General features: G+C 35.1%; 36 protein-coding genes, 1 long non-coding RNA gene and 1 other non-coding gene across 53 annotated transcripts; 21 read left to right on the plus strand and 17 right to left on the minus strand.

Annotated features, from left to right (window-relative positions):
* Positions 1-5,826: 5,826 nt before the first annotated feature.
* Positions 5,827-13,797, plus strand: LOC105963433 (DPP6 N-terminal domain-like protein). Its single transcript, XM_088815836.1, is given in 3 exon segments — positions 5,827-6,388; positions 6,390-6,788; positions 12,453-13,797. Coding segments are annotated over 3 exon segments (2,199 nt in total). The 5' UTR covers positions 5,827-5,875; the 3' UTR covers positions 13,740-13,797.
* Positions 13,798-13,887: 90 nt separating this feature from the next.
* On the minus strand, positions 13,888-16,958 carry LOC105963434 (cyclin-A1-4). The gene is made up of 9 exons (XM_012987836.2): positions 16,594-16,958; positions 15,743-16,070; positions 15,504-15,640; positions 15,298-15,390; positions 15,086-15,219; positions 14,845-14,997; positions 14,576-14,759; positions 14,352-14,486; positions 13,888-14,241 (listed from the first exon to the last, which is right to left on the minus strand). The coding sequence occupies exons 1-9, from the start codon at positions 16,804-16,806 to the stop codon at positions 14,170-14,172; spliced, it is 1,449 nt and encodes a 482-aa protein (XP_012843290.1). The 5' UTR covers positions 16,807-16,958; the 3' UTR covers positions 13,888-14,169.
* Positions 16,959-18,461: 1,503 nt separating this feature from the next.
* LOC105963452 (uncharacterized) lies at positions 18,462-19,162 on the plus strand. The gene has a single exon (XM_012987856.2). It carries the CDS (start codon positions 18,613-18,615, stop codon positions 19,114-19,116), a length of 504 nt encoding a protein of 167 aa, XP_012843310.2. The 5' UTR covers positions 18,462-18,612; the 3' UTR covers positions 19,117-19,162.
* Positions 19,163-22,128: 2,966 nt separating this feature from the next.
* Positions 22,129-28,841, plus strand: LOC105963435 (metal transporter Nramp7.2). The gene is made up of 13 exons (XM_012987839.2): positions 22,129-22,365; positions 22,642-22,720; positions 22,896-22,936; positions 23,051-23,129; positions 23,300-23,404; positions 24,304-24,413; positions 26,946-27,127; positions 27,239-27,308; positions 27,386-27,559; positions 27,664-27,768; positions 27,907-28,038; positions 28,184-28,279; positions 28,362-28,841. Exons 1-13 carry the CDS (start codon positions 22,240-22,242, stop codon positions 28,692-28,694), a joined length of 1,632 nt encoding a protein of 543 aa, XP_012843293.2. The 5' UTR covers positions 22,129-22,239; the 3' UTR covers positions 28,695-28,841.
* A 198-nt stretch (positions 28,842-29,039) lies between these two features.
* Positions 29,040-29,112, minus strand: TRNAE-CUC (transfer RNA glutamic acid (anticodon CUC)). Its single transcript has one exon. It is a non-coding gene; the product is annotated as a tRNA-Glu (tRNA).
* A 4,602-nt stretch (positions 29,113-33,714) lies between these two features.
* Positions 33,715-52,465, plus strand: LOC148771987 (uncharacterized). Its single transcript, XR_016030422.1, has 3 exons — positions 33,715-33,744; positions 51,014-51,140; positions 52,337-52,465. It is a non-coding gene; the product is annotated as an uncharacterized LOC148771987 (long non-coding RNA).
* A 3,623-nt stretch (positions 52,466-56,088) lies between these two features.
* Positions 56,089-58,155, plus strand: LOC105964188 (mediator-associated protein 2). Its single transcript, XM_012988715.2, has 5 exons — positions 56,089-56,236; positions 56,689-56,820; positions 57,095-57,173; positions 57,270-57,353; positions 57,588-58,155. The coding sequence occupies exons 1-5, from the start codon at positions 56,231-56,233 to the stop codon at positions 57,938-57,940; spliced, it is 654 nt and encodes a 217-aa protein (XP_012844169.2). The 5' UTR covers positions 56,089-56,230; the 3' UTR covers positions 57,941-58,155.
* A 370-nt stretch (positions 58,156-58,525) lies between these two features.
* Positions 58,526-64,109, plus strand: LOC105964147 (N-glycosylase/DNA lyase OGG1). 4 transcript variants are annotated; one of them, XM_088815838.1, is made up of 7 exons: positions 58,526-59,372; positions 59,912-60,122; positions 60,207-60,640; positions 62,858-62,960; positions 63,083-63,194; positions 63,356-63,405; positions 63,724-64,109. In XM_088815838.1, the coding sequence occupies exons 1-3, from the start codon at positions 58,645-58,647 to the stop codon at positions 60,486-60,488; spliced, it is 1,221 nt and encodes a 406-aa protein (XP_088671964.1). In that variant the 5' UTR covers positions 58,526-58,644; the 3' UTR covers positions 60,489-60,640; positions 62,858-62,960; positions 63,083-63,194; positions 63,356-63,405; positions 63,724-64,109. The 4 variants fall into 4 exon arrangements, with proteins under 4 accessions (XP_088671964.1, XP_088671965.1, XP_088671966.1 ...); XM_088815839.1 differs by having other exon boundaries at positions 58,550-59,372; positions 63,801-64,109; XM_088815840.1 differs by having other exon boundaries at positions 58,550-59,372; positions 63,122-63,194.
* Positions 60,793-66,383, minus strand: BGAL16 (beta-galactosidase 16). Its single transcript, XM_088815837.1, has 20 exons — positions 66,040-66,383; positions 65,452-65,621; positions 64,722-64,817; positions 64,490-64,602; positions 64,297-64,363; positions 64,115-64,207; positions 63,872-64,015; positions 63,700-63,794; positions 63,499-63,607; positions 63,305-63,389; positions 63,074-63,192; positions 62,802-62,966; positions 62,533-62,714; positions 62,355-62,443; positions 62,133-62,242; positions 61,933-62,037; positions 61,733-61,840; positions 61,507-61,652; positions 61,073-61,427; positions 60,793-60,992 (listed from the first exon to the last, which is right to left on the minus strand). Exons 2-20 carry the CDS (start codon positions 65,617-65,619, stop codon positions 60,882-60,884), a joined length of 2,460 nt encoding a protein of 819 aa, XP_088671963.1. The 5' UTR covers positions 65,620-65,621; positions 66,040-66,383; the 3' UTR covers positions 60,793-60,881.
* A 633-nt stretch (positions 66,384-67,016) lies between these two features.
* On the plus strand, positions 67,017-69,984 carry LOC105964150 (proteasome subunit beta type-3-A). Its single transcript, XM_012988662.2, has 7 exons — positions 67,017-67,178; positions 67,298-67,479; positions 68,000-68,107; positions 68,253-68,342; positions 68,707-68,791; positions 69,421-69,515; positions 69,669-69,984. Exons 1-7 carry the CDS (start codon positions 67,173-67,175, stop codon positions 69,715-69,717), a joined length of 615 nt encoding a protein of 204 aa, XP_012844116.1. The 5' UTR covers positions 67,017-67,172; the 3' UTR covers positions 69,718-69,984.
* A 277-nt stretch (positions 69,985-70,261) lies between these two features.
* Positions 70,262-73,187, plus strand: LOC105964189 (uncharacterized). Of its 3 annotated transcripts, none has more exons than XM_088815842.1 (5): positions 70,262-70,475; positions 70,794-71,001; positions 71,936-72,091; positions 72,248-72,348; positions 72,437-73,187. In XM_088815842.1, exons 3-5 carry the CDS (start codon positions 71,994-71,996, stop codon positions 72,958-72,960), a joined length of 723 nt encoding a protein of 240 aa, XP_088671968.1. In that variant the 5' UTR covers positions 70,262-70,475; positions 70,794-71,001; positions 71,936-71,993; the 3' UTR covers positions 72,961-73,187. The 3 variants fall into 3 exon arrangements, with proteins under 3 accessions (XP_088671968.1, XP_088671969.1, XP_088671970.1); XM_088815843.1 differs by having other exon boundaries at positions 70,337-70,475; positions 70,800-71,001; XM_088815844.1 differs by having other exon boundaries at positions 70,350-70,475; positions 70,850-71,001.
* A 6,345-nt stretch (positions 73,188-79,532) lies between these two features.
* LOC105964151 (NAC domain-containing protein 2) lies at positions 79,533-81,787 on the plus strand. 2 transcript variants are annotated; one of them, XM_088815845.1, is made up of 4 exons: positions 79,533-79,775; positions 79,886-80,163; positions 80,363-80,800; positions 81,541-81,787. In XM_088815845.1, exons 1-3 carry the CDS (start codon positions 79,613-79,615, stop codon positions 80,798-80,800), a joined length of 879 nt encoding a protein of 292 aa, XP_088671971.1. In that variant the 5' UTR covers positions 79,533-79,612; the 3' UTR covers positions 81,541-81,787. The 2 variants fall into 2 exon arrangements, with proteins under 2 accessions (XP_088671971.1, XP_088671972.1); XM_088815846.1 differs by lacking the exon at positions 81,541-81,787 and adding an exon at positions 81,142-81,348 and having other exon boundaries at positions 80,363-80,620.
* Positions 81,788-82,356: 569 nt separating this feature from the next.
* On the minus strand, positions 82,357-85,812 carry RFC3 (replication factor C subunit 3). The gene is made up of 9 exons (XM_012988664.2): positions 85,482-85,812; positions 84,634-84,850; positions 83,806-83,885; positions 83,566-83,725; positions 83,366-83,447; positions 83,111-83,240; positions 82,967-83,030; positions 82,819-82,887; positions 82,357-82,718 (listed from the first exon to the last, which is right to left on the minus strand). Exons 1-9 carry the CDS (start codon positions 85,672-85,674, stop codon positions 82,619-82,621), a joined length of 1,095 nt encoding a protein of 364 aa, XP_012844118.2. The 5' UTR covers positions 85,675-85,812; the 3' UTR covers positions 82,357-82,618.
* A 4,659-nt stretch (positions 85,813-90,471) lies between these two features.
* Positions 90,472-93,218, minus strand: LOC105964153 (aspartic proteinase Asp1). 2 transcript variants are annotated; one of them, XM_012988666.2, is made up of 9 exons: positions 92,910-93,218; positions 92,296-92,413; positions 91,983-92,209; positions 91,662-91,889; positions 91,439-91,577; positions 91,156-91,350; positions 91,000-91,072; positions 90,824-90,911; positions 90,472-90,712 (listed from the first exon to the last, which is right to left on the minus strand). In XM_012988666.2, exons 1-9 carry the CDS (start codon positions 93,065-93,067, stop codon positions 90,610-90,612), a joined length of 1,329 nt encoding a protein of 442 aa, XP_012844120.2. In that variant the 5' UTR covers positions 93,068-93,218; the 3' UTR covers positions 90,472-90,609. The 2 variants fall into 2 exon arrangements, with proteins under 2 accessions (XP_012844120.2, XP_088671973.1); XM_088815847.1 differs by having other exon boundaries at positions 90,634-90,911; positions 92,910-93,201.
* Positions 93,219-94,391: 1,173 nt separating this feature from the next.
* Positions 94,392-95,736, plus strand: LOC105964186 (uncharacterized). The gene is made up of 3 exons (XM_088815849.1): positions 94,392-94,626; positions 94,740-95,137; positions 95,284-95,736. The coding sequence occupies exons 1-3, from the start codon at positions 94,447-94,449 to the stop codon at positions 95,729-95,731; spliced, it is 1,026 nt and encodes a 341-aa protein (XP_088671975.1). The 5' UTR covers positions 94,392-94,446; the 3' UTR covers positions 95,732-95,736.
* Positions 95,737-95,990: 254 nt separating this feature from the next.
* On the minus strand, positions 95,991-99,185 carry LOC105964154 (aldehyde dehydrogenase). Its single transcript, XM_088815848.1, has 9 exons — positions 98,780-99,185; positions 97,893-97,961; positions 97,710-97,806; positions 97,287-97,609; positions 97,086-97,190; positions 96,824-96,996; positions 96,653-96,743; positions 96,420-96,569; positions 95,991-96,325 (listed from the first exon to the last, which is right to left on the minus strand). The coding sequence occupies exons 1-9, from the start codon at positions 98,969-98,971 to the stop codon at positions 96,095-96,097; spliced, it is 1,431 nt and encodes a 476-aa protein (XP_088671974.1). The 5' UTR covers positions 98,972-99,185; the 3' UTR covers positions 95,991-96,094.
* Positions 99,186-99,865: 680 nt separating this feature from the next.
* LOC105974327 (aldehyde dehydrogenase) lies at positions 99,866-103,142 on the minus strand. The gene is made up of 10 exons (XM_012999406.2): positions 102,821-103,142; positions 102,351-102,419; positions 102,152-102,248; positions 101,841-102,047; positions 101,383-101,498; positions 101,194-101,298; positions 100,908-101,080; positions 100,729-100,819; positions 100,487-100,636; positions 99,866-100,313 (listed from the first exon to the last, which is right to left on the minus strand). The coding sequence occupies exons 1-10, from the start codon at positions 103,010-103,012 to the stop codon at positions 100,083-100,085; spliced, it is 1,431 nt and encodes a 476-aa protein (XP_012854860.2). The 5' UTR covers positions 103,013-103,142; the 3' UTR covers positions 99,866-100,082.
* A 2,293-nt stretch (positions 103,143-105,435) lies between these two features.
* TAPX (thylakoidal ascorbate peroxidase) lies at positions 105,436-109,868 on the plus strand. Of its 2 annotated transcripts, none has more exons than XM_012999407.2 (12): positions 105,436-105,770; positions 105,868-106,017; positions 106,510-106,630; positions 106,711-106,811; positions 106,897-106,984; positions 107,689-107,756; positions 107,841-107,927; positions 108,515-108,589; positions 108,679-108,756; positions 108,835-108,939; positions 109,372-109,446; positions 109,676-109,868. In XM_012999407.2, exons 1-12 carry the CDS (start codon positions 105,576-105,578, stop codon positions 109,826-109,828), a joined length of 1,296 nt encoding a protein of 431 aa, XP_012854861.2. In that variant the 5' UTR covers positions 105,436-105,575; the 3' UTR covers positions 109,829-109,868. The 2 variants fall into 2 exon arrangements, with proteins under 2 accessions (XP_012854861.2, XP_012854862.2); XM_012999408.2 differs by having other exon boundaries at positions 105,440-105,770; positions 109,543-109,868.
* Positions 109,869-112,511: 2,643 nt separating this feature from the next.
* Positions 112,512-117,647, plus strand: LOC105974373 (uncharacterized). Its single transcript, XM_012999461.2, has 4 exons — positions 112,512-114,935; positions 115,306-115,520; positions 115,693-115,916; positions 116,467-117,647. Exons 1-4 carry the CDS (start codon positions 113,102-113,104, stop codon positions 117,227-117,229), a joined length of 3,036 nt encoding a protein of 1,011 aa, XP_012854915.2. The 5' UTR covers positions 112,512-113,101; the 3' UTR covers positions 117,230-117,647.
* A 957-nt stretch (positions 117,648-118,604) lies between these two features.
* LOC105974386 (protein disulfide-isomerase) lies at positions 118,605-122,079 on the plus strand. Its single transcript, XM_012999479.2, has 11 exons — positions 118,605-118,931; positions 119,502-119,532; positions 119,639-119,926; positions 120,028-120,216; positions 120,308-120,433; positions 120,606-120,743; positions 120,824-120,943; positions 121,075-121,192; positions 121,346-121,458; positions 121,590-121,794; positions 121,878-122,079. The coding sequence occupies exons 1-10, from the start codon at positions 118,735-118,737 to the stop codon at positions 121,776-121,778; spliced, it is 1,509 nt and encodes a 502-aa protein (XP_012854933.1). The 5' UTR covers positions 118,605-118,734; the 3' UTR covers positions 121,779-121,794; positions 121,878-122,079.
* Positions 122,080-133,627: 11,548 nt separating this feature from the next.
* LOC105974326 (delta-aminolevulinic acid dehydratase, chloroplastic) lies at positions 133,628-137,093 on the plus strand. The gene is made up of 13 exons (XM_012999404.2): positions 133,628-133,886; positions 134,219-134,565; positions 134,777-134,888; positions 134,975-135,048; positions 135,137-135,205; positions 135,331-135,414; positions 135,505-135,574; positions 135,771-135,826; positions 135,930-136,051; positions 136,190-136,261; positions 136,374-136,455; positions 136,562-136,639; positions 136,725-137,093. Exons 2-13 carry the CDS (start codon positions 134,260-134,262, stop codon positions 136,890-136,892), a joined length of 1,293 nt encoding a protein of 430 aa, XP_012854858.1. The 5' UTR covers positions 133,628-133,886; positions 134,219-134,259; the 3' UTR covers positions 136,893-137,093.
* LOC105974325 (IAA-amino acid hydrolase ILR1-like 6) lies at positions 137,073-140,703 on the minus strand. The gene is made up of 4 exons (XM_012999402.2): positions 140,026-140,703; positions 138,866-138,991; positions 137,859-138,176; positions 137,073-137,761 (listed from the first exon to the last, which is right to left on the minus strand). Exons 1-4 carry the CDS (start codon positions 140,527-140,529, stop codon positions 137,231-137,233), a joined length of 1,479 nt encoding a protein of 492 aa, XP_012854856.2. The 5' UTR covers positions 140,530-140,703; the 3' UTR covers positions 137,073-137,230.
* A 2,898-nt stretch (positions 140,704-143,601) lies between these two features.
* On the minus strand, positions 143,602-146,479 carry LOC105974401 (photosystem II 22 kDa protein, chloroplastic). Its single transcript, XM_012999500.2, has 4 exons — positions 145,944-146,479; positions 145,340-145,459; positions 144,112-144,355; positions 143,602-144,002 (listed from the first exon to the last, which is right to left on the minus strand). The coding sequence occupies exons 1-4, from the start codon at positions 146,148-146,150 to the stop codon at positions 143,758-143,760; spliced, it is 816 nt and encodes a 271-aa protein (XP_012854954.1). The 5' UTR covers positions 146,151-146,479; the 3' UTR covers positions 143,602-143,757.
* Positions 146,480-147,358: 879 nt separating this feature from the next.
* LACS9 (long chain acyl-CoA synthetase 9) lies at positions 147,359-152,784 on the plus strand. The gene is made up of 12 exons (XM_012999472.2): positions 147,359-147,783; positions 148,431-148,882; positions 149,091-149,171; positions 149,580-149,849; positions 150,255-150,386; positions 150,522-150,695; positions 150,826-151,055; positions 151,193-151,310; positions 151,654-151,785; positions 151,902-152,036; positions 152,125-152,331; positions 152,426-152,784. The coding sequence occupies exons 2-12, from the start codon at positions 148,439-148,441 to the stop codon at positions 152,591-152,593; spliced, it is 2,091 nt and encodes a 696-aa protein (XP_012854926.1). The 5' UTR covers positions 147,359-147,783; positions 148,431-148,438; the 3' UTR covers positions 152,594-152,784.
* Positions 152,785-153,750: 966 nt separating this feature from the next.
* Positions 153,751-154,943, plus strand: LOC105974469 (uncharacterized). Its single transcript, XM_012999576.2, has 2 exons — positions 153,751-154,099; positions 154,373-154,943. The coding sequence occupies exons 1-2, from the start codon at positions 153,832-153,834 to the stop codon at positions 154,657-154,659; spliced, it is 555 nt and encodes a 184-aa protein (XP_012855030.1). The 5' UTR covers positions 153,751-153,831; the 3' UTR covers positions 154,660-154,943.
* A 486-nt stretch (positions 154,944-155,429) lies between these two features.
* LOC105974470 (uncharacterized protein At4g08330, chloroplastic) lies at positions 155,430-157,660 on the minus strand. Its single transcript, XM_012999577.2, has 2 exons — positions 157,410-157,660; positions 155,430-156,093 (listed from the first exon to the last, which is right to left on the minus strand). The coding sequence occupies exons 1-2, from the start codon at positions 157,487-157,489 to the stop codon at positions 155,694-155,696; spliced, it is 480 nt and encodes a 159-aa protein (XP_012855031.1). The 5' UTR covers positions 157,490-157,660; the 3' UTR covers positions 155,430-155,693.
* A 941-nt stretch (positions 157,661-158,601) lies between these two features.
* FBP7 (F-box protein 7) lies at positions 158,602-161,905 on the plus strand. Its single transcript, XM_012999373.2, has 11 exons — positions 158,602-158,851; positions 159,206-159,289; positions 159,390-159,499; positions 159,878-159,994; positions 160,078-160,174; positions 160,378-160,451; positions 160,589-160,642; positions 160,771-160,872; positions 161,029-161,087; positions 161,327-161,537; positions 161,651-161,905. Exons 1-11 carry the CDS (start codon positions 158,842-158,844, stop codon positions 161,708-161,710), a joined length of 978 nt encoding a protein of 325 aa, XP_012854827.1. The 5' UTR covers positions 158,602-158,841; the 3' UTR covers positions 161,711-161,905.
* A 37-nt stretch (positions 161,906-161,942) lies between these two features.
* Positions 161,943-163,084, minus strand: LOC105974307 (acetyltransferase At1g77540). Its single transcript, XM_012999374.2, has 2 exons — positions 162,765-163,084; positions 161,943-162,245 (listed from the first exon to the last, which is right to left on the minus strand). The coding sequence occupies exons 1-2, from the start codon at positions 163,008-163,010 to the stop codon at positions 162,171-162,173; spliced, it is 321 nt and encodes a 106-aa protein (XP_012854828.1). The 5' UTR covers positions 163,011-163,084; the 3' UTR covers positions 161,943-162,170.
* An 82-nt stretch (positions 163,085-163,166) lies between these two features.
* On the plus strand, positions 163,167-164,832 carry LOC105974308 (BTB/POZ domain-containing protein). Of its 2 annotated transcripts, XM_088815852.1 has the most exons (5): positions 163,167-163,174; positions 163,260-163,381; positions 163,480-163,625; positions 163,873-163,988; positions 164,072-164,832. In XM_088815852.1, the coding sequence occupies exons 2-5, from the start codon at positions 163,266-163,268 to the stop codon at positions 164,675-164,677; spliced, it is 984 nt and encodes a 327-aa protein (XP_088671978.1). In that variant the 5' UTR covers positions 163,167-163,174; positions 163,260-163,265; the 3' UTR covers positions 164,678-164,832. The 2 variants fall into 2 exon arrangements, with proteins under 2 accessions (XP_088671978.1, XP_088671977.1); XM_088815851.1 differs by lacking the exon at positions 163,167-163,174 and having other exon boundaries at positions 163,178-163,381.
* CH1 (Pheophorbide a oxygenase family protein with Rieske 2Fe-2S domain-containing protein) lies at positions 164,821-168,325 on the minus strand. 2 transcript variants are annotated; one of them, XM_088815850.1, is made up of 10 exons: positions 168,044-168,325; positions 167,778-167,891; positions 167,145-167,378; positions 166,941-167,045; positions 166,549-166,824; positions 166,292-166,439; positions 166,002-166,186; positions 165,808-165,920; positions 165,422-165,716; positions 164,821-165,343 (listed from the first exon to the last, which is right to left on the minus strand). In XM_088815850.1, the coding sequence occupies exons 2-10, from the start codon at positions 167,853-167,855 to the stop codon at positions 165,173-165,175; spliced, it is 1,605 nt and encodes a 534-aa protein (XP_088671976.1). In that variant the 5' UTR covers positions 167,856-167,891; positions 168,044-168,325; the 3' UTR covers positions 164,821-165,172. The 2 variants fall into 2 exon arrangements, with proteins under 2 accessions (XP_088671976.1, XP_012854826.1); XM_012999372.2 differs by lacking the exon at positions 168,044-168,325 and having other exon boundaries at positions 167,778-168,000.
* Positions 168,326-169,200: 875 nt separating this feature from the next.
* Positions 169,201-171,298, minus strand: LOC105974488 (putative mediator of RNA polymerase II transcription subunit 19b). Of its 2 annotated transcripts, none has more exons than XM_012999598.2 (6): positions 171,101-171,298; positions 170,614-170,683; positions 170,062-170,348; positions 169,783-169,932; positions 169,503-169,572; positions 169,201-169,394 (listed from the first exon to the last, which is right to left on the minus strand). In XM_012999598.2, exons 2-5 carry the CDS (start codon positions 170,642-170,644, stop codon positions 169,504-169,506), a joined length of 537 nt encoding a protein of 178 aa, XP_012855052.1. In that variant the 5' UTR covers positions 170,645-170,683; positions 171,101-171,298; the 3' UTR covers positions 169,201-169,394; position 169,503. The 2 variants fall into 2 exon arrangements, with proteins under 2 accessions (XP_012855052.1, XP_088671979.1); XM_088815853.1 differs by having other exon boundaries at positions 169,201-169,408.
* A 1,330-nt stretch (positions 171,299-172,628) lies between these two features.
* LOC105974402 (ARM repeat superfamily protein) lies at positions 172,629-174,587 on the plus strand. Its single transcript, XM_012999501.2, has 2 exons — positions 172,629-173,178; positions 173,494-174,587. The coding sequence occupies exons 1-2, from the start codon at positions 172,787-172,789 to the stop codon at positions 174,311-174,313; spliced, it is 1,212 nt and encodes a 403-aa protein (XP_012854955.1). The 5' UTR covers positions 172,629-172,786; the 3' UTR covers positions 174,314-174,587.
* A 102-nt stretch (positions 174,588-174,689) lies between these two features.
* On the minus strand, positions 174,690-178,600 carry TPR8 (Tetratricopeptide repeat (TPR)-like superfamily protein). The gene is made up of 10 exons (XM_012999502.2): positions 178,374-178,600; positions 177,973-178,199; positions 177,541-177,574; positions 177,013-177,143; positions 176,660-176,726; positions 176,151-176,250; positions 175,785-175,948; positions 175,564-175,610; positions 175,432-175,482; positions 174,690-175,285 (listed from the first exon to the last, which is right to left on the minus strand). Exons 1-10 carry the CDS (start codon positions 178,444-178,446, stop codon positions 174,983-174,985), a joined length of 1,197 nt encoding a protein of 398 aa, XP_012854956.1. The 5' UTR covers positions 178,447-178,600; the 3' UTR covers positions 174,690-174,982.
* Positions 178,601-179,245: 645 nt separating this feature from the next.
* Positions 179,246-192,578, minus strand: LOC105974350 (ARM repeat superfamily protein). The gene is made up of 29 exons (XM_012999432.2): positions 192,022-192,578; positions 190,839-191,036; positions 190,534-190,715; positions 190,027-190,180; positions 189,675-189,896; positions 189,196-189,409; positions 188,945-189,090; positions 188,682-188,863; positions 188,453-188,599; positions 188,326-188,374; positions 187,172-187,360; positions 186,459-186,638; positions 186,185-186,327; positions 185,871-185,997; positions 185,190-185,339; positions 185,019-185,087; positions 184,519-184,655; positions 184,206-184,323; positions 183,099-183,233; positions 182,816-183,006; positions 182,529-182,676; positions 182,251-182,388; positions 182,071-182,157; positions 181,630-181,989; positions 181,353-181,412; positions 180,469-180,497; positions 179,906-180,033; positions 179,613-179,686; positions 179,246-179,457 (listed from the first exon to the last, which is right to left on the minus strand). The coding sequence occupies exons 1-28, from the start codon at positions 192,130-192,132 to the stop codon at positions 179,619-179,621; spliced, it is 4,062 nt and encodes a 1,353-aa protein (XP_012854886.1). The 5' UTR covers positions 192,133-192,578; the 3' UTR covers positions 179,246-179,457; positions 179,613-179,618.
* Positions 192,579-194,411: 1,833 nt separating this feature from the next.
* On the plus strand, positions 194,412-196,526 carry LOC105974494 (uncharacterized). 3 transcript variants are annotated; one of them, XM_088815854.1, is made up of 3 exons: positions 194,418-194,806; positions 195,735-195,790; positions 196,357-196,526. In XM_088815854.1, the coding sequence occupies exons 1-2, from the start codon at positions 194,437-194,439 to the stop codon at positions 195,785-195,787; spliced, it is 423 nt and encodes a 140-aa protein (XP_088671980.1). In that variant the 5' UTR covers positions 194,418-194,436; the 3' UTR covers positions 195,788-195,790; positions 196,357-196,526. The 3 variants fall into 3 exon arrangements, with proteins under 3 accessions (XP_012855060.2, XP_088671980.1, XP_012855061.2); XM_012999607.2 differs by lacking the exon at positions 196,357-196,526 and adding an exon at positions 196,072-196,229; XM_012999606.2 differs by lacking the exon at positions 196,357-196,526 and having other exon boundaries at positions 194,412-194,806; positions 195,735-195,965.
* A 633-nt stretch (positions 196,527-197,159) lies between these two features.
* On the plus strand, positions 197,160-199,998 carry LOC105974429 (EamA-like transporter family protein). Its single transcript, XM_012999531.2, has 5 exons — positions 197,160-197,687; positions 198,261-198,510; positions 198,781-198,988; positions 199,203-199,434; positions 199,561-199,998. Exons 1-5 carry the CDS (start codon positions 197,574-197,576, stop codon positions 199,780-199,782), a joined length of 1,026 nt encoding a protein of 341 aa, XP_012854985.2. The 5' UTR covers positions 197,160-197,573; the 3' UTR covers positions 199,783-199,998.
* Positions 199,964-201,496, minus strand: LOC105974430 (uncharacterized). Its single transcript, XM_012999532.2, has 3 exons — positions 200,955-201,496; positions 200,423-200,544; positions 199,964-200,327 (listed from the first exon to the last, which is right to left on the minus strand). Exons 1-3 carry the CDS (start codon positions 201,324-201,326, stop codon positions 200,177-200,179), a joined length of 645 nt encoding a protein of 214 aa, XP_012854986.2. The 5' UTR covers positions 201,327-201,496; the 3' UTR covers positions 199,964-200,176.
* Positions 201,497-203,848: 2,352 nt separating this feature from the next.
* On the minus strand, positions 203,849-213,087 carry LOC105974362 (P-loop containing nucleoside triphosphate hydrolases superfamily protein). 3 transcript variants are annotated; one of them, XM_012999448.2, is made up of 18 exons: positions 212,677-213,087; positions 211,538-211,604; positions 211,252-211,374; positions 210,834-211,036; positions 210,558-210,725; positions 210,069-210,431; positions 209,747-209,835; positions 209,183-209,267; positions 208,404-208,610; positions 208,218-208,277; positions 207,906-207,982; positions 207,111-207,430; positions 206,940-207,031; positions 206,731-206,860; positions 205,072-206,267; positions 204,702-204,991; positions 204,394-204,564; positions 203,849-204,296 (listed from the first exon to the last, which is right to left on the minus strand). In XM_012999448.2, the coding sequence occupies exons 1-18, from the start codon at positions 212,887-212,889 to the stop codon at positions 204,188-204,190; spliced, it is 3,963 nt and encodes a 1,320-aa protein (XP_012854902.2). In that variant the 5' UTR covers positions 212,890-213,087; the 3' UTR covers positions 203,849-204,187. The 3 variants fall into 3 exon arrangements, with proteins under 3 accessions (XP_012854902.2, XP_012854901.2, XP_088671981.1); XM_012999447.2 differs by having other exon boundaries at positions 204,394-204,567; positions 212,677-213,075; XM_088815855.1 differs by having other exon boundaries at positions 204,394-204,561; positions 212,677-213,068.
* Between the last annotated feature and the right edge of the window lie 3,278 nt (positions 213,088-216,365).

Consider the following 216,365-nt stretch of genomic DNA (forward strand, 5'->3'; position numbering starts at 1 on the left):
AAATTATAATAATGGAAGAATGAAAGTGAATGATTAATGTTTGATTTGGATAGTATAATTTTACAGAATTACACAATGTTTTAATCCACAAATTCCGTCTTTTGTTATGCTGTAAATAGTAATACAAACATGTGTTTTTTTTAAGGGGAATCTATATAATATATGAAGACAAAAGCCACAATTAAGGATTGTCGTTTCTAATTTTTACCCCACAATTTTCATTTAATTTTCACTTGGCATCATAATTTCTTTTAATTACTACGTATATACCTTTTTGTCCAAGTTTTCATTTTATATATGCAGTTTCTTTAAATATATGCATATCCACGTATACGCTATACCTAAATCAATAAATAAATTATTTTCTATTTCATTTTAACATTTTAATTTATGACTCAAAAAAGAAAGTTTTCAAAATTTTTTATCTATACACATAATTGATTCCTATAACCAATAACCAAAAAATCACTTTCTATAGCCAATAATTTATATCCGGTTTTTAAAATTAAGAATTTGAATTATTATGTTAATAACCAACATTTCCAATATAATATACCAATCACGATTTTCGATTAATTTTTTACTACAATCAATCATCAATCAGTCCATAAATTTGAGCTATTAATTGCCTAATTATGTTAAATTGTTAATATCAATTTATAATTTAATTGCCTAACATGTATAAACCTGAAAAGATCTTTTTACACCACATCTAAAAAACACTATAAATACTCCATTATTTTCACTCATATTCTTATATCGCCGGCTTATATACCCATCGGTTTTTTTTGTTTGCTTTGTTTTCATGATTTATTCCCCTATTTTTTTCTCAATCGAATTTTTATTTGTTCATCCTAAGAACATTAATTGGAGTTCGATGTTATTTCTTTTTTCTTGATATTAATTTTCATTATTTGTTGTTATTTTTTTTTCATTCTTCTAAATTTGTTTCCATTTCATTATGTCTTTCTTATTTTTCGTAAAATACGTATTGTGTAGGGATGGCAATTTGACCCGCCCCGATGGATCCCCACCCCGCCCCGCCCCGAAAAGAAATGGGGCGAGTATGGGGATTGAGTTTTTTTTTTTACCGGGTATACGGGGATGGGTTTACCTATACCCGCCCCGTACCCGTCCCCGTACCCGTACCCGCCCAGCATTATTTATATATATAATATATATTTATTAATTATTATATTAAATATAAACAATTAAATAATAGTAATATATTAAATATTAACTATAAATGAGGATTTTTAGGTTTCGATTATATAATTAAATATTAGTTTATTTATTGAAATAAGCCTTTAAATTATAAGTAGATTGCATATTTATTTATTGAAAAAAAAAGGAAAAAAAATGGATGGGGATTTTTACCCGCCCCGATACCCGTGGGGATTTTATGGGGCGGGTATGGGGATTCTTTTAATACCCGTGATAATTTTTGACGGGGATGGGAATTTCCAAAGCGGGACGGGGATGGAGATCGCAAAACCCGCCCCATTGCCATCCCTACTATTGTGGTTTGTAAATATCATAATATTCCGTTATTATTTTTATTGTTATTTATTGTGATTAGTTATTATTTTTATTCTTATGTTATTATTGATATTTTTTCTTCATTGTTATATTATTTTTATTAGTGTTGATGTTCATTTTTTATTGTTAATCTTTGTTATTCTTTTTCCATTTCTTCTTTTGTTTTTCAGAATCTCGACAAGGTGTGTAATATACCACAAAGCTAATCATTAATAACTCGACAATGAGTTGGTTTACATCGACAATGATATATCCTGACAAGAAGATTATTCAATTGAAAAGTGTGGTAGACAAACTGTGATTCAAAATATTTATGCATTATATTGAGCTTTGTAGTGTGTTTTTCACATAGGTCGGATTTTGGTAATTTCAAATGTTTATACTTATATCAAGCATTGTAATTTAAACATTTCATGTCGTATGCAAATTTCTCCTTTGGCGATGCAAGATGCATCGTAAACATGCAATTTTGTATAAGTTTCCAACTCTATTATTATATAAAATTTTCGGTTATGAATAATCAATTATCGTAAAGTTTGGACATGATTTCAAAAAATATTATATTTTTCGTCAATTATTATTTAAATATATTATTGTGTTTATTTGTTCCATATTTGTATTTGTTAATGATTAACTAATAATCTAATATCGACACTTATCAAATTTCTTTATTCATTCGAAATATCGGATTTGGTTATCATTTTTGGTTTGGCTAAAAGTTTAACGATCGATGTATATTAAATGATTATTTTCTTATCAACATGTAATTTACTTAATTATCATGTACACTTCAAGTATAAAACTCTTATCCCTTAATCACGATTTGAGATTATTCTATCATTTTTACGATTTAATGCATGTGCATCGCATGTATGGTGAGGTTAGTTTTAATGCATGTGCATTGCATGAGTGGCGGTATGAGTATCATTACAATTAATATTTATATCATTAGTATATGCGTTAATATGAGTATATGTATCAGTATTTGCATTAGTATAATAATAATAATAATTATTATTATTATTAGTATTAGTATTAGTATTAGTATTATTATTATTAGTATTAGTATTAGTATTAGTATTAGTATTAGTATTAGTATTAGTATTAGTATTAGTATTAGTATTATTATTAGTATTAGTATTAGTGTTAGTATTAGTGTTAGTATTAGTGTTAGTGTTATTGTTAACATTAGTATTAATATTAGTATTAATATTGATATTGGTATTGGTATTAGTATTAGTATAAGTATTAGTATCATTATTAGTATGTGTATAAGTATGTGTATTAGTATTAGTAGTAGTGTTAGTAATGTGTTAGTATTATTATTGGTAATAATATTAGTGTTAGTAATGCGTTAATATTATTGTTAGTATTAGTGTTAGTATTAGTATCAGTATTAATTTTAGTATTAGTATTAGTATTAGTATTAATTTTAGTATTAGTATTAGTATTAGTATTAGTAGTATTAGCATGATTATTAACATTAGCATTAGTATTAGTATATATTGTGAAACACTACTTTAATAATTAAGTTTCTGTTAAGGATCCAAGTGTATTGGATGAGGTAGTAGTACCATTTGGGTCAGATAATATATCCTATTTTTTATATCACAATTTTTGCATTTTATATTTTCTTTTATTATTTTTTTTATATCGTTACTTAAATCAAATGGAATTGCTATTGTTTTTAAAAAAAATTAGATCATATCATATTATAGATCAACTATTCAAAGTTTTCGTTCGATTATTTTATCTAAAACATATTTTTCATTTTTTATATTACCCTTATGCATCGCATTAACGTCTTTTTTTATTTTAAAAGGTGTTTGATTTATCTCACGGGCGTGTTTTAGTCATTAAAAAATTGTATTTAGAATTAATCTCCGTGCATCGCACGGGTGAATTACTAGTTTCATTTGATTGGACGAAAAATAAAGACTTTTTGAGAGGCCCAGTTGACTAAATGCATCAAAAAAGTGCATTTGTGCTTACGTCACGTTGAATTTTGGTTGATGTAGACCAAAGTTTTGACTTTTATTAAATCAAAGGTTGTTTACCTTAATGACTATATTTAATCAGTTTTTTAATATTGTCCTAATGAATCAAAAAGCTTCTTGAACTTCTATGATTTTCAAAACCTGCCGCGGCGAAAATCGTGATTACGTATAAATCAAGTTCGTATTACTTATTAATTATTAGTTAAATAAATGGATGAAAATTAAACAACTTCAACTTGTTTTGTTGCGATTGTACAGTTTTTATAAGTTTCGATATATTAATAATTAAAAATAAGGTAAGGTATTTATTTTTAATATTGTCCTATTATTAGACATAAGTACTTATGATAACCCTTTGATTGAATTTGTTCAAATGATATATACCTTCAATCTTTTGATTAGGATTTAGGCCCGGAGTCAAATCAAATTACTCAAAGTTCAATTTCGTTGAATGTTAGTTTAAAGCTTAATGATAAATTTTGATGACAATTCGTTATTCATGAGTAATAGGAGTTGTTTGCGTGGAAGAAGGCGTGAATCTGAGTTCAAGAAGTTGTGCATGAGCTGACAACTAAATAGAGGCTGAATAACTAATTAGATGATGATTATAGCTCGGCTGACTTTAGTTAGTAAGAGAGAACACATACAACACTCAATTTAATAACGCAGTAGACGAAACTTTGATTCGTGTTCAGTTCAGTATAAAACTCGTTCGACTCAATTGCATATCGAATGTATCGAAAATTAATTACATCCAATATAGGATTATAATTAAATCTAGATATTGGGCAAAAAAAAATAAAAAAACATCAACATTAATATCTAGGGGGTTACATCTATACTACTTGATTTTGGCCATTACCAAACCTATAAGTTTTAAGTTTGCAGCAGGGGCAAAAAAGTCCAAAATATTCCGTCCACATTAAACGGTCAGAAAGCAGTCAACGATTAAAACGTGGGCCAATTAGCTAGTAAACTGGGCCCCACTACAAAGACTATAAATTCCGGAGACAAGTCAACTCTGGCTGTCTGTGAAAGGAAACAAACAGAAAAAAAAAAAAAAAAAAAAGGAATTATTGACGCGGGTCCACTGTTCCGCGTCGCATCAAATCATTCCCCAACAAATGTTTTCTTGCAACTTGACCAGAGGAAAAAACGGAAAGCAGGAGATTTTTTTTGCCGCTACAGTGGTGCTGGCTCACTGCACCACTGACAGAGAATCGTTGACTATTTGGTGTTGACTCCTGTCTTCTTCATCGGACAGTGGTAGTTTCTTTCAGGTGGCGTGGGAAATTGACGGTACGGTCATCGGTGGTGGGACTCGGTTTTCACGTGGCGGAGACTCGGTGTTGACTCGGTGGTGGTGGGCACGGGCGACCCGCGGCGGTCGCGATCTGGCTGTGGTGGGCAGATACGCCGCCGTGGGCTTACGATTTTGGGCCCGAATATAAAAACATCTCAAACGGGCTTATAATAGCTATAGTCGGGCCAATTATAAATATCTGCTCGGGCCCAACTCTAGAAAAAGTGTTCATTTAATTTGAAATAATCCATTCAAGAAAAATGATTTTGGGCCCGAATATAAAAACATTCCAAACGGGCTTATATTTGCTATAGCCGGCCCGATTATAAATATCTACTCAGACTATTGCCCAACTCTAGAAAAAAGTGTTCATTTAATTTCAAATTATCCATTCTATAGTTGAAGGGGAATGTGTATTTAACCCTAAATATTATTCACTCGTTCCCTTAATAGTTGTCACTTTTGTTAGTTGCACACATATTAAGAAACTCAATAAATATGCATAGATAATAAAAAAAAGTATAGCAAATCACTAAAATGCCTATGCCATTAATTGATTTTTAAATAATTATATTTCAATTAATTATGAGTAAGAAGGGCAAAATTGAAAGATTGCAATTAATTTTTCATTGAAATAGTAAAATGACAAATAATTTGAAATATGAAAAAATGACAAAAGTAACAAATAATAAGAGAATGAGGGAGTAATATTTAGATAACAATTTGTTACTTTAATGCTAAAAATCATAAAAAGAAACAAAAAATTCAAATATTAATTAAGTTTTTAAATATTTTATATATTTTTTTTGATAATTCGGTAATTAACGAACCGAACGGTAAATTTCGATTCGGTAAACAGTAACGAAATTTCTCCATACCGAATTTTTGTAAACATAAACTTCCATGCAATATTTGTAAAATATCAAATTTTGGTATAAATTTGTGGTTTATTTTGTATATATTTATTTTCTTACAAATATATTTGTTTTATTACAAACCACCGAATTAAAATCCTTGACGATAAAACATATCCAGAATGGATAACCATTACACTCAATTTCAGTTCAGTTCAGTTCAAGAAATCATCAATAAAATGAAAACACCAAATCGACAGTCTTTTTCTTGCAACCTTATATTACTCAATTTCCTACTGTCATCACTTCCACTCATCCAGTCCACCGCCGGCAGCGGCGGCGCCACCAGCATCGCGTTTGCCACCCTGGGAAGATCAAGCTACGGTTTCGACATCTACGCTCTCCCTACTACTACTACCACCATCGCCTCACCGGAAGAAATCCGTCTGACCGATGGAAATTCCGTCAATTACAACGGCTATTTCCCGTCGTCGTCGTCTCTCTCCGTTTTCCCGCTCCTACCCGATCAACCCGACCCGACGACCCACTTCATTTACGTCACCGAACGAAATGGGTCGTCGCAAATCTACCTCGATGCTTTATACGGCACCCTTCCTCTCAAAACAGGATCAAGATCCATGCTTGAATCATTTCCATCTAAATCAAACCAACTGCAGATTCGTTTAGTGGGTGGCGATCGAGCAGGAAAACGGGCGGGTTTCGATGAAGGACAGACCGAGTTTAGTGGGTCGGAGCTTGATTTACGTTTCCACACACGAAGACCCGGGTGAGCCACGGGCGAGTTGGGCTGCTGTTTTCTCGACTGAGTTAGCGACCGGGTTAACACGGAGGCTGACGCCGAGTGGGGTGGCGGATTTCAGCCCCGCCGTGTCTCCGTCGGGAATCTGGACGGCGGTAGCCTCGTACGGGGAAAAGGGTTGGGATGGGGATGTTGAAGAACTGGGTACGGATATTTATGTGTTCTTGACCCGAGACGGTTCGAACCGGGTCAAAGTAATCGAGCACGGCGGTTGGCCGAGCTGGGTCGATGATTCTACTCTGTATTTCCACCGTAGATGTGAAGATGGGTGGTGTGTTAAGTGTATATTTTTACACTTTATCATATCTTTTTATTTGAGCTTTTGGTGTGTTTTAACGATAATTGGTGCTTAAAAAGTTGATTTATTGTATTTTAGGTACAAATTGAAGAATTGGAAAAGTATGGGGTCAAAACTGCAATTTTGGCGAAAATATGGGTCAAAAGTGAAAATATCAAAATTCTGAAGATTTAAAGCTGAGACCCCCGTCCCAGTTTTAGTGCAAATTGTGAGACCCCCGTCCGAGACTCCGAAATTGCGCAGTAAAGGAATTTTAATTGCACAAGGAAACTCCCTTCTTCCCCAAATTCTTCACCCTATATAAGACCAAGCCAAGCACACAATTGGGGATAAATCTTTTTACGCAAATTCAAGAGCAAAGAAGATCAACGAAGATTCAAGCATAGTTTTTCTTATTTAATTAATTTATTTTATTTTATTTATCATAAGAATTACGAGTAGCTAAGTCTTTATTTCTAGGATTTTATTTGGAACCCTATGTGGGATTTATGAACCCAATTCTATGATTTTATGCAAGTTTTAATTCCGGATTATTTCTTCTACTTGTTTTATTAAGTTCATGAAACTGGCCACTTTATGCGCTTTTATGTTATTGTTAATCGCATGAATCGGAAGATCGGGTTAATAATTAGAACTGTGGTAGAAGAGCATTTGTGGTATTAACATAGGAATATAGTTAATCTCTTAGGTAGCCATTATTGAGATTTGTGCTTAATGCTGTGTTCTAGAATTAATTGCATAGGAATATAGTAATTGAATCTAGAGTATTAGAATCGTAATACACGCGGAAGCGGGTTATGATTAAATTAGCATCTCAGGTTAATAATCCGGATTAATTGCTTGTATAATTGAAGGAATTGGGGGAATAATAATCACATAGGGGGAAGAATAAAATCCTAGGCTCGTTTTCTCTGATTAAATCTTCGTTTTAAACTGCTTTCTTGTTTTTGCTTGTTTTTAATTTAGTTTAATTTAGTTTATTAATCCTTATTCGACTGTGTAGGGTGGGCTTGATAATAATTGGTAGAATTTAGCGTCTAGGATTAGATAATTAAATATTCCCTGTGGGTTCGATATCCGGACTTAATTGTCCACTATATTACTTGTACGATACGTGCACTTGCGTGTAGGTTTTCGACCAACAAGTTTTTGGCGCCGTTGCCGGGGAATATTTTAATTATTTATTTTATTCTAGCTCTAAATTTGAACAATTTTCACGATTCACCCAAATTATTTTTTTATTTTTTCGTTTTAAGATATTTTTTTTTTCTTTGGTTACATGTCAGGTTACAATTTTCGCGCAACTCAAACGGGATATGAATGGCTTCCGTTTGGCGAATACCTCCAAAATACCTATAATATGCCGTTGCTTTGTTCAATATGTGGTGGAGAACATTACGCTAACCAATGTTGGTATGCACCGAAGGCGAATAATTTCATAGATAATACCAACAGAGATTACTGGAACACATACACCAACACGTACGAGCAGAGCAATTCAAGCCAAGATTTCCACAATTTTCAACCTCGTGAGCCGCAATTTGATGATTTTCAAACCTATTATGCAAAGCCACGAGAACCCACTATTGAGGAGTGTTATAGGAAATCCATCCTTGAAGATTTTATGAAATCCACTCAAGCATCTATCCGAAGACTTGAAATAATGTTGGAAGAGATGAAGCTCAAGAGGTCTCTTGAAAATATTTCAGACAATATCGAGAATGGTTGCAACAAAGAAAATTCGTCTGAAACTTGTGATGAGAAAAATCCTTTAGACCTAGAAAATAGTGTCGATGAGAGGGAAAAAGAAATTACGAAGACACTTGAAGATGATGAATCAGACAATGAAATCGAGCTCAACTCCAAAGATGTCTCGGAACAAGAGAATAAGGAGATGGATGTGGTTAATGCAAATATTCAAATTGATGATCTTATTATTATTCCTGACGTGGCTTTGAAGGCATCAATAAAGGTTGATGAGAAGACAAATGTGTTTGAAGTGGAGGTTATACGCGGACTTGAGGTTTTTGTGTACCGATTTGAGGGAGCGGGTGATGAAGACCCCATCTTGGCTTCGTACCGATTGATTACAACCAAGAAAATTTACAAGCTAAAGTGGACCCTGACATATTGCAATCCTATCCCTGTATCGGTTGCAATTGAAGTGACAAAGCTCATGGATGGATGCGCAATCTACAAGGCTTTGGATTGGACATAGCGATTTCAAGAAGCAAAGTCTGGCCGAAGACTTTAAACTTAGCGCTTCTCGGGAGGCAACCCGAGCTTTATTGTTTTTCGTAGTTTTCGTTAATTTTTTCGTTTCGTTTTTTTTTATTGTCATAAGTGTGCATTCTAATTCACTATTTGAATTTTACTTTTCAGGGTCGAAAACGTGATCGAGGGTCGAGTCGGCCGTCCGAAAAAAAAAAAAAAAAAAAAAAAAAAAAAAAAAAAAATTTGCACCACTTCCTGTGGGACGGCCGTCCCACAAATAGGTGTAAATGTGGGACCCCCGTCCCACAACCAGTAAGGAGAAAAAATTTCGGACGGCCGTCCGAAATTTAGCACAAAAACCGGGACGGCCGTCCGAACCTATTTGGGGCGTTTTAAATGTTTAAAAATCATATTTTCTCCCCCATTATTTCCTAAACCCTCCTCATTCCTTCTCTCAAACTCCCACACACAAATGGAGGCAAGAGAATCAAACCAAAATCTTCAAAATCTACTCTTTCAAGACACGCCCACAAGGTGTTTGATAATTTGCTCCAACCAAATTTTGAGTTCGATTGTCAACCAATTCTTAACGAATCTATTCCAACCTCTCTCCCAACTTTCTTGTCCAACAAAATAAGCCGCACGAGAGAAGCTTCATCTTCTAAAGGCAAAGGAAAAGGCAAGAAAAGTGCCACCAAAACGACGATTCCTCTTCCAAAGCCGCTCCTCAAGCCCGAGACGACCCCGAAGCCTCAAGCTCCCGTGCCGATCGACGATTCCAAATGAATATGGAGCGAGAGAGCTTTCCGATGATGAGAAGCATGAGAGAGCTAGGGAGGAGCACCCCGATCACATCGACTCCGACTAAATCAGGTGTTTTCTATCCTTGAACTTTGTGCTAATTTCGTTGAGGGCAACGAAAATTTTAAGTTTGGGGGTGTTGTGCTTATTTGTTTTAGTTTGCATGCATTAGGTTTTATTCGTTTTTATTGTTTTTCTCGTTTTTCCGGAATATAAAAAAAAAAAAAAAAAATTGCTTGAGTCGAATGCATCTATGATTTATGATGATGAGAGATGATCAATGTTTGATGATGAAATTGCTTGTTTTATGTGATAAGGATTTGATGTTTGTTTAGCTTTCGATTCAACGGGACTTAGAAGCGAATTATTGCTAGGAATCACATTTTGTGCATTGCTTTTGTTGAATGTTTTGTATTTTAAATTTGGAATTAATTTGTGCTAGATCATGCTATGTTCGGTTTTAAGACTCACCTTAGGAAATTTATGATACGAAGTATTGAGTAGTGAGTGATTTGGGATATGATTTGGGCCTTCTTTGAACCGTTTGAGCCTTTCAAGCCGACCCTTTTATCGAAATTCCTTAGAACCTTGATTTGAGCCTCGGAGAAAAGGTGTTCTTTCTTTTAGCCATGTGTATAAGGTAGAAAAGTGGAGACTCTTGAAAAAAAATTACCCCTTGGAGTTCGGTCGAAATTTTTTATAAGGTCCTTCTTCTTCTTCGAAAAAAAAAAAGAAAAGAGAAAAAAAAAAGAAATAAAAAAAAAGAAATAAAAAGAAGACAAATATCTATGCTTCTATATATATATATTAAAAAAAAAAAAAAAAAAAAAAAAAGAAGAAAAAGAAGAAAAAGAAGAAGAAGAAGAGACTAGAAGGGAGAAATAAGGACTAGTTGTTGAATTATTTTTGAAAACTCGATCCATTACCTCAAAAGCAAAAGTGGAGACTTTTGAACTTTTGTGAATCGAGTTTATTAAAGTCCGTAGAGGTGAATTCATTGTTTCAAACGCCTATCTTTCAAATTTTGGCGTAATCACCTAAATTCAAGAAGAATAGCCACACGTACCCATATTTCCTACCTCGAGCCAAAGAGCGTAACAATTGAAAGCCACAAAGCCCCAATGATCCCAATAGCTTAATGTTCGATATTAGTAGAGTAGAATAATTTGGTGAGTATTTGGAGTCAAGCATATGCATGTAAGTATAAATTCTTTCTATCTTTAATTTGCAAATATTGGATGCTTGAAGCAATTGTATGAATTGTGGTTTTTGGTAATGGTGAGTGACTAAGTGTTGTTGAATTTTGAGCTTGCGAATGCCTAAGAATTGTCATTATAATTGCAAGTTCTGAAAACGTGAAGTTGATCACTGATCTATGTGATGAGATGTTATCGTTGAGTTATTTGCTTGTTGGTAGATTTTGCTTGAGGACAAGCAAAAGTTCAAGTTTGGGGGTGTGTTAAGTGTATATTTTTACACTTTATCATATCTTTTTATTTGAGCTTTTGGTGTGTTTTAACGATAATTGGTGCTTAAAAAGTTGATTTATTGTATTTTAGGTACAAATTGAAGAATTGGAAAAGTATGGGGTCAAAACTGCAATTTTGGCGAAAATATGGGTCAAAAGTGAAAATATCAAAATTCTGAAGATTTAAAGCTGAGACCCCCGTCCCAGTTTTAGTGCAAATTGTGAGACCCCCGTCCGAGACTCCGAAATTGCGCAGTAAAGGAATTTTAATTGCACAAGGAAACTCCCTTCTTCCCCAAATTCTTCACCCTATATAAGACCAAGCCAAGCACACAATTGGGGATAAATCTTTTTACGCAAATTCAAGAGCAAAGAAGATCAACGAAGATTCAAGCATAGTTTTTCTTATTTAATTAATTTATTTTATTTTATTTATCATAAGAATTACGAGTAGCTAAGTCTTTATTTCTAGGATTTTATTTGGAACCCTATGTGGGATTTATGAACCCAATTCTATGATTTTATGCAAGTTTTAATTCCGGATTATTTCTTCTACTTGTTTTATTAAGTTCATGAAACTGGCCACTTTATGCGCTTTTATGTTATTGTTAATCGCATGAATCGGAAGATCGGGTTAATAATTAGAACTGTGGTAGAAGAGCATTTGTGGTATTAACATAGGAATATAGTTAATCTCTTAGGTAGCCATTATTGAGATTTGTGCTTAATGCTGTGTTCTAGAATTAATTGCATAGGAATATAGTAATTGAATCTAGAGTATTAGAATCGTAATACACGCGGAAGCGGGTTATGATTAAATTAGCATCTCAGGTTAATAATCCGGATTAATTGCTTGTATAATTGAAGGAATTGGGGGAATAATAATCACATAGGGGGAAGAATAAAATCCTAGGCTCGTTTTCTCTGATTAAATCTTCGTTTTAAACTGCTTTCTTGTTTTTGCTTGTTTTTAATTTAGTTTAATTTAGTTTATTAATCCTTATTCGACTGTGTAGGGTGGGCTTGATAATAATTGGTAGAATTTAGCGTCTAGGATTAGATAATTAAATATTCCCTGTGGGTTCGATATCCGGACTTAATTGTCCACTATATTACTTGTACGATACGTGCACTTGCGTGTAGGTTTTCGACCAACAGTGGAGTATCTTCAGGGCATCGTTTAATAATATCGGAGAGGGTGAACTCGGTTCCGACTCGGTTGTGACTCAGAGAGTCACACCACCGGGTCTACACGCGTTCACTCCAGCAGCTTCTAATGCCAACAAGAGCTTTATAGCTGTAGCCACGAGAAGACCCGATTCGGACTTTCGCCACGTAGAGCTATACGACGTCGACTCGAAAAACTTTGTCGAATTGACCCGACCCATCGCACCAAATACCCACCATTTCAACCCGTTTATGTCGCCGGACTCTAATTTGATCGGGTACCACAAGTGTCGGGGTGGTGGCGGTGGTGGGGAGAGTAATGATTTACTACTCGAGAAAGTCCGAAGCCCATTGCCGAATGTTTCCTTATTCCGAGTCGACGGGTCGTTCCCTTCGTACTCGCCCGACGGCGAGCGGATCGCTTACGTGAAATTTCCGGGTCTCTACGTGATGAATAGTAACGGGTCGGATATCCGGGTCGTTTCCACCCGAACCGCCTTTTCAACTGCATGGGATTGGAAAAGAAAAGGAGTGGTGTACACAAGCGTGGGGCCCACATTCGCTAGCGAGAGCACGAAAGTTGACATCGTATCAATCAACGTGGACGACGAAGACCTAAGCCACAAAAAGCTAACCCTAGGAGGCGAAAATAACGCATTCCCCTCGCCCTCGCCCGACGGAAAACGGGTCGTCTTCAGATCGGGTCGAACGGGTCACAAAAACTTGTACATAATGGACGCGTTGAACGGAGAAAAAGACGGGCTTTATCAGTTGACCGAGGGTCCTTGGTCAGATACAATGCCTAATTGGTCGCCCAATGGCGAGTGGATTGCGTTTGCATCGGATCGAGAGAATCCGGGTTCGGGCGGGTTCGAATTGTTCAAGATCCACCCAAATGGAACGGGGCTCCAAAAGGTGATCCAAAGCGGGTCGGGCGGGCGGGTCAACCACCCGTGGTTTAGTCCGGATGGGAAACACATTGTATTGACCTCCGATTATGCTGGAGTCTCTGCTGAACCAATTTCGAATCCGCACCATTTTCAGCCCTACGGTGATATATTCGTGATAAAATCGGACGGGTCGTGGATCCGAAGACTGACCCACAACTCTTACGAAGACGGGACCCCAACTTGGAGCCCCAAATCAATGAAACCGGGTAATGTCGAATGGCCTAATGGTGGATTGAAGTGTTCGTTCGATGATTGCCATTGGCTAAATATTAGCCCTAATCAAGAATCATCGACATCATCTATAAGGCAGTGTGGCTCAAAATCTTGATTGTATAGAAAATTACTCTTATGTTTATCAATGCAATAAAAAGCTCCCCCTTTGTTCATTTTCATTCTCAATTTCGATTTTTCGTTTTTCATTTCAATTACCGGTTTGTTAGACCCGAAGTGAAAAAATAAGTAGAGTGAAAGAAAAATGAGAACAAAGAAGCTATACATGAAGTGATTATTGTCAGGTCTAAAAAAAGAAACTGCATCGTACAAGATCCTAAAATTGGCTCAAATGTTAAACGAAAAGCAGCATACAACAAATGTAAGTAGCTTTTCCCTCTCTCTCGCACGCCTAGGGTTTGGCATGGATCCTCTATTACGAATAAAGCAATCAAGAAATGCTACTACTTTATTCGTTAGATCCAACGGCTACAATCAGCAGATCGAAAGCCCATCCAACGGAGCATTGGAACATGGTTGCTAGAGACTTAGCTGCTTACGTTGTAGAAGTATTCTGCAGGTATGGATTGTGGGCAGTACTTCTTTGCAACAAATTTGTACTGTCACACAAATAAACAAAATGTTAGCCCATTTAAATATTTGAAAGACAGACGGTAAATTCGTAATTTTCGTAATAATTAACGATAAGGGCTCTCTCTCTCTCTCTCACCTTGTGTTGACTATATTTCTCCCTGACTGCAGGCAGATTCGAACTTTGACTGTTGCAGCAAAGCCCGTGCAATGCTACAACACAGTCCCGTAAATCGTAAGGCTGGTAAAGGGTGTAATGTCTCAATGTAGAGTCCTGCATTATCAATGTACACAATAATCATAAGAAAAAAAGAATCATGTTTGGAATATATCTAATCGATATTTTCGATAATCAAATCATACCCAAGGTCTGTTTGAAGGGGCAAGAATGAATTTCGCCAAGAAAATCGACGAAGCTGCTATCAGCGACGGGGCAAAACAGAGCATATTGTACTCTAAAAGAGATAGCTCCGCTATGTAGTTGGCCAAGCACTCCAATTGCAATAAAGGAGCCTCGTTAGCACCTTGTGCAACACGAACGAATCGCCTACAAGACAAAATTTCAAATACATTAACAAACTTACTCAAGAAACAACGCTCGCAAACCATACAACATGTATTAAATTGATCACCTCAAGAAACATTTAGCTGTAGGTGCTGTCATTTCGAATTTCAGGTAATTCAAAACAGTAGATTCCATTTCAAGAACTTCATCCTTGAAGTACGTGTTATCCGTTATGTAGCAGAACTCTTCCACTTGAGGTGCACAAATCTCTTCATATTTTCTGCAAAGTTACATAAACAAGTGAGATCATATATGGAGAGTAGAGAGAATACGACAATCAACGAAAATAAAAGAACCAAATATCTTACGATGCAATCATCATGCAAGCAACACCGAGCAATTGCAACCTCTGCCTATCCATCACGTTTCCAGAAAGATAACGATCTAAGTAGTTAACAGTCAGATACAATGTGTCTGGAACAAGTCTGTATTCCTCTGATACCTGTCGTTTACAAATTTGTCGTCAGGCATAAAACTAAAGTTATGTTTTAGTCGAGACAAGACGAAAGATAAACGTTACCTCAACAAGCCAATCAACGAGAATGGCTCTCATGCTTGCATTGATGTCTTTTTGGACCCTTTCCATGAAGTTAGTAGCCGGCCTTTTCTTTGCCTAAAAACAAATGGATAAAAGAAATCAGTGAACAATAATATACGAATAGTTAAAACCACAACAAAAAATGTATATGCTTTAATTACGTAAAAAACAAAAAAAAAAATTCAAACCTCAGAATCTCTCAAGTGCTTGTAAATATCGCAAGCAATGGTGGCACATAACTGCGGATCGTCTAGATTCTCATCAACATCAACAATCTTGACATCCGAATCGATTGCTGCAAGTAAGTCTCGCTTGCATACATCAACTGCAAGTACATAAATACGGTTAATGGTCATTCATTCATGTGTCAGAGATATCAAAAAACAAACTTAGTAATCTTCAGACGATAATAAGAAAGGTACAAAACCTGAAATATCCATGTTGTCCGAAATGCAAAGCATGTCTGATGCCTTTCGTTCAATGTAGTCAACTGCAACAATTTCGGAATTATCCATATATTCAATATCCGGGCTCTTCAAGGAATCACAAGTGGACATTGATTCGTCCATGGAAACAGAGTACGAATCAGATTTATCGGGCGAAACATTAACGGGTGGTGGAGCAATTGCTCTACTTGGAGCAACGGTGCTCTGCTTCGAAGAGACGATTGGAGGCAGAGTAGGTCCCGAAAAGCTTGCATTTGTGGAGGTTGAAGATCCCTTTTTAATGCTCACGATCTTCGTCGAACACGGTACCTACAGAATTGAAGTTTAGTCCAACTAATTACATCTAACCAAAGACAACAACACAAATCATAGTCATGATTAAATGCATAAGCAAATACATATATGCAGATATCATATTTTTAAATTCAGGGACTGATTTTGCAAAAAAGCCCTATTCGGATTGAGAAAAATCAAACTGCTCTTTACACGAAAATAAAACCCTCGAAAAGGCTAATCATCTCGTCGAAGAAAACTTCAATCGGAGAGTCGGTTTCCCCATAGAAAAATAAAAACAATGTACAAACATAAAAATCATATAACAGAATCCAGAAACCAAATTAATTCACAGGGGGTTTAAAACGAAATAAAAAAATCACATTTTCAAAATCCCATAACCACACGTACCACTTGAAAGTACAAACAAGCAGAAGAAATCAAAATGCAGGTTCATGTCAAAAAACAAATTCAGAATTCGTCACTAAAAAAAAATCACTTCAAACCCCTGATTCTGAATTAGGGAAATCCGAAAACCAAGAAGTAAGTTGACACGTACAATTTTGGATGATTCGGGCAAATGCGCCCGACCCGGATTAAGCGAACCGGAGGCATGCCTCTGGTTAGTGATATTAGAAAGCGCCGGCCGCTTCTTCGCCGCCGAGGCGGCGGAGGACGCCACCTTCCCAAGATTCTCCGACGCGGCGGAGGACGCGTGGCGCTTCGCCAAAGACGACGTCGTCGACCTCCTCGCCCCTGCAGCACTCGCCATCGACACTCAAACAATGGCAAGAGAATCAATCGAAAAAATTCGAACAGAGAAAATCAGGAATTAATTTGGGAATTACTATTGGAAAAATCAGGGGGGATTTTAATGGTTGCTTTTGAAGCGGGCAAAAAGGGGCGATTTTGAATTTGTGAGATGATCTGGGCCGTTGGATCAGACTCGGGTATTCGTTAGGAGCGGCCAGAGGTGGGGCCCACGGGAGCTTGTCTTTTGAATTGCTGTTGCCGTATCATGACGGGTCGGTCTGTCACAGACTAATGAATGGCTGGATAGATGAGATATGATTGGTCGTTACTGTGACGGGGCTGTGGGTTTAGAAGGAAGGTGAATTTGAATTCGAATTTGAAGCGGATCGCATTGGGAAAGCAGTTTTTTTCACTTTGTTTCAAGCCAGGGTCGTCACTTGGCATGTGGCCAAAAGAAATAACAGTGTCACAAATCTATATAAATTGAAATTTAATTAACATATTTAGAAATTTTGATTGATAATTTATTTTTTAATTTCGAATCCAATGATTTATTTGTTTAATATAGGTAAAGATTTTTTCTTTTCGTTGCCAAATTTATGTGGGTAATTGTGTAACTGTTTTTTTTTTTTTTTGAGAATTGTAACATATTTACATTAATTACTCTTATTGTTTAGTTATTATTGTTTTTTTGATTTGAGATCTTCTATACTAATTGAAATATTTAATTGATTGAGTAATTGACAAATCAAAATTCAAATTTTTTCATGTTGAAATATAAAAACGTCCATGTACTATGGACCTTGTATCAAATATCGATTTTATTACATATAAATACAAAAAAAAACCTATCGTTACACTTTTTTCATAATTTGTTTCTCACGTTTGAAATAGCTGTTGTGAAGTAGTTGTTGGTTTAGCTGGATGAAAATACCCCTGCTAGAAACCTATAAATATAAGAGTTTATTCCCACTATATTTTTTCACACTTTTAGTCAATTTTACTTAACAAATTTTACAATTTTTTTCTCAAAAACATCTAATTACTTAGATTTCTTTAATTTTCTGATTACAACCTTTTATTCTTTTTTAATTTTAAATTTCTTCATTTTTTTTCCTAAATGTTTTTTAGTTCAAATTTTCAACAATCAAATTTCTTCATTTGCTCTTATATATAAGCATTATCTACCTCTTAGTTCTTAGTCAAATCTGTTATAATTGTTTTTCTCTCAAAGACTTTTTCATCTCTATATATATTCAGTTCGAATTCGGTTGAAGGTTGTTCCTTACCTTAAAGGCATCCTCGAGCTTGCAACGTGTGGATGTGTTGCTATGACAACATCAACGTACAAAGAGTCTATTGTTGATAATCAATTTTATATTATGACAATTAAATTTATACAATATTTTTTCAAATGAATTTGTATTATTAAATTTATATAAATATCGATGTTGTTATCGATTGCTCACTCTATTCTCTCTTTGCTACATGCCAAAGTTGAAGCTTCATTTCCTACTCCAATTTTTGGACAGCCTACAAGACTTGAACCGTCCACGTGGCATTTTTATAAGTTCAATTTCTTCCAAATTTCTTTTTTAATATATATATATATATAATTAGTTTATTTGAAAACTTATAATAATATCTCAATCCCCCACTCTCCACGCCTTTAATCAAGCCAGGACTCGTCTCATTTATTCAAACAAGAAACTCTATTAATAGAACACTATAATATAACTTTTCACACAAAATACCTTCCACTTTGTGTTTTTAAGTAAAGAAAAGATATTTTGGTTCAATTAATAAAAACATCTAATAAAAAAACATGGAGAGAGATGAATATTATTCATTCAAGAAGGCAGGTGCTATTCCATTCAAGTGGGAGATCCGACCCGGTGTTCCCAAGATCCAAGACCCACAACTCGAGTTCGAATTCGAATTCCCAAAGCATCAAAATCACGAAACGAAGAAAACCCCGTTTCCACCGAAACTCAAGCCCCCACCAAACGGGTTATATTTCCATCCCCAGTCGGAGCTCCAAACCCTATTTTCTTCCTCTAATCGGGCCGGGTTGCCGGTTCTTGCCCGACCCGAAGTGGTTTCCTCGTCCGGGTGCTCTCCTTTGAAGAGGCGACAAAATGCGAAGAAGAGAACGGGCGAACCAAGATTCCGATCCGAACCCGAATACTATTCGGATCACGACACCTCATCAAGGTGGTCCGTTTCAAGTAGAAATTCCGTCTCACCATTGTCTTCTCCCTTTGCTTCCTACCGGTCATCTCCCCGGCCCACTACCGACTCGGATTGGGCGGCCTTCGGTTTATTTTAGAATATTATTTATTTTGGCAATGTCACATATCAAATTAATCTCCAAATATTCGCCTCATCTCTTAATAATTCTCAAACTTGTAGATATATAAATTAATCATATGAACGTTATTTATTGCATTTTTCATCATAAGTGATCAATATATGTTATTAAGTATATATATATATATATATATATATATCAAAAGGAGCCAACTGCATCCAAAGGTCATACTTACAAAGGATATATAGCCTCACCTCTTCATTAGGTCAACTATCAAGAGATTCGATTGCCTGCAACGGTCGTCGTGTAACCGGTGTAGCAGAGTGCGACGTTTAACTATTCGAGTCCGTTTTATCATATCAATACCTTTTTAGGATATACTGTATCTTTTTTTTTTTTTTAAATATATAGTACTGGTACTATCTACCATTAATAAACTCACAATTAATATAAATTAAAGGATTAATCATTCCTATTAAATTAAAAGAATATAATTTCACCCAGTCGTGGACAACATCAATTCATGTATGTTTGTTTTTTTATTTTTATTTTATTTATTTATTTTTGTGAATTTATATAATTATATAGTAGACACATAAAGAAAGTACACTTGCAAGATATCAAAGTTGAACATTTTGAGTTGCTGACTCATTTGTGATAGTTGATTGGCTTTCTAATCAAATGTTTAATAATAAAGTCTTCCTGGTTTACCAATTCATGCAGCTTTGATGTTCTTCAATTAAACAATTAATACAGCCAATTAATTAGTTTAAGTATAAATATAAAAGATTCCTCTATTTATTTATATAGGAAAAATTAAAAAAAGAAAAAAAAAAAAAAGACTTGCATAGTTAGAGGTAAGGAGGAACATCATTTTACTTTCGGGGAGTTTCGATTTTTATTTACGCTAAGTTCCTTCATATATATGTTAATTAGTTTCTAACGAATTTAACGTTACAAATCAGCTGAGTCAATTGAGATGGAGAAGACGAGCAAATCATCGCTTGAGTTGTAAGTTGTAATGTTTCAGAATATGTGCACGAGACATTTAACTAAAAATATGTTATCGCTATTTTAAAGAATAACAGATAAAGGGTTTGTTCTTTTTATTTCAAACTGTCCTATTTATGTATTTCGCAACAAAATAAAGATTACGTGTCGAATTTTTAACAAATTTGATTTTAGAATGAACAATAATTTGTAACTGCATAAAAACTGACACAGCAGCATCAATTTTTTTTCTTTAAAACAAACCCTTTATGCATGCGAATCTTATGTAATAATATCGAAGTGGCGTTGAAACGGTTGACAGTTAAAACCTCCACTTAATAGGATTTGGGTAAATTAATTGTGGTTATTTTAATTAAATTAAATTAAATTAAACGACTCAAATTGGGCCGTAATTGGTATTTTCAGGTTCTATTGGTTGCACCTCGTTGTGGGCCCTAATTATTATTTTCAGGTTGTATTGGTTACACCTTGTTAGCTTAATTATATAAATATATCATCTATATACATTTAAATTATTTTCATGCAAACATATTACAACAATTTTAACCATGTGATATATATCGGATTTTTCTAGTACAATTACTGTATTTGACAATAATATTAATGTATTTGCTAGTAATATTAACAACAATATAACTGTGTTACAAAATCAAGAGAGAAAAAAAGAGATTTAAGAGCGCAGAAAAAATAATATTATTGTAGTTGACATATAAAGGTCAACGTCGTTCATAAATATTAGATTTGCTTTTGTTTATAATACGTGTTGAAATAATGAACTTATTAGCTAAAGAGATTAAACATCAGAATTGAGATTAATAAAAGTTGGCGGTCAAAGACTTTTTCGTAAAAATGCCTAAATTAAAATATGCGAACGATATAAGTTGAGGCTATGTGGTTAATCAATGACTTAAATAGCTCTTATCTTTATTAATTTATTTTTCTCTCCTAATTTAATGAAAGTTGAGCATTTTTTGGTGCAACTATTCATCAAAGACAATTTTTGGTCATAAATGTTTTGGATATCAAATAAAATCATGACCGACTTATATATGTGCTATATACGCGCGTCTATAATCTATTTCTCATTACATCCATCCATTCAAGTTTCTCACACCCAAAAAATAAGTTATTAATATTTTCTTTTCAATACCGTAACTAAATAAATGCAATCGGCTTAAATGTTAAAAAAAAAAAAATTGAGTTTTAAATGAATAAATCAACATTGTATAAAACTCTCCCTCGTATCTTAGAAAATACATCAATTTCCCCACCGTAAAAAATAATAATGAAATGAAATGCATTAAATCTTCTTTTATAGAAAATGAGATTTCATGGAAGAAAAATAAAATAGAGAGGATTTTATGCAATAAATAAACAATCCAAAATCCGGTAGGCTGCACATTTGACTTTATGCAATTTAAATCTATATGGTTTATTGATGTTATACACCATGAAATATATCGGATGATTATTAATTGTTGATCTGAACATAATCACATACATATATATATGTTTGTTTCGTGGATGATTAATGATTATTAACCATATTAATTGAATAAAATCATCCTGGTGTAACATCTCAATAACCCTCTTGTATAAGATGTACAATAAATATTACCCTTCCATTTTTACCATTCAATTCAGATTTTATAGAAAAAGTTAAAAAAAAATATGGGATTTCATTTTTGTTTACAAAATCCAAAAAATCCTCATATTTTTTGGTCAAGACGTTGACTTTTTTTTTTATCTCCCAAGTAATTACGGCAAATTCCAGTTTCTTTAACCACACTTTTAACCTCTCTTACAAACATTTGAACTGTAATTTGAATTTATATTATGCAAATACAAGAATGCCTTCCAGCTCAGATTAAAAGATTAGAACAATAAATCTATAAATAATTAAATAATAATATGTACTAGAATATTAGTATTAAATGTAAAATAACCACGTTATTGAGAATTCCTTAATTTTGGGCAACAAAAAATAAATATATAGAGATACATTTAACTATTATAATTACATGAAATGCCCCCACTATAAATATATGACTAGCCCACAAATATTCCCAATTCCCCAATTTAATTAATTAATTAAAAAAACAGTCACACACATTACACAACAGCTCAAATATGGGAAGCTTGCAACAACAGCAGCAGCAGGGCAGTGGCGGTGGTGGTGGGAATAACACCCACCGGATAGTCTCTGTGGCGGAGACACCACCCTCCGGCGTTGACCAAGACGACTCTCTCAAACAGGTTAATTAATTATATTGCGTTTTATTTAATCCATCAATTCAGTTTTATTAAAACAGTATTAGATTCTCAATTTTCTTGAATCGGATGATCAACTGTATAATCATGGAGGATTATCTTCTAATCAAATCTTCATAATATCTCTCTCTCTCTCTCTCTCTCTCTCTCTCTCTCTCTCTCTCTCTCTCTCTCTCTCTCTCTCTCTCTCTCTCTCTCTCTCTCTCTCTTATATATATGTATATATATAATATATATATATATATATATGAATGTACACAGAAATCGGGATGGAGAAATTTCTTGCCCTATGTTGGCCCTGGTTTTTTGGTATCTTTGGCTTACCTTGATCCTGGAAATTGTAAATATCTCTCTCTCTCTCTCTCTCTCTCTCTCTCTCTCTCTCTCTCTCTCTCTCTCTCTCTCTCTCTCTCTCTCTCTCTCTCTCTCTCTCTCTCTCTCTCTCTCTCTCTCTCTCTCTCTCTCTCTCTCTCTCTCTCTCTCTAATATAACAGTGATTGATGTTTGAATTGCAGTGGAAACTGATCTTCAAGCTGGAGCAAACCATGGATACGAAGTAATTAACAAATTATAATACAATTAAATATTTATGTATTTAATCTCATAATCCTAATTAATTAATTAATTAATTAATTGTTGAATAAATATAAATATAAAAAAAAAATTGCAGTTGCTATGGGTGATACTTATCGGGTTGATATTTGCTTTGATAATTCAGTCACTTGCTGCAAATCTTGGAGTTAGCACTGGTACTACTACTGCTACCATCACCATTTAATGTTTTTTTTTTCTTTTTTCTTGAATTTATAAATATATTAATTTGACTGAATTTTTTTGTTACTATGTAAGTAAATGCATTTAATTTGGTCAAATAAAAAAACAAGAAATAAAATTAATGGGGTTTCATTCATTCATGCAGGCAAACATTTGTCCGAATTGTGCAAGGCTGAGTACCCTGTATTTGTCAAATACTGTTTATGGTTGTTGGCTGAGGTGGCAGTCATTGCTGCAGACATTCCTGAAGGTAATATATATACACATACATATATGTAATATAATATAAATAAATATTTTGAACAATATTTAGAAATTAAAATCATTCATCAATAAATTTCTTTTATATCCAAAATGGGAAAAAAATCAGTTTTCGTCCCTCAGTTTTGCACTGATTTCACAATTGGTCCCTCATGTTACAAACTTTTAGTCATTTCCCGTCAAATTTCCGTTAGCAATAACGGAATCAAGCGTGCGCCTTTCACTGACTTAATTGACGACCTAGCGGTAAATTGATGGAAATGACCAAAAGTGATACATTATTGAAATATGAGGGACCAAATATGTTTTTTTGTGAACATGGGGACCAAGTGTGGAATTAACGCAAACTTGAAGGATGATAATTGTAATTTTCCCATAACAAAATCTGTATTTTTATTAGAAAAGAATACTCGTGTAATTCTTTTCATAGCAATGAATATTATTAATGGGAACTAATTAACATTTCCATATAAAATATGGGCGTGTGTGTGTGTATATTTAGTTGAGGGAAAATTACAATTTTCACCGCTCAAGTTTGCACTGCTTTCACATTTGGTCCCATGTATACAAAAAAAAAAACACATTTAGTCCCTCGTGTTTCAATAATTTAACACTTTTGGTCATTTCCGTCAATTTACTTTTAGTCCGTCAGTTAAGGCAGTGATCTACACACGTTTGATTCCGTTAGTACTAACGAAAAATTGACGGAAATGACTAAAAGTATTACATTTTATTAAAACGTGAGGGACTAAATGTGTTTTTTGTAAACATGGAGGACTAAATGTGAAATGGGTGCAAACGTGAGGGACAAAAACTGTATTTTTCCCATTTAATTGATTTGTAAATAATAAAATATTTGTATTTAAATTATTTGTAAATGTGTGACAGTAATTGGGACTGCATTTGCATTGAACATATTATTCCACATACCCGTTTGGGTCGGAGTTCTTCTCACCGGTCTCAGTACTCTTCTTTTGCTCGGATTGCAGAGATACGGCGTAAGTCATCTTACCCTTTAATATCTTAATTTATCGATCAAAATACGTGTGTATATATATATTAAACGAATAAACTGCAACCAATCATATAGGTGCATGAATAAGCATACAAGTATATTCCTTTTTTTTTTCCTTTTTTATTAAACATTGATTAATTGCCGTACCTTTCTAACTTCAACCACTCTACTATTAAAATCGAGCTAATCCTATTAGACTTTTCGATAAAAGAATATGGAGTTGGTTCGTTTCATGAATCGACTTTTAAAACATAGAATCTATTCCTTTCTTATGTTAGTCAACTTCATAACTGTGAGATTAATTGATATAAACGTCATAATTAGTCACTTGATTTAGTATTTAAATCATATATATGTATGTAATTATATATATATATGATCAAATGGAGATACATATCCCATTCATCTTTATGTTAAAATATTTATCCAATTAATCAGGGTTGATTGAAAGAAAACGTGTTATATTTAAAAAAAAAAGGTAAATTACAACCGCTCCTTGAGGTAATATATATTTATGAAAAACTCCATCAGCTTTCAATAATTACATTCACCCCCTTTAATTTATAAATTTCTTACATTAATATCCTTATGCAAGGGGTGGATGTAAAAATTTACAAACTACAGGGAGTTGGATGTAATTTCTCAAAAAAGGGGTTTTTTGCAATTATAATTTACCTCTTGGAGGTCGTTGTAATTTATCCCAAAAAAAATACGGGTTTATGCCAATAACTAATAAGAACAACATGAGGTCAATTTTTAGTAATTCAAAATGGCTACTAAGTATTTTTTTTGCAATTAACTCTAATTAATTAACAACTTCATTTAATTATGTTGATTAATTCAAAAGGTATAATCTTAATTCGTGGTTTCTTATCCTAAGTACCAACTACCAAGTAGTCAACTTATACAGAAAGTGATAGGCCAAAATTTTATATCGTGGTATAATCTCTTGTTCTAGGGTTTGTCTTTATATATTTGTCTTTTGCTTTCGATTTACATTTATTTTACAAAATATATAAATTTATTAGTATTAAAATAGCTATTGAGTTCATAATTTGGACCAGTACCAGACTACTAGTCAAAGGACATAAGTAACCAATTATAGGGTAAATTACTTAAATCTCCTTGAACTCATGCTAAATTATGAAAAACACTTCTACCTATTCGTAATTATCAAAATCCCCCGATATTTGTTTTCATCTTACACCAACCCTTCTATAGTGTGATTTTTCACGATTTTTTTTGATTCCCGAGAATATTCCCCGAAAATTCCAATTCTACCCCTAAGAACAGTTTATGAAATATTCGTAGTCTTAGTATACATTCTACAGTAACCTCATTTTCTTCAATATCATGTTGCAATATCACTACACTTATTCAATTGATAGTACGAACTATCATAGCATAAGTAGGCAATTTTTTAAACATATGTTCATGAAAACCTTCAATACGTTCTATGTCTGTCGAGATAGAATTGACATTTTTTTAGAGAATATTCCCTGAAATAAAAAAGATTCCATGAAAAATCACACCGTTAGGGGGTCAATATAAGACGTAAACAAACTTCGGGTTATTTTGATAATTAGGGATTTGTGGAGTCTTTTTCGTAATTTATCCTAAGTTCAGGGGGTTTCCGTAATTTACCCATAATTATATTGTACCAATCTTGAAGTTGAGTAATCAACAATTATTTGGTCTGATGTTTTAATGTATTTCTCAAGATCCATAGTTTCCGGTTGTTAGGCTTTTAACTAATTTAAATATTTTTTTTCTTCTTAATTTTGCACGTTAAGACAGATAGGTAATAGCTCCGTACACATATTTACATAAAAAAAATTATAGATAAATAAATAAAAAAAACATAAACTAAATAAATAAAATAAAACCGTGGCTGGAAATAATAAATAAGAAATGACACTTGGGAAAAAATAATTTTAAATTTTTAATACATTGCGAATCTATATTGCAACTAGGGAAGAAATTTTGAACAGTTGACCATTTTAAACAGTTGACCACTTTCTAATGTTTTTGCATTTTATTGAAATTTTATTAAATGCCTGGCCTCAACTGCCCCATATAATCACTGAAGGGGCAACACAGTTTTATCAATTAATGTATCAAGAATCCCAATTTTCTTGCAATAAAATATAAATTTAAATCACCCATTTTAAAAATAAGTGCAAATTACGGCCACCGACCCCAGAGGTAAGGTCAAATTACGAAAACCCCCCTTCATGTGTTGGGTAATTACAGTTACCTTTTAATTATGTATTGTCTTACACATCCACGGTGAAGTAGAATTGATATATTTGACTGCTTGTACAGTAAAAGAAAAAAAAAATTGAAAATTTGAAAAATCAAAACTTCGGAAATACTGATCGTCTTCCAATTAAAAAACGAAATTCATTTGAAAATTGGCCTCCAACATTCACCCCAACTGTGTGAAATTGTATGTTCATTAGATCCTATTGATTTATTTAATTTAATGTAAATCTTTGTTATTATATATAAATAGGTGAGAAAGCTGGAATTATTGATAGCAATATTAGTGTTCGTAATGGCAGCATGTTTTTTCGGGGAATTAAGTTACGTGAAGCCCCCGGCGAAACAAGTTCTCAAAGGATTATTCATTCCGAAGCTAAACGGCCAAGATGCTACCGGTGATGCCATTGCACTTCTCGGTGCCCTTGTTATGCCGTACGCGTCGTTTTTCCCGACCACTTATCTATAATTATATATTTTTTAATTTAAAAAAATAAAATTATTCATTAATTCGGAGAAATATGCATATTTTCTTTTTAATCGCAGGCATAATCTTTTTCTTCATTCTGCTCTAGTTCTCTCCCGGAAAGTACCTAATTCCGTGCGCGGTATCAATGTGAGTTAATAAAGTAAATATGGTTCGGTTAGCTAAAATAATAAATGTGTATTTAAAATTAATTAAATTTATTTCAGGACGCTTGTCGGTATTTCTTGATCGAGAGTGGATTTGCATTGTTTGTAGCGTTTCTGATCAACGTTGCGATTGTGTCTGTATCCGCAACTGTGTGCTTAGTCGATGAACTCAAACCAGACGACAAAGAACGTTGCAGTGATTTAACACTCAATTCTGCCTCTTTTCTCCTCAAGGTAAATTTAATACCTTTTAATTAATTTAAATTAATTCTCATAAAAAAAAAAGAAGAAAAAAAAAGTCGACCTCCGAAATTTATTTTATTTTATGTATACGGCAGAATGTTTTAGGGGGGTCGAGTTCTACCGTTTATGCAATCGCATTGTTAGCCTCAGGCCAGAGCTCGACTATCACCGGCACTTATGCCGGACAATTTATCATGCAGGTATACCAAATAATTTTTTTTTTCTTTTTAAAATTATGCAAATAAAAATAAAAATATTATTTGTCAAAAAAAAAAACTCAAATTATAATATTAATTGAAAAAAAAGTACTGATTAAAAATCTCTTTGAATAAATATAGGGGTTCTTAGATTTGAAGATGAGAACATGGCTAAGAAATTTGGTGACGAGGTGCATCGCCATAGCTCCTAGTCTAGTTGTCTCCATAATCGGTGGACCCTCGGGAGCTGGTCGACTCATAATCATCGCCTCGGTTCGTATATTCTAATTAATTACGTCATTTAATTTATTTTTTTATTATATTATGAAACTAAACTATATATAGTGATTTAATTTAATATCGTGACAAAAAAATAATTAAACACTTAATTTAATATTGTGAAATGGATTTATTGCAGATGATACTATCGTTTGAACTCCCGTTTGCCCTAATCCCACTTCTCAAATTCAGCAGCGGTACAACTAAGATGGGACCCCACAAGAACTCAATATACGTAAGTATTTTTCGCATCGTGATTTTCTTTTTGGACAAGCATGTGTTATAGAAAAACATTTTTTTTTATTGCACGTGCGCAGATAATCGTGGTTTCGTGGGTACTAGGATTGGGAATTATCGGAATTAACGTATACTATCTGAGCACAGCATTTGTGGGCTGGATAATACACAACAGCTTGCCGAAAGTTGGGAACGTGTTCATCGGAATCATAGTATTTCCATTAATGGCAGTTTATATTGGATCGGTGATATATCTAATGTTTCGGAAGGATAAGGTTGTTACGTACATTGACCCATCGAAGTCCGACCCGATTACCCAGACCCGGATGGAGGGTGGGGGTGAAGGTGGTGTTGAATTGCAGCAACATGTGCCGTATAGAGAGGATCTTTCCGATATTCCATTGCCCCGATAATTTTTTTGTTCTCCTTTTTACCCCTTCCAATAAATGTTTTTACTTAGTTTTTTCTTTCAAGAATTGTTCCAATATTTCTATTTTATGTTTTAACTTTGTGTAACTGCGTTACGTTGTGACATGTATTGAATTTAATTTTCTATGTAATTGTCATTTCATAAACCACAAAATAAAAGATAAAACATAAATTAGGGCCATTAAGGAATATAAAATTGGGCCACAAATTTGAGGGTGTGAAGAAGTAAACAATTAAAAAGGAATTCCGTTGACCACAAAATAAAAAGTTTTAAATATAAATTTGGGTCACAAATTTGAGAGTGAAGAAGAAAACAATTAAAAAGAAAATTCCGTTGCCGGGACTTGAACCCGGGTCTCTCGGGTGAGAGCCGAGTATCCTGACCAACTAGACTACAACGGATTTTTGTGAACAAATTTAACGTTAACAATCTATTATAGTACACATTCATTTTCTAGTTCAGTATACGTGCATCAATATGGGTTTATTTCATTGGGGACCCTGTGTTTATTCTAATTGTTAAAAAACCTCCTTTATTAGCTAGAATTCTGCTAATCCTCGTATGCTGAAAAGTGGACGTGTCGATCAGACTATACTTATTTGTGGTAGTCATGGGTCTATTTTGTCATATGCCCTATAAAATAATTGTCAAATTATTAAGTATATAAAATTTGATAATTCTAATTTGTTTGGATTATATGTCAGAAATTATTTAAAAATAAAAAAGAATAAAAAATTATCGAATAGGGAATTCTAATTACGGTCTATCTCTAATTCTAAACGGAGGAGGATTATTGTTTGGAAGTTCAATTATATTCTTTTTTTATTTCTATAATAAAAGGTAAATTATATTCCATTCCATATATGATATATAATATATATATATTATATATATGCCCTAATTGTAATTAGTGTCGTAATTGGATTAATAGAAAAAAAGATTTCCTAATCCTTATTATGATGATTGTATCTAATAGTAAATTGTTTCTGTTTCAGAGTTATTAATCGAAGCAGCCAATATTGGCCAAGATAATTTTAATTTCACATACATACATACATATATGTTGTTTCAGTTTTATTAAATCTTTCCAAATGTGTTTGAGTTCCATAAATTCAATATCAAACTAGTATATTTTATTCTTTATTTTTGTTTGGTTGATTTAATCCAAAATTTATACTAATGAAGTGCTCACATGGTTTCTTATAATAGATTATTAGCAATGGACTGGAACGATATTCACGAAGATCTTCTTCAATTGATACTATCGAACGTATTCGCAAAAGACAGGTATAATTTTAGTTTTGTAAGCCGATTTTGGAATGAAGTTGTGGCGGTGAACCGTACCACAATTCTCCATGTCTAGTGTTAAGGAGCAACGATTTTTGGAGATTTTTTCAGCACAATACGTTTTTCAACATGCACTTCCCTAAATTGAAAAATGCTAGAGTACGCTTCTCCAATCATGGATGGTTGCTCATGATGTCTTTAGATAATCGAACCCTTTTTTTCTTCGATCCTTTTAACAATCAGACAATCAAACTGCCAGACATGCCGAGTAAATGTGATTACACCACAATTTGTTTTTTTCATCCGCCAACTTCCTCCGGCTGTCTAATCGTTGGAATTGCATCTCTCACATGGAATGTCAACCGTGAGGTAAAAATAGGAGTTCTTAAATATGGAGAAGATAGATGGGAGGATAGAATTTTTCGTGTTAGAGATCTTCAATTTGAGTCCCACGGTGCCCCAATTTTCCATGATGGAAAAATATACTTCTTGGATAACAAAGGAAACGTCGCGGTGTTTGACATGAGCAATGTTTTTAGGCCCTTGATTGTCCACTCATGGTGCTTGAAGAAACGTCGGCCTCATTATAGGAATATTAAAGAGTATTTTTTAGTCAAACCTCATGGAGATGAAACTATTTTTGCCGTGTTTGTTGTTCAAGACGAAAGAAAGGTAAGAGTATTTAAGCTGATGGATGATTTTAAGTGGGAATTGGTGGAAGATTTACTCTGCAACTTTAAATGAAACCTTACAATAAAGGATTTATTTGATTTTATTTTATAGAAAACTATAAAAAAAATTCAATTGTCTAGTGTGATTTTATGTTTTCGCACTTTGTGCGCTCGAAATTAGGTTAGCAATTTAATTTGTTAGTTTGCAACCCTGAAGAAAATAATTTTATATGCAAAGTCCGGGAAAATTACATTTTTCGTCCTCAAACTTTATCTACTTTTTCAATACTGTCCCTAAACATTTTCGAGTTACAATAGTGGTCCCTAATGATGTCATTTTTCTACAATTTTCGTCCTACCGTTAGATTTGCTGTTAGTTTGGATGGAAGTATGACGTGGACTTGAAACGTGGACCAACTTATATGACCAACTAATACACGTGGACAATTGTTTTCTTGAAAAATGTAATGAACTGGAAATTTGTAGGTAGTAGGCGCAACATACCCATTTCTCTACACTGCCACACCTCTCTGTTTCTCCATTTCTGCACTCTGCAGCACCAAGGAAGATACATCATATCACAAGCGCCTCCCCAATTCTGAACTTTTTTTGTCCACTTTGTTGAGCTCGTACATTGCAATCCTTGTAGTTGCTTCGTTCTTCAACTCGCTCCGCTTTGTCTTGTTGCTTTCTTCTCGTATTTGTGTGTTAATACACGTACATTAAAATCAGTCTTAAAAATATTTGATTTAAATATATGTACAGATAATTACAGGAGAATATACGTACGTGGAATTTGTTAACCATGCCGAAGATATAACATATATATGTTGATTCACTAGTTTTGAGGTGATTTGTTGCATGTTAGTTCCAATTTTGTTGGGCTTCTTGTGGTGCATTCATATCAAAGGGCCGAAGTTGATGATGCAGATTATATGATAGCTGGGTTTGATCAGGATGCAGATTACATGATAGCTGGGCCGAAGTAATTAAGCCTATTTTGATCAGGATATCCATCTAGGAATCAATATTAATTAATAAGAGCATTTGAGAACCAAAAAAATTAAAAAAAGAAAACAAAAAAACCATCTGAACCAACTAAGTACGAGATGAAGCAATTTGTCCCCCATAGGCAACAATTATTAATTATAAAGTAAAGATGCAACAGTTTCTTTTTTTGAGTTAAGAATTTCTTGGGTCTGAACACATCTAAAAGCTCCAGGAACTTTTGTTAAAAATATTCCAAACTTACAGCATGCATGGAGGTAGTGATTATGTTCAAATGAATTAATTTTTTTCGTATTTCTTCACTAACATCACTGTCATCTTGTTTATGAAGGTTGGTTATGTCTGTGTGTGGTGTGTGTTGTGTGGTGGGTGTGTGGTGTGTGATGTGTCGTCTGCTGTGTGTGGTGTGTGGTGTGTTGTGAGTGTCTTTTATTTCTTTTACATAACTACTCAACGATTGTCAAACGATAAATTTCACTTCAAAGATAGAGAACCAAGAATAGACTTATTGAACAAAGACCAAGTGTTTTTTAAGTTCAGATCTTTAACTCTTTTTGTAAATTATCACAATAGCTTCAACACAATTCTTGGTTGGTTTCGAAATGGGTATTTTGAGAGTCATGTGCGTGCATGGTGATTCTCTTGCAAAGTTAAAATGGATGTGTTTTTGGTGGTTCTGCCGCAAAATAATTGGGTGGCTGGTGATAGTGTGCATGGCAACATCCGACGAAGCTTTGCTCGAACTCAACAGAAGCACACGGGTGGCCATGTTGGTTAACCATTCATGTAGTATGAATTACAATGATATTTATAATTTCCACATCATACTTCCATCCAAACTAACAGCAGAAACTAACGGTAGGACGAAAATTGTTGAAAAATGGCATCATTAAGGACTACTATTGTAACTCGAAAATGTTTAAGGACAATTTCGAAAAAGTGGTTAAAGTTTGAGGACGAAAAATGTAATTTTCCCGCAAAGTCCCTATGGCGGAGCAACACCATAACACGGGCGACGTCATTCATAGCAACCTCCACCTCACAAGAACTCGCCGTCGTCGTCGGTACCACGTCGGAGCTTTCCGGTGCATTTCGAGGCGGCGCGTGTAAGATACGGCAGTTCATATGGGCCTGATGACTAGGGAGACTAATGGGCCTTGGGTTATAAATTCGAGTCTAGTTGTTTCCTGACGATGTCCACTATTTTTTTTTTTATTGTTTTTATTGTTTAATGTATTTTTGTATATGGAGTACTTTTTTATTTATTTTTTTATAATTAGGATATATGGAGTATAGTGGATGTATAAAGGTGTTTTAGATAATATGGAGTCTCGAGTGAAATTAGATGGTGGGCCAATACCAAGAAAGTAAAAGTTAATGGTTAAAATTGGATTGTGGGCCAATAAAGTAAAAGTTAAAATCGAAATTAGGTTAAGAAGTATGGTAATTTGAAAAGTCACTACCTTCAGAAAAAAAAAATTACATTTTGAATAATTTACATTTACCCTATAATTATAAATCTTCTTAGACTTTCACCCTAGCTGTCAAATTCACAATCATATAAATTCCGTGGAATATAAAAATACAGTTTTTGATGAACCACAATCTGATATATATATATACAAGCTAAAAAACACATATTACGATTATCTTGCTTCAAAGTGTAAATTTTAAATGGAATAAAACGGATACAAAAGTGATAATATTCTATATAATCTCGATGATTCCACTAAATTTGAAACCGCAAGGGTGAATGTAGAAGAAAATTTATAGTTGAGAGGGGATATTGTAATCACCCAAACAACATGGTTTTTTTTGTAATTTAAGTATTCCTCGATACATACGTTTCATCTCTCTCTCTCTCCATATATTCCATCTTTATCTCTCTCTCTTATTTGCAACCCCTCTCTCTCCTCCCCTACATCTCTCTCTCTCTCTCTCTCAATTTCAATCTTATCAATTCTGAATCTCTCATCCATGGATCGGTCAAATTGCACAGTTTTCATATAGAAGTACAGATTTCTTATTTTTTTCTACCAAACTAAATTGTTGTTTCATATGTGAAAGGTATGGGGTAATTGGCACTTTGCACCCTTGAATTACATAGGTTTGGCATTTTGCACCCTTAAATTGCAAATTTGGCACTTTGCACCCTTTAATTACAAACTTCTTGGCACTTTGCACCCTCATCCACTTTTAGGCTAGAAATGTAACGGGCAACCGGTTCAATGGGTTTCAACAGGGGCAACTTCGTCCTTTTACACCTGTACACGTGGTAAATACATCGATAAAACACTCGGTAAAAAAAATTGATCGATAAGACAGAGAAGAAAAAAACCCTAGCATCTTCTCTTCAACCCCTTCCCTAATACGCTAATCAATTAGCTATACTCAAGAATGGCTGGAGAATCTACACAAGAAATCGAGCAGGAGATGCTATTTGATATACCTTCGAATTATCAATCTCCATTCCCTGGTAATACAATTTTATAAATTTACATATCTAAAGTATTATATTGTTATAGTTTAAGATTTTACAATAGCGAAAACGGCATATTTCTTACAGCATCAACCAACCCAAAACAACTGAATATTCAAGTTGTTTTTTTTTTTTTTTTTTAATAAATTTCAGCAAATTATTTTTTTATAATAGCTTGAATGTTGTATACAGCAAGTTTTTTTTTATAATGTCTTGAATGTCGTATTCAACTAGTTGTTTTTATATATATTTCTTTACAACAAGTTTTTATATATTTATTTATTTTCATTAATTATTATTTTTTTCAGCACGTTTTTTGTTCAACAATATTATTATATTTCTCTACTTGTGTGTACCAGTTTGTTAAAAAAAAAATTCCCCACCAATTTTTTTTGTTAAAAAATATTATTATATTACTCTATTTATGTGTGCCAACAATTTAGTAAGGCATGGATTTAAACTGCTCTGCATATTTAATTTAAATGACCCTGCCATGCATATTTAATTTATTTTGTGTTTTTACAGAAAGTTCGGCAGACATCGCGGAAGTTGACTATGAAACTAATGAAAATGAAGAAAGCAATGGAGAAGAAACTGATGATAGTGATTCTACGTTCAGTGATGGCTTTGAAGATAGTGACTTTGAATATGACGATGTCTTGTATGATGAGAATATTGATAAAGAGATTGAATGGGTTGGTATCAACGATGAATCGGTAAAAGAACTTGATAAAGGTAAGGGAATTATTGAATATCAAGCTACCGAGCATTTTAGGTCTTTAAGTAAAAGTCATTCATCTGCAAAAGCCAAAAATTCAAAGTATCAAATATATAAAGATGATGCAGATGAGTCATATTTTGAATTTGAGGTAGGTTTGTGTTTCAAAACTGCTACAGACTTCAGGGAGGCTGTGAGAAAGTATTCGAACAAGCAAGGGAGGCCTATTTTGTTCAAGAAGAATTGTAGTGACAAAGTTCAAGCTATTTGTGCATGTGGATGGGTCATTTATGCCTCTTTTATATCTAAGATTGATAATACCTTCCAAGTCAAGTCAATCAAGAGAGAGCACACTTGTTCCAGGGATCCAAGCTCTAAGCATTGCACTTCTATATTTCTTGCAAAAAAGTATCAACACCACCTCAGAAGTAATCCAGAGTGGCCTGCTGGTTCAATGCAAGAAATAATGCAAATGGAAAATCACACTTCTTTATCCATTTGGAAGATGTACAGAGCTAAGAAACATGCAACAAAGCTTAACCAAGGCACAGAGTTGGAGCAATATGCTAATTTGTGGCAGTACTGTGAGGAAAATTTTAGAACTAATCCTGACACAACAATAAAGATTAAGTGCAAGTATGATGCAGTTTCTGAGACTTGTCAATTCAAAAGAATTTATATTTGTTGGGGGGCCTTAAAGAAAGGGTTCAAGGCAGGATGCAGACCGGTTATAGGTCTAGACGGCACACACTTGAAGACTTCACGAGGAGGAGTTTTGTTATGTGCAGTGGGTATAGATGGAAATAACAGTATGTATCCTATTGCATATGCTATGGTTTTGAAAGAAAACAGAAAATCTTGGGAGTGGTTTGTGAGTCTTCTTATTGAAGACTTAGAGATGAGAAACAGCTATGGATGGACTATCATTTCTGACAAGCAAAAGGGGTTGATCCGAGCAATAGAAGATTTGTTACCACATTCTGAGCACAGATTTTGTGTAAGGCATATGTACAATAATTTCAAGCAAAAGCACAAGGGTTTGCAGCTGAAAGATGTTGGGTTTCGGGCACGCATACGCAGCGGAAAACAAAAATTTTTATGCGAATTAAACGAGTTTAATCACACAAGTACATGCCCGACAAATTAAATCAATTAATTGCGTACCTTTGCGCTTCCAGCGAAATTAAAAACAACATACATGCTAATAAACTTAACCGAATTTAAATCAATTAACATGCTCGCGTTTTAAACCAAATAACATGCTTGCAACGATTTAATCGATTACACATAATCACATAAAATCATACGATAGCAAACATGAATTCATAGTTTAAACACAATTAAATCGAAACTAGGGTTTCGTGTTTTTACCTCTTGAAGCGCGAGGTAGGAGCGTTTAACACGTCGTGATTGCAACGGAAACCAATCCGTAGAATCGGGGCAGCAGCGGTGCAGCGGCAGCAGCGGCGCGTGAGGTCACGGCGGCGCGTGTGGTATACGCGCGGCTTCGGGGCGGCGCGTGGGGCAGCGTGCGGCTTCGGCTCGTGCGTTGCTCCTTGATTCTTCAATCTACGATCTTCCTCCTCTCGGATTTCAACTCGTATACTTCGATCTACTAAAACGTGGCACTAGACACGAAGTAGTTAGAATTAACGGAAGAAAAGAAAGGAGAAAAGAATACCGAAAGATATCGGCCAACGGGTGGCCGATTCCGGCGACGGGGCGGCGACGGCGGCGGTGACGGCGGCGGGAAGAGAGGCCGAGAGAGAGAGGGGCGGATGGCTGCTAGGGTTAGGGTTTGTTGTGTGTGTGCAAGGCCTATAAATCATGTATTTATAGTCCCTTGCATAAAACCCTAGCGGGCTTAAGTTGGACCGGGCCCAACAGCTTAAGTTCGTCAGTTCCTTTGATTGCTCGTCTCTCTCAATTCAATGACCGAAAAATTGCAACGATTACATTTTCGGAATCATTATAATCTCCTCGTCATTACGAGTGCCATCTCTTATTTTCCAACTTTCCAAAAGTGGAAACCCTAGTTCAGTGGACTTTCTAAATTTGGAAACTTCCCGATTTAGAAAGTTCACTAACACGTTCGCCTATTCTTTTCTTTTCTTATTCTCATTCATAATTCCAAATTACGAATGTTGGACTCAATCATATTGACTTCCAATCATGCAAAGATAAACTATTTTATCTCTGACCGTTTATTCAAAGATCTCATGTGCACGAGCAGTGTGACCCTCGATGGTTCAGGTGTAAGCTAGCCGTGGGCCCACAACTCTTTGTGGTCAAAACTCGTCCCTTAGAGTTACGATTAAGATGAAGCTCGTTTCACCTCAATCACCCAACGAATCAAGATTGGCGTCTAGCAACTACGCGTCATGATTCCCTAGATACAAATGAAGTGCCTGCAAGAACCTTCAGATATAGTTAACGTACAGTACGGTCCCTTCGATTCATATGTCCCGATCGAACTAGAGGCATTGGTTCATCGAGACCTCTTTATATGTTCGATGACGGTGCGATCGTTCCAAGTATTGTAATCCTTACGTGCATGACTTAGAGAATCGAATTCTCTAATCATCACTTAGTCAGCTCTTGCCAGAGACTTAGAATGATTACAAACTTTCAGAACACACAGGACATCCAAGACTATTCTAGCGATCGAATCCCCGACTACAATGCACAGACCTCCCACTAGATTTCGGACTGCACGAACACTGGCCCTTGGGATGGTCCTCGGTGGAACTCAGGGACAGGTCACGATACATCTGGTCCTCTAGTGAAGTCACGGTGATGTCTAGGTCATAAGGACTAATGGTGTACAACTATACCATAGATATCTCTACTCAATTATTGGGAACCACTTAGAGATTTCTAGGGTGAGGGAGTTCAGTGAACTCGTCAACTTACGAGCACCCACTTATGCATGCCGATATCACAATACCGTTTACTGATGAGATGCAGTACACATACACTAAGTGCTAGTCTTAATAGGAAAGGCCGATATCCACATTAGTGGCGTAACCCTTCGACTAGGAACAGGTTTAACAGTTATAATACTTAAGTAAATATCTCACGATCCTAACGATCAATTACTAGTACTTGTAATAACTGTAAGGACTATATCTATGCTTGTGACAAATGGACAAAGATATAGAATGCCAATGGGTTTTATCATTAATACGAATAAAGGTTCGTTTATTACAATAATAAATACGAAAGACCACAGCCACAAGTTGGCTTGTTGGTCACCTACTCTAACAATCTCCCACTTGACCTAAAGCCAACTACCCATGAATCGTAATCCCATCGACTCTCGATGTTTCTCATGGACCGATCTCGGTAAAGGCTTCGTGAAGGGGTCTGCAACGTTCTCTTCCGAGGTGACTCGTTCTACCTTAACTTCACCTCTATCAATGATCTCTCGGATCACGTGATACTTCCTCAGAATATGCTTCGACTTCTGATGAGATCGTGGCTCCTTAGCTTGCGCCACGGCTCCGGTGTTATCACAGTACAATGGTACTGGATCACTAGCATCAGGAATGACATCCAACTCTTGGATGAATTTCCTTATCCAAGTCCCTTTTTTTGCAGCTTCAGACGCTGCAATGTATTCCGCTTCGGTAGTGGAATCGGCCGTCGTGCTTTGCTTGGAACTCTTCCAACACACGGCACCACCATTAAGCGTGAATATAAATCCAGAATTCGACTTTGAGTCGTCCACATCCGATTGAAAACTAGAGTCAGTGAAACCCTCTAATTTCAACTCGGCACCCCCATAGACCAAAAATATATCCTTAGTCCTTCGCAAGTACTTGAGGATATCTTTCACGGCTTTCCAGTGAGCCGGGCCGGGGTTAGACTGATATCTGCTTGTGACACTCACAGCATATGCAATATCGGGTCTTGTACACAGCATGCCATACATTATGTTTCCTATAGCAGAAGCATAAGGCGTCCTTTTCATCTCCTCGATTTCACTACGTGTTTGCGGACACATAGATTTCGAGAGACGAACCCCATGGGACATTGGCAAGAATCCCTTCTTGGATTCTTCCATGCTAAACCGTTTCATAACGGTGTCTATGTACAGGCCTTGGGATAAACCAAGCATCTTTCTTGCTCTATCTCTATAGATGCGTATTCCCAATACGTAAGATGCTTCTCCCAAATCCTTCATTGAGAAACGTGTGGACAACCATGCTTTCGTTTGCTGCAACATTCCTACATCATTCCCAATGAGTAGAATGTCATCAACGTAAAGCACTAAAAATATTACTGCCCTCCCACTAACCTTCTTGTATACACAAGGTTCCTCCGGATTCTTCTCAAAATCAAACTCTTTGATAGTTGAGTCGAACCTAATGTTCCAACTACGGGATGCTTGTTTCAATCCATAAATGGATCGCTGGAGCTTGCAAACCTTTTGCTCACTTCCAGAAGATATGAAGCCTTCCGGCTGCGCCATGTAAATTTCTTCCTCAATATCTCCATTAAGAAAAGCGGTCTTCACATCCATTTGCCATATCTCGTAGTCATACCACGCGGCTATGGCCAGCAAAATCCTAATGGACTTCAGCATCGCGACTGGCGAAAAGGTTTCCTCATAGTCAACACCTTGCCTTTGAGTGTATCCTTTCGCTACCAATCTAGCTTTATAGGTCGACACCTTTCCATCCACTCCAATTTTCTTCTTATAGATCCACTTGCAGCCTATAGGAACAATTCCCTTAGGTGGATCTACCAAGGTCCACACCTTGTTGGAGTACATGGAGTCCATTTCGGATTTCATGGCAGTTAGCCAATGTCCCATGTCCGCATCCGATACGGCCTCATTGTATGTTCTTGGATCTCGCCCAAGGTCAACGTGATCTTCATCATTTTCGAGGAGGAATAACCTATCCGGCATTTTCCGAACTCTTTCGGATCTACGTACCGTAGGTTCAGGAGGTATATTAGTGGTTTGTTGTATTGGTTCGATTACTTGATCTTGCGTTTGAACTTCGCTTTGTGGTTCTTGAACTACTTCAAGTTCCACCATGCTGCCCTTTCTATCGGATAGAAACTCCCTTTCCAAAAAGGTGGCATTTCTCGAAACAAACGTCTTTGCTTCTTTGACATAGTAGAACTCGTATCCCATCGAGTCTTCGGGATACCCCACAAAATAGCACAAGTCGGATTTACTATCCAACTTATCTCCCACTAACCGCTTCACATAAGCGGGACAACCCCATATCCTAATATGTTTGTAGTTGGGTTTTCGGGAATGCCAAAGTTCATAAGGTGTGGATTTGACTGCTTTAGTGTTAACTCTATTCAGCAAATACGTGGCAGTACAGAGTGCATGACCCCACAAGTATGCCGGTAAGTTTGTGAACCCCATCATGGATCGAACCATATCTAATAGAGTTCGATTCCGACGTTCGGATACTCCATTAAGTTGAGGAGTTCCCGGTGGAGTCCATTGGGACTGTATCCCATTCTCTTTCAGATAGTCAATGAACTCGATGCTCAAGTATTCTCCACCACGATCGGATCGCAGCTTCTTAATACTTCGTCCGAGTTGCTTTTCTACTTCGTGTCTAAAATCTTTGAACCTTTCAAATGTTTCAGACTTGTACTTCATCAAGTATACATACCCATACCTAGAATAATCATCGGTAAAGGTAGCGAAGTAGTTATATCCACCCTTCGCACTAACACTTAGTGGACCACATACGTCTGTATGGATCAAATCCAAAAGACCCTCGGCTCGTTCCATTTTCCCTTTGTAGGTGACTTGGTCATTTTCCCTTTAAGGCAAGATTCACAAGTTTGTAGTGATTTCACGTCCTCCAAAGAGAACAATCCTTCACTAACAAAATCGTTCATCCTTCTTAAAGAGACATGACCTAATCTAGCGTGCCAAAGTTGTGCGGGGTTTTGATCTATCTCTTTACGTTTTGCTGATATAACATTAATAGGTATTTCACTTGGATTTAGTTCATACAGGTTGTTTAATAGTCGTCCTTTGCAAATCATATTCTCATTCTTTTGTATAATGCAAATCGAATTTCCAAAAACAAAAGTAAAACCTTCAATATCTAATACAGGAATAGAAATAAGGTTTCTAATGAGCGACGGAACAAATAAACAATTGTTCAAAACAATAGGAAAACTAGAATCCAAAACATTTAAGTAAATTGTGCCAATGGCTTCAGCAGCAACTCTTGCTCCATTCCCCATCCTTAGGTAGGTCTCACCCGCTCTAAGTCTTCGACTTCTTGTCATTAGCTGCAAATCATTGCACAAATGTGAGCCACAGCCCGTATCCAATACCAAAGAAGAAGAGTTGACAGACAAATTTACGTCAATGAAATACGTACCCTTTTCAGAACCTTTCTGCTTCAGGTAAGCCTTGCAGTTGCGGCGCCAATGTCCTTTCTTTCCACAGTGATGGCAAGCATCATCAACTTGTTTGCTAACCTTTGCTTTGGGGCCCCCACTACCTTCACCCACTTCGAACTTGCTGTTTGGGAAGGGAACTCTTTCCTTTCTCTTCTTTTGGAAAGAACTCTTCTTTCCAGAAGTAGCAGCAATGAGAACAGACTTCTCTTTCTTAATGGTGGACTCGAAGCTGACCAACATGTTCATTAACTCATCCAAGGGAGGATCTAGTTTGTTCATGTTGAAGTTCACTATGAACGATTCATAGGAACTAGGAAGAGACAACAGGATCAAATCCAACGAGAGCTCGGCCGGGAGGGTGACATCAAGATTCACTAGCTTTTCAAGGAGAGTGATCATTTTGAGACAGTGCTCGTGGACCGAAGTCCCTTCGCGCAGTCTCGGTGTGATCAACTCCTTTGTAGCAGCGTACCTCGATGCCCTAATATTCTCACTATACATGCTATCGAGATGAGCCTTTATATCGAAAGCATGCAAGTGAGACTCATATTTCCTCGCAAGCGCGGGCTCCATGGCGGCTATCATATAGCACCTAGCATGAGTGTCATCTTTCTTCCAAACTTCATAAGTTTCTTTTTCAGCATCAGTCGCTGTGTCAGGTATAGTGGAGGGAAGTCTCTCGTTCAAAACATAGAGACGCCCCTCAACAGTTAGCACAAGCTTAAGACTACGCAACCAATCTAGGTAATTAGGGCCATTGAGTTTATTGTCGAGGATTGACATTATGGGATTCTTAGACATGATTATCTGAGACATTTAGAGAAGAGGATTATTAGAGATTCGCGTTAAATGATTGTTACAATTAAATGTTTGGACTTATGTTATTTAATTGTTCTCCCACTAATTTTATCGAATTCCACTTCCCTCTAGTAGACAAACGAGAAAACTGATTTTTCTTAATGGGCTTTAGGTCCAATAGACAAATATAACCCGTAGTTAATCTAGCCCGATTATATTTGCCCAAAGGTAGATCACAATCAATCATATCCACAATATGACCCTAAATTAATTTTCCTCACACTTGATAATGACCTAAGTTAATCTCGCGAATATCAAAATCGTCGTGTGTCAAGTCTAACCTACCAATCAAAGATGCTCATAGAACTCGATTATGCCAAACTAATGCAGTCCCTAGTTAATCTAGCCGACCACGTTAATTCAACATAACCCTTTTCTATGGCTACCTTCATCAATATGTCAATTGAATTACAGCTTACTCTACCATAGCACTCCCCGCTAACACGGCTTACTGCACTATAGTAAAGGGCTACACATAATCCAACCGTTGGCAGAAGGAAAGAAATAACTCAACAGATTGGGTTTTTCTTTATAGCTTGAAATGATTCTTAATTGAATTAAGAATGAGGGATTTTTATTAAAATGTTTTATCTCATCAGAAGGTTTTGGATTGGTCTATGTGATTCCTACATCTATGTTCTCTAAAGGTATATGGAAGCGCATATTGTCCTAAGAGGAACATACGACCTAATTTCATAATTAATTACATTAATTAATTATCGGATTTTCAAAATAATTATAGAACCTCAACTAGCATAAATCATTCAAATAATGTTGAGGTACTACTAATTAAGTTGAATTTATAATCAATATTATATATGTGTTCTATTAATTGAAATCAATTTAACAATTTAAATTAATTAATTAATCTAACACCTATTTACTAAAATAGATGACTGTCGATCCAATTATCTAATTGGGATTAATTGAAAATAATTTTCCAAAAATTAAAATCAATTTGTTTTAAGTTTAATTTTAGAAATCTGAAATAAATTTTTTTTATTTTTTTTATTTTTTTTTTATTTTTCAGTGAACCGGTTCGGCCCAACCGGTCTGACCGGTTCGGACCGAAGCGGTCCGGTTCTGTCCGGTCCAGCTGACCCAAATCAGTGGGCCGGGTCAGTTAGACCGGGAACCGGTCTGACCGACCCGAATCCACGTGGATTCGGTCAACTAAACCGCACACAACCATCGAACCGGCCGGTTCGACCGGTTCGATCCGAACAATTAAAAACCGATGTTTAAAAAATAATTTCAGATCCGATTTTCCAATTTTAAACAATTTTAAAGCTGGAAAAATTCTAAACAATATTTCAAAAATATTTTAAACTTACGAAAACTCCCAATTACACAATACGACAATCACTACTTTAATAAATCGAACATGCATATTAAAACGAACGCAATTAATTGCGCAACGAGCTCTGATACCACTGTTGGGTTTCGGGCACGCATACGCAGCGGAAAACAAAAATTTTTATGCGAATTAAACGAGTTTAATCACACAAGTACATGCCCGACAAATTAAATCAATTAATTGCGTACCTTTGCGCTTCCAGCGAAATTAAAAACAACATACATGCTAATAAACTTAACCGAATTTAAATCAATTAACATGCTCGCGTTTTAAACCAAATAACATGCTTGCAACGATTTAATCGATTACACATAATCACATAAAATCATACGATAGCAAACATGAATTCATAGTTTAAACACAATTAAATCGAAACTAGGGTTTCGTGTTTTTACCTCTTGAAGCGCGAGGTAGGAGCGTTTAACACGTCGTGATTGCAACGGAAACCAATCCGTAGAATCGGGGCAGCAGCGGTGCAGCGGCAGCAGCGGCGCGTGAGGTCACGGCGGCGCGTGTGGTATACGCGCGGCTTCGGGGCGGCGCGTGGGGCAGCGTGCGGCTTCGGCTCGTGCGTTGCTCCTTGATTCTTCAATCTACGATCTTCCTCCTCTCGGATTTCAACTCGTATACTTCGATCTACTAAAACGTGGCACTAGACACGAAGTAGTTAGAATTAACGGAAGAAAAGAAAGGAGAAAAGAATACCGAAAGATATCGGCCAACGGGTGGCCGATTCCGGCGACGGGGCGGCGACGGCGGCGGTGACGGCGGCGGGAAGAGAGGCCGAGAGAGAGAGGGGCGGATGGCTGCTAGGGTTAGGGTTTGTTGTGTGTGTGCAAGGCCTATAAATCATGTATTTATAGTCCCTTGCATAAAACCCTAGCGGGCTTAAGTTGGACCGGGCCCAACAGCTTAAGTTCGTCAGTTCCTTTGATTGCTCGTCTCTCTCAATTCAATGACCGAAAAATTGCAACGATTACATTTTCGGAATCATTATAATCTCCTCGTCATTACGAGTGCCATCTCTTATTTTCCAACTTTCCAAAAGTGGAAACCCTAGTTCAGTGGACTTTCTAAATTTGGAAACTTCCCGATTTAGAAAGTTCACTAACACGTTCGCCTATTCTTTTCTTTTCTTATTCTCATTCATAATTCCAAATTACGAATGTTGGACTCAATCATATTGACTTCCAATCATGCAAAGATAAACTATTTTATCTCTGACCGTTTATTCAAAGATCTCATGTGCACGAGCAGTGTGACCCTCGATGGTTCAGGTGTAAGCTAGCCGTGGGCCCACAACTCTTTGTGGTCAAAACTCGTCCCTTAGAGTTACGATTAAGATGAAGCTCGTTTCACCTCAATCACCCAACGAATCAAGATTGGCGTCTAGCAACTACGCGTCATGATTCCCTAGATACAAATGAAGTGCCTGCAAGAACCTTCAGATATAGTTAACGTACAGTACGGTCCCTTCGATTCATATGTCCCGATCGAACTAGAGGCATTGGTTCATCGAGACCTCTTTATATGTTCGATGACGGTGCGATCGTTCCAAGTATTGTAATCCTTACGTGCATGACTTAGAGAATCGAATTCTCTAATCATCACTTAGTCAGCTCTGGCCAGAGACTTAGAATGATTACAAACTTTCAGAACACACAGGACATCCAAGACTATTCTAGCGATCGAATCCCCGACTACAATGCACAGACCTCCCACTAGATTTCGGACTGCACGAACACTGGCCCTTGGGATGGTCCTCGGTGGAACTCAGGGACAGGTCACGATACAGCTGGTCCTCTAGTGAAGTCACGGTGATGTCTAGGTCATAAGGACTAATGGTGTACAACTATACCATAGATATCTCTACTCAATTATTGGGAACCACTTAGAGATTTCTAGGGTGAGGGAGTTCAGTGAACTCGTCAACTTACGAGCACCCACTTATGCATGCCGATATCACAATACCGATTACTGATGAGATGCAGTACACATACACTAAGTGCTAGTCTTAATAGGAAAGGCCGATATCCTCATTAGTGGCGTAACCCTTCGACTAGGAACAGGTTTAACAGTTATAATACTTAAGTAAATATCTCACGATCCTAATGATCAATTACTAGTACTTGTAATAACTGTAAGGACTATATCTATGCTTGTGACAAAGGGACAAAGATATAGAATGCCAATGGGTTTTATCATTAATACGAATAAAGGTTCGTTTATTACAATAATAAATACGAAAGACCACAGCCACAAGTTGGCTTGTTGGTCACCTACTCTAACAAAAGATTGTCTTTGGAAAGCTGCTTCAACAACTAGAGTTGTGGATTTTAATAGGGAGATGGAAAAACTGAAAGCATGTGATCGAGCTGCTTATGATTGGGTAAGAGAAAGACCTCCAATGCATTGGGCAAAGTCTCACTTTAGTACCTGGCCGAAGTGTGATTTATTGCTCAACAATCTCTGTGAAAGTTTCAACAAGGTTATCCTAAAAGCACGTGATAAACCTATAATAACCATGTTGGAAATTATCAGGGTGATTATGATGAGAATAATTCATTCTCAGAGGGATAAAGTGAAAAAATCTAATGGAGACATTTGCCCGTCGGTGCAGAGGACCTTAGAAAACAACAAAAAAAAGGCATACGAGTATATCTTAGAGTGGAATGGTCATGATAAATTTGAAGTTAAGGGATGGGTTGGTGATCAGTGGACTGTTGATTTAACATTAAAAACTTGCAATTGCAGAAAATGGGACATCTCTGGAATCCCTTGTGTTCATGCTACAGCTTGTATCTTTTATAGAAGGGAAAATGTTGAGGATTATGTTGAGCATTGGTACAGAAATGATACATTTTTGAAAGCATATTCGCACATGCTCAACCCTTTGAAAGGGCAAAAAGAATGGCCTGATTCTACATTAAATACATTAGTGCCATGGTACGAAAAACCAAAAAAAGCAGGAAGGCCGTTGAAGCATGCTAGAAGGAAAGAATCTGATGAATCAAGCCAAAAACAAGTGACTGGAAAAAGAAATGGTCCCAAATATTCATGCTCAAAATGTGGAAAGTTAGGACATAACAAGAAAGGGTGTAAAGAGGCATCTACGAATCCAAGTGCAGGCGTGTCTAGTCAAATAACAAAGAGGCAAAAATTGCCGGTAATAATTAAATTTTATCTATTATTTTTTGTCTCGGTCTCTCATTTTAATTATTGTTTGCTGATAAACATGTTTTTGTAGGTAAAGAGAAATGTTGAGAAATCAAATTTTGTTGTTAGAGGTTGTGAATCACTACCACAGGTTATTTTTATTGTATTTTAATAGTAACCACATGTTATTTATATCATATACACTATCATATGTTATTATTTTGAGATGTTATTATTATTTGTAGGAATCGTCGTCTGGAACAACTACATCTTTGGTGGCAACAATGATATACAGAATGGAGTCAAATAGACTTGTAACGCAACAAAGTGATAATCATTCTACAGTAACAAGGGTGTACGATTGATGATGAAGCTTTTGAGAAATTTTTGATAAGTTGGCTTTTGAAGCTTGTAGAAGTCTGGTTTTGTTTTTTGCTCATTCCAGTGTTTTTGTAAAGTTTACTTTTGGTTCAGTTTCATTTTGAGAAGTATGTTATGCTTTAAATTTTCAAAGAATTAATGTATTGAATTTGGTTTCAAATGTTATTTGGTTGAATTTGGTGAATTTGATCAATACTATTTTAATATTTTTGCTATATAAAGACATTGTAAATAAATAGCAGTATACTCTTGTTAAGGTTTTTGGTACATAAAAACAGTAGAAATAAAAAATAATATATTGTATTTTAATGTTTTTGACAGACAATAGATCTTTGTTTTGTTATGTTTGTTCTTGTTTATGTGTCTTGCTCACACCCATTGATGTTTTTTTTAAGATCAGTATGCCCAAACCAGCAAATCATTGCATAAGCATTCACTTTGTTCTCATCATAATAAAAAACGTATAACAATAGGATGAAACTTAGAATCGACTAAATTTGCAATCCATTTTTAACTTTCGAAACATGAGTTAATTCATTAAATTTGTAAAATTTGAATAGTAGCTTACAATTCATAAAAAATACAGTTGTATGAAACTCCAATATATCCATGTATTAGAGCTTGATCCAATACCTGCAAGGCTTTAGCTACATTATGACCAGGGTGATTAGGTTTGGCTGTTCTTGAAAGAATCTCCACACGTTTTTTGTATTTTGATGACTCAACACTTCGGAAGGACAATGACTCGGCTTGAACCTCTTGATTTCTATCTCTAGGCAAACTAGCAATTTCAACTTGACCATACGTCACTTTCCTAGATTCGTCAACCATTTTGGATAAAAAAACTTCCATCACTTACCACATGACTTATCACACTCTAGGCAAAGGAAAACAATCCAAAGCAATACAAGTATCGGGTACAACTAGTATTAGATATCGAAGCATCTCAACAACATCGGCAGTAGTGTATGCACGCCGAGAATTATCGACGAGGTCAGAACCACCAGGAGAAGGCTCTTGGATGAATCGAGCAGCGATCAAGGCCAGAGTACGCACATAAGTCTGAGATGAAACCAAAGTTTCTATGACACCATATATAATAGGCCAGAGTACGCACATAAGTCTTCTTCAAACTTTTGAATTTTTTTCAGCAAGCCAGGTATTATTTTTCTTGACCTCTCACATATTTGTGGATCAAACCACTTAAAATATCCACAACCTCCAGAAATCTGAAAATAATTCATAAAGTAATAAGAACTTAATTTTGTTAAAAATAAAAACATAATTTATTATAAATTAAGAACCGAATTTCGGAAAAAATAAAGAAATTTAGATAAATAATTGAATTACCACATACCCATATGACAAACATTTGTGAAATCGTCTTCCTGGGTTATCCTTGTTCCAACATGTTACTAGAGGAAGAAAATTTCCACAATCACAATACACAACAAGTATTTACTCCCCGTAGTGCCAATACGTGGAACTACTACTACTGGCCGATGAATTCGGTTTACCCATGAAGAAAGAATTGAAGAAGAGAGGCAGAAGATGAGAAAAACAATTCTAGGTTTTTTTGCCGTGAAGAGAACGAGATAAATGGCAGAGAAACGACTAGTGAAAAAAAATGGCAAAACGATTTTAATTAGCTAAGAAATAATAGAAAGACAAATCTGCCCTTATTCGAACAGGTAGCACGTTACATTTGTGGACTAAAAGTGGATGAGGGTGCAAAGTGCCAAGAAGTTTGTAATTAAAGGGTGCAAAGTGCCAAATTTGCAATTTAAGGGTGCAAAGTGCCAAACCTATGTAATTCGAGGGTGCAAAGTGCCAATTACCCGAAAGGTATGTTATTCATTCTCTGACTTGTTTTTTATTCCTTTTCTTTTTGTATGATATATGTGTTTCTTATTTGATTGGTTTTATTCAAACCCTAAACGATTCAAATTAAAACAATTTCAAAGATTTCTTAAAAGCTATGTTGGTTGATTCTACCTAGATTTAAGATGTGTTATGCCTTCTTATGTGTGGATCTATGTTAATTACACCAATTTGCCTGTTTTTTATTTAAAAAAAATATTTTATTGGTGTAAAATTGGATGACCCTATGGATCTATTCCAATTGCACCAATTTTATATAGAAAACATATATTTAAATTTTTTGAAACAAGTTATGAAATCCTATATAACTTGTGTTGGTTTTTTTACTTAGTATTCCAAATCAGAAAAGAGAAGTATTTTGTGGTTTTTGTCTGAAACCCATAAATCTGTTGTGTGTTTCATGAATATAAAAAAAATATGTTGTTTGGGCAAAAAAAATGATAAATATAAAAACTTGACTGTATCTTTTGAAAGGGTAGTAATATTTTATTTTTTCTGTTGAAATTATTTGAAAAATAAATAGATAAATATATGCTGTGAAGTAGACACGGCCACGGGCCGGTTCGGGCCGGTTCCGGGCCGGTTCGGACCGGTTCACGGTTCACATTTTCCGGAACCGGAACCGGCCCGTGGCGTGCACGGTTCACCGGGCCGGGTCGGCCCGCCGGTTCGGGCCGGTTCACGGGTCTATCCGGGCCGGTTCCGGGTCGGCCCGGAAATTTTGAATTTTTTTTTTTTTGTTTTTTTTTTTTTTTTTTGAAATATTTAATGAATAAGTAAATTAAAAGAAATACTTTTAAATAGATAAAGGAAAAGGAAATAAATGAAAAATCAATTTAGAAGCACAAGTTTGAAATATTTGATGAATAAGTAAATTATAGTAAAAATTGGGGTGTGAGGGTATTTATAGGAAAAATTGGGGGGGTTTGGGGGCAAAAAAAATTCAAAAAAAAGCAAAATTGGGGTGTGAGGGTATTTATAGGAAAAATTGGGGCGGAAAAAAATTCAAAAAAATTCAAAAAAAAGTAAATAACGGCCGGTTCACCCGGGCCGGTTCACCGGGTGAACCGGCCGTTATTCACTTTTTTTTGAATTTTTTTGAATTTTTTTTTTTTTTTTTTTTTTTTAAATTCGGGTGAACCGCCGGGCCGGCCCGGCGGTTCACGGTTCACCAAATCTAAGAACCGGGCCCGTCCCGGGTAGGACGGGCCGGTTCACGGTTCCGGGCCGGTTCACACGGTCAACGGGCCGGTTTGGGCCGTCAACGGGCCGGTTCGGGCCGGTTCCGGGCCCAAAACCGGCCCGTGGCCGTGTCTACTGTGAAGGGTCCATTTGGATGGAATTATTTGGTTTGGGAAAGAATTTGGAGGAATGATATGAAATCCAAATCAAATGCTCCAAATACAACTAAAATGAGTGGTTGTGGATTTGAAATTCATTGGATCCAATTCTTTGGCAAATCGTTGATGGATTTGTTATTATGGAATTGAAATCCTTCCTCTAAATCCCTCTATCAAAATACACATTAGGATTGATGGATTTGGAGGAGGGATTTCTAAGGATTTGCCAAGGAATGTCAAATCCACACGCCTCATTTATAAGTTGTATTTGGAGTGCAATTGAGACGGATTTCAAATGAGTTCAAATTGCGATCTTCCCCAATTCGAATATTTCCATCCTAATGAACCCTTCAAAAAATGTGTCACATGAAGAAAACTATATTTGACTTTACCCTTTGAAAGTTTAGGGCTATTTCTATGTTGATTTTTTTGCAAAAATATGCTTTGGATTTAGAAAAACACCTACTAAAACTGCAGTGTACTAAAAAACATAATTAAACTGTAGTGTATAAACAAACACCTACAGAAATATGTTTTGGATTTAGAAAAACACCTACTAAAATTCACTACCATGCAAAAACTAATATCGTCACGACAGAATTTTAACAATCATCCAAAAACCGTTATAAACAAGAAAGCATCACCAGAATCTGTTACGCTAACAAGTACGTGAAATTAACAACGTAATCCCAAAAAAGCCGGTCATCGTAAGTATGAACATGTTTTTAAAAGAAGCATTAGAATAAGTACTAAAACCTCATTCTAATTTGCAGGTGATCAGTTTTGTTGAGCAGGAGGTGCCTGATCCCCGGGTGGAGGAGGTGGTGGTGGCTGATTTGTAGGTGGAGCTCGTGGGGGGTTGCAGTTCTGCTTGTGCTCACGGAAGCCTTTATTCTTTAGGTAAAGTCGACGTCTGCACTTAGGGCATAGTTTCCCGGGTGGGTGGTAATTCCCCATTGTCTAAAAAACAAAATTAAAAATATTTATAAATTAGTAATGTGAACAATCTGTAACTTAACTGAATTTTCTACTATATTATTCTAATTGTTTGATTGTTGACTTCTCAGTTAAGTTAATCTATACTATATATAAAAGTGTGAATGCTAGGTGGTTTCTTCCATTTTATGTATGGACAAAAATACCCCGTAAAATAATTGAAACTTCAAGGTCAATTAAGTAAAATATGTAATAATTAAATTCTTCATTAATGCAATACAATAATTAATAATATCTGATTCATTGAAAATTGTAACCACAAAAGCTTAAATCTGTCGGTAATCGTTGGTTGAACCAACACTCGATTGTGAAATTGCATTTTAGAATCATAATCAAACTCTTAACTTGGGTTGGTTAATGGTCTTGTATTTTTTAATTGTAAACCCCGGTCGATTCTGACTCGTGAACCGTTGGTTCACGACAATAATCAGGTCTCCATATATATATATATATATATATATATATATATATATATATATATATATATATATATATATATATATATATATATATATATATATATATATATATATATATATATATATATATATATATATATATATATATATATATATATATATATATAATCAAACTCTTAACTTTAAGGATTGGTTAATGGTCTTGTACTTTTGAATTGTGAACCCCAGTCGATTCTGACTCTTGAACCGTGGGTTCATGACAATGATCATGTCTCCATCCAATTTTTCATTAATATTTTATTTTTCATTTGTTCTAAAAATAAGAAAAATATAATAAACATTCAAGAGTAAATGAGACAGCTCGAAATGAAAGTAATCACAAGATCGAAAATGTTCTCTTAAAAAAGAACAAAAAAATCACTACAAATATGATATTCGAGACGATGATAACTAATTATTGGAATAACTAAGAAGAAATAGATATTGTAATATAAATATGATAGTTTATGTATATCAATATTAAATAAAATCACATTCCACTATTTCAATATATTTTAATATATACATAAATTAATAAAGACGTGCAACGCACGTCACACCTTTCTAGTGTAGTAGAAAATTCAGTTAAGTTACATATTGTTCACGTTACTAAATTATAATATTTATAATACTGTTTTTTAGACAATGGGAAATTACCACCCACCCAGGAAATTATGCCCAAAGTGTAGACTTCGACTTTACCTAAAGCTGAAAGGTTTTCGCGAGCACAATTCGAACTGCAACCCTCCACGCGCTCCACCAGCCAATCAGCTACCATAAAATAAAGTAAAATCTGAAGGCCCTAAATACAAGGAAATGTTAGCCCATTAAAGCCGGCCCAGTTTCGGTATTTAACTTTTCCAGTATTTAACTTTTCCAGTATTTAACATTTCCTCCCCAAACACTTATATGATATATCATAAGAGTTTTTTTAAATATGATATAAATTTAATATATTAAATGATATGCTAATATCCAAAATAAATTATAAAATAATACATGTCCAATAAAAAGTCTTTAATTAAAACTATTTAACACATTAAGACTATGGGTGTGATCTAGCCGAGCTCGGCTGTTTTGGCAGGCTCGAGCTCATCGAGTATTTTTTTTTAATTATTAGTTTTTTAACTAAAAAATATTTATATTTTAATTTTTTTACAAAATAAATAATGAACTGTAATTATATATTTTAATTTTTTTTATATGTTTTTATATTATATATTACTTAAATAAAAATAATAGATAAAAAATAAAAATAAAAAATAACAAGAAGGCTGGCGAGCCGGCTCGTGCGTTCATGAACAACTTAGAAAAGACCCGAGCTCCAGCTCGAGTTGGAGTCTTTTTTCGAGCTGGCTCATGGATTCACGAGTCGGCTCATCTCGTTTACCACACCTAGGGCCTAAGTACTCGACGAGCTCGGAAAATACGAGAGCAAAATTCACAAAAAAAAATAAAAAAAAATTGAGACTTTAACAAAAAAATGTACGTGTAGGAGAAATTGGTTATATATAAATGAAGATTTCAACAAAATTATGAAGAACATAATATAGTCAATCAAAATTTTATATGCATTAAACGAAATACCATCTTACTAGAATCATTTAATTGATGAACATATATGTATATGTATTCAACCAAATAAAAATCAGATACTCACACAATTAACGTAAGATTAATGTCATCTAAGCACCAATCTTGGCACGACAATTAATCACGACCTATAAATTCAAAATTACTAATAGAATATTATGCTCACAAATTCACAATATACTATACATTATAACTAAAATATTAAATCAAGATTACACCTACCACATATAAATATAAATATAAAGAATATTAAAATAAAATAAAAGGTACGAATTCGGGCCGTAAAAGCCCAATTGAAGTGTGTAATGGGAAACACAAAAAATTACTGTACTACACAGCAGTCGAACATCTAACGTGCTGGTAATAACAAACAGCATTCAACCACATCCCCGTAATAATGATTGTTTTCTTTTCAATCCAATATCCGAAGACTTAATCATGCTACCAAAACTGGATAGTTCAGACACTTACAATCAATGTATATTGACCAAACCTCCCACCGATGCTGACTGTTACATTTTGTTCAATGGCCTTGAACAATCATTTTGCCGAATTGGAGACGAAGAATATGTGACGCGGACATTAGAACAACAAGAAGATGATGGCTTAAATAACTTATCGGCGATTGTATCTTTTGAAGGTAAGATTTACGGTTTTATGGGGCCCGACATGTTTGTTACTATTCATTTTGTGGAGAAGACTATCGAGTTTAGGCAGATACCAATAGTGGATCCTTGGGTCATTTCTGATTTGTCGAATTCATGTTTATGGTTGATTGAGTCGGCACAACCCTGCGGCAACGAGCTCTTCATGATTCAAGAAATAAATCATTTCTTGTATTCTAACGAGGGATTGGACTTTAAAGTTTTTCGTGTTGATACAAACCAAATGAACTTCATTGAGGTGGAGCATATAGGCGATCGGACAATTTTTGTTAGTGATAATGGCGCTAGATATTGTTGTCCTTCTATAGAAACAAAACCAAATTCGATTTACTACACAAATGAAAACGACAGGAATCTCCGTATCTTTAATTTGGAAGATAGAAGCACAAGTTCAATCTTGGTGTCCCGAGCTATTGGAGCCAAAATGTCGATGACCTCTTGGGTCCAACACAATATCTTCCACAATTAAAGATAGTTTTGAATGTATTATTAACTAGTATGTTTAGTTTATTTTGTTATGTTATGGTTCTATTCTAGTACTTAGAAAGAGTAAAACTTGATAATCTATTTATTGATTTTTAAGCTCCTATTTATTGAATTCTATTTAATGAGTTTATGAGTTCAAGTTAATATGTAGGTTTGATTATTACTTACAATTAAGAAGGGAAGGCTATTTAGTGACACGTACATTTATATGTAATTTAGTAAATTATTTATATATTCTTTCGCAACTTAATTAATTAAAATTGGGGTTAATTACAATCACCCTTGAGGTATAGTTAAATTAAAAAAATACAAAAAATACCCTTCGTGTGTGGATAGTTACATCTACCCCTCAATTATGAATCTCCTTACATGTCCAGTCTTATAGTGTCAAATTCAACATAATTATCTAGATTCCGCTGATTTTTTTTTTAAATTGAACTCATTTTGTGCAAAAATACAGTTTCAGATACACCACAATCTGATATATATATATATATATATATATATATATATATATATATATATATATATATATATATATATATATATATATATATATATATATATATATATATATATATATATATATATATAAGTCAAAAATCACATCTTATGATCACGTAGCTTCAAAATGTGGAGCTCGAATAGGAAAAACGGGTCCAAAATTGAGAATATTCAATATAATCTAGTCGATTATACAAAATTTGAAACTACATAGATGAACATGTAAGAAAATTTATTGTTCATGGGTGGCTGTAATTATCCAAACATGAGAGATTTTTTTTGTAATTTGACCATACTTCACAAGTGTGTAATTTAACCATTAAAATTGCCATCAAAAGTGATTTTGTAAGTAGAAGTGATTTTGTTCCGCTGATGATACGGGATATGAATCCGCCATCACCATTATGTAACTAAGGGGATATTCCAATTTACAATTGACCCCTCATAAATTTTTTTAATTATGAGGGGTCAATTGTTTTTAATTAGTTTTTTCTTTCAAGAATTGTTTTTTTTTTTTCCGTTTTCAATTTTGTGTTTTAACCTTATATAACTGCGTTACACTGCGACATGTATCAAATTTAATTTTCTATGTATTTTCTACTCATGCATTATATATTTTTACCCTAAGTAGAAACCTCGAACTTTTTTTTTTTTTTTCAAGAAAAATATATGGTCAAATTTTGTGTTTAGATAATTCCCCAAAATCATTTCTAAAAGTTAAAATTTTAAATTTTAAATTTCAGATTCAACCTAATTAAATTTAAATATGATGAAAGTGAGATATAGGAATTTTAGTTAGAACAATAAAGTTAAAAAAAATGACATGCGTTTACTAAAAGCCATCATATTTATCATTTCTCTAGTGGCGTGTCTTCTACTAGAAATGGCTAAAAAATTGCACGAAAAAAAATTTAATTATATAAATTTGAATAAACCGGAAAAAAAAAAGAATTTAAATAGAGAAATAAGATTTAATTTGGGGGAAAAGACTAGAAATAATAATATTAAAAATATTTTTTAATATTTAATAATAATAATAATTGCTTAACGGGCTAAAATCTCAACTGGGCTAATTAATTCAATTATTACACGGAGGCCCAGTACTCATTTGTCCTATATGACCCAACAGCTCCTATTGCTGTGTCCAAAACGACACCGTTTCACTTGCCTAAATTAATTGGATCTCCCCCAAAAATCCGATTTGGACCCCTAATTCTGCCCCCCTCTTCTTCTTCACTCCGCCGCCCTACCTTCGCCGTCGCCGTCGCCGTGGTTCTTAACCGTATTAATGTCGGTAAGATTTGTATTAACTTTCAGTTCTTATTTATAGTTTTGTTGGAATTCATTTATCTCTCTCTCTCTCTCTCTCTCTCTCTCTCTCTCTCTCTCTCTCTCTCTCTCTCTCTCGCAGGTGCTCCAATTTTCTCTTGTTATCCTTTATTTATTTATTTATTATTATTTATGTATGTTGTATGTCAATTTCTGAAACTCATTTTGGTTGCTTGTATAGTCTGTGTTAAGTCAGTCAGCAAGATTGAATTTTTTATTTTTTTTAAAAAAATATTTTTGCCTCTTATTGTTACTGATGTTGATTAGGTTATGTGTTATTGAATTTGAATCTGCATGCTTTTTTCAAAAAAATAATGCAAATTTATTTAAAATGTTTTCGTTCGATCATGTTTAATAGTTCTGGAGCTGTTTGCTGCATTGTTAGCCTCTCATAGCTCTGTGATTGAATTTCTGCAGACAATAGATGTCCCGGTAAAGACAGGTTACCAGCCCCCGTCGTCGTTTGTGGAGGATAATAAAGCTCCGCTTATCGATCTACACTTAACTGACTCAACCGAGCTTTGGCTTATTCAGTGGCCCATTAATCAAGTACGTCGACTGAGCTTTGCCTTTACATATATGCATTGTCTTAATTGATTTTGAATTAGAACATAAAATTTTTACAATTCTGTCGAACCCTGTTTGATTTGATTCTCGTTTTCTCGGATCAAACACGGGAGAAGCTTCCTCTGTGTGTTTTTTTTTATTAATCTTGCTTTTGTTCAGGTTCCTGATAAATTAATAAAGGGGTGTATTTTGGTTTTGAGGATTTATTCTTTTAATTTCGCAATCGTTTCAACTTGATTAATATGGTTTATTACAGCCTCCTGATTTCGACGGTCAACAGCTGTCCCTGAATCTTAGCAGTGATGGACATCTCGGTAACTTTGAGGGCTCTTCCGGTAATTTGATTTTGTAATTATGATGTTTATTTTATTGTGTTTATTCAATATTAGACACCTCTGTTCACCGTTTATTGTATTGGTTTAACGTGTCAGGAAAATTATATGACGTGGTCAGCGACAAATGTCAGGGTCCAGAAACCACCGTTTTCTTATCTTCACCGTCAGAGGCTAGAATCGGTATCGGTTTCTTGAAATTGCCCACAACTTTTTTATGCTTATTTCTTTTTCAACTTGATATCAATCTGCTATTAAAGTCAATTACGGTTATTTTTGGCTGTCAATCCTATTTCCATCTCAAGCCCTTTTCAAATATACCCACTTAGTTGTGCTCAAAACGGAAAGAAGTCGCCATAGTTTCATCAAACGTTTGAGACGACTTAATCTGATATTGTTCGTCTTTTATGGTGACAGCTGGAAAGATCTCGAGAAGAGTTTCTTTGATCCACTACCCAGAGCCAAGTGAACTCAAAAAACGCAACATCATCAACTTAAGTCACTCTGCTCGATCTTCCGTTGTTACATCGTCCTTGTCAGGTCGTCATTTGCCAACTCCAACTCGTAGTGTTAAGCCTGGGGCCACACCGAGCAGCAGAAACAAGACTCCGTTGCCTGAATCTGCAAAGCCTCTGAAGAGAAAACGAGCCCACGAGCCGAATAAACCAGCGGATAATTCTGCCCAAAATTCAGGAAGAGGAAATAGTGGGGTTACCTCTGCTGAATCCGCTGATGAAAAAAAATCGAAGAAAAAGAAAATCAAAAGTTAAAAACTTTGCGGGTATTTTGTTTTAAACATTTCTTCTTAATTACCCTGATTTTGTGGAGGGTGGATTCGATCTTGTACCTCATAAGTAGAGCTTAAGCTGTTTGTTGAATGTGAAGAAGACTGAAAGTTTGTGTTATATATAACTGTTGCAGGTTAGTTTGTCCTTGTATTGAAACTGATAATTATGAATTTATGATTTGAAAACGCCTACCAAAACGACGACGTCTTTTTTTGTATTTTTAATAGTGCAAATTACAATTTTGCCCCTCAAATTTTCACCAATTTTACGTCTGATTTCGTATGTTCACAAAAAATATATTTGGTTATTGATGTTTTCAAAATTTAGCATTTTTAGTTATTTCCGCCAATTCCATCAATTTTTCATTAGTACTATGGGATCACGATGTGTGTGCCCGCTTTAACTTAACGAAAATGACAAAAAATTTAAATTATTCAAATACAAGGGATCAAATATAAAATCAATTCAAACAAATTTAAATTATTCAAATACAAGGGACCAAATATAAAATCAATTCAAAAAAATTTAAATTATTCAAATACAATGGACCAAATATAAAATCAATTCAAAGTTAAAGGATGAAAACTGTAATTTTAATTCTTTAACAATAATGATTTTACCCCTTTTCTGAAGCGACAACGGCCCGTCGGAGTATCGCCGCACTGCAAATCGTCTCCTCCTTGTACATGCAGTCACCGAGGTCAATTCTCAGTATGAAAAGACCAGAAACACCCTCACCTCTTCCTCCGTCAACCCCTCCGACGCCGCAGCACCGCCAATCCTTCACCAAACTCATCAATCCGATTTCCAGCAAACGCCGTAACATTTTACAGAATCCCCAACCACTCCCCTCTGCCGCCGCCACCGCCGCCGTAGAATCCGCCGTCAAATGGAAACCCCTCAAAATCAACAAGTCCGAGCTCTACCTGCCTCTCACTTTCCCCACCGGCCAAACCTTCCGGTGGAGGAATACCGGCCCGTTGCAATACACCGGCCCAATCGGCCCCCATCTCGTAACCCTCAAACAACTCGAGGGCAACGATGTGGGGTATTATTGTCATTTCACAGACAGCGACGAAACGGCAAGAATCAATCTTTTTGATTTTCTGAACATGGGTATTTCTTTAAACGAGATTTGGAGTCTGTTCAAGGCTTCTGATGAGAGGTTTGCTGAGCTGGCACTGTATCTGGAGGGGGCTAGGGTTTTGAGGCAGGATCCATTGGAGTGCTTAATTCAATTCATTTGCTCATCGAATAATAATATACAGAGGATTACCAAAATGGTGGATTTTATTTCCTCAAAGGGCAAGTTTTTGGGGAATGTGGGAGGCTTCGATTTCTTCGAGTTCCCGACTCTTGATAAATTGGCGTCGGTTTCGGAAGCCGAGCTTAGAGAAGCCGGTTTCGGATACAGGTTGAATTTTCTTTCTTGCTTTTTGTCTGTGATTTTGATGTTGTCTGAAGTTTATTAGTTTATGCATGTAATGATCACAGTTGTTTGTATCTGAATCGGTGTTCGAAAACGCTTGCGTAGGCATATTGGATTTAATTCGATACATGCGTTAGCTTTACGAAAGGTTTATTTCAGTAAATAAAGATCGAGTTTCTGTTGTAACAGCCTATGTGAAATCCATTTATTTTTTGCCCCCTTCTTGCATTGATGTCTAGGTACGTGTAGAATTTGATCCGTACACGTGTTGGTCCGACGTTTTAAAAACGGAGTTTAATGTACTCGGAACCGGTCTTTACCTTGAGTAATTGTCAGCACATGTAAGTGAATTCCTTCAATAGTTTACTTCTCGTAATTCATGGGTCTTGTCAAAAACATCGACTGTTAAAGTAAATTTGCGAAACCAGACTGTTCGTTCAATAGTTTGTCAATACGATCGTCCGAAATCACTGCCCGTGACTTTTCTTGACCACTTTTTAATTTTGTATCGAAAAAAAAAACAGGGCTAAATATATTGTCGGCACTGTGGCAGCTCTGCAATCGAAACCTGGAGGAGGAATGGAGTGGCTTGCTTCTCTTCGTAAATCGGATCTTCAAGGAGCAATCACCGGTCTTTCCACTTTGCCAGGTGTCGGTCCGAAAGTGGCTGCATGTGTTGCTCTTTTCTCGTTAGACCAGCACCACGCCATTCCCGTCGATACTCATGTCTGGCAGGTCAGCCTCGTTAACAATTTTTTTGTTTTCATGTATTTTATAAATTATTAATTATTTACGAGAAATTATTTTCAATGTGAAAAGATTGCGACGAGGTATCTAATTCCTGAACTGGCGGGGACCACCTTGACACCTCGAGTATGCAGTCGTGTGGCGGATGCGTTTGTGAGCAAATACGGGAAATATGCCGGGTGGGCCCAGACTCTGCTTTTCATTTCCGAATTGCCTTCTAAAAAATCCATCTTGCCTTCGAGTTTATGGAATACCGTCGAGAAAAGCGAAATTAAGCTTCAAATTGAAGTCCAGGAAATTCAAGAAACGAAGGAAAATCGACGCAGTAAAAAGAAAAAAATGACGGTTAAATAAGATGGAGAATTTACACTTTTTTTTGTTCCGTTGGAGTAATTGTAATTGTTTGTAATGATCACTTACAGGAGGGATTTAAGAAACGTAGATATTCATTGGAGCTGTCGTCTTATTTGAATTAAATTGTTGCGATTCAGTGGACTATATATATCGTAAGTTCTACCGTTATTTTTCGATTTTATGATATTCCATTTGTTGTTATGTAGTGTTTCTATGTTTGTGTTCATTTACCACTGTCCATAAATCGGGTGCAACTGGTACTAGATCGAGAAGAACACTAATGTTAACCGACCGAAGCTCAAAATTAGTCGAATTAAACCGAACAATATATTAGATATTCTGTCGATTTGTTTTGGCTATTACAAGTTCGTCTCGTCTCAGACGTAACCATTATCATTGACATTGTGCCTCAATTAACAGATCTTTTCGAATTCCGGGACAAGGATCACCTCCGAATCTTTTGTTTGACCAAGGAACCGAACACTTTTTCTTCCCTAGACAAGCCTGTAATAATATATTAAAATTTAAAACCCCTTAGCATATAGAAATTAAAAAAAATGAAAAACATTTTTTGTTTTTTTTACCTTTTCGACTATGGCTGTTGAATTTGTCGAGTGACATTTTCCGAGAGTGTAACTTTCGCAATTGCCAAACGGGCTTCCGAAACTCGCGAATAAAATCTTGGAAATGTATTTCTTAGGTGGACAATGTAGATGAATTTTAGGTCTTCTCTCATGGTGGATTTCGGATTTATTTCGGCTTAGGGTTTCTCTTTTCCACGAAATTAACGGAGGCGGATTAGAATCCGTTATATGTCCGCACACTTTCGTAATCGAAACGGTATCTACCGATATTCCAGTAGGGTTTCCACCTTCTTCTTCTTCAAACAGCACTAACAGGTTATCTTTTGGTTTTAGGAAGGATCTCGGTACATGGTACCTGAAATTTACGAGTTTAAAAATCAAGAAAAAAAGATTAAATTTTTATAATAAATTTACGGATGTAGTGATGATCTTACCATATTTGTGAAGGAGAGCCATCAGGGTTATGAAAAGATATCCAGTATCGACCGATACTTTGACCGTTGACCCAAGCTTCGCCTTTGCCCATCGAGCCAAGATTCAGTGTGAGGGGGTCATTGCCCCCCGGTGCATCGAATTTTGACTTATAGGAAGCAGTAGATTAGTATTTTATAATTACAGGAAAATCGGTTGCTATATTAAACGATTTTTTTAGATGCTTACCTTATACCATGTAAGTGGCTGAGAAGAAGAAGAGTTTAAATTACACCATATTGCTTTGTTTGTTCCTTCTTCTGTGTAGAGCTGTAACTTCTCTCCGAATAATCCGACCTTTTGCAATAAAAAAAAAAAGAGAATCGAAACCGAATTTAATTATCGTCGCACTTAGTGAAAGTAATTGTCTTAAGAGTGTAATTAATTACCTGGTACCCCCATGAAGAAATGGTCAAGTTCTTGAAGACTTGATTTTCTTGAATGCTCACACTTTGCACTCCGGAAGCTCTACGCTCCATATGTGCACCCGAATCCTTAATTTTCGATTTATGATATTAAATATTAAAGAAATAATAAGCTAAAATATAAAAATAAGAGAAAAAATCGTAAGACGGCTTAATATATATACCGGTAATCCAACCATAACACTCAATAAGGAGATTTCGTTCACTCCGCTAATTAAAGGAATCGTGGTCTTTACAGTGAAGCCTTGGTTTCTAAAAAACCCGTGTCCCGAACCTAAAAAAAATAGAAAATAAAAACGGAATCTTGAATTTTAAGGTATTTCAAGATGCTTATTCAATAATCAATATATGAATTGTTTTTTTTTTTAATTTCGATGAGATCTTACCGATCTGTACTCCATTTACAAAGGCACGTAATAAATGCCCTCGAGAATTTACGGTGATCTCGGATTTCGACTCCTCGGTTTGCTGATAACTACAGTATGCATGTTGGTGTTAGTAGCTGAATAAGTAATTATCGAATTTAATTTTTTATTTTTTTTAATATAAATATTATTGATTTACCTGGCAATGTACCATAAGTAATCAGACGAATCTTTCGTTGTGTTCATCTGCTCGAGCAATGAATTTGACCTAATCGAGGTGTTATCGAATACCGGGATAATTTCGTTCCATTTTTCCCACATCTCTGTTTTGTCCAACTTCACAGCTGGTTGTCTTGTTCTTGTACCAAACTGCGTGCTCACCTGTTTGAAACGAAAAAAAAAAACAATTATTTAATTTGTTTCGGTTTTAAATATATTGCATTATTAAATATTCTAATTTTGCCATGCCTTGGCTGTGTTGAACGCCACGGTTTTGCAATCGGGCAATATACTAATCGATTTAGGCGGAAGTTGATATGTTCGATTCCGGAACTGGATGTTTGCACCGTGTCCGCCATCTCTGTTCAACAGAAACGCTGCGCATTCTCCGTTTTCTCTCGTGTATACGTAAGCCTGGTTTTATGAAAAAAAAAACTGTCAAATATAATAAAAATACAAAATAAATAAATAAATAAAATTTTGAATTTTCGGATATGAAATCGAATGTTAAAAATTCTTACTTCTTGTAGAACACCTGACGAGAAATTCGATTGTACTCCGTTAAGTAGGGTTTCGGAGCATAGCTTAACTGCTGCATGCAGTTCTTGGAGATGACCCCATTTTGGCTGCCTAATTAAACCTGTAAGTTATTTTTTATTTATTTATTTATTATTTATTTATTATTTATTTTTATTCAATTATTAGAATGAATTGGTAAATAGAGATTTTGATGTATATTATATATTATATACCGTATTCGTCGAGAGGGGCTTGATCGTAATAACTGGTTATTATGAATGCAGAGGCATTTCTTCCGAAATTAGTTCCTCCGTGATACTGAATTATTAAAGAGGTAATATTCGTATTTCCGATTTAAAAAAATAAAAATAAATAAAAAAAGAGCGATTATAATAGAGAAAGTCGATATGCGAATAAATGCGTTTACCATATAGTAGTTTATGAAGCTGCCATTCATTTTGACTATGAATAGAGCAACTTGATATGCAATATCCTCCGGCGATCTGATTTTCGTGATATTTCCGTATATGTCGTAGCTTCACGTGAATTCGATTATAAGTTATTAAAAAATCTCGTTTCGTACTTTTTTTAATGTAAGAAAAAAAAATCGATAAAACTTAGTTCTTACAAGTGTGTCCAATTTTCCGTCCAGATTGCTGGCTTGTTCGGTGAATTTGGTCCGACAAATGTTTCTGCGCACCTCATTCCGTTACATGCATTTATCTGCAGAACATTTTCCGATCACGAAGTATTTAACAATGGAAATTTGAGGAAATTAAAGGGTAGTTTTGGTATTTTACTACGGGATTAGGAGCGTCGTCTTGTTTGCACATAACCCATGGCACACCGGTTTCAAGCCCTGCAGCCATTGATGCGGCCCACCGTACATACGGTGGCCCCGTTTCGTGGAAGGCTTTTTCTACGTTTTGATACTCGTTTTCGATCTGTGTTTTTTGAGTTTTAATCATCCGAAATTGTTTTACATTGCGTAAAAAAGAAAACTAAATAAAGATAAAAAGTAAAAAGATCGAATATTCATCGACCTGAGAGAGAATAATCGGACCCCCCTGTGAGGCGAATAGTTTCTCCGACTTCATCATATTCACTATTTTCGTCGTGAAATTCTGCATATAGTACTGAAAAAAAAAACACAATATTAATTATTTCTTTTTATAATTATTATTATTATTATAAGATTTCGAATGTATAATAATAACGTTGATACCTTAAATGGTTCGTTGTCGGATCGAAATACGATGCCCGGAACATCGTGGAGCCAAAACGGAAGGCCTCTGCATCAACATATTTAGTAAATAATCATGTAGCTTTGAATATATATTTTTTTCCAATTCTCAATTTTAGTAGTTATAATATAAATACTTAATAATAATTATTTGAAAAAAAAAATTAATAATTACCCATAAGACCATTCAGCTTCAATAAAGGGTCCAATTCGAAGACAAACATATAAACCTTGAGCTTGTACTTCTTTGATAAATCTCACTATATCTCGTCTTCCACTAAAATCATACTGACATTTTTTATAGATACATATTTGTGTAAGTCTATTTAAAATATTTAATTTGAGTTAGTGTGTGAATTTGATGTGTGTTTGTGTGTGAAATAAAATAAAATAAATAAATAAATTACTTGTCCCGGTTCGGGTTCGTGAAGGTTCCAAAATACATAGGTGTCGATTGCGTCTAATCCACCTTGTTTCGATTTCGATATTAAAGAATGCCACATCTGCGAAAGTTAATCAATCTAATAAAAACTCAATTATTTTTACAAAATATATATATATATATATATATATATATATATATATATATATATATACCCTTAAAAACCAAGATAATTCATGATAATGTAATATTTTCGGGTCTGACCCGGGAAGTTATTGGGTTTACGAAACAGCAAACGAGGTCCAATTATTTAGTTAATCTTACCTAATCTTCGCAACCAAACGAGGCCTAAGCTGATAAATCGAAACTTCATTGCACGTGATGTGTACATTTTTAAGAAGGTGACAATTAATGAAGGGATCACAAATTTTACAGAATATATCACCTTTACCAGCAGCAATAAATTCAAATTAATTATTTGTAGGCCAAAGTATTAAAGTCGTGCTTTTACATGCAATGAAATAAAAGTTCTTTTTTTTTTGGGGAGACACGCTTTTTATTAAGTTGGAAAAAAGCAATTATAGAAATGATTAATTAAATATGGTATCTAATTGTGCTAATCTTTTCTATAATTAAGGATAATGACATATGTGAAATCCTTGGAAAAATCATCAAACAAATGAATCAAGAAAACAAAACACACACATACACACACAGAAGAAAGTGTGTGAGAGATATAGATACAGAATACTTACATCAGGAGTGCTTCTTGGATAATGAATCGAACCAGAGAAAAGAAGCTTCCGTTGGCCGTTAATTATAAGCGACCTTCCATCATAGGTAACATCGCCGCCACTTACACCACCTACCGCCGCCGCCGCCACTAATCCAAACCACCACCACCACCGCCCCCCCACCACCATATCTTCACGCCGGAAAAAAAAACAAAAAAACCCACGACTGTATATTATAAATATAGTAGCTTAATTAACTTCCAGAAGACAATCAAATTTCACTCTTTCTTCTCTCACTTATATATATACATGCATATATGGTATATATATATATACATGTGTATATATATATATATATATATATATATATATATATATATATATATATATATATATATATATATATATATAAGATTTCAAGAATAGCGATTATGCATGAAATTGCCAGTGTCAAATGTGTAAATGAATTCAGCGATTTCAAACGTACAAGCAACCAAAAGTAGTTTTTAAATTGAATCAGAAGGTAAGTTATTACAGATTATAAGTAAATAGGTATATAAATATTATGTATGTAATTATATATATACACATATATGCATGAAATCTTGCCTGAAAACGTGCCATGACAAAAGCAATTACGATTTAATTCGTTTTTATCCTTTTAAAGATCAACTGAATAGATATTATTTTTCTGAATAAGTACGTAATTAATATCATAAATGCGCAAGCAAAAATCAGTGAGAAAAACCAATCTATATATATATATATGTGTGTGTGTATATATATAGCTTATGTAATAGTATATATTAAAATGTAGAAAAGAAGGCACAGAGGTTGGAAATTTTGTTTAAACATGACGAAATAAAGTGAATAAAAACAAAAAATATTTATTGGGAAAATTAATTAATTATGGCCATTTATATTTATTTGTGATGCCATCAAATGATGGGAGTGTGAAAAATGAACAAGTTTTGCCAGCTATAAGATACTGCGTTTGTAACAAGGCAGCATTTTCTGCATGCTTTACTTACCAGGTTTTTTATATTAAAAATTAGGGTAAATTACAATTACCATGAGGTATACTCAAATTACGAAAAAACTCCTCCTATTTGAATAATTACATCTACCACTAATCAACTATATATGAATCTTTTTCCTCATCCAATCTTGTTGTGTCAAATTCAACATAATCATCTAGATTCGATGGAATGTGCTCTAGTTTGTACTTGTTTTGTGTGAAAATACAGTTTCTGATGCACAAAAATCTGATATATACGAGCCAAAAAACGCATCTTATGATCATCTTGCTTCAAAATGTGGAGCTAGAATGGGATAAAATGGGTACAAAAGTGATAATATTCCATATAATCTAGAAGATTCTACTGAATTTGAAACCACGAGAGTGAACGTGTAAAAAGATTTATAGTTGATGGGTGATTGTAATTTGACCATACGTTGGGGGTGGTTGTAATTTACCCTTATTATTATCATTATTGTTTTTAAATTTGTTTAATATAATGTGGCCCAATGAAAAAGTTCACACAATTAAAGCCCAATGTATTACGGCCCAGCCCGTTTGAAAGCCCGATATTCATTTCTTCTATTGTTTCCCCTCCCTCAAGCTTTTGATGAACCCTCTCTCGCTCTCTTTAGCTCTCTGTAAACCTGCTTGGTGGTGTTTTTGATTGTTTTCTGCATCTAAAATCTCTCCCCACATCTAAAAATCTCTCTCCATTTCTACAATGTCGGTAAGTTTCGTACCCGATTCGCAGTTCCCATTTCTGCAATTGTGAAACCCTTATTTTCCCCCCTTTTTTGTGATTTTTTGTTTTTAGTTTGGAATTGATTAATCGCGAGGAAATTGCAGATCTTCGAGTACAATGGAAGCGCAATCGTTGCTATGGTGGGCAAAAATTGCTTCGCGATCGCTAGCGACCGGCGACTTGGTGTTCAGCTGCAGACCATCGCCACCGACTTCCAGAAGATTTACAGAATCCACGATAAGCTTTTCATCGGTCTCGCCGGCTTAGCTACTGATGCGCAAACCTTGTAAGCTTTTTTTTTTTTGGTAGAAATCAATTTATTTAATTTTGGTTTTTTAGGGGTTTGAAAATTGTCTGCGTTTTTTTTAGAACGATGTGCAAATTCTGAAGCTCGAAGTACGATTTATGCTTGTGTCTTTAATTTTTAATTTTGGTATCGGTGTGAATAAGTTCTATTCGAAGGGGATTGATTAATGTTTAAAAAGCTGCATAATCATAATATTATGATGATAGATTTTTAATTTTATATTTCTAATTATTCTGTATGATTGCTCCAAAATATGCTGGCATTCGAGAGTTATGCTCTGAAAGAGGTTGGATGCTCGGTAATAAAGCGAAACAAGGAGCCCTAATTGACAAAGAAATTTTGAATTTGTTTCAGGAATACTCACTTTTTTTATTTTAGATAATAATAAATATTGTAAAAGATTTTCTCTCTGATGATGTGTGTATATTTGGTTTTGGTCAATTTCGCATAGCTTTTATACTGACCGGTTGATTTGTGTTTTGGTTGAATCTACTTGAAGGCACCAAAGGCTTGTTTTCCGACACAAATTATATAAGCTGAGGGAAGAGAGGGATATGAAGCCTGAAACTTTTGCTAGCCTTGTATCCGCAATTCAGTATGAGAAAAGGTTGGTTTCTCTTTTACAGCCCCTATCTTTTTGTACTCATTCAACTATGGCTGGAGCTGTTTTTTTTATTAGTTTACTTCTTGTTGTTAGAGTGCATAAATATGCTATTCTTCAAATGTTATGATTTCTTCTTATTGTGGTTTAGGTTTGGACCGTACTTTTGCCAACCTGTTATTGCTGGCTTGGGCGACGATGACAAACCTTTCATTTGCACTATGGATTCCATTGGGGCAAAGTAAGTTAAACCTATATTGTTTATGTTTAATTGTTTACTTTTTTCCATTTATGAGATTTCTCTCAAGCTGCCAGAGGGAAAAAAAGGATTGTTGTTTGATTGGTCGTCCCTTTATACTGACAGTAATACAGAACTCACCAAATGAAATTCAAAATGAACGTGAAAGTTCAATTGGGTTTTTCCTATATAAGAATGTATTTTAGTATTAATATTATGAACGCATTAATACTCTAAAAGTAGCACAATTGGGTTGTAGAACAATACTTTAAAAGCCTTGGGATATTGAAGCTTTAATACTTTCTTTTGTAGACGTATTTCTGGAAGTTATTTCATGGTTTCCTTTTTGTTGTATGATTGATTGCAGGGAACTAGCCAAAGATTTTGTTGTTGCTGGAACTGCCTCGGAATCACTCTATGGTGCATGTGAATCAATGTACAGACCTGACATGGTTAGTAATTTTACTTACTATTGCTGTATCTGGTTAAGTGAGACTGAAACTTCCATGGAATAGACCGTATTTTTTTTTCTTATATAATTCTTAAGAAGACTCCTATACCATCTGCCCATTTTGTGTACTGGTGCTCACTGCAATGTTTAGAGAAATTTAGCTTTAGTTGCTGACCAAGTTAAAAGTATAGACGAATAAACTGGTTCAAAACAAGTTGCTCCTAGAAAAAACATTACACGAGCAAAAATTATCTGTTTTTCCTTCGATCCCCGTTTTTCCTATGAACCAGCTCGATACCAAATCTTGTGAATGGCTATTGATTGTTTTTGCTTCTGAAGAACCAAACACTTTATTGATTGTCGGTACCAAAACAAAAGGCAGCTGATTCAATAGCATGGGTTGCATTTGCATAGTTCACTAAGCTGATTTGTGTGGGGTGGAGGCATTTGTAGTGTCATATCTCATGATTGTTATATATCTTCATTTCCTATGTGATGAAACACATCTATTTACATAGCTTCTCACCTCTCTCTCTCTCTCTCTGTCACGCACACACGCACACACAGTTATATGCTAGTTCGACTAGAAAATGGTATGACATTACTTGTTCTTTTGTACCAAATATCCAGGAAGCTGAGGAATTGTTCGAGACAATATCACAAGCTCTGATATCTTCTATAGACCGTGATTGTCTGAGTGGTTGGGGAGGCCATGTTTATCTTGTGTAAGTTTTTTTCGGCCTCGTTTCACTTTACTAAAATCCTTTTCTTTTCTTTAATAAAATCTCATTCCTTGAAAAAACTGCTAAAAATCGTTACCCCAGTTTTCATCGGTTATCTCAATTGAACTTTGAATTGTTTACATGAAATTGTTGCAGCACACCAACTGAAGTTACAGAGAGAGTCCTCAAGGGAAGGATGGATTGAGTTTCTTCGACGATTTTATGTATTCCTATCATCAGTCTGTGCACACACTAACTTCCTTCGGCGCTCGATTTATCATCTTTAAGTTGCTGCAGTGCGAATTATATTTTGTGACAGATTGCTCTTAAAAAATATTATCTTGTGTGGTGACATTCCTATGTTTATTTAGATTTCAAGAATCAAATGTTGCATTTATACATCTAAATAGCCTCTCTCTAAATTGCACCTTTTAATTTCATTTGCTGATATACTATTTAGTGCATTGATTTATGGATATTGATTTGATGATACACTATTTACATGTTATGGTCATATTTATCTGAAATCAATGCGAAACATAAAATACTGGTAATATTGTAAATTAAAGTATTCATTACGAACTAGAAAAGAGTTTGAACTAAATTGATGTCTTGGTTTTTGATATTTAATTTTTTCATTATATAGTTTACAATTTCATAAAATTAAATTATGGCCCATATATATTATTATTTGGGCCCAATAAGTAACTAATCTTTATATATAATCCCATTTTTGTGAAATATTAGTTGACCAAGGGGTAATTTTGGGAAAACAAGAAACGATCGATGAAATATCAGACGATCCATTTCTTCCAGACGGTTATCTCGCCATTCTGATCCCACCCCACTATCAAATTCTTGGTATAATATGTTCCGATTATCCTACAAATATATCTAACCGTCTAATTTGGGGGTCTTGCTTCTTATGTTTGTATTGTCTGTGCCCATGTTGTTTAACCTACGGTAATGTTTTCTTTTGAAATTATTGTTTTATTTGTTTTTCTGATTTAGTCTCAACTCTTTAATTTCTTGGTTTAATTTTAGTAAAGGGTTTTGTATGTCTGATGCATTACTGAGTTTTAGACTGAAAAATCAAATTTAACATAATGTGTTTGTTATCTTAATAATACATGTGTGATTGATTTGAATTTCTTTGTTGATGAACACAACTCTTTGATCTCAATTACTGTAAAAAAAAATTTGGATTTTTCGACTTTTATAAGTGGTAGTTTTCATTTATTTATTATTAGGAGATTCTAATTTCATAACTCTCATGTATAGGTTCAGGTATAATTTCGTTTGCATTTCATGAAGAAAATACATGAACGATTTGTCAGGATATATTATGGGAGAGCTGTATTATTTGTTCAAGCATATGGAATTAATGATAATTTTCGAGAGTCTTCAGCCAGCTAATAGAATTTGAAATCAAGTAATTTTCAAACGATCCAAATACTGAGAGGATAAACCGACAAAGAGGAAAGCAAAGGTTAGACTCTTCCCTTTTTTCGTAAAACTATTTTCGAAGATGGTATTGTTTTCATCATTTTTACATAAATGTATATAACTTCAAGTTCTTTCCCGTGTCATAATGTTCTGCTTCACCTACAACCTTAATTTGTTTGCCGTTCCATATTCATATGTTTTCAGTGCTTAATTGATTTAGCCAAATGAAAAAAAAAGCAAGTTTCAACCGAATTATAACCAAGTAATTCACCGTATTGTTTTGTAACTCACAACCAGTGTTTTTTTGCACGAAATGGCTACTTTTTTTTTATTCTTTTTGCCAATCTAAAGTAAAAGTAGTGCTCGAAGTTTCTTTGTTGGATAAGTGGCATGTTTCCGTTTCGTAAAGTTATGTTCGGTTTCTTTGGAACTCCATCACTAAGTTTTGATGAAGAAAAATTGTTTACCCATAGTTACGAGAATGTATTATATAATGTACGAATTAGTTGTAATTATATTGGTTAAAATAATAGAAAAAAACATTGATTGAATAGTTTGATGATTTTTTTGATTTAGTGAGTAGTTTTTTTTAGGAAATTTGAACATGTTTTACTCATAACCTATGTAATGGACTATCATGTTTTTAATTTGTTATACATTCTCAATGCACATGATATCAAAATTATAATATTTGTTGTATGAAAATCATGTTATGAACTTCAAATTTCTTTTATTTCTTTTTATAATTTTATTCCCTGTTATACTAACGCGCCTCCTTGAAGTAAATCAATAAAAAAAAACAGTGGGAGATGTTGATACCTATGATAGGTCAAATGATGGAGCTATTCCCAGATTCAGCCCCAAGTATTTTATGACGATTAAAATTTGAAAGAAATGAATTCAATCCCTCTTCTAATTTCACGATGTTAGGATTTCTTCTGAATTCAATTTCCCATTGGTGTTTTTGTTTTTGGCAGGAGAAATTGATCGACAGAGAAAATCAACAACTCCAAAGTTTTATTCAGTTTTTCATTAATGGGGAACGCAACCGGTTCATTTTTCGCTGGATTAGGTCAAGTTCTCGGCAACATTCTCGGTCACCCCCTCGATTTCCTCTCCGGAAAATCCTGCGAGTAATTTCTTCTTACATATGTGTTTTACTATTATATATATATATATATATATATATATATATATATATATATATATATATATATATATATGTGTGTGTGTGTGTGTGTGTGTGCGCGCACATATAATTAGTGATTTTAATTTTTTGTCGCATGCAGCTCTGTCTGTGCTTCGACTTGGGATTTCATCTGTTTCGTCGAAAACTTCTGTGTTTCGCATTTGCTCAAGTTCGCCTTTGTGGCGACATTGCTCTACTTTGGTAATAATAACCTATTCGAATTTCCCGAAAAAAAAAAAAACATTTTTTCTGCTTATTTAATTTTTCTTTTTGACAAAAAAAAATGCAGTGCTTTTATTCGTCTACCTAATATTCCAACTGGGAATCTGCCAATGCATTTTTCGCTCCCTCTGTCGAATCACATGGGCTTGTTTCGCCACTTGTTTCTCCGCATTCGAATTCTCTTGCACCTACTTATGCTTCAAGCTTCGATCGGTCAAGAGAAAACGAAGAACGAGGAAAAGGGACATTGAAGAATTCAGTACAAGCGAAGACGAGTACGAGTTAGGCGAAACTTCTAGATTAAGACAACCTAGTACGAATCTTGAACGTAGGAGAAGATCGCAGTTTGATAAACGGAAAAACTTCAAAAACGAGCGTCTAAGGAGGTCGTTGAAACCTACTACTCACCGAGCAAGTGTGGGGTCCGCTAGGAATTCCGTTTATTTAAATAGGAGAAAGATTTTGAAGAATATTGGTGATTGTACAAGCCCGCTTCATCATCATATTCGGGTGAGTAGGAGTTCGAAGTTCTTGAATAAAGGATCGAGGCGCAGAAAAAGCGGGGTTCGTCGTAGGAGGAAACAAGTTTAATTATAATTTTATTGTAATCAAAATTACAGTTTTTGATTGTATTGAGTAAAGAAATACTAATTATATAGTAGTTTTAAATTGGATTGCATTTGTGACAAATTTTTGAACTAGTAGATTTGCTATGCTACTGACTTTATTATTATTTTTTTTTTCTCTTTCACAATGCATATATTTCTGTATGAGTTTATTTGAATTAATAATGTAATTAGAGTGCATAATTTTTATTATTCGTCGAAATGTAATTAGAGCTTATTTCGATTGAACATCGAATTAATTGTTTGCGTGAAAATTGTTGCAGCACACCAACTCAAGTTACGGAGAGAGAGTCCTCAAGGGAAGGATGGATTGAATTTCTTCGACGATTTTCTGTATTCCTATCTTCAGTCTGCACACACACTAACTTCGTTCCATCAGCGCTCGATTTATATCGTCTTTAAGTTGCTGCAATGCGATGTTTATTTCGATTTCAATGATCGAATTTTGTATTTATCATCTAACTAGTCTCTCTCTAAATTGCAATTTTAATTTAAAATGTAGTAGTAAATGTGTTAATTAAAATGTAGAAATATTGAAAATTGGAACGGTTGAAAGTAGTTGTGATTTTTTTTTCCAGAAAATTTGGATATTCGTTTTCTTTAAGCATCTTGGCCCAATAAGGTTCTAAGCCCAATAGAAGAAGAATCGGTTTGGTTGTAATTAACTAAACATAAGGGGTTTTTTCGTAATTTAATCCTATATCAGAATCAGTAGATGTTCCATTTATAATAATTAGATAAATGTAGACAATTATTATCACACTTGAGAATTAGAAAAAAAATAATAATAAAAAAGTTCCATGTAAGAGTGTCTAATGTTTATCTAGAAGTACAACTTTATATGATTATATATATCTATATGTTTCATGTATTAAATCCCAAAAATAAAATTCACGTGATCAAGTGTGAACACAGCGTAGAATGGCGGCTGCAAAACTCCAAACGTGAAATACAAGTAAATCTTAATGGCAAAAATATTGTAATTAATGTATATATTACTAATTACTTTTGATTGTTTAATTGAGCACATACATTTGAGCTCGAGTAATTTGCTAATCGTACCAAGTTTAGTAGGTATATGCAGTTTATTTCTATGCTACATTCGGTGAAAGGTTACGCTAGATGAAATCCTACTGTTAATCTACACACACCAATGTTCGTTGGTGTGTGTATGTGTCCTGATTTGAATGTTAAAGATCTACTTGGTGTATTTTATTCAGTGTAGCATAGTATAAATCGTAACAACTTCAACTCGTTATCCAAACGTTTTAAAAATTAATTCTAAAAATAAAACGCAACAACTTATTAGCTTTTCAAACAGCTTATCAGACATAATAACTTATCAATTGGTTAAAATAAGCTTAGTCCAACGAAGAGGAAGTCATGCTTACCCACATTCGAACCTTTTATAATTGCTAATTATGCCTAAGTTAATTAGTGGGTTGATGATAGTGATGTTTAGGAGTATACTTGTCAACACCTAATCAATTATTATTTTTTTAAAATCAGTTAAAGGTTGAATTATTACACTCTTTATTTGGATAATCTAATTTACTCACTTTGAGTTTGAAATTAGTTGCGGCTGCGTTTGGAAACAACAAGCATGTGAGTTGGTATTGGTGTGTATTAGTATTAATTAATGGTTAAGCATGTGAGTATTAGGGATTAATTATTTAATTAATAATGTGATTACGCAGCCCGGATGCATGACGTAGTGTTAATAATATTAAATTATTACCCACGAGAAAACAAGTGCTGCATTGATTATATATTTTCAATTTTTGCCCTTATTAACTCTTATATACTATCCCTATATTAGTAAATAGTACAAGGGTATTTTAGTCTAATAATATTTATTTTTTAAAAATTAAGGCACGTTTATTGGAATACATGTATTTTAGTCTAATGATAAACATGTATTTTTTCTAATAATATTTATTTTTAGTCTAAGTGAAATTTTATATATATATTTTTTTTTAAATACATGTTTATCATCATTGTAAACCGGCTATAAAATCGTGCACATAGTAACACATACTAACAAATCAGTGGATGGATTATGATTATGCCGATATCTACTAACTTAATTATTTAAAAATGCAACTTCAATTGATTAATGCAACATGTATTAATTTTTTTTTTTATTTCAAAATATAATATCAATTGATTTATCTCAAACTCTAAAGGCAACTTTTAATTAGTTATGCTTATGTGTATTAAATAAAATAAAATAAAAATTAATCACAAAAAGATGAAAAGAAAAACGTGGAGAGTGGAGTGGGAAGTTTAATGCCATAATGGGAGTGGAGCCGAGCCGCCCACATTTTGAGGATTTTCTGGTGATTAATTTTGTCATTTTCTGCATTATTTTTATAAAATAAAATTAATAATAATAAATAATAAATATATATAATAAATAAAAATTCAAGTTCACTTCATTTGGACAAAATTAATTTTATGCTTGAAGAAAGTCACGAAAGGCATGCGAATCATGTCCATTCACTTTCTTGTGATTGTTCATCTCAAAATCATTTTTGTCTTTTGTCATTTTTATTTTCCTATATTGTATGTCGGTAAAATACTGTTACATTAATTTTGCAACTTCAATTATTTTATTTAAAATTATATAAGTGATATTGTATCATTCATCTTGAGTATATTAAATAAAAATGTTAGGGTAGGTCTATGCATGCGAGTAGACGATCTGGGTCGAGTCGTCACTGTGTGCAGGAGAGCTGAAATCACCCAGTCTTGAACTTCCAAGACCAGAATTAATTCGGCGGAAACATTTCCGACGCTCGAGTCAGTAGCTGCCTAAGCAAGCAAGAGAGTAGGTTACTCGATTCTATAGAGGGTTCAGATGAATAATAAAAAATCCTACCATGTAAATTGAAGGTTATATATATAGTGTGATTAGTATGTCCTTATTAGAATAGAATTCTAAGTACAATTAATGAATACGAATGAACTTATAACCTCTTATTAACGAAATTGAACCATTAATTAATAATCTTGTAGATGGATAACAGATCGAACATTTTAGGCCCAAATATTCATTACTTTACTGTGGGCCGGTTCAATAAGATTTTCTATCTAAGAAAAAACAATTTAGTGATAGTTTTCCCTTAAAATTACACCAAGAAATGGTCGATTTTATTGTGTATATCTTGGAGGAAGGTGTTTTGTGGAAAATGATATTTTAATCTCAATTAATTACCTAAATGTGAACAAAAATAAATGTTTAGCTTCTGATTGGTTCACAATTTAATTGAAATATTCTTTAATTCTATACAACAACACAATGACACATACATTGGACAAAATATAAACAACGTCATAATCAAAGAAAATAGGGGTCATTAGCAATAAGCCCCTCATTTAGATAAAAAATAGTGATATGTCCATACCTTAATTCTTTCTTTGTCATAAACCCCTAGAAATTTTATTTCCAATATTACTCTTCCACCAACTATCACGCTTTGTAACAATTACCCATGATTTTCGAAATCCCTAAAAATATGGATACATAAATCCCTATTAATTAGCATTAATATTCACTTTCCCTAAAAAAACTGCTTCCAAATTAAAAAAAAAAATCAAATCACAGAAAACCGCCCAAGAAGACGCACATAAATGAAAACATCCCCAAATCGAAAACTCCTCGAAATCGAAAACTCCCTCGCTCAAAACTGCAATTACATACCAAAAATCGAACACATTTGGTGCAGCATCAGCCATCCCTCGCCCATTACTAGTCATATACTGTTAGGATTTGAGTTGACGTAGTCACATTCAAATTTATATCCTGAAAAAGAATGCATCATCGAAACGCAAACGAGTTTTTTGTCTGTTTGGATTAGAGTTGAAGTAGTCACATTCATTGTATTTTTTTATGCATTAAAAGGCATACTTAAATGTTTATTAATTCTTATGCTATTAGTATTGACATTTATTATTATTGACAAAAAATATAATTTACAATGTATAAATATGACTGTATTCTGCCAACTAGCTTTCCCCACACTAAAACATGATTATTAACATAACAATGAGAATATGACTATAATGTGACTACGCTTTGTTTAACAGTATAATTGACAGTGAGAATTAACAGACATTAGCAGCATAATTATGAACAGAACAATAAGAATATGACTATTACGTGACTATGTTCTGTGATATCGAGCAAAGTAAAGAGGGAAAAATAGAATTTACCCAAAATTAAATTGCAGAATACACGTGTTAAATAGCAAAAAAAAAATGATATTTACCCAAAATTAAATTGCAGAATACACGTGTTAAATAGCAAAAAAAATGATTGGTGGCTAAATGACTTATCAACAAGAGAAAATATATGGGCTAGAAAAGAAGTGGCTCAAAGTCCTTAGGTGAAATTCGAAGCCCAAAGACCCTGCAAAAGGTGCGAGAATATGACTATTATGTGACTATGCTTTGTATAACAGTATAATTGACAGTGAAAATTAACAGACATTAGTAGCATAATTATTAACAGAACAGTGAGAATATGACTATCATGTGACTACTCTGTAAATTGAAATAAAATGAAATCAGATACAACTCGGACGACACAAATCCATATATTTTGATCTGAACAAAACAAACGCTCGTAAATTGCGAACCAAACATTATAATCCATAGACTAAATAAATAAATAAAAAAAACAATTCCAAACAATCTCTGATATTTTCCACGTAACATTTCTTCAACACCAAGCACAGAGCGCTACAAAGACGACGACTATGCACCTCGATCTCGCCCAAAAATACTTGCTTATATCTACCAAAATCACGCCTACGGATTCACGCAGAGAAAATCATAGCATATTATTAACAAAACAGTGAGAATATGACTATTATGTGACTACTCTGTAAATCGAGATAAAATGAAATCAGATACAACTCGGACGACACAAACCCATATATTTTGTTCTGAACAAAACAAACGCTCGTAAATTGCGAACCAAACATTATAATCCATAGATTAAATTAAAAAAAAAAAAAAAAAAAAAAAAAAAACAATTATGATTTAAACAATCTCTGATCTTTTCCACGCAACCTTTCTTCAACACCAAGCACAGAGCGCTACAAAGACGACGACTGGCCACCTCGATCTCGCCCAAAAATACTTGCTTATATCTACCAATATCACGCCTACATATTCACGGAGAGAAAATCACGTGCAACTACAAACTAGGAAACGGTTATTGAAAAATATTATAAATATATATTTGATTATTTTAAAAACTGTTGTTAAGGGTAATTATGTCTTATCCCATCTTAAAAGGGGGTCTCACTAATTAAATTTGGAATATGGGTGTAGGTAAAAGTCTTAAAAGTTAAATGGGTTTTACTCATAATATTTTCCATTTGAGGGGTATTGCATATTTCCCCAAGAAAATAAAATAATATTAATACTTGACACGTAGGTCGACTAAACATGACCGTCCAATCATTAACGGCCAGACATTGTCGACATCACTAATTTGAACCGGGTCTTCCAACTATCATCCATTCACTTATTTTCCAACCGGTTCAACTTCATATAGTCATAACTCATAACTCATAACTCATAACTCCATTAAGATTTGAATTTGTCCAATTTTGGTATATTTCAATAATTTTGACTTTATTACAATGTTGGTATTTCAATTTTTCAAAATTTTATATATTTAATTCCATCAATTTTGACGATATATTATTACAATAATTTAATCACTAACATGTTACTAGAAACTCCAGAATTTTAATATAATCCCAAATCTTGTAATTATCCAATATTTCAAGAAAAAAGGATAAATTGAACCATGCAACATAGTTGGTAAGTTACACACTAGTGGAGTCAAAATTTTAAATTCGAAAGACCGAAAACATTAAAAAATTAATATATAAAATAATATTAATTTGAGAAATGTTATGGGTCATGGCCCCTTATTCTGGCTCTGCCATGCCACTGTGTGCACAAAAGTGGTTTAAACACACAATTCATTTTTTTTAAATAGTTTAGTATGTTCGCATGATTTATGCATCGAGTGATGATTTATTAATAATAAATATTTTATATCATATGCCCTTCTACAATTTTGATGTCGACCAAACTTTATCAATAATACAAGAAAATGAAAAGTGGCATTATAAAAGTTACAAAAAAGCACGCACTTTCTCCTCAAAATTAATATTATTTTATTAAAACTTATAAAATCAAAGGTGAAATTACAAATCTGACCCACAGGGTTAAACTACTAGTGTCCAAACGCCACCGTTTGCATGAACCCCTTACCACGTGTCACTGACACATTTCCACGTCCGAGTCCGTCCAAAATACAAGACGTAAGCAGTGACAGTATCACACTCCCCACTTGTCCCCACAACTTCTCCTTCCGACACGTGTCCCACCCCAACCCTTATCACCCACGTTTTTTTCTAGAACACCGCCGCCTCCTCCCATTGCCACGTGTCCTCCTTCATCCTCCTATATATTCCCCTTCCTCACTTGAGTTCTAAGTTTCACAAACCCCACTTTCCCATTCTCTCACTAAAATACCTCCTTTTTTCATTTCTAGAGAGAGAAACAACAACCGAAAGAAACCAAAAAAAAAAATGGCCGCCGTGGATTTGCAATTGCCCCCCGGATTCCGATTCCACCCCACCGACGAAGAACTCGTGATGCATTACCTCTGCCGGAAATGCGCGTCACAGTCAATCGCCGTTCCGATCGTCGCAGAAATTGACCTCTACAAGTACGATCCATGGCAGCTGCCAGGTATTCGACAAAAGTCCTCAATGAGTTTCTTACTCTTTTCGACTAAAATAAAATAGGATCGATTAATTACTGTTACATTAGTAAATAGTGATCAAATTCATCAATTGCAGGCTTGGCTTTGTACGGTGAGAAAGAATGGTACTTCTTTTCGCCCCGGGACCGGAAATACCCAAACGGGTCACGCCCGAACCGGGCCGCCGGAAGTGGGTACTGGAAGGCGACCGGAGCCGATAAGCCGATCGGACATCCGAAGCCGGTCGGAATAAAAAAGGCCCTGGTGTTTTACTCCGGCAAAGCTCCGAAGGGCGAGAAGACCAATTGGATCATGCACGAGTATCGCCTTGCTGACGTGGACCGATCTGCCCGGAAGAAGAACAACAGTCTTCGGGTCGGTAATTCTACCCGGATCCGTTTTTTTAAGAAAATGTTTTTTTATTAACTTTCTAAAAGATCATTCAATAATTGCGTGAAATATTCTTTTTAAGGAAATTGATTCCTTCTTATCTATTTAAATAATTTTGACTTTCAAAGAATGATTGGTGCTAATAGAGTATTTTAATCTAACGGCTGTAATTCGATTTGTCCAGCTGGATGATTGGGTGCTCTGCCGCATATACAACAAGAAAGGCGCAATCGAGCGGCAGCAGCAACAGCAGCAACACGTCAGCAGCGGGAGGATGACGAGCGCAGTGACGTCAGACGGCGACACAAAGCCCGTCATCCTGACGTCAGTACCGGAGGCGTCGCCGATGGTGTACGAGGACTTCCTGTACCTCGACGCAGCAGATTCCATCCCGCTGCTCCACACGGACTCGAGCTGCTCGGAGCACGTGCTGTCGCCGGAGGTGGAGAGCGTGCCGAGGCTGACTGAGTGGGAGAAATCTGCCCTCGAATTCCCGTTTAATTACATGGATGCCATGGACGGTGCTGCGGCGGCGGCCCTGTTGATGGGTTCGCAGTATCAGGGGAATTATCAGATGGATACGATGCACGATGTGGCCGCGTACATCACCAAGCCCTTTTGAGCGGGGTTCCTTCGATGCTACACCCGGTGAAAAACACCGGGTGGGTCTTCTGCTGCCACGTGTTCTTTTTTTTATTTTTCTAAAACCCCTAAAGGTAAACCCTAGCGGGGAATCTATTATAAAATATAAAAAAAAGACACGTGGCAGCAGAAGACCCACCCGGTGTTTTTCACCGGGTCAGCAGCGGGAGGATGACGAGCGCAGTGACGTCAGACGGCGACACAAAGCCCGTCATCCTGACGTCAGTACCGGAGGCGTCGCCGATGGTGTACGAGGACTTCCTGTACCTCGACGCAGCAGATTCCATCCCGCTGCTCCACACGGACTCGAGCTGCTCGGAGCACGTGCTGTCGCCGGAGGTGGAGAGCGTGCCGAGGCTGACTGAGTGGGAGAAATCTGCCCTCGAATTCCCGTTTAATTACATGGATGCCATGGACGGTGCTGCGGCGGCGGCCCTGTTGATGGGTTCGCAGTATCAGGGGAATTATCAGATGGATACGATGCACGATGTGGCCGCGTACATCACCAAGCCCTTTTGAGCGGGGTTCCTTCGATGCTACACCCGGTGAAAAACACCGGGTGGGTCTTCTGCTGCCACGTGTTCTTTTTTTTATTTTTCTAAAACCCCTAAAGGTAAACCCTAGCGGGGAATCTATTATAAAATATAAAAAAAAGACACGTGGCAGCAGAAGACCCACCCGGTGTTTTTCACCGGGTGTAGCATCGAACAAATCTTTGAGCGGTGCGCGTGAGAGTCGCACGTGGCACAGGAGACTATTGAGGTAGTCTGTGAGTGTGCACGTGCGGCCCGAATGTTATTACTCTAGTTATTTTAGCAGTTTCACTCATTTGTATTTAGATTAGATTGTAATTGGCGCTGCTGGTTTTCTAGTTTTTATTAGTGTATTTGGGTAAAGTGTCAATAGAAGTCAAAATTTGTCTTATGTTGTTGATCTCTTTTATATAAAGAATTAAATTATTCAAAAATACATGCATTTTATAATATATATATATATATATATATATATATATATATATATATATATATATATATATATATATATATATATATATATATATATATATATATATATGGGGCAAATTACGGTCACCCCTGATGTATGGTCAAATTACGAAAAAACATCTCTTGTTTAGGTAATTACAGCCACCCCTTCCTTTTAAATATTTTTACGTAAAATATGTAATTTGGTTATTTACCGAACCAAATCGTATATTTTGTTCGGTAAACGGTATGAAATGTTGGCGCACTGAAATTTTGGTCCAGTTTTACCGAATTAACAACCTTAAATTTAACTCTTGAGGGGTCTTTTTGTAAGATAAATACATAGTTAAGGGGGGTGACACTAATTACCCAAATAGGAGGGGGGGTTTCGTAATTTGACCACAGCTCAGGGGTGGCCGTAATTTGCCATATATAAGTGACACTTTAACATAAATTTTGTTTTACACGTGATCCAAAAAATTGGGCCCGAGTTTTAGTAATGTGGACTCTTTGTCCCAACCGAGTTGATATGTTTCCCGGCCCAGTGGTCCTCTTTCTTTCTTCTACTTTTCAATTTTTTTAGTTTTCTTATTTTCTAATAAGAAAACTACTTCAAAATTAAATTTAATGTTACAAGTAAATTTGCACGAACTAAGACAAGTTACCTCTTTCAAGTACAAAAGATCACCTTAAGTTGAGAGAGAGAGAGAGAGAGAGAGAGGGGATTAAGTAACAAAGCGATAATCTCTACTGAGTTTGACCATATAATTGACTTTGCAGCAGCCAATCAATGAAGGACATCTGTCAAAAACACGTCATTTGACAGCAGCGACTATCGCAGCTCTGGCCACCGTAAAAGCAGCGACTAGTGAACCGAGCTGCAACCTGTCGTTGCATGCTAAACTCAACCTGTATCTGCATATACACCAATGCATAATATTCAATCTTATAGAAAAATGAACAGATATCTATATAAAATCATGCTTTTTTTTTCTAAAAATAAATAAATACATACTCGATATCGGCCATTTCGTTAATGAGCTGCACACGGACTTCTGGGGGCATCATAATCTTGAAAACAAACCTAAAACCACACAGCATACATATGAGTTGAGGGAGAAAAAAATTAGCCGAATGATCAAATAAAAAATACGAGAACTTACATGGTTACTTCTCTCACAATATCAACCAGAGCCAAACCTTTTCTAGTTTTGATTTCGGAGATCCCTGCATATAATGTAATAAGAGAATAAATAGATGAATACCGGAGAAGTATAGTAGTACAAATATTCAAGAATCGGGAATACTTTTGCAGGCAGTAGTGAAGGGCTCGTTCAGGAGCCAATGGGAGATCTGCTCAATGTCTTTAGGCAAAGGATTCCCTGTGCACAAGTACACAGCTTCTTCTGTGATCTGCTCACAAGCCATATGCGTCGACTGCACAAAAAAGAGATAATATTATTAATAATAATACTTATAAGGAACTTATATAAATTTGCATTTGTTTTTGGGTGATTAATACTCAACGGACAAATGTAAGCTTCAAGAAAATTATTATTAACCTGTAAGATATTCAAGGCCTTTCTCATGTCGCCATTACTAAGCCGCACGAGAGCTTTCAAACCACTTTCAGGAACATCAAGCCTGGAACCAATGTAATATGGGGGAAATTTATTCTCGACTTTAAACTAACCTAGCTGATTTTAAATGTTAAGAAGATGAAACCGATTCAAATACCTATTGCTGAACATATTAAACTTACCCTTCGGCGCTAATTACATATTTAAGCCTCTCTGAAACGTGAACAGCATCCAGAGGAGCAAAGCGAAACCGTGTACATCTCGATTGTAATGCTGGAATGACCTTGTTGACATTGTTGCAAATTAAGGCGAATCTAGTGCTTTTCGTGTATCTCTCAATCACTGCACATGAAATACATTTAGCCAATCGTGTAATCTAAATCAAATAGAATAAAACAGGAAAAAAGGTAAGAGATTCTTGCCTCTACGGAGAGCAAATTGAGCATCCTTAGTCATGGCATCTGCCTCATCCAATAGAATCATTTTTACAGCAGGCTTTGCACTGCACAACAAAGTTTACTCTTTACTTTATACCAGTTATGAAGAGTCTGAATAAAAAAAAAAAATCCACAAAATTGGTGTCGCTTGCACGAAAGATGTTCAAAATCCCACAAAAACTCATTGAGGAAATGGATTCATTATTGGTTAAACTGCATCATTTTGTTTATATTATTATTTCTCAACCTGACAGGAGTTTGTATACACACTTTATATTCAGAATCGCCTGACATCTTCTTAATATATTAAACATGGCAAAATGCGTAATACCATGCTTAGCAGCTACTCCTTAGTTCAATAATATCAAGTATCAAGAATCACCCAACAGTCGGGCAATGCATACATAAGTCGTCACATGATAAGTACATAGAAAGACACATACACTCTTCTTTTAGACACGCGTATATATATCTCACGTGTATAATCATTACGAGAACCCTTCAATGAGCGAACCAATCATTAACTGAAAAGCCGATAAAAAATATATACACTACAAGCAAAGCAGAAGTGATATCCTCTAGAGAACCAATACTGGTCAACAAATAATTCAATTTAGAAACTTTCGAACGCTACAAATAGTTGAATATTTAGTCTTCCTTTGATCCAATTTCTCTAATCAAATCTACAGGCTAGCATAAAACGACCCCTTTAACATAAACTTCACCCATATAGTTGCTCGGATTATTCGTCAATAGGTTTATATATAAACAAGAGAGATGCATAGAAACGTAAAAGCGTGCGTTAGAAAATACCCAAACGAAATGCTCTGAGTGCTAGCAAAGTCCTGAATCTGCTGCCTCACAACATCAATACCACGGTCATCAGATGCATTCAACTCAAGAACCATGTTAGGCAACTGATTCCCATAAAGCTTCCTTGCCAGAGCCAAAACAGTTGATGTTTTTCCAGTTCCGGGTGGTCCGTATAGCAGCAAATGGGGCAATCTGTTCCCACTTGCTAATTTATCAACTGCAACACAAAACACCCTATGAAGGTTACAATTGCATACAAGAAATATAACATATACGGTGAATACACATACACGCACAAAAATACAGCAGAGATTTAAAAAAAAAAAATCATGATATTTATACCACCCTAACCCATTTTTTGCCCCGCTGTATGCCTATTTAATAGACTAAGTTCATCGTTTATCTTACCTAGTCCACCTATACTTGATTTATCATCCAAACTTACGGAAAACAATATTTTAATGAGGTTCCATAACTATATTTCAGATATAGTATGTTTTAATTTACAATATTTTACCTGAAATTTGCCCCGGAAATCTCGTTAACTTTTTAGCCCACCCTCATACTAACTAAGTGATATGCTTCATTACAAATGAACCACAGAAAACCAGAATGTGACTAGTAATACCTAATTCCATGAAAAATTCAACAATTCCAAGTAATTGAAACCAGTCAAAACCAAACCATTGCAAAAATTAGCACAATCAACAGATTTTAGGGCTTTGACAAGCAAATATTCTTGAGGTGGGAATCGCAATATTATGCCCACCAACTGCTCGTATAAATGCCGAAGAAAACCAAATAGCATTAAAAAGTAGACAGGAGGGCGTAAAAGAGAGGCAATTTACTGGTTTCAACAATATCACGGTGCGCAGCGACGTCGTCCAGAGACTGAGGGCGGTACTTCTCCACCCAAAGAGTGGCTTTGCTGTGCGGCGGAGGAGCTGAAACGACAACGTTTTTGCCCTTATTGTTGAGTTGTGGAGAATGGCTGCTATCGTCCTCGCCATCGATGTCCATTAGAGAGATCAGCTCCGCCATTTTCTGCAAACCCCCAAAACGACGGCGTTAGGTTGTGCTTTTGTCGGAGCCCTGTAATTTGCGCGGTCTCTCCCCCTCTGCTACTGTGAAGTCTTTTTATGGTCAGACCAATTGTCTCCGGTAGGTTATGTTACGGTTTCTGCAGTGGTATAATAAAAGTATCGGGGATGTTTGGTTTTATTTCCAAAACCAATTTCCAGTTCTATACTATTCATAAAACCGAGATCATGTTTGTTTCACAATTTTATCCAGAAAATCCCATTTTTTCCTATCAAATTTCTATTGAAAATACACTATTCATGTTTTTTTCAATTTTCAAACCTACTAAAACCTACTACTAACCTATATATTTTATTCCATCAACTCATTTCTCTCTCCTCATTAATATTCACACTCTATCTCCTCTCATTTCTCTCTCCTCATTAATATCTACACTCTCTTTCCTCTCAATTTACTACTACTAAAAATATAAATACTAATAATAATAATAATAATAATAATAATAATAATAATAATAATAATAATAATAATAATAATAATAATAATAATAATAATAATAATAATAATAATAATAATAATAATAATAATCTTATATATAAAAGAAAGAAACGCTAGGGCAACCCTAAGAAACCCTAATGTCATATTTGTAATTTTTTTTCAATTTTTATCAAATTTTTTTCTCCTTGATATTATTTTAAATATTATTTTTGAACTTTATCATATTTGTATCCCCTAAATATTATTTTAAATATTATTTTTGAATTTTATCATATTTCTATCCCCTAAATATTATTTTAAATATTATTTTTTATTTTTATCTCCTAAATATTATTATAAATAATATTTTTTTAATTTTATCAAATTTATATCTCCTAAGTCCTAACTATAATTTTAAATATAATTTTCAACTTTTAGCAGATTTTTATCTCCTAAATATTATTTTCGAATTTTATCAAATTTATATCTCCTAAATAATATTTTAAATATTTTTTTCGAGTTTTATCATGTTTTTATTAGTTTTTTATCTCCTAAATATTATTTTCGTTTTTTTATGAGATTATTGTCTCCTAAATATTATTTTCCGTTTTTATCAAATTTTTATCTCCTAAATATTATTTTAAACAATAATTTTGATTTTAATCATATTTTATCTCCTAAATATTATTCTAATTATTATTTTCATATTTTATCAACTTTTATCTCATTAACATTATTTGAAATATTATTTTCGATATTTTATCAAATTTTTATCTCCTAACTATTATTTTAAATTTTATTTTTGATTTTTATCTCCTAAATATTATTTTTTGATTTTTCTATCTAATTTTTATCTCCGAAATAATATTTAAAATATTATTATCGATTTTCATCAAATTCTCCTAGATATTATTTATAATAATCTGATTTATATATAAAAGAAAGAAACGCTAGGGCAACCCTAAGAAACCCTAATGTCATATTCGTAATTTTTTTTCAATTTTTATCAAATTTTTATCTCCTTAATATTATTTTAAATATTATTTTTGAATTTTATCATATTTGTATCCCCTAAATATTATTTTAAATATTATTTTTGAATTTTATCATATTTGTATCCCCTAAATAATATTTTAAATATTATTTTTTATTTTTATCAGATTTTTGTCTCCTAAATATTATTTTTTATTTTTATCTCCGAAATATTATTATAAATAATATTTTTTTAATTTTATTAAATTTATATCTCCTAAGTCCTAACTATAATTTTAAATATAATTTTCAACTTTTAGCAGATTTTTATCTCCTAAATATTCGAATTTTATCAAATTTATATCTCCTAAATAATATTTTAAATATTTTTTTCGAGTTTTATCATGTTTTTATTAGTTTTTTATCTCCTAAATATTATTTTCGTTTTTTTATCAGATTATTGTCTCCTAAATATTATTTTCGATTTTTATCAAATTTTTATCTCCTAAATATTATTTTAAACAATAATTTTGATTTTAATCATATTTTATCTCCTAAATATTATTCTAATTATTATTTTCATATTTTATCAACTTTTATCTCATTAATATTATTTGAAATATTATTTTCGATATTTTATCAAATTTTTATCTCCTAACTGTTATTTTAAATTTTATTTTTGATTTTTATCTGCTAAATATTATTTTTTGATTTTTTTATCAAATTTTTATCTCCGAAATATTATTTTAAATATTATTATCGATTTTCATCAAATTCTCCTAGATATTATTTATAATAATCTGATTTTCGATTTTTACAGAAAAGGGTAAATAAATCTGGTTTTCATCCCTAGCTGATTTTGTGACATCGTTTTATAGAATGTCTGCAACATTTGAATTTTATTTCTTCCCTACCTAAGGCTTCTTCTTTTGGTAACCCGACTTTAGATTTTGTTTCTTATCTTCTTCTTCATCCTATTGCATGTGTGGCAATTAGTTTACATCTTTTTCCATCATGGCTTATAGGTAATTTCATTTTGTTAAATTATGTGTTTCATTAATTTATACCAAAGTTTTCAAATTTTATGTATAATAATTCTTTCATTTTATATGTTATTGGACATGTTATTGAAAGGGATGATTTGAGAAAATTAACCAAAAAATGGGCGGAGCCACAAGCTATTGGAAGTCGACCATCAAGACTTATTGTTTGTATGCGATATTTAATTTATTGTTTATATTTATTTTTGTTTCTTAATTTTCCAATTGTTAATTCCAATGGCAAAACAACCTTAAAATGAGGCAGTGGAGAAGGCTTTAGTTCCGATGCAAGATGTATAGATGGCCTTTTACGATGGTATGTTGTCGATAGTTTAGTTTTGATTATGTTAACTTAGTTATTAAATCTAATTACTTTTAAGCTCAACATGGAAGACATAATTGATGATTTTTTTCCTGGTTCAAATTTTCAATCTACTGGTATTAGCTGATTCAATTCATTTGGAAAATTATTCAACAGTAAAGTTATGTCCTTTTTTTTATATTCTTACAACATCAAAAGAATGCAATTTGTTGTCCCGTGCATCGCACGGGTACAATTACTAGTAATAATAATAATAATAATAATAATAATAATAATAATAATAATAATAATAATAATAATAATAATAATAATAATAATAATAATAATAATAATAATAATAATAATAATAATAATAATAATAATAATAATAATAATAATAATAATAATAATAATGATAATAATGATAATAATAATAATAATAATAATAATAATAATAATAATAATAATAATAATAAGGGTAAATTACAAACACCCCCCTGAGGTATGGTCAAATTACAAAAACACCCCTCTTGTTTGGATAATTACAACCACCCCCTCAACTCCTCAAATTAAGTGGAATCTTCGAGATTATATGGAATATTATCGCTTGTGTACCCGTTTTATCCCATTCAAACTCTACATTATGAAGCAAGTTGATCATAATATGTGATTTTTAGCTTGTATATATTAGTTTGTGGTGCATCGGAAACTGTATGTTTACACAAAACGAGTACAAACTAGAGCACATTCCACGGAATCTAGATGATTATGTTGAATTTGGCACAATAAGGGTGGAGGTGTAAGAAAAAATCATAGTTGAGGGGGGTAGATGTAATTATCCAAACAAGAGGGGTTTTTTTGTAATTTGACCATACCTCAGGGGGTGTTTGTAATTTACCCTAATAATAATAATAATAATGTTATTGTTATTAAAAATAATATTCATTGTAGAAGTAGTAATAATAATAATAATGGTAATAGTAATAATAATACTAATAAATAATAAAATAATAATAATTATAATAATATATTAATAATAATAATAATAATAATAATAATAATAATAATAATAATAATAATAATAATAATAATAATAATAATAATAATAATAATAATAATAATAATAATAATAATAATAATAATAATAATAATAATAATAATAATAATAATAATAATAATAATAATAATAATAATAATAATAATAATAATAATAATAATAATAATAATAATAATAATAATAATAATAATAATTATTATTATTATTATTATTATTATTATTATTATTATTATTATTATTATTATTATTATTATTATTATTATTATTATTATTATTATAATAATAATCATCATCATCACTATCATCATCATCAATCATTATATTCTACTTTTGCACGTCCTTTCGTAGAGAAAATTCACCACAACCAAACATATTCTCATTTCTACACCTACATAAAACTAAAAATACACCTTCATCCAAACATATTCCCATTTTCTACACAAAAACCAATAATCTACTTTTTCCATCAGAAATTTTGAAAACTAGAAATTCATTTTGGAAACATAACCAAACATCCCCATCGATTCTTAGTTTTCAAAAGTTAGAAACGCGCGTTTAGTACGTAACCTTTTTTGTGTTAGCGAGTTCACTAGAATTGGACATAACCTGAGAGAACAGAACCACAGGGGAGACCCACCAGCACTTTGAGGATTTTGGCGCCAATGTAGCTCTTATTCTTTTATTCTTTTATTTTTATTTTTTATGTAAACAAAAATTGATAACCTCGTTTAAATAATATGCTTCCCCGATCCCAATTTAAGGACAATGTGTTAAAAATATATATCGTTTAAATTAATGTTTCAATAAATTAATAGAATATGACCCACCTGTATTAATATATAAATGTTTAATTGTAATGTATTTCAGTGCGTTGTAGCATGATATAAAACTAGTCATTTTGCTCTCTAAATGCATCAAAAACTATTTTAGCTATATCTAAACACAAGTAATAACTAATAAGTATGTTCTTTGTCTAATTAAACAGTCCAAGATTCACATGTATTTACTGAATAACCACAGCACAGAGTTACACCTACTATATCTAATATCATAATCAGCCTTTATTTTTTTTCTTTTTTTTCCCTACATTATAGTCTCCAAAAACCAGAGCCTGCACCGAAAATTCCTTCCAAGAAACCATCATTGCCGGCAAAAGGCAGACAGCGATCTTCGCCAAAATCATGATCCATGCTGTTTATAAAAATTGTAAAAAAGAAAGAAAAAAAATCCCGGTGAGATCGCCACCTCAGCTTAGTAAAAGCCGAAAGCGAACGGAAAAAAGAACAGTAATCTGGTCAGGACTTTGGAAGCCTGTTGCAGTTAGCCGGGGCCCACCCCACTTGCTGTTTCTCGTTATCGTAAATCACCAATTTATCTTGCATCGAAATATCTGCATATCCAAGGTTCCGTAATTAATCAGAAAATTCTAGCTTTTAATTATTTGAAATATATTGTTATATAAATTCGTAAATTAATACCTCCAATCACATTGATATTCTCCAATCCAACATCGCCCCCGTCCAAGATTCCTAAGCAGACATTGCCCTGACCCTAAATCAAGAGTAAACCAATTTCAATTTTTTTTTCTTTTCTCTGTTACTACTCAAGAATGAACGTATACTTATTAAACTTACTGTGACAACAAGATAATATTCTGGGCGCATCTGAAATTGAACGTTTTTAGCATTTGTAAAGCTCAAAGCCAAAGGCTTGAAGTAGGTTGTGGCATCTCGAATTGATTTAAAGGGCTTAGCTCCTTTCCAACAAACGGGAAGGCTTTTATCTTCCACTGCCTCTTTCAGTTGCTTCCCGTTTAAGTCTCCTTTTATCTGGGACAAAAAAAAAACAATTAGCTCCTACATTATAATATATATATATATATATGTATAATAATGATCCATCAAAGCAAAAACACACCAGAGAAACGAGAGCGTTATAAGCTTTGGAGGTGAAGTAAGTGTAAGTACTTCCACTATCGAAAACTATAGGAAGGCCCTTAATATTAGTGGCTTGACCCCCGAACTGAAGGTCTGCGGGCCCCAACGAGTAGTGCTTTCTGAAAGAAAAGTCGAAGACACAGTTAAGTAATATTGGTATGTTTAGAAAAATTAAAAGGAAAAAAAAGGGTATAAGAACTTACGATTGGCTCAAAATGGATTTCCAGACAATTCCTGAATCAGGGAGAAAATCGTCTCCGAAGAAAAGAAACCCACCGCCTTGTCCACTCAAACAGTGACCAATAACATTTCGTGTCAACCCCTTACTGCGCAATTGGGCTAAAATGCTCGATTTGCCGGTGCCTAAGCCAAGTACTCCATCGGTGTAAGGCAGATGAGTCAAATCTTGAACTTCTTGGCTGTACCCACATCTATATAAATGACAAAATTATATTTGCTTAATGAACTGAATTTCAAGAATTTATATGATGCCTATAGCAACAAAAAAAAAACGAGGGTCTCACCCAAATGCTAGTTGAGGAGCTACGGTGGTACCGTTAGTGAATTTAAGAGGAAACGAGTCCTTAACCATCACACCCAAAGACGAACCATTGTCAGCATAGTCAACTTGGTAATCACACTGGTCATGCGGTGATCGACAGTTATGATTACCAGGCTCGTGAAGAGAGGCACATATAGGATCTTGGCATGTGATAAGGTTTTGTTTCGGTTTGTAAAGACTATGTGGCGCCTGAAACAAATAAAAATAACATAAACACAAGAGGGATTGGATTAGCCTAATTTTTGGAAAGCATTATTGGAAAAAAATAGTTTTACCGGAGTGCATTTTGTGCAAGGTGCGTCACACTGAAGCCAAGTGAGATCACTGCCAGTGTCTATATCGAAAAAGTAGGGTTTGGGGGGTTCGCCGATGGATATTGATACATGATAGTACCTATATAAATATATACATTGTAAGTAACAAAATAGATAAACAAGCTTCTCGAATAAAATGCGATGAATAGTTAGAAAACATCGTAATGATCTCAATCGAGTTTCTTCAAATTGGCAAGTAGATATACAAAAACGTGCAATAATGTTCGTCGAAACAATTCCAATTGTGGAAATTCGAAGAATTTTTTTATTGAAAAATGATAACAATTCCCTTGAAATTTCAACCAACCAGCATTTCTAACATCAACATTAATACGAATCAACGATTAAATTAAAATAGCCCAACCGAATCACTCAAAACCCCAATTGTTCATAATCGCAATCAAAACACCGATTAAGAAAGTGAAGAACACATACTCATCAAGATGTATAAACACGCAGCCAAACATGGATTCATTTACAGGCAAATAACGAAAAGCAGCAGCTTAAGATAATCAATTTTTCAAAAAAAAAAAATTTAAATAAATGAAAAAACAGTGGCGCGTACGAACACGCACCCTTTGGGATAAACATTTCCGGAGACGGGGAAAATCACGGAGGAACCAAGGGATTTGGCGGCGGATTTAGGGTGGAGCTTGTTGATGATGGTCTGAGGGTGATAAGCAGCACCGGCGATCCACGTCAGAAGGTACAACACCAATGCTTTGAGGTACATCTTTTGATGCGTAAGAGAGCGGATAAGGGTTTCTACAGAGGCGAAATTGAAAGGGGGGATTTGGTCACTCTGAGGAAAAAAAAATGGAAAAGAGAGAAGTGAGTTTTGTGCGAGTCTTCACTGTAATTTGTCAGGAAAGGATTTTTGAAGGAAAAAAGCAGCGCATGTAAATCCACGTGTTTATATATTTATTTTATTATTTTATTTTTTGGCTGCTTTCTTCGAAATTCACTTCGATTACGCGGTTGTGAGAGTGGGAACGCGTTTGGAATGTAGAGACTGGAGAAAGTTTTAATTTAATTTTTTTTTTTTTGGTAAATTACGAAAACCCCTGAACTTAGGCTAAAGGACGAAAAAATACCCACATCTATTCGTTAGAAACCAAAATTTCCCTCTATTTAACTGTTGATCGATTTTTTAACAGAAAATGTGTACAGTCTATTATACCTTTTGTAAAGTCTATTTCTTGGAATAAAAAAATTAAAAAGTCACACATTGGTGTGAATTGGTGGAGGGTGTTTGTCGTTATTTAGACTAAGTTCAGGGGTTTTTCGTAATTTACCCTTTTTTTTTTTCGGCATGTGTTAATGTGTATGTAGGAATGGGTTTTTTTTTTACCAAATTATCCTACCAATTCGAAGTTCTACCAAACTAAACCAATTATCCACCGAATTAAATCCATCGATTAAATACAGGGCAACGGTACTTAATATTATTAAAATGGTATTACCCTACCGTACCGAAATATTTTATATTAAGTAAGTTAAAAATATATATTTAAAATACTTATATGATATATCTTAAATACTAGTTTAAATAACATTTCAAATTTAAGCAAATGAAATGCAAAAAGTCTATATTAAATAAATTGCAACCCATTGGAATTAGAGAAGCAATCGCTTTTCCTTCCGGGGTTATCACGGTAATTGTTAATACATATATTATTTTTTCGTCAAAAGCAACACAGTAGGGAAATTGTATAAAACGGCAACATGCCTCGGGTGAATTCTTGTAATTAAGCAAATATAGGGAGATTTTCGTAATTAGAACCTACATCAATGGATTCCTCCTAATTTATTCTTTATTTTTTTTTCACATAACAAAAGGGCGAAATGGACAAAATACATTTTCTATGAATTTAAACTGTGAAACACTCATCAAATGGGGTTTTTTCGTAATTAATCAAACATAAGGGGAATTTTTAAGACTGTAAAATCAACCAAATTTGAAAATTAGACTTAATTTTCAATATTAAATCTTTTTACAAGGACAAAAAGACGTGCAAATAAATTATTTTCTTCTAATAAAAGCCATTAGGAGGCGCTCTGCATTTGGCCTCTCTCTCTCTCTCCTCTTTCTCTCTCTAGAACAGCATATCCATGGCGGACAATTCAAGAACAAATTCCCAGGAATTGTTCCACATCCTAGGATTTGGAACCATTTGCAAGGCATGCAAATCTTTTCTTGCCAAATGCTACCCAGACAAGAAATCTTTCTTCTTCAACAAAAAATCAAACAACAAATCCAAACCTAAATCTAATCACCAACAAGATGCCAAGGTATACATTTATTCATGCATCTAATTCTATATATATATGTGTGTGTGTATGTGTGTTTGTGTGTTTGTGTATAACATACATTTCATTCTCTTGCATGCATATTAATTCTGCAGATCACGAGATACAAAAGTCAACCCTCCAAAAAGAGAGATTCAGACAATGCAAAACCACAAGAATGGACCGCGAAAACGGGGCCCACTCGGCTATCGAGAAACGCGAGCCTCGGCCCTTCTCCGTTGTCGAGGAGCGCGAGCCATAATACATTGGCACCGGCCACAAAAGCCTCGCTGTTGAGGACCATGAGCCATAAAAACACATCGTCGACGGCTTTGCCACGTTCTCTCTCCAGAAGCGCGAGCCGAACGGGGCCCGCACCGATCCTATACTCGAACTCGAACGGGCTCGTGAAACCGCCGCCGATGGAGCGGCAGCTCCACTGCACCCTCGACGAGCTCTGCTTCGGTTGCGTCAAGAAAATCAACTTCACCAAAGACTCGATTACGGAAGACGGGTAATTATTTAATTAACTAGTTTCGTACGCGCGTGTCATATCAAATTGCTGAAAAACTCTCCATGTTATAAATATTAACGAAAATACCCCTAACACGCATTTTTTTAGCAAAATAGTCACTAACTAAACCAAAATTGTTCTTGCAGGACAATAGTCGAGAAAGACGAACTTCTTACGATAAAAGTGAAGCCAGGTTGGAGAAAAGGGACGAAGATAACCTTCGAAAATATGGGGGACGAGATATTACCCGGTACAGAGCCTGCAGATTTGGTATTCGTAGTCTCCGAAAAGGAGCATCCGTTGTTTCGGAGACAAGAGGATGATTTAGAACTGAGAATGGATATTCCGTTAGTAGATGCTCTAACGGGCCCCACCGTCTCAGTCCCGTTGCTAGGCGGTCAAATGGCCAGTTTGACCATCGACGATGTAGTCCATCCCGGTTATTACAAGATTTTAAGAGGTCAAGGCATGCCGAAGCAGAACAGTCCGGAAACAAGAGGGAACTTGATTATCAGATTTTCGGTCGTGTTTCCTAAGGAATTGACTGAAGAGCAAAGATTCGATGCTGCTAATATTCTAAACCAGATTTCTTGATATATATATATATATATATATATATATATATATATATATATATATATATGAGTGTATATGTATATGTACTGTTTCACTTATGATTAGGATTAGGGCAGTAAAGTTCTATAGCAGAGAGCAAATAGGGCATCCTCGATTTGGAGTTCGTGTAGAGCTCGAACGAATCAGGGGCACACTCGATTTTTTATTTATTTGTTTATTTAAGTGTCTAAATTCCGAAAAATTAAATAAAAGATATTTATATATTATTGCAGTAGGAAAGAATGTTATTGATGCATAAATACATTACTGAAATTACAAGAAAGTATTGGCTATTATGAGTTCTATATATACTAGCCAATAATTTTGAGAAATTAATAAAACTTACCAACCAAACAAGGCGCGAAGAACACCGATTAAATTGCCACTGAACAGAGATTTAAGAAAATCGATCTTCCAATTAGCGTAAGGCGGGTATCTAGCAGCGACATCACCCGTAAATCCGCGTTGTAAAACGGCCTTTTTATGGCTGAAAGCATCGAAAGAGAATCTTCCGTGGTATGATCCCGTTCCACTTTCTCCCACCCCTCCAAACGGTAAATTTGGCTCTACAAGCTGTGCATTCAAATAGAAACATGTTCGGGTTTTTCTTTTTTATTTTTTAAATAATAAAAAATATAAAATAAAATATCGATTTTATGCCGCTTACATGTAGATTGGTGTCGTTAATTACCATTCCGCCCGCTGAGACGCTTGTTATGAATTCCTCTTTGAGCTTTTTGTCGTTTGAAAATAGATACGCGGCGAGTGGTTTCTCTTTAGAACTAATTAGCCTGATGGAGTCCTCGATTTTGTTGACCTTCATTATTTTCGACAAAATCAATACACTTAATAAAGATTTCATTGGCTAAAAAAATCCTCATTCGTGATCGGAGAATTTACCGTGATAATGGGAAGCAAAGGACCGAATATCTCCTCGTTCATGATCGGAGAATCTTTTGGAGCATCAAGTACAACAGTCGGAGCAATCTTGCTATAAAAATCGTGACCGAAAAAAAAATTAGCCGAAGAAAAAAAAAAGGAATTGCAAAAACCGAGTTTTTGGAAACTCACAGTTTGACTTTATCGCGTTGACCTCCAAGAACTATCTTACCGGAAACATTTTCATCGTCTAACAAATTAATTAAACGGTCAAAATGTCGGGAATTTACAATGCTCGACAAGTCGTTTGATTGAAGAGGATCTTTTCCGTAGAAATTCTCTATTTCACACGAAAGAGCATCGACCTGAGAAATCATATATACCGTAATATAATCAAAATGAAAAATAAAAAATAAATACTTTTACGTTTGTAATATGCGCAAAAAAAACTTACCAGTTTCGAAGCGTACTCTTTTGTGGTAATTACGTAATCGGGAGAAACGCATGTTTGTCCACTATTGCCTCCCCACTTGCCCGAAATCATCCTTCTTGCTGCAACCTTTAGAAAAAAAAAAAAAAACAGAACAAAGAAATAAATAAAAGAAACAAAAATACAGGGGTTGTTCCGGAATATATGATAAATTGAAGGACTTACTTTCAAATTGATGTTTGAATCGACCACAACCGGACTTTTCCCACCGAGCTCCAAAACAACAGGCGTAAGATGCTTCGCCGCAGCAGCTAATATGACGCGGCCCACTTTACCATTACCCGTATAAAATATTTTATCCCATTTTTGTTCGAGCAATGCAGTTGTTTCGTGCACAGAGCCTTCGACAACTCTGACTGCTGACGTGTCCATGTACTCCCCAAGAAGTTTCGAGAGCAGTGATGACGTGGCAGGGGAAACCTCGGACGGCTTCAACACTACTGCATTGCCAGCTGCGATAGCTCCGATCACTGGTCCGAGCGATAAAACTTTTTTTTTCGAAAAAAAAAAAGAAAAAAAAATATTAAAAAGAAAGCAAATGTTTATGAACGGAAGAAGAAATAAATAAGCTCGAGAATTCAAACATACTGAACGGATAGTTCCAAGTTGATATGACCAGTACGACACCCAAAGGCTCCGACACTATTTGAGCCGATGAAGGATACGTCACCATTGTCGTTTTTACCTGCAAAAAATGAAAATAAATAAATTTAATATATATATAAAATTTTATTCTAAATAACTAATTGAATAGTAATGTCGATTTTTTACCTTTTCGGGCTTCATCCATTGATGTAATTCTTTCAATGCCAACTCGCAAGCTGATGAAACTCCAACTGTCTGTATGATTAGCAGAAAAAATATCGGATACCGAAAAATTGAGGTGACGATACGATTTTATAACTTAAATATCATGGATATTTTATTAACACATCAAAAAGGTGACATTTGTGAAAAAAATCTTTTAAAGACTAAGGCCTCGTTTGGTTGCCAAGATAAGATTAAATAATCTAATGAAAACCCAGTTATTTTATTGATCTCGGGACGTGAAAACATAATATTTGCGGGTCGGCCCGATAAGATATTGGGGATACCAAACATCAATTAATGTCCAATTATTCAGTTAATAATGGATAACTCCCCAACCAAACGAGGCCTAACTATATTTTATACTAAATCTCCCAAAACACACACACACACACACACACACAAAGGAACTAGAATTCATCTCAACTTGGCAAACATGTAAAAGGTAAAAAAAAAAATTAACAAAATTTTGTGAGCTTCGAATGAAAAAGAATCGATTTTTACGTGTTTCGACCTGCTGGAGTGAAGCACAAACACAAGTCATAGTCTTCACAATTTCAACCACAATTCTAACTTTGTAGGCCAACAAAAACCCATAAATCCCCTTTTTCATTAAATGAGCACATGAATTAAATACATCAGACATCACATATAATTTATAAAAAAAGAAAAAAAAGAGAGAGTAGCAAGATTTGGTAATTAAGACAACACAAGAAGAAAAGGGCATCACACAATCATTTATTACTACCAAACAAGCTCAAAAACCAGACAGCAAGAAAACAATAAAAATTTAAATTGAACAAATAAATAAAGATCCAATTTTTATTATTTATTTATATATTTATTCCCACCTCATGAATTACAGATTCATACTCTGGTTTGTTTAGGTCAGAGCGCAGAGCTTTGACGATTTCTCTCTCATGGCGAGTTGTTAGTTTGAGTAGGGCTTTCAGCTGCGAAACCCTCCACTCGTACGGCCTTGTTTTCCCGGCGGCGTACGCCGATCTGAGATCCTCCGCCACCCCTTCAGCACCGTAAGCCATGGCGGAGAAGATGAAATTGATTCTAAATTGAAACCGATAAACAGAAGACTTCGTATAACTAGTTGCATAGATTATTTAAAGAATCAAGAAAATCATGAAAAAAAATCTGTCAATTGCTAAGTCAACCTAGAATCTGACGTAATTACTGAACATTTTATTTATACCCACTTTGCACCTCTAAAAGTATATCTTATATGACATTTACCCCCTTCAAAATAATAATTTGTCATACTTACCCCCTTCAACGTCAATTATGTCATTTGATGGAATAATTGAAAAATAATTTAATTATTTATCAAATATATTAATTGAAAACTCAATGCGAAGAATTTAAAATTTAATGTTTCTTTGGTAGAATAAATAACATCACAATCTAATAATTATCGGGTCATATAAAATTGAAAGTAACTAAAATTAAATTATTGGTAAAAAATAATATATATATATATATATATATATATATATATATATATATATATATATATATATATATATATATATATTGAATAATAATGCATGGAAAAAAATATTGTAAGAAATCAATAAACTAAAATACTTAAGATTATTGTTATTTATGTATTGATTTCGTAGAATTTATGGATATGAATATATTCGATTATTTTGTCCAACTACAAGTAGATGTTCTTTTTGTTAAATATATACTCAAAGCAAGATAATATTTTTAAATTTTAAAATATTATATTTTTTAATAGATATTTAATTTTTAATAATTTAATTAAATATATAATATTTGTATTTTTAGCAAAAAAATGTTTTTTTTTATCATATTATTTATCGTTTTAGCAGTTCAATACATAATTAAATATTTTTCACTAACTTTAATAGTAGAGAGAATAATAAAAATGAAATTAGAGCGAGGAGCATGACAATCAATTAATACTTGAATAATCTCATTAGAATTTTTTTTAAATAAATATTATTTTATCAATTTGTGAGTGCTAAAAAATATTACAGATCATTTGAAACAAGAAGCAGTATGCAGTAGAAGATCTTCAGCATTTCTGCTTATATATATATATTACAACATAGAATCACCGGTTTAAGCATTTCTTGCATAATTATGCATAATAACAATAATATATAAACTTTTTTACCAACCCAATAAAGTACGAATAATACGAAGAATATTGCCACTCAACATTGCCTTAACAAAATTCAGCTTCCCGTTAGTGTACGGTGGATATCTAGCAGACACATCTCCGTTAAATCCGCGTTTTAGAACCGCCTTCTTATGGCTGAAAGCATCGAACGAGAATTTACCGTGGTACGATCCCATCCCACTTTCTCCTACCCCTCCAAACGGTAGACTCGCCTCTGCAAGCTGCAAAAAAAACGAGCATGTGTGTAAATAAATCGAGTCGATTAAAAAAAAATATTGTTTACATATTTTTATTCAATCACACAAAGATTGGATATAGTGTAAGAAATGCATTGGCAGAGTCAACGTAGGTCAATGGTTGGGGGGCCACGGCCCCCCATTATTACGAGACTTACATGCAGAGTGGTGTCATTAATGACCATGCCGCCCGATGAGACGTTGCTTATGAAATCATTCATCAGCTTTTCGTTGTTTGAAAATAGATACGCAGCAAGAGGCTTCTCTTTAGAAGTAATAATTCCAATGCAGTCCTCGATTTTGTCGACCTTTATTTTTCGAAGAAAAAAAAGAATCAAATACAAAGATCTATTAAGAAGCATTAAAAATTTATTTATTTATCTTTTAATTATTTATTTACCGTGATAATGGGAAGCAAAGGACCGAAAATCTCCTCGTTCATGATCAGAGAATTTTCTGAGGGATTCAGTATAATAGTAGGAGCAATCTTGCTATAAAAATCGAGAACAAATATAATATTTAAAATAATAATAAAATAAAATAAAATGAAGTGCAACCCCGAGAGTTCTCGATACTCACAGTTTGGTTTTATCCCGTTGACCTCCAAGAACTATTTTACCCGAAACCTTTTCATCGTCCAATAAATTTATTAAACGGTCAAAATGCCGAGAATTCACAACGCTCGACAAGTCATTTGATTGAAGAGGATCTTTTCCGTAAAATTTCTCCATTTCACAAGCAAATGCATCAACCTAACAATTCATATATATACACCATAAAATTTGATTAACACGAAGAAAAAAAATTAAATTGTTTGTAATTATATGCGTATAAAATAGTCATATTCAGTCACAGGAATTCTTACCAGTTTCGAAGCGTAGTATTTTGTTGTAATTACGTAATCGGGCGAAACACATGTTTGTCCATTATTGCATCCCCACTTGCCTGAAATAATCCTTCTTGCCGCAACCTTTAGAAAAAAACAGAACACGAAATAAATAAAGTATATATTATGGGGGTTGTTCCGCAATATATGATGAATAAAAGGACTTACTTTTAAGTCGATGTTTGTATCGACCACCACCGGACTTTTCCCACCGAGCTCCAAAACTACAGGTGTTAGATGCTTTGCAGCGGCAGCTAACACGATTCGACCCACCTTGCTATTTCCTGTCGAGTTCATTATATTATACGAATCAAGATCAGAAACTCCGTTTCTATTGGTTTAAAATTAATGCCAATAATATAAATTGAATAAAGAAACTAATAAATAATGCTTTCATCTCCGAAAAGAACATAAATTTTCCAAGGTTAATGAATAATCAATCATTTTTTATTTATTTTTTATTTCCCGTGTTTTGCTCTGTTTCCTCTGTTTCTTCTCTAATAAGTAATAACAAGCTTTAGATAATCTTCACCGAAATAATTTTTCCGATAATCAAATGGATTTCGAGAGCAAACGAACAAAAATTAAATAAGAATTTATTGCATTTTTTTGTTATTATTTATTACCCGTATAAAATATTTTATCCCATTTTTGTTCAAGCAATGCAGTTGTTTCGGGCACAGAGCCTTCGACAACTCTGACCGCTGACGTGTCCATGTACTCCCCAAGAAGTTTGGAGAGCACTGCTGACGTGGCAGGTGACACCTCCGACGGTTTCAACACTACTGCATTACCAGCTGAAATAGCTCCGATGATTGGTTCGATCGATAAAACTTTTTATTGCGAAAAAAAAAAAAAACAATCAGTTTAACATTTCATAAAGTAAAAATAATTGCACAATAAATTAAAAAATAAAATAAAATAAAAATCGACATACTAAAAGGATAGTTCCAAGTCGAAATAACCAATACGACGCCCAAAGGCTCCGATACTATATGAGCTGATGAAGGATACGTTGTCATAGTCGTTTTCACCTGCAAATATCATATTCTTTTTAGTATAGCATTACAATTTTAATTCAACGGTCGATAAATCATAAACACTTCAATTGATTTGAATTAGTTTTCGAGTATTACTTTTTCGGGCATCGTCCATCGGCATAACTCTTTCAATGCTAACTTGCATGCTGACGAAGCTCCGGCGATCTAAGAAAAAAATGTCAATTACCAAAAACGACCCCGTAACATATTTCTCGAAAGATTTCGAAAATGTCACATTTCATTATAAAATAAATAAATAAAATTCCCTTTAACCCCCACACTAATTAATTCCCAATTTTTCCAATATTACTTAATAAATAATTAAATAAAAATAATTCATGCAGTGTTCATTAATATAGCAAAGGAGCATTAAATGCAGTAGAGAAAAACAAAAAATATAAACACATTCAAATTACTAATCAAAAAACAACATGCAGTCCCAATTTTTAGGAAATGTCGGAATTTAAATAATAATTATTAATAATAAATAAAATATGCTGTCAAAAAAAAATAATAATAAATAAAATAAATAAATAAATAAATAAACAAATATTTAAAATTGAGACCTCATGAACAAAAGCTTCGTATTCAGGTTTATTGAGATCAGAGCGAAGAGCTTCAACAATTTCATTTTCATGGAGATTAATTATTTTGAGAAGTGCTTTCAACTGAGAAACCCTCCACTCCAAATCTCTGGTTTTGCCGCCGCCGTACACCGCCCTCAATTCCTCCGCCACCGTCTCCACACCCGCTGCCATTGTTTTTCTCAATCAATCTTCAAATTCTAATTAATTATCGCTTTTCGTCTCTGTGTGTGTATATATATATATATATATATAATATAATTATTGCTGTGCCTGTACGTATAGGCTAGTAGGTAATTATTTATTAATTTCATTTTCGTCTGATATAATTATTCTTAAATCTTTTTTTTTTTTGTTTATATGTATTCATCTTTATTGTGATTCAGGATTCCTTCTGCCACGTGGATCGATTAGTTTATTGATTAGATTAATTGGATTGTAGTAGAATATAAATATAAATATTCGGTTGATTTGCCATTATATTTTATTTATTATTAAATATCACTTTCCCCGTGTACTTTGACTCGGTATCACTTTATCCCCTTCTACTCTCGATTGCATCGATTTGCCCCATGTACTTGAAAAAATGTCTCAATGTGGCACTAGTCGTTGGTTTTCAGACCTTTGACCTTAACACCGATCTAAGTCTGAAAATTACAAAAAATCCACCCTCACATTTTAAATAATTATTAAAAAAATAAATCGTGGCTGGCGTCGTGGAGACGTGGACTATGTTTCTCGTTGTCTTGAATTTTTTTATTGTTTATTTTATATATTTTTTAAATAATTAATTAAACTGAGAGGGGTGGTCTTTTTGTAATTTTAGAGCTTAGATCAAACGGTGTTAATGTCAAATGTCTAACAACTAACAACGAGGGTTACATTGAGACAAATTCTCAAGTGGAGGGTGGAAATCGATGCAATCGTGAGTATAATAAGTAAAGTGATACCGAACCAAAGTACAAAGAGAAAGTAAAATTTATCCCTATTATTCAAATTTTATGTTAAATGTATTTTTTTGCAATAATATTCTAAAATTACAAATAGTTTGAAACAAATATTAATAATAATACTAATTAAGGGGATTAAATTAATTAATTTACATTGAAAGATGCTAAATTTGGATTCTTTCATAGATCTACAGAGTACTCCATAGACTATAGGTTGGGTATATATATCTAACCTAAAGTCCTGGTATTAAATGAGTGAAGATACAATATTAAATTCAACTAAATCCCTATATTTTTTCAAAAAAATATAACCATCTAAAAATAAAATAAAAAAATCTTAATTTTCACACACTAATACACGAGTACAAACGTTAATAACACACACACGTGTAAGTCGCATGTATGGCGACTTATGACTTATGACGTAAGAGAGAGATAGAGAAACATATCACGCTTTACGTGTGTTCGTAATTTTGCATGAAATCGTGTCCAGATTTTAAGAATCGCGTGGGATGCATGGTGACTTTTTTTGGGGTTGGCTGAGGATGTCTTTTTGTTATGATTGACACGAAATTGAAGCAATTTTTTTCTTTTTTTGTTGTGAAATTTGTTGGTTAGGTAATATTTGTTAAGACAAATATGTATGCTTTGGTGTAACAACTTTAGTATTGTTTCACCGGACACGACAAAAACGCTACTTAGTTTTTGACAATGTGTTTTTTGAGGTTTCGTGTGAAAATAGTATATGAGGTAAGGTCAAATTACGAAAAGAACCTTCATGTTTGGATAATTACAATCACTTTCCTCAACTATGAATTTTTTTACACGTTAACCCTTATGTTGTCAAACTCAACATAATTTTATCGATCCTGTAAAATGTTTTATAGATTGTACTCGTTTTGTGCAAAAAGACAGTTTCTGATGCACCACAATCTTATATTTACAATTCAATATACACATCTTATGATCATCTTGTTTCTAATGAAGGTGGAATAGGATAAAACGGATACAAACTGGAGAATATTCTACATAATCTAGAAGATTCCACTAAATTTGACACTGCGAGGATGAACATGTAAGAGATTCATAGTTGAAGGGGTGGTTGTAATTATCGAAACATGAGAGATTTTTTTTCGTAATTTAACCTTACCTCATGGGGTAAATGTAATTTTAGTATATATTAGTTGGTGAGAAAAATAAATTAATTAAACCTCCTATTTTATTTTATTTATATTTTCTTTACGATGTGTAATTGGTTTGAAGCCATTAAATATAATAAATTTAGTACTTTCTGTAAAGAGAAAAAAATTTAGTTAATTTACAGTAAAACCTCGATAAATTAGTAGCTTCGTTTAAATAATATGTTTTCATGACCATGACTTGAGGATAATGTGTTAAAAAAAATCGTTAAGTTAATATTTCACAAAATTAATAGAATCTGACTAGGCTTCCGATTGCATTAATTTATAGAGATCTAACTCTATTTGTTTATATTATTTGAATTTCTTATTTGTGTAAAAATCTAAATTAGGCCCATTATACCAGATTCAGATCAAATTCTAAGTTAGGCCCATTGTTAACCTTAGCGATTCGGCCCGTTAAGACCATCCATATTTATTCGTGGAAAATCAAAATTTAAAAAAATAGAAACTTATTTATTAAATATTAATAATGTTTATTTTAGAAACTTGATAGAATTGGAGGAAAATGTAACAGGAGAGGCTCCGCTGAGTTACGACCCTCCACGCGCACCCCACAAATCCGAAACTAAAGGAAACAAATTGCCAATGACTGATCGTCTGTCAACCACTTCAGCAGCCATGGTTTCCATTTCCGCCGCCGCCGCCACCAACTCAGCCGCCACACGCCTCCTCCCTTCCGTCACCGTCTCCGCCTTCACCACCAGACTCTCCTCCCGCACCTCACTCTCCCTCACCTCCCTCCGCTCGTCCCCTCTCATCTCCCGCCTCTTCCTTCCCCAGGTAGACCGACATATACATACATACATACATACATCCATTTTCAGGATTCGCTCGTAAATTTAGCTTACTGTGTATCACTGTTTAAATCACAAAACAGGAAACCTCCGTGCGGCGATTTTCGAGTGGGAGAATTGGTTATTCGACGGCGTCGTCGCCTAAATGCGCGGCATCGGACCCCGAGCAGCTGAAGGGTGCGCGCGAGGATATTAAAGAGCTCCTTAAGTCTACATTCTGTCACCCTATTCTGGTTAATTTCTTTGCTATTTCCTTATTTTATAAATGTAATTAGGAAATAGGTTTTGATTTATGAAGAATTACATCGGTTATTTGTTGGACATGCTTGTGGTTTTGGATATGTGTTTGTATCTATTAACTGCTGGAGACTTTTCGATTCTGTTCATCGATGTTCGTTTATGAGAGCTTCGTAGTGATTAAATGGCTTTTTCGCTGCTTTGGAAACTCGAGCTTCATCTCATTTTAGGCTATATTACATATTTATGCAATTGTTGTTCAAAATCGAGGTAATTCGGAAGGTAGAATTAGAGTCCTCCGTGTGGATCGATGATGAGATATGTTTAAGAGAAGCTTGTATTAATTGGTGGTAGTTGTTCGTATTATGTTATTGCTTACTACCACTAGTATCATTGTGGTTATTGATTTTGTTGCTGTTATTATTATTATTATTATTAGCATTATAACTGTTAATTATCATTACTCGTAATTTATAATTATAATATAGGTGCGTCTGGGTTGGCATGATGCTGGTACGTATAACAAGAACATTGAGGAGTGGCCACATAGGGGTGGCGCCAATGGAAGTTTAAGATTTGAAATAGAACTGAAACATGGAGCAAATGCTGGTAATGTTTTCATTTTATAATACTATTGCTTATCAGTTGATGATTCTGTTATTGTTACTTGACAAGTCGGGCCTGGGCAGGGCTTGTGAATGCTCTTAAACTTCTTCAGCCAATCAAGGAGAAGTACTCTAGTGTCACCTATGCAGATTTGTTTCAATTGGCGAGTGCTACTGCTATAGAGGTTGTTCGTCTCTTCTGGATTCTATGTGAATGAGAACACGTTATTTTAATCGGTGATTGCACTAATACCATTTTTCTAATTACAGGAAGCTGGGGGTCCCAAAATTCCTATGAAGTATGGAAGAGTAGACGTATCTGAACCTGAACAATGTCCAGAAGAAGGAAGGCTCCCAGGTAAAAAAACTGTAACACTTGACAATGTGTTTGCTGTGCATGGCACGACACTTGCCTAAAATTAAGACATTACCGATCACATTTAAATGCTTATATCAATTTGCCGTCTGTTGCACTTGAATGGACTGGAAGAGCATGGTGGGGTATTACTTAATGGGGTCCAATCTTGTGAGGATTCTTCGAGATTGTGATTGTAATGGCAGAAACTCTTTTTAATGCGTTTTGTCTAAGAAATTTAAGTGATTCTGTGTTGATGAGGTTCCGAACTATAATTTTGGAGCTATTGTCTGTCGTAGAATGTATTGACATTGTTATGTGGATGTTTCAAGTAAAAAAGAAAGAACAAGTTATTTGAACATGTGATGCAGCTCCAAGTCTAAGATGACATGTCATTCTTTGTGGAGTATTGTTATTTTTCCTTTAAAATTGGAATCCGAAAATTATCGAAAGTATCAGTTAATCAAGTTTCATTTTAAAAAGATGCGCAGCTTAACTCTCTATTCTGTTTCTCTATTGCCTTGCCTTTTTTTTTTTTTTTTTTTAATAATGATTTGATGATAAGTTTGTTTTACTGTTATACAGCTTTGTATAAAATATGCAAAATTATTTTTGCATGCCATATTGGAAGTTGGAATCTAATAATTTGACTTTTATGTACTGGCATTCACCTTTAAACCTGAACTAATATTATTTTCACTTATTAGATGCTGGCCCTCCTTCTCCCGCTTCTCATTTACGTGATGTCTTCAATCGGATGGGACTGGATGATAAGGTGATCGGTCGTTCTAATTTAACCTGATAACTACTGTGAATAATAGTGCGACAACTTACAATTGCTGAGCTTCTTGATGTTCAGGAAATAGTTGCTCTTTCCGGTGCACATACACTCGGAAGGTCAAGGCCGGATCGTAGTGGATGGGGCAAACCTGAAACCAAATACACGGTACCAAGACAGGCCAATGTTGTATCATTTATTTTCCGATCATCGCATTCTACTTTCTCTATACGTGCTGTTTTAACCAGTTAAGCGATCGATAGGATAGACGTGTCATGGCTTAGGAAGTACCACAAGTATGCACCAAAATAAAGAAGTAGTTTCTCCTCTTCAATTTTTTTTTCGGTTGGTGGGGGGGGGGGGGGGGGGTGGTGGTGGAGGTGAGGTGTTGGGGTTGAGGGGTGCCCCTCCTGCAAAAGAACTTTGTGGGATTACATATTCAGCAGTTAGAACCATAGGAAAATTACATTATGATCATGCTAACGAGTCTCGAAGAATTTAAATGATATCTTGTTGTTGAAACTTAATCTTATGCTACATGCAGAATTAAACAAGTTGATGTTTATGCTTATTATTATGGTTAAAGAAGTAGTCATTTCACGCAGCAATAAGTTTCTGGCCAGGAGAAATGTCATGGAATGAAATTTTTTATTGTTTGCCCAGTTAACAGTTGCTAACATAAAAAAAACATTAACAATAGCTTATCTTTTTACATTAGTGTAAACAAACTAAGCTGGAATTTCTTTGCATTGCAGAAAGATGGACCAGGAGCTCCTGGAGGCCAATCGTGGACAGTGCAGTGGCTGAAATTTGATAATTCCTACTTTAAGGTAATTTATGTTGGATATTAAAGTCTTATGTGGTTTTGATTTGAACTATAAGTTGCTCAATTCTGCTTCTATGCACGACTAATTTGTAGGATATTAAAGAAAAAATAGATGAGGATCTGCTAGTTTTACCTACAGATGCTGTTCTGTTTGACGATCCAGCATTTAAGGTAAAATAACGAAAATATCACCTCTAAAACCATTCCTTGTATGTTATTCTGAGCTTACATAGAATTATGCGTGTGTAGGAATATGCAGAGAAATATGCTGTAGATCGAGATGCATTTTTCGAAGATTATGCTGAAGCTCATGCTAAGCTTAGCAGTATTGGAGCTAAATTTGATCCACCTGAGGTATTTATCCTTGTCCTTTTTATTTTTTACCACCCCCTATCTACTTTGAGCTTTATAAAACTCATATTCAGCCTATCTGCTGAACTGAACTTGAATCCGATACTCCAGAACGGGGTCAAATTTGCCAACTAGTTTACTTGCAATTCATCGGAAGTCTGTTTATTATATATATATAGTCCTTCCCGATAGAATATACGAAAACAAAATGCATCACCCTCCTACTGTTGTTTGCTCATAATATTTGGTACCATCTTTATTGACTACTACACTGAAACTGCTTTATGTCGTATTTATCTGACAAATATTAATAATTTGTTTTTGTTGCTCAACCCATTCTCCTTTTATTTCTTTATGATTCTCACTTCGAGTTTAGTATTATAATCTAATTACAAAGTGACGAGACGAATAACGCACTCCTAATTTATGTTGCAGGGTTTCTTGTTAGATGACATTCCCGCAAAAGGTCAGCCAGAGAAATTTGTGGCAGCCAAGTACTCAACGGGAAAGGTGAGTGCTTCCCTTTCTTTCATGCATGAAAAATGATTTTATAAAAACTAACAAAAACAGGGTATTTAAAATTCTTACTTGTTATGGCTGATGCAGGACTAAAACTGAATGCAAGTATCTTCTTTTTCGTGTGGTGTTAGTTAAAAAATAACCCAAGATATTCTAAAACATGGAAGTTTTAATGAAACGGTAAGAATAAAATTCAATCGAGTGTTAATTTGAATTGCAGACAGAACTATCGGATTCTATGAAACAAAAGATTAGAGCAGAGTATGAAGGATTCGGTGGAAGTCCAGATAAGCCTCTCCAATCAAACTATTTCCTTAATATCATTATCGTTATTGCTGTTTTGGCTTTTGTGACTTCTTTCGTTATGAACTAATACGGTTTTGGTATTAAAAAACATTGATTTTTTCTTGTTACTCATACATACATGATACATGTACCTTTTATGCTATTTGCTCAATGCTGATTCAACTTGGGATCGAGTGTTGTCATTTGTTTCAATCTCAACCATTCATTTTCGCCTGATTTTTTTAATATCATTTTCTGCCATATGTTAGCCTGTTAATGTGTCGTAAATGTTGGAAGGAAATCTATTGCCTTTAGCATCTTTTACTTGTGGGGGTATATCACATAGAAGGCCTTAAACATGTCTTTAAGCTGATTATTAGTGGAGACGAACTCGGTTTAGTTTGCTGTGAACGAAAAAAAAAGCCCAATTTCGCAACGTGAACTCCTTTCTACTCTAGTACTTAACTGCCCTTTTATAAGTAGAAACGCTCTGTATCGAACGAAACAAATAGGCTCAGTCTTCATTTCAGGATTTGACCGATAAAAGGAATAACCCTTCCCAGATTATTTGTTCGGAATTAAATTTCATTTTAGATGGACTCTTGTATAGTTGATGGTTTAATGCAAATCGAGTATGGACTCGTAAACTCGATTTCCAACAATTAAAAAAAAATCGGATTAAGCAGAATCGAATTGAGGGCAATAAGCCATTCAAGTGGAGATGATGATATATATTTTAATCTCCATCAAAATTAAATCTTGATACCTTATTCTCTGAAGTGCTGGTCAAGAAATTCCAACAGTTTCTGATAGGATTAGGTGGTCAACAACTAGTGCTTGGAATTGAAACAGTTGGAATCTTTGCTTGAACATTAGGACAGAAAATGTGACATGATTGAGCTTGGTTTAATTTGTTTATTTATTTTCATGTTACAGACAGTTCACATTCTTCATTTAGGTCTCTACATACACATGGTACTTCACAATAATAAAAAAAAATTAATTAATTTAAAATTGTTTGAGCTCACATTCATAACATAAGGTATCTAATACACCTGTATAGTAGCCCCCACTTAATTTCCAATTATTCGTAAAACACAATTTTAATAAAGTTCAATTAAAAGGACAACAACTTTGTGATGATAAGAAAGTAAAAATAAGCAAAAGTGAAAACATCTGAAGAAAAAGTCAACAAAAGTCTGACTTGGGCCGAAAATAAGTGGGCCAACTGATTTGTAAAAGTTGGATTGAAATTCGACCTAGAAATCCTAAAACCCCCAAAAATCAAGAAATCATGTTCCCAACCAAAACCCTAATTTCCCTAAAAAAATATATATTCAACTTGATTTGTGTCTGATTTGTTTTAATGTGTGTAGTTGATTAGGATAATCTTGTCATCTATGCACGTCCAAAATTTCATTAATTCAAAGTTGACCTGATTAGGGGTGGTCTTTGACTTTTAGATTGAGGAAATTTCATGCTACTATTCAAATATTACTTTTTTTTTTTTTTGATAATATTTAAATATTACTTTGAATAATACTTTAAACAACCTACTTTTCTTAAGTTATTTTAAGAGCTGATAAGTTGTCGCACCTTATTATTATAATTAATTTTTAAATTGCTTGGATAATTATCTTATAAGCTGTTTTTACTCATTATAAAATTTTAAATAAAACGTCGAGTGTACATTTACTTTTTAACAAGTTACCCAATACTTTAAAAAAGCCTATTATAAGCTATTAAACATTTTATAAGCACTTTTACACGACTTATAAGTTAGCCAAATGCCCCCTAAGTTTGAATTAATTGCCCTAGGATAAATTCACATATAATAAAAGTGAAAATCTAGGAAACAAAAACCAGCCATTATTGTGATTGGCATTTTTCGGCAGGGAATAGTTTATAATAATAATTAAAAAATAAATGTCTGGCAAAGAGAAAAGCAAAAAAAAAAGGACAGTAAAAAATAGAAAAAAAGTAATGATAATATATGCCAATAAGTAATAATGACACCTCCCCGCCACCGATGGCGGTTTTCACGAGTTCCTTCTGCCACCTCTCTGACACCACCCCACCACCATCACCACCACCATGTTATACATACATACACCTGTATGTATAATAATGCATCTATAATGCTTCATTCAAAACCCTACAACAAAACAAAACAATTCAGAAAAAAAAAAAAAATATATACCAAATCCCAAAAAGAAGATAAGTAATTAAAGACCTTTCTCTTTCCTTCTTACATTTTTTTTTCTATTTTCTCTCTCACACACACATCGATGCACAATTCTTTCTTCTTCCTTTTTTTATTTTGCTAAATTTCTCACACACACACAAACACACCAAAACACACTCTCACGGAGGAACAATTTCCAACACACACATAAATATAAAAGGATGAGTTATTGCACCAAGAATATGTATATAACTAAAATGTAATGTGCTATATAGTATTCAATTTTTTTTACATCTTCTCTCTCATATGGTTTACAATTTATACGAAACTTTAGGTTTACGCAGTGCATATATACAGTTGGCGGCGGATTCCTTTATTACTACATAAAAATAAGAGTATTTTGGTCTAACAATTTTTTTAATCAATATATATTTATTGAATTTCTTACGATACATTTTCTTTTTGAAGATTCTTACGATACATACAAGAGTGAAAAACAACGCGTATTAAGGAACGAATGGTGTAAGTAGAATCACTAATCATAAAATTATTCATTCCATATTATGGAAACACGTAGGTAAATCATAAATAAAAATTATGTATGATTGATTATACATGTGCATAATCTATTCAAATTCACGTGATGCACCACAAAGACAAGCAATCTAATTAATTTGGCAAGTAATTATTATTTTTCGAAATATGCATATAATCAAATCGTAAAGAAAATCATAAATTTTGACCAAGAAAAGGCAATTATCAAACGGACGGCCAAGATTGAACAACCCCCCCTCAATCTGTACGGTCAAGAAAGTTCGCCAAGATTTCCCAAACCCTTGCCCCAAATTCTCTCTTACCAAAACTCATTAATTTCATTCTTACCGCGTTTCCCCCTTTCCTTCCGCCACCCGAATCCAATGCTACATCTAATTTGTACCTTCCGCTTTCCCACTTGTACTTTTCCTTATAGCTCAACCCAGTTGTTTTCTTTTTCCCACCGCCATTGTTTCCGCTGAATTTTCCCCCATTTAATTTTTCCACGGAGATTTTTTCTTCCTTGTGAGCAGCAGTCCAAAACGAAGGATCTCTTTGATTAACAATGCGATTGGTGTTAATTGCTGTTCGGAGATTGTTGCACGTGGTGAATTGCTCTGCTACTGCTGCACTGTGACGATAATGGGGTGTAGTGGTTCGAAAGCGGAGGACCTGCCGCTCGTGGTGCGCTGCCGCGAGAGGAGGGAATTCATACGCGCCGCCGCGAACCACCGCTACGCGCTCGCGGCTGCTCACGTATCCTACTTCCGATCACTCAAGGACGTTGGGGATGCGCTCCGGAAATTCGTGGACGAAGAGCTCGTTGCTGCTTCACAATCTCCTTCTCCCTCCTCCTCCTTCTCCTCGCCGTCGTTGATCCTGCCGCCGTCTTCGAGGAAGAAACGCGGCGGCGCCGACGAGTCTTCCCTGCATTTACACGACGACGACGACGAGGCCTCGCATATACACCTCTCGGATTCTTCCTCCTCCGACGTCGATTCCGACGATTACTTACATCTCCATCACAATCACAATGACAATCATCATCACGGACATAAATCAGGAGACGATACGCATCGACATCATACAAATCAAAAAAACTTCAACGACGAAGTAAGGCATTTGCACAACGAGGCGGAATCTTCCTCCCACTACCCTCGTAGTGGGCCCAACGGGTACGGAAACGAATTTGGGGATGGATTGGCTAACGACCCGTATAGAAACCCGTATTCGAACCCGTATTCGTATCCTTACCCGTACCAGCCCCCGCCTTATGTAAACCAGTGGGACCCACAGGGGTTGCCGCCACTGCAGCAGCAGCAGCAGCCGCCGGTGCAGCAGCCCTGGTATTACTCGGGTAATTCGAATATGTACTACATGAAGAAATCTGCTCCGGCGGCGAAAACTGTTGTTCAGGAGCCTCCATCAGAGACCACTTACGGTTACTCAGATTCATATTGGAATCCTTCGTATGGGGATGCTGGTTATGGTAGTAATTATGGGTATTTTCCGGTGGAGAATAATTCTACTGTGAAAACGAATTCAGTTAAAGAAGTACCGCCTCCGCCTTCACCCAAGACATCTGCCTGGGATTTTTTCGACCCGTTTAATGGTGGGTTCGATAACGGGTACCCTAGTTACTACGCGGGTGTGAAATACGGGTACGGGTCGAATCCCAGCAGCCCGGATTCGAGTGAGGTGAGGGAGATGGAGGGGATTCCTGATTTGGAGGAAGAAACGGAGAGTGAGGTGTATAAAGAAGTTCTCAAGACGAACAGAACGAAAGTTGATTCGAGAAAGACTCCAGTTAGAGCAATGCCGGTGAATAAAAAACAAAATAAAAAGAGCGAGGGTAATGCAAGAACCGTGCCGCCACCCAATAATTCAAGAACCGTGACACCGCCCAAAAACGAGACTAGTTCAAGATCAGTGCCGTTGAACAGAAAAGGAGAGAGCAAATCGAGCAAATCGAGACTGGGCCCACATCGTAAAAGTGAGAGTAGTTCCAAATCATTGCCTTCTTGGAGTAGTGAGGAGATTGAGAAACCATCTATGCCACCACAGTATAATGTGCCACCTCAGCAGCATAGTGAGAAGAGCATGGAAATACCAATGTCGCCCCCGTATAGCAAAGGAACATCGAGGGTAGATCAGTCAATTGATACGGAAGAAACTGCAGGTTCAGTGAGTTTGACGGATGAGAAAAGTAGCCCGGAAAATGTGGTGTTGAAGAGTGTGGACGAGGGTTCTGTGAAGAAGAAAGGGGTGACTTTCGAGGTGGAGGAGTCTTCGAAGCAGGACGGTGAATCTTCCATGCTGAGTAGCTTGTCTCTGCTGTCGCCGCATGGCAATCGGGATTTGCGTGAGGTTGTCGCCGAAATTAGAGACGAATTCGAGACTGCTTCTAGCTATGGGAAAGAAGTTGCTATGATGCTTGAGGTTGGAAAGATGCCTTATCAGCCTAGTTTCGTTAAAGGTGAGGCTTTCATGTTATTTTCTTCGAATTCTTGATTAGCTTTAATGACTGAATAAATCGTCTTTTAGTTTTCAGAATGTTTGTTTGATGCAATATGGTGGTTGTCTTGCTTGATTTTTTTATGAAGTATTTGAATTATTAGCCTTTTGATCTTACTAGTGCATACACAGGACATCTATTTACATGCTCACTTGGTAGATGATGGTTACCGTATTTTGTGATCTATTTGTAGTGCATATACGGGTTTTTGTTTGTTCACAATTTGCCCGAGTCTCTTTGCTATTAGATCGAAAGTTAAGGGTAGTTTTTGTAATTATTAATTGATCCTGCAGTGACTCACTTCTTGAGAACTAACTCTGTGTTATTACAGTAATTCTGTCCAGGATGTTCTACCTTGTATCTCCATCACTGTTATTATGGGACCCGCCGCCGATGCAATCTGCAAATTCATCTTCCGACACAACAAAGTCAGCAAAATCTTACTTTGAAGATGTTGGCAAGGATGTTGACTCAAAGGCTTGTAACCTTTCATCCATATTGGACAAGCTGTACGCTTGGGAGACAAAGTTGTACAAGGAAGTAAAGGTAAAATAATGTCTTCGCTTTCGATTTTTTCATAGCTAGTGGTAATATATAGTATATACGATGAATTTTGCCATCACTTTGTCGAATTTTTGTTGGCAAAAAAAAAAAAAAAAAAAACCTGTCTTTGCAATTCAATCTTGCTCAGTTTTGGTAGGTGGTTAACTTTGATTAGGATGAAGAAAGACTTCGGATAATGTACGAGAAGCAGTGCAAGAGGCTAAAGTACTTAGACGAGGAAGGAGCTGAGTCAGCAAAGATTGACGCAACTCGAGCTTCGATTAGAAGATTACTAACAAAGCTCGATGTTAGTATTAGGGCAATTGATGCCATTTCGATGAGGATACATAAGTTGAGGGATGAAGAATTGCAACCCCAAGTTGCTTCGTTGATTCACGGGTATGGATTCTTTCCGTTGACTGCTCTTGTTTTATAATCGTATTTGATTGCATGAATGTTATTACAATTTTTTTTGGGATTCATTTGACCGTCGAGTTATTTGGTCAGTATTTATCATGGGGAAATAGATCTCAAGAAAACTTTTGGATCGGAACCCGCGGAATTCGAAAAATTCCAATTTTTACATAAAAAATGCATAATAATCTGAATTTTCGGAAATTAAAAATCGAATAGGAAACCGGAATCTCATGTATTTTCCAATTCCGGTAAAAAAAATATATCAGAAGAAATCGGAATTTCGGAATTCGGAATGAAAAATATGTTCCAGAATTTTGTATCGGAATCTGCGGAAATCGGAATTTCCATTTCAATTTCACCCCTACATCTGACTTTATTTATATCCCAATCTTCGACATTTCTCTACTACGGCTACATGAGCTCATTTATAAGCATTTATTAAGGATTATCAATATGACTGAACAAAGATAATTCCATAACTTCTCTGTCCTTCCTTTTTGAGTGAATAAAATGTCGGTATATATATATATAGGTTGACTCGAATGTGGAAGTCAATGCTCAAGTGCCACCAGAAGCAGTTCCAAGCAGTAATGGACAGCAAAATGCGCAAGCTCAAAGCAAACACGCGGGACCCACAAACAGACCCAACCACGCGGGCCACCACCGAGCTCGAACGGGAGCTCCTCGCATGGTCCCTCCGCTTCAAAGAATGGATCAGATCCCAAAAATCCTACGTGGACTCGTTGAACAACTGGCTCCTCCACTGCCTCCACTACGAGCCCGAACAAACCTCCGATGGGCCCGCCCCGTACTCACCGGGCCGGATCGGCGCCCCTCCCATTTTCGTAATCTGCCACGACTGGCACGAGGCAATGGACGCAGTCTCTGAAGCAAAAGTCGAAAACGCAATGAACAGTTTCGCAACGAGGTTGAGGCAGCTATGGGAGAAGCAAGACGAAGAGGGGCGGCAGAGGGTAAAAGCGGAATTTCTCTCAAAGGATTATAAAAAGCATCTCAATGCACACCAAATGGAAAAAGAAGATACATTGTCTGTGGTTCAATCTGAAAATGGAGTGTCGCCATTGGACGATCTTAAAGTTGACTTGGATTCGATGAGAGAGAAATTGGCTGAGGAGAGAGTGAAGCACAAAGACGCAATGAAATTAGTGCACGATGCAGCTTCGAGTAGCTTGCAAGGCGGTTTGGTCCCGATTTTCAAAGCGTTGGAGAGTTTTACTTCGGAAGCTTTAAAAGCACACGAACATGTTCGATTACAGCATCCTCGCCCGAGCTAACGATCGAAATGCTGTTTTTCTTTTTTTAACTGATATTAAATTAAACATTTAGGAAATGTAAATTATGCAGGTGTTTACATTAGAGAGAAGATAGAGGAAAATTCCCGTTTCCGCATACCGAACGAGCTTCTTCAACACCGGAAAAAAAGATGGCAGAAGGCAAGTTATGTACAGAAGATATTCATTTATTTGTTGATTTTTGTTTTCCTTTTTTTTAGTTGGGCTGAAACATTATTGCAGTAGAGTAATCTTTTTTTCAACATGATGTTTATTTTAGGGGTATTTAGGGAATTTTATTATTTGTTTAGTTTAGGTGCGTAGGAATTATAATTCGTTGTTTATGAGAATTTTGGAATGGCCAAATAATTTTGTGACAGGAAAATTAATATGTGGAAAAATTATTTTGTGACGTGGAAAAGAGAGGCATCATTTGTGATACGTGGCAGTTAACTGTTGGTTCTCATACGTGCTCAGTTTGTGACGTCATTGGCTTCTCTCTTGTTTTTTGTGGTAGTAATTAATAATTATATTTCTTAATTAGGTTAATAAAAAGAAAATTATTATTTTTTGATTGGTTATTTATTATTTAGCTATTCCAAAATAAATAATATTAATTAGTATATTGATATATAAATTTATAATATAATCAAATAATTAAGTGGTTCAATTGTTCGAGTAAACTCCCTCGCACCAGGTCGGTCATTCAATACAAACTAACATATCTCTCTACTACTTTGTACTCGACACGAGTACTTTATAACCGACTTTAAAAGATATATAAAATTAACTAAAATCTATTTTTTTCTTCTCTCTAAATGGTCTCATTTTTCTCTTCTAAAAACTGTAGTGAAAATCGGCAATGTAGACTTGTTCTTATAGGCTTCAGCATGCGTCCACTATCTGCACATGTTAAGCGCACATGTTAAGCGAGCAGTCAATCACTAAGATAATGGGTTAATCTACGATCTAAATTACATTTTAGGAATGTTAAATCATGTGGACTAATACGTCTACTACATTCATAAACTATCAACATCAAACGAAAATAATGGGTTAATCTACGATCTAAATTACATTTTAGGAATGTTAAATCATGTGGACTAATACGTCTACTACATTCATAAACTATCAACATCAAACGAATACAGGATTATCGTTCGCTATTTTTTCACAAATAAAATTGTAATTAAAAATTAAAAATTTGTAAAAAAAAATGCAAGTTACTTTGGATTTTATTTAAAATATTCACTAGATAGACAAACCAAAAATTTGTCATTCTATAATTTTGGAGGCTCCAATTAAATTAAATTAAATTAAATTCAAATATTAATTTAGATTCAATAAAAACATGCTCGTGGGGGTACATTTGTAACTTCATGAAATGGAGAGTGTCAGTAGCACAATCCCGTGAACCAACCCGACACTACCTTATAAAAAAACCCGGGTCACGTTTTCTCACATAGTTAGAGAGTGCAAACAGAGATCGCTCAGATTTGGAAATAACCATGGCGTTATCCAGCAAGGGATGCTTATCGTTACTGTTGGTGGTGTTTATCGCAGCCGGATCGATCTCCGATTGCATCTCCGCCGCCGCGGCGGAGGAATCGGAAACCAAAGAGTTTGTAGTGACATTAGACAACTCCAATTTCACTGAGTTCGTCGGGAAACACAAATTCGTCGTCGTCGAATTTTACGCGCCTTGGTATTTCTCTTGCTTCTCAATTTTTTTTTTTGTTACGTGTTTGTTTTGCTCTTTTCTGTACCTTCGGATGGCTTAATTAGATCAACTGTGCTTAGAGTGTGTGGATTTGCTTTATATTTTGTGTTTTTGGTCTGCTAATTTTCGTAGATTTGGTATTTGTTTGTCTCTGTACTTTAGATGCTGTGATTTTTTTTTTGTATTAAATAGATCATATTGAGGTACTGAATTGATATACTTGTCCAATGAAATGAAATTTTGACGATGGAGTTATGTCATATGTGGCTTTCTTCCCGCAGAACATTTTTAAATGTGTCGAAGATCTTCAAAGATGAAGAAACTACATATTTTTCGAAGAAAATGAAAAAAAAAACATTTTTGTTAAGTTTGTGTTGAAATAATTAGTGATGTTAATTGGTAATTCGGACATGTTATAGCTAACTAGTAGAAGTGTATTTTGCTTGTCGCATTGTTAATTCTATTATTACGAATTAATGACTGTCCTATGTATAGTAAATAGAACAGTTGAGGTTAATTGAAGTTTCCATCTGATATGTTGATTTGGTGTAATAGGTGTGGTCACTGCAAGAAACTTGCCCCAGAGGTATTAATCTCTTGCTAATCCAGATAATCTAAACGAGTTTCGATTTTTTAACTACTAAATAGTTTACGATAATTGATCTGTTCAAATGTGTCTCTTTTCATTGCAGTATGAGAAAGCTGCTTCTATTCTAAGTACGATTGATCCTTCAGTTGTCTTAGCCAAAATTGATGCAAACGAAGAGCAAAATAAAGTCATCAGTAGTGAGTTCGAGGTTAAAGGTTTCCCCACAATTAAAATACTGAGATATGGAGGTAGCGTTGTTCAGGAATACAAAGGACCACGAGAGGCAGATGGCATTGTGACCTATTTAAAAAAGCAAAGCGGCCCTGCATCTAATGAAATTAAATCTGGTGAAGATGCTAGTTCTATAATTGACGATGACAAGATTCTTGTTGTAAGTCCAATTTCTTCACTTCTCTAAATGTGAATGTTTCAATTTCGTATAATTGGCTATTTACTATTATGAACGAACGTGGTTCTATAAAAAAAAAATAGGTTGGTGTATTCCCGGAGTTTTCTGGAGAGAAGTTTGAGAATTTCACAACCCTGTCTGAGAGATTGCGCGCCGACTATGAGTTTGGTCATACTTTGGATGCCAAACATCTTCCTCGTGGGGACTCATCAGCTGCTGGACCTTTTGTTCGTTTGTTTAAGCCTTTTGATGAACTCGTTCTAGATTTCCAGGTTATCAGTTACGACATTTTTTCCTAGGCCAGATATAATTCTGACGTATGTTGTGATATTTTTTTTAACTCAAATTGAATGTGTTTTGCAGGATTTTGATGTCGATGCTTTAGTGAAATTTGTTGAAGAAAATAGCATCCCTACCGTAACCCTCTTTAACAAGGATCCAAAGCACCATCCTTTTGTTATTAAATTCTTCAACAGCCCCAACGCCAAGGTCCGCCTTTTGCATTACTCGATCCTTTCTGCATAGTAATTACGCCATAAATAGAAACATAAAAAATCATATGGTCTCACAGTTTTATTAAGTGGTACGAAAGCAAACATGTTCACAAGCAATGTGAAGCAAATTTTGGGTAATTGCTCATATGAAACTTGTCGGTTTACAGGCAATGTTGTTCTTAAACTTCAGCATTGAGCAGTTTGATTCGTTTAAATCGAAATATCACGAGGTGGCTCAGCTTTACAAGGGCCAAGACTTGAGTTTTCTAATGGGTGATATTGAGGCTAGCCAAGGTGCCTTTCAGGTTGGTATATATCAGCAATTTTTTTCTTCTTCATTCTTTTACCGACATGACATTACTAACCCTTTTGCCCACTCGAACAGTATTTTGGGCTCAAGGATGAACAAGTTCCTCTAATCATCATCCAGACTAATGATGGAGGGAAATATCTCAAACCAAATGTCGATCCTGATCAGATATCATCATGGGTGAAGGACTTTAAAGTAATGCCTCATCCTTCACTATTTTGCCGTCTTTTTCCAATGTTTCCTTTGATTTGTTTAAATTGGTAAAGATACATATAGTATTATTTTCTAAATTAAACTAATTGTAATTGTTTGATGCCTTTGTAAAGGATGGTGCAGTTCAACCATATAAGAAGTCCGAGCCCATTCCCGAAGCTAACAGTGAACCTGTTAAGGTGGTGGTGGCTGACAACCTCCAGGACATGGTTTTTAACTCTGGCAAAAATGGTGTGTCTCGATTTTTTTTATTTTTATTTTTAACTCTTCTCACAAATTATGATTTTTTTCCACAATCTATTCACAGAATATACAACGCTTAAGTTTTATTTCATCTCATTATTTTGGATTACACTTCTAACGCAAGCGCTATCTGTTATGCAGTTCTCTTGGAATTATACGCACCATGGTGCGGACACTGCAAAAAGCTGGCCCCAATCTTGGATGAAGTAGCTCTCTCATTTGGAAATGATGCCGATGTCCTAATCGCCAAAATTGTAAGACTCGCCTCAGTATTTTGTGTTCTAGTTAATTTTGAAATATTATATTAAGTCGGGTTTTCCCTTTTTCTTGATTTTGAATATTTTTTTCCGTTTTCACTAATTCTTATTTTTCTGGTTATTTGTAGGATGCTACTGCAAATGATATACCACAGGATACATTTGATGTGAAAGGTTATCCGACGCTATATTTCAGGTCATCAACTGGAAACCTGTTGCAGTACGACGGAGACAGGACTAAGCAAGACATGATCGATTTCATTCAGAAAAATCGAGCTACAGTTGCTAAACAAGAGTCCGCAAATGATGAACTCTAAGCAAGGCCAATTATACGTAAGTTTGTGAATATGAAGCTCAACGAAAGCAAATGGCTGCTGGTATTAATTTTTTGGAGCTCCCTTTTGTGTTTTTTGCAGGTTCCACTCTTGAAAAATCAAATGGCTTAAGTTCGTGGATTATTGGATGTTTTGTTGGCTTAGCTTGAAACCACGGAAATCGAAACGATACCTCTTCAGATGTTTTAAGATTATTGCGTAGCTACTGTAGTCTATAGTGACAGTTTTGTGGCTGTAGTGGAACTTCGTAATTTAATTATGAGTTTACGTAGCTTTCCTTTCATCGTGCCGATTCTCAAAATTGTGTCTGAATATCATTCTAGCATTTGCAGAATACTCGGGCGTGCGCACGCGCGCATGTGTGTGAAGATTACACAACGTTAAAAATCTTTGGATCCGTCCAATCAGCAGCATATTCAATTTTTTTGTAGACGTGAATTTAATACCAATTTCATTCCCGTAAAAAAATGGAATGAATTAATTTGATTCAAAATCTAAAATTTCAAATTTGTAATTTGATTTTTTGGAAATTAAAATTAAAATTAAAAAATAAAAAGTTTACAGTACCATTTCAATTTTCAAAAAATGTACCTCCAGTACCGCTTCAGGCAAAAAGGAAAGGGTAATGACTAACTACTAGTCTACCACCATCACAGATCGCACGCCTCCACTTAAACTCTCTACAGTTCCCTCCAATTTCACCTATAGTCGCTACTCTAAAATAAAAGAAGAAGAAGTCGTTACATCCATTTGAGTATATGGGTCTGAAGCCATTGAAAGTACACTTTATTAAATTTTGAGGATGGTCGGCTTTCGCCGTTCGCGCCTACCCCGCCGCGGTCGCCGTCGGTGGAATCGTTGGAGTTGGTTGATGTGGGGATAGAGGGTAGTGATGATGGGAGTTGCTCGAATGAGTTGGGGTTGCCAAAAGTGACGTCGGATGAGGGCATTGGGCCGAGTGAGAGACTTGATCGAGAGATCTTGAAGGAGTTAGATTTTGACACTTTGTTTGCTACGGATAAAATGGCGGATATTCGTGATTGCCTTGGGGTCGTTGGAGACGTGGAAATTAGAATGCCGGCCAAGGGCGATAGGTGTTATGCTCTCGATTGTTATCTCGGTGTGGAAGATCATCACGGCGCTTATTTCGAGACTTATCAATGTATTCGCCTAAGTGACCTTGCTTGATCAGCCTCTCAATCGCCACTTTGAGTTGTGCACATTCCTCCGTAGTATGTCCTCTATCCTTATGGAATCGACAGTAGCGATCCGACTTTTCTCGCTTTGCATTTGGCTGCATAGGACGTGGAGGCTCTGCTAAACCTTTTTGTTCTATCACGTGAAGGATTTTAGTGAGGCGAGTGTTTAGCGGAGTGAACCTATTGTAGGAGGAAGATGGTTGACCTTGAGGTGGAAGTGGTGGACGTCGATCATCCCGCCTCCTATTGTCTTGACGGTCATCTTCCCTTTTCCTTTTAGGAGGAGCATGGGTAGAGACTTCCTCTATCCGGACGTATTTTTCGGCTCGATTCAGCAACTTCTCTAGGTTGCCTGGGGGCCTTCCGGCGATAGATTCTTTGAATCTACCCGGCTTCAAGTTCTGTTGCATAATCCCGGAGAGCATGTCTTGCCCTACGCTGGGAACTTCATGGACGGCTTCTACAAAACGCTTGATGTAGTTGCGGAGCGTTTCGTTATCTCTCTGTACTACAGAGAAAAGGTGGGCTGGGTCTTGGCATACTGCTTGTTGATGGCGAATTGGTTGGTGAACCGTGTTGACAGCCGAGCGAATGTGTCAATCGATCCTATGGGTAGAGACTTGAACCAATTCATTGCTCTCTTGGAGAGAGTGGTGCGGAACATTTTGCACATCGCAGCATCCGTTGGGCCATTTAAGTTCGCCATGGCGTTGAATTTCTCTATATGCTCCTGTGGGTCGGTGGTCCCTTCAAATTGAGGTAACCCCGAGATCTTCACTCCCTAAGGTAATACCTCGTTGAGGATATCTATGGTGAAAGGACTGCGTCTTATTCGGACGGGCATTCTTTCGCCAATTGGATTGTTCAGTAGATGGCGGGACATTCTGCTGTTTACCTCGCCTTCTCCTTCATTAAAGAGAGGGACTTTCTGTGGAGACGCATTCCCCCGTGGGGGTGAGCGTTGACGTTGCTGTCTGGGCTGTGCCCCCCTGTGATTTGTGGATAGCTGCACTCGGGACCGTGGGTCCGAGGTAGAGGAGGAGACACTTATTTGATTCTGGATTGGCGGTGGGGCCACATGTGGCACTATAGGTGGAGCTGGCGCTGGTATCGCATTGGGAGCGTTTGCTCCCATCGTGGCGATATATTGAGTTACGACCTCCGTGGCGGCGCGAGTTGAGGCTTCTGCTATCATGCGTTGGAGCGCGTCCTCGGTTATTTGAACCGTTCGAGGAGCAGGGAGTGGTGGGTCCCGATGAGGGATCACCTGAACCTCGCGAGGTGGATCCGCAGCACGTGGAGGAGGTGGCTCCGCGGCACGTGGATGAGGTGGCTCCGCGGCACGTGGATGAGGTGGCATGCCAGATCCTCCACGGACTGGGAGGTTATTAGTTGTGTCATTTTCTCTTCGAGCAGACGCCTTAGGAGGATCTTGTTGGCTACGTGATCTGGTTTGCATCGTTCCCACAGACGGCGCTAAAATGATGATGCTAAAATGTAGATCACCTAGGGTGGTGTAGAAAATGAGCTGGGAGAGCAAAGCGGATCAGTAGCTTGATAACCTGATGATCCTGAGGTCCCTGCGAAATGAACACACGTGAACTACGCCGGGGGTTGATCCGGCGGAAACCCCTCCGACGCTCAAGTCAGATATACGAATCGTGGAGATGGTAGAGAGAATTGAACTCTAGATTGTTGGTGAATAATCAAAACGTACCTTTACAAATGAGTAAAACATCTATTTATATGTCGTTGATTGGGTTGGGCTTACTTTGTTGGGCCAAGCCTTACTTTGAATGTACTTGGGCTTTCGTGTAATGGGCACAATTGTAAGTGATTGGGCTTTCGTGTATCGGCCTATTTATTAGATAATTTAGGGCCCATTGGGTCGGCCCAATTATGTATATCATATATATATATATATATATATATATATATATATATATATATATATATATATATATATATATATATATATATATATATAATAATAATAATAATTAATAACTAAACTCAGAAAAAGATTTATTTAGTTTCACTAACCAACAGAAAAAAGAAAATAATTACAAAAATAATTTTTAATACCTCAGCCTCATGTCACGGCCCGCTAGTTTCCCTTGGGTTGGGAGGTTAAGAAGCCCAAGATTTAGCCCAAATAGGGTTAGACCCAAGTTGGCCCAAATGTATAGAAGAGTAGAGATTCTTGGAGAATTTTAGAAAATATTCTAGAACCCTCCCTTGTAGATATTTTGTAGGAATTCTTTGGAGTGTTCTAGTGAACCACTCCCAACCATTAGATCAAATAGATCTCCACCGTCCATTAAGGAGGTGGTCTAGTATAAATAGAGGCAGTGTCCTCATTTGTAACAATCCAACAAGAATCCAAGAAATCCAACAAGCACTTAAGTAATAAAATAATAAAAGTACTTTCCTACAAACTCTCTTATTTTCTTAAGTTCTTCTTTCGTTTTCCATCACTTAGCATTCGCAACACATTCGAGAGAGGCTGACTTAGCTATCGCGAGGGGCGAGAAGGAGCTAAGGCCGCACGGTTCGTTGTTAAGGGAACAAGTCCGTGACACTCAGCCTCCTTACTTCCAATTGCGTGTACAGAATTCATGCCCACTTGAGTGGCAAAATAGAAATTTCTGGGAAAAGTGGCAAAACAGAAATTACCCTTTATTCGAAAGTAACACGTCGATAAATAAATCCCGCCCTTTGTACAGCTGCATTCGGTTAAAACTTAATAACAATAATAATAAAAAATAATAAAAAATAATAATAATAAAGAATGTATAAATACTCCTGCAGTAGCATTCTCTCGCACTTCAACATTTACACGCCAACCCAATTCTCTCTCTCTCTAAAAAAATTTTTGCTCCTTCCTTCGTTAAAGCTGCAAGTATGAATTACTGAGTCTCTTACGCATTTTTTTAACAATTTGATGGATTAATCGTCCGGTGTTCATATGTGGTTTCTGAATTTTATTGTCTGTTTCGTGTACTTGATCACTGAAATCATGTGGTTTCTGAATTTTATTTTTTAACAATTTAACGGAAGGAACGATTAATATGAATTAAGACTGTAGTGACTGTTCCGAGGCGATTATTGAGAGATTAATCGGACGGTGTTCGTATGTTTCGAACTTTGTTGTCTGTTTCGTGTAATTGATAATTGAAATCATGTGGTTTCTGAATTTTATTTTTTGAACGATTTAACGGAAGGAACAATTAATATGAATTATGGCTGTTCTGACTGTTCTGAGGCGATTATTGAGAGATTAATCGGCCGGTGTTCATATATTTCGACTTTTGTTGTCAGTTTCGTGTAATTGAAAATTGAAATCATGTGGTTTCTGATTTTTTTTTTTGAACGATTTGACGGAAGGAATGATTAATTTGAATTATGACTGTTCCGGCTGTTCCGAGGCTATCTATCATATTTTTCAACAAATTGAGAGATAATCGGTGTTCGTAAGTTTAGATTGAATGTTTTTTTTCTTCTGTAATTAATATCAAATCACTCAATTGGAAAATATTTATGGTTTATGATACGAATGCTGGTGCAATTAGGAAGGAATGTTTAATTGTGGTCCGGCCCGTTCTGTCGGTTTCTTTTGAACTATTGTTATTTTGGCTTCTTTTATATCTGTATCATTAATGTTTGCATGGGATCCTACTCGGCTTGAACGAGCAGCGTTGGGACAGTCTTTCCGACGTACACCACAGCCAGAGTTTGGATCCGGTAGTGGATCCGGTAGTTCCGATAATCAGTCCGGTTTAACCAAGGATGGTTTGTGTGGACAAGTGACCTAGAGAAAACCTCAACGGGCCACGTCTCGTTTGCTGTTTTGGGGGCACAAGACCCCTGCGAGGATCAAGGCAGCATCTTCATCAGTCCAAACGCGACTTTCGTGGGACTTTACGATGGTCACTTTGGCTATAAGGCAGCTGAGCACGCGAACAAGTTCTTTATGAAACGACAATTCGGTAAGTCTTCATTTGTATTAATTTAATTATTATGTAATTTCTTTATACACTTCGGATCATAACATGTTAACACACACATATATGCATACATTAAATAGGAATTTCAAGAGGAGAAGGGTCCAAACTTTCCAAGGAAATTATCAAGGATGCGTTCCATGCAGTAGAAGAGGCCTTTCTCAACCATGTTTGAAGTTCTTTTAGTTCCGACCCCAGTGTTGCAACTACTGGTTGTAGTTGCCTTGTAGCATTAATTTGGAGTGATATCATCTACATATCTATTCTAGGTACTCCGAGGTCTGCTATGGCAACTATTAACGAGTACTCGCGTTCGCAGATTCACAAGTTGTTTGCTGATGATAATTCCAACCGCACCACCGCACATGTACGTATCATTTCATCTATCATAAACCAACTTTAAATGTAGGGTTTTCATTTACATTTACATTTACTTATGATGTTCATCAAATTCTTGATTACTTGTTATTAAAACGTGAATTTATGGTAATTTGATATTTCTGTAAGAATAACCGGTCGTGCTGATCCAATCCTCCTCAGTCTTGAATCTCTTCACTTTACATCGAGTGCATGTGTATATAATGTAGGAACCACGGCTGCACTTCGACGATTGATCACGAAACTTGTGGATGAGGCTTGGACTCCATTTGTTCTCTAATTTTATAGGTAACAAGTTGCTGCAACAAAAACCATGATAATATGGAGATAGGCAAGGTGAGGCGCGGATTAGGTCGCTCTCTTAAGACGAATTTCACGACCCCTTCTCTAATGAGGTGCAAAAAAGTTCCGATCGTGTCGCCTATGGGATACAACAGCCCAGCCTATCTCTCCGCTGTAACTTCACCGAAATTGCACGTTCAAGTGAAGCAGAAGCTTACACCCGACACACAACAAGAGCTCAATATATGTATATAATATATGATCCTTTTGAAAGACATTTTTCTTTCACTCTTTATGTTCTCTCCTCTATTTTTTCAAGCCACAAAGCCACCCTTTTATAGTGTAAAATAAGGTCATCATAAAACCTATATTTAATATAGAATTAGGAAAATTTATGGAGGTTTTATGAGGTAAATAAAGTGCTTGTATGTTTCAAAATGTTGGTCAAAATTACCTCATAAATTGGTCAAAGAAAATATTTAATAAAATATTATTTTTATTAAAAAACCCAACAATCCCTCACTATTTTAATAAAAATAAGAATAATAATAATATTTGAGCTCTTGCGGAATATTATGCATAATGAAAGTGGACAATGCCTTCAAACCTTCACTTAGTACAATATGTTTCCCGTACTAGAATCAAAGTGGACTTAGCCTTCAAACAGTGACCCTTGGGGCAGGTGGAATCATATTGCACACATAATACTCAAAGTGTCCCGATCGAAGCTTTTAAAGCCAGCACGTTAACGGCCATGTGCTTTACCCCATTTCTCGTGAGAGCTCTAGAGAACAACCTATAATTCTCATAGGAAGCGGCCCCACTTCCACACTCACAAGGTGAATTCTATCAAGGATGTTTACGTAACTCCAACACTCCACCCATTCGGGCTATAGAAATCATTAAGAGATCAAAGTCTCAACCTCACAATTCGTTACGAGCTTTATTAGTGCACATGCACCATAGGGATGGATAATAAAAGTGTGCACTTTTATCACTATCAAGTTGCTTTCAGATTCGTTTTTCTTCGCCTAGTTTGTAGGATCTCTAGCCCCTAGGCGGTAGTATCCTCATCAACAACTTTACAAAATATATTAGGCTTTAATCCAATCCCCCTCAATGCATTTCAGATGATTTCTGAAATAATATGAAATATAATTTCACAAATTTAGTAGCACTTATCTGACATTTAGTCTCGTAGACTCAATGGTTTATTAACCATTCTCAAATAATTTTACATGTAATATCTCATAGATTTTCACGTGAATTTTCACATATATTCACAGTACTGTATTTTCTTTTAATGGTTCCGGCTCCCATTAAAAGATTCTCGCTTTTGCCAACTGCAGTTTTTCAATCACATGTATGATCTATCAATGCACAAATCATTGATTTTTCACAATCTCATTAATCAAAGCACAAAGCATTTGATTTATCACATATTAGAATTTTATATATCACATTCGGTATCAACCGGCCTCTTCACAGGCTAATGTCAAAATAATCAATCCAAATTGATATGAATTTTCAATTTTAAATTATCGGCATATACCTCATTCACACAAGGTGAAAAATTGGAATATAATTCCTCTCTTTTAGATTTTCAAAATTCAACAATATTGAAAACTTTGAAAAATGTTTCACTTCACAAATCACAAATATATTTGCTAGCATATTTTCAGCAAATTTAATAATCACAATTAGGCATTTGTAAATGATATCAAGGTCATATATATGCAAATTTAGGCCTATGATAGTTACTTATATAATCAAGATTGCAAATAAAGCATAATTTATCACATTATCACTATTCAAATTTGCAATCATAAAGTGGGCAATTTAAATAAATATCACGTTAAAATCAATTGTAACATGCTCATATAAGTAGACATTAAAACCCCCACTATTTCTCAATATTTAAACAATACATAAAATGTTTAATCATATGATCATGCTCTCTAAAACCCCCACTAATTCACATCAAATGTTTCAACACATACATGATGAATTAAATTCAAGATATAATATATCATGCTCATTTTCTTAATTAGGTGTGATTCCTATGGCACCCATTATTTCTTAATTTATTTAATCACATACAATATTAACTCCACCTAATGAATCATGAATCAAGATACATTTCAACAATTATGATCATGTTCAATTCTCAATTAGAGCTAACTACCATTACCCCCACTAATTGTCAATTTAATCAGACATTTTTTTTCAAAAAATAGTATATTATTATATTTAATCAACGCACAAAAGATAACACATTGGTTAATAGTGTGCAAACGGTAACATCAATGGTTAAATGCAAGTAAGCACACATTAACCAAATAATTACTCATACATTTAAACTAGTATAAAAGAATTACTCTTACATTTTATAACTGAAGCCGATGATTTATGAAATAATTAATTCGAAAATATATAATTAAAAATCTAGAACCAATTCTTACTTTTACTTTTCTGTAACCGACTTCTCCAATTTACAAGATTATTATTCTGAATTTAATAGCCGTTTAGCATATACAAATAATGGCTATATCCTTGGGCACCATAAATAATCATAAATAGTTTCAACTACGTGAATTCTAATTAATTTGTAATAGGACAATGATATTGCTTGTTGCTGAAGAACTTTATTTCCAGCATATAATATTATATAATAATACTAGTGAATCAATCCATATACAAATTAAGTTATAGCTACTATCATATAAGCGACCACATATTATATTGAAATTTCAAATAAATATATCTCATATGTCAGATAGGTTACACATACAATATAATGAAATAAATGCAATAAATTGTTCAAAGCAACAATTAAATCACATAACATGCATTTGGACTCTTGTTTTTAACATACTCTTAGAAATATCATTTTGTATGCAATTATTATTCACACAACTATCACAAACTTATTATTGTATTGCAAGATATCATAATTAATTTGGAAATGAAGAACGTACCAGATTCGATTAATTTCTATTACGAATTCTTTCGATGCCTCAAAAACGCGCATAATTTGGCAGTTGTAGCAGTGCTCAGTATTTGGGGCATATCTCTCTCGTTCGAAGTCCGATTTCAGTGATTCAAGATGTTTCGGACAGCCAACAGAAGTGCCTAAAGATTTCGTGTTTTACACATTCTCAATTCGGATATTATCTGGTCCGAAACTGACCTCAAAATATGAACTCGTGAATTGCACAACAAATTCACCTACAACAAAAATAAGATTATTAATTTTGTTTAGTCAACACAAGATAATAAATAAAAACGAATCATCTCCCTTTCCATCATGAAGGGTTGCTCTTTTGGATCATCGTCAAAGCTCATCTTCATGGGATCAAAAAATATCGTCTTAAATTGTAGAAACCACGGCTGCACTTCGACGATTGATCACGAAACTTGTGGATGAGGCTTGGACTCCATTTGTTCTCTAATTTTATAGGTAACAAGTTGCTGCAACAAAAACCATGATAATATGGAGATAGGCAAGGTGAGGCGAATTTCACGACCCCTTCTCTAATGAGGTGCAAAAAGGTTCCGATCGTGTCGCCTATGGGATACAACATCCCAGCCTATCTCTCCGCTGTAACTTCACCGAAATTGCACGTTCAAGTGAAGCAGAAGCTTACACCCGACACACAACAAGAGCTCAATATATGTATATAATATATGATCCTTTTGAAAGACATTTTTCTTTCACTCTTTATGTTCTCTCCTCTATTTTTTCAAGCCACAAAGCCACCATTTTATAGTAATAAGGTCATCATAAAACCTATATTTAATATAGAATTAGGGAAATTTATGGAGGTTTTATGAGGTAAATAAAGTGCTTGTATGATTCATATTAGCAGTGAAGTGCCATCTAACTCTGATTGTGTAAGAAATTAAAGTCTGATATATCATAGGATCGGATATTGATTATTTTATTGATCGAATCATATAAGTGCAGCCTACACAATTATATTACCTAATATGTATATCAATTATATAGGTATGCAAGTCTATAGGCGACGCCGCATGCATTGAAATACCCATTTGAGTTTGGGGGGGAAAACCATGGAGCTGCACCATATCAACAAGGCAAGCCAAAAATATTCAAGGTAAAAACAAAGCCGAACAGGGCAGCTGGACTGATTGTGGTTGTGGTGTATTTACAGAACGAGAAGACCAGGGCAGCTGGACTGATTGTGCGGTACGGCGATACTAGTGACCAGAGGAAACTTTGATTTTGAGCCGTTCGAATATGAATGTTGACTTGCAAGTTTGAACTAGTCATCCGACTTTTATTCTTCTTCGACTTTACGTTTTTATTTTGTTGATGTTCGCTCTAATGAGGTATATAATTCATATGCCGGCATCTCTAAAACAAGCAACCGTACAAAATTAAATACAATCAGTTTTAGGTACCTAACTATTTCTCCCTCAGCTGTGGTGGTGGTGAAATATTGTTTACGTAGTCTCTCTCTCTCTCTATATCTATATCTATATATATATATATATATATATATATATATATATATATATATATATATATATATATATAATTAGTATATTCATCACGCGGGGAATTGCGTGTATCCCTAGCTCATGTATGGGTACTGTTTGGCTCAAATCGCCACCAAAGTCGGCTAGGATATTTTTCAACTGCCAGTGTGTGGTGTGGGCATCGGGTTTCCGGCTTTCGGGTTTCAAATATAATTAACACCTACCAATAACATGCATACAATCAAACGTGACGAAACGAAACGAAACGAAACCTACTTAGTGCATGCACGATAAAGGAAAAGAGACATGCAAACCAAGATATTAATACCGGTAAAACCAAAGAAAACGACCTACAAAAAGAAACACTAGCTGATATATAAGCATTAATCATTAATATGAAAAGACGATGCTCGTTAAGAATCATCAACGTAACTACGTACTCGTTAATGACTGGATCACAATTCATGCATTTCATTTTTTGGGAAAGTTAACAATCGGAGCTAGCTAGACAAAAACAGATCGATGATAGAAATTCTCAAGTCAATCATGTCACGTTACGTAATCAGATTGGAATCAAGACCGAGCCTAGACACTTCAAGATACATACCGTCATGCATAATCGAACGATTATATTTGATGCCCTACAATTTTACAATTACCAATTTTTACGATGCATGCAAAAATATGCTCCACATAGCCATCGAATTTCTGATTCAATAAATCGAATTTGTTCATGCATATTTCACCTCAAATCAATAGCAGCCAGTATCTAGAACATCAAACAAGATCCCAATAAATAAAAGACAAGCACAAAAGCATGAAATAAGGCCATTTATACGTAAGTTTGTGAATATGAAGCTAAACGAAAGCAAATGCTGCTGGTATTAATATTTCGGATCGGAGCTCCTTTGTTTTTTGCAGGATCCACTCTTGAAAAATCAAATGGCTTAGTTAGTGGATTATTTAATGTTCTTTTTTGCTTAGCTTGAAACCACGGAAATCGAAACGATACCTCTTCAGATGTTTTAAGATTATTGCGTAGCTACTATAGTCTATAGTGACAGTTTTGTGGCTCTAGTGTAACTTCGTAATTTAATTATGAGTTTACGTAGTTTTTCTTTCATCGTGCCGGTTTTCAAAATTGCGTCTGATTATCATGCTAGCATTTGCAAAATACTGCGTCTGTGTGTGAAGATTACACAACGTTAAAAATCTTTGGATCTGTCCGAATTAGCACATTCGAATTTTTGTAGACGTGAATTTAATTCCAATTTCATTCCCATAAAAAAATTGGAATAGTAGAAAAACGGAATGAAATAATTTGATTCATAATCTAAAATTTCAAGTTTGAAATAATTTGTTTTTTTGGAATTTAAAATTTACAGTACCATTTCAATTGTAAAAAAATTTACCGCTTCACGTAAAAAGGAAGGGTAATAACTACGAGAGTCTACCTTCTAACACCACAACAGATCGCATCCCTGCATTAAACTCTCTACAGTTCCCTCCAATTTCACCTATAGTCGCTACTCTAAAATAAAAGAAGAAGTCGTCATCACATCCATTTGGTAGGAAGAAGATATAGAAAGATAGAAAGCGTAGCAAATTAGCAGAGCTTATTACATCATCTTCCGCAGAAATCCACGTGACAACGGACCAAAATCAAAAATCCAGACAACCTTATTCCTCTCTCTGCTGTTTTGATTCTCGGCTCTTCAGATAAGGTGAGTTCTTTATCAATCTTCTTTCTTCACAATTTTCATCTGGGCTTTTGAATTATTGACTCGATTCTCCTCAAACGCGTAATCTGTTATTGATTTATCCCTTTATCTTCAATTTTTCTTTTTGAATTTACCTCAAATAATTCAACTTCTTCCCCCCTGAAATCCACATTCGTAATGGTTTGACTTTTGACTGTCTGTGTGTTTGATGTTTCTCGTAAAAACCCCTGATCCGAAACCGTGCACACGTATTGTATGTCAAAATGCTTCTTAGAACAAGAGATGAAGTTTGAAAAAAAATGTTAATGTTGTACTTATTTGTTTCCTTTTGTTAGTTTACTGAACAGGTACTCCGAGTATTACACGAGGTGTTGAAATGGCTTCGATGATGCTCAACTCAGTGAATTACGGTTCTAGTACAACCGTAAAATTCGACTATATGGGTCTGAAGCCGTTTAAATTGAATCAGAGTATCTTCTGTGTGAGGCCTCATTCAATCAAAATTGCTCCGCGAACCCTCACGGTAAGGGCCGGTGAGGCTCGCGACAGTGGATCCGTTAATAAGACCGGAATGAGCGACGAGGACTGTGAGGCTGCAGTGGTCGCGGGGAATGTTCCAGATGCTCCTCCAGTGCCGCCAAAACCAGCTGCGCCAGCTGGCACCCCTGCAGTCGCCTCCCTTGTAAGTTCTCGTATTGTGTGAATATGAATATTTAACAATAATTCATTTTGATCTAATTGGCATATACATATGCTGCATTGCCTTCTGTTTCGGAGATCATATGATTCAGTTCTTGCTAGTTATACTTTATATGCATCGGTAACAGTATATATTATATATTCTTAATAACCAAGATTTTCCCTAATAATTATCTTGTAATATTTTGTAACAGCAAATTAGTCGGCGACCACGTAGGAATCGTAGGTCGCCAGCTGTGAGGGCGGCATTCCAGGAAACGAGTTTAAGCCCTGCAAATCTCGTCTATCCACTTTTCATCCACGAAGGTGAATTCAAACACTTTAAAACCATCTTATTTTTTCTATCTCTTGTGCTTGGTGAACGTCTCTCATAGTACAACGTATGTATGCAGGTGAAGAAGACACTCCGATTGGAGCAATGCCTGGATGCTACAGGCTTGGGTGGAGGCACGGACTTGTCGAAGAGGTAATTTATGTTTGGAAAAAATCTACTCGCGTACTTAAAGATAAATCTCTATAAACGTCAAGTTTCTGAATAAGCTCATCTCGTGCAGGTCTCTAAAGCTAGAGATGTTGGTGTGAACAGCATCGTGCTATTTCCAAAAGTCCCGGATGCTTTAAAGGTTCTTACTCCATCGAAATTCTTTTTCGGCATTTTTGCGACTACTCTTAGATTTGTGTAAAATAAGTCCTTTTCTAATTCGTCTAAGAAGCTAACGCCTTTTGACAAAATTTTGTTCTTCTGTAGAATTCTACGGGAGATGAAGCTTACAATGAAAACGGACTTGTGCCTCGAACAATTAGGCTACTTAAAGACAAGTTTCCGGATCTAGTACGTCTCATTCTTTGTATGTGAATTATTAAATCTGAGAAATTCGATATCGTCTTTAATATTTTTATTTTTATTTTGTATTTGTTGTAGATTATCTATACTGATGTTGCTTTAGATCCATATTCATCGGATGGGCATGATGGCATTGTTCGAGAAGATGGTAAGACATGCTTCTTCTGTTGCATTTGGTTGTTGATGCAGAGTCTCCTCTGCTTTCGGAATTTTATTTTCTTATTATCTTTTTTAGTTTCCCTCATTGTATTCAAGAATTAGATTGCTTAATTGATCGGTGAATATAATCGACACGAGGTAGTACTTTGAGCTAAATCTTTAAAAAAATCTGGAATATATTGCAGGAGTTATTATGAATGATGAAACTGTGCATCAGTTGTGTAAACAAGCCGTTGCTCAGGTAATTTCTTTTTACATTAAAAGTGTGTAGTTTGTGTACTATACTTTTAGCTTTGACGAATCTTTTTATTCCAATTAAACGAACGAACTATGATTCTTTGTAGGCGAGAGCAGGGGCAGATGTGGTCAGTCCCAGTGACATGATGGACGGTCGTGTAGGAGCTATTCGAGCCGCTCTCGATGCTGAAGGCTTTCAGCATGTCTCGATTATGTCCTATACTGCCAAGTAATTATTTTTTTTTTCAGATTTTTTTTTTTCTTACAAAGTTCACTATGAATAAAACTGCAATCAACATACTATATTTTATTTATGTTGGGAGATATGTTTGATATACGTTGAGACATATAACATTTGGTATTTCAGGTACGCAAGTTCGTTTTACGGACCTTTCAGAGAGGCACTAGACTCGAATCCACGTTTTGGAGACAAGAAAACGTATGCTCTTTATTTTGTCAAACCTAATTTTTCGAGAATTGTTCATTTTTTTTATGTGATAAATCGTGTGTCCTAACGAAGCATCACTTTTGCATAAACATTCCAAATATAGATATCAGATGAATCCTGCAAATTACAGAGAAGCCCTTATCGAAACCCACGCGGATGAGGCTGAAGGAGCTGACATTCTCCTGGTATGTTTGACTCTCTCCCCGTAAAGTTGACTCGATTCTAAGGAGTGGGTCCCACCCAAATTATTCTTCTTTTTTTCTGATGATAATTCCCTTGGATATAATATAGGTGAAACCTGGTCTACCTTACTTGGATATAATAAGGCTTCTTCGAGACAACTCTTCTTTGCCCATTGCTGCATATCAGGTACTTCACATTTACGAATCTACGAATCTTTATATAACATGTATTTATTTATATTTGGTTGTTTAATTTCGAAAATCTGTACTAGGTTTCGGGTGAGTACTCAATGATTAAGGCTGGAGGTGTACTTAAAATGATCGACGAAGAGAAAGTGATGATGGAGTCTTTGATGTGTCTTCGTCGAGCAGGTGCTGACATCATCCTCACGTATTTCGCTCTGCAAGCTGGTAGATGCTTATCCGGAGAGAAGAGGTGATATTTACGCTTGTCTGAATAAAATTTTCGTAGCTGTGTGTCGAATTCTGAGAGTAGTATATTCATTGCATCATTAAACGTTATGTATAAAATAGCATGGTATTTGTATTATTATTATTTGTTTTTGTATTATCAAATATAAAGGTAAACTACTGCATAAATAAATAATAACAATAATAAATAAATCGATAAAATTCTCTAACTTACTTTTCTTATACCACATTTGATTGATCCATTAGCATGAGGGTGGACTAAAACTTTTACCCTTTTATCCCATTTACCTATATATGAATACCCTAAGCAGCAAAAAAATAATATTTAGTTATGCACAAAATAGTGTCATTCTTGACGATGAAGAATCCCGTTGATTGAGATATCACGGTCGTGTAGATATCTCTCCGCAACGGCAGCATGAGTTGCCGCTCCCACCGGAAGGGCATTTTCGTCAATCATGAAATGGGGGGAATGTGCCGAGTGCACGGAGCCCAATGTCTCGTTCTTGATTCCTATGTAGAAGAAAGTTGCAGGGACCACTTCCGAGTAGAACGAGAAATCCTCCGCCCCCATCACCGGTTGGACGACCCGGAAGTTTGTGGGCCCCACCAAGTCAATGGCCGTTTTCCTCAAGTGCTCGTACATTCTGTCGTCATTGACCATTGGAGGGTACATACTGTCCGAGCTTTTGAAAAAGTCAACTGTCGCGGAGCATCTGTAGACTTTGGCTTGGGCGATTATGACCTCTTCGATTCGTCTAAGTATGTGGTGGAAGCTCGTGTTGGAGAAAGCCCTGAGGGTCCCGCCGAATTCGACACTTGTTGGTTGTGTATCAAGATTGTCGTCTCCACTTTTCAAGAAAGTTACCGATACAACCTGATTTGAAAGCAACGACATGCCGAAAAATGAGAAAATTGTTCGATTACGAAAGGGTTCATTGCATTCAGCATCCATGTGTTCACTCTAATTGTACCTGAGAGTCGAGAGGATTGGATTCGCGAGAAACGATGCCCTGCAAACTGATGACGGAGGCGGAGGCGGCAAGTAGGGGGTCCCCGGAGTTGTGGATATTCCGGTGAAGGCCGTTTCCTCCGGTGGTTATGACAGCCTTAAAGAAGCCGCAGCCGGCGAGTAAAGGGCCGGATCTCGAGCCGATGACACCTGTCGGAAGATGATGTGATATGTGCATGGCGAAAATAGCCTCGACATTCTCCAAAGCACCATCTTCCATCATTCTCTTTGCTCCATTCCCAGCTTCTTCTGCTGGTTGAAACACCAGAATCACCGTCCCCTATTCCATTTTTCGATCAATATCAACATTTTTAATATTTAAAAAATTAAATAAATAAATAAAATAGAAAAATAGTGAATCAGAAATTGGGTAGAGTTGTAGACTAAGGTCCCTGTCTAGGTGGGGGTAATAGGGGTATTTTCTAACAGTACTGTGTTCCAACACAGTACAGTTGTCTGTCGTATCGTCATATGTAGTCAAATCTCAAGTTTATTTCGGACACTAACTAACGGACACGTGTTTGATTCCTATTGGTTGTCCACCAAAGATTGAAATAGACGTGGAACAGAAACCCTAGATTATGTTGTACGTACTACATGATGCCATTGTCTCTGGCTATCATTACCAACTTGATTCTTGATCTCACAATCTTAGATAAATTACAATCCTACGTCATTTCTATTTTTTTTTTTTTTTAATAAATAAAGCCTACGTCATTTCTCAATTGCATTATTTGCATCTATCTACCTTATCCCTTATTTATTTATTTTATTTTATTTTTTCTATAGAAGATTTTATTTTTCAGTTCAATCAAGCAAGCTGGCTCACCTAGTTGTAGATGAAATGTAAATGTCATATGGCCACTTAGTAATTGAAGAGTCATATCATTTTTATTTAGAACCTCAAAAAATTTAATGAAAAAACTTATCTTCTATTTATAAATAAATAAATAATAAAAAAATTAAAACCTTCAAGTGATGCTCACGGGCCTTCAAAATCCGGGCAGCCCCGAGCAGCATTGCCACGTGGGCATCGTGCCCGCATGCGTGCATCTTGCCTGGGTTCTTGCTTTTGTGCTCCCATTCAACAGCTTCCTGTGAAAATTAAAGAAGCACATTTTAATTGAGATATAATTTACCATTATTCTACTGTAATTTCGTATTCAATATTCAATAATGAAATATAATATTTTAATAAATTAATGTGACTACAAAAACAGATTAATAACAATTTCTGGCTATTAATTAGGCAACTATTTCTAAGTGGTTTTTGTAAATAATTATTTAAAAGCAGAAGTTAGTGATTGTGATTTAAGTTAGTTTTAAGAGTTTATTTCTAAAAGTTGGGGGTGTTTGCAAATATTTCGGAATATGAACTAAAATTGAAAAAGCAGGGTTATGGGTGCTTTTAAAAAAATAGCTTAAAGCAGATTATTTTAAGAGAAGCAAAAACAAAAGTTGATTTTGCAAACACCTAAAAACAGATTATGAGCAAAAAAAACTGCATAATCACTTTCAAAAAGCATTTGCAAACACCACCTAAGTGGTTTTTGTAAATAATATTTAAAAGCAGAAGTTAGTGACTGTGAGTTAAGTCAGGTTTAAGTGCTTATTTTTAAAAGTTGGGGGTGTTAGCAAATATTCCGGAAAATGAATTTAAATAATATTTAATAGCAGAAGTTAATGATTGTGAGTTAAGTCAGTTTTAAGTGCTTATTTTTAATAGTTGGGGGTGTTTGCAAATATTCCGAAAAATGAACTTAAATAGAAAGAACAGAGTTAGGAGGAGTGCTTTTAAAAAAATAGGTTAAAGTAGATTATTTTAAGACAAGTAGAAACAAAAATTGATTTTGTAAATACTTAAAAACAAATTATGAGCAAAAAATGCTCATAATCACTTAAAAAAAGCTTTTGCAAACACCACCTGCAACTAACAAATAAGTGATATTTTTATTCCTTATTATTGGTCCCCCACCTCACCCCCACCCCACCCCAACCCCACTTAGTTTCTAATTAAACAAATGGAATCAACTAATAATACACCAAAAAAAAAAAAAAGGAATCATTTCAATTTACACCGCCTAATAAATCAAAATGTAACTAATTTAAAATTTTTTTTTTAAAAAAACCTGAATCGGCAAGGCATCCATATCAGCTCTGACGGCGACGAACGGCGGTGCACCAGTTCCGATGACGGCTCTGATCCCCGTTTTAGCCAGCGGGAAGCGGTAGCTAATATCCAGCTCGTTCAATTCCCGGCGAATAAGGCGGCTGGTCTCGTGTTCCTCGAAGGCCAGCTCCGGATTCTCGTGGATCCTCCGCCGCACCGATTTGATCCATTTCACGTTTTCCGGTTTCTTCGCGATCCTCAGTATTTCGTCGGAGCAGGCCCCGCTCCATGTGCCGCAGTCCGCGCCGAACGCCGCCGCCGCCGGTTTCTTCTCGCCGGCGGGCGATGACGAGTGGTTCTTCGATTTGAACGAGGGTTTCGCCAGAGTCGCCGATTCGAAGTACGATAAATCGTGGTCGGTGGATTTGGAAGCTGAAACGGAAATCGCGCAGTAATTAATAGCTAGTGAAATGGATATCATCAGTAGTTGAAAATAAGATGAGCTCTTGTGAGGAAGCTTCATAGCTGTGAAGAGAGAGAAAAGTTAGAGAGAGAGAGAGAGAAAGTTGTTTATGGAGGTGAAAGGGGAAGAACGGTTAAGGGAAACAGGGGTGGGGGTGTGGGGGTGGAATAAGAACACGTGGGGTAAATAATATAAAAAAAAGACTAGTGGGTGAATGCAATTATGCAAGTGTATAAATAATAAATAGATATATAGAGTCACGTGTATAAATTGGGTGGAAAGATCTCAAGATTTGGGGTAAATCACGATCAACTACCTTCAGATAAGGCTAAATTATGAAAAATCCTCTTTTGTTTGGGTATTTACAACCACACCCCTCAAATATGACTTTTCTTACATGTCGACCATTGCGGTGTCGAATTTAGTGGAATCTTCTAGATTATATGGAATATTCTCAAGTTTGTACCTATTTTATCCCATTCGAACTCGATATTTTGAAGCAAGATGATCATAAGATGCGTTTTTTGGCTTGTATATTATATATATCAAATTGTGGTGCATAAAAAACTGCATTTTTGCACAAAACAAGAGGATATTTACGAAACCTAGAAGATTGTGTTGAATTTGACACCATAAGGGTGGACATGGGCGGACCCAGGGGGGTTTTTTTGGGGGGGCTGAAAATATAGGCGTAAGTTAAGAAATAATTTTTTTTTTTGTTTTTAGGACTAAAGTATACAAAATGAAAAGTTTTGGGGGGCGAAACTGCATAAACTAATACTTAAATACCAAAAAAAAAAAAAAAAAAAAAAACAGCTTAAAACTAAAATCTTGAGGGGGCGGGGGCCACCCCAGCCACAAGGGTAGGTACGCCCCTGAGGGTGGACGTGTAAAATGATTAATAGTTGAAGAGGATAATTATAATTACCCAAACATTATGAGTTTTTATCTCAGGGGTTGGTTGTAATTTACCCAAAGATTTGAAGTCGGAGGAGTTGAGTGGAGCCCGCACATTTTGTAGGGTTTAAAAGAGGTGGTATTGAAGTCCACGACTCTCTCTCTCTAGCTTGACCCGTTTTTTAATATTCTTTTGACCTTTTTTCTTTCGACAAAATTCAAACGCGTTTTATAAGTGTCTGAAATTCGACTTCAAAATAATTTATTAGGAAAAAAAATTCAAATATTTACCTGTTCTTTCGTTAAAAAATATAAAAAAAAATCGACTCGTAAAATAAATAAAATATAATTAAGAGAGATCAATAAAAAATGTCAAATAAGTCCTTAACTCCCCATCAGTCTTAATATATATTCAACAAAATTTATCATCTACCTTCTAATATATATATATATATATATATATATATATATATATATATATATATATATATATATATATATATATATATATATTAGAAGGTATATCAAAATGTACACACAAATAGTACACCAAATGCATTAATTACATCAAAATGTACACACAAATAGTTGTAGGTACAAAATGCATCATCTACAAAACGAGGAAAAAACATTGTACAAAGTCCAAGTCCATATAATGCACTAGACATTTTATTCGACACGAAATGTCGAACAATCACAACCACTCTTTTGATCGATTTTGTGTTACGGAATGTGACACTAAAAATTAATTGTGGAACACATCAAGAACTTGGATTTACTCTTCTCCAATTTGCATGTAACAAACATATTTTCAAGTAATTGAAATTATTTAATCAGATACAACAGAAAAGGGTAATATGTATGGATTTCAAATAGAATATTTTAATTAAATCATTAGTTATAAATAAAAATTGATAAACATCTTTTTATTTATTTTTAACCCGAGAATGCCCTTAAATATAATTGATCGAAAAGTTATGTTCTCTTATTCTATCATCCTCTCATTTCTCTATTTCCCGCCTCGTTTATTTCCGCCGGTCCAACTCCTCTCTCTCTCTAGCATTTTTGTGCAGCACCGCCTTTCTCATTCGCTATGTATTTTCCTCTCTCTCTCTCTCTTAGATCTCACTTCTGAGTTTTTCAAGTTTTGCAACAGAGAAGAACGGATCTGCAAATTGCTGGAGGCGACGGTTTATCCACAAGCGTGCTGACTCCGACTAGCCTTGGACAGGGAAAGTGGTGATTGCATCATCGTTTGTGCGCGTAGCGCTAGGGCTTGTCAGGAAAGTGTTGGCGAGGTGTTTCGACGACATCGGTCTGCTCGTTGCACATTTTGGGCGACGACTGGTTGTGGTGAATTAATGATATGTGCGGACTTAGTTGCGTACACGGCGATGACGACTCGCTGGTGGTTGGTTTTTGTTCGTTGGCAGCGCTATGGTTCAAAAGGGCAAAACTAGAATATTCAAAATGATTATTATAGATGTCTACGGGTGTTTGACGGCGCTATGAATCAAACGACTGCACTAGGGTTCAAGAGAGCGGATTTAGAATTTCAGAATGATTATAGTTGTCTACGGATCACTACAAGTAATTATGGATGACTGATATATGTTAGGGTAAATTACAAACACCCCCCTGATGTATGGTCAAATTACAAAAACACCCCTATTGTTTGGATAATTACAACCACCCCTCAACTCCTCAAATTTAGTGGAATCTTCAAGATTATATGGAATATTATCACTTGTGTACCCGTTTTATCCCATTCAAACTCTACATTATGAAGCAAGATGATCATAATATGTGATTTTTAACTTGTATATATCAGTTTGTGGTGCATCAGAAACTGTATTTTTACACAAAACGAGTACAAACTAGAGCACATTCCACGGAATCTAGATGATTATGTTGAATTTGGCACAATAAGGGTGGAGGTGTAAGAAAAAATCATAGTTGAGGGGGGTAGATGTAATTATCCAAACAAGAGGGGGATTTTTGTAATTTGACCATACCTCAGGGGGTGTTTGTAATTTACCCTATATGTTAAGAGTGTGTTGTGAAATTGGATTGAAGACATTCAGAAAATATTTAGATGAACTTGTCATTTAGTTCTAATAAGTTTTATCACCCTTAACCTATATTTTAAACCCTTAAAAAAAAAATTTTGACCTATTTTATTAATTGAAAGACTTTTTCTATCAACCCCAAACAATTCAAAATCATATATACCAATTTTAAGATAAGGAGCAAACAATAAACCCGATATATAATTATGATACATACACTAAGAGTTCACTACTACATGGAAATGGAGGGGTTAATAAATTATTGAACATCTTGAATTTCACAACAAACAAAGCAAAAACAAAACATAAAAAAAGAAAATACTTATTCGTCTCCATCATCGGTGACAAATTTTCCGGTGCCGGGATTAATGGCGGCGAAGAAGAAGAACGCGACGTTGAACAAGAGAAGCGGTTCGATTTCGCTGATTGGAACTCCGGTTTCAATGTTGAGTTGGGCTAGCGCTCCTTTTCCGGTCACTATTTCTCCGATGATAGAGAAAGCAATTCCAAGTTGCGCCAATCTTCCAACAAATAGCTCGTTCGATTTCGTGAATCCGAACAACGGCCCTGTTTTATTATTATTTATTGCACGTAAATATTATTCAAATCTAGTATATATTATTATTATTATTATTATTATTATTATTATTATTTAATTGGAAGAAAGTGAAATTACCTCCTTCTCCAAGGCCAATAGCAGTCCTGAAGCCTTTACCGGGGGCAATAACGGCTTTATCGAGACCGGTGGTGGGTTCGTCGACGAAACGGCCACGGTCGCCCAAAGCTCCGATAGCACCAAGCAAATTGAATAGGATGAAAAATAAGAGAAGTGGCTCTGCTTCATAAATTGGGATTCCAGTTTCTAAATTTAATTGTGCCAATATTCCCTTTCCTGTCAATGCTTCTCCTAGTAGTGATGCCTGCATTTACATTATTTACTCATTTCAAAACCCATTTTATTTTTTACTTTTAATAAATAAATAAATCGTACATTAAAATTGAAAATCGAAACAATTGTCCAATATTTGTCACATTTAGTTTCCTAATTTCATCAAGAAAAATCACTAAATTGAAAAATCAGACCAAGAGTAGAGTTCTAAGATTGTGTTTGGCTAAGTTTACAAGCGGTTAAAAAGAGCTTGTAAGATGTTTGTGAGCTTATAACCTCTTCCAAAGTGTCCGGTAATGTTTTCTAAAAAAAATCTTAAAATTTCGAGAAATAAGTTATTAGGAAGCAAATAATATATATTTTTTAAATACATGCATCCCAAATTTTTATTTAAGATATTATAATGAATAAAAATAGCTTATAAGCTCATTATCCAAATACTTTAAGAGGGTGTTTGGCTAAGCTTATTTTAAACAGCTGATAAACTCTTACGTCTGATAAGATGTTTTAAGAGTTGATAAGCTGTTATATCTTATTTTTAGGATTAATTTTTAGAGTGTTTGGATAATGGGCTTATTTCTTATTTTTACTCATTAAAAGATCTTAAATAAAAAGGTGGGGTAGAGGTACTTATTTAAAAAGATCTTATTTGCTCTCCAACAACTTATTTTAAAAAAAATTAAGATCTTTTTCTAAAAATTTACCAAACACTTTAGAAGAGCTTATAAGCTCTAAAACATCTTATAAGCTCATTTTAACATCTTATAAGCTTAACCAAACACCCTCTAAAAACAATATGTAACAGCTTATCGACTCTTAAAATAGCTTATGAAATAATAAACAGGTTAGCCAAACGGGCCCTTAGTTAATAATCGAGCAGCCCGTTCATAGCATTGGGCCCAGCAAATCAGCCCAATTCCTACAAGCGACTAATTGTATCTAATCTGTGTAATAATAAGCCCACAAATAAATAAATAATTAAAAAAAAAAAAAAAAAAAAAAAAGAAGAATGTACCGCAAAACCAATCATGGCAACCCGACCGACAAAGAGCTCATTCTGCTTAGTGAAACCAATTCCTCCAGAAGTACCGAATATTCCATCTTCCACCTTTGATTTTTCCTTCACCACAGGTGCCTGCATCACCCCCGAGGTATGTCAATTTACAAAAAACCCCTCTTGTTTGAATAATTACATCTACCTCTTAACTATAATTTTTTTTTTTTTATGCCTCCACCCTTATGTTGCCAAATTCACATAATCATCTAGATTTCGTGGAATGTGTTCTAGTTTGTATTCGTTTTGTGTAAAAATACAGTTTCTGATACATAGAAGCCAAAAAACACATATTTATGATCATCTTGCTTCAAAATGTAGAGTTCGAATGGAATAAAACGAGTACAAAAGTGATAGTATTGTATATTATCTTGAAAATTTCACTAAATTTGAGGAGTTGAGGGATGGTTGTAATTATCCAAACAATAGGGGTTTTTCATAATTTGACTATACCTCAGAATGGTTGTAATTTATCCTTAGTTTTATTATTATAATTAAAAGTAACATTAATAAATGGAGAATAATAATAATAATAATAATTAAAAAAAAAATAATAAATAATAACCTTCTTGGGAGGAGGAGCCTTGGTTTTGGGCTTGAAGAGAGCGAGAGTTGAAGAAAAGGCCGGAGTGGAAGTAGCAGAAGTTGTTCTTGGAGTTAGCAAGAATTGAGAGAAAGACTTGGGCTTAAGTCTCTGTAGCAACGGCTCGTTAGTAGTAGTACGGACGACGGAAGAAACATTTGATGCGTTCAGCAGCATTGTCTGAGCCATTATTACAATTATATAATTTACTTACTTCTTCTCCAACTACACTGCAGTGTGTGTGTGTGTGTGTGTGTTTTTTCTGGAGAAGAAAAATTGAAAAGAAAAAAAGTATGCTGTCTTCAGAATATTTTATTGCATTTAGTTTTTTTGTGATAATGTATGTACTATGCAAGGAAGAAGGAATTAATGGCTGTGGTTGAAGAGATATATAAGCGATAGTTTATTAGTCACACAAATGTGTGTTGATGTGGATAGGGTATTGTGTCTCATATCTCAATTGTCAAGGGTGCTCACTGCATCCACCACCCTATTTGCACACTAGAACACTCTAGAATATATATATATATATATATATATATATATATATATATATATATATATATATATATATTTATATTTATTCAAATAGATATATATTTTGTTGCATTATTTATGTTTGATATATAATAGATTTTAACTTTTCTATAACTAGTGTTGTTTTCATAATAACTTTGAATGCAATAAATTATTAATTACAAGAGCATAAAGTATGGTCATTGTTAATTGGGCAATGTAAGCCGAGCTTGGGTTGACTCATATACTATTGGACATCATTACTATAAGCTCAAACTCGGCACGTGTATTTTTTCGAGCTTCATGTTTATATCGGGCTTATATTGAACAATTACATACTTTTTACAGATGTTGAGCCTAAAATAATAAATATATTATTTATTGAATCATTAACTTAATCTGTCGGACTTTATTCGGGTGGTTTAATAAAATAGTTTAAACTCGGCCTTCTTCATATATAGTTAGTTGGGTTCGATTTAAATAAAATCGGACCGAACAATTTGATTTTAAGTAGACCCGACTCAATTGTCAGTCCTATTAATAATTTACTGTTTCCATCAATCCACGAATACAATATGAAGTTACAAAAGAATAACAAATTAAACTGAACACATATCTCGTTCGATAACTTATATTACGAAATTCTGCTTAATTCGTACAAAGAATAACAAAATATGCACTACAAATTAAACTACTCGAGCTTTGTTCGTGTTCGTCACGATTAAAGTGCAACTTTCGAAAATTCGATGAAAAATTCAAATAAATTTGAACAAACATATGTTCGGCTCGTTTAAACGACTAGTTTATTTACAGGACTAGTTTAAAATATAAAAAAAACAGCTAATAAAGGAATTTTCATTAAAAAATTTCCATTTTAGAGAGAATTCAAATAAAAACAAAAATAAAAACAAAGACAAAATGTGACTTATAAATTACATATACAAAATGAAAAATCCAGCTTTTTCCAACCCAAAAGAATACAAAAATTCAATTACGTGTGGTCTGTACAAAATCTCCGCCAAACCCCCAGTAGCGGAAAAGACGAAAATACCCACAAAGAAATAACATGCAACCAATGCAATTACAAATTGACAATCGATCACAGCTGAAACTACAAAACCCCACACACACACTCATAGGTTTTTCCGCCCACCAAATACAAAATCCGCCTCTCTTCTGCAGATTTCTCACCCCCTTTTTAACTCCTCCGATTGTTAATCGAACCTTCCACATTAATTTCATGTAATGCGGACCAATTGATTTGCTTTCTGGAACCTAAAGTTTTGTAGTCAACCGTTAATTACAGGTATGATTTTCTCCCCCATTTTATTTTGCTTTGTTTTCTAGTTTCCCCAATTTTTTTGATGTTGATTTTTTGTTTTATTTGCTGTTATAGTGTTACTGTGTGTGTGTGTGTGTGTGAATTTTAAGTTTGCGGAAATTGTTCATTGATGTGCTGAGAAAATGTTCATAGGTTAGTTTACTGAAATTTTCCATAGGTCTGCTGAGAAAATGTTCGTGCACTTTGGTTTTGTGGTGTTTGTTCGGATTTATATTATTCACATTTTTTTGGTTAAGTATGGGTGTTTTATATGGCGTTTTCTTATTGGAGATGGTTTCTATTTGGTTCTGCGCTTAACCTTTTAGCTCTGTTATCATGAATGGGGTGGTTCTACTTGCTGAGAATGTGTTAGTATTTAGTCGAAAAATTCCTTGTTGAGAATGATGTGATCTAGAATGATATTTAACTAAATCTGTATTGAATTGATGGAAATTTGGAATACCTACAGAAGATTACTGGAATTGTTTTACCTTAGAGTTTCTTCTTCGGGCTTTTGTATTTTCATATTTTGACATCCCTCTAATTTAGTATTTTTAATGTTAAACGTCTGTGATTCTGTGATGTTATTTGATAGTAAGCCCTCATTTCTTTTGTTTTGTACTTCTTGGCAGTTTGAAAGATGGGTCCTTATTTGGTTGGTGTCATCATTCCAATTGTCTTCACGCTTCTAGTTCGTAACACGAAAAAGGCGAAAAAAAGAGGTGTGCTGGCTGATGTTGGAGGAGAACCTGGTTATGCGATAAGAAACTACAGGTTCACTTCACCTGTGGAATCAGCCTGGGTAGGGGTCACAACTCTTGCTGAGCTTTTTGAGCAGTCATGCAAAATACATTCCAACATGAATTTATTGGGGACTCGAAAGTTAATTGCCAGAGAAATGGAAGTATCTGATGGACGGTCCTTTGAGAAGCTTCATTTGGGCGATTATGAGTGGTTGAGTTACGGACAAGTGTTTGAAGCGGTGTGCAACTTTTCCTCAGGTTTAGTGCAACTTGGACATCAAAAGGGAGAACGTGCAGCAATCTTTGCTGATACCCGTGAAGAATGGTTCATTGCTTTGCAGGTATGTCCAATCTTGTTTTATTTGAAATTTTAATATCATAGATACATATCTGAAATGTAGCTATCTGAGGGTATTTTTATGCTGTAAGTTTAATATATGCTAATCACAAAATTGATAATGTTCTTTGAGGATGGTAACTTATAATGAGATAGTATAAATAACAAGGCTGAAAGCTCTGAGATTATTAACTCTATTTTTCTTTGATCAGGGTTGCTTCAGGCGCAATGTGACTGTCGTGACCATTTATGCATCCCTAGGTGAAGAGGCCCTGTGTCACTCATTTAACGAGGTCATATTCTCTCTTTCCACACACACACACACACACAAGCACGCAGTAGCATAGATTGAAAATCTCTTGCAAGTTACAAGCAACAAATTCTCTTCATAAATAAAAGGTGCCATTACAATGAGTATGTACTGACTTTCCATCTGTGAAGTTAGTGAAGTGTTATTTTCTAGCTTCTTACGATGTCACCCAAAGTCTAATAGCTTAAAACACCTAATGATATGACGCCATTACTTGCTTAGAGTTTTGCGACAATATTACATATCAACTGAGCAATGAGCGTATATTCATATAAATGCGTGTCTGAATTGCCATATGTTAAAACATCCAGGAATACCGTTTTCTCCATTCTCTTTTAATCTTCCTGTTTTTGATGACAAGTTCTAAAATAAGTTCCACTTTCTTCTTCAGACAGAGGTCACAACTGTGATTTGTGGATATAAGGAACTGAAGAAACTAGCAAACATAAGTGGGCAGCTTGACAGTGTCAAGCGTATAATATGCATGGATGATGAATTCCAGTCAGATGATTCACTGGTTTCTGGAAGCACCAACTGGACTATCACTTCCTTCTCGGACTTAGACAAACTGGGCCGAGAAAACCCTGTTGACCCAGATTTACCACTTTCGACTGATGTTGCTGTGATAATGTATACCAGTGGTAGTACTGGAATGCCCAAGGTTTGTATGACTTGCCTCTAACAAATTTCATTTTTCATAATTGGTGTGCAAAATTTTATTCTTCTGCAAACTCTCAAGTACATATCTCCAACCTTTTGAAATTGTGAAGTTGCATTATTGTACTTCCTCATCTAAGAAACATGTCATATTTGATAAGGTGTTTGCTAGAATCATGTATATTATATATTAGCATTCTATCTTCCTACACTTAAATGACTGTTTTTCTATGCTGTCGTTGTTTATTCACCAAAAAAAAAAACTGCATCATACACTATCAGTTTAAAACAAGTTTTGTTCCCTCGTATTGTATGCCTGAGAAGATGAATTGTCGACATATTGCCTTGTGTCTGTTAAAGCTGCAATTGAGTTTATTGATTTACGTTTCTTTTCATTTCACTCTTCTAGGGTGTGATGATGACACATGGCAATGTTTTGGCTACAGCATCTGCTGTGTTGACAATTGTTCCTGGACTAGGAAACCGCGATGTTTATTTAGCATACTTGCCACTGGCTCACATTCTTGAACTAGCAGCTGAGGTATAGTAGATTCTTTGAGTACTAGAATGAAATTGCTCCAATGGCAAATGTTGCATCCTTTAATTACTTATAGTGGTCCTTTTCTTATCCAAACCTTTTCAACTTTTGAGACACGCCCTTCTTTTTGTACTGTAGAATGTCATGGCAGCTACCGGAATTTCTATTGGATATGGATCTGCGTTGACTCTTACAGATACTTCAAATAAGATAAAGAGGGGAACAAAAGGGGACGCTACAGTATTACAGCCGACATTGATGGCAGCTGTCCCTGCTATTCTTGATCGTGTTCGGGATGGTGTGCGCAAAAAGGTCTAATATATCTCCTTTAAATTGACACTCAATTCCATTATTATTAGTAGTATTATTATTTTATTTTTATTGTTTATGATATTTTTTTGCTAAATCTAATGCATCTAAACTATACTGGATTTTTATTCAGATAGATGGTACTGGGGGGCTCCCAAAGAAACTATTTGATTTGGCATATGCTCGTCGAATGTCTGCAATAAATGGCAGTTGGTTCGGGGCATGGGGAATAGAGAGAATTTTATGGAACCTTCTGGTATTTAGAAAAGTCCGAGCAATTTTGGGTGGTCGTATTCGCTTCATACTATCAGGAGGCGCTCCTCTTTCTAGTGACACTCAAAGATTTATTAATATATGTCTTGGGTTAGTACAACTCCAAACTCAATGATCAAGGAAATTCTTATGGATATCATTGAATTATCCCATGAATCATATTATTGCTCATAGAATAATCTTTTATTATCACCTTAGTAATTCGACTCATCTATTACTATTTTCAGTGCTCCCATTGGGCAAGGGTATGGTCTTACCGAGACGTGTGCTGGTGGGACTTTTAGTGAATATGATGATACATCTGTTGGTCGTGTTGGTGCCCCACTGCCTTGCTCAGTCATCAAGGTAAATTTAATCCAGTTATAAATTCTTATCCCTGTTTGCAAAACTCTGCTAACTTAGAGTGTAATAATATGAAGTCTTGGATTTAGATTGTCACAAATTAGTTCACTTCATTTATTTTTGCAAAAAAATTAACCTCTTTTATCCATACAAGTTACAACACATGTGTCTTCCTGTTACAATATTCAATCGAACTCGTTCATAATCTACTCAAAACTACTCACCAGAGCGATGGTTATTAGGCTTTGTCAAGTAGCTGGTCTTGAAATTATGTGGATAAATGTATTTCTCTCAGTCTTCCACGATTGAAAATGTTAACTGCAATAATACTTTTTTTAAATTCCAGTTGATTGACTGGCCTGAAGGCGGATATTTAATTAGCGATTCTCCAAAGCCACGTGGAGAAATCCTTATTGGTGGACCGAACGTCACCCTTGGATATTTCAAAAACGAGGAGAAAACAACGGAAGTTTACAAGGTACTTATTTTTTTACACGATTATCCCAAGTTGTACTGTCCTACTATTGCATCTCTTGAATCAAAGCATGTGATTCAAGTCATACAAAATTTCATTCATCTGATTGCCTCGAAAAGGTCGACGAGAAAGGAATGAGATGGTTCTACTCTGGCGACATAGGGCAATTCCACGATGACGGTTGCCTTGAAATAATCGACCGTAAAAAGGACATAGTTAAACTCCAGCATGGAGAATACGTGTCACTCGGAAAGGTACAACAATTCTAGAAATATCCGGGAAAAAATACATTAGTTCAATCCAACTTTTTCGTCAGATACTGACATTTTTTTTCCGATGTAGGTGGAGGCTGCTCTAAGCGTTAGCCCGTATATAGACAATATAATGATGTATGCCGATTCTTTCCATAGTTACTGTGTGGCATTAGTGGTGGCTTCACAGTCCTCTTTGGAAGCCTGGGCTTCAAAGCAAGGAATCACATATTCCGATTTCTCGGAATTGTGCGAAAAGGAAGAGACTCTTAAGGAAGTCTCCACTTCATTGATCAAGGTACACATTATTAAACGATTTAACAATGCTTGCTATATCTTTAAAATGAATGTTTATTCAATATTTTAATTCGATTTCTGCTTATGATATATAGGCAGGAAAGGCTGCAAGATTGGAGAAGTTTGAGATACCGACGAAAATCAAAGTGATTTCGGAAGCATGGACACCCGAATCAGGGCTTGTAACTGCAGCTCTGAAACTGAAGAGAGAGGTCATTAGGAAAACCTTCTCAGATGATCTTGTGAAGCTCTATTCTTCTTGATAATATTTACCCCCCACCATCTTTTTTTGCTGAAGTGTGCAGATATTGTACTGTAATCTCGGGAACAACTTTTTTTTTTGCTGCATTTTCTCGCCATTTTCTCGTCATTTTCTCCTTTACTTATACCAACTACACTGTTATTGCTTTTTTGTTCTTTCATTTGAGGAATTTAATACTTGAGGTTGAGGGAAGAGTAAGGCTGGAATTATAACAATGTGGGCCTATGGTATACTATTTGGGCCTCCAAATGGGCCGAAATTGAAAATTTGGGTTAAGAAGAAAAATTGAAAATTTTAGTTAGTAAGATGTTCGAATCCTTGTATTAGATTAAATATTAAAAATTGTTAAAATCTGGTATTCAATATGATTTATTTATAACTACTGATTTATTGAATAGTAGCATTTAACTGTAAACTTCAATCGACTTTTATAGTGGCGACCGAAGGTGTGTAAGTCTTGACCGGCTCCAAATTATAGCTCTATATTTGGAGTTCGATCTTCAAATATGAAGTATTTAGCCGAGTATCGAGTGGCTTGATCCGAATTTACCTATGATTGATTAGCTGAAGATTGCAAATATTTATTTTTGTCAAGTGACAAATGGATAATACATTTTTAAAGCCAAAACTTTTTGTGAGTCTTGGTCTCACTTAAAAAATTGTAACGCATGTGCCCATAAATAATTTTTTGGGTAAAAGAAATCAAAAGAATGTTGAATTAGATACTCCAAAATCGTAATAAAGATCAAATCGTTGCAGTAAGAAGATACTATTATTTATTATTGTTATTTATTTATTTATTATATAGTAGTAGTAATAGATTAGTCAAAATGTAGCAGCAATGTAGAAATAGATGGCTATTTAATCACCAACTATATTTGTGCACATCACACTATAAATTGCTTAGGACCAATTCATTCCTATCAACCCTTTCAATCTCTCTCTCTCTCTCTCTCTCTCTCACACACACACACACACACACACACTACACAACATTCCTGCCAATTGCCACCCACCCACTCAAGAAACTCTGACAAGAACCCCCTGTCAGTCAAACCCTTCTTCAGTTTTCTTTCCTCTGTCAAAGCAAGGTCTAGCTCCATATATATATATATATATATATATATATATATATATATATATATATATATACATACATACCTCTCTCTCTCTCTCTCTCACACACACACACACTACACACACAAAGGAGAGAGGAGAGAGAGAGTAGGAAAAGTGTAAATGAATGAGTTGAGAGATGAGAGAAGAAGAGAGTGGTGTTATTTCCATCCCAAAGAATTAGTAGTAGGTGTTTGTGCCTTGTGCCTCAACGAAAGGCTCTTGTTACTTTTAGCTTCACAAAATCAACCCCAGACTAACGCCGTTTACACGGTCAAACCGAAAAGAGCCCTCCAAAAGATTCTTGCTCTCACAAATCTCCTCAGCCGTTTGGACTTCAAACGGCACAAAACTCAGCAGCTTCATTACAGTTCATCAACCAGCCCCGAAGGTACAATTTTTTCTAAATACCTTTTTTTTTTTTTTTGGAAATTAAATAGTAATTATCCCCACTTGCATGTGCTTTTTGACTTAATTGTGTATCAGCACATATAGTATTATTTATATAAATGGTTTTTGCATTGTTTTTAGTGAAAAAGAAAATAAAATAAAAAACATTGGATCAAGAGTTGTTGGATCTAACAGCAATATATATATATAATGGATAATTTATATATGTATACATAAAAATAAAAAAAGTAACTGAATAATGGGGAAAGTGCAGATTCATATATATCAATCAAGTTTGAAGAGAACGGAGTTGCATCATGGGACAAAGGTAAACTAATCTCCACAAGTTCACATGAAGACAAGAAGAAGATCAAGAGTAGTGTGGTGGAGCATGCGAAACCGGCGATGAGGTGGCGCAGGAGGATTGGCCACCTTTTCCAGGTCATCAGATGGAAGGGTTCCAGCAGTAGTACGTGCCACGTGGGCACAAAGGTAGACGCAGCATCAAATATGGTTAAGTATGGGTGGATAAGAACTCTCACAAAGAGGAGATCAACCTAAGAAATAATATAAATTAATGGCCTTTTGTATATGTATACACACCTTAACTTCTTTTTGTGGATAGAGAGTGATCAAATCTATCATATATGATTAAGATTAAATTGTACGTCTGAATTACGAAAATATCTCTCTTGTTTGCAGAATTACGAGATTATTTGTGTTCTTGATCTCTTTATCTTGAAGAAAAAGTAACCATGTTTCTCTTCAAGTGGATTTAGTTTCAAACATAAAACATGTTGTAATCCTTGCAATAAAATCATGGAGATATCTTTTGATTGTGTCAACCAATTTTCCCTTTATATAAAACCCCACAACTGCAGAATGCAATGTATGTGGAAAGAACTAATTAATAGTTGCCTTCAATTCATTTTTATTTTTATATATAAGCTTGCATAATAAAGTGCAGCAACTTTATTTTGCTTTCAACTCATTTATTAGTTATAAAGAGACCCTTTTTATTTTATTTTTAATTTTTGCATGCACAAGTCAAAAAAGCTTTAATAAGGCACATTGTTTTGTCACAAAAATTGAATAGTACCCATATGCATTTGCAAGACTTTTAGGACAAGATTTAAGGTTCATCATCTCTATATCTATTGCATTCACTTTCCCATCTCTTTTTTCCTTTACAAACAGTCCACATGCTTTTTTATCCATCCTTTTCTAGTCATTTGAATAGCTGCAAAACTTGTCTGTGGTTGCGTAAAATTCATCGATAAAATCGTTTCGTTTCAGTATAGCCAGAAGTAACATGGAAGAGAAATAAAAAAAACAGGAAATCGAGCACCAGCCTTATTCTTTTTCATCAAGATAAATAATAATACATTAGTTCCGTAACTCGATTACAACACTCGAAATAACGGATTTTTTTTAATACCACATAACTGCATTTCTCAACCACAAACATAAAATTCAATTAATTTCACTCCATCAACACATATGATCACTTCATTCAAAAAATAATAGCACACTGAAAAGAACGAAGTAAACGAGAGAGAGAGAGAGAGAGAATGTACAGTCATCAGAGTAGACAATCATAAGACGAGAGGAGTACCGAAACCAGATTGAGACGGTTGCAAAGAGCGAATCATAATATCGTACTTTCTCTTATTGGAAATTCCACTTCTAGAGGGTGAGCTTCGTGCATCAGTCATAAGAGGGTAAGAAGATGCATTATCGTTGTCACGAGCACTTCCGATGTGGTTCCCACAATTCCGGCAGAGAAGTTTCGTTTTCCGTTGGAGAAAACCCCAAGAGAGCTTGGTAATGAAGTAGGGCAGACAGGTAGACTCTTCGACCTGATTGAATCTGCTCTCGTCGATGGAGAAGAAAGAAATGACGCCTTTCTTCACAGATTTCCCGTATTTTGAACCGATGATCGACATGTTTCGGCTGGATGAGTTCAGGTTCAGATCATATCCACAAGAACCACAGCTGCATGAACAAAAATAGTTATGTAACTGCAAATGAACGCAATACAGTGGATGGTCAACAATACGACCAAAGAACATGAACAGAACAAGTAAATAGGCTTTCGACTCCGAAAAAAAATGTAAAATAATTAGACATAGATATCTCCTTCTGTCGACCAAAATTTGATCAAACTAAATTTAAAGAACAAATAAATGTTGGAAAACGGTAAGCAAGCTTGTTAGAGACAAAATTATCGTTGCAGTTTGCAGCAGTTTTGCTAACTTGTGCTGTCTTCAAGTATATTTCTCCTTGTCTTTGTTTGCTCTCGTCCCAATCCCAAATGATCCCCAAACAAGGCTCATCGAAATCTTTAAAGTTTCACTCATACTGGTGATACCTCGGAAGTATGCACAAAATATGATGGAGCTTCAGCTCTGCAGAAAATTACCTCTCGAATTCGTTAGAACTTGGCATATTCCACTAAAGCAAACAACATTTGCATTGTCCCAACAATTGAATCTGAATATGACTTGTTCTTTGATCTCAATCCGAAAGAATTCGACACTTGCTTGCATGATATGTACGAGTAACTGATTTTGCAACATCTTAGATGAGTTTGGAGCACAGATAATGGAATACTGATCTTAATATACGACATGCTCACAAGCTCATATTAACCTTCTTAATGCTTCCAACCAATCCTCATTTAGTGCATAGCCTTTACTATTAGGGTAAACGAACTAGGGTGCAAATCCTGCCCCTCCCCTAAGTTTTGATTTGTAAGAAGAATTGATTTTTTACGACAAAAAATAAAATAAAATTACTACGGCGAAAAATTACCCTACGGAAATGAGAGATCGTTGCCTGAAGTTACAGTGGCTACTATCTATACGCTGACCCAACACACTCGAGCTTTAACGAAATTCTCCCGTAACCAAATTTCCTACGATATAAGAATAAGCATTTCCTTTGAAATCCGATTCTAGAACAATAAATGCTCGATATGCAAACCCAAGTCCACTTCTTGGCACACATTTGAAGGTAAAAAAAGAACAATTTTTTTTCACATTTAAACTGAATACTCAGATTTCATAAGACAGATCTAATAAGCTTCAAAATATCATAAACCTCAACCAAAACCTATGAGGCTTGTAAATTCAATTTCATTTAAATCACAAATTCAATTACGGCAGCAATATTCATATACAAACAAGCCCAATCTATGAATTTTGCTTACAAATCGACGTGACAGTGGAATCGAAATCAAAATTCAGGACCAAAACAATAGCAATTTGAGAAAAAAAAAAATCGAAATAACTGCAGCCACCATTAATCACCTGTAAGTGACATCTCGCTGAGAAGATGCGAAGGGCGATGAGTACTGATGTTTCATAGAATGCCCATTCGATGTCTCCATGAAATGTAATCTTCAGGCGGCGGCGGAGAAACCGAACGGCGGTGGAGGCAAATTAAGCTACAGTGTCGGCGACAAAACGGCGTCGATCACAACGAATCCGGTGTGGGATTCTCCACTGGAATTATTTTGCAGTTTGGGCCAAAACACGCTTTAAACAAGTGTGTATTGTTGAAAGAGTGTTTTTAAAAGAGCGATTAATGTATGCGGAGCAAGTAATTGCAGGGAAGGGAACCGGAGAGGAGGGGGGCTCTTGTTTGACTAGGGAATGTCTATGATGCTGTCTACCTCAATTTCGGTAAATTACTTTTGGCCCCCCTTAAATTGCGAAAATTAACATGGGATTGGACTATAAGCCAATGGCTATCGTCCACGTGGATTCAGGAATGATTCTCATAATATGTAGAAATTTAATTTTGTAATTGACCCTCACGTCTTCTTTTATTTATTTATTATTATTACAAGTAAATGAATGCTTTTACTTTATTTATTTTTTAAATAATAAATACTACAAATTGGAAATTTTTATGATATTCTGAGAAAATATCTGTTTTTATCTACAAGTTTGCATCGATTCCACATTTTGTCCCCGTGTTTACAGAAAGCACACTTGGTCCTTCATGTTTCAATAATTTAACACTTTTGGTCATTTTCAGTAATTTACCATTACTCCGTCCATTAAGGTGGTGATGAGCATACACTTGATTCCGTTAATACTAATGGAAAATTGACAGAAATGACAAAAAATGTTGAATTTTTGAAACATGAGGGACCTAAATGTGTTTTTTGTGAACATAAGGGATCAAATGTGAAATCAGTGCAAACTTGAGGGACCAAATCTATATTTTCCCCCTATTTCTGATTTGATTTTAATTTCAGTCATAAATCTATTTTTTATTCAAAAATTACACCTATCATATTAATATAATTAACATTTTATATTATAAATGGAATAAAATAATTTTCCTCATTTTAATTTATAAAAAAATCCGAGTTTTCCTATGGGCCTCGCATTCGAAAATCCATTAGCATTGGGCTAGTTTTGTAAATTTCGACAGGCCGAATCGGGTTAATTGGCCTTTTTCTCTAAAACGAATCGGGTCAAACCGTTAACCGAGTTACGCACGCTTTCACCGTTTCACGACCAGATACAGTATGAAACCGACTCACAAAACGGGTCCCGTTAACCCGATGAGATCACTGGTCTGTGTTCGGCGACGTAGTTAAGACAGACACAAATAATTAACCGAAGAAAAATAATCCCATTTTCTCTCTTTCTCTCTCATCGATTTCCATTTACAGTAAGCAAAGAGAAATCGAATTCCCGGCGAGCTTCCCTCCCAAAAGTGTGTGAAATGGCATCAGGTAAGCAGAATTAAGCTTCATCTCCTAATAATACACTTCCTTGATTTTACATAATCGAAGAATCAACGCATACAATTTCGTAATTTCATTGGTTTTCGTAATCTAGGTTTTCGTCAAGTTATGATCTTTTCGTGTAAATTCTGGGTTTAGTGTTTAATTGCTATTTGCTCCTTGTTTTGAGGTAGAATTTGCACTATTTCTTAAAGAAATTGATATTGATTGCATATATTTAAATTAAACCACAGATTAGTAGATGTTATTCAATTTCACTCAATGTTAACACTGTTTGATTAGAAAAATAAATAATTTTTTTTTTTTTAAATTATTTTAAATTTTTTTTTTGTTATTTGGCAGATTATGCATTAAAACTTGCAGAGCTTGAAGCATCTTCTCGGTTAAGAGCTGCTCAATTCTTGGTCACGAATAGGCCGTGGTTAGGTAACTAACTAACTTACGAAGAAAATGTTTTTGCATGAGTTGTGAATGTTGTTTGGAATTTCGATGACATATATACTATTGCATGTTTTTTCGTTGGCAGATCTTTATGGGATTAATGTGAGACCTGTCACTCCTTACGGTAGTTTGAGTAACAGAGAATTGATCGATACAGCACTTATAAACCGTATGCCCGATGAGTTGCTTTCGGAGGTACGAACCTGCTACAAAAGACGTTCATCTATTTCATTGTGCATAGACATTTAAACATTTTCGTCACGTGTCTTAAAAATATAGATTGTGGTAGTGTGTCGAAACGTGGCCAACGTTCTTAGGGTGCAAGAAATTGACTCGATTTCCACTCTTTAAAGTTACTTTTTAATTGTCGGTATTGAAATCTAGAGATGAGCGGTTTCAGAATCTAGACGAGTGGCAAATGAAACCTTTTTAGATGAATACTGATAGAAAATCAATTTTGGTAGATAACAGAACTTGTTGGTGGAAACGGCAAATCGGTTTTATTTTTTGTTTGCATAAGTGAAGACATTGTGATTATGATTCGTTATTTATTTGTAATTTTTTTACGGGCAGATATTTTCGAAAATGACTTCTTATAACCTGGGGAGGGCAGCTTGCGTCTGTCGAAAATGGAGATATACTATCCGTAACCCTGTTTTTTGGCGCTATGCTTGCTTAAGAGCTTGGCAGGTCCATACTAGACCATCTTTTTATTTATTTATTTATATTATTTTGTATGATTTTTCATTCTGAAATCAGGTTTGCATGTGCAGCTCAATGGAGTTGTGGAAAATTATAAGATTCTGCAATCGGTGTATCATGGTTCGTGGAAGAAAATGTGGTTGTTAAGACCAAGAGTTCGAACTGATGGTAATATATTTTATTTTTATAATTTTCATTATTCAGTATTATAAATTTAAAAAGCGAATAGTTGGATTGTATGAAATTACTTCTTTATTCTCGATTATTGATATGGTGATTCTATCTCTCCATTGGAATAAAATAATGAGTATTAATTAGCAACTCTTTTTTTGTCTTATACACAATGCTGAACGTATGCATTGAATTTGTAGGTCTTTATGTCAGTCGGAATACCTACATTCGTGCCGGAATAGCAGAGTGGAAGATCTCCAATCCAGTTCATATTGTATGCCGTTTTTTTTTTCTTTTATAATTTCTGTTCTGAATTTATTTATTGTTATCCGTAGTTTAATCCATTTTGGTATTATTATTACTATTACCATAACAATTGCGAATATTACAATTATTATTTTTGCACTTCAGGTTTGCTATTACCGGTACATACGATTTTATCCTTCTGGAAGGTTTCTCTACAAGGTCATCATCTTTATCTTTAATGTTTTCCTGCAACTGTAATAATTTATGATTTTTTTTTTCTACTATTGGAGAATATATTTGATTTATTTCAGTACTTAACCATTTACTTGCTATAATGATGTTGATAGAATTCATCCCAAAAATTAAAAGACGCGGCGAAACACATGAATTTCCGTGCGTCAAAAGCCGATTGTGTCTTTAGTGGACAGTATACACTTACTGAAGACAAGGTCAGATTCTTAAAAAATTGTCTTGGTTTTGATAGTTTTCTTATTTATTAATCAACACAGATCTTTAATTTTAAATCGATTTTGTTTGATACTTGATTAATTAATTAATTCATCCACTAAAAAAATCTGATTTTTAGCCATTCCACTTGGTTGCAGGTTGAAGCTGCACTTTTGTATCCTGGTTTGAGTCCAACTGTTTTAAGAATCCGCTTGAGGTATTTGGATTACTACTTTCCAATTTTGCCCTTTATCATCAATTTTAACAACTGGAAAGAGTAATTAATAAATCGATAGTTAGTTGGAAGGGTACTTTAGTTCTATTATATATAATGTTACCCTAGAATCGATACATCGTTAATATTAAACGAAGGGAGTCATTTTAAGGCAACTTAACTTTTCTGCGACTATGGACTTCAATGAGTGAATTTTATTTATATTTTCAATTGAAAAATAGGTTAAGGGGAACAATAGAAGGTGCTAACAATAGATTGGATCTGCTATCACTTGTTACAAGTGGTATAAATGATGCCGAGGTCAGCAAATGTGACGATGACATACTTGGAATAGTCGAAGGGTGGCAAGAGGATGAAACACATAATCCCGATATCCCTGCTGTTTCACACAACAGGGGTCTTACCCCTTTCGTTTTTGTTCCGTTCGATGAAGTACGTATTTCTTTCCTCGTATATATTATTTATCTGATTCTTGATATCCATTCTGATTTATTCCCACTTTGTGTGTGTGTGTGTGTGTGTGTGTGTGTGTGTGTGTGTTGCAGGTTGAAACGTCGGTGCTGAATCTGCCTGTGGACAAGATGGATTATTTCGTAACTGGTTGATTTGGTGTATAGAGAAACCTCAAATATAACTTTGTGTATATAGAAATAATATATATATTATTCTGTTTTTTTTTTTTTTTAAACAGTGCTTTGTTGTGGTTTGTATTCTTTTGCCAGCATCATATTTAAGATTAGAGAATGACAGTGTAAGAAACAAGCTGTTATGTATGTGCAATTGATTGAGAGATTTTGATTCCTTGTTGCTGTAATGCTAATCAAGAATTCAACTTCATTTACCAAAATAATTCCAATTATCGAAACTCGGAAGTAAAATTCCGTAAGATAATCGAACACCCTTAGAGTCAGAGCAAGAACAGTTGAAACCGAACTGAAACAGAGCAATGTGATTATACAGCAGCCTAATAAATATTGTCTGAGTTTGACAGTACTATGATGTTTATTCAAGAACACAAACAGAGGATGGTTACATTTCATTCAGCAAAGTCGGTCGCAACTTTGTTCACATGTTAGATTTCTTCACATCTTCCTTGTACAGAATCGAATTCCATGTCGGGTTTCGAGGAAGAAACGTATCCTGCCAAGTGCAGAAAAATGGAATTCAAGGCCCCAGTTTACATATACAACAATGGACAGTTAGAAAACTTTTTACTAGATTGTTCTTACACATAAAAATTAGGGCAAATTATCACTAGTGCAAATCCGAAAGCAATTGAAGAAACCCCCTTTATTTTTATCAAGAAACAATTTTTAATGCAGCAATCAAACAACTAATCAATTTCAGCAACAGGGTTTCAACAATTTTTTATCATACTTCAACCAATTAGCAACACTTTCTTAAAAATCACAACAATAACAAAAAAAAAATAGGGCAAATTATCACTAATACAAATCTGAAACCAATTGTAAAAACCCCCTCAATTTTCATCAAGAAACAATTTTTAATTCAGCAATCAAACGACTAATCAAATTCAGCAACAGGGTTTCAACAATTTCGATCCCACTTCAACCAATTAGCAACACTTACTTGAAAATCACAAAAAAAAATTCAATCTTTGAAGGTATGAAGAAGAAGAAGAAGAAGAAGGTTACTTACAGAGACATAGGAGCAAGAAGGTATGATGGATAAAGAGTGGTGTTGGGCGTGAGAAAAGGCGGCGGCGCAGAGGTGAGCGGCGAGGCCGAGGCCCCTCTTGATTGGTGGCACGTATGTGTGTGTTATGTCCATTACATTCACTCCTCCATTACATCTAACCTCGTACTCTAGGTATGCTTTCTTGTCCTCTGTCTCGAATTTGCTTTCTCTCTCATTCCATACTATCTTATTCTTCTCCTCCGTCATCTCTCTTTCTCTCTCTAGGAATTTGTCACTCTTGATGCTTTGATAATGGCGGAGTTTTCTTCTACATTAGAGAAAAAGGAAGAAAAAGGAAAAAAGATGCAATAGTGTTGTATGACGAAAATGCCCCTGGTCTTCCTTCAAATGATCAAATCACACACACAGTGAGTGGACTTTTAGTTTCTTCCACTAAAGCTCGTATCTTTCTCTCTCTCACTCACACACACACACACACACACACAGACACAGTGTGGAAAAATGGCGGACACGAAGGTGGAGACGATAGCGAGGCTGGCGCAGTGGAAAATCGACAGTTTCGGGCCGACCACACCATTCAAAAGATCCGACCCTTTCAAAATCGGCATATGGAACTGGTTTCATCTCTCTCTCTCTCTCTCTCTCTCTCTCTCTCTCTCTCTCTCTCTCATATGATGCTGGTGATGGTGATGAACTGACGAAGAATTTTTAATAGGCATTTATCGGTGGAGAAGAACCGGTCGATGTACATAAGGCTTTTCCCAGAACCGTCTCGGGTTTCCAAAGAGCAGCCGCCGATTGCCCGGTTCGTCCTACGCGTCACCACCTCCGCCTCCAATCGCCGACCCTACGTTTCTCCCAGTACCTCTCTCTCTCTCTCTCCTTTTTCTTTCTTTTCAAGAATTTCGAAATCACGTGAGATTTTTTTCCCAATTATTTAAGCATCTTTTTAATTTTATTTTCTTGGTCGATTTTCTGTGTTAAAAGCATAGCTAGAAATTGAGATATTGGAACTTACAGCTAACTTTAGGCTTATATATAAATCCAATTCATTATTATGTTTATAACTTATTAAGTAATTTGATGGCTGATTTTATATACATTGCAGTTCACGAGAGACTACTTCGAACGAGTGACGACTTCGCCTGCGCAGTCGACATCACCTTTCAAGGCCGTATCACCATCGATGTCGAGTTTCTCGACCTCAAAATATGCCCTATAAATGTAAGCTAACATACATAATACATCGACTAGCCCAAAAAAAAAACGAATCTTTAAATCGAGATAACATATATGTTTCGAAACAGGGCGGAGAAGGAAGTTCAATATGGCCAACCGACACAACCATGCAAACCCTATCAACACAAAGCACTCTAAAATGCCTCTCGCGCATGCTCCACGAATCGATCCACGCTGACGTCACCATAAACGCGTCGGACGGTTCACTAAAAGCCCACAAGGCAGTCCTCTCTGCAAGCTCCCCTGTTTTCCACAGCATGTTCGAACACAATCTAAAGGAGAAAGAATCTTCGATAATTGAGATAGAAGACATGACATCAGAATCTTGCACGGCACTCTTGTACTACTTGTACGGAACTATAAATCAAGAAGATTTTTGGAAGCACCGTTTGGCTTTGTTGGGTGCGGCTAATAAGTACGTCATTGTTGATTTGAAAGATGCTTGTGAGGAGAGCCTTCTTGAAGATATTAGCTCGGGGAATGTGCTCGAGAGATTGCAGGAGGCTTGGCTTTATCAGCTCGAGAAATTGAAGAAAGGGTGCTTGGTTTATTTGCTCGATTTCGGAAAGATTTACGATGTTAGAGAGGAGATGAATGAGTTTTTCAGACAGGCTGATAGGGAGCTGGTTGTGGAGATTTTTCAGGAGCTTCTTGCTGTTTGGAAACCAACATAAATTATTTTATATGTGAGAATATTAGAATTTATTAATGAAATGTAAAGAGTGTAAGATATTGTGTGTTTTGCTGTAATAACTTGAGATTATTGTATTTTATTGATGTTGTAATTCGAAAAAAATAAAAAATAAAAATCGGAATATTTGGATTCGAACTTTCGATTTATCTCAAAACTATACACCAAAAAAGAAAGATAAAAATTAAAAAAAAATTAAAAAAAAGAAGAAAAATCCTATAAACACACAAGTGTACATTTTCACTTCTCTTACTTTTTACAAAGGCTGATAAGAGTGATAACTAAGTCCCTCTTTCACTTCATTTTTCTCTGGATCAATTCGGTTCTAGCAGAGCTCCGTTTCGGTAATTTTTTTTCAAATAATCGAACTTTAAGTAGTTCATCATCTTCTGCTTGGAGGGCATTATCGTAAAATCTGATGGTTAAAGAAGGAGGAAGAACTGAAGAAGCAATCGGAGAAAAAAAAATCGATTTGAATCTACGGTGATTTGGTGAAGGGTAATCTTTTAGAGCCTCGATCCACTGAATCTCTCCATTGCCTGTACCTTACACCAAGCTTATCGTACGACACTGGCCAGTTCCACACATTTTCCCCGTCTATCATTCTCTGTTGTTGCCCGAGCACAAGCCTTAGATCCTCATTCAAAACCTGTCAGATCGAATTTTCAATGTCAATAAAATCGTAATTTGTAATGATACGCCGTTAAAAAAAAAAGCCGATTTTCACCTTTTCTGCGAAATGTCTCCACAGATATTCCATGAAGGGGACGTGCTTGAGTATCGGAGCAAAGTCGAGAGACATTCTGTACAACAACCTCGTTTTCTGTCTGGATGAAGGCAAACAAACATGGAGCTGGTGAAGATGTGTTGTGCACTCCTTTGTGCTCTGACCTTCTAATTTTCCGGGCTTCGATATTCCGATTGTGGATAGTACTATACAAGGTGGTTTGAATTCCATGTCTATTGGGTACGGGTCCCAGTATCCTTCCAAACCAGATTGCGGTGTCAAAAATTTCACCAAACTGAAAAGAAAAAAAAGAAAATTAATAAGCTTATTATTTCATCAAGATATATATATGTATATAATAATCAAGAAAATGTTTAGAAAATAACCTGGGAACACTCCATCCCTTAGCAAAAGTTGAAGTATGGGTGAAAGGAGCATGTGCAAGATCCAAAAGGTTGTCTAGCAGTAAGCCATGTTCGACAGGGAGTTCCATAACAATCTGTTTCGGACAATTACATTAGTTTTATATTTTATTTTATTTTAAAGTATGTAATTGTGGGTAACTAATTAAAAAACAAACCTCCGCATGTATTTGAAATCCAGATGGTGGTAATAACGAAGGAATATTTGCTGTAGGAGGATCATCGCCGGGCCAAATCCAAATCATGCCCTCTTGCTCAAAGCATGGCAATGCTTTGATCTTCACATTAACAAACTTAGTTGACGGCATTTTCTCGCATTTTCCATCTGTCGAATATTCCCACCCTGCCATTATAATTGAATATTATTAAATACTATGAGCAATCCATCAAAATTGGTGATTAATATTTGATACAGCGTATATATTTTTTTATTTCCTCGTAATCTCACCATGATAAGGACACTGTATTCGACCCTCGTTGACTGTGCCCAAGTCAAGTGGACAGGCTCTATGGGCACAAGTATTACGAACGCACCCTGGTTTTCCATCCTTCCCTCGGAAAATAACCCATGGTTTTTCGAAGCAATCTAAAGGTATCTGATATAAAGAAACTAAATCAATTGAAAAGAAACTATAGTCCATGTATACTTAAAGATTGATTTTTTATCGAAATTTAAAATCCTAAAAAAGGAAAATGGGGTCTCACCATTGTATCATTTTTGAGGTCTGCAGAAAAAGCGACGGGGTACCAGAAGTTTTTCAAACCGGCATCATAAGGTTTTACGGGACCAGACACGTTGAGGTTTCTTTTGGGCTGTCTGTTTTTCACAGTTTCGAGAGATTCTGTGGAAGTACTTGGAGTTGCTAGTGACAGCTCAGCATCCGTTGTGTTTCTTTCTTGTACTATTTTTTCGTTAATTAATGTTTCCATGTAAGCTAGCTTGTCCAATGCAGTTGACACCCTTGCTTCCGATATATGTACCTATATATATTCAAGAAATCCAGCTTAGTTTACTTATATTTCTTGTAATAAAGAACTCCATTCTGTTTACACCACAAGTGGTATATGATAAAATGAAGACAAATCGAAATAAATACCTGATTATGGGCTAGTGAGAGTTCCTCTTGTAATTCAGCGAGTTCCTTTCTAAGAGTATCTATTGATTTGAATTCACGAGCGAGAGGGTTTAATACTTCCACAACCTACACACGATTAGATGCACTCATTATCGTGTTTCTAGTGTGATTCTTAAAAGAAATTAAAAACAAACAAAAAGCAAAAAATAATAAATAATTATTTACCTTTTCGTGAAGATGCATGATGGTGAGAACATCTTGACGAGCCTTCCAATCACAGTACTGCAAGTCGTATCTAGCTACCTCTAGAGCTTGATTCGCATCTAGAAACTTGTTTTTGTACTGTGGGACCTTCGAACGAGGATCTTCTACATTAAATATCGTCCAAGTGTTTTTCCTTTCGACCAATCCTCCTTCCTCACCAAGGACAGCAAATACACCAAACCCTCCTCTTACACACTGACCACATTAACCAATGTTTTCAGAAAACAATTAAGAAAAATCCTTCGATTGAAACAAAAATTATTTACGAGAATTGAAATCGATATTGCAAATGTTCATCTAAGATGAGGGATGCTCATTAACTACTGAACTATATAGTCTTGCAACGAACTAGGTTCGAACTTGTTGTCTGGCGCATTTCAACAAACATGTACAATGCAACTACTGAGAGCTTAAAAAGGTCTAATCTTTCAATTGTCAGTTTTACTAAAGAACTACACTTTTTTTCAGATTCAGCACCCTGATCAAATTCACTACCTCAATTACTCCAATCGGTCTATACAATCAAGAAACAACAGCTCAGAAAAAAAAAAATTAATTATCAGAAGAAACAGAGCAATAGTAAGAAAGAAGTACCCTTTTGTTGCTGAACTTGCTCGCACAGGACAGAGAGATAGGAAGAGATAGAGCAGCAGCGGTGGCAATTGCGGACATGGCAAGTTTCGGGTTCGGGTTGGGCCGGGTCGAAAACTGGCAGATAAAATAGTGACCGGGTGAGGATAGAGAGAGAAAGAAAGAGAGGGGGGGGGGAGAGAGAGAGAGTGAGAGACGGAAAGAAAGAGAGAGAGAAAGGTTGGTTACTATAGGGAGAGAGATTAAATTCAAAGATAAGAGGTTGATACCTCGCGCGATCTCGGCTGTCCTGCAATGGAGTGCCACGTGGACGAGCGTGGGTTCCCTCCGTTTCACCCGTGGCGCCTCGATTCTCCACACAACACTCTCTCAAAATATTCTGAATTTTGTTTCTGTGTTCACTTTGAATTTCTGAGAAAGTGTCAATTATATATATGTGGAGCAGCGCCATTCGCCACAGTCACCATATGTGGGTGGGTGGGGGGGTGGGGGTGGGGTGGGGGGGTGTGACGGGGGTGGGGAGCTGTCACATACGATATCTTCATTTGCCAGCTCGGATGGTGAAGATATCTTCTTCTTTATCTCTCTTGATTTTTCTTTTTTTTTCTATTAGTATATTTAATTTATCAACTTAATTACTTCTTATATCCCAATAATACATAATTCCTAGTCAATAATTCAATGCTCCATTAGTACAAACAAAAACAAAAAAAAAAAAAATAGTACAAAAGATGTGGATGGCTTGTCATTTATATATCCAACATTATTAAATTTTTAGACCTATCTTTTAAATATCTCTCTCTATATATGCATATATATTCAGTATTTACCTATTTCTTTGTAGCTTGACCTAAACACGTTTACTGGTGGTAATTCACGTGTTGTGTTATTATTTGTAGTAATTAATAATTACTCAAGATAAATTATTAATCAACCGTTAATGGAATATTTTACAAAAAAATCCCCCTTTTATTATTGACACAAAAGGAATATTCCATTGTATCTCAATCAATGGCTACCAATACCATAGGCATTTATTTACCAATTATATACACTTAAATATTCACAATACTATTTACGATTTATATGTAATATATTATTTTTTAATATATATATATAATTGGTAAAATGCCAAATTGTAGTGTAACAACCACTCTACCACCACACATATTTCCATTTGTGTTCCTATTGAAAAAAATAGCTGTGGTCCTTGCAATAATGGCTAGTGATGAAACCGACTAATTTTACACAGACAAATAGTTGGTTAACTTTCGATTTTATTTACCCCATTCGATGCAATGGAATTCACCACGGTAATATTCGACCGTACACGTGTATATTCAATTCACGTGTTTTGCGTTCTCACACGCGTATGTGTAGAAATTTGACCTCAACAGAGGCAAGTGACATGGTCAAGACTCGAATCTCTACCTCAATTTCTCTTCCTTTTAAAGACGATTTTCGATTCCATGAGTCGATCGTTACAAACACTTGAAAAATGATGTGGAAATGAAAACATAAGCCTTTGGGGAGGTCGATTACAACTTGTTAAGCTTCTAACCTATTCAAACCGACCACCACGTCATCAAATCTTTGAGCTCTTAAGCTGCATTGTTTCACCTATAAAAGCACTTCTGGTGATTGAGCTATTACGAGTTTATTTTTTTTTTTTAAATTAAAAATCATGCTAGAAACAAATAATAGAGCTTTTCTTCATCTCGTTGTTACCTTACTTTTTCTTGTGTTTTTTAACAGCATTCGCTTCTTCTTCTCCTCCATCACGATCGCGCCTTTTCTTCTGAAATCATGAAAATTTATTTATACGATACCAGCCAGCTAATTGAAAGGTTTGAGTGAAAATGCGAAATAAGAAAAACGATACAGTTTCTCTCTTTGTTTTTTTTTTCGGTTTCTCGTCACTTGGTGAAGAATACTTCGAAAAAAGAAATAAATAAATTGCAATATAGAAAATCATTGTAGGTCGTGTAATGGATTCAAAAGTGAGCACCTTTTCGGCTTTCCTTTTCTCCTTCTCCTCTTTACTTCGATGTTTGTGCTTCTTGGTATCTTTATCTTTGTCCTTGTGCTTTCTCTGCTTGTCCTTCGTTTTAGACTCACTTTTCGTTTTTACGGCAACGGTAGGAATTCCCTTCTCAGACTAAACAACAGCACAAAGTCCTCAGATTAGTAACTCCTCATTTTCAACTAAGAAGGCGAAATTGACAATAAAAATTTCAAGCTAAAAGTGCAAATTTAATGAAACCGTAAATGGGTAAGAATTTCGTACAGGAGGTAGATCGACTGATGATGATTCCTGGAGGCGAAAGGCTTCTCCGAGCACATTCAAATTGAATGGTTGAATACGTGATAAAGTATCTCTCGAGTGAGCATTCTGAATGAGCTGATCCAATTGCATCCCTTCTCCTTTCCGAATATCTGTATCTCCGACAACATTGTACAGGTAGTGCGTGTCTAAAACTGACACGGGACTCGATTTCTTGCAGAAAAACTCGTGGTGAGGTAACAGCTTGTAGTGACTTATAAGATCAAGAGCACCTGTAAGTTCTCTTGGACCTGCTTTCGTAACAGCATCACGTTGGTAAAATTATTTTTAAGATAACGGATCAATCATAAGCTGAAAATTTTGTTCAATCCCTTAAACAATTTGCTGATTTGTGATAGTGCATAAATATTCAGAAATAAAAATAACGAGAAATTCTTCCGCCCGACGTGATTGTGTCAAATGTTCCAGAACTTATTTTTTTGCTAAATGGTTTCAAATAAAGCATGCTGCAATCAGACGAGAACTCGTAAATTGAACAACGAAAAAAGATCAAACCTTTTCCAAACTGGATGCTACCACTATCCATCAATCCTCAGCTGGTAGTAGACAATTAAAACAATAAACCCTGATATACAGAAACAAGGAAACAAACAGTCAACGAATAGCAAAGCGACATTCAATTTTACGAACTTAATTTGATCGGATTTTAATCAACATAACGACACGAAAACCGATATGACGGCTACTTTTACCTTGCTCCATCTTTGAAAGCCTCTTTAAAGCTAAAGCAAAAAGACAGCAAAAAATAATTTTTTTTTTCTTTTTCTTTCTGCTATCTATTTTTCTTAGATTGTGATGTTAATTGAACTTTCAGACAATATTGATTGTCGTTTAATTATTACCAAATTTTATGAAACATTATACATAGCTGGATTTATCAGAGGAATTGATGCAAAACCACCATGAAATTGAATGAAATTTTCAGGAAAAAAAAATTGAATCTAGATTAAACGAACAACGGAAAAATCAAACTAAAACTCACTTCGGAATGCTTGAGTAATCGCGTGGCCCGTCGGAGAACACGTATCGACGAACGGGGGTTCCTTTGATTTTGTTTGCTCCGATTCAATTGGGTGGAAAATTCTGTCCAATTAAGACTTTGCCCTAAATTTAGGTATTTGGGAGGGGTAAATTTCATTTTCATCCCTGATGTTTGTAATAAAAATCAAAGTAGTCCCTACATTTTTAATTTTGTTTAATATCATCCTTCATACACAATTTCCGTGCCAAAATAGAACATATTTTACACAATGCCCACATTGCCCTTCACATATAGCCCATGGGCCAAGGCCCATTTAAAGATAATAATAAATCAAAACTTTGCACTATTTAATAATATTTATTATTTAACCCCCAAAACTTGCACTATTTAATAATAATGACTGTTAAGTGAGAGAAAGGGGATGTTTGGTTTCATTTCCAAACCCACTTTCCAGTTTTATACTATTCATAAAACCGAGATCATGTTTGTTTCACAATTTTATCCAGAAATTCCCATTTTTTCTTATCAAATTTCTATTGAAAATACACTATTCATACTTTTTCCAATTTTTAAACCTACTAAAACCTACTACTAACCTATATATTTTATTCCAACAACTCATTTCTCTCTCCTCATTAATATTCACACCATCTCTCCTCTCTCCTCATTAATATCTACACTCTCTTTCCTCACAATTTCTCTATCACTACTAAAAATAAAATAATAATAATAATAATAATAATAATAATAATAATAATAATAATAATAATAATAATAATAATAATAATAATAATAATAATAATAATAATAATAATAATAATAATAATAATAATAATAATAATAATAATAATTATTATTATTATTATTATAATAATAATATTGTTATTGTTATTAAAAATAATATTCATCGTAGAAGTAGTAATAATAATAATAATAGTAATAATAATAATAATAATAATAATAATAATAATAATAATAATAATAATAATAATAATAATAATAATAATAATAATAATAATAATAATAATAATAATAATAATAATAATAATAATAATAATAATAATAGTAATACTAATAAATAATAAAATAATAATAATTATAATAATTATAATAATATAAGAATATAAACAACAACAACAACAACAATAATAATAATAATAACAATAATAATAAAATAATAATAATAATAATAATAAATAATAATAATATAAGAATATAAACAACAATAACAACAACAACAACAATAATAATAACAATAATAATACTAATAATAATAATAATAATAATAATAATAATAATAATAATAGTAATAATAATAATAATAATAATAATTATTATTATTATTATTATTATTATTATTATTATTATTATTATTATTATTATTATTATTATTATTATTATTATTATTATTATTATTATTATTATTATAATAATAATCATCATCATCACTATCATCATCATCAATCATTATATTCTACTTTTGCACGTACTTTCGTAGAGAAAATTCACCACAACCAAACATATTCTCATTTCTACACCTACATAAAACTAAAAATACACCTTCATCCAAACATATTCCCATTTTCTACACAAAAACCAATAATCTACTTTTTCCATCAGAAATTTTGAAAACTAGAAATTTGTTTTGGAAACATAACCAAACATCCCCAAACTCATTCACCAATCATGGTTCTAGAGAGAGAAATGAACGAGGACGACGAAGAAGCCATGCTGAAAAACCAAGCAGAAGAGGAAGAGGAAGAGGAAGAAGACAGTAGCAGTACTAGTAGTACTAGTAAGGGTACGCCGCCGTCGCCGTGGTGCCGGAAAATGATGGTGGATGACGTGGCGAGGAGGCTGAATCACGGAGATCTGAGAGCCAAAATCGAGGCGGCGAGGGATATCAGGAGGCTGGTCAGGAAGTCCTCCAACCCCAATTCCAAGTCCGCCGTGCGCTGCCACTTCGCCGCCGCCGGAGTTATTGAACCGCTCGTTTCGATGCTCCACAGTCCCTTCCCTCTCGCAGCTCGCGAGACTGCTCTCCTCGCGCTCCTCAATCTAGCTGCTCGCAATCAGAGGTTTCTCTCTCTCTCTAGAATTTGTTTTAATTATACGAATTAATTAGTGAAATTAGGTTTTAGATGAAGCAGTGTATGGATTGGTAATTTGATTCCTCATCATAATTCTGATTACAAATTGAAAAGCAAGATATGATTATTACCAATAACAAATGAATTTCCTCACTGTTTCGTATATAGTTTTGATTGGGGCTGGAAAAATAGGAACTGGATGAGTTTTCTGTTGATTTTTCTTAAATGTTTTTTGTGTGCAAAATTGCAAGTTGATCCTAAAATTTGATCTTTTGGCACTCTATTATTTCACTGTTGAATCAGAAACAAGATCAGAATAGTCACAGCTGGTTCAATTCCACCTCTAATGGAGCTACTCAAACACCAAAACAGCCATCTTCGAGAATTAGCAGCCGCCGCAATTCTGTCACTGTCATCAGCCGAATCCAATAAATCAACCCTAGCTTCTTCATGTGCACCGAATCTGCTGTCACAGGTCCTCTGCTCCGGCAGTGTTCAAGCAAGAGTCGATGCAGTCACATCCCTGTACAATCTCTCCACATCCGAACACGAACCAAAGCTTGTACTCGATGCTAAAGCAGTAGTACCTCCTCTAATCAGCCTCCTAAAAGAATGCAAGAAGTACTCCAAATTTGCCGAGAAAACCACTTTCCTACTCGAGATCCTCTCCGGTTCCGAACAAGGCAGGGGTGCAATTACGAATGTGGATGGCGGGATTTTGGCTCTAGTCGAAACTGTAGAGGATGGATCTTCGATAAGCATGTTCCATGCAGTTGGTGCTTTGCTTTCGTTATGCCAAAGCTCTCGTGATAAATACAGGGAACTTATTCTCAGAGAAGGTGCTATACCGGGGCTTTTACGTTTAACTGCAGAGGGTACTTCTTCGGCTCGTGATAAAGCTCGAACGCTCTTAGATTTGCTTAGGGACTCCCCTAAAGAAAAGGTATTGACTTCTTCGGAATTGGAGAGAATTGTTTATGACTTTGCTGCACAAATTGATGGGACAGATAAGGCTGTGGAAACTGCAAAGAGATTATTACAAGACATGGTTCAAAAGAGTGTGGAGCTTAATACAAGCCGTGCGAAGAATAGAGCTTCACCTCGTACTGCAACAATAGTTTAGTCCACGTGAAAAAACTCGGAATGTTTTCGAGAGGGGCGCAGTACAGAGTTCTTCAAAACGTGAGTTGACCTTTCTCACAACTGTACATTGTTTTTTAACCTTGAGAAGTGAATTTTGGTTACTTGTATATTTTTCGTTTGGTGTCATAGTAATTTTAGAATTAGACTGTGATTAGTTTTATTACACTAGTAGTGGATCATGCAAGTCGGAAAGAAATGTCGTGTTCTTGATATTGCTGACAAATTTTGCATTGGAATTTTTTTTGTCTCGTTTATTTGTCGCTTGCTTCTAATTTATTTTGCGAATGGAGCGTTGCATTCCTCTGTTCAACATGGTTTCAAAACTTCAAGTATGAAAACACAAATAATAGCCCGCGTCAGAAATTTATCACTCTATACAAACCATAACAAATTCGGAAATGCCAATGTAACAACTTCTGTACAATAGTTAACATTTGATCCCGGATAAATAATGATTATAGCCTAAAGTAAAATCGAAATAAAATTACAAATGAAGGGAAAGAGAGCGAAAACAAAAGTAGTAAGCAAGCATTAGAAGATGACATGAAAACCAAAAAAAAAAAAAAATCTATTGATTATTAAAAAAAATGTAAGAAGCCTAGATCTTGAAGGTGAAGAAGCACTCGAGGATTTTAGTATTTGGTCATTCTTAACTAGGAGATGATCTTCCGTTTCTGTCATCCGGTTGAGATGCTGCACCTGAGAACATCCCCATCATAGACCGAAATGCGCCAGATAACTCCTCTGGTATATTCCCTGGCATATTCCCACCAAAACTGATACCTGGCTCGTTAATTTCACTCTCTTCGTGGGTCCCGTTTTGTCCCCCAGTCATATTAATCACCATGTTAGTAATACCGCTGATGTTGAATGGCATAGATGCAAACGGAGGTGGTGGTGCTGCTGCAGAATTACTTCTTGGTTCGCCTCCACGACTGGTGGAAGTTGAACTCTTGAAAGGGAAAAAAAATTGCATTGCCAAATCAAATGTTGCTACAAAGATAATTATTTAGAATATGTGTGACAATCGAAGAAGGTAAAAATTCACTTCATTGATGCCCGTATTTATCTCACTCTATTTGGGAACAGAATAAGTACCTGACCAGATCCTGCCCTTTGTTGCTCTTCTTTCAGTTTCTGTTCGGCGACCTAGAATCAAAATTTCACTGATTACAATAAACAACAACTGATACAAATCTATTTAGTTATCAATAAGATTTCTCAGCTAACCCGGATATTTTCTTTAACTGAATCATTGTTAGGATCCAGCTGCAAGGCTGCGAAAAAATATGAAAGTTATATTAGAAATCATATTTTCTTCACACACTTTAACCTTTGCGTGTGTGTTTATATACATCTTCACAAAACTCAACCGAGTAATGTGAAGTAAGATTTTCTCAGTAGTCAGAACGATGAGCAATAACTACGCATCGATAAGATGAATCACAAACCTTTCGTAAATCCTTTATCAATTGCATCTCTGTACTTTCCTTGAGCATAGTAAGCAAATCCCAAGCGACTATAAGCCTTGCTGTAATTTGGGTTTATCTCGATGGATTTGAGACAATCTTGAACTGCTTCAGCGTACCGGTGCATCTGAGTGTATGCAGCCGCCCTGACAAATTTACATACGATCTCAATAACCCTTGATAAAACAAAATATAATAATAAAAAAAAAAAAAAAAAAAAAAAGAATCCCGAACATAGATATCTTGAGTTCTATCTTTATTAAGAACATAATTTGATGCAATGGAGGTTTCAAAAAACAAAATAATATAAAATTATACAACTTAAATTAACATCAACATCTTGCTGACCTGTTGCAATAGTAAACAGCATTGCCTTCACATAGAGCAATAGCAAAATTATACAGCTCAATTGCTTCTTTGTAAAGCTTAGATTGCATGGCCTTGTTACCTATCAAGAAAAGATATAGAACATAACAAACAATTCAACATGAAAAGACCTATCTTTCTGGAAACACAAAACAGTAAATATATAGGAATTTCACAATAATTCGAAAGGGCAGGAAATGAAAGATCCACAACGATCGTGTTAACTTTTTTACACTTGGATAACTTGCAGTCAGTAAAAACATGCATATACAGAAGTATCCTATTCTTACTAATGTGGGAAGCGTAATAAAGTTTCAACGCACAAATTTATGATACCTCAGTCAAGACATTTTCACAAAATATGGTGATCCCTAAAGAATTTATTTAGATAATCTGCGGATAGCTGGAATTGTCCCATCCATGGCTAACAGATGTGATTAGAAGGCAAGAAAAACTCCCAATTGGAGATATATATTACAGGAAAAAGTTACCTTGTGATTTGAAGACCTCTGCGAGGCTTTTCTGATCAAAGGTTTGACATCCTGCTACTTGCATTTCCTATAGGATTGTTGAAAATTCATGAAGATGGAAAGTACAAAAAAGATTTAATGCAAGGAAATAGTACACCAATCAGGGGAATCACCAAATCTTCGATGACTTAATTATCCGGTAGGAAAAAGACAACTTGGTATTAATGAAATATCTAGCGTACATAAAAGAACTAAGTTAATAGTTGATACCCACAGACAAATAAATGAATGAGCACCATCAGTAATCACGGTCAACATAAGATGTAAAATGACACCACACATAAAATTGTTTAGTTTTACCCTGCGAATCATACCTTTACAGCATCATTGAATAGGCGTGTTGCTCTATCAAGCTGGATCTGATCATCGTTCCCATCAGGCATTCTTCTGAAATAGTGGATCTTTTCAAGAGCACCGAAAAAATACCCAAAAAGCTCATCTTTCCCTGCCAATGCAATGTAAAAAACCATCACTTCGCATGAAAGAGAACATTTTTTTACACATAGGGAAATATATTAAGTAATTGTTACTATTAGCCTTCTCAAATATTCCTTACCATCTAAAATTCCCACAATTTTCATGCTACAAAACTCGTGTCCCTTACAGCAGTAATTTCAACGGAGGATATAAAATTGGCTACTTCTGCAGGTCTTAGTCAAGAACTGAGATATTTTGCTCTATACTAGTTAAACTAACTACGTCAAAATATCAAATGGTTGACATGGCTCAAACAGTAACAGTAGCGTGCAAATCCTAAGAAAAGAATAGTATTGCATGGGAAATACTCAATATGAACTACATACGTGACTTATGTTTAAGTAGCGTTATGGGTTAAGTCTTACCATGTGAATGTGGCTCTCTTTTCCTGTCCTGATCCTGATATGAAACATTACAAAAATTAAATTCCGAAAAAGTGCACAAGAACATACAAGGGAACCAACCATCCTGATCTTACACCATGCCCAATCCAAATTAACCGAACAGATAGTATGAAAAGAACGGAATTAAGGGAAGGGATGTAGGAGACACTGAAAATAACATATTGGATCATATGTTGATTCCGAACTATGGCCAAACTTGCATTGTTTCAAATGAAAAGAATTTATCTAACAACGGAAACACACAAAAAAATTATTCCCAACAGGTTGGCATATAAGTCGGAAATATAAAAGGAGCAAGCCTATCTTTCCTCCTTACGAACGAAACGAAAACAAAAAATATCGAGCAAATAAATAATCACAATCCGAGAGAATAACATCACCAAATAAGATTACCTCCAAAACTTCGGCATTTTTTCCAGAAGATGAAGTCGGGGCATCAGAAACTCCCCCATTATCGACAACAGGGCTTGCACGAGACTCCGACGAGGCGCTGAAAATATCAACTAAGGAATCGCAATTCGACTGACTATCAAGTGAAGACTGATCGATCTTAAAAACCTCCACCAAACAATCCCTCGCAACATCAAGCGCCTCAGTATCAACTCCAGCGGAAGGTTCAACTGTGCAAACACGAAATAATAGTTTAATTGACCTCTCGGTGAAAGTGAATTTCAGAACAGAAATCAACTAATAAAGCCAATGGTGTTAGAAATAGGGTTTTACGATGAAAAAGCGAAAGTAGAGATACAGTCAACAGAAATACGTACAACTATATATAATAGAGAAATGATTACCGGAGTTGAGGAACCGGAGGAAGGAACGAGCGATGCGGCGGGAGAGAGGGGAATCGGTTTTCAGGTTCGCCATAGATGAATGGACGCTGACGGTGCTCACCGGGGCCGATGAGTGCTCTGCTGGTGGCAGCAGTTTGACAAATTTGGAGGATGAAATTATTTTATTTTATTTTATTTAATTAATACATATATACTCGTCTGACTATCGGGATGGTTTAACTCGCTTTACTATATTTCTATTTACTGTTTAATCAATCATATACAAATTACAGAAATAAGTTTATTATTCAATTAATTTTCATAAGACTAGGTGCTCATAATTTGGATCCGATTCTCTATGGGTTCGATCAGATTTGGATATGGATCCAGTTTACATTAAATTTAATTATTATTATTAGAAATAAAAAGGACCGAATCAATTGTATGAAACCCAATTAAATTTCAAAGCAAATCTGTCAAAAAAATTAAATTAAAAATTAAATTTGATTTCTCAATTTCAATTCTTAAATTGTTTTAATTCCAACCATAGTCAGTTCTCATACTCTACATCCCTGCCGTCTGCAGGGCTCATTCAACCGTCGTCAACACACCATGCTCTCTCTCTCTCTCTCTCTCTCTCTCTCTCTCTCTCTCTCTCTCTCTCTCTCTCTCTGTCAACAGTGTGTCTTAGTGAAAACTGTGAAACTGTGTTGGAGTGTGTACATAAAAAGGGTGTTGTGGTGTATGTTTGTGTGTGGTGTGTTTGTAAACAGTGTGTTGAAGTGTGTGTATCTATGTATATGTATATGCATCAAAAGTGTGAATATGGTGTGCGTCAGCATGAATATGTGTAAGTGTGAAAATTGAGTATAATAAATATTAAGTCGCAGAAATAGAGATATTCAACCATATATAAGTTGAGATATTAAACCATATAAGTTGTCGACATATTCACATATCATAAGTTGAGCATTTTGACTGCTCAAAACATTTTGAGGGTAGTTAAGTTTGAACATATCTCCAAACAGCAGTGGCTTGTTTTAATAATTTACAGACAGACTACCTGAAATAACCTTTATATACATCCAATTCCTCCTTTTTGTATCTGGAAAATGGAGAGAGATGAAAAAAAGAATAAGTCCAGTTTCAGTAACAGTCAAAATTAAGTGCATTGAAGATTAAAAAACTCAAACATGACAAAATTATTTATTAATATTATTAGGAGGAGAGATGGGTGAATTGGAAAACAATGACACTTACAACTCCTCATGTATCAATGACTTCAGATGTCAATGACCCAATAGCAGCATCTTCACATCTCTTGCTTCTTTTCACTGCAACCAAACATTGAATGAATGTTTAGAGGACAAGAACTCCACTCATTTTGAAATTTCGCAACAAACTGTGTTCTTAACACTTGCAAACCTTATATATTAGGAGAGACGAAAATTACATTTCGACATTCTAAAAAGCTATCACTAATAAACATATTATACAAGACAGAACAGAATAATCTAGTGTGAATCAGATTAAGCATAGAAATATAATTTTACCAGCCTGAGAAGAAGCCTTTCTGACGCTTTTATTTCTTTTTCTTGGCAAGTTCTCCTGTATCGAATCAAATCCTTGTGCATCAAGAAGCTTATCTTCATCGTTAGCAGAAGACCCGCCGCCGTAATCACTGCAAAAATTCCATATTAAATGTCCGACCACAGCAAAACTGGATAGAGATGGAAAAATTACTAAATGAGGTCAAAGAAGGTACTCTACACATCCCCAATTCTTGCGCATTAAATTTCAGTGATATTCACGAGCTCAATATAAAGTAGACAATAATATGTTAAAACTAATTTACTTGTTCTTTATTTCTCATTCCATAAATAGCAAAATAAAAGGGAGGATGATGAGTCTGTTCAAGGCAATAATTACATATTTTCCTTCGTATCTTTTATTCCCCTCTGGATGTAAGTTATCCAGTTCAGGAGGAATTTATGATTTAAAACAAAATGATGGGGAAATGGTACGTCATGAAGAATAAAATTAACTGAAATAGAAAATGAAAGAATACGAAATCACATTATCATGCAAGAAAGTTTCAAGAGTTACAAGGCCTTACCAACGTTGTGCTTGGAGATCATCCAAATCCTGTGACATTTAGTTCTTGTTAAGCAAACTCATTATAACCAAAAAGTAAAGAACTTCAAAATTCACAAAAGCATGCAAAAGTGGCTCTCTGTAGAAACAATGTGACGTCAATTATAAAACATGGGAGAATAGTCTCTTCAAAAGATGCTAGTGATTCAAATGAAGTGTGAAACCCCCACTATACATAAAAATCATAAAAGCAATACTACAATAATGAGGAAGTAAGAGCAGTATTTGTTTTGTGCATTGCTATATCATGACTGTTAGATGAAAAGGGTAACAAATCAAATTATAGAATCCCCGATGTGTCGGTAGAGATGTGTGCTCGCCTCCATAATTCGGTGGTAGAGCTTCATAAGTAACATACATTATCATTTTCCCAACATTGAAAATATGGTTTACATAGAGTTCATTTACACTCGTTCTACTTTTTTTTTTTTTTTTTTTTGCTGCTACAATACCGAGGCACCTAGAATGATCGTCTTCTTTCAGGTAAGCAGAGATACTTGCACTATGAATAACTAGAAGGACCTAATAACAAATTAAATTGAGAATCAAAATATCCCTATCCTGCATGCTAAGCGAGAAGACCTACATTTGGGGCATTCATAATCCAAGTCAATAGCTTTGATCATAAAAAAGGGAAAATAAAACAAATAAATATATTTTCAGATAGAACTGCGAATACCTAAAATGACAATATCATAGTTAATGATTACCGTCATCCCTACTACCATGATAATTTGACATCAAAGCTAAGTAAAGATGAATCGGACTAATATTGGTTCAGAAGGAACAATTCAAGATTTTAAAATCCTATCATTCTATTTCATTTAGGAGGAAATAATTACTCACAGTTTCACACATCTCACTGTCCAAGCTTAGGATATCAACCTCCTCAGTCTCGTGGATAACCTGGAAAATGGCATTTAGATGACAGGAATTAATTTTTAGATAGGGATTAATACAGTTAAATATGCTTGCCAACTAATGTTTCATCATTGCCATTGAGATTATGTATAATCTACAACAAATAAAATTCATTAGAGGAAGAACAATAACAGAGAACAAACGAAATTTAAAAACATTTTCATCATGAACCTACAATCATCTTGGAGGTAAAGTAACTCACTTGGTCGCCAGCTCTTGACGATTTGGATGGTTCAGTACAATTTGTGCCGGATTCATTAACTGTATCTTCTTCCCTCGAACAACTTACGGTGACATTCTTTTGAGACAATGAAGGTTTTGTTGTTGCAGAGTTGCAAGGGAATGTGGGCTTAGATCTCAAATTTCTACAAGGATCTCTTTCATGCTTATTTTCAGCAGAAAACGTGTTATGTCGTCCTCTAGTCTCAAAGTCGCAATTGGAAGCCTCAACAACCTGGTCTTTATTTTTGTTCATAAGGAAATCATCTGGATTACTGGATTTAGAACTTGACCTGTTGTTTCTAGAGCCACTTGGTTGTATATTAGTGCGAGTGCTGCCATTCTAAAAAATGAAAACGGTTAACAGTAATATTCAGAATATGATGATAAATGAACATCCGGAAATTAGTAAGTTTATACGCACCACAGAAACCTCAGTTTTGAGCCAAGATATCATTTTTTTAGTAAACTTCACATCTGCTCTACTACCAATCAGAGGGTAAGCATTAGCCTGTTAAGAAAATAACAGATCATCATAATGGCAAAAGAGAGAGGAGAACAGATTTCTACCTGCAGCAAGGAAAATATCAGCTCGAGAACTTGCCTCTCTCATTTTGGAAGGACCAATTTTATAGAGTGACGATGGAAGCAGAATTAATCCAGGAGCGTGTGGGAAACCCGTATTATTGGTATTCAGAGAATTTAAGATGCAAATTCCCACTTCTGCTAAAAGATGCAGCTTCTGCAGGGCAGCAAACATGAAAGGAAAAAAAAAATTAAGAGTTGGCATGCGAACAAAACTGTGCCATTAGTGTCTATAAGAGTGCCTGTTTTGTGAAATGCTGAGCAAAATACATTAATTAAACAATGCTGAGTACTTACAGGAGTCATCTGATCATCAATAGCATCCTCCGCCTTCTTGATTGCACTAAAAATACTTCGCAAGTACAATGAAGCATTAGAGTTAAGAGTCACGTCGCTTTGAACTAAATGTTCATTCACTAATGCCTGCACAGTGACGAAGAGTGGACTGCCCAAAGAAAGATTATAGGAAATTAGGAAGTAAGAAATATAAGAACTTTCGGATAATATTTAATCATTACAACTAAGCCTAATTGTCCATCAAATACGAAAGATGACTAAACCACCAAGAGAGAAGCAAACACTACCTCAAAAACTGAGCATATGTCTTTTCATCTCGACAGTCGGGGGCAGGGAAATTAGGGTCATGTGCAAGAACATGGATCAAAAACACAACTAGGTATAGAGGGTGATTAGCTGCTCCTTGCATTGTTGTGATTTCCTGTATTTGAACTCCTTTACTATATTCCCGAACAAATTCTTCCAAATATTTTAACGCCTGAAAATATTGTACCACAAAAGCCACATATATAGTCCAGTAGGAAACTCAAAATAAACAAAATGACAAAACTTCAAACAACATGAACTCACATCGCTGCGCAAATCTTCGAGAGGGTCTAAAGCAACAAATGAGAAGGCACATGCATATCTACCAGGCACAGCATGATTTTTTAACAACTTGTTTATTTTTTGAGCAAATGATCTGCGTATGTCAGGAGAATTTTCCTGGAAGCAGTTAAAGATACCCAAAGTTGGTTACTGAAACATCACTGGTTTTAAGAACCTACTATGAGTATACATGAAATAAGAAAATAGATTATAATGGATATCCAGTGCAAGGTTTTTCAGGAATTCAAACAAATAACCTACTACTCCTGGAAAAGCCCGCATAGGCACAGTGTGAACAACATCTTTCTTCTGTTTTTTTTTTTGACAAGACAGTATGAACAACACTACAGGTAAAATAATGGGTTTGTATTTTCAATTTTGGTAAAACACAATAGGTTGTCCCTGCACTTTGTTGGATTGTTCATCAGCTGCAAATATGAACTCTACCCAAATACCAGAGAAATTCAGAAAAACGGGCACCTAGGACCAGGACTTCTGATATAAGCTTGGAGTAACTATTTCCTGCAGATCCAGTACGACTCTATGAACGCAAACAAGAACATTAAAGGAAATATTCTTTAGACTACAGTCTCTAAAGAGTCCACCATAGAGTCTTGAGTTTAAGAACAAGTTTACCTTAGGTAAACAGAAGAGTTTGAAAAGGGACGGGGAAAAAAGAAACTGAAGAACGTGAAATAGATAAAAAGAACTGATGGGAGTGTCAGTTAGGTAGCCATTAGTGAATTAACATCTAAAAATCAAGGTAAAATAAGATTTAGTCGCTTTTGTTTTTCCAAGAAGTTAGAGTGAGAGTTCTTAGTATGAATTGGAGTACTGAACTAAATGGGAACTGTATTTGTAAATTGAAAGATAAAACATATGTTGCCTTCAACCAGAAAGAGAGGCGAAAACTATCCTAACACCTAATATGAGTAAGAACAATAACCCTTTCCTTTATATATCCAGCCATTTTTTACATTTAGGCTATTTGATTAACATTGTGGCAGCAAAGGAGTCTTCTTAATCCAATATCATCACCTGGGCAATAATATTAAGTGGGATATGTGTTGACCTCAAAGGTGTACTAACCTTAGCCACTAATATTGTTAACCGAAATATCTCTGGCGAAATATGCAAATCCCATTTCCTCGAAAGCCGAAGGACAGACCTGGCAGCAGCTAATCGGATGAAGGCATCATCGTTTTCGCTGAAAACCAAAAAAAAGGTAATGCTTCATTCAAAACACAAAGATAATGCAGATGGAAAGACAATTGCTGTTAGATGAGCTTATTAGTAGTTTCTACCTGGAAGGATCCCATTCTAAGACTTGGAAGTTATGAAATTTTACAAAAGACAAAAAAAATGCAAGGTACAACTCATTAGCTACTTTGAATATCCTCACCATGTGATGCTGCCAGCAGACAATGCACACTGTTGTAGCATCTGCAGAATAACACCCAGCAAAGAACTGATTGGTCGATTAAGAGATGTGTGTTTATGTGGCAAAAAGCTCCTGACAAGTGCTTTTAGCCCAAAAATCTGTAGAACATTTAGCGAACTAACTGAGATATTCAATTTGCCTATAAACAGAACAGAGGGAAAAAGACATAATAATGATCTGATAGTAGAAAAAACACAAAATTCACTTAAATAATCTGATAGATAAGGTGCCATTGTTAAGCTTTGATAAAGCTATAGCATATAGCGTCAGAACACTGACTCTCGCAATTAGAAACCATAGCCCGTGAACATCAACTATCGTGTGTGCAGAACTATAGCCCCACAACAATGCAAGCTTAAGGTCTTGCTTCCTATTCTAATACACACGAAAGAATGGATAGAGTTGATCAACTAGCTTAAGTATTTTGTACTTCACTCGGAACTCTAAAGAAACATGCTTACCTTTAATTTACAAGAACTGCAACAATTTGAAGCCTCATCAAAAATATCAAGATCCTTTGAAGCAGGTACCTAATCACAGAGAGAACCCGAAGTAAAATAGTCAACAGGATTCCTCTCTTCAAGGTCAGGGATAAAGGAGAGAAAAGAATGATAAATATAGTAGAAAATTACATCATTTTGTTGAAATATTTCCTCAAAAATATAATGTGCAATCACTTTTTCTTGGGCTTCAAATGTTGAAACAGAATGTTGTGCCATGCAGCCTAAGGACTGCAACACTGTAGGAACATTCTCTCCATTGCATAGAGAATCCACTAGCGTCTGGTTACAAACAGGAAAACAAAGATGAACATTCAGTTCAATGATAAGAGGAGGCTCAAGCTTCATAAAGAATATCTGACTTGAGAACCGCATAAGATAACTAAATACAAGTATCAAATGTTAAGCTACGGTTAGTAATAACTTTATGTCGCCCTTCTACATCTTCAAGTGCTGTTCTTTCAATCCACTCATTTTGCACTTAATTGTCATTTGCTAACAAAATCATATAAATACTCGAGCAACTTGCAAGTGAAGCAAATCATAATACCACTTAACCAAGATAATATGATGTTAGTGAACAAGTTATTGACCAAGATAATAACATTGACGAAAACTAGGAAGTCTTCAATTGCATAGCCAAAGGAAGAAAAAAAATACAAGAAAAACCTAAACCTACAAAATGATAACAAATTGTAAATTACGCTTTTTCAATTGTATGTAAACCATTACATTGAATAATGTAGAGCTACCAAATATTATGAAAGTGATAAGTAACACTTATCAGCTGGAGAGAAGGAATAGATAATTGACCTTGCAGAGTTTCGAGTATATGTGCTGCTCTGATGAACTAGCTAATGTAGCAATTGCAGAGACAGCAAGTTTAGCTTGCCTACGAGTTCCTTCTAAACATATTTCCTCCAAGGAAGAGTATATATCACTGCATTTACAAAGATCATAAAATTACCTTAACTAATTGCAGTAAGGGGCAGCATGCATAAAATGAAAAACAAAAATCCTTTGCATGAATTTTTTTTATAATAACATGTTGATATACATTAATTCTCTTCAAAATCCATGCTCCAAAAACAAGTGTTTAAAGCAGCAAATTGACTTAAACGACTTACCTGAGTTTAATAGATAGATGATATCCCTCTTTAGCTAACATCTCAACCAGTTGGTCATTAAAAAAAATCTCTCTTTCAAGTAACAGAAGCTGGAACTGCTTCTCTGAACCTCTAAGCAGTGAGGGGAATGCACTGATAATGGTCTAGGTAAGAAATCAAAGAACATGAGCTTTGTGAATGAAAAGGAAAATCTAGAGAGGTGAAGGAGATATGCCTTGATAACGTCGGCAGAACACTAGTAAAGTGCAAATCAAGAATGAGAAGAATGTCTTACCAAAAGAAGCTGCACCTGATAATTCTTTAGGTGCTTTTTTTCAGCTTTATCACCAGAAAGACAATTTAAAATATAGTTGACAGGCTCGGAGCCAAAAATATTGAGAGAGCACTTTTTGGAAAGTAGAAGCAAGAACTCTGAAAGTGCTTTCCGGTCCCCCAGTTCTCTGAAGTATACGCCCTTGAAAAAGGATTTTAAAGCAAATTAGATATTTTTAAGTTGTTCCAAAAAGAGAAAAAGAAAAAGATAGAGCACATGATTTCAAATAATGTATTTTCTTATACAATGTTTTAACGATGCAGCAGCTAAAGTAACAGTTCCCCGAGGAGTCAAAGATGAGACAAACCAAATTATTCGTTTGCCTAGATAAACTGAAAGAGATGTGATGATATCCACAATATCAAAGCAGATACTATTAGCAAGTTGTTATAAGTTATATGCGAACTACAATAGTTATTGACTTGTGTACTATGTTTGAAGAACAAGCAAATAATGGCCCTCGACATCCTGTACTGATTGATGATAGCAGTAGTAGTGAGTCTATAGTTACCAAATCATAACTTCGGAAAAACATAGGAAACATTTATGCGTGCACAATAACACACACAGATACAACAGAAAAAGGGAGATGGGAGTTTATACGATGCTACATTCTAAGAATTTAGGGAAGATGACATAGCAACATTTACATAATTCAGATAGGTCTTGAATACCTTTGTGGCCTCAGAATCAAGTATAGTCCCTTTTCTTAACATCTGCTGTAAGACACTATGTACTCCATTATCTTTCAGTTCTTTAAGTTTCTGAAAACAATCTTTGGCTTTGGCAGGATCAGGAAAGCATGAAGCCATTTTTGCAACCAATGCCTCCATCTTCCTTTCTGCTTCTACACAACAGCTATCCTGCAAGACAATAAACAAGTACAAATGTTTGATGTTTCAAATGAGAACACCTATTAATAGTCCTATGCAAGCATCTTATAACTGACAATAATCAACAACAGCGGACTCACTGCATGAACAAAAATAAACCAAGAGATCGGATTTTCCTGCCTGTTAAGGGAGTATATAGAGTAACTATACAAAATACCTCCAAAATTTCCATCAGGCGCTCTAAAACAATTACTGAGAATATGTCAATGACATCATAAGTGGCAGAAATAAAGCCAAAAAAAAGACAACGATAACCCCGAGCACCTTGAATCATGAAGATTTCAAGCCACAAAAGGGACACCACAGCCAATTTTCTTCCTGTTCTCCGACCCCCGGACAGATAAAGATCCACATCACCACACAATCAGCATAAATGTGGTGAAACAGAAAGAAAATGATGGTTCTACTATCATTGCCAGTATAAACTCTAAATCCACCTTAAATGTAACTCAAAACTCCAAATTGTTAAAGAAGTCAGTGATATTGTATCATTTTGTCAGAACAGGTTTCCCCTAGGGCTATAATTATTCAATCTCCGATTGCATGTTAACAATATAGCAGTATAGGAGTAGGTTGATGGGGGAACGCGAGGCTACAGCCTACATCAATGAGGATAATATTGGTGGAAACTCCAGAGAACATAACTTGTTGGAACAGGTTATGCATGACCTACATTGAGTGGACAAATATGACCAAACCTCAGCCTGAGGCCCTGAATATTTGGGCTGGGGAATACATTTTAGATATTTTCACTGATAATTCTCTATTTGAATTTTGAAGAGCTGCAGAGGATTTTTCTACACATGACAAATCTAGTGAGGCCAATAGCTTCAATCAGTAAAGCCTAGCTGTTTCCCTTTGGAAAAAATAGAAGCAAATCCAGGAAAGAAGTACAGGAAAATCACTGCTGCTGAAATTTATGCTAATTGCTATACCTCGGATATACTCCAGAGATCCAAGTAATCATTAAGCCCATCTCGTAGCCTGAAAGAAAAATTGAACAGTTTTAAAATGAATGGTTAATAACTTGAAATAAAGCAAATCAGCAGATTGATAAGACACCTTCGTTTTATCGATAGAATTGTTCTCAGTGCCTTCAGATGAGGTGGCTTGAAGAGTGAAAACATAAATATCCAATGACTTATTTTTTCCTCTATTGAAAGAGAAAAAGGGAACAAATCAGCTAGCACAAGATCCAGGCTTTGAGGCCTGGAAGTCAAGCAAAACCATAGTATCACATTTCCATGGAAAGGTTTAAATTGATTAGCTTATCTTGATATGTATAGCATACCTGAACTCCTGACAGTCTTTCTCATAACAAAGCATCAATACCTCGCAAGGAATCTCTTCAATATGTTCATTGAGCAAAGTGTTTCCCTCTGTACGCCGCAACGTGTTCCGCTCTGCACGCCTTGTGCAATATTCCTGGTATAGCTCTATCAACTTTTCCAAAGCTTTACGTCTGACTAAAACCTAGATATATGAAGTGAAATTTCATAGGTCATAAGGATAAAAATAAAATCAAAGAGATGAATACCCTTGAAGAAAGTTAACCTTCTTATCACGAAGTCTTTTGGCAGCTTGAGTTATTAAATCTGAGGATGTTAGGTTTAAGTTAATCTTAGATAGTTCACACACCACATTGATTGCTCCAATCCTCACTTTATCATCATTATCTAATAGTCGATCCTGAATGGCAGCTGCTCACCTCACAGATCACACAAATAAATCAAAAATCAGAGTTCGAAAAAGTTAAGCTGAAATATATTTGATGCAGCAATATAACTGCCATTCTGACAGCTTACAGAGAGTTTTAAGTGATTCTTTCCCCGACGGATTAGTCATGTAGAGAGTTTTAGCGCATGAAAGAGCAGCAAGTCTCACTTCAGCTGACTTGTCAGAGAATCTATTCAGCAACTCGATGAAGAGATTGGGATATTCCAGTACAAGATGCGGCCCAGATGCTATGAGCTTTCTAATTAAGTTAAGAGCTTTTATTCGGACATCAACTTGATCAGTCTGCAATTTGCATTTAACTTTTCACGCACCACGTGTAGCCAAAATAGAAATAACTACAAGATAATAGAAATGAAATACAAAAAATGGCTATGAACTGAAGAATGACAATAAGAACAGAATGTAAAAGGCAAAATGCCACTCCAAGACTCGTTTTCGAGCTTGCAATCATGAAAAAGTGGGACGAAGTTCGTAAATTATGAAATTCATCTAGTTAACAAGAATACAGCATTTTTATGACAGAATGAGCACTTAGGAGATTACATACCAATAATTCATGGGTCAGACAAGGTATGACAGAAAGAAGCAACTGAGGAGCAATTCTGTATATTTCAACTATAATCTCATGATAAGATTCTTTAATGACACTGTCAACAGCATCTCTATTCAATATGCATGAAGTCAAGAACTGGGATATACTGTGCTCCATCTTTTCACCAAAATGTTTTATGACAGATTCTGCGAGTCGGAAAGAATCAGGTGCTGCATCCTGAAGAGCACAAGAGAAAGAAAAACATAGTATAAATTACTGGAGTATGAGGAAAAAGCAATGTGCAGAGCAGCCATGATATCAATTTGTACTGCAGAAAATTATATGCTCGTCGCGTTTTAAAACCTACCTTCTTCTCCTTGATGATGTTCTGAAAAATCACATCTAAGAGTGACTGACATGTATTCTTTTCACGAGGATCAGAATCTGCTTCTACTTTCTCCTCCAAAATGCTTACTATTATTGATGACATTGAGTTAATCAAACTTTGAGGATGATTTTCCCTACAAGTAAAATAAAGATGGCAACAAAAACTTTTCCAAGTTATTTCATCGTCCTGGAGAGAGTTGAATAATGAGATTCACTAAAACAATATAGGATAATATGATAGAGACGATGAGATAAATTATTGCCCGCTCATAATTTCCAGAAATTTCCAAAAAATGCATGGTGCCCCTCCTATAAATATTTAATTTATAAGATTTGCGTTTCCTTCTTATTTTAATGTCAGGAATCAGATAATTATGGTGAATCGAAGTATGTCAAATAGTTTATATTCAAAGTCAGAAAATAGGCACAATTGGAACATTAAAAAAAAGGTAAAGACAGAGGGAAGAATGGTAGAGGAAAAGCAAACCTCACAACACTGAAGAAGACTTTAAACATTTTGAAAATCAAATCTTCACATCCAGTGTCTAGCATTACCAAATAAAACCGCAGTTTAGCAACTGTCTCCAACATTTTGGCCCTCTCCGAGAAATATGTGTGTTCAGTGTCAACAAGCTCCCCAAACATGCTTAAGAGAAATCTAAAAATGTCCTGTTAAAAAGATAGAATGAACCGAATATGGACAATCCAGTAAGAAGGTTATACGTCATCCGAGAGTATTAATCACCATGCAACAAAAGTATATGCAAAAACGTGAAACAATATTGCATATACCCTGGAAACAGCATCGCTAAAATCAGGATTTGGTGCGAGGACCCTTAAAACTTCGCAGAGACATCTGCCAACAAGATGCCTAACATCTTTATCTTTATGATCAAGTAGGCCATGCATAACCAGAGAATCACTCAGTGGCTTGACTGAAACTTCTAATGATTTTGACTGTTGTAACTTTCCAAAAGCACTAGCGGCTTGCTGCATTAAACATATTACAACTTATTACCACATAGCAAAAAGCTACAGAAACTTACGTAATCTCACATAATTAGCCAAATAAGCAGCCATAGAGTAGAAGTGTTCGATTAAGTACTCTATTAATTGGATTAAAACAGAGTTTAAGGGGAAAATCAAATGAACTGAAGGAATACACACACTAAAAGTGACCTTCTACAATCCTTAATTTAAGATTATTGCATCAGCATGCAGTATACAAGCATCATATGCTTTGTCCGCCTGTGGTAACAATGGCAACCCAAAACCCAGTAGTATATATAATATTACTATATTTATATTCCTAAGTTAGAGTAAAACCAATCTACACAGTTGCCAGCTTCTTACATGTTCGTGCATGTGTCAAAAAAGTACGTTAACATTCAAATTACCACAGTTCAGATCTACAATAGCAGTACCATTTACAACTAAAACCACATGAAAATAAACTTGAAGAGTCCACTCGCAGGGGTTTGTACAAACACTACACGATCATGAGCACAGATAGCAACTGCACGGCACAATAAGCATCTCAAAATAAACACACATGCACTACTTGTGCACAACCAAAAAAAATATAGGTCATGAATACTTATCAATTTTGTAAACCCTTGTTCAATCAATACACCAACGTGTAATGTAAAAAAATCACGAAGATTTGAATCAATAAACCCCAGTAAAGCACAGTAAACAATCTTTTCGATTTTCTTATTTTTTTCTTCAGGTATCTGTGAGTGCGAATTTTTCAGGATTTCAAGGCGCAGGTGTGGCAAAACAAAGAAAACTAAAGTAGAAGAAACAGTGAAGTAAAATCGATAGAACTAACTATCTATACAAACGGTAAAAAACAAGCAAAGAAACAACAAATTGGGGAAAAAAAACTTAGTAAAAAGAAACGGAAAGAAGAAATCAAAACCCAATTACGTATAGTTATTATACTAGCAGTGAATTTATTTCAAGTTCTGTTTACTTTGAGTAATTTGACGATAATGCTTTTATTTGGGCACGTTTTGTAGGCGGCGAGTTGTTTGCCGATTCGCGCAACCACTTTCTCGGGCACCTCCGTCACTGCCTCCGCCATTTTTTCAGTACGCCTTCGGTGTGGTAGTGGTACTGTGTGCACCTTTTCGCTGTGTGTGTGTGTGAGAGAGAGAAGAGAGAGAGAGAGAGAGTACTGAGGGAGGGGTCTGTTTCTGAGAGTGAAGATTCCCGCTTGAGCAATGAATACTAAGGCTCCGTTTGATTGCACTTATTGAGCCGCTTAATGGGCAAATTGCTGATTCGGTAAGCAGCTTAATGATTCAGGGAGTTTGTTGATGATTTCTGAACGAGTCCAAATGGCTCTTAACCATTCAATTCAAAAATTGGTGCTGATCGAATAAGCCCATGATCTGAATGATATTTGGACATATATATCCTTAAAAAAAATACTCATATATTCCAAGCAATCACCCTTGTTTATTCCACTTGGACGGTAAATTTTCTCCTTCAACCAAAAATCTTCAAATTATTTCAAAATTTCAAATCTTCAAACTATTTTGTTACTTGTAGCTATTTTATTTGAGAACGTTACTTTATTTTTTTTATTTGTTCAGCATTTATATTTCAAATTATATTATAATTATGTTAAATACTTGAAATTTAATACACGTGTTTGATGTCCACTAAATTTTTATAGTTTAGTAATTAAGTTAATCATGCAAAATTTTTTTTTTATTAATATATATACATATACGTGGCACATAATTTAATTAACAAAATATTTTAGCATTTCATCAAGGTTACAAAAGTAAAATCACATTATTCAGACATTACAGATCATCAGCTAACAAACGAGCTTAATAGTTTAATATTCAGTACTCAGACACAACTCTTAGCTATTCAGATATATATTCAGCATTCAGCATTCAGTGCTTAATCCTATCAAACACAGCCTAAATGTCAGAGGCGGTTAAATGAAAATTTGAAGGGCATACCCGGAAATTACTTATTTTCTGCTGCAAGGGCGTGTTTGGTACGATAATTATAAAAGGGTATATAGCACTTAAACCCCTGTGGTTACAAGTTTTTGCAGATGACCCCCTTGTGCTTTTATATTCTTTTTCATTTTTGTAGATAACCCCCTTGAAGTTTGACACACGCGGTTAAGTTTGACGGAAAAACTAATAGAAGTTACCCTATAAATCAGGGGGTTAAGTGTTATTTACATGCATTGGGATGCACCAATAGGGCGATTAATTATTCTCTGTATTGGACTGTTGAAGAGGCGTAAATCACATGCTCACGTATAATTCATTAAGTTATAGATCAATTCCATTAACATAATGGTAAAAGCCCGTTAAGATAAAATCAACAAATAATTATAAGGTAAAATGATCCTGTCAGAAATCAACAAAGCCTTTTATAGGAGGCCCAACATCATAAGCCCATGGTCACTGGCCCAAAACGGGCCCGACTGAGAAAAAACTCGAGGCAATGTTTGGAACCGTTTTGGATCTTATTTTGAGGCTTAATTCCACTATGCACCCCTGAAATACAGCTTTTTTGCACTTTGCACCCTTGAAAAATAATTATAGCACTTTGCACCCTCGAAACACAATAAATCATGCATAATGCACCCTGAATGATTTTTTAAAGCTAATGAAGGTAATTTAATATTTTTAGTGGTATTTTTTTGGAGTTAAATGTCAAATCAATTTTTTTTTATTCATCCATCATTTCTAAATTATAAAGTGCAAAAATAAAAACATAGTTAACCAACATATTAAATTATTATTTTTTTCACAAAGAAATATTTACCAAAAAAAAAAGAACAAAAAATATCCTTCAGCTATTTATGTGTCAAAGTATTTGTAAATTATATTTTCTTCCAAATATTTCTACTAAATATTTTCACTAACTACAATATACAAATCCACCAATCGAATAACTTAGTGAATTTTGTTTTTGTTTTTTTGTTTTTTTTAAGAAAATATAGTTTTTTCAGTAATTCTTTGTCATTTTTGTTTTTTCGGATTTCATATGCTCGAAATTATGTTGGGGTGGAAGGAAATAATAATTTAATTTGTTATTTGCATCCTGGAAAAAAAACAATAAAAAAATAAATTACCCTCATTAAGTATTAAATATTCAATTCAAGGTGCATTGTGAATGATTTATTGTGTTTCGAGGGTGCAAAATGCTATTAATTTGTTTCAAGGGTGCAAAGTGCTAAAATGCCATATTTCAGGGGTGCAAAGTGGGATTAAGCCTTATTTTGATTCCAGACACAATCTAACGGTTCTTAAAAGCGTCGTTTTAAATGACGCTTTATTGTATTTATGAAATTAATTATAAAATCACCCCAGTTTTAAAAAAAAAATCCCGAAATATTGTAAAAAAATAAATGCCCCTCACCAAACAACCCCTAAGAACCCGAGGTCGAACTGAATCGGAGCGTGGCGAAATGGAGCGAGTGGTGAGCGCACTGAACCGGGCGGCGAACAGCAACGCCGTGGTCAACACAATTTTGCTCGGCGCATTCGGCGCTCTGGCGGCGAGATCGATGTTTCAGGAGCGAACAATCGAGGCAATGGAGGCGGAGAAGGATTCGCTGCTCAAAACAAACAAAGCTATCAAAAGCACCATTTGGGAATGGAAGCAGAAACTCTACGCAGAGGCGGAAGCCAATCCCCACGAAACCCTAGTCCCCCTCTCCACCCTCAAATCTATCTACGGCGAAGTTGTCACCGACCCCACGCCCCCTGCCCTTTCTGGTAATTTCACTCTCCACCTTGTTTATCTGTTCATGCATTGCTGTGTTGTGAGTTCTGCATTAAGAGTGGTACCTTGTTCGTGACATGAGCATTTTGTGTTGAAACATTGCAAATTAGATTATATTTATATATGCACTTAATTTTGGATTACAATTGCACATTTCAATGTCCACTTGTTTCGGTTTTTTTCGAGCTGTAGAAATTTCATCAATTTTTAGTTTGAAAGCATCTTGTATGTAAACTCAATTTTCTGTATATGACTTGATAGTGATGAAATTTTGTATGATTTATGTTGTTTTTTACGCGCTGGGAACGTAATTGAGTTTTCCTTGCACTTGAATGAACTGGGCTTGGAGTTTTTTGCCTTTCATAGTCGAACCAGAACGCGGTGAACCTATTTTTATTACAAACATTTGATCGTTATACCTTCAACGTAAGTCTAGTGCTTAATATGTGACGTGAAGAGTTCAGTTATGTCATTATAAACCGGTAGTGACAAATTCAACTCTCAAGCTTCTTGTTGCTTGGAGTTGTTGATATTCGATCGTAAGCCGACAAAATCTATGTGTTTCTCCCCAGATCTTGTTACGGATTGTTTGCAACTTTTTCCATGAACTTCGGTATCTAAAACTAGCCATCTAAAAGTTAATGGCAACTCTACTGAATTTGTTTTGGCAGCTGGCACACGACTACACGTTTTTCAGATAATATGTGTTTTGATGGTTTATGCTTTACTTCCGTTTCCACCCGTAAGGTTATTATGTGGTTATCCATGCTAGTGGATTACTTGGTTAACGTGTTATGGTTTAAATACATTTTCATCATTGTGTGTTTTCTTGCTATAATTTATTTACTGGCAAAGAAAAACGTGGGCCACCGTAAGCATTTTCTTTTCAAACATTCATCGCACTTCTTTCTGCATATGCAGCCACAGATGATAAACAAGAAGGAAAATCTCCGGCACCAAAGATCATGATCTAGTAGGTATGTTGTAATCCACAAAAAAACAAGTTTTGTTTTCGACCAAACAAAGATGGCATTGGCTTCCTAAATATGCATAATGCATGCGATCACCCTCTCGTTTTTTGTGAAACAATTTTCGAAACTGGTGTAATGTTACTATTAGAAATTTTATCCAGGGGAATTGATTACTATTTTATCTTGGCTTTCACACTGAACATCCCAAAATTCTGTCACTCGACATAAAGAATAACACTCCAGCAGAATTTATGGCTTATACTCTTATAAGTTATATCTCATTTCAGGGTTTTGAATGTTTCGATTCAATGGGCCGATCAACCAGTCAGTTTCTTATGAATCGGGCTAATGATTTTTATTTTTTTCTATGAACCAAGTCGTCTGGTATATGACCACTTCATTGTTCATTTTTCTCTTAAAGTTGACATTCACTTGTCTGTTTAAATCTATTGTCCATGTGCTTATGTGCATTTATTTATGAGCATATAAAGTATGTGATTCATTAAAGTACTGCAAGTGCTGCTTGTGTACTAAATCGTGCTTTTCGATCGTCACACGTTATTCGCAACTAGGTTCGCAACAAGTCTAAAATACAACAAAATTTTTGCACCTGTGTGGTAATATCATGATAGTGGTTTACTTTGACTCCCAAAAAAGTTTGTAATTTGTTTTTTATTTTTTATTTTTATTTTATTTTTAATGGAAGTGATGATGAATGAATGTATAATTGATTAGCTTCATAAATAGCCTATTGTGTTTTCTATACTTTATGATGGTTTAATTTATAAATAGAAAAATATTAATGTCTTTATTGACCTAGTCCACAATTTAAATGTACGTTGACCTAAATATACTTGGTATTTTACATTGAATTGAACAGGTATTTTGCAGCAAGTATCTGACCAATATTGACCCTTCAAACTGTTTTTTTTTAAATTAATTAATTAATTTATTATATTTTTTTAAGGACCCTTCAAACTTTGCTTAGTTCTTCATGGTTTCGATTTCGGTTTCGTTTTAAATCATAATTGGAATTATAGTACTAATTCTAAAAATAAGACGTAACAATTTATTAGATGTAAGAGTTTATCAGTTGTTTAAAATAAATTTAATTAAACAAACCATAAATCATAATTGGAATTAGAGTACTAATTAGAGCCATTAACTTTGCATTCCAACAAGAATAATCACTTGAATTGTGTAATCACTTATTCCTTTTCTATTGAATAGTTACCTATTTTTTGTCCTTAAGCCAAAAACATTATTATTAAGTTTGAAAAAAAAAATATTATAAATTCAATTTTAATTTGATACCATACCACCCCCAATTAGGCGACCTACTAATTAATTATACCACCCAAATTACACCCCTACCAAGACGCATTTCCACCTAAACTGCGTGCACTGTGTGTGTGTGTGTTTTGTGTGTGTGAGAACGTGGCTGTACAAATATAGAGAGAGAGAAGAGAGAGAGAGAGAGGAGAGAGAGAGAGAGAGAGTATTGAACGCATGAAGGCAGTGCGAAATAAAAACTTAGTAACAAAAATCAAAATAAGCAAAATTATGGCTCTTTCCCTTCCGCAGCCGTTACGTCACGACTGAAACTCATATCAGCTCTCTCTCTCTCTATATATTTTTTTTAATTTCAGTTTCACTAAATTCCATCTGGGTTTTTCTTTTTATAGATTGTTTGATCTGTTTTCGTGGATTTTATTACCCAATTTCTGGGTAAAAGATTGAATTTTTATTTAATTGAAAAAATTGATCTGGGGTGGTGAAAAATAAAAAAATGATGGAGGAGAGTAGGTTGTGTCAGTGGAGTGTAATTCGATCTGTATTGGCTATCTTCCAATGGTGGGCTTTCAATGTCACTGTTATCATCATGAACAAATGGATCTTTCAGGTTTTAATTTATATATGTAGTTTTTTTTTTACATGCACTGCTTTTTTCCTCGATTTTAATTCCTTTTCCAGTCAATTTTGTGTTTGGTGTTTTCTTTCCCAGAATTTTGAATATGTTGATATGTAATTTGAAATGGGTGTTTTTTGGAGCTTGTATAGTAATTTTTTTGTTGGAAGCATTGCTTTAGTTTGATTTTAGATTATGTATGTATACATGTTTTTCTGTATAATGATTGTTTTCGAATATTTGAATCGAACTTCTATAATCTTTCTGAAGTAAGCACTGCAGATTATATAATTTTTTTTTTAATTTTTACGTTTCGATGTTGTATAAATGTGAATTGAGAATAAGTGATCCATGGACGATAATTGAGAAGTGATGTCTTTGCTTTACCTTATTAAATGCATTTCGTCGGGGGTGAGAATTCAGCAATTGATATTGATTTCAACTTTCTTCGAGTATTGATGAATTGTATATGGTAATTTCAGTTGGATTGTGATTTATGCGAGGATTGACTATGTAACATTATTTTATGAACTATTGATTACAAAATATTCCCTTTTCTCTTTACAGAAACTGGACTTCAAGTTTCCATTATCAGTGTCGTGTATTCATTTCATTTCTTCGTCGATCGGTGCATACATGGTTATAAAAGTTCTGAAGCTTAAGCCTCTAATTCAAGTTGACTCCGAAGATCGATGGAGGAGAATATTCCCCATGTCGTTTATATTTTGTATAAACATAGTTTTGGGGAATGTGAGCCTGCGGTATATTCCAGTTTCGTTCATGCAAACCATCAAATCTTTCACCCCTGCAACAACAGGTTAGATAGTTTTGATTAAAATTGGGGATAAATATAATGATTCTGATTCTTGCCTTTAAAAATTATTAAAAAACAACTACAATTAAACCTCTATAAATTAATACAGTCGGGACCAGGGAAATTCTATTACTTTAGCGAATTATTAAATTATCGAGTTAACAATTTAACACGTATTCACCTGAGTCGGGACCGGGAGAAACTATTATTTAATCGAGGTTATTATTTTATCGAGGTTCTACTGTAGTTTACTTTTCGTTGGTTTCGAAACAGTTATCTTGCAGTGGCTAATCTGGAAAAAATACTTCGACTGGCGAATTTGGGCTTCTCTGATTCCGATTGTTGGAGGGATTCTTCTCACTTCAGTCACAGAACTCAGTTTCAACATGTTTGGATTTTGTGCTGCTTTATTCGGCTGTGTCGCTACTTCTACTAAAACCATTCTCGCAGAATCTCTGTTGCATGGATACAAATTCGACAGGTAACATTCCCTTTTATTACAACTCATTCTCGAGCCCATTTTTAGTCGTTCTTTAGTAGGTCAAAAAATTTGTTCCAAGAAATGTTTGATAGTGTATTAGCATGCGAATTCTTGATGCTCGTTTTCCATTTTTTGCTTCGGTTTTTGATTGATCTTTCTTATTGTGTCAACTAGTAGTGAATGAGCTAATGTGTGGGTTTTGAGCTGACTGCAGTATAAACACAGTATACTACATGGCACCATTTGCAACGATGATCTTGGCAATACCAGCCTTGCTTCTAGAAGGTTCCGGAGTTTGGGAATGGCTTCACACATGCCCCTCACTTTTCTCATCACTCGTTATAATTTTCGGGTCCGGAGTTTTAGCCTTTTGCCTCAACTTCTCCATCTTTTACGTCATTCACTCCACCACCGCTGTCACCTTCAATGTTGCCGGAAATCTTAAGGTTCGAATTCTCAGTCCCATTTTTATTTTCATCTTGAACTTTTTTGCGTACTATGCAAGGTTTCGATGAAATCTGATATATCTCTCTCTATATATATGTATATATATTATTTTTTCGTTATCTTAGGTTGCAGTTGCTGTTACATGTTCATGGCTGATATTTCGAAACCCGATTTCAATGATGAATGCCGTTGGATGTTCTATTACACTCGTCGGATGTACTTTCTATGGATATGTGAGGCATATGCTTTCGAATCAATCACCCGGTACACCTCGTACGCCTCGTACTCCGAGAGGAAAAAGCGAGCTGATCCCATTAATTAACGAGAAATTAGACGATAAAGTCTGACTAAAGGCGTAATCTTTGCGATTACTGTAGAAAGTAGTTTTTTTTTTCTCTTCATTGAATACCTATCAAGATTTCACCTTTATCAAATATACATGACACCCTTTTCTTCGTTTAACAGATGACGATCGATCATTAACATATTTATTATTGTACGAAGAGGTGAATGTAAGAACTTTTCAGGTTGTTCTAATAGCAATATATATATATATTCGAGTATTTGATGCTTGTACAGATGATTTCAGAAATCTAGTTTGTTCTGAAATTAAAAGGTTAGAGATTATTACAGAGCAACGTAGACGACGATGACGACGAAGGAAATCGAGATACGTACACGCGAATTGAATTATTCTACAGATTATTTAGAAAGAAAAAAAAAACAGGAAAAATTGAATCTTTAAGCCAAGAGCCAGAAATTCTTGTGCCATCTGGTGCTGATAAGGTAACCACTGACACCATTGCTCTGTTTTCGAACTCCGATTGTTAAGCATTCCAAGCAGTTGATGCATTGCTCCACAAATTCCTCTGTGCTGCTCTTCAGACACAAGCTGCACATGTTGATTTGTAAGAATTTGTTTTAGTAAATAAATTTGATTTTTGCAGGTATGAAAAATTTGGAGAAGAAAAATGAAAAAAAGCTGACCAATTGAGAAATGAAGAGGGCTTTTTTTGGCCTAAGACAAGAACAGAAACATCAAGCTTCTTCACTTGGCTTATCACTGTAGCCATTTTTGGTCCTTGGATAACCAGTGCTTCCACTTCAACCTGACCACAACCAACCCAAAATTTAAAAATATATATATAAATAATAATAAATAAATAATCCCATGAACCAAAGAAAAGAATACACTGCTCTAGACTAAGATTCTTGATAAAAGTAAAAAGAATCTTGGACAGAGATGACAAGAAAGTGAAAAGGGCCTGGCTAAAGAAATCACCAAAGGTATGATTTTTTTTTTTTTTTATAATAAAAACTTCAAGAAAAAAAATGGCTAGATCTCTGTTATTACAAACTTTCAAGAACTAAAAATGAAGAATCTTTGTTCATCAACACTATTAATTTCATTAACAATGAAATTGCAAGAAACAAAAATCAAGAAACCAACTTCCTCCTAGTACTACTGGTAATAATAATATTATTATTATTTAAAAAAAAAAAATTAAAAAAAGATTACCTCTGGTTTACAGGCCTTGCAGAGAGAGCCAAGTGAGGTGGCAAGTTGAGGAGAGAGAGAGTTTTCAGAAGAAGAAGAAGAAGAAACAATGTGAAGAAGAGTGAGAATATCACCCTTGTTAGTAACATGAGTTAGAGCCCACATCATTGCGTGTTTACTGTGTGTTTTTTCATCAACTACCACCATTACTCTCTTCTTCTTCATCACAAACATTCCATTTTCACCCCCACCCCCATTGTACATACCCTCCATTTCCTTCAAACTCGCCCCCCACCCCCCACCCCCACCCCCACCCCCACCCCATCTCTTTGATGTTGATTTCCATCCTTCTTTGCTACTTAGCTGCCTCAGAAATGAATCTGGACTTGGCATTTTTCTTTTTCTCTTGCCCTTCTCACCTTTTGCTTACTTACTACTATTTATCAATGCATGTATGTATGTACTAATGTACTATATTTTCTTCTATGTTGACTGTTTAGTTAGTGTATATCTTTAATTTTGTCACACACTCTGTGTGTGTGTTTTTTTTCTTGGAAAAAAAAAATGAGGAAAGATGGGAAGAGGTTATGGGATGATATAAAGATGAAACCTTTTTTAATTGTTTTATCTATTTTTTTTATTATTTATTTATTTAAGTGTTTATCTTTTTCATTTTTTTTTTAATTTGGTTAAGTTCAAGAGAATCTCAGACTGTATAATTTAATTACATTTTAGCCAAAAATTATGAACATTTAATTCATTGTTGTGAGATGAGATCTAAGGAGGTGGAGTGGTGGACCAACCTTTAATAATTGTTTTTTCTGCATTTACTTGTACTTTAATTATAATTAATTTATTTATTAATTGATTTCTGAAAGGAGTAGGAATTGATGATGATATGAGAGGATTGGAGTTGAGTGTGGCTTTTTCTTATCACCATTTTCTATTATTGGTATTTCTTCCTGTTCAATATTATTTACTTCAGCAGGTAAATGCATCTTTCGTGACACTCAATTTTTACAACTGCCCCTAATAATTGAATTCCTCACTTTCTAGTCTAAATAATAATAATTAAAAATTAAATAAATAGCTCCCATCTAAATCATTTGTGCCTAGTACTTCTAGTAAGAAAATCTATAAATACTTTTTAAGGCTAATTACGGCCGACCCCTTGATGTATAATTAAATTACTAAAAAGTCCTTCATTTTGGGTAATTACAATCATCCTTCTCAACTATAAATTTTTGCACGTTCATCTTTGCAGTGTCAAATTTTATGGAATTTTCTCCAGTTTGTAGCTCCACATTTTGAAGCAAGATGATCATACAATGTACTTGGCTTGTAAATATGAAATTGTGATGCATCAGGGACCGCATTTTTGCAAAAACAAAACGAGTATAAACTAGATAACATTCCACATAATCCAGAAGATTGTGTAGAATTTGACACCATAAGAATGGACATATAAGAAAATTCATAATTGAGTGGTAGTTATAATTATCCAAACATGACGATTTTCGTAATTGAGCTTATCTTAGAAGTGACGGTGATTTACTAATTTACCCATACTTATCATTGTGTATAGTAGCAAATATCAACCATAAGTTGGCAGCCAACCAGCGAAAAATGAAGAAAAGAAAATGTTATTATCTGAGATTTGATTTCAATATTTTATTTTTTGTGTGTATTTTAACAATTTCTATTTATTTAAAATTAGTTTTAAAAAACAATTAATTGTTCTAAAAAACCCAAAAGTAGAAATATAGTAATAAATATTCAAGGGGTAGTATTGTAACTTTACTGGGCCTAGAGTACAGAAATTCATGGCTAGTCATGATTCACAAGCCACAACGACAATGAAAATGAAAACTGCATCGATTGCAGAGATAAAAATAAAATTTAAGAGGGAAATGTCAGAAATGGGCCCCACCTCAGTCAATAGTAAAAAAGTCGTACCTTCAAATTATTGCCCTCCCGTTTAATTCGCTGAACTCTGTAGCTGTAGCTCATTCTTCTTAGCTCTCAATACTCTTCCTTTGACCCTTTTGCCCTCCAATTATTTAGAATTCCAAGTGACACGTCATAAACTAATTTAGTAAAATAATATTAAAAATGTTTGTTACATGAAATGCAGATTTCCAGGGTCAAATGTGGAACATTTTCTTGATAATAGTATTAAATTTGGCTTATTATGTGGAAAAAAAACCCAAATAATCTTTTATTTATTTATTTAAGCCCCACTGGTAATACTCAGACATTAGTCGGTTTCATATTCCTCGGGAATACCCCCATGAATTATAGCATTTTAAAACATATTTTTCCAAACAATCATTGGTCTAAAATTTCAAATTTATGAACGTGAGTTAGAGCTAGAGACGAATTAGTGTTCACCACCAACTTACTTGTTATTGAAAGAGATGAATACAAGTGATTGGGGAATATTGGATTTTGGGCCCAAATTTAGTCAGCCCATCAATTTCTCTTCTGAAGTGGGGCCCAATAAATAAATCAGTTCAACATTACAAAAAGCCCAAGTCTCGGTCCCAATTTTAGAACTCTCTAGATCTTCAATTCAGACCGTTGATTCGTAACTTTTGATCCGGTCCACCTTCGTCTCTCTCTTGCCCTAATTTCTGATCTTTGTCTCAATCCCCTAATCTCAGCTCCCATAGGTAATCTTTGTAATAGATTAGGTATTGTGTTATTCTCTTCTTTCTATCTTCGAGCTCAAGTGGATGCCGAACAAAGAAAAATACACTGAGAGCTAGAAAATTCAAAATTATCTGAATTCAATTAGTGACCTAATCTTATGCACAAGCAGAATAAGTATCCAATCAAATTCAATGGATGTAGGTCCAGTATATACCATTTAAATTAAGGGCGAAAAAAAAAAAAAGAATAACCAAATATTTCAATTTTCTTTAAATACTATATCTTTTTAAGACTATTTTCGAGTGTATGATTCGAATAACAAGATACAATTCCTCTAGATTTACAGTTGACATAAATGTGAATTTACACTCTAAAATTGCTACTCGTACCTATTAGTTTATTACTTCCAATCTTTCAGCCTGAGGCATACAAAGATCTGTCACAAGAAGCCATGGTTAATTGACAATATGCATGATGAGTGGTCAAGAATTACTGGTTCCCAATCCTAACTTAAGAGAGAAACCGAATTAGGATTATGAGTTAAATATGTCAACCATGTTAAATTTTCGTTGATTCAGATAATTTATCTGAAACTTCCATCTCTAAGAAGAGGAGCTTTTCGGGTAGCTATTGTATCGACCCAGCAAAGATATTTCTTCTGGTGACATTGACAGCGAACCAGAACTCAGATAATGTCTTGGAAGACGTAATCTGTGGTAAATTACGGGTGTTACTAGAATATCTATAACCGCCAATAAAATCCAACATCACCAATTTCTAAATTGAAGAAAATAAACTTTGCACATACCTTCTTTGCTTTCTTGTGTTGTCAATGCACCCAGATAAACGGGAGGCTTCATATCTTGAAATCTGGCCCAATGTTGAGGCGTACTCATGGAATGCACCGCCCATTGCTGCCGAGTACGATTTTGAAGGGACTATAGACTGAATAATATTGCCAAGACACGAGTCTGATCTGCTGCTTCTCAGAAAGAAGAGAGAATACAATTAGTTGTATCAAGGAATAATGATTGCTGGAAAAAACGGCAACTAGTTATAACTCAAGCTTGTTTTAGTAATTTACTTTCAGGATAGGAAATGGATTAAATCTCGTACCTTGTTAGAAGATTGAAAGTTTTGATTGTTTTCATATTGGATCCATCAATCTCTTTTTGATCTTGACAAGCCAGCTTTCCCAATGCAACTGAGCTTGCTGAGAATGATAACATTTCGGAGCCCAAATCCAAGGTGTTTGTGGACCCCACAACTGACCCTAACGAAGCAATTTCCTTAGCGTAGAAGCACATTCCATGCTGAGCAAGAATGGATGACATCTCCAACTGATTATCATAATAACTATAGGAATGCATTCTCTCACTAAGAATAGTTGATGACCCCAAAGAATCCTGTGGGATTAAAAAACTACATTCACTACACAAATCACAATCATAAATAAGCAGTATCCAATTGGGGGTGGAGTACTTACAGAGACTAGCTCTTGGCAGTCTTTGAGCAACAAATCAGCGTCCGAGATTAAATTACTCATTCCATGAGTAAGTTTCAAAGCTTGACAAGCAGTTTTCTCTTCCTCACTGACGTATTTCCTTAAATTATTGCATCGACCGCGTAACTTTTTCCATGTCTCTTTCACAAAGTCAGTCACCTGTTCAGCTTCGGATTTGTCGAAGGATTTCAAACTCCTCATGAAATCCACACGACTACACTCATCCAACAGTTGATACCCTCTCGGAACATGTGCCTCGGATTTTGAAAGAGAGTCTCCTACCTCCTCTTCATAGTCACACAATGTATTAGTGTCGGAATTGTGTCCTAGTGTTTCCTGCTCTTTCCGCAATAAACGAAAAGGTGCGGTGGATTGGGAACCAAAATCAGTTATTGGGTCTTGGATTTGGAGTACAGAATTAGCTCCATCTGCGTTAACAAAATGGCCATATGACACTGTAATGGAATATAAATCTTCTTCATGGATAACCTCTGTCTCAGGTACAAATGACGATTCTGGCACAGATGAGATGTCAGGTGATCGACATGTGTCCTCTATAATAGAGCAATCAATTCTTCCCTCGAGATTAAAGCGAGCTTCTTCCAACCTGTCTACTTCAGAATGAAAGATTGGCACACTAGGAATTTGGTCTATTTTGGTAGGTAAAAACTGAGGGATTGGCATTTCTTCCATATTAAATACTTCAGCATTAACATCTCCTCCAGCTGAAACTAGGGGAATACTTCTACACGAGAACTCGTCTTCCGAATCAGAAGATAGAACTGTATTATTTTTTCTCCGACTACTTTGCCGAGCAAATGCAATTGGGGAGTTAGAAAAATCGAAGAGTTCGATATTGGACTCAAACTGTGCACACTCATCATCATCAAGAAGTGAGCCTTGCAAGCGTAACATAGCCGTTTTTTTCACTTCAATAGAGTCTGGTTCAGCATCCTGCATATGGATATTTGCTGTCGTATAATCATTTAGGTCCTCAACCATATTCGTGTCTATTAAGCCATAGTTTTCTTCTGTTAAAGCCAAAGACTTAACAACCTCCTCTGCCACAAGCTCAGACAGCTGTGAAGGGTAACCCCATTCTATTAATTTTGGTAGGATAGAATGCCCTGCATCAAGATCGAATAGTACTGGCCAATATGTTGGATGCGGTTCATTACCTGAACAAAGTGCAACAATATCCTTAATGAATAAATAAAGATCACAGATGATGAGTGAATTCAAACAAAAACAGTAGCAAAATGAAAACTAAGCAATTATAAGTGCACTCTGCAGGTGTATGATGAGGCAATAAAAGAATTCAAACAGAAAAAGGAAAGATATATGTATCCTTTTCTTGAATACATGTCAATCAAGTATACACAAATGAGGATACACAGCTATGTTTTTGTTTTCTTGTGCCGAGTAAGTTTTACAGGGGGAAAGAGACTTCTTTCAAATTTTCAGGAAACCCATGGAAGAGTCCTGCGATCTTGTATATATTAAAATGCTTACAAAGATTGCAAACACGTATCAGACTTCAAATTTCTTAGGCCTTTTTTCATCCCTGTATTTCTGCCATATATGACTCCTTGGATCGTTACCAACAAGTAACAAGCAACAACAATTAGAATGATAAATTACCTCTACCGAGAGTTTGACCCTGGAACCAAAACTGGAGAAGCATGATGGTTTTGCGAATGTCTCCTTGACAATAATCAACAAATCTTTCTACCAAGCAAGGATGGATGCTAGCTTTTTCTGCATCACAAATCTAGAAGGGTATTATAATATTGCCTTATAAACAGAGAGCTGAATGATAATCTGATAAAAGATTCACCAAGAACTATTACCATATAGACAAGTCTAAGGAGCTCCTCTACTGACGGGACGGAAAAACATAACTGAAACCTGTCCAAATTCTTAGGGAGGACAGGATTGTCACCTAAGAATTATTTACAGAAGTTAGTCGGCAAGTAAGAATATTGCTGAGGCTCACAAATATAAGCAATAGAACTTCTTACTATTGCTTGTCAATATCATGGGCCTTTTAGCAATCTGCGCCAACTGTTGTATGGTTGTAATAAAACCGTGATCTTCGTAGAGAGTAGCATCCACATCTTCAAAGAGTATCAATGTTTTAATCCCATCCTGACAGTTGCCAGTTCTGTTGTACCCAGCAACTGATATTATCGGGCATGAACCAGTATCTTGAGAATCCTCCTTATCTGGAAAGTGTGTTAGATCAATTACTTCACTGTCACAGCAACCCACCTCTTCGTTAACCGTCTTATAGAACTTTGGTTGCACTTTGCTGTCTGAATTTGTTGCATTTTCTACTGTGCTGCAACAAAAATAGGCATTTGATATATGTTAGTGATAGTCACAAGTACACATGCCTTCAGCCTGTTGAAGTTTTTAAGTAAATCAAACTGACCAAAAAAAATAAAAATAGAATCATATCCTAGATACTTCCATGTGCAGTATTCAAACTAGAAGGCCAAACAAATATATAATGTGCCACACCTTGAAATAAAACAATAAACACTAAAATTTTCATGGCAATATATGGATACTTGTAAAAACTGAATCAAATATACCCTAATTTTCCGAGTTTGTGCAGTAATGTACGAATAGTGCTAGAGTTTCATACATATTATTATTTTTTCTATCCTTCCTTTGAATTGGTTCTCATTTTTTATTATATCGGATGCAATCCTAATTAGTAAAGCAGCTCATTCATTCAGTAGAAAGAAAAATCATGCAATTTCTTTGGTAGACTGGCTTTTAAGTAAAACCAACAGTTAATTTAGACAAACCGCTGCCAATGAGATTCCACAGCCTCGCCAAATTTTTGCTTTACTAGAGCTCCATTACGCCAATCTGATGAATTTATCTAGAAAACAAGAACAAAAGTCAGATATGTTATATGAATCAGAGCAAGTCTCAACAGCATGTATCCACGTCATCGTTGCACATGGATAGTGGGGCAAATTAGAACATATGAAGATAATAATAATTCTTCTAAATAAACCAGAAGATTTTTAATAAACAATAGTAAATGAAAAAATATGGGCATGAGTTTGTATAAGATGAAACTTTAGCTAATTTTTTTCGACTATACAAAATACCTCGATAATCTGAAACCCTTGATCTCTCGCACAAGCATAGATGGAAGCAGATTTCCCACTCTGCAATCACAAACACTTCCAATCACCAACTCTAGACAATAAAACAGAGCATCAAATACTTCCTACGCAGATATACTAGATGTTTTGTTAATTTAGAGCCAGAAAGCGAAGATATGCACTATATACCCCAACTGGCCCAGTAACTAAGAGAACATTTTTCAAGCTTTCTTCACCATTGTTGGTATCAGAGTCACTCTGCTGATAATCATGATCGACATCTTGCACAATAGAATTATCTTCATCCATGTAACATCTAGTAGTAAGAGATCCCCTTTTGTGCCAAAGATGAAGCCATTCACTTAAATATTTTACTGATTCAGCATTTCCACATACCTGAAGATAATCAAACAAACAACTGTATAAACAAAAAGAAAAGCTTAACGATGGAGAAAAGAAAGGAAAATGTTAAGAGCCATGTCATTAGATTATAAAGAAGCATATAGTATCCCTCCACGATGTCAAAAAGACCAATCTAATCAGACAGCATACCCAGTAATACTCACCTAAATTGGAGGAACCTTCATTTGGCAATTAAAGAAAGATATGAAACTGTAGGAACGGTTTGACTGAATTAAAGCAGCAGACATGCATATCAGAACTCAATTTTGAAATATTACTTAGACATCAACCCTAGATCACCCTATTCTCAAAGTATTCTTCAGACACAATATATATCATTAGAGGAACGTTCCTTTGACAAAAAAAATAAAAAATAATTAAGAAAATAATTCAACAAGATGATACTGCAGAAATGATTAACATGCATGTAATAACTCACTATTGAGGAGTTCTTTAGGTATCAAACCTAGGTATTCCTCATACACTATATATTTCTAGATAGTATGATATTGGGTAATCAGCATAGAAGAGGGAACTTGTCTAACACCATATGGCAGATATTTCACCTGCTTGGCATTCTGAGGCTGGTAGTTGTCTGTCCATAGGTAATTTACAGGCTGATTCTGACAAGTGTGGTAATGAGACATGATCCTGGATTGCAACAGCATAAATGAAAAAAATTCAGATATTACTTCTGTTATGAAAACCACTGTAACTCTCAAGTGTGAAGAAGCATTTCACCAGGTATTGGGAATTAATATTTGATATAATTTAGGAACAAAAAAATAAAGAGAAAATATTCAATCGCAGAAAATGAAAATTGGAAGTTCGAGTGGAACATGTAGGCAATCATTGAAGGAAGAAACATTTTTTTTGAAAAATCAAGTATAACTGTTCTTACTTGAAGGATGAAAGTTACAACTAAAACTGAAATTCAATTTATGACATATTCAATATCTCAACTAAAAACCAGGAACGGAGTCCAAATTATGTTCAGAACAAAAACATTTTAAAGGTACTTACTTAGACACTGTCCATGAGTAATTATTAATTGTTTTCTCAAAAAAGAGCATCGATGATATAGATGTCAATGAGTCAAATTACTTAATATGCGCATAATATGATTTTACCTTTCCTCAAGAAGCCTGTCCTGGGACTCAGGTTCTAAGTTTCCACAAGGCATTCCATCAACGAAGTCAGATTTTTCCAGTTTATGGTCCTGAGAATGTTGAAGATCAGGACTTCTTGCAATAACTATGCATATGAAAAATGAAATATAGGCACACGCCTGATTTACGTAATAGCATAGTACATTCCTTTTATTCAATATGACATGCATCTTCTCGAAGAAGTTCAACAAATTGAAAAGGAAACACATTTCCATTAAGACAAGTGCTTCATGAAGGGAGCAAATTCCTGGAATTACAGCCAAATATAGCAACTGACAGTTACCTGCAACATTGATTCAACTGATGCACCAAGTAAACCTTCTGCATCTTTTGGCGGCATATTCGACTTTTCTTGTTGTTCGACACATGTTTCTGTCTTATTATCGAATGGTAAGGGTGAAACAGAATGTGAACACTCCGGAATAATAGGCAGCCTCTCAGAAACATCTTGTTTTGGGACAGAATACTGATGAGAGTTTTGATATAATGGTGTTCTTCTGGCTAAGTGAGAGACACTCGGAAAGTTATCAAAATTTAAGGAGTCGACAGATCCTTCATAAACTGGTGAGCATCCACATTCTAGATCATCATTAGCACTTCTTTCCGAAAATGCCCATTGTCCCCAATTGAGGGTTGTATGATCACCCTGCAGACGAAGATTTTTCAAAATTTACCAGAACGAATTAAATCCTACTGGTTTATTTTATGTGTGGCAGAAGCTGATGAATAATATGGTATAATGCTAGTTGTTCAAAACAAATGAACTGCGTACCTCAACATTCTCAAAGACATGAATAGGGTTGAAAGCAATGCCTTTTTCCCTTCTCTCAAAAGAGGTCAATTTAGTTTCTGAATCAGTCAAATCTTGACCTGATTTTCCCCCTCTCCATGATTTGAAAAACGGATGAATTTGTTTTCCAGCAAATATACGTGAATTTTCCTAACAAAAACAAGGAAAATTCCAAGATCATAATGTGGAATAAGATAAAATATTTTTCTAGGTCAGACTTCACTCCTCAAGGGAGGAAAAAAATTCCAGCTAACAAACCTCGGCTGTCAATTTTGCCTCCAATCTAAGATCAGGAATTGTTCGCGATGGTTGCTCATCCAGTGTAAGATCAAATGGGATCTGACCACAACTTGTTTCTCCAGTGCCACGTTTCATTTTTTTGTTGGGTGTTGAATTTCTCTTTTCCTTCCTTGGAGTTGAGTTATTCTGCCGCTTCAACTTTCGAGGAGTACTCCTACCATCTACGGAAATTTCTTTCATTACAATAAATTAAGCTGGAATATTTGTAAAATCATCTAATGCTCCTCTCTAGAGTCATTTCAAAGGTAAACAATTGTAATCTTTTCTCAATGAGATGACACAAGAAACAGGCATAATTGTGAGATAGAGTAGTAGTTATCCTACTGACTAATAAGAATCATTTCAGAGTTTGAAATGTGACAAGAAAATAACATACTTGCAACAGAGCATGGAGTTGAACACATTTCATTATTTTTTTCTGGAGAGTCGATGGATATCAGCTGGTTTTGCTGCCTTTTTTGCTGCTGTCGCTCAGATGCCTTCATAAAAAAATTGCCCTCTGAAAGATAATCAGACCAAATTATTCAATATAAGAACCATGTTTCTATAATATAACACATCAACTAAAAAAGCAGCAGGATTCTCCTTATCCCTCTTTCTGATTGGAATTGGACTTGGAAGGAAGAAAGAATCATCATAACTGCAGCAAGGTATTCACTTACTGGCAGTAATTGGGGATTCATTGTCATCAACTTGCTTGCTTGAAGTCTCTTTGCCGTTTTCTATAACCTTAAAAGTAAAACACACAGACATTAGTACATAAAAAGAATGATCATATAGGTTATGTGTAACATTTTTCTTGACATTCCTTCTACCTAGCCTTATAAGTTCGTAAAATACAACTAACAGACACAACTGAGTATCAAAGAAGCACTCTTAGGCCAATGCTACAGGCACATCCTACTAATATCAATCTTCTGAATTCTTGAAGCAACTACGTGAAGTTCCTTTTTAATAAACATTCTTTCACCATGAGGATTCATTCTTATTGGAAATACTAGAGGATGCAGCAGCGGCAGTTACAACTCTGAGTCACCTTACAACAATCACTTCTGGAGTTAATTAGTAAGTGTTTACAATGAATGAGAAAGCAAAAAAGAAAACCGAAAGGAGAGGTTTAATAGTCGACGCAGATTTAGTACTCATAAGTCTTATTGGAGTATAAAACATACCATCTTACTCAAAATTGATTTCTAAAAGTCAAATAAAGCATGGTTTTTAACTTATTAAAGTGACCATGAAAATCTCTTTTCATTAGGTACTTCTTGAAGCTAGAATTTATAAGTTAATAAAATTGACATATCGGAATATATCAAGCTGTTTAAGCTCAATCTACTTGGTATATCGATTAGCTTTATACATGAATGCAGGTATGCAGGCAGATTGTCCAAGGCATGTAACCCGCACCAATCTGATGGGGCTTAAACATTAAAATAAGGACTTAGACCATAACCATCTCCATCATATTCAGCTCAATCAATTAAACTCGTAATCGTATTATTAGATTAACAAACCAAGCTCATATCCAAATTTAAGCTTGTTAATGGAAATTCGAATCAAGCATGAAGAATGCTTCGATTGATCAATCTCCATTTATCTAAACCCTAACATACACAATAAATAACGCACACATACTTTATTCCATGAACTACATAGATGAGTACATGCTTCCTACAAAAATAACTTCTGATTTACAGGTTAATCCTGAATGCCTATGCACTATTTCTCAATTCACAAGCAACAGTCTCAGAATCCAACATGTGATCGAAATAGTGAGTTATCAACTAAAAGCACGAATTACCTTCTTTGTAGAAGCTGACGGCGTCGTTTTGGACTTCGAATTACCTTTCCTTTTACCTTTTCCTCGGCTTTTGCTACTGCCACACCACTCCTCTTCTTCCTCCGCCTCATCTTCTCTATCGGCATGGCGATCTCCAACTTCCTTGATCGAACTCTCCTTGTGAGGAAACAGTGTCGATTGAACCAATCGTCGCCTGACATTCTTCCCCTCCATAGCTGAATTAGGGTTTCAATTCAGTTCAATCCCTCTGCGAATTTTGCCGGAAAGGAGAATTGTGATTGGGAAAGGGTTTTGCTGAAATATTTTAGTTGTGCAATTTGACAGTGAACGGTAAAAATCGGTTTTTGTTGAGGAATAAAGTAGTAAATAATAATTAACGTGAGAGTTTATATATTTTTCAAGGGCGATGGCAGGAAATAAACTATTTATATTTTTTTAGGGATTTAGGTTTCCTTGAAGGTGACCTGTGGAACCGGTAACAAGTTATTTCTTTGTTTGCAATTCTCCCGCGCGGAAATTTCCTTCTCTTTGGGATTCTTTTTGTGTTTCCCGCGTCTTCTCTAATTAATTATTTTAATTTATCAACACGCCAATAATTTTATTGTATTGCTTGTTTTTTACTAGGTGTTTTGATAATGGGGATTGCTAATTACGGTTCCATATTTACGAACACAATCGTGCCAAAACTCATCTTGTTGAAGTAATTTACATACAATCGGATGAGGATTGAGATACATATCACAATGGGGTAAAATTATTTATTTTCGTTGTACAAATTTTAAAAGGAGGATTCACGATCAAAACGGGCGCACAAGATCTACTTCCACGTACAAACTGGATGTTCGGTGAGATCCACGCCCAAAGTGTGTATGCGGAACACTTTTAAGCACCTAGTTTAGGCGTGCAAAATATTTATTTATTTAATTAACTATGTTTTGTTTCATTATTTTCTCAGAAAGAGCAATAAAATTCGTCTACACTTGAAATTGATCGTAGTGAGTATTTTATAGTACTGCACTTACTTAACTCGAGAGATTAGTTGATAGATTGGGCGATAGTGACCGCAAAGAGTGTTGGTGTAAAGTTGGTGATGAAAAGTAGTTATAAGAATAGACCATATCTGACTTGTGATCTATTTGAGTCGAAGCGAACAACTGCAACGAATATAAATATGGAAAGTACGAGATGATATGGTACAGAAAAATGCTATAGACATATTATTATGATTATAGTAACGACGGTGGAGACTGAAAAAAATATAATAAAAGAACGAACGATTGAAAAGAAGTACATTATTTTGTTCAACAATAAACATCAATTTTGAATCTAAACGACTAATATCAATTATAACTAACATTTAAATTCTCATAATAGCATGGCAGCGACTATTTGCAAGACGAAATTTACTTAGTGCAAGACCAATTTAATTTTTTTATTAAATTCAGTATAAAAAGACTATAATAACCTTAATAAAATACAAACAAAAAAAAATTATTTTATTAATTTTCTTTTGCAAGACCAATTTAAAAAAAAATAATAAAACAAAAGGAAAAAAGAAATTGAATTGACAAAATCAAAACGAGGAGGAAAGATTGAAGAAAACAAAAAAAATCAATTGCAGCAAAAAACCGTTCGTCGCCCCGTCGCCAGCCGCCCCGTCGTCGTCGTCGCCGTCGCCGTTGAAGTCCACCGCCGTCGCCCGTCGCCGTTGAACTCCGTTGTTGCCCCAACCCCGCCACAACAATCTCACGAAAAACAAGTAAAAATTACTTTTTGAATTAACTTTTTTTGAGAAATAAATGTGATAAACATGATTTTATTGTTAGAATAATGAATTCAAGTCGTTTTAGAACATAGTTGATGATTCTAGGGTTCGATTGTAGCACTATTGTTGAAGGAGTTGCGGTTTTACAAAAATCGACCTGTACTTGTCGTTTTTTTGGAAAAATTTCGACACACTGGCGTCGAAATATCCGCTTAATATCGACACCAGAATGTCGATAATTTCAATATAATTCGACAGTTAATGAGTGTCGAATTATTTTGACATTTTCGACACTGCAGTGTCGATATAAAGCTGATATTTCGACCTGTACATGTCGATTTTTTTGTACGTGAAATGAGGTGCGAAAAACGAGAAAAACGATCACAAAGTACAATATTTCTTACCTCTTTGTGTTCTTCGACCTTAGAATCCTCCATATTTATGTCTTGTGTATCCATAATGTCCTTCTTTTCAAGTTTTAGTAAGATTTGAGGATTTTATGTGATAAGGGTTTTGGAGAATATGAAAGATTTTTTTGTGGAAAAAAATGTGTAAAATGAGGGTGAAGAAGAAGATGTTGGTGTTTTGTTGGGTGAGTGAGTTCCCTCTATTTTTTCTTTTTTTTTATTCTTTTTTTTGTATTTTTTTTTGGTCTTGCAATAGCAATTAACTTAATTTAAATTAATAATATATAAATTATTATTGGGGTTATATTTGTAATTTCCAGTCTTGATCTTAGTAAATTTATTTATATTTTGGTCTTGCATGAAGTAAGGTCTTGCACTTAGTAATTTTCGTCTTGCAAATATCTGCAGCCTAATAGCATTCCTACAAAAGACTTTTTACTTAAACGTAAATGTGTGTCGTCTAATACCTGCCCTATGTGTAATTTGCAACCCGAAACATGCACACATTTATTTCATAAGTGTACTGCATTGTATAGTATTATAAAAAGGATTCCCTCACCTCAATCTAACTTGGAGGTAAACTTCTGTAGTTTTCTACACAGTCTCCGTAATAGTCCTTTGTTTCAAGCTCAAATTGCTAATGTGTATTGGCTCATTTGGAAAGCCCGTAATAATTTTGTGTTTAAACAAAAAGATATTCAACCCTTACATCTGTGGACTCTAGCCAAACAGATGATATCCACACCATCCCGCAATATTTCGGTTCCTATCCAAACCCCCCTTTCTTGGAAACCCCCTCCAAATGAGTGGTTTAAACTTAATATTGACGAAGCATCCAAAAATAATCCCGGTTCTGCCGGAATCGGGGGTATTATCAGAGATAGTAATGGCATATTTATTAATGCTTTTTCTAAGAATATAGGCATTGTTTCTAATAATAAAGCTGAATGTTGGGCGCTAGTGGAAGGCATTAACCTCGCCAGAAGGCTGGATATTAAAAAACTCCGTGTCCAAACTGATTCCATGTTTTTAATCTCGACTCTTAGCAGGAAGGACCAGCAGCACAGGGATCTCCACTCACTTCTGCAGGAGTTGCGGAGGAGATTGACTGAATTTGACGCTGTCGAAGTGGAGTTCGGGTACAGAGAGACAAATGGTGCAGCTGACTTTTTGGCAAAACTTGGAACGACTATGAACAACGACGCTACGCTTACTTTTGAAATATGCCCGACCTTTTTGACTAATATTTTGTATAATGACTGTAATAGCATGTACCAACGGGCCTGTAAAACTACTCTCTGTACTGAAACTCTTGTTTTGAAATCTTAATATAATAGTTATCCTTCTGTTCAAAAAAAAAAAAAACTAACATTTAAATTGGGTTGAAAATCAACTTCAAATGTGATTAATTTACATCACCAATTTACATCACCAACTTGGGCCAGGCCTTTTATCTAATTTGCTGATCAAGTCCATTCCTATCTGGATCCGGGTAGTCTCAACCCATATCTAGGTAC

This window comes from Erythranthe guttata, chromosome 3 (assembly GCF_056151865.1).
Source record: "Erythranthe guttata isolate IM_541 chromosome 3, IM_541, whole genome shotgun sequence".
Lineage (NCBI taxonomy): Eukaryota > Viridiplantae > Streptophyta > Magnoliopsida > Lamiales > Phrymaceae > Erythranthe > Erythranthe guttata.

Coding starts and splice junctions, on each gene's coding strand:
- LOC105964186 (XM_088815849.1), top strand. CDS start 94,447: ATGGCGGACAATTCAAGAACAAATTCCCAGGAATTGTTCCACATCCTA. Junction 94,627..94,739: donor ATCACCAACAAGATGCCAAG/GTATACATTTAT, acceptor TTAATTCTGCAG/ATCACGAGATACAAAAGTCA. Junction 95,138..95,283: donor GACTCGATTACGGAAGACGG/GTAATTATTTAA, acceptor TTGTTCTTGCAG/GACAATAGTCGAGAAAGACG.
- RFC3 (XM_012988664.2), bottom strand. CDS start 85,674: ATGGCGGAGCTGATCTCTCTAATGGACATCGATGGCGAGGACGATAGC. Junction 83,241..83,365: donor AGGCCTTGAATATCTTACAG/GTTAATAATAAT, acceptor TTTTTTGTGCAG/TCGACGCATATGGCTTGTGA. Junction 83,031..83,110: donor CTTCACTACTGCCTGCAAAA/GTATTCCCGATT, acceptor CATTATATGCAG/GGATCTCCGAAATCAAAACT.
- LOC105974350 (XM_012999432.2), bottom strand. CDS start 192,132: ATGGCGGAGGCAGTGACGGAGGTGCCCGAGAAAGTGGTTGCGCGAATC. Junction 190,716..190,838: donor TTAGCGATGCTGTTTCCAGG/GTATATGCAATA, acceptor TCTTTTTAACAG/GACATTTTTAGATTTCTCTT. Junction 189,410..189,674: donor GTCTGACCCATGAATTATTG/GTATGTAATCTC, acceptor TGCAAATTGCAG/ACTGATCAAGTTGATGTCCG.
- LACS9 (XM_012999472.2), top strand. CDS start 148,439: ATGGGTCCTTATTTGGTTGGTGTCATCATTCCAATTGTCTTCACGCTT. Junction 150,387..150,521: donor TTCTTGAACTAGCAGCTGAG/GTATAGTAGATT, acceptor TTTGTACTGTAG/AATGTCATGGCAGCTACCGG. Junction 151,056..151,192: donor TTTATTAATATATGTCTTGG/GTTAGTACAACT, acceptor TACTATTTTCAG/TGCTCCCATTGGGCAAGGGT.
- LOC105963435 (XM_012987839.2), top strand. CDS start 22,240: ATGGGAAGCTTGCAACAACAGCAGCAGCAGGGCAGTGGCGGTGGTGGT. Junction 23,130..23,299: donor AAATCTTGGAGTTAGCACTG/GTACTACTACTG, acceptor TCATTCATGCAG/GCAAACATTTGTCCGAATTG. Junction 27,769..27,906: donor CCGGACAATTTATCATGCAG/GTATACCAAATA, acceptor GAATAAATATAG/GGGTTCTTAGATTTGAAGAT.
- LOC105974308 (XM_088815852.1), top strand. CDS start 163,266: ATGGCGGACACGAAGGTGGAGACGATAGCGAGGCTGGCGCAGTGGAAA. Junction 163,626..163,872: donor CCGACCCTACGTTTCTCCCA/GTACCTCTCTCT, acceptor TATACATTGCAG/TTCACGAGAGACTACTTCGA. Junction 163,989..164,071: donor TCAAAATATGCCCTATAAAT/GTAAGCTAACAT, acceptor GTTTCGAAACAG/GGCGGAGAAGGAAGTTCAAT.
- LOC105964153 (XM_012988666.2), bottom strand. CDS start 93,067: ATGTACCTCAAAGCATTGGTGTTGTACCTTCTGACGTGGATCGCCGGT. Junction 92,210..92,295: donor CTTGCACAAAATGCACTCCG/GTAAAACTATTT, acceptor TATTTGTTTCAG/GCGCCACATAGTCTTTACAA. Junction 91,351..91,438: donor ATAACGCTCTCGTTTCTCTG/GTGTGTTTTTGC, acceptor TTTTTGTCCCAG/ATAAAAGGAGACTTAAACGG.
- LOC105964147 (XM_088815838.1), top strand. CDS start 58,645: ATGCAGTCACCGAGGTCAATTCTCAGTATGAAAAGACCAGAAACACCC. Junction 59,373..59,911: donor GAAGCCGGTTTCGGATACAG/GTTGAATTTTCT, acceptor AAAAAAAAACAG/GGCTAAATATATTGTCGGCA. Junction 60,123..60,206: donor TCGATACTCATGTCTGGCAG/GTCAGCCTCGTT, acceptor CAATGTGAAAAG/ATTGCGACGAGGTATCTAAT.
- LOC105974401 (XM_012999500.2), bottom strand. CDS start 146,150: ATGGCTCAGACAATGCTGCTGAACGCATCAAATGTTTCTTCCGTCGTC. Junction 144,356..145,339: donor TTGCCATGATTGGTTTTGCG/GTACATTCTTCT, acceptor ATGTAAATGCAG/GCATCACTACTAGGAGAAGC. Junction 144,003..144,111: donor TATTGGCCTTGGAGAAGGAG/GTAATTTCACTT, acceptor ATAATAAAACAG/GGCCGTTGTTCGGATTCACG.
- LOC105963434 (XM_012987836.2), bottom strand. CDS start 16,806: ATGGCGAGTGCTGCAGGGGCGAGGAGGTCGACGACGTCGTCTTTGGCG. Junction 14,998..15,085: donor GCTTGCATGATGATTGCATC/GTAAGATATTTG, acceptor GTAACTTTGCAG/AAAATATGAAGAGATTTGTG. Junction 14,242..14,351: donor AGAAATATAGTCAACACAAG/GTGAGAGAGAGA, acceptor TTTGTGTGACAG/TACAAATTTGTTGCAAAGAA.
- LOC105974327 (XM_012999406.2), bottom strand. CDS start 103,012: ATGGCAGCGGGTGTGGAGACGGTGGCGGAGGAATTGAGGGCGGTGTAC. Junction 102,048..102,151: donor GACTTGGAACTATCCTTTTA/GTATGTCGATTT, acceptor CGCAATAAAAAG/TTTTATCGATCGAACCAATC. Junction 100,314..100,486: donor TTAATGACACCACTCTGCAT/GTAAGTCTCGTA, acceptor TTTTTTTTGCAG/CTTGCAGAGGCGAGTCTACC.
- LOC105974430 (XM_012999532.2), bottom strand. CDS start 201,326: ATGCCAAGTCCAGATTCATTTCTGAGGCAGCTAAGTAGCAAAGAAGGA. Junction 200,545..200,954: donor GCAAGGCCTGTAAACCAGAG/GTAATCTTTTTT, acceptor GGTTGTGGTCAG/GTTGAAGTGGAAGCACTGGT. Junction 200,328..200,422: donor CCCTCTTCATTTCTCAATTG/GTCAGCTTTTTT, acceptor CAACATGTGCAG/CTTGTGTCTGAAGAGCAGCA.
- LOC105964154 (XM_088815848.1), bottom strand. CDS start 98,971: ATGGCTTACGGTGCTGAAGGGGTGGCGGAGGATCTCAGATCGGCGTAC. Junction 97,807..97,892: donor AATGGATGAAGCCCGAAAAG/GTAAAAAATCGA, acceptor CATTTTTTGCAG/GTAAAAACGACAATGGTGAC. Junction 96,744..96,823: donor CAACGCGATAAAGTCAAACT/GTGAGTTTCCAA, acceptor CGATTTTTATAG/CAAGATTGCTCCGACTGTTG.
- TPR8 (XM_012999502.2), bottom strand. CDS start 178,446: ATGGCGAACCTGAAAACCGATTCCCCTCTCTCCCGCCGCATCGCTCGT. Junction 178,200..178,373: donor CCTCCGGTTCCTCAACTCCG/GTAATCATTTCT, acceptor GTGTTTGCACAG/TTGAACCTTCCGCTGGAGTT. Junction 176,251..176,659: donor AGAGGTCTTCAAATCACAAG/GTAACTTTTTCC, acceptor TTTTCTTGATAG/GTAACAAGGCCATGCAATCT.
- BGAL16 (XM_088815837.1), bottom strand. CDS start 65,619: ATGGTGGTGGGGGGGCGGTGGTGGTGGTGGTTTGGATTAGTGGCGGCG. Junction 63,608..63,699: donor ACGGAAAATTGGACACACTT/GTAAGAACTAAG, acceptor ATTCACGTGAAG/CTACGACATATACGGAAATA. Junction 63,390..63,498: donor GCTTCATAAACTACTATATG/GTAAACGCATTT, acceptor TTAATAATTCAG/TATCACGGAGGAACTAATTT.
- LOC105974494 (XM_012999606.2), top strand. CDS start 194,437: ATGCCCCTCACCAAACAACCCCTAAGAACCCGAGGTCGAACTGAATCG. Junction 194,807..195,734: donor CACGCCCCCTGCCCTTTCTG/GTAATTTCACTC, acceptor CTGCATATGCAG/CCACAGATGATAAACAAGAA.
- LOC105974429 (XM_012999531.2), top strand. CDS start 197,574: ATGATGGAGGAGAGTAGGTTGTGTCAGTGGAGTGTAATTCGATCTGTA. Junction 198,511..198,780: donor TTTCACCCCTGCAACAACAG/GTTAGATAGTTT, acceptor GTTTCGAAACAG/TTATCTTGCAGTGGCTAATC. Junction 199,435..199,560: donor ATGTTGCCGGAAATCTTAAG/GTTCGAATTCTC, acceptor TCGTTATCTTAG/GTTGCAGTTGCTGTTACATG.
- LOC105963452 (XM_012987856.2), top strand. CDS start 18,613: ATGGAGAGAGATGAATATTATTCATTCAAGAAGGCAGGTGCTATTCCA.
- LOC105964151 (XM_088815846.1), top strand. CDS start 79,613: ATGGCCGCCGTGGATTTGCAATTGCCCCCCGGATTCCGATTCCACCCC. Junction 80,164..80,362: donor AGAAGAACAACAGTCTTCGG/GTCGGTAATTCT, acceptor CGATTTGTCCAG/CTGGATGATTGGGTGCTCTG. Junction 80,621..81,141: donor AGCACGTGCTGTCGCCGGAG/GTGGAGAGCGTG, acceptor AGCTGCTCGGAG/CACGTGCTGTCGCCGGAGGT.
- LOC105964150 (XM_012988662.2), top strand. Junction 67,480..67,999: donor GCTACTGATGCGCAAACCTT/GTAAGCTTTTTT, acceptor ATCTACTTGAAG/GCACCAAAGGCTTGTTTTCC. Junction 68,343..68,706: donor ATGGATTCCATTGGGGCAAA/GTAAGTTAAACC, acceptor GATTGATTGCAG/GGAACTAGCCAAAGATTTTG.
- LOC105974469 (XM_012999576.2), top strand. CDS start 153,832: ATGAATGAGTTGAGAGATGAGAGAAGAAGAGAGTGGTGTTATTTCCAT. Junction 154,100..154,372: donor TTCATCAACCAGCCCCGAAG/GTACAATTTTTT, acceptor GGGAAAGTGCAG/ATTCATATATATCAATCAAG.
- LOC105964188 (XM_012988715.2), top strand. Junction 57,174..57,269: donor TAACTTTGAGGGCTCTTCCG/GTAATTTGATTT, acceptor TTAACGTGTCAG/GAAAATTATATGACGTGGTC. Junction 57,354..57,587: donor ACCGTCAGAGGCTAGAATCG/GTATCGGTTTCT, acceptor TTATGGTGACAG/CTGGAAAGATCTCGAGAAGA.
- CH1 (XM_088815850.1), bottom strand. CDS start 167,855: ATGTCCGCAATTGCCACCGCTGCTGCTCTATCTCTTCCTATCTCTCTG. Junction 165,717..165,807: donor AAGGGATGGAGTGTTCCCAG/GTTATTTTCTAA, acceptor TTTTCTTTTCAG/TTTGGTGAAATTTTTGACAC. Junction 165,344..165,421: donor GGAGACATTTCGCAGAAAAG/GTGAAAATCGGC, acceptor TCGATCTGACAG/GTTTTGAATGAGGATCTAAG.
- LOC105974325 (XM_012999402.2), bottom strand. CDS start 140,529: ATGAAGCTTCCTCACAAGAGCTCATCTTATTTTCAACTACTGATGATA. Junction 138,992..140,025: donor TGGATGCCTTGCCGATTCAG/GTTTTTTTAAAA, acceptor TAATTTTCACAG/GAAGCTGTTGAATGGGAGCA. Junction 137,762..137,858: donor CCAATCCTCTCGACTCTCAG/GTACAATTAGAG, acceptor CTTTCAAATCAG/GTTGTATCGGTAACTTTCTT.
- FBP7 (XM_012999373.2), top strand. Junction 159,500..159,877: donor CCGATGAGTTGCTTTCGGAG/GTACGAACCTGC, acceptor TTTTACGGGCAG/ATATTTTCGAAAATGACTTC. Junction 160,873..161,028: donor ATACACTTACTGAAGACAAG/GTCAGATTCTTA, acceptor ACTTGGTTGCAG/GTTGAAGCTGCACTTTTGTA.
- LOC105974402 (XM_012999501.2), top strand. CDS start 172,787: ATGGTTCTAGAGAGAGAAATGAACGAGGACGACGAAGAAGCCATGCTG. Junction 173,179..173,493: donor CTAGCTGCTCGCAATCAGAG/GTTTCTCTCTCT, acceptor CTGTTGAATCAG/AAACAAGATCAGAATAGTCA.
- LOC105974386 (XM_012999479.2), top strand. CDS start 118,735: ATGGCGTTATCCAGCAAGGGATGCTTATCGTTACTGTTGGTGGTGTTT. Junction 120,217..120,307: donor AACTCGTTCTAGATTTCCAG/GTTATCAGTTAC, acceptor TGTGTTTTGCAG/GATTTTGATGTCGATGCTTT. Junction 120,744..120,823: donor CTAGCCAAGGTGCCTTTCAG/GTTGGTATATAT, acceptor CCACTCGAACAG/TATTTTGGGCTCAAGGATGA.
- LOC105974488 (XM_012999598.2), bottom strand. CDS start 170,644: ATGGATAGTGGTAGCATCCAGTTTGGAAAAG. Junction 169,933..170,061: donor CATCAGTCGATCTACCTCCT/GTACGAAATTCT, acceptor GCTGTTGTTTAG/TCTGAGAAGGGAATTCCTAC. Junction 169,573..169,782: donor AGAAAAGGAAAGCCGAAAAG/GTGCTCACTTTT, acceptor TCATGATTTCAG/AAGAAAAGGCGCGATCGTGA.
- LOC105964189 (XM_088815842.1), top strand. CDS start 71,994: ATGGGGAACGCAACCGGTTCATTTTTCGCTGGATTAGGTCAAGTTCTC. Junction 72,092..72,247: donor CTCTCCGGAAAATCCTGCGA/GTAATTTCTTCT, acceptor TGTCGCATGCAG/CTCTGTCTGTGCTTCGACTT. Junction 72,349..72,436: donor GGCGACATTGCTCTACTTTG/GTAATAATAACC, acceptor AAAAAAATGCAG/TGCTTTTATTCGTCTACCTA.
- LOC105974326 (XM_012999404.2), top strand. CDS start 134,260: ATGGCTTCGATGATGCTCAACTCAGTGAATTACGGTTCTAGTACAACC. Junction 134,566..134,776: donor CCCCTGCAGTCGCCTCCCTT/GTAAGTTCTCGT, acceptor ATTTTGTAACAG/CAAATTAGTCGGCGACCACG. Junction 134,889..134,974: donor TCCACTTTTCATCCACGAAG/GTGAATTCAAAC, acceptor GTATGTATGCAG/GTGAAGAAGACACTCCGATT.
- LOC105974373 (XM_012999461.2), top strand. CDS start 113,102: ATGGGGTGTAGTGGTTCGAAAGCGGAGGACCTGCCGCTCGTGGTGCGC. Junction 114,936..115,305: donor TCAGCCTAGTTTCGTTAAAG/GTGAGGCTTTCA, acceptor GTGTTATTACAG/TAATTCTGTCCAGGATGTTC. Junction 115,917..116,466: donor GTTGCTTCGTTGATTCACGG/GTATGGATTCTT, acceptor ATATATATATAG/GTTGACTCGAATGTGGAAGT.
- LOC105974307 (XM_012999374.2), bottom strand. CDS start 163,010: ATGACGGAGGAGAAGAATAAGATAGTATGGAATGAGAGAGAAAGCAAA. Junction 162,246..162,764: donor CTTCTTGCTCCTATGTCTCT/GTAAGTAACCTT, acceptor TGCACTTGGCAG/GATACGTTTCTTCCTCGAAA.
- TAPX (XM_012999407.2), top strand. CDS start 105,576: ATGACTGATCGTCTGTCAACCACTTCAGCAGCCATGGTTTCCATTTCC. Junction 108,590..108,678: donor TTGATAATTCCTACTTTAAG/GTAATTTATGTT, acceptor ACTAATTTGTAG/GATATTAAAGAAAAAATAGA. Junction 108,940..109,371: donor CTAAATTTGATCCACCTGAG/GTATTTATCCTT, acceptor TTTATGTTGCAG/GGTTTCTTGTTAGATGACAT.
- LOC105974470 (XM_012999577.2), bottom strand. CDS start 157,489: ATGGAGACATCGAATGGGCATTCTATGAAACATCAGTACTCATCGCCC. Junction 156,094..157,409: donor CAGCGAGATGTCACTTACAG/GTGATTAATGGT, acceptor TTGTTCATGCAG/CTGTGGTTCTTGTGGATATG.
- LOC105974362 (XM_012999447.2), bottom strand. CDS start 212,889: ATGGAGGGGAAGAATGTCAGGCGACGATTGGTTCAATCGACACTGTTT. Junction 211,375..211,537: donor TGAATCCCCAATTACTGCCA/GTAAGTGAATAC, acceptor ATTATCTTTCAG/AGGGCAATTTTTTTATGAAG. Junction 206,861..206,939: donor TCCTTAGACTTGTCTATATG/GTAATAGTTCTT, acceptor ATACCCTTCTAG/ATTTGTGATGCAGAAAAAGC.